The sequence below is a fragment of the Salmo trutta genome, chromosome 15 (genome assembly GCF_901001165.1).
Source record: "Salmo trutta chromosome 15, fSalTru1.1, whole genome shotgun sequence".
Lineage (NCBI taxonomy): Eukaryota > Metazoa > Chordata > Actinopteri > Salmoniformes > Salmonidae > Salmo > Salmo trutta.
In genome coordinates, this window is record NC_042971.1 from 63,752,785 (window position 1) to 63,977,109 (window position 224,325).

At 44.3% G+C, this 224,325-nt stretch overlaps 4 protein-coding genes across 9 annotated transcripts in view; 2 read left to right on the forward strand and 2 right to left on the reverse strand.

Moving 5' to 3' along the window:
- Positions 1–13,941: 13,941 nt before the first annotated feature.
- Positions 13,942–96,928, reverse strand: LOC115149539 (FSD1-like protein). 4 transcript variants are annotated; one of them, XM_029692483.1, is made up of 14 exons: positions 96,783–96,928; positions 79,603–79,698; positions 79,166–79,297; positions 67,404–67,505; positions 65,133–65,155; positions 60,280–60,401; positions 46,354–46,563; positions 45,976–46,074; positions 45,402–45,531; positions 42,786–42,818; positions 34,104–34,198; positions 31,566–31,817; positions 24,038–24,126; positions 13,942–14,207 (listed from the first exon to the last, which is right to left on the reverse strand). In XM_029692483.1, exons 1-14 carry the CDS (start codon positions 96,915–96,917, stop codon positions 14,085–14,087), a joined length of 1,641 nt encoding a protein of 546 aa, XP_029548343.1. In that variant the 5' UTR covers positions 96,918–96,928; the 3' UTR covers positions 13,942–14,084. The 4 variants fall into 4 exon arrangements, with proteins under 4 accessions (XP_029548343.1, XP_029548342.1, XP_029548346.1 ...); XM_029692482.1 differs by having other exon boundaries at positions 34,104–34,201; XM_029692486.1 differs by lacking the exon at positions 42,786–42,818 and having other exon boundaries at positions 96,783–96,927.
- A 152-nt stretch (positions 96,929–97,080) lies between these two features.
- Positions 97,081–146,044, forward strand: ift74 (intraflagellar transport 74). The gene is made up of 20 exons (XM_029692481.1): positions 97,081–97,242; positions 97,495–97,647; positions 102,054–102,189; positions 103,454–103,502; positions 103,587–103,685; positions 103,841–103,901; positions 104,026–104,085; positions 104,199–104,260; positions 106,741–106,879; positions 108,776–108,838; positions 110,009–110,152; positions 111,573–111,613; positions 111,706–111,785; positions 116,498–116,551; positions 122,726–122,823; positions 124,457–124,583; positions 142,080–142,243; positions 145,256–145,381; positions 145,621–145,681; positions 145,791–146,044. Exons 2-20 carry the CDS (start codon positions 97,528–97,530, stop codon positions 145,904–145,906), a joined length of 1,800 nt encoding a protein of 599 aa, XP_029548341.1. The 5' UTR covers positions 97,081–97,242; positions 97,495–97,527; the 3' UTR covers positions 145,907–146,044.
- Positions 146,045–155,801: 9,757 nt separating this feature from the next.
- On the forward strand, positions 155,802–210,259 carry tek (TEK tyrosine kinase, endothelial). The gene is made up of 26 exons (XM_029692487.1): positions 155,802–156,027; positions 182,961–183,101; positions 183,489–183,668; positions 184,245–184,355; positions 186,684–186,836; positions 187,222–187,353; positions 190,379–190,516; positions 190,924–191,049; positions 191,180–191,325; positions 191,637–191,781; positions 191,959–192,117; positions 197,475–197,609; positions 200,371–200,483; positions 200,725–200,905; positions 201,237–201,334; positions 201,488–201,725; positions 203,641–203,801; positions 204,119–204,332; positions 204,553–204,663; positions 205,489–205,679; positions 206,196–206,309; positions 206,872–206,942; positions 207,822–207,862; positions 208,562–208,658; positions 209,133–209,232; positions 209,468–210,259. Exons 1-26 carry the CDS (start codon positions 155,919–155,921, stop codon positions 209,540–209,542), a joined length of 3,480 nt encoding a protein of 1,159 aa, XP_029548347.1. The 5' UTR covers positions 155,802–155,918; the 3' UTR covers positions 209,543–210,259.
- A 3,605-nt stretch (positions 210,260–213,864) lies between these two features.
- LOC115149541 (MOB kinase activator 3B) overlaps positions 213,865–224,325 on the reverse strand; it is a 132,172-nt gene continuing 121,711 nt past the window's right edge. For 2 of the 3 annotated variants that reach the window (XM_029692490.1, XM_029692488.1), the window contains exon 4: positions 213,865–214,314. In XM_029692490.1, the coding sequence (XP_029548350.1) occupies positions 214,285–214,314 (30 nt within the window). In that variant the 3' untranslated portion in view covers positions 213,865–214,284. The remainder of the gene's footprint in view (positions 214,315–224,325) is intronic. The other variant, XM_029692489.1, reaches the window with a different exon arrangement.

The following is a 224,325-nucleotide window of genomic DNA, read 5'->3' on the forward strand; positions in this document are numbered from 1 at the left end:
TGGGGGATCGGAAATTATGCAGACAATTACATTGATGGAAGCAACATTCTTTCCCCAATATTAAGTTGATCCACCCCTTTAAGAGAAGAAGAAAAAAAGTTCATCATTAGAACCTTCGTAGAAACATCCTTAAATCTCAAAGCAGTTTCCCCCCCCCCAAAAAACACATTGTTATTAAAGTTGTTATTTACCGACTGCCTCAGACCACAGCTAAGTGCATCGTTAGATGTTTAATTTTTTTTTCCATTCCGCGTCACTTTATACACAGAAGATCTCTGCTAAACATAGAATCAAGCCGTTGATCTTGTTCAAAGACAACTATGTCCTTTGATAACTTGTGAAACGAAGTTCACTACAAAAAAAAACTCAAGTTGTGTTTGAACAAGTAAGTGAAGGATAAGAAGATGCTTCAAATGAAACCCAGATGAACGGCAGTAGGCCTATGTATTTAAATCATACTGAAGTTAATGTCATGTTCAATCAACTGAGTTACACGTATATTTCATAATGTGTAATTATGCGCAATTACATGCCAAATTAATCTGTGATTGAGTGCATTATTATAGGGTAAGCATTAGAATAAGTTGCCTCATTAGTTGCAGCCGTTAATATTTATAGGAGCTGATTCGTCGTCGGTATTGTGAAATTATTATAATGTTAAGATAAGATTTGAATGCTGATCTGAGAGCAGCGCTGCCTTTCCTTTGATCCTATCAGTATCGACACATGCTCCAACTACGCACATAGGGCCCGATTCAGACTGAGGAAATGTCTGCCCTTCCTACACACTTGTCAGGCGTTAGTATTCAGACTGACTTTATGCAGGTGCATAACGGGCTTTGCAGGCATTAGTATTCAGACTGACTTTATGCAGGTGCATAACGGGCTTTGCAGGCGTTAGTATTCAGACTGACCTTATGCAGGTGCATAACGGGCTTTGATTCCTTTATGCGCGGTGAATACACTTAATTTAATTCAACCGCTGAAAACCCTCCCACTTGCAGGACAACAGAATTTATCCTGGACTTTTCATTCAATAGGGTTTTCAGTACATTTATCAAAAGTAATTCCTTTAAATTTGGTCTACCTTTTAATTAGTATTTTAATCAAGAGACTCACTAGAATATATGAAGAGAACGATTCAGTATATTAGGGATCAGTTCTACTTAATTTCCATCAACATATTAAATGTGCAACCAGAGAGAAAATATTACAGATCACCTGTACTCCACACACAGAGACGCAACCAAAGCTCTCCCTTGCCCTCCATTTGGTAAATCCGACCACAATTCTATCCTCCTGATTCCTGCTTACAAGCGAAAATTAAAGCAGGAAGCACCAGTGACTCGGTCTATAAAAAAGTGGTCAGATGAAGCAGATGCTAAACTACAGGACTGTTTTGCTATCACAGACTGGAATATGTTCCGGGATTCTTCCGATGGCATTGAGGAGTACACCACATCAGTCACTGGCTTTATCAATAAGTGCATCGAGGACGTCGTCCCCACAGTGACTGTACGTATATACCCCAACCAGAAGCCATGGATTACAGGCAACATTCGCACTGAGCTAAAGCGTAGACCTGCCACTTTCAAGGAGCGGGACTCTAACCCGGAAGTTATAAGAAATCCTGCTATGCCTTCCGACGAACCATCAAATAGGCAAAGCGTCAATACAAGGCTAAGATTGAATCGTACTACACCGTTTCCGACGCTTGTCTTATGTGGCAGGGCTTGCAAACTATTACAGACTACAAAGGGAAGCACAGCCACGAGCTTCCCAGTGACATAAGCCTACCAGACGAGCTAAATCACTTCTATGCTCACTTCGAGGCAAGCAACCCTGAGGCATGCATGAGAGCATCAGCTGTTCCGGATGACTGTGTGATCACGCTCTCCGTAGCCGATGTGAGTAAGACCTTTATACAGTTCAACATTCACAAGGCTGTGGGGACAGACGGATTAGCAGGACGTGTGCTCCAGGCATGTGCTGACCAACTGGCAGGTGTCTTCGATGACATTTTCAACATGTCCCTAATTGAGTCTGTAATACCAACATGCTTCAAGCAGACCACCATAGTCCCTGTGCCCAAGAACACAAAGGCAACCTGCCTAAATGACTACAGACCCGTAGCACTCACGTCCGTGGCCATGAAGTGCTTTGAAAGGCTGGTAATGGCTCACATCAACACCATTATCCCAGAAACCCTAGACCCACTCCAATTTGCATACCGTCCAAACAGATCCACAGATGATGCAATCTCTATTGCACTCCACACTGCCCTTTCCCACCTGGACAAAAGGAACACCTATGTGAGAATGCTATTCATTGACTACAGCTCAGCGTTCAACACCATAGTACCCTCAAAGCTCATCACTAAGCTAAGGAACCTGGGACTAAACACCTCCCTCTGCAACTGGATCCTGGACTTCCTGATGGGCCGCCCCCAGGTGGTGAGGGTAGGTAGCAACACATCTGCCTAGCTGATCCTCAACACTGGAGCTCCCCAGGGGTGCGTGCTCAGTCCCCTCGTGTACTCCCTGTTCACCCACGACTGCATGGCCAGGCACAAGTCCAACACCATCATTAAGTTTGCAGACGACACAACAGTGGTAGGCCTGATCACCTACAACGTCGAGACAGCCTATAGGGAGGAGGTCAGAGACCTGGCTGGCTGGTGCCAGAATAACAACCTATCCCTCAACGTAACCAAGACTAAGGAGATGATTGTGGACTACAGGAAAAGGAGCACCGAGCACGTCCCCCTTCTCATCGATGGGGTTGTAGTGGAGCAGGTTGAGAACTTCAAGTTCCTTGGTGTCCACATCAACAACAAACTAGAATGGTCCAAACACACCAAGACAGTCGTGAAGAGGGCACGACAAAGCCTATTCCCCCTCAGGAAACTAAAAAGATTTGGCATGGGTCCTCAGATCCTCAAAAGGTTCTACAGCTGCAACATCGAGAGCGTCCTGACTGGTTGCATCACTACCTGGTACAGCAATTGCTCGGCCTCCGACCACAAGGCTCTACAGAGGGTAGTGCGTACGGCCCAGTACATCACTGGGCTAAGCTGCCAGCCATCCAGGACCTCTACACCAGGCGGTGTCAGAGGAAGGCCCTGAAAGTTGTCAAAGACCCCAGCCACCCCAGTCATAGACTGTTCTCTCTACTACCTCATGGCAAGCGGTACTGGAGTGCCAAGTCTAGGACAAAAAGGCTTCTCAACAGTTTTTACCCCCAAGCCATAAGACTCCTGAACAGGTAATCAAATGGCTACCCAGACTATTTGCGTTGTATGCCCCCACCCAACCCCCACCCAACCCCTATTTTACGCTGCTGCTACTCTCTGTTCATCATATATGCATAGTCACTTCAACCATATCTACATGTACATACTACCTCAATCAGCCTGACTAACCGGTGTCTGTATGTAGCCTCGCTACTTTTATAGCCTGTCTTTTTACTGTTTTTATTTATTTACTTACCTATTGTTCACCTAATACCTTTTTAGCATTGTTGGTTAGAGCCTGTAAGTAAGCATTTCAATGTAAGTTATTCGGCACACGTGACAAATAAACTTCGATTTGATGAATGACAGAAAGCCATATAAATACTAGTTAAATAAAGGTTAAATAAATATGAAGAGAACGGTTCAGAATATTCGGGATCAATTTAAGAAAGCGCATATTCATCTCCTGGTAGATTTAAAAATACTCTAATCTTTTATATTATTTAGGTTAGGAAAGTATTTATGACATGGTTTCTGCGAGTTGGAGTGGGGTTGGGGGGAATGGGATGGGATTGGAGGTTGGACATGTTGGCTGGCTGGGGTTGGGGGATGGGATGGGAGGATGGATGGAGACATGGCTGGCTGGGGTTGGGGGGAATGGGATGGGAGGTTGGATGGAGACATGTTGGCTGGGGTTGGGGGAATGGGATGGGAGGTTGGATGGAGACTCTGTATATACAGTGAGGGAAAGAAGTATTTGATCCCCTGCTGATTTTGTACGTTTGCCCACTGACAAAGAAATGATCAGTCTATAATTTTAATGGTAGGTTTATTTCAACTGTGAGAGACAGAATAACAACAAAGAAATCCAGAAAAACGCATGTCAAAAATGTTATAAATTGATTTGCATTACTAGTCTTTCTAGTTCTATGTTTTGTTTACTGATCTGGCCTTCAATTGGAGGCAGCTGTTCCTTGTTGCCTCTGATTGAAGGTCCTATGTATAGGGGTGTTTTGGTAATGGGAATTGTGGGTAGTTATTTCCTGTTTAGTGTATGTTGCACCTGACGGGACTGTTTAGTGTCGTTCGTTCGTTTTTGTATACGTGTTTCTTTTGGTTTTTCCTTCTTTTATAATAAATAACAAGATGAGTATACATTCTCCTGCTGCACCTTGGTCTACTTCATACGACGCATGTTACATGCGCTCTTCCACTGAGTTGTAAAAGGAAGCAGAACAGAAACTGGCTACTCTTTAGTTGACTGATGTAGCTGGCAAAGTAACTGCTGTTTAACAGAAAAAATGAAACTAGTGTTTATTCGCAGTGCTGAGCTAGTATTGTAACTGACGTGTGACCTTAGGTAATGTTCCATCCCCTCTCGACTGAGGTGAATGAATACGCTACGGTAGTGAGTAGCTACCACAGCCAGATCATCTCTAGCCTCTAGTTATCTGAGGTGAATGAATACGCTAGGCTAGTGAGTAGCTACCACAGCCAGGTCATCTCTAGCCTCTAGTTATCTGAGGTGAATGAATACACTAGGCTAGTGAGTAGCTACCACAGCCAGGTCATCTCTAGCCTCTGTCAGATAGCGATATGGAGGTGGATATTATTACTAACAGCAGTTATTTGTATGGAAATGTTTTGTAGTTTTTGTTTTGTTACGTTTTAGAAGTAAATGAACTTGGCAAGCGTTCGCCAGTTGATGTACCGTTCAAGAGAGAGCTGGCCAAAAGTTGGCTTACATTAGCTATTTTTTTTTGCCTCAATTAAACTAGACCTGAATCAAACAATGAAACCATCGGCCAAACGATTGAAGATTGATATTCTGACGGGTTTTTTTTCAGTGCAAAGTGAGTTATATTAGTCAGTATGGAAATGTAATGTTATTGATGTGTCAGTTTCCTTAGCTAATTCCCTACTTTTCACACTGACACAGTAGTAAACAGCTCTACCGTTCCAGGCTTCACTGTCATGGTGCACAGCAGAGGCCTGCACAGGACCAATTTCTTCATCCCGCTCCTGCCAGCACCCACTGGCTTTCTATCGGACTCCCACCTGCTACAGCAACAACTGATCCCAAACCCAAGAGCAAGAACTGATCCCAAACCCAACCGCAGTCCCGCAATGTTGTTTTAGGCATATGTGTCGGCTTGTATACACTAGCACGCGGTAAATTGCAGCGTGTCGCTTAGGTCGCCCAGAGTGGCTTGCTTGTGGGCGTGCTGGCAGCATATGGCAGTATATAGCAGCACGTTTGATTATGCGTCAAGAATTCCGCATAGCAAGTGTGTATGAAGGTCTGATTATTAAAATGGGTAAATAGTTTAATCCATTCTCCATTTCATGAATGTATTCACAGGTAAATAGGAATATGCTTTAAAACACTCTGGTGACAAGCACACTTTGCAGCCCTTTTTCCAATCGTCCACATGGCTGGGAGAACCTATTCAACTAAGTAAATACATTTAGAAAATGTAAAAAAAAAAAAAAATATTATTATTAGCTAACTAGCTACAGTGCAGGCTAACTCAAATGAGCTGCAAATGTAGCTAGATAGATATCTAGCTAACTTTTAAGATTTTATAGATAGCTAGCTAAGTCAATTAAATCATCACCAGCTACCTAACTTCATATTAGCTAGCTATCTTGATGTATTTATCACTGTAAAAAACAAACTTCAAATTTGTAGGTAGCTAGATAACAGCCCCAACTGTCAAAGTGAGAGGCTATTCTGGATAGGGCAGGTACTTGTGTAATTCCAGTCGCTAGAAGTGAGGACGGAGGTAATAGTAACATAATACTCAGTGCTGTGTAATTTGGCTATAATGAAGTCTGTTTCTTGTGAGGTTTTCTGTCCTCAGATAAAGAGAGCTGTGAAAGCCTATTTTTTGAAGAGGTCCCAATGAAGAGCAAGTGGTTCTCAGTCCTGGTCCTGGGGACTCAAAGGGGAGCACATTTTTGTTTTTGCCTTAGCGCTGCACAGCTGATTCAAATGATCAACTCATCATCAAGCTTCAAGTGGTATTTATGTATTCATTTGTGATGTTATCCTTGATATGATCCTGCTATGGTCACATGCATCTATCAATCCAATGTTATCATGATTTATTAATCAGGGATATTATACTTTGGTAATCCACAATGACCTGGTGATATGAAAGTCTAAAGTCTAATAATTACATTGTCTTCCATATTCCTACAGATACCTTGTAACTGGAGATTCCTTCAAAACGATTGCCTACATTTACCATGTAGGGCACTGCAAGGTTGGGTGACCAGGGCCATCTGGGACTGCCTCCTGGGGGGGGGATTCAGGCGTGTGAAGGCTTCCTGTGTCCTGCATAACTTCACGAGGATGGACACGAGGACCAGGAGGGGATCAGATTCCTTGAACACTGTACATTTAACTACCTTATTTTCTCAATAACAGTCTCTCTCCTTCACTTCATCCCTCTCCCCCTTCTCCCTAAATCCTCTAGGTTATATCAGCCGTGTCGGTGAACCCCTCCCCCTTCTGAACTGGCTACATAGAGGGCACAGCATGATCAGAGGTGAGAGGTCATTTGGTCGGGTCAACAGGGAGTATTATTAAAGAGATGCGTCACATTGAAATACAGATAGAGATGTAGTAGTCCCAGAGTTAATGATCCAAGGTCAGTTTATATTATACAGGAAGTATTATTAAAGAGATGCTTTACATTGAAATTTCAGATAGAGATGTAGTTAGTCCCAGAGTTAATGATCCAAGGTCAGTTTTGCATTTCACCTCCTGATGATTATGATGACTGACAGTGGTAGAATGAAAAAAGACAAGGCTTAAACATGCTCTCTCTCTCTCCATCTGTCTCTCATCTGCAGGTATATTTTGATGTGAGAGAGGATGCCAACCCCCAGTCCTGTCATCTCCCCCGCTCTTAAGATAACCTTTGGGCTGACTGGGAGCCCAAGGCTGGTTAGGAGACACCGCTAGAGACACTATTATGTAATTGTGATGAACTGACAGAATATTAGGGTAGCACTGTGATTCATTAATCATATGCTGCCTTCCCTGCTCCTCTGTTCTTACCTCTTTCCCTTTGTCTTTTACACCTCTCTCACTACCTCCTCTTTCTTCCTCCGTTTTTATAATGAACACCAGATGTGCATTGATGTACAGATTGAACTTGTATTTCTAATATAATATTACAATTATAATATTTATAATGCATGTATTATGTATTTATAACCCTTGGATAATGAACTTCTTTCAATAAAGTGTTTCACATTCTCTACTGGTTGAAATGAAGTCTCTCATTTGATGAAATACTCCACCTATCCTGTATTTATCAGATCAATGCAGATGAAGGAAATTACATATTGAGATGAACCGGGTTTAGACCATTTACATGATGCATAGGAAGCGTAGTGCAGTTTAAAAAAATATATATTTATGTATATATGAATTACAAATCAGCCTTTAACTAGTTAAATCATGTTTCTAGTCTATTGCATAGTTACAATGTGTAACCATTGATGTCCCAGGACCGGTAAATACTATTGAAGTGTATAATTGTAATACATACATGCAGACACAGCATCATTCAAAGACTGGAATTCAATACTCCTGGTATTGGATATGACTGAAACTGCACCTTTATTTGCCCAGGTAGAGCACATGATCAAAGCAAATCAAATTGTATTTGTCACATGCTTACTTACCCTTAACTTCTTTATTTTCTTAAAACAGCTTTTGTTGGTTAAGTAAAGAATAAAGAGCAGCAGTAGCTGTTCAGGAGTCTCATGGCTTGGGGGTAGAAGCTGTTAAGAAGTATTTTGGACCTAGATTTGGCGCTCCGGTACTGTTTGCCGTGCGGTAGCAGAGAGAACATTCTATGACTAGGATGGCTGGAGTCTTTGACAATTTTTATACACCGCCTGGTATAGGAGGTCCTGGATGGCAGGAAGCTTTGCACCAGTGATATACTGGGCCGTACGCACTACCCCCTGTTTAGTCCCAGGATCCTTAGCTTAGTGATGAGATTTGAGGGCACTATGGTGTTGAATGCTGAGCTGTAGTCAATGAATAGCATTCTCACATAAGTGTTCCTATTGTCCAGGTGTGAAAGGGCAGTGTAGAGTGCAATAGAGATTGCATCATCTTTGGGGCAGTATGCAAATTGGAGTGGGTCTAGGGTTTCTGGGATAATGGTGTTGATGTGAGCCATGACCAGCCTTTCAAAGCACTTCATGGCTACAGACGTGAGTGCTTTGGGTTGATAGTTAATTAGGCAGGTTACCTTAGTGTTCTTGGGCACAGGGTCTATGGTGGTCTGCATTACAGACTCAGTCAGAGACAGGTTGAAAATGTCAGTGAAGACATTTGCCAGTTGGTGTCACGACTCCTACCGAAGGTAGCTCCCCTTCCTGCTCGGGTGGCGCTCGGCGGTCGTCGTCACCGGCCTACTAGCTGCCACTGATTCTCTTTTCCCCCTTTCTGTTTATTGTTTGCACCTGTTTTGTGTTGGGCTGATTAGCTGGGTTATTTTAGCCCGTAGGCCCGCCTGCTCTGTGTGCGGGATTGTTTTGTGTATTTGCTTCTGTGCACGCTCGTGTTTGAGGAACTTTGTACGTGGGTTTCCTCGGACTGTTTCAGTCCCCAGTGTTTGGGGCATTTTGTTTTTGTGTGCGCCCTGTATCTCCGTGGGGTGGCTTGTGTTCGCCTTGTGTGACATTAAAGCACTACCCTGTACTCTCTGCGTCCTGCGCCTGACTTCGCACCCACTACGCCCAGAGCCTAACAGTTGGTCAATGCATGCTCGGAGTACACGTCCTGGTAATCCGTCTGGCCCTGCGGCGTTGTGAATATTGCCCTGTTTAAAGGTCTTACTCACATCAGCTACAGAGAGCGTGATCACACAGTCATCCGAACAGCTGAAGCTCTCATGCATGTTTCAGTGTTACTTTCCTCGAAGCAAGCAAAGAAGTAATTTAGCTTGTCCGATAGGCTCGTGTCACTGGGAAGCTCTCGGCTGTGCTTCCCTTTGTAGTCCGTAATAGTATGCAAGCACTGCCACATCCGACGAGCATCGGAGCCGGTGTAGTGTGATTTAATCTTAGTCCCGTATTGACGCTTTGCCTGTTTGATGGTTCGTCGGAGGGCATAGCGGGATCTTTTATAAGCTTCCGGGTTAGAGTCCCGCTCCTTGAAAGCGGCAGCTCTACCCTTTAGCTCAGTGCGGGTGTTGCCTGTAATCCATGGCTTATTGATGAAGCCAATGACTGATATGGTGGTGTACTTCTCAATGCCATCGGAAGAATCCAGGAACATATTCCAGTCTGTGATAGCAAAACAGTCCTGTAGTTTAGCATCCGCTTCATCTGACCACTTTTTTATAGACCGAGTCACTAGTGCTTCCTGCTTTCATTTTTGCTTGTAAGCAGGAATCAGGATAGAATCATGGTCAGATTTGACAAATGGAGGGCGAGGGAGAGCTTTGTACGCGTCTCTGTGCGTGGAGTAAAGGTGGTTCAGTTTTTTCCCCTCTAGTTGCACATTTAACATGCTGGTAGAAATTAGGTAAAATGGATTTAAGCTTCCCTGCATTAAGGTCCCCGGCCACTAGGAGCACCACCTCTGGATGAGCGTTTTCCTGTTTGCTTATGGCCATATACAGCTGGTTGAGTGTGGTCTTAGGGCCAGCATCGGTTTGTGGTGGTAAATAGACAGCTATGAAGAATATATAAGAGCGTCTGCTAAATGACGTAAATGTAAATGTAAAATATAGATGAAAACTCTCTTTGTAAATAGTGTGTTCTACAGCTTATCATGAGATACTCTACCTCAGGTGAGCAAAACCTCGAGACTTCCTTAGATTTCGTGCTCCAGCTGTTGTTTTCGAATATACATACTCCGCCGCCCCTTGTCTTACCAGACGCTGCTGTTCTATCCTGCCCGTGCAGCATATAACCAGCCAGCTGTATGTTGATAGTGTCGTCGTTCAGCCACGACTCCGTGAAGCATAAGATATTACCGTTTTGAATATCCCGTTGGTAGTTTAATCTTCCGCGTAGGTCATCTATTTTATTGTCCAAAGATTCCATTCTGCTAGCAAATGTGCAAGGTAGTGGGGGGTTTATTTGATAGCCTACAAACTCTCAGAAGGCAGCCCCGCCCTCCGGAGCCTTTTTCTCCGCCTCCTCTTCATGCAAATCACGGGGATCTGGGCCTGTTCCCGAGAAAGCAGTATATCGTTGGCGTCGGCCTCGTCAGACTCATTAAAAGGAAAAAAAGGATTCCACCACCAGTCCGTGGTGAGTAATCACAGTCCTGATGTGTAGAAGTTATTTTCCGTCATAAGAGACGGAAGCGGCAACATTGTGTACAAAATAAGTAAAACAATAAGTTACAAACAACGCAAATAAACGAACAAAAAAAACCACAAAATCGTTTGGGGGCACGTAAAACATCTGCCTTCTTCTCCAGCGCCATCTTACAAATGGAATGGCATTCTGTGAGAGTATGACATTTTGTACCAGTAGTAAGCATACAGCAGGCCCATATAGACATACAGAGAATTCAAATTACTCTACCATATGGCTTAGAAAACTCAAAAAATGTTTGTAAGCTAAAAACAGACACAGAGAATTGATTAAATTTTCAATCCTGCCTCAATACACTTCATAGATTATAGTCGATGAGAAAGATAAAGCAAAATGTTGCCAGGTTGCCAGGGGTGGAAAATGGTTTATTTGGTGTTTCAACGGAGAGGTGGACATTTCTAAAAGAGTCACATGTTTGCGGTCTAATATCACAAAAAAAATGTGAATACAGTATAACTGAAAAGGTTGGCCCACATGAAGACAACTGGAGTTATCCTTCTCCCTCTACGGCTCAAAACAGAACAGAACAGCAGCATGGAAAACATGGTAGAAAATGAAATAACCAAACATTGAGTTCAACCAGTATACATAACATGATAATGATGCACAAAAAGGGTCAGTTATTTAGTTTTAAATCAGCTCTAATAATCCAGGTGAATATAACATATTCAGCATTGAGACCACTGATATGCCTAAATTATTTAAAATAAAATAATTATTTCAAAACAAAATCCAAAACGAAGTAATATATGACGAAAAGTATTGTGTGCAGTGGTAGTGTGTAGTGGTCAGAGAGATGTGTCTGGCTGTAGTGGTCAGAGAGATGTGTCTGGCTGTAGTGGTCAGAGAGATGTGTCTGGGTGTAGTGTGTAGTGGTCAGAGAGATGTGTCTGGCTTTAGGATCTTGTCCTGAATTATTGCAATGACATCATCCAGACACCAGGTGGCAGAATATAAAGTATTCCCATATCAATTTCCCCTCACTACACGTAATCTTTGGTGGTTTTGACACAATTTGACAGACATCTCATTCCAACTGATGACGACCGCATGTATCAATATAATCACGTAGACACTGAGTGTACAAAACATTAGGAACAAGTTGCTCTTTCCATGACATAGACTGACCAGGTGAATCCAGGTGAAAGTTATGATCCCTTATTGATGTCACTTGTTAAATCCAGTTCAATCAGTGTAGATGAAGGGGAGCAGTCAGGTTAAAGAAGGATTTTTAAGCCTTGAGACAATTGAGACATGGATTGTGTATGTGTGCCATTCAGAGGGTGAATGGACAAGACAAAAGATTGAAGTGCCTTTGAACGGGGTATGGTAGTAGGTGCCAGGCGCACCGGTTTGAGTGTGTCAAGAACTGCAAAGCTGCTGGGTTTTTCACACTCGACAGTTTCCTGTGTGTATCAAGAATGGTCCACCACCCAAAGGATATCCAGCCAACTTGACTCAACTGTGGGAAGTATTGGAGTCAACATGGACCAACATCCCTGTGGAACGCTGTTAACATCTTGTTCATGCCCCCACAAATTGAGGTCGTTCTGAGGGCAAAAGGGGCTGCCACTCAACATTAGGAAGGTGTCCTTAATGTTTTGCACACTCAGTGTATATCTGATGTCTATCACCCTTTTCAAAAAAAGGTACATCCTTTAAGAACTGCCGTTTTTTTTAGCCATATCACGAGATTAACTTCTGAACGCTTTAAAAAAGGTACAGTAATATGAGAGTCCTTAACGGCACCCTATTCCCTATTTAGTGCACTATAAAAAGAGAATAGGGCGCCATAAGACATGAATAAGAACACACAATTCTCAATGACGTACAGACACAGATCAACACACTCTGACGTCTAGGTTCATAGCCTGCGTCCCAAATGGAACCCTAGTCCTTTATATAGGGCACTACTTTTGCCCAGGCCCCCATAGGGACAGTGCATGACCAGGGATCGTCACAGGGGCCCCTGGTTCAAAAGTAGTGCACTATATAGGGAATAGGGTGTGATTTGGGACGCCTACACAGGGTCACACTAAGCCTGGTGCACAACTAACAGGACAAAGTCAATCATGAGATGAAAACGGCAGAACGACATCATAAGGTAAGTTAAGTCAACCCTGCTTCAGGTACTGTATTTAGTGCAAAGCTGCAGTTTTAGTTCGGACAAGATGTTGTTCAGTAGCAAACTGAAGAAACTGAGGGTTCAAACCAAAACGACGCCTCTACGAGAGAGGGAGGAGCTATAATCCATTCACTGACACTATATAGTCATACACACACACACACAGAAATATACGAGTCAATACAGGCGCTGTTAAGTAATCAACATGGTTTGTCGTCATGCCAAAAAAAAACAGACGTTCACACTTCAGAGAGACAGAACGATGTAAAACTCAGCATTCTAACTAAAACAAAAGGAGAGAGAGGGAAAAAAAAGTGCACTCATCTATTCCCTGATTAAACGTCTAGCATTCCTGCTCCAGAATGACAAATCTTAATATAAATGTTCCAACCCCTCTAAGCGATCTGGAACATGGTTAAGAGGGTTCCACTAACCCTTAATGCTGCAGGTTATCGGTTGTTCCTGAAGAGCTACCTTCCTGTAGGTTCACACCAACCCCAGTTTCAGCTATTATTATTATTATTAGAATCAGGTGTGCTAGGTTAGGGTCAGTGGAAACCTACAGGACGGTAGCTCTCCGGGAACAGGCTTGGAGAGCCCTGATGCGTGATGGTACCCTCTAAGGGTCTGGAGCGGCTTGGTTAAACTGCGAGGAGTGAAGGCGATGCTGGTTTTGTTCCTCCAACGCTCAGTGTTTCTCATGTCTCGCAGCGCATCTGCAGCGGTGCAGCTCGGGTTGACTGACAGATCAGAAACAGGAAGGGGTTGTACTTGCACAGGAAGCAGGAAGTCAGAGGAGCGAGTTCAGTTCATTATTGGTTGCGTCCGAAATGGAACCCTATTCCCTATATATATAGTGCACTACTTTTGACCAGAGCCCTATAGAACCCTATTCCCTATATAGTGCACTACTTTAGACCAGAGCCCTATGGAACCCTATTCCCTATATAGTGCACTACTTTAGACCAGAGCCCTATGGAACCCTATTCCCTATATAGTGCACTACTTTAGACCAGAGCCCTATGGAACCCTATTCCCTATATAGTGCACTACTTTAGACCAGAGCCCTATGGAACCCTATTCCCTATATAGTGCACTGCTTTAGACCAGAGCCCTATGGAACCCTATTCCCTATATAGTGCACTACTTTAGACCAGAGCCCTATGGAACACTATTCCCTATATAGTGCACTACTTTAGACCAGAGCCCTATGGAACCCCATTCCCTATATAGTGCACTACTTTAGACCAGAGACCTATGGAACCCTATATAGTGCACTACTTTAGACCAGAGCCTGCATAGAGCAACAGTAGTGCACTGAGTAGAGAATAGGGTGCTGTTCCAGACGCAGCCAGTCAGTGTGGGCTACTGGGCCATGCTGTTGAGGCTGCTGTTTGAACCTCCCAGGCCGTTCTCAGTCTTCTGGAAACTCTTGACTGCACTGGGGACCTGCATGCCTGTACTGAGGCTCAGTCCTCCACACCATACCTGGAACACAACACAACACACATTGTAAGAACACCATCGTCGTCACTGAGGGAGTTATAAGACACATGCTGTTCGCTGCTCTGGCACCCCAATGGTAGAACAAGCTCCCTCACGACGCCAGGACAGCGGAGTCAATCACCACCTTCCGGAGACACCTGAAACCCCACCTCTTTAAGGAATACCTGGGATAGGATAAAGTAATCCTTCTAATAGTAACTAAAGGCTGGGGGCATAGTAACTAAAGGCTGGGGGCATAGTAACTAAAGGCTGGGGCCATAGTAACTAAAGGCTGGGGGCCCATAGTAACTAAAGGCTGGGGGCATAGTAACTAAAGGCTGGGGGCATAGTAACTAAAGGCTGGGGGCATAGTAACTAAAGGCTGGGGGCCATAGTAACTAAAGGCTGGGGGCATAGTAACTAAAGGCTGGGGGCATAGTAACTAAAGGCTGGGGGCATAGTAACTAAAGGCTGGGGGCATAGTAACTAAAGGCTGGGGGCCCATAGTAACTAAAGGCTGGGGGCATAGTAACTAAAGGCTGGGGGCATAGTAACTAAAGGCTGGGGGCATAGTAACTAAAGGCTGGGGCCATAGTAACTAAAGGCTGGGGTCAATAACTAAAGGCTGGGGTCAATAACTAAAGGCTGGGGGCATAGTAACTAAAGGCTGGGGGTATAGTAACTAAAGGCTGGGGCCATAGTAACTAAAGGCTGGGGGCATAGTAACTAAAGGCTGGGGTCAATAACTAAAGGCTGGGGTCAATAACTAAAGGCTGGGGGCATAGTAACTAAAGGCTGGGGGTATAGTAACTAAAGGCTGGGGCCATAGTAACTAAAGGCTGGGGCCATAGTAACTAAAGGCTGGGGGCATAGTAACTAAAGGCTGGGGGCATAGTAACTAAAGGCTGGGGGTATAGTAACTAAAGGCTGGGGGCCCATAGTAACTAAAGGCTGGGGGCATAGTAACTAAAGGCTGGGGGCCCATAGTAACTAAAGACTGGGGGCATAGTAACTAAAGGCTGGGGGCATAGTAACTAAAGGCTGGGGGTATAGTAACTAAAGGCTGTCTCTCCATGCCTCTTGGTCCCTCTTAGGTTCTCTGGCAGGCTATTCCAGAGGCTGGGGGCATAATAACTAAAGGCTGGGGGGGGGATAGTAACTAAAGTCTGGGGGCCCATAGTAACTAAAGGCTGGGGGCCCATAGTAACTAAAGGCTGGGGCCATAGTAACTAAAGGCTGGGGGCATAGTAACTAAAGGCTGGGGGTATAGTAACTAAAGGCTGGGGGCATAGTAACTAAAGGCTGGGGGCATAATAACTAAAGGCTGGGGGCATAGTAACTAAAGGCTGGGGGCATAGTAACTAAAGACTGGGGCATAGTAACTAAAGGCTGGGGGTATAATAACTAAAGACTGGGGGTATAATAACTAAAGACTGGGGCATAGTAACTAAAGGCTGGGGGCATAGTAACTAAAGGCTGGGGGTATAGTAACTAAAGGCTGGGGGCATAGTAACTAAAGGCTGGGGGCATAGTAACTAAAGGCTGGGGGCATAGTAACTAAAGGCTGGGGGCATAGTAACTAAAGGCTGGGGGCATAGTAACTAAAGGCTGGGGGCATAGTAACTAAAGGCTGGGGGCATAGTAACTAGAGGCTGGGGGCATAGTAACTAAAGACTGGGGGCATAGTAACTAAAGGCTGGGGGCATAGTAACTAAAAGCTGGGGGCCCATAGTAACTAAAGGCTGGGGGCCCATAGTAACTAAAGGCTGGGGGCATAGTAACTAAAGGCTGGGGGCCCATAGTAACTAAAGGCTGGGGGCCCATAGTAACTAAAGGCTGGGGGCCCATAGTAACTAAAGGCTGGGGCCATAGTAACTAAAGGCTGGGGGCATAGTAACTAAAGGCTGGGGGCCATAGTAACTAAAGGCTGGGGGCCATAGTAACTAAAGGCTGGGGGCATAGTAACTAAAGGCTGGGGCCATAGTAACTAAAGGCTGGGGCCATAGTAACTAAAGGCTGGGGCCATAGTAACTAAAGGCTGGGGGCCATAGTAACTAAAGGCTGGGGGCCATAGTAACTAAAGGCTGGGGGCATAGTAACTAAAGGCTGGGGGCATAGTAACTAAAGGCTGGGGGCCATAGTAACTAAAGGCTGGGGGCATAGTAACTAAAGGCTGGGGGCATAGTAACTAAAGGCTGGGGGCATAGTAACTAAAGGCTGGGGGCATAGTAACTAAAGGCTGGGGGCCCATAGTAACTAAAGGCTGGGGGCATAGTAACTAAAGGCTGGGGGCATAGTAACTAAAGGCTGGGGGCATAGTAACTAAAGGCTGGGGGCCCATAGTAACTAAAGGCTGGGGGCATAGTAACTAAAGGCTGGGGGCCATAGTAACTAAAGGCTGGGGCCATAGTAACTAAAGGCTGGGGGCATAGTAACTAAAGGCTGTCTCTCCATGCCTCTTGGTCCTAGACTTTGGGATAGTTAAGAGGCCAGAAGACCTGAGGGACCTACTGGGGACATAACTTAAAATCAAGTCTGACATGTATTGAGGTGCACAATCGTGGATTGATTTATAAACCAATAGAAGAATCTTACAATTATTTCTAAAACTCACAGGCAGCCAGTGCAGAGACCTTAAAACCGGTGTAATGTGTTCTCTCCATCTGGTCTTGGTCAGTACCCATGCTGCAGCATTCTGTATGTTTTGCAGTAGACTAATGTCTTTCTTGCGTAGACCAGACAGGAGAGCATTAGAGTAGTCAAGCCTGCTTGTAATAAAAGCATGGATGAGTCTCTCTGTATCAGCCTGAGAGAGAAACGGCCGCACCGTGGCAATGTTCCTCAGGTGGTCAAAAGCTATTTTGGTGTCATATCTTTATTGCCTGTGAATTAAAATGTGCGGCCAGATTCTTTCTCTGTGCTTTGGCTCCAACAATAAGTACCTCAGTCTTGTCTTGAACAATGAGCTGTTCGCAGGTATTTTAGCCTGGGGTGATTAGAGGAGATCCAAGACCTCCTGGGGGTGATTAGAGGAGATCCAAGACCTCCTGGGGTGATTAGAGGAGATCCAAGGCCTCCTGGGGTGATTAAAGGAGATCCAAGACCTCATTAAGATCCAAGACCTCATGGGGTGATTAGAGGAGATCCAAGACCTCCTGGGGTGATTAGAGGGGATCCAAGGCCTCCTGGGGTGATTAGATGAGATCCAAGGCCTCCTGGGGTGATTAGAGGGGATCCAAGGCCTCCTGGGGTGATTAGAGGAGATCCAAGGCCTCCTGGGGTGATTAGAGGAGATCCGAGGCCTCCTGGGGTGATTAGAGGAGATCCGAGGCCTCCTGGGGGTGATTAGAGGGGATCTGAGGCCTCCTGGGGGTGATTAGAGGGGATCCAAGGCCTCCTGGGGGTGATTAGAGGGGATCCAAGGCCTCCTGGGGTGATTAGAGGAGATCCAAGACCTCATGGGGTAATTAGAGGAGATCCAAGGCCTCCTGGGGTGATTAGAGGAGACCCAAGGCCTCCTGGGGTGATTAGAGGAGATCCAAGACCTCCTGGGGTGATTAGAGAAGATCCAAGACCTCCTGGGGTGATTAGAGAAGATCCAAGACCTCCTGGGGTGATTAGAGAAGATCCAATACCTCCTGGGGTGATTAGAGGAGATCCAAGACCTCCTGGGGTGATTAGAGGAGACCAAAGACCTCCTGGGGTGATTAGAGGAGATCCAAGGCCTCCTGGGGTGATTAGAGGGGATTACAGGCCAACTTGTTTTTGACACAGACAGATTGTCACTAGACTTGTCAGTTGATTCCCTGAAGTTGTTGAACTACACTATATACCATGTTTAGCTGGATTTTCTGGGCTCAGAAGTATACCATTCATTTCCTTTCTGCAATGTTCATTCATTAAGTTTCTGTGTTACAAATAGGTCATGAAACAAACGTTGATACACAGGACTCTAGTGGGTAACAATTAAATGTGAATACATAAACATAACACATTTATTACACATCTATAAGCATTTCATGAGTTATAAACAGGTGACAACGGCATTATTAAAAAGGTTAATTCAAAATATGCATAGTGTATCCACAGCGCATTCATGTCATGCAAGGACTAAATATTTATCCTAATAGATGCATCATTACCAAGACAGCGTAGTGTCATCATTATGGCTGTTGTCAAAATGTGTGCTTCTGTTACACCAGTGTTAGTGAATATGCCAAAAGGCCAAATCACGTGCTATATATGATGCTCATATATAGCCTGCACCAGCCCCATTTCCCCCACCGGTCGGTACAGGCCTGTGACTTACAGTACCAGTCAACAGTTTGGAGACACCTACTCATTTCAGGGTTTTTCCTTTACTTTTACTATTTTCTATATTGTAGCAAAATTGTGAAGACATCAAAACTATGAAATAACACATATGGTATCATGTAGTAACCAAAAAAAAGTGTTAAAATAAATCAAAATAAATGTTGTATTTGAGATTTTTCAAAGTAGCCACCCTCTTGCCTTGATGACAGTTTTGAACACTCTTGGCATTCGCTCAACCAGCTTGATGAGGAATGCTTTTCCAACAGTCTTGAGGGAATTCCCACATATGCTGAGCACTTGTTGGCTGCTTTTCCTTCACTCTGCGGTTCAATTCATCCCAAACCATCTCAATTATTTCATAGTTTTAATGTCTTCACTATTGTTCTACAATGTAGAAAATAATAATAAAAAATAAAAAAAACTTGAATGAGTAGGTGTGTCCAAACTGTTGACTGGTACTGTGTGTGTATAGTACCAGTCATTAAAGATGAAAAACAGGTCGCTAGGTTTAGGCAAGGCCATAAGCAAATAGGTAAACTGGGATAGGACTAAAGAGTTAATCAGGGTAAACTGGGATAGGACTAAAGAGTTAATCAGGGTAAACTGGGATAGGACTAAAGAGTTAATCAGGGTAAACTGGGATAGGACTAAAGAGTTAATCAGGGTGAACTGGGATAGGACTAAAGAGTTAATCAGGGTGAACTGGGATAGGACTAAAGAGTTCTCTAACTTATTCTGAGTCTCTATAGTACAGTTTATATTACTATCTTACTGTACTGACAATTTCCTTTGTTAATATGGACTCTTTTGATCTAAATTGCTTTTGTTTTATAGATGAGTACTGAATTGCATGGCCTCTAAAAGCACATTTAAAAGTGTTCCATTCAATAAGGGGATCTGCTGTACCTATGTTATGTCTGAAAAAGTCAGTTATAAATTCTTCTGTCCTAGTTCTAAACAATTTATTATCTAGTAGGCTTTGATTAAATTTCCAATATCCTCGCCCACGTAGAAATTCTGTAAGAGGAATGGATATACCGATTATTCAATGGTCCGACCGCATTCTGTCCCCTATCAACACTTTTTAAACTTTTGGTGCCAGAGAGAATGGCATAAGAAAGTAGTCAAGACGACTAGCTTGACTGAGCCTCCGCCATGTATATCTCACTAGGTCAGGGTATTTAAGAATCACTTCCGGGTGACACCCCAGACTTCTTCTGGTTTCTTAGTAGATATTTTTATTATTTTTTAAATGTACAAAATGTACACTTTCAGTCATGAAATAGTGAACAAAAAGGTTAACTAAATGTTTAATTCGGGGTTTTTTTAATAATTTTTTTGAGAAGCGAGAGGTCACCAGGAAGTGCCATTTCATTGACCTCTAACACACTCCTCCGGGTGCTGTGCCATTTCATTGACCTCTAACACACTCCTCCGGGTGCTGTGCAATCAAAATCAAATGAACATTGTGATGTTTCTGTCTCTTAATTTGTCCTGTTGTTAATGGTTCGTAATATGCAAAAGTACAATGTAAGGTCTTAAATAGTGAGATAGATACCACTGTTAACTAAATGTTTAAAGGGGTCTTATGATTATTTTGCAACATTTATTGACCGAGTTGGAAAACGTGTTGACAGAGTACCACAGTATGAGTCATAATACCCATAACACTTAGCAGTTAAACAGGGAAATGGTACCAATGCCTTTTCCCACCATTCATTTTCCTCCATAGGGGATTTTAGAAACCCTTTAAATAAAGGACTGTGTTTTGTGTAGTGTTACCCTAGGCGTGACGTTTTGATAACCGTGTAAATCGCTCTCGGACAAGGTGACTTTTATCAATATATTCGCCTGCATTTACCCCCAACAAATGAAATGCTAATTAGCTGCTAATGTGGCTATCATAAAATAACTACAAATACCATGATGATCTGGATGAGACTGCTGAATCGAGACAAAGGTACGAATCTTTGGATTAACTATCTAATGTTAGCTAAATAAAGTAATGAATAAATTGGCTGTTAGCAAAGGTGCCAGCTAGAGATGACGTGCAGGAGCATGCTGGGATTTGTAGTCTTGCATGATGTCTACTTTGATGCTAAGTAGCATTTTTGAATCTCAGAGTAAATAGAGCTGAATATATTGATAAGTCAACCATGTAAATCTCTCTCCGACAAGGTATCAATACATCACACCAGGGAGAGAGATTTACATGGTTATCAATACATCACACCAGGGAGAGAGATTTACATGGTTATCAATACATCACACCAGGGAGAGATTTACATGGTTATCAATACATCACACCTAGTAGAGATTTACATGATTATCAATACATCACACCAGGGAGAGATTTACATGGTTATCAATACATCACACCTGGGAGAGAGATTTACATGGTTATCAATACATCACACCAGGGAGAGATTTACATGGTTATCAATACATCACACCAGGTAGAGATTTACATGGTTATCAATACATCACACCTGGTAGAGATTTACATGGTTATCAATACATCACACCTGGTAGAGATTTACATGGTTATCAATACATCACACCTGGTAGAGATTTACATGGTTATCAATACATCACACCAGGGAGAGAGATTTACATGGCTATCAATACATCACACCTGGTAGAGATTTACATGGTTATCAATACATCACACCTGGGAGAGATTTACATGGTTATCAATACATCACACCTGGTAGAGATTTACATGGTTATCAATACATCACACCAGGGAGAGATTTACATGGTTATCAATACATCACACCTGGGTAAGCCTAGACGAAACACAGCCTTTAGTGTTTCTACAAATCCCCTAAGGGAAAAACGGTTGGAAGCATTTCCCTGTTTGACCGCTAGGTTTTATGGGTATTATGATACCTCCGCTGTGGGGCTCTATAGCCAGCGGCTTAGCTAGCTGCTAGCTAGCTACATTAGTGAAAAGGGGGGAAATGCTAGCTAGTTTTACCACCCTGTGTTAGTATGTTTTACTCACTAAAATAGTTATTGCAGCTATTCTGAAATGAATAATTCAAATTTGAATATATTGAATATGAATTTTTGTTAAATCTATTCAAGAAGTCAACATGTCAATAGTCTGTTGACCATCTTGGGTCCAATAGATTTATGTGCTACATCTGGAAAAACAAAATCTAAATGTTTCCTTTCATATTCTGTGTTCGTGTTATTTTTGGTAAGTGAAGCATGTTTATAAATGCTTTATATATATAAAAAATGGGGAAAATAGAAAATGACAGCACATTGACTGCATACGTTGGCTGGTGTTATAGTTCAGTGGTAAACTGCACAGTTAATTACCATGGAGTGTGCTTAGCTATAAAACACTTTATGAATGGAAAAATAGATTAGACTCTACATTGACTGCATAGAATTTATACATAGATCTTTCATATGTGCGTTATAGACCAGTATGAACAACTTAACTGTGATATGGAGGAGGGCTGTAAATTAGTTATGAGATGAACCCCGACTACACGATTTGATCCGTAAAATTGACCCGGAGGATTCAACCCTGTGGGGATCTTCATTCACCATTGACCTCTGCGAGAAGAAGACGAGGACCTGTACCGAACGGTAAGGGAAATGAGGCTGATACAGGCTATATATAAGCATCATTTCAAAACGTGGTTTGGCTTTATGGCATATATATATATTTTTTTTATTTTACCTTTATTTAACTAGGCAAGTCAGTTAACAAATTCTTATTTTCAATGATGGCCTACTGGGGAACAGTGGGTTAACTGCCTTGTTCAGGGGCAGAATGACAGATTTTTACCTTGTCAGCTCGGGGATTCGATCCAGCAACCTTTCGGTTACTAGTCCAACACTCTAACCACTAGTCTACCTGCCTCCTCTACACTCTAACCACTAGGCTACCTGCCTCCTCTACACTCTAACCACTAGGCTACCTGCCTCCTCTACACTCTAACCACTAGGCTACCTGCCATCCCTACACTCTAACCACTAGGCTACCTGCCTCCTCTACACTCTAACCACTAGGCTACCTGCCTCCTCTACACTCTAACCACTAGGCTACCTGCCTCCTCTACACTCTAACCACTAGGCTACCTGCCCCCTCTACACTCTAACCACTAGGCTACCTGCCTCCTCTACACTCTAACCACTAGGCTACCTGCCTCCTCTACACTCTAACCACTAGGCTACCTGCCGCCTCTACACTCTAACCACTAGGCTACCTGCCTCCTCTACACTCTAACCACTAGGCTACCTGCCTCCTCTACACTCTAACCACTAGGCTACCTGCCTCCTCTACACTCTAACCACTAGGCTACCTGCCATCCCTACACTCTAACCACTAGGCTACCTGCCATCCCTACACTCTAACCACTAGGCTACCTGCCTCCTCTACACTCTAACCACTAGGCTACCTGCCTCCTCTACACTCTAACCACTAGGCTACCTGCCGCCTCTACACTCTAACCACTAGGCTACCTGCCTCCTCTACACTCTAACCACTAGGCTACCTGCCTCCTCTACACTCTAACCACTAGGCTACCTGCCACCTCTACACTCTAACCACTAGGCTACCTGCCTCCTCTACACTCTAACCACTAGGCTACCTGCCTCCTCTACACTCTAACCACTAGGCTACCTGCCTCCTCTACACTCTAACCACTAGGCTACCTGCCCCCCCTACACTCTAACCACTAGGCTACCTGCCATCCCTACACTCTAACCACTAGGCTACCTGCCTCCTCTACACTCTAACCACTAGGCTACCTGCCTCCTCTACACTCTAACCACTAGGCTACCTGCCGCCTCTACACTCTAACCACTAGGCTACCTGCCTCCTCTACACTCTAACCACTAGGCTACCTGCCATCCCTACACTCTAACCACTAGGCTACCTGCCTCCTCTACACTCTAACCACTAGGCTACCTGCCTCCTCTACACTCTAACCACTAGGCTACCTGCCATCCCTACACTCTAACCACTAGGCTACCTGCCATCCCTACACTCTAACCACTAGGCTACCTGCCTCCTCTACACTCTAACCACTAGGCTACCTGCCCCCTCTACACTCTAACCACTAGGCTACCTGCCTCCTCTACACTCTAACCACTAGGCTACCTGCCTCCTCTACACTCTAACCACTAGGCTACCTGCCTCCTCTACGCTCTAACCACTAGACTACCTGCCTCCTCTACGCTCTAACCACTAGGCTACCTGCCGCCCGTAATTCACCAACACTGGTAATGACAGAAGCACACTTTTGAGAACAGCCAGAATGATGACACTACTATGGCATTGTAATAACACATCTTTAAAAGATACCTAAATACGAGCGCGTTACAGAGCATGACATAAATGCACTAATAATGCTGTTGGGACCTGTTATAACACGTTCGTGACATAACTCGTTACCTACGTCTTGATGACAGGACAGGTTCTCTGGTAGAATATACAGTTATGATGGGAGTGTCAGTTAGACAAGTGTATCGGCCATGATACCGACAGGACTTACCATGAAGGCTGGTACTACAGGTTGGCTAAACTTAGCCTTGAACGTGTGGATCAACTGCTTGGTTTCAGCGTTGTAGAAGGACAGTTGTCCTGAGGAAGAGAAAACTGTATTTAGACCAAAACAAACTACTGTATCCACTTCACTTGTTCAAGCACAGACAACATCCCAAATGGTAGCCTGTTCCCGACATAGTGCACTACCGCTATGGGCTCTGGTCAAAAGTATTGTATAGGGAATAGGCCACCTGGTTAAAAGTAGTGCACTATATAGGGAGAAAGCTAACTATTGTACCACTTTACAAGCACAGAGAGCATGATTAAAAAAGTAATCTGATCTTCTGGGAAGAAGAAAAGCCTTGTTTGTAGTCGTCTAGTCTACAGTCATTTCCTGGGGGAAGGAGGCCCAGTTTGTAGTCATCTAGTCTACAGTCATTTCCTGGGGGAAGGAGATGGCTGAAATCCAATATGGCGGTATCCGATGGCCTATGCATGTGTCATGTGTCACAGTCACCCAGGGGATATAGTATCCCCTTTCTGGACTGTAAAACAAAACAACAACCTGTAAATCTAACGATGGTGGACCACCTTGTACCTCAGTTGGTGAAACTGGAAACAACTTACAGTACGGGTTGATATAACGGGATCCACCGGGCTTTACGAGGGTTTAAGGACATGAGCAGAGATTAAAAAAAAAGTATATGGTGCAAACTTAAGGTTTTATTTACAAGTGCAGATAGTGAAAGTGAAGATACGGTTGAGTCCAAAAATAACTTTCTGGTATTGCATTTGACAAAAGACAAAAATGTCAAGTTAACAAACAATCGCACAAAGTAGGATCCAAACGGAACCAAAAGTAGGAACCAAACGGAACTAAACGTAGGAACCAAACGGAACTAAACGTAGGAACCAAACAGAACTAAACGTAGGAACCAAACGGAACTAAAAGTAGGAACCAAACGGAACCAAAAGTAGGAACCAAACGGCTACCAATTGCAGAACACCTGTAAAGCCCACACCAGGCCTAGAATGGTCACACAACTGAGAACGAATTTCAGAACTTCATAACACGTTACCTTCAAAGCAGTCCTCTACTATGACAAAGAATGGGTATATATACCCAGAGTAACCTGGCTATGGGTATATATATATATATATACCCAGAGTAACCTGGCTATGGGTATATATATATACCCAGAGTAACCTGGCTATGGGTATATATATATATACACCCAGAGTAACCTGGTTATGGGTATATATATATATATATATACCCAGAGTAACCTGGTTATGGGTATATATATATATATATACCCAGAGTAACCTGGTTATGGGTATATATATATCCAGAGTAACCTGGCTATGGGTATATATATATACCCAGAGTAACCTGGCTATGGGTATATATATATATATATACCCAGAGTAACCTGGTTATGGGTATATATATATATACCCAGAGAAACCTGGTTATGGGTATATATATATCCAGAGTAACCTGGCTATGGGTATATATATACCCAGAGTAACCTGGCTATGGGTATATATATATATACCCAGAGTAACCTGGCTATGGGTATATATATATATACCCAGAGTAACCTGGTTATGGGTATATATATATATATATATACCCAGAGTAACCTGGTTATGGGTATATATATATATACCCAGAGTAACCTGGTTATGGGTATATATATATACCCAGAGTAACCTGGCTATGGGTATATATATATACCCAGAGTAACCTGGCTATGGGTATATATATATACCCAGAGAAACCTGGCTATGGGTATATATATATACCCAGAGTAACCTGGCTATGGGTATATATATATATATATACCCAGAGTAACCTGGCTATGGGTATATATATATATATACCCAGAGTAACCTGGTTATGGGTATATATATATCCAGAGTAACCTGGCTATGGGTATATATATATACCCAGAGTAACCTGGCTATGGGTATATATATATACCCAGAGTAACCTGGCTATGGGTATATATATATATACCCAGAGTAACCTGGCTATGGGTATATATATATATATATACACCCAGAGTAACCTGGTTATGGGTATATATATATCCAGAGTAACCTGGCTATGGGTATATATATATATACCCAGAGTAACCTGGCTATGGGTATATATATATATATACCCAGAGAAACCTGGCTATGGGTATATATATATATATACCCAGAGTAACCTGGCTATGGGTATATATATATATACCCAGAGTAACCTGGCTATGGGTATATATATATATACACCCAGAGTAACCTGGCTATGGGTATATATATATATATACACCCAGAGTAACCTGGCTATGGGTATATATATATATACACCCAGAGTAACCTGGCTATGGGTATATATATATATATATATATATATATATATATATACACACAGAGTAACCTGGCTATGGGTATATATATATACCCAGAGTAACCTGGCTATGGGTATATATATATATACACCCAGAGTAACCTGGCTATGGGTATATATATATATATATATATACCCAGAGTAACCTGGCTATGGGTATATATATATATATACCCAGAGTAACCTGGCTATGGGTATATATATATATATATATACCCAGAGTAACCTGGCTATGGGTATATATATATACCCAGAGTAACCTGGCTATGGGTATATATATATACCCAGAGTAACCTGGCTATGGGTATATATATATACCCAGAGTAACCTGGCTATGGGTATATATATATATATATATATATATATATACCCAGAGTAACCTGGCTATGGGTATAAATATATATATATACACCCAGAGTAACCTGGCTATGGGTATATATATACCCAGAGTAACCTGGCTATGGGTATATATATATACCCAGAGTAGCCTGGCTATGGGTATATATATATCCAGATTAACTTGGCTATGGGTATATATATATACCCAGAGTAACCTGGCTATGGGTATATATATACCCAGAGTAGCCTGGCTATGGGTATATATATATCCAGAGTAACCTGGCTATGGGTATATATATATACCCAGAGTAACCTGGCTATGGGTATATATATATACCCAGAGTAACCTGGCTATGGGTATATATATACCCAGAGTAACCTGGCTATGGGTATATATATATACCCAGAGTAACCTGGCTATGGGTATATATATACCCAGAGTAACCTGGCTATGGGTATATATATACCCAGAGTAACCTGGCTATGGGTATATATATATACCCAGAGTAACCTGACTCACCCAATTTAGGAGAAACCGTACCAATGAGCACTTTCAACAGGCACATCAACTGATCATCGTTTTAAACAATGTAAAGAAATCAAATGGACAGACGTCGACACAATAAACATACACCACAACTGCTACAGTTACTGGCTAAGCAATACAATTAATAGTTACAGATATATAATAATTTCAAATCTGAGCGAGAACTAACCAATGCAATGACAAATTGCATGATATGCAGGGAGGCTCTAGAAAAACTGTACGCCCATAAAGATTGGTAGAGTTCATTTTGCATGGCCCGGTGCCCCGGGTGTGTGGAGTTCTCACCTCTATGGGACCGGCGGGACGAATTCGTCCCACCTACGTAACAGCCAGTGTAATCCTGTGGCGCGATTTTTAAAACGTTTGAAATGCTATTACTTCAATTTCTCAAACATATGGCTATTTTACAGCTATTTAAAGACTCTCGTTAATCTAACCACACTGTCCGATTTCAAAAAGGCTTTACAACGAAAGCAAAACATTAGATTATGTCAGGAGAGTACCCAGCCAGAAATAATCAGACACCCATTTTTTAAGCTAGCATATAATGTCACAAAAACCCAAACCACAGCTAAATGCAGCACTAACCTTTTATGATCTTCATCAGATGACACACCTAGGACATTATGTTATACAATACATGCATGTCTGTTCAATCAAGTTCATATTTATATCAAAAAACAGCTTTTTACATTAGCATGTGACGTTCAGAAAAAGCATACCCCCGCAAACTTCCGGGGAATTTACTAACAATTTGCTAAATTACTCACGATAAACGTTCACAAAAAGCATAACAATTATTTTAAGAATTATAGATACATTACTCCTCTATGCACTCGATATGTCCGATTTTAAAATAGCTTTTCGGATGAAGCACATTTTGCAATATTCTAAGTACATAGCCCAGTCATCACGGGCTAGCTATTTAGACACCCGGCAAGTTTAGCCTTCACCAAAATCACATTTCCTATAAGAAAAATGGTCTTACCTTTCCTGTTCTTCGTCAGAATGCACTCCCAGGACTTCTACTTCAATAACAAATGTAGGTTTGGTCCCAAATAATCCATCGTTATATCCAAACAGCGGCGTTTTGTTCGTGCGTTCTAGACACTATCAGAATGCTAAATCACGGTCGTGCGCATGGCGCAGAACGTGACAAAAAAAATTCTAAATATTCCATTACCGTACTTCGAAGCATGTCAACCGCTGTTTAAAATCAATTTTTATGCAATTTATCTCGTAGAAAAGCGATAATATTCTGACCGGGAATCTGCAATTAGCTAAACAGCCGAAGGAAAATACTCCACGGGGTCGAATTGCGCACGCGCCTAATTCTATTGTCCTCTGATGGGACACTTGGAAAAGGAGATAATGTGTTTCAGCCTGAGGCTGCCTCGTCATCGTTCAGGTTTTTCCCGGGTTCTGAGAGCCTATTGGAGCCCTAGGAATTGTCACGTTACAGCTAAGATCCTGACTCTTCAATAAACAGAAGCAAGAACAACAACACCTTGTCAGACAGGGTACTTCCTGCATGAAACCTCAGGTTTTTGCCTGCCATAGGAGTTCTGTTATAATCACAGACACCATTCAAACAGTTTTAGAAACTTTAGGGTGTTTTCTATCCAAACCTGAACAATAATATGCATATTCTAGCTTCTGAGTTGGTGTAGGAGGCAGTTAAAAATGGGCACATATTTTTTCCAAAATTCTCAATGCTGCCCCCTAGCCCGTAGAGGTTAAGCACCAATGGAATGGTCTAAATTGAGAATTCCATCCACCCGGGAAACCGGGCCATGCAAAATGAACTCTACCAATATCTATAAATCTCCGACGGGCCGCGCCCCTCTTTTCGTGGTTCTGGTTCGGGAACTGAAACAGCCACAAATACACATTTCAACAACATTCTGGATATCGTGGGTCCAAACATTGAATAGGTACCACATCCTCCGAGGTGAAACATTAATTTAAAAGATTAGAAATCGACTTAAAGAAGAACTGTGTACATACCAGAGTTAGGGGGAGGGGGAAATACTGTGTACATACCAGAGTTAGGGGGAGGGGGAAACACTGTGTACATACCAGAGTTAGGGGGGGGAAACACTGTGTACATACCAGAGTTAGGGGGGGGGGAAACACTGTGTACATACCAGAGTTAGGGGGGAGAACACTGTGTACATACCAGAGTTAGGGGGGGGAAACACTGTGTACATACCAGAGTTAGGGGGGGAAACACTGTGTACATACCAGAGTTAGGGGGGGGGAAACACTGTGTACATACCAGAGTTAGGGGGGGGAAACACTGTGCACATACCAGAGTTAGGGGGGGAAACACTGTACATACCAGAGTTAGGGGGGGGGAAACACTGTGTACATACCAGAGTTAGGGGGGGGGGAAACACTGTGTACATACCAGAGTTAGGGGGGGGGGGGAACACTGTGTACATACCAGAGTTAGGGGGGGGGGAGAACACTGGGTACATACCAGAGTTGGGGGGGGGGAACACTGTGTACATACCAGAGTTAGGGGGGGGAACACTGTGTACATACCAGAGTTAGGGGGGGAACACTGTGTACATACCAGAGTTAGGGGGGGAACACTGTGTACATACCAGAGTTAGGGGGGGGGAACACTGTGTACGTACCAGAGTTAGGGGGGGAAACACTGTGTACATACCAGAGTTAGGGGGGGGAGAACACTGTGTACATACCAGAGTTAGGGGGGGGGAACACTGTGTACATACCAGAGTTAGGGGGGGGGAACACTGTGTACATACCAGAGTTAGGGGGGGGAGAACACTGTGTACATACCAGAGTTAGGGGGGGAAACACTGTGTACATACTAGAGTTAGGGGGGGAAACACTGTGTACATACCAGAGTTAGGGGGGGAGAACACTGTGTACATACCAGAGTTAGGGGGGGGGGGACACTGTGTACATACCAGAGTTAGGGGGGGAAACACTGTGTACATACCAGAGTTAGGGGGGGGGGAAACACTGTATATACCAGAGTTAGGGGGGGAGAACACTGTGTACATACCAGAGTTAGGGGGGGGGAAACACTGTACATACCAGAGTTAGGGGGGGAGAACACTGTGTACATACCAGAGTTAGGGGGGAGAACACTGTGTACATACCAGAGTTAGGGGGGGAGAACACTGTGTACATACCAGAGTTATGGGGGGGGGGGGGAACACTGTACATACCAGAGTTAGGGGGGGAGAACACTGTGTACATACCAGAGTTAGGGGGGGAGAACACTGTGTACATACCAGAGTTAGGGGGGGAGAACACTGTGTACATACCAGAGTTAGGGGGGGAGAACACTGTGTACATACCAGAGTTAGGGGGGGGAGAACACTGTGTACATACCAGAGTTAGGGGGGGAGAACACTGTGTACATACCAGAGTTAGGGGGGGAAACACTGTGTACATACCAGAGTTAGGGGGGGGGGAAACACTGTGTACATACCAGAGTTAGGGGGGGAGAACACTGTGTACATACCAGAGTTAGGGGGGGGAACACTGTGTACATACCAGAGTTAGGGGGGGAAACACTGTGTACATACCAGAGTTAGGGGGGAAACAAACTACTCATCCCATACTGCATTGAGGTCTGTGTCGTCCAGTCACAGAGCAGATGCAAGTCACGTGATCTGTTGGCGAACACCGTATGCCTCTAAATAGCTGCTGTATCATCCAATCATGGCGCAGATGCAAGTCATGTGATCTGCTATCGGGTGCCGTCATGGTGCGCTGGAGGATCATGTGACTTGTATCTGCTCTGTGATTGGACGATACAGACCACAAGACTCTCGTCATATCATCATGGCCACCTAATCATCCCCAGCTTCCAATTGGCTCATCCATCCCCCCCCCTCCTCCTCCTCCTCCCCCCTGTAACTATTCCCCAGGTCGTTGCTGTAAATGAGAATGTGTTCTCAGTCAACTGACCTGGTAGAATAAAACCAACCCCCCTGAGTCCAGGTCACATGAGACTCTGATGCAGTCAGGTACAGTGACGTCCACGAAACTACTGCTAAACTATATACCTTTTATACTCACCTCTGGACCTCCAAGCCAGTTCCACTGCGTGTTGCCATTGCTCCCCTCTAATCAGGGACTGATTTACACCTGGTACACCATGTGGGTGCAATTAATTATAAGGTAGAACAGAAAAAAAAAGCAGAAGGCCCGGACCTCGTAGTGTTAAGTGTCGAATAACCCCTATACTATACTGTATAAACCCACCTGAGTCCAGGTCACAGAAGACTCCGATGCGATCAGGTACGGCGCCGTCCAGGTTCTTGGCCTTGTTGTTGTGCTTGGCAGCGAAGGAAGCCTGCAGCCAGTTGTTGATGTGGATACACCAGGTAGTGTTGGTCTTACCCAGCTGGTCAAACTTTCCCAGGTTCCTGTAGGAGATCCCAACACTATAGGACTTACAGTCTTTAAGGGCTTTCACCTCCCAGTAGTGTTGACCACAGTCCATACTGGTATCACCTGGGGGTGGGAGATTATATTATCAATATATTATATTACATTACACTACATGACCAACAGTATGTGGACAGCTGCTCGTCGAACATCTCATTCCATAATCATGGGCATTAATATGGAGTTGGTCCCCCCCTTTGCTGCTATAACAGCCTCCTCTCTTCTGGGAAGGCTTTCCACTAGATGTTGGAACATTGCTGCAGGGAATTGCTTCCATTCAGCCACAGCAGTATTAGTGAGGTTGGGCACTGATGTTGGGTGATTAGGCCTGTCTTGTAGTTGGAGTTTCAATTCATTCCAAAGGTGTTCAATGGGGTTGAGGTCAGGGCTCTGTGCAGGCCAGTCAAGTTCTTCCACATCAATCTCGACAAACCATTTCTGAATGGACCTAGCTTGGTGAACGGGGGCATTGTCATGCTGAAACAGAAAAGGGCCTTCCCCAAACTGTTGCCACAAAGTTGGAAGCTCAAAATAGTCTAGAATGTCATTGTATGATGTAGCATTAAGATTTTCCTTCACTGGAACTAAGGGGCCTAGCCGGAACCATGATAAACAGCCCCAGACTATTATTCCTCCTCCACCAACCTTTACAGTTGGCAGTATGTATTTGGTAGCGTTCTCCTGGCATCTGCCAAACCCAGATTCGTCCAGATGGTGACGCATGAGTCATTACTCCAGAGAACACATTTCCACTGCTCCAGAGTCCAATTGCAGTGAGCTTTACACCCCACTTCAGCCGACGCTTGGTGATCTTAGGCTTGTGTGCGGCTGCTCGGCCATGGAAACTCATTTCATGAAGTTCCAGACGAACAGTTCTTGTGCTGACGTTGCTTCCAGAGGCAGTTTGGAACGCGGTAGTGACTGTTGAATCCGAGGACAGACGATTCTTATGCGCTATGCACCTTAGCACTTGGTGGTTCTGTGAGCTTGTGTGGACTACCACTTTGCGGCTGAGCCGTTGTTGCTCCAGACGTTTCCACTTCACAATAACAGCCCTTACTAGTTGACCGTGGGAGCTCTAGCAGGGCAGAAATTTGATGAACTGACTTGTTGGAAAGGTGGCATCCTATGACTGTGCCACGTTGAAAGTCACTGTGCTCTTTAGTCAGGTCATTCTACTGCCAATGTTTATGTATGGAGATTGCATGGCTGTGTGCTCAATTTTATACACCTGTCAGCAACAGGTGTGGCTGAAATAGCCAAATCCACTCATTTGAAGGGGTGTCCATATACTTTTGTAAATATAGTATGTATCATTATTATATTATACCAGTAGTGTTGACCACAGTCCATACTTGTATCACCTAGGACTGGATATTATATGATTAAATAATTAGCTGATTATAAAAATGTTTCTCTTCAGTTAGTGTGCCAATAAATCAACAGATGTTAAGACAAATGTGCTCTGAGTTTCACGTCTTATCCGCTCATTGCTCAACAGCGCCCCCCAAAATATCTTACTACGTTAATATAAAATCAGGGATCATCAAACTAGATTCAGCCGTGGGACAATTTATTAATTGAGCAGATGGTCAGGGGGCCGGAACATAATTACAAATCATTTGGAGACTGCTGATAAAAAAAAAATGTAAATAAGAAAACTTTGAAACCCCAAATAAAATCACCCTTGGGTCAAATTCACGACTAATGACTACGTGGGTAGAGACTTCTGTGTTTGGGTGTGTCTCAAGACACCCAATTACACAATGGGCTGGCTTCTCAGACACAGATTATACCTAATCCTGTACTTATTGAACATGCTGTTTAAATCGGTGTCTGGGTAAGCAGCCCTATTGGCCTAGCTACCAGACATCCATCATATGACTTGGTTGTGTTTACCCAGTCATAGATATGGATCAGTTTCTGAATACATGGCACATGAAATACATGGAAGGTTGGTAGTGTTTACCTAGCACAGTGATGTGGTAATGTTGTGTTTACCTAGCTAGCATGGTGTGTGTGTGTGTGTGTGTGTGACTGGGACAGAGGGAAGAGTGTGTTTACCTACCTAGCATGGTGTGTGTGTGTGTGTGTGTCTGGGACAGAGTGAAGAGTGTTTACCTACCTAGCATGGTGTGTGTGTGTGTGTGTGTCTGGGACAGAGTGAAGAGTGTTTACCTACCTAGCATGGTGTGTGTGTGTGTGTGTGTGTGTCTGGGACAGAGTGAAGAGTGTTTACCTACCTAGCATGGTGTGTGTGTGTGTGTGTGTCTGGGACAGAGTGAAGAGTGTTTACCTACCTAGCACGGTGTGTGTGTGTGTGTGTGTGTGTGTGTGTGTGTGTTTACCTACCTAGCACGGTGTAGGACTCTCCAGTGAACCGGTCTCTGCCTCCTCTGATAGCAGGTGATCGTGTCGCTGACGTTCTCTTGGGAGACGGAGTTCCACTTCTACAACGGAGAGGAAGAACAACAATAAAACACACCGACATTGGACTGAGGTGATCAGCTGCTCATAATAACATCTGGAACAGAGACAATGGAATGGCATCAAACACAGGGAGCTGCAGGGTAGCCAAGTGGTTGGAGCGTCGGGCCAGTAACCAAAAGGTTGCTGGATCGAATCCCCCGAGCTGACAAGGTAAAAATCTATCGTTCTGCCCCTGAACAAGGCAGTTAACCCACTGTTCCCCGGTAGGCCGTCATTGTAAATAAGAATTTGTTCTTAACTGACTTGACTAGTTAAATAATGGTTAAAAAAAAAAGATACCATTCCACTGATTCCACTCCAGCCATTACCACGAGCCCATCCTCCCAAAATGAAGGTGTCACCAACCTCCTGTGATTACAGACAAGACTACAGAGCAGAGTGAAAAACGGATGCTGTGTAGAAGCCCATCTTCTGTCAGCGAGATATTCAGCTCCAAGCACCAATCTAGCTGACAGAAGATTGGTACACTAGAAAGATAAAACAAACATCTCTTGCCTGATTGACAAAAGTATGATACAGATGAAGCGGGTATTTGAACACTCTTCAAAACAAACTCAAGCGTAGTGGTGTTAGACACAAGCAAAACAAAAGGGTGATAGACAAAATGAGAGGAGAAACAAAACAATTAAAATGAGTTATTGTGTTTGATGTGATCTCAACGTAAGGGACTATTTAAAAAAAGGTTGAAATTGAGGGATGGAAGGATACTGTTAGGAACAGTGCTGTGACGAGGCTGACCGGAATACATCCTCTACAGCAGCGGTCACCAAGCTGTCAATCAAAATCGACTGGTTGATCTCCAAGGCATCCCCTAGTCGATCGGCAAACATTTGTGTAAAAAACGCAACGATAAAGCCTTGTGTTCCTATGTTGTTATTCACTCATCTCGGGCTGTTGACGGTAGATGCACCAGATCCAGCTGTCCTGCGCCGCCGGGTAGATCAACTGTTGCCATTTTGAACCATTTCATGTGTCTGAAAGGTACAAACTCTTCCTTCCCGGTGGACCCAGAGAGCAAATCAAGTGTACTATAGGTCTACCGCTAGCCAATCAGATGGCTCAGATGACCGTGTCTTCAGTAATGTAGCAGCATAAGAGAATGCTACAGTGGATACTGTGAGATGTAAAACGTTTAAAACCACGACTAGAGAGACTGTCAACGAATACAGCAAAGAGCTGCTGTGAGATGTAAAACGTTTAAACCCAAGACTAGAGAGACTGTCAACGAATACAGCAAAGAGCTGCTGTGAGATGTAAAACGTTTAAAACCACGACTAGAGAGACACTGTCAACGAATACAGCAAAGAGATGCTGTGAGATGTAAAACGTTTAAAACCACGACTAGAGAGACACTGTCAACGAATACAGCAAAGAGCTGCTGTTTTTATGAGTGACTTCATGTTTAAGTTATTATTCAGTACGGTCAACACTTTGTAGTCAACACTTTGTAGTCAGCATTTTGATAAGCCATAAAATGTGTGTTCACCCTACTTCCACTATCAGCACTGCAGCAGTAATGAACCAGTAGGAAAGTGTCTCTATAGGCTTTTGTTGTTGTTATTATTAGCGACTTGGGTCTTTTTTTTAGTATCGAGGAATATTTCACTTTCTCTGTTCATAGGAGAAACAACGTGAATTTGTCCATGAGGCAGAAATAATGTGGTGTGACTCGAGTTTCACCATCAGCTGGAAGACGGTGTCCCTTTCTGGTCAGTGTCAGTGGAGGAAAGGGAGAGAGGAGGGACTTTGAGAGGCGGACCCTCACTGCGTTTAAAAGAGGGATGCAAAAACCTTCATACCAGTCGGCAAGAAAGAGGCTGACGGCAAAAAGCAAGCCAGCACGACGGTACGAGTTGCTATGGTGATTTCAGCAAACAAACAGTCCAAATCAACATCCAGTAGTAAACAACGCCACGGCAGACGGAAAAAGTTGAAATATTTGAACTCCGGTGGCAAGTTCAGTCTACCGTGGCGGCTGACGGCATTCACCGCCAGCCGACGGGATCCACCTCCATCCTCGACGGGATCCACCGCCAGCCTCGACGGGATCCACCGCCAGCCTCGACGGGATCCACCGCCAGCCTCGACGGGATCCACCGCCAGCCTCGACGGCATCCACCGCCAGCCTCGACGGCATCCACCGCCAGCCTCGACGGCATCCACCGCCAGCCTCGACGGCATCCACCGCCAGCCTCGACGGGATCCACCGCCAGCCTCGACGGGATCCACCGCCAGCCTCGACGGCATCCACCGCCAGCCTCGACGGCATCCACCGCCAGCCTCGACGGCATCCACCGCCAGCCTCGACGGCATCCACCGCCAGCCTCGACGGCAGCCACCGCCAGCCTCGACGGCATTCACCGCCAGCCTCGACGGGATCCACCGCCAGTCTCGACGGCATTCACCGTCGTGCTCTCATTGAAAACAATGACATCTGGTTTGCCGTCTATCTCGTACCATCTAAAACGTGGTCTGTCTGCTGAGACTGATCATCAGATGCAGGCACCATCAGTCCAGTAAAATACAAATAAAAAGCACATTATTTAAAATGTATGCTCACTCAGCTGTTCTTTACAAGTAATACAACAACGGATCTATCACCCGGTGTGATCATATATCCTACCTCAAATGTTGAAATATATATATTTTTTAAATGGTCAGAATAACAATGCATTGGCAGGGCAATTCAAGCAAAGACAATATGCAGTGATAATGTATTGGGCATATAGCTTACGTCATATAAAAAATACATTGAGAGGTAGATCTTCCATTTTAATACCTGCTACTATTTAACATATTAACACAGGCCTTCCTGATCTATAGAAGCCTGGCTGATCTATAGAAGCCTGGCTGATCTATAGAAGCCTGGCTGATCTATAGAAGCCTGGCTGATCTATAGGGGCCTGGCTGATCTATAGGGGCCTGGCTGATCTATAGGGGCCTGGCTGATCTATAGGGGCCTGGCTGATCTATAGGGGCCTGGCTGATCTATAGAAGCCTGGCTGTTCTATAGAAGCCTGGCTGATCTACGGGGCCTGGCAGTGTGTAACTTTGCTGCAACCAAATTGCTCTTCTTCCATTCTATTGTGGCTGGTTGTCCAGAGGGATTCCTAGGATCTCTGGTGTATTCAGTCAGCGCTTGGAGGATGTCAGCTGTGGATGCATGCATGGCCCATCTGCTGTCCAGCTCTTATGTTCAGGGGACTGGAGACAACAACTGGAACATGACTGATGGCCTCAGTCAATAGGCAGACAGGGAATGACAAGGGCTTAGCCAATAGGCAGACAGGGAATGACAAATACTGTCAGAGTGTTGGAATGTGTCCCGGTCTGTCCCAAAATAAAATCAAATGGTGCAGTCTGGTTTGCTTAATATAAGGAATTTGATGTATCACATTTACTTTGTACTTTTACTTAAATATGACAATTGAGTACTTAAGTACATTTAAAACAAGATAGTTTTAGACTTATTTTTTACTCGATTACTTTCACTTGAGTCATTTTTCTTTAAAAAGGCATCTTTACATTGACTCTAGTACGACAATTGAGTACTTTTCCCACCACTGATTAATACCAAGATAAAGATATTTCTCCATTTCTATTTTAGGTTGACGATTATTAGATATTTTTTGTAACCGAGTGTTTATTTACCCATTAAAAACCTTTATTTAATGGTTATATAACCACCCACTAGCCATCCAATCCTTGCTTCCTCTGTCCTTGTTTCCTCCGTCCTTGTTTCCTCCATTCCTCGCCTCTCTTTCAAAGCACATCAGAGGAACAGGCCTGAGGGGAGGAACCTTCAATGCTCTCCCTCAATATGCTGTGATGTGGAGGTGAGGAATTCAATGCTCTCCCTCAATATGCTGTGATGTGGAGGGGAGGAATTCAATGCCCTCCCTCAATGTGCTGTGATAGGGAGGGGAGGAATTCAATGCCCTCCCTCAATGTGCTGTGATAGGGAGGGGAGGAATTCAATGCCCTCCCTCAATGTGCTGTGATGTGGAGGGGAGGAATTCAATGCCCTCCCTCAATGTGCTGTGATAGGGAGGGGAGGAATTCAATGCCCTCCCTCAATGTGCTGTGATAGGGAGGGGAGGAATTCAATGCCCTCCCTCAATGTGCTGTGATGTGGAGGTGAGGAAAGAAGTAAACAAGGACATTTACAGCTAGTAACATTTTAAAGACAGTTCCCGAGTGAGCGAGAAGCCGTGATACCCAGGCCTTGTCCAGACATAACCCCTAGCCCGAGAGTGATTGATGGGTAATGACATGGCGAGAGCTCCACCTTACCCTCGGATAGGCTTGGTGGAATTTTGACCGTATTGCTTACATCTGTCCAACAAGTGTCAAGGGGGTTAGGGAGTCTAGGGGTTGTGTCTGGACTGGGCATCACAGCTACTCCCTCACTCTCTCAAAGCACATTGGGGCAAAGGTTTGAAGGTTCCTCCCCCCAGGCCTGTTCCTCTGATGTGCTTTGAAAGAGAGGCGAGGAATGGAGGAAACAAGGACGGAGGAAACAAGGACGGAGGAAACGAGGATTGGATGGCTAGTGGGTGGTTGGGTAAATTTAATATAACCATTAAGAAGGCATGATGATACAAAGTCTGTATGTTTTTAATGTGTCACTCTGTCATCTACATTTCTTTCTTTATAATATATATATATATTATATTTATTAGTTATACTATTTTGATATTGATTACCGTACTGTTGGGTAGAGCATGCAAGTTAAGGATTTCACTGTACTTGTGCATGTGACTATAAAACTTGAAATACCAACGGGGTTCAAATAGACTCCAGGGTTAATTACGTGTCAATACTGCCATCTAGTAGAATTTAATAGGCTACTATACACACACACACAATTCAAGTTCATTAAATTAGCCTTTTTCTGAAACGTTGATATCCATGAAAGCATTGTCAATACTGATGAGTTTTAGGTCTGCATAAAACTATTGGACATTACAACAATAATGGTGTGTACTGTGGCACAAGAAATATGTGTGAGGAGTCAGTAAGGACTGACAGGGTGTGAGGAGTCAGTAAGGACTGACAGGGTGTGAGGAGTCAGTAAGGACTGACAGGGTGTGAGGAGTCAGTAAGGACTGACAGGGTGTGTCCAATCAGTGGACCCCTCCTCAGTGTTTAGCCAATCAGTGGACCCCTCCTCAGTGTTTAGCCAATCAGTGGACCCCTCCTCAGTGTTTAGCCAATCAGTGGACCCCTCCTCAGTGTTTAGCCAATCAGTGGACCCCTCCTCAGTGTTTAGCCAATCAGTGGACCCCTCCTCAGTGTTTAGCCAATCAGTGGACCCCTCCTCAGTGTTTAGCCAATCAGTGGACCCCTCAGTGTTTATCAGCGATGAAATAGCAGCTGCAGCTCCTGAATACATGGACAAGGGGGACCTGAACACTAATACTAGATCAGCAATGCTACACTGAGATGGTTTCAATACAGACCTAGATCGCCCCTACATGTTAGGGGAGAGGAGAGTACTGCAGGGCTGAGAGTCAGTACGTGGCAGACAGAGGAGAGTACTGCAGGGCTGAGAGTCAGTACGTGGCAGACAGAGGAGAGGAGAGGAGAGTACTGCAGGGCTGTGAGTCAGTATGTGGCAGACAGAGGAGAGGAGAGTACTGCAGGGCTGTGAGTCAGTATGTGGCAGACAGAGGAGAGGAGAGGAGAGTACTGCAGGGCTGTGAGTCAGTATGTGGCAGACAGAGGAGAGGAGAGGAGAGTACTGCAGGGCTGTGAGTCAGTATGTGGCAGACAGAGGAGAGGAGAGTACTGCAGGGCTGAGAGTCAGTATGTGGCAGACAGAGGAGAGGAGAGTACTGCAGGGCTGTGAGTCAGTACGTGGCAGACAGAGGAGAGGAGAGTACTGCAGGGCTGTGAGTCAGTACATGGCAGACAGAGGAGAGTACTGCAGGGCTGTGAGTCAGTACGTGGCAGACAGAGGAGAGGAGAGTACTGCAGGGCTGTGAGTCAGTATGTGGCAGACAGAGGAGAGGAGAGTACTGCAGGGCTGTGAGTCAGTACGTGGCAGACAGAGGAGAGGAGAGTACTGCAGGGCTGTGAGTCAGTACATGGCAGAAAGAGGAGAGGAGAGTACTGCAGGGCTGTGAGTCAGTATGTGGCAGACAGAGGAGAGGAGAGTACTGCAGGGCTGAGAGTCAGTACGTGGCAGACAGAGGAGAGGAGAGGAGAGTACTGCAGGGCTGTGAGTCAGTATGTGGCAGACAGAGGAGAGGAGAGTACTGCAGGGCTGTGAGTCAGTATGTGGCAGACAGAGGAGAGGAGAGTACTGCAGGGCTGTGAGTCAGTACGTGGCAGACAGAGGAGAGTACTGCAGGGCTGTGAGTCAGGACGTGGCAGACAGAGGAGAGGAGAGTACTGTAGGGCTGTGAGTCAGTACGTGGCAGACAGAGGAGAGGAGAGTACTGCAGGGCTGTGAGTCAGTACATGGCAGACAGAGGAGAGGAGAGTACTGCAGGGCTGTGAGTCAGTACGTGGCAGACAGAGGAGAGGAGAGTACTGCAGGGCTGTGAGTCAGTACATGGCAGACAGAGGAGAGGAGAGGATAGTACTGCAGGGCTACGAGTCAGTACATGGCAGACAGAGGAGAGGAGAGTACTGCAGGGAAGTGAGTCAGTAAGTGGCAGACAGAGGAGAGTACTGCAGGGCTGAGAGTCAGTACATGGCAGACAGAGGAGAGGAGAGTACTGCAGGGAAGTGAGTCAGTAAGTGGCAGACAGAGGAGAGGAGAGTACTGCAGGGCTGAGAGTCAGTACGTGGCAGACAGAGGAGAGGAGAGTACTGCAGGGCTGAGAGTCAGTACATGGCAGACAGAGGAGAGGAGAGTACTGCAGGGCTGTGAGTCAGTATGTGGCAGACAGAGGAGAGGAGAGGAGAGTACTGCAGGGTTGTGAGTCAGTATGTGGCAGACAGAGGAGAGGAGAGTACTGCAGGGCTGAGAGTCAGTATGTGGCAGACAGAGGAGAGGAGAGTACTGCAGGGGTGTGAGTGGCGGACTGGCCTGTCATTTGAAAGTCTCTGTAGCCTCAAGCCTTTGGCTCGTAATCTGAATCTCTCACCCTGCTTCTCTACCTCTTCATTGTGACTCTGTTGAATTATGTAAATTCTCTGAAACCCTCCACTCTTCTCCTTTCCATGCCCTCAACAGACAGAACAGCAATACCAGCAGAGCTACAGTATTAGTCGAGGATGCTCAGATTACCAATGAATAACTAACTAGTGAAGCTAAACAGTTAGAGTAACATCAGTTCATTAATAGGTCAATAAACACAATCATTGCTGTGACCATCTTATCATCTTAAACAGAAATGGAGAAATATCGCTTTATCTTGACATTAATAAATATTAATAGAATGCATTTAGAAAGGTGAACTCTTATTTTGAAGGGACAGGAAGTATAGGTTGTGCATTTGCCCAATGACAGGCATTACACATTTAACCACACCCACATGTGAAAACTGAAATATCAAGTTATTTTTTTGTTTATATGCAACAAAAAAAACGAACTAAGAAAATAACAAACACTTTTCTGTTTTTTGTTTTTAGAGAAAGAAAAAAAAAGGAGCTGTTTTCACGTTCCTGATTTGTACGTTTTAACTTGGAAAACAATTAGCCAAAAAAGTACATGGACCTCATTGTGATTTCGGGAACATGATATGATGGAATGAATGACCGGACAAATATGGACATTACAGTTTCTATACTTATTACAGTAGAGTGAATTGTTACTCACCAAAACCATTTGTTGCAAGCATAAGAGAAATTAGTAAAAACAAAAATAAATTCGGTGATACTAAATTGTACATTAATTCTGTAACAGAGATGGGTCGCCTAGGGATAAAAGTTAATGTTATTTATTTTGTTATAATTTCTTTAAAAGGACAAAGGGAAAAAAGGAATATAGCTTGAGGTTTTCAGAAAGAGAAACAGTTAAGAAAGATGCCATCTACAGATGGAGAGTCTTTCAATGGTTCAGGACAGAATAACAACACATTATATTCTTTGTTTGTGGGAGGCCCGGCAAACCAAAATCGAATTTCCCCAATTCATTCCATTTGACCTAAATTAAGAGTTTATAAAAAGCAACCATTTCCATCTGTAGATGTCTCCTTAAGTCAGTCACACAAAGAAACCACACATATTCTCAATATCAAGTCATTTCAGGAGGTTTCTCTCAGAAGAGCAACGTTGCTGAAAAGGTTTGTAGCCTAAACTGTTCACACAAAAACCCGAAAGGGGACTTGATGCGCAGAACAGCCTATATGAAAGCGATTGTCGGAGCGTACAAACATGAACACAGGCGGTCTCTACCTAATATGGCCACTGGTTACACGGTAGCCTAACCCTACATTCAGCTAGCCTAATGCTACATTCAGCTAGCCTAATGCTACATTCAGCTAGCCTAATGCTACATTCAGCTAGCCTAATGCTACATTCAGCTAGCCTAATGCTACATTCAGCTAGCCTAATGCTACATCCTACAGCTGAAAAGTCACACGTGGTCACCTTGACATGTTCTTCAGATTGGTAAGATGAGCGCTGTTGACGAACACAAAGAAACAATAAAAACATCTGGTTAAAATAAAAAAGACATTCCGTGGGAGTCATGGTGGAGCTTGCTATTTAAAAAAGACCCTAAAAGAGATTCCATTCGGCACTAAATAAACGCAAATTCTACATTGTAGCTGAGTAAACCAACCTTCAGTAGATGTCTTTCCACATCCAGAGATTACTACTCTGAACTCTCTTTAAGAGGGAGCTTCAGCCTACAATTGGTTTTCAAGAACATTTTCTGACACTATCAATGCTGGAACTTTACAAAGTATAAAATGTGTTTATCTCTTGAAGGAAATTATGCTTCAACTTGGCAGACAGCGTTTTGACAGACAACGCTGCAAGTGGATACCCAAGATAGGAGAGGAAGCCTTTTAATAAAACATGAGCCTCTAAAGTGTCCGGCTGCTACTGACAAAAAGGTCTTGTTCAAACCGCCCCTCGATAGCAGATAGACAACACAAGCCACCACAAGCCACCATGACCCAAACACAGAAGAATGTGACATCTAAAAATGGCACGTGAATGGTAGCCTGGTCCCAGATCTCTTTGTGCAGGCTTGCCACCTCTTACTTTTTTGGTAGCCTGGTCGCAGATCTGTTTGTGCAGTCTTGCCAGCTCCTCTGGTCTTATTTGTCACGCTAATGTGTCAACGACCATAGGAATTGGCAAGACTGCACAAACCAATCTGGGACCAGGCTAGGTAATGAACATAGGAGTTGATTTAGAACAAATCTCTCCCATGATTTTGGAATGAGATGTTCGACTAGCAGGTGTCCACATATTTTTGGTAAATGTAGTGTATATTTCGCAATCATACAGGAGATGCCGATGATTTTGTTACAAAGCTGTGAAATGTGTGATGACCAAGAGAGACTGTTGTCTAGCAGTACACTTAACAGCTGCGTCTCTGAAACCTCTGCGATGGGTGTCCCGCCAACTGACAGCTGTTAAGGAGGGTCATTTCTTCCTTCTCCTCTTCGTACATATTAGCATTGACTTAGTTTTTTTGTTTGTATATACCACTCATTTGGTTTTGGGTGATCCAATTGGAAATACTTATGTCAGCTCCAATATAACCTCTTTCAGCTGCCCTACATCATTTCCTGTTACATAGACAATGGTATCGTCAGTAAACATGGTTGCTATACAAATTGGAGCGCACCAGAGGAAGATCCTTTGTATACAGCAAGTACATAATAGGTCCTAGGCAGCTGCCTTGTGGGACACCATAGCATACAGAATGAGGTTCAGAATAGGCACCATTTATGAACGTAAACTGCTTTCTGTTGACAAGATAGGACTGTAACCATCTCAATGAGGTGTTATATTCATAGTGACACAATTTCATCAACAGTATATCATGATCAACAAGGTCAACAGCAGGTCAAGGTCAACAGCAGGTCAAGGTCAACAGCAGGTCAAGGTCAACAGCAGGTCAAGGTCAACAGCAGCACAGAAATAAAGAAGCAGCACACCCACAAGTTGACCTTGGTCACGTGACCTGAGCCACTATTAAATCAACTGGAGCTGTTGCAGTCCAGTGATCCTTACGGTATGCACGCCGGTAGGCTGGGATCCTTACGGTATGCACGCCGGTAGGCTGGGATCCTTACGGTATGCACGCCGGTAGCCTGGGACCCTTACGGTATGCACGCCGGTAGGCTGGGATTCTTACGGTATGCACACTGGTAGGCTGGGATTCTTACGGTATGCATGCTGGTAGGCTGTACGGTATGCACGCTGGTAGGCTATACAGTATGCACGCTGGTAGGCTGGGATCCTTACAGTATGCACGCTGGTAGGCTGGGATCCTTACGGTATGCACGCTGGTAGGCTGTACGGTATGCACGCTGGTAGGCTATACAGTATGCACGCTGGTAGGCTGTACGGTATGCACGCTGGTAGCTGTACGGTATGCACGCTGGTAGCTGTACGGTATGCACGCTGGTAGGCTGTACGGTATGCACGCTGGTAGGCTGTACGGTATGCACGCTGGTAGGCTGTACGGTATGCACGCTGGTAGGCTGTACGGTATGCACGCTGGTAGGCTGTACAGTATGCACGCTGGTAGGCTGTACGGCATGCACGCTGGTAGGCTGTACGGTATGCACGCTGGTAGGCTGTACGGTATGCACGCTGGTAGGCTGTACGGTATGCACGCTGGTAGGCTGTACGGTATGCACGCTGGTAGGCTGGGATCAATTTATTCTGTTCTATATAAACCCATATATGGTTACTAACAAATGTTATGTAGTGATGACTAATGTGTCATCGACCATAGGAATTGGCAAGACTGAATAAACAGATCTGGGACCAGGCTATTTCAATGGCAGTTTGTGGTCAAATTAAGATAAGGTCCAATCCCAAATTGAACCCTAGACCCTAAGTCCTATGAACTTGTGGAGATCTGAGAGTATTTGACAGGCGCGGTCAATATGGTAATAAGCTCCAGCTTTCCTTCTGATAGGCTCACTGGAAATTTCACCATATTGCTTATACCAATCAGGGCGTAGGGTGTAAGGGTACATTTGGGACACATTGTGTGTGTTCCAGTTCAGTTCTCACCTGCCCTTGTTCTCCTTGCCCTTGACCTTGCTCTCCAGCCCCTTGCCCCCCTGGGGGTCCCACTCCACAGTCCTGTCCTCTACCTTCAGGTTCAGATGGGACGACGACGAGTCGAAACCGAAGTTAAACGCTGGGGAGGGAATCAATCAACCAGTCAATCAACCAGTCAGTCAAACAGTCAGTTAATAACTACACAATTGTTGATCCAAGACAACATAGGGCAACAGTCTTACCACTGGTTTCCAGGGTAACTAACAGTCTTGCCTCTGGTTTCCAGGGTAACTAACAGTCTTGCCTCTGGTTTCCAGGGTAACTAACAGTCTTGCCTCTGGTTTCCAGGGTAACTAACAGTCTTGCCTCTGGTTTCCAGGGTAACTAAGAGTCTTGCCTCTGGTTTCCAGGGTAACTAACAGTCTTGCCTCTGGTTTCCAGGGTAACTAACAGTCTTGCCTCTGGTTTCCAGGGTAACTAACAGTCTTGCCTCTGGTTTCCAGGGTAACTAACAGTCTTGCCTCTGGTTTCCAGGGTAACTAACAGTCTTACCTCTGGTTTCCAGGGTAACTAACAGTCTTACCTCTGGTTTCCAGGGTAACTGGATCAGAGTACTCTCCAGCTGCTGCCTTGTTGCAAGCTCGTACCCGGAAGTTCATGAACTTGGAGTCAAACTTTAAACCTGGAGGATGAACAGCACATTATCTGTACAGGTTCATTATGTTCTGTAGGTGAACAAGCTTTCAGAGTTTGATAAAAAAGTTACAAAAGGTGAAGCAAAACTATATAGATTAGTCATATTTTAAACACAAGAAGCTGCATGAAAACACTGCAGTCTTTGCCTGGTCCCAGATCTGTTTGTGCCATCTTGCCAAGTGGCATGACAATGGCAATAGGAGTTGGCAAGACGACACAAACAGATCTGGGACCAGGCTACAGTAGGTCTACTCTAGCTCCGTACCGGACAGTGAGTATTCTGTGGTCTTGATGTTATCCACCACCTCCCAGCACCGTTCGTCTTTGATGCGTGGCAGTCCTTCGTGGTCGGTCTTTCTGTACTCCAGTATGTAGTGGTCTATCTTGCTGTCCTCCACTGGCATCTGCCAGGCTACGGACACCGTGTTGTCTAACACCAGACAGTCCCCTACCTCTATCTCTGGGGCTCGAGGGACTGAAACGATACAGCGAAATGGTGTATTTAAAAGACAGCAACAGATCTGTGCAATGGAAAATAATTTAAGATTGACTAAATTATAAGCTTTTTTGGATGTCCTCCTAAATGACATTCAGGATTCATTCATGGAAATGTTTAAAAAAAGAAGTGAAATGTTTTTAGCGAGTGAGAGAGACAGAGAGAGAGAGAAAGTCACACATACGCCCAGGCCGTGAGCAGGCAAACAGGCCTAAACCCCCACTCTTACACTAGCCCAAGCCAATGGCATGTACCAGATGCTCAGCAGGCTCTGCTCACACTTACTGGTCTGAGGTCAAACCACACGACTAACAACATTGGACACTTTATGGAACACAAAGCCTTCACGATCTCATCCTGGAATATCCAAGGCCTGAGGTCATCTGGCTTTGGCCTAAAGAGCAGGAACCCAGACTTCATCAAAGAAATCAGAAATACAGACATTGTCATCCTGCAAGAAACCTGGTATAGAGGAGATGGACCCACTGGTTGTCCTCTAGGTTACAGAGAGCTGGTAGTCCCATCCACCACACAACCAGGTGGTATAGAGGAGATGGACCCACTGGTTGCCCTCTAGGTTACAGAGAGCTGGTAGTCCCATCCACCACACTACCAGGTGGGTGGTATAGAGGAGATGGACCCACTGGTTGCCCTCTAGGTTACAGAGAGCTGGTAGTTCCATCCACCAAGTGTGCTAATTTGGTATAGAGCACACCTAACTCACTCCATTATATTAATCAAAACAGGAACATTTTACATTTGGCTAGAAATTTAAAAGGAAATGATCTCAACAGAGAAAAATGGCCTCCTGTGTGCTACCTATATCCCCCCACTAGAATTCCCATACTTTAACGATGACAGCTTCTCCATCCTGGAGGGGGAAATCAATCATTTCCAGGCCCAGGGACATGTACTAGTCTGTGGCGACCTAAATGCCAGAACTGGACAAGAACCTGACACCCTCAGCACACGGGGACAAACACCTGCCTGGAGGTGACAGCATTCCCTCCCCCATATGCCCCCCAAAGCACAACTATGACAACATAACCAACAAATACGGGGTCACAACTCCTGCAGCTCTGTTGCATGCTGGGTATGTACATAGTCAATGGTAGGCTTCGAGGGGACTCCTACGGTAGGTACACCTATAGCTCATCTCTTGGCAGTAGTACTGTAGAATACTTTATCACTGACCTCAACCCAGAGTCTCTCAGAGCGTTCACAGTCAGCTCACTGACACCCCTATCAGACCACAGCAAAATCACAGTCTACTTGAACAAAGCAATACTCAATCATGAGGCATCAAAGCCAAAAGGAACAGAATAATATTAAGTAATGCTATAGATGGAAGGAAAGTAGTGTGGAAATATACCAAAAAAACTTCCTGGACAAAACGTTCCACTGTAACAGTGAAGGTGTAAACTTGGCAGTAGTAAACCTAAACAGTACATTTGACCTCTCAGCTTCCCTATCAAATCCAAAAAATGCAAGCAGAAATCCTAAGAAAGTTAAAAATGTCAAATGGCTTGATGAAGAATGCAAAAACTTAAGATATTTAGAAACCTGTCCAACCAAAATCAGAGACCCAGAAAACCTGAGTCTACGCCTTCACTATGGTGAATCACTAAAACAATACAGAAATACACTACGGAAAAAGAAGGAACAGCACATCAGAAATCAGCTCAATGTAATTATAGAATCCACAGACTCTAACCACTTCTGGGAGAATTGGAAAACACTAAACAAACAACATGAAGAATTATCTATCCAAAACGGAGATGTGTGGATAAACCACTTCTCCAATCTTTTTGGCTCTATAACAAAGAACAAACAGCAAAAACATATACATGATCAAATACTAATCTTAGAGTCAACTATTAAAGACTACCAGAACCCTCTGGATTCTCCAATTACACTGAACGAACTACAGGACAAAATACAAAACCTCCAACCTAAAAAGGCCTGTGGTGTTGATGGCATCTTAAATGATAAAATATACAGACCACAAATTCCAATTGGCTATACTAAAACTCTTTAACATCATCCTCAGCTCTGGCATCTTCCCCAATATTTGTAACCAAGGACTGATCACCCCAATCCACAAAAGAGAAGACAAGTTTGACCCCAATAACTACCGTGGGATTTGAGTCAACAGCAACCTTGGGGAAAATCCTCTGCATTATCATTAACAGCAGACTCATAAATTTCCTCAGTGAAAACAATGTACTGAGCAAAAGTCAAATTGGCTTTTTACCAAATTACTGTACGACAGACCACGTATTCACCCTGCACACCCTAATTGACAAACAAACAAACAAACCAAAACAAAAGGCAAAGTCTTCTCATGCTTTGTTGATTTCAAAAAAGCTTTTGACTCAATTTGGCATGAGGGTCTGCTATACAAATTTATGGAAAGTGGTGTTTGGTGAAATACATACAACATTATAAAATCCATGTACACAAACGACAAATGTGTGGTTAAAATTGGCAAAAAAACACATTTCTTTCCATAGGGCCGTGGGGTGAGACAAGGATGCAGCTTAAGCCCCACCCTCTTCAACATTGGCAAGGGCACTAGAACAGTCTGCAGCACCTCACCTTACTAGAATCTGAAGTCAAATGTCTACTGATGATCTGATGCTTCTGTCCCCAACCAAGGAGGGCCTACAGCAGCACCTAGATCTTCTGCACAGATTCTACCAGACCTGGGTCCTGACAGAAAATAATGGTGTTCCAAAAAAGGTCCAGTTGCCAGGACCACAAATATAAATTCCATCTAGACACCGTTGCACTAGAGCACACAAAAAACTATACATACCTCGGCCCAAACATCAGCGCCACAGGTAACTTCCACAAAGCTGTGAACGAGCTGAGAAACATTACAAGAAGGACCTTCTATGAAAAAAAAAGGAACATAAAATTAAACATACCAATTAGGATCTGGCTAAAAATACTTGAAATCAGTTATAGAACCCATTGCCCTCTATGGTTGTGAGGTCTGGGGTCTACTCACCAACCAATAATTCACTAAATGGGACAAACACCAAATTGAGACTCTGCATGCAGAATTCCGCAAAAACTATCCTCTGTCTACAACGTAAAACACCAAATAATGCAGAGCAGAATTAGGCCGATACCCGCTAATTATCAAAATCCAGAAAAGAGACATTAAATTCTACAACCACCTAAAAGGAAGTGATTCCCAAACCTTCCATAACAAAGCCATCACCTACAGAGAGATGAACCTGGAGAAGAGTCCCCTAAGCAAGCTGGTCCTGGGGCTCTGTTCACAAACACAAACAGACCCCACAGAGCCCCAGGACAGCAACACAATTAGACCCAACCAAATCATGATTAAACAGAAAGATAATTACTTGACATATTGGAAAGAATAAACCAAAACCCCCAGAGCAAACTAGAATGCTATTTGGCCCTAAACAGAGAGAACACAGTGGCAGAATACCTGACCACTGTGACTGAGCCAAAATGAAGGAAAGCTTTGACTATGTACAGACTCAGTGATCATAGCCTTGCTATTGAGAAAGGCTGCCGTAGGCAGACCTGGCTCTCAAGTGAAGACAGGCTATGTGCACACTGCCCACAAAATGAGGTGGAAACTGAGCTGCACTTCCTAACCTCCTGCCAAATGTATGACCATATTAGAGACACATATTTCCCGTAGATTACACAGACCCACAAAGAATTCAAAAACAAACCCAATCTTGATAAACTCCCATATCTACTGGGTGAAATACCACAGTGATCCATCACAGCAGCAAGATGTGTGACCTGTTGCCACAAGAAAAGGGAAACCAGTGAAGAACAAACACCATTGTAAATACAACCCATATTTATGTGTATTTATTTTCCCTTTTGAACTTTAACTATTTGCACCTAATATGACATTTGAAAAGTCTTTATTCGTTTGGAACTTTCGTGAGTGTAATGTTTACTGTAAATGTTTATTTCACTTTGGTTTATTAATCTATTTCACTTGCTTTGGCAATGTTAACATATTTTTCCCATGCCAATAAAACCCTTAAATTAAATTGAGAGAGAAAGAGAGAGATGAATGTGACAGTGGTCACACCACTGGTCCTAGGGGGTCACACCACTGGTCCTAGGGGTCACACCACTGGTCCTAGGGGGTCACACCACTGGTCCTAGGGGTCACACCACTGGTCCTAGGGGGTCACACCACTGGTCCTAGGGGTCACACCACTGGTCCTAGGGGGTCACACCACTGGTCCTAGGGGTCAAGGGTCACACTGCAGACCCGCTACATTTTAACATTTTTTTGGGAGGGGGGTTCTTACATTGGAATTATATTGAATTCTGCTTATATAATGATGCTATCCCATAATAAACATAACGATCAAATGCCGAGACTCCATGATCACGGAGTGCTTTTTAAATCTGTAGCCCATCTCTGCTGCGCTGTATCTGCACAATGGAAAGCCCCCTCCTGCCGTTCAGATGGGCAATTACCCTATTACAAACAGCCTACGTAAATGTGCCGTCCACACAGCTGTCATAACAAAATACTGCCAACTAAAGGCTGAAAGTAGTAGCCTAGTTAATCAAACAAAAATACCGAATAGCAGTTTGGCTTAGAACTGGGAATGAAAACTAACGTGAACAGAACAAAAACAGGAGGTACCAGGTTGCAGGTCTAGTATACTAAATATCAGATTGATAAAAGGCATGACAATCTATATTTACACTAGTTACATTAACAGTAAACCAACACAGAAAACAAAAGGTGAATGGAGATCCAGATAGCCAACAGTCTACTACAGTGAGAGACAGCCTCCAGCCTGCTACAGTGAGATACAGCCTACTACAGTGAGATGCAGCCTGCTACAGTGAGATGCAGCCTACAGCCTACTACAGTGAGTTGCAGCCTCCAGCCTACTACAGTGAGATGCAGCCTCCAGCCTACTACAGTGAGTTGCAGCCTCCAGCCTACTACAGTGAGATGCAGCCTCCAGCCTGCTACAGTGAGATGCAGCCTACAGTCTACTACAGTGAGTTGCAGCCTCCAGCCTACTACAGTGAGATGCAGCCTCTAGCCTACTACAGTGAGATGCAGCCTGCTACAGTGAGATGCAGCCTCCAGCCTACTACAGTGAGATGCAGCCTTCAGCCTGCTACAGTGAGATGCAGCCTTCAGCCTGCTACAGTGAGATACAGCCTACTACAATGAGATGCAACCTTCAGCCTGCTACAGTGAGATACTGCCTACAGCCTTCTACAGTGAGATGCAGCCTCCAGTCTACTACAGTGAGATGCAGCCTTCAGTCTACTACAGTGAGATGCAGCCTTCAGCCTGCTACAATGAGATGCAACCTTCAGCCTGCTACAGTGAGATACAGCCTACAGCCTTCTACAGTGAGATGCAGCCTCCAGTCTACTACAGTGAGATACAGCCTCCAGCCTACTACAGTGAGATGCAGTCTACTACAGTGAGATGCAGCCTTCAGCCTGCTACAGTGAGATGCAGCCTCCAGCCTTCTACAGTGAGATGCAGCCTCCAGCCTTCTACAGTGAGATGCAGCCTCCAGCCTGCTACAGTGAGATGCAGCCTACAGCCTTCTACAGTGAGATGCAGCCTCCAGCCTGCTACAGTGAGATGCAGCCTGCTACAGTGAGATACAGCCTACTACAGTGAAATACAGCCTACTACAGTGAGATACAGCCTACAGCCTACTACAGTGAGATACAGCCTGCTACAGTGAGATGCAGCCTGCTACAGTGAGATGCAGCCTGCTACAGTGAGATGCAGTCTACAGCCTGCTACAGTGAGATGCAGTCTACAGCCTACTACAGTGAGATGCAGTCTACAGCCTACTACAGTGAGATGCAGTCTACAGCCTACTACAGTGAGATGCAGTCTACAGCCTTCTACAGTGAGATGCAGTCTACAGCCTACTACAGTGAGATGCAGCCTACAGCCTACTACAGTGAGATGCAGCCTACAGCCTACCACAGTGAGATGCAGTCTACCACAGTGAGATGCAGTCTACTACAGTGAGATGCAGCCTGCTACAGTGAGATGCAGCCTACAGCCTACTACAGTGAGATGCAGCCTACAGTCTACTACAGTGAGATGCAGCCTACTACAGCTGTCTTAACAAACCAATAGACCCATAGCCCCGCTTCAAACATGGAGAATCATGCCGCTCGGTGCTCATGAGTTCAGCAACACATTGTGATATGGCACAATACACTTCTGTGAATCAAATTCAACCCACCTAATGAATTAAGCAATGGCAGCCTACCATAAACACATTTCCAATAGGTACAGTTCTGTTTAAAGCAATGTGAAACCTATAGGCTGCCAAGACAACCATAATAGAATGTACTGATATGTAGCTGTACCCAGAGGCGCCGTTTGGGTTCTCACATTGGAATTCTACTGGATTCTGCTTTATATCACAATAAACATAAAAAAAAGACATGCTTTTGATCAGGAAGTGACATGTTGAATGGCACGGAATCTCGCTGTGCCCTCTCAGCACCATGGACGGCGGCCCTACACACTAAGGCAAGATTTTGATAAAAAAAACAAAAAAAACAGCTTGCTTGTTTCATGTTTCCTTTTCAAAAGAGTTGCAGCATCCTTCGATACTCTGTGAAACTTCCTGAGTATTTGATCATTCCATTCTCCTCTGAAAACTTTTTGTACAATCCCCATCAAATGCCAGTTGGCTTAGAAGAGCTTTCCTCGGGGGTAGAATGCTTCTTCTGCGCTGACTGAAAACGTTTTGTCAAAGTGGAAAAGGAGTTCTCGCATGTAGCTGTGGACGCCCCCCAAAAGGATCTCGATAATGTCCACAATCGCAGACAAATGCATCCGATTTCTTGCCAGCTGCCCATCATACCATGTTGTTGTCATGTTGTTGTCATGTTGTATTGCTACCATGTTGTTATGTGATGCTACCATGTTGTTGTCATGTTGTGATGCTACCATGTTGTTGTCATGTTGTGTTGCTGCCATGTTGTTGTCATGTTGTGATGCTACCATGTTGTTGTCATGTTGTGTTGCTGCCATGTTGTTGTCATGTGTTGCTACCATGTTGTTGTCATGTGTTTCTACCATGTTGTGTTTCTGCCATGTTGTTGTCATGTGTTGCTACCATGTTGTTGTCATGTGTTTCTACCATGTTGTTGTCATGTGTTGCTACCATGTTGTTGTCATGTTGTTGTCATGTGTTTCTACCATGTTGTGTTGCTGCCATGTTGTGTTGTCATGTTGTGTTACCATGTTGTGTTGTCATGTTGTGTTGCTACCATGTTGTTGTCATGTTGTGTTGCTACCATGTTGTTGTCATGTTGTGTTGCTACCATGTTGTTGTCATGTTGTGTTGTTACCATGTTGTTGTCATGTTGTGTTGCTGTCATGTTGTGTTGCTACCATGTTGTTGTCATGTTGTGTTGCTACCATGTTGTTGTCATGTTGTGTTCCTACCATGTTGTTGTCATGTTGTGTTGCTACCATGTTGTTGTCATGTTGTGTTGCTACCATGTTGTTGTCATGTTGTGTTGCTACCATGTTCTTGTCATGTTGTGTTGCTACCATGTTGTTGTCATGTTGCTACCATGTTGTTGTCATGTTGTGTTGCTGCCATGTTGTTGTCATGTTGTGTTGCTGCCATGCTATGTTGTTGTTTTAGGTCTCTATGTAGTGTTGTGGTGTCTCTCGTCGTGATGTGTGTCCTATATTTTTATTTAATCTATTTACACACACACACACACACACACACACACACACACACACACACACACACACACACACACACACACACACACACACACACACACACACACACACACACACACGGTTGATGTGGCATAATGCAGCGTCTGCAGTAACCGAGTATTCCAGCCTCTCTCTCTTCCTATGAATAGTTGCTATTATATAAATGTTGTTGGACAGAAAACCTGCGGCTAAGGGTAGGATCCCAGGCTAACCTGGGCTGGCTCCTCTGTTCCAAGATCACCCGGAACAGTGGAGGTGGAGGGGGCTGTGGCGCCATGGTGGGTAGGCTCCTGCACACAGAGCTAGCTGGAGCTCGGCAGCATCAGTGATGCTGGGCTTGGCTGCGGCATCAGGTGGTTTTGCGTACTTTGGCTAAGCCAATTTCTGATAAACATCAAAATCAGTCATCCTGTCTGGTTGTGTACCATCCCACTAGAAATACAACAAGGTCTGTATTCATAAAGCACCTCAGAGTAGGAGTGCTGATCTGGGATCAGTTCAGCCTTTTAGATTATAATGAATGGACAGGGGGGGACCTGATCCCTATATAGTGCACTACTTTAGACCAGAGCCCTATGGAACCCTATTCCCTATATAGTGCACTACTTTAGACCAGAGCCCTATGGAACCCTATTCCCTATATAGTGCACTACTTTAGACCAGAGCCCTATGGAACCCTATTCCCTATATAGTGCACTACTTTAGACCAGAGCCCTATAGAACCCTATTCCCTATGTAGTGCAGTACTTTAGACCAGAGCCCTATGGAACCCTATTCCCTATATAGTGCACTACTTTAGACCAGAGCCCTATTGAACCCTATTCCCTATATAGTGCACTACTTTAGACCAGAGCCCTATGGAACCCTATTCCCTATATAGTGCACTACTTTAGACCAGAGCCCTATGGAACCCTATTCCCTATATAGTGCACTACTTTAGACCAGAGCCCTATGGAACCCTATTCCCTATATAGTGCACTACTTTAGACCAGAGCCCTATGGAACCCTATTCCCTATATAGTGCACTACTTTAGACCAGAGCCCTATGGCACCCTATTCCCTATATAGTGCACTACTTTAGACCAGAGCCCTATGGAACCCTATTCCCTATATAGTGCACTACTTTAGACCAGAGCCCTATGGAACCCTATTCCCTATATAGTGCACTACTTTAGACCAGAGCCCTATGGAACCCTATTCCCTATATAGTGCACTGCTTTAGACCAGAGCCCTATAGAACCCTATTCCCTATATAGTGCACTACTTTAGACCAGAGCCCTATGGAACCCTATCCCCTATATAGTGCACTACTTTAGACCAGAGCCCTATGGAACCCTATTCCCTATATAGTGCACTACTTTAGACCAGAGCCCTATGGAACCCTATTCCCTATATAGTGCACTACTTTAGACCAGAGCTCTATGGAACCCTATTCCCTATATATAGTACACTACTTTAGACCAGAGCCCTATGGAACCCTATTCCCTATGTAGTGCACTACTTTAGACCAGAGCCCTATGGAACCCTATTCCCTATATAGTGCACTACTTTAGACCAGAGCTCTATGGAACCCTATTCCCTATATAGTGCACTACTTTAGACCAGAGCTCTATGGAACCCTATTCCCTATATATAGTACACTACTTTAGACCAGAGCCCTATGGAACCCCATTCCTAGATTGGATCTCCTACTCCGAGCCACTTGATGAATACCGGCCCAGATCTGAAGTAACATATCGCTGTGCTTCCTTCTAGTAATCCCATCTGAGAAGTTATGGAGGTTATATAAGGTTAGAGTTAGGTTTCACATTTCTATATTTGTTCAGCCTTCACAGCACTGCCACCCTGGAAAACACTGTTAGGTTACTCTATGGGCAGTGTCTGAACTGGTACCCTGTACACTATCTGGTGCACTATATAGGGAATAGGGTTCCATAGGGCTCTGGTCTAAAGTAGTGCACTATATAGGGAATAGGGTTCCATAGGGCTCTGGTCTAAAGTAGTGCACTATATAGGGAATAGGGTTCCATAGGGCTCTGGTCTAAAGTAGTGCACTATATAGGGAATAGGGTTTCATAGGGCTCTGGTCTAAAGTAGTGCACTATATAGGGAATAGGGTTCCATTTGGCTCTGGTCTAAAGTAGGACAGGGTTCATTTGGGACACAGTCCATGCCTACTACACTCCAGACTGCTCTCTAACCATGCCAAAGAGGTAAGGGCTAGTCTGTCTCTTTTAGTTACAGTTGAAGACTTAGAGAGGACTGAAGCTCTGCTCTCACGGTCCACTGAGCATGTCTACTCGCTCCGAGCAACAGAGAGAGCAGCGCTGACGAGCCACAGCGCTGACGAGCCACGGCCTTGCCTCAACCGCACACGTGTACATACACACAGTCAGCTTGAGAAGGATTTGTCCTATTAAAGCAGTTCTCTAGTCTAGTTTTGCCACTGTGACGACTGCCCTCAAAGCTTCTCCAGGTCCACAACAAGGCATACAGCTAATCTGATGTATCAACGTAAGCCGTCGGTTTGAGGTTTGCTCCACTACACTGACAGACTGCCCTTAAAGCTATTCAAAGCTTCACCAGTGCCACAGCAAGGCATACAGCTAATCTGATGTATCAGTAATACTCAAACCTCAAGAATACAGACCGCTGGACCTCAGTGAGAAACACAGGTCTACAGCCCTAGCCCTACAGCTCTACTGCCCTACAGCTCTACTGCCCTACTGCCCTACAGGTCTACTGCTCTACTGCCCTACAGCTCTACAGCTCTACTGCCCTACAGCCCTACAGACCTACAGCTCTACATCTCTACAGCTCTACTGGCCTACAGCTCTACTGCTCTACTGCTCTACTGAACTACAGCTCTACTGACCTACAGCTCTACAGCTCTACAGCCCTACAGCTCTACTGACCTACAGCTCTACAGCCCTACAGCTCTACAGCCCTACAGCTCTACTGACCTACAGCTCTACAGCCCTACAGCCCTACAGCCCTACAGCCCTACAGCCCTACTGCCCTACTGCCCTACAGCCCTACTGCCCTACAGCCCTACAGCCCTACAGCTCTACTGCCCTACAGCTCTACTGCCCTACAGCCCTACAGCTCTACTGCCCTACAGCTCATCCCCATCAGTAGTACTTCAGTAGTACTTCAGTAGTACTTCAGTAGTACTTCAGTAGTACTTCAGTAGTACATAGAGGGAATCACTAAAATGAGAAAGGTCTTCTACTTTCTGGGTTAGTTCCCTGAAGAACCTGTTCTCTTCTGGGTTATTTAGTCTTGTTGAGTGGTTCATTATGATCTGTGGTACTGCAGTGTCTGGCTGCTCAGGACATCTGTGGTACTGTAGTGTCTGGCTGCTCAGGACATCTGTGGTACTGCAGTGTCTGGCTGCTCAGGACATCTGTGGTACTGTAGTGTCTGGCTGCTCAGGACATCTGTGGTACTGTAGTGTCTGGCTGCTCAGGACATCTGTGGTACTGTAGTGTCTGGCTGCTCAGGACATCTGTGGTACTGTAGTGTCTGGCTGCTCAGGACATCTGTGGTACTGTAGTGTCTGGCTGCTCAGGACATCTGTGGTACTGTAGTGTCTGGCTGCTCAGGACATCTGTGGTACTGTAGTGTCTGGCTGCTCAGGACATCTGTGGTACTGTAGTGTCTGGCTGCTCAGGACATCTGTGGTACTGTAGTGTCTGGCTGCTCAGGACATCTGTGGTACTGTAGTGTCTGGCTGCTCAGGACATCTGTGGTACTGTAGTGTCTGGCTGCTCAGGACATCTGTGGTACTGTAGTGTCTGGCTGCTCAGGACATCTGTGGTACTGTAGTGTCTGGCTGCTCAGGACATCTGTGGTACTGTAGTGTCTGGCTGCTCAGGACATCTGTGGTACTGTAGTGTCTGGCTGCTCAGGACATCTGTGGTACTGTAGTGTCTGGCTGCTCAGGACATCTGTGGTACTGTAGTGTCTGGCTGCTCAGGACATCTGTGGTACTGTAGTGTCTGGCTGCTCAGGACATCTGTGGTACTGTAGTGTCTGGCTGCTCAGGACATCTGTGGTACTGTAGTGTCTGGCTGCTCAGGACATCTGTGGTACTGTAGTGTCTGGCTGCTCAGGACATCTGTGGTACTGTAGTGTCTGGCTGCTCAGGACATCTGTGGTACTGTAGTGTCTGGCTGCTCAGGACATCTGTGGTACTGTAGTGTCTGGCTGCTCAGGACATCTGTGGTACTTGTAGTGTCTGGCTGCTCAGGACATCTGTGGTACTGCAGTGTCTGGCTGCTCAGGACATCTGTGGTACTGTAGTGTCTGGCTGCTCAGGACATCTGTGGTACTGTAGTGTCTGGCTGCTCAGGACATCTGTGGTACTGTAGTGTCTGGCTGCTCAGGACATCTGTGGTACTGTAGTGTCTGGCTGCTCAGGACATCTGTGGTACTGTAGTGTCTGGCTGCTCAGGACATCTGTGGTACTGCAGTGTCTGGCTGCTCAGGACATCTGTGGTACTCTAGTGTCTGGCTGCTCAGGACATCTGTGGTACTGTAGTGTCTGGCTGCTCAGGACATCTGTGGTACTGTAGTGTCTGGCTGCTCAGGACATCTGTGGTACTGTAGTGTCTGGCTGCTCAGGACATCTGTGGTACTGTAGTGTCTGGCTGCTCAGGACATCTGTGGTACTGTAGTGTCTGGCTGCTCAGGACATCTGTGGTACTGTAGTGTCTGGCTGCTCAGGACATCTGTGGTACTGTAGTGTCTGGCTGCTCAGGACATCTGTGGTACTGTAGTGTCTGGCTGCTCAGGACATCTGTGGTACTGTAGTGTCTGGCTGCTCAGGACATCTGTGGTACTGTAGTGTCTGGCTGCTCAGGACATCTGTGGTACTGCAGTGTCTGGCTGCTCAGGACATCTGTGGTCGACTCGTGTGCTAGTCTAAAGTAGTGCACTATATAGGGAATAGGGTTCCATAGGGCTCTGGTCTAAAGTAGTGCACTATATAGGGAATAGGGTTCCATAGGGCTCTGGTCTAAAGTAGTGCACTATATAGGGAATAGGGTTCCATAAGGCTCTGGTCAAAAGTAGTGCACTATATAGGGAATAGGGTTCCATAGGGCTCTGGTCTAAAGTAGTGCACTATATAGGGAATAGGGTTCCATAGGGCTCTGGTCTAAAGTAGTGCACTATATAGGGAATAGGGTTCCATAGGGCTCTGGTCTAAAGTAGTGCACTATATAGGGAATAGGGTCCCATAGGGCTCTGGTCTAAAGTAGTGCACTATATAGGGAATAGGGTTCCATAGGGCTCTGGTCTAAAGTAGTGCACTATATAGGGAATAGGGTTCCATAGGGCTCTGGTCTAAAGTAGTGCACTATATAGGGAATAGGGTTCCATAGGGCTCTGGTCTAAAGTAGTGCACTATATAGGGAATAGGGTTCCATAGGGCTCTGGTCTAAAGTAGTGCACTATATAGGGAATAGGGTTCCATAGGGCTCTGGTCTAAAGTAGTGCACTATATAGGGAATAGGGTTCCATAGGGCTCTGGTCTAAAGTAGTGCACTATATAGGGAATAGGGTTCCAGAGGGCTCTGGTCTAAAGTAGTGCACTATATATAGGGAATAGGGTTCTATAGGGCTCTGGTCTAAAGTAGTGCACTATATAGGGAATAGGGTTCTATAGGGCTCTGGTCTAAAGTAGTGCACTATATAGGGAATAGGGTTCCATAGGGCTCTGGTCTAAAGTAGTGCACTATATAGGGAATAGGGTTCCATAGGGCTCTGGTCTAAAGTAGTGCACTATATAGGGAATAGGGTTCCATAGGGCTCTGGTCTAAAGTAGTGCACTATATATAGGGAATAGGGTTCCATAGGGCTCTGGTCTAAAGTAGTGCACTATATATAGGGAATAGGGGCCACTTGGGACACAAGCCACATGTACGTACCAGGCAGAAACCTGAGGTTCTGGAGGAGTTGTCGCTCCTGGTTGAAGTCCACCATGAGATGGTTCATGTTGTCTGTGGCCTTGGGCTTCATGGTCAGTCTGAAGGCTGGGGCCATTGTTACCCTGCAGGGAGGAACATGGCACAGTGAGGCCACCGTAGCAGAGTAACACCACCAACACAAACAACAAAACCCTTCAGCTAGCCTGAGTGCCAGTCTGTTTGTGCTTATCACATTCAAAGTTTAGTACCGATGTCATTTCTATCGGAATACATACATAAGAATATGGTTTTGTGAGACATGCCAACTCCTTGTCATGTTTGTCTTGGCCATGACAGCAACGGCGTTGGAGTTGGCAAGATCAGGAAGAGGTCTGGGAACAGGCTACCCTTCCCAGCAGGTGTCGGAGACACAAACAAGAGCAATGTTTCCATTAACTTGTGATTTTTTTGGTCGCCATTTACAAAGTTGGCATAGACAATAGATTCGGCAATAGCTTGCTACGGTGCATTTCCATTTAACTGTCTGGTGTTTTTCGATATAAACAGCTGGACATAATGAAAACCACACACAAAAAATGAAAACCACCGCAAAAATGTTTTGTAATTTACGTTTTCGCGAAAACGTGGTTTAAGTGTTTCCATTATCCATTTAGGCAGATTGCCAATTTATTATTTAGCAACAGCCCCTGTCTGCCCTCCCACATACAATATCTGGTTCATGGCTCAGGTTGCCCGCCAAAGCCAGCATTGATAGAATGCGAATAAATTCATTAATATTTGCTATATTCTAAATCATTCTCATGTGCCAACTGTTCGCCACGGTCCGTGGTCGCCACGGTGAGACTTGCACTCCTGTATGTCTGATATAATTGGTCGGTGAAACTTGCATCCAGCCAACCAGAAAAGCAAGTGGAAGCAATTTCAGGCATTCTTGAAAGTCATGACAAGGGCTGTATGCATAATGCATCGCAGAGAAACCTGCCGTTTACAGCTACAATAGGTCATTTACAAATCAAGGATCCTGCAAAGAAACGTCATTTTTTTATTGTGAAAAATAGATTAACATTTTACATTTTTTGTCATTTAGCAGACGCTCTTATCCAGAGAGACTTACAGTAGTGAATGCATACATTTCAAATATATATATATATATGAAATGTATGCATTCACTACTGTAAGTCTCTCTGGATAAGAGCGTCTGCTAAATGACTAAAAATGTAAAATGTTAATCTATATATATATATATATTTTTTTGTACTGGCCCCCCGTGGGAATCGAACCCACAACCCTGGCGTTGCACACACCATGCTCTACCAACTGATTAACAATCAGTGGGTTTTGAGAATTAAATGTGGAGTGGAGCGTTGTCATCACCCCGCGTACCTTCAAAATTATTTGTCAATGCTCATTTTTCCCCCCGAAAAAACACAGTTTCCATCATAATTTGGTCGCAATAAATGAAGTCAGACAAAATAATAATAATAATAATAATCCAGGCCGCCGAACGGATAAAAATGTTGTCGAGCTTTAGAAAACGTCTCCCTTTCCATTACCCGTCCAATAAACCTGGGTCAATGGAAACCTGCCTAATGTCACTTACCTTGGGGTCAGTAACAGCAAACAAAGACTCACACACACACACACACACACACACACATGTTGATACACTAAATGCATGTTACTTTTACTTCACTGATGTTCTGACCAGATCGCTGACTACATGAAGAAAACAACTACAAAAAAAGACATCTAGTTAGTAAAGCACATAAAACAAGACCTCTAACTATTTGACCAGATTATGACTCTAAACCGCTAAGCTAGGCTTCTCACAGCACTGCAACGTGATACCAGGCATGTCCATTGTCTGGAAACCCGACGTTGAATTTCATTGAATTCTATGTTGGGCAGAATTTAGCGTTTGAATCAGGGAAGTTCCCTCTCACGGCCTCTACATAGGGTTTTCGTTTTAGTGAGGTCTGGATGAAACCTAAAAACGTTCAAATGCTATTTGGAGAACAGTAAAAACGTGCAACAATGACCCCAGTCATTATCACCTGCTGCTGTAGGTTCATTCCCCTCAGTCCAGCTACAAAACACATAGCATGTTAGCTATAGCAACTGCAATGTTATAAAATGGGAGGTGATTTACACTGATACAACACATCAGCGACAAAACAAAAACGTTGGACATTTTAAAAAAAAAATTAAAAAATGGATCGTTTGTATTATAAAATGTTCCCTGCAGGGAAGATAGGTCCTATGGAGATGTCCATATTGATACATACGGTATCTTATTATTATTTTATTTTTTTTAAGTTTCCCGAACTTGTTTGATTAGATCAGTACAGATTTTGTCAAGTTTGGGAACCACTGTACCGACCTCTTCTCTGTCTCCTCTGCTTCTTCCTACATGCATTGCAGCCTCAGTCTCACCACTGAGCATCACATCACCGTATATATCTCAGTAACCTACTCTCTGTACAGCAAAGTCATTATGAGAACTTAGTGGCATATGTTTTGCTCCTTGCCAACCCACCGTCAGCAGCATCTATACACGTGTTGCGTATCGAGTCGACTGCGAACTGGGTAGTTAGTTTCATGTCGCCCTCAGCCTCTGTCGTGAGAGGGCGGACTTAGCCGTTTAAGAGAGAGGTGAATATGCTGCTAAAGGCAAATCCTGGAGACACAGGAGAACATAACTAATTAACCACTGGTTCACAAAGGGACAGGAGACAAAACGAATTAACCACTGGTTCACAAAGAGACAGGAGACAAAACTAACTAAGTTGTGCACCGGGGCCTCCCACCATTTCTATTCTGGTTAGAGCCAGTTTGCGCTGTTCTGTGAAGGGAGTAGTACACATCGTTGTACGAGATTTTCAGTTTCTTGGCAATTTCTTTGCATGGAATAGCCTTCATTTCTCAGAACAAGAATAGACTGACGAGTTTCAGAAGAAAGTTATTTGTTTCTGGACATTTTGAGCCTGTAATCAAACCCACAAATGCTGATGCTCCAGATACTCAACTAGTCGAAAGAAGGCCAGTTTTATTGCTTCTTTAAATCAGTACAACAGTTTTCAGCTGTGCTAACATAATTGCAAAAGGGTTTTCTAATGATCAATTAGCCTTTTAAAATGATAAACTTGGATTAGCTAACACAACATGCCATTGGAACACAGGAATGATGGTTGCTGATAATGGGCCTCTGTACGCCTATGTAGATATTCCATTAAAAATCAGCCGTTTCCAGCTACAATAGTCATTTACAACGTCTACACTGTATTTCTGATCAATTTGATGTTATTTTAAAATGGACAAAAACTTGCTTTTCTTTCAAAAACAAGGACATTTCTAAGTGACCCAAAACTTTTCAACGGTAGAGTAAATGACTAACCACTGGTTCTCAAAGAGGCAGGAGAACATAACGAACTAACCACTGGTTCTCAATGAGGCAGGAGAACATAACGAACTAACCACTGGTTCTCAAAGAGGCAGGAGAACATAACGAACTAACCACTGGTTCTCAATGAGGCAGGAGAACATAACGAACTAACCACTGGTTCTCAAAGAGGCAGGAGAACATAACGAACTAACCACTGGTTCTCAAAGAGGCAGGAGAACATAACGAACTAACCACTGGTTCTCAAAGAGGCAGGAGAACATAACGAACTAACCACTGGTTCTCAATGAGGCAGGAGAACATAACGAACTAACCACTGGTTCTCAATGAGGCAGGAGAACATAACGAACTAACCACTGGTTCTCAATGAGGCAGGAGAACATAACGAACTAACCACTGGTTCTCAAAGAGGCAGGAGAACATAACGAACTAACCACTGGTTCTCAAAGAGGCAGGAGAACATAACGAACTAACCACTTGTTCTCAATGAGGCAGGAGAACATAACGAACTAACCACTGGTTCTCAATGAGGCAGGAGAACATAACGAACTAACCACTGGTTCTCAATGAGGCAGGAGAACATAACGAACTAACCACTGGTTCTCAAAGAGGCAGGAGAACATAACGAACTAACCATTGGTTCACTAAGAGGCAGAAGAACATAACAAACTAACCACTGGTTCTCAAAGAGGCAGGAGAACATAACGAACTAACCACTGGTTCTCAATGAGGTAGGAGAACATAACGAACTAACCACTGGTTCTCAATGAGGTAGACGCGATTAGAACTCAGTCAGATGAAGAATATAAGCGTTCTGAGCTTTGATCAATGGTGGGAGAAATATTTAGACGTTGACATGTAATAGATTCTCTTTATTGTGTAGAATATATATATATATTTTTATGATGATTTATTTTTCAAATGAGAAAATAAAAATGGCCCAAGGCACGGAACTTTGTGTCCTTATATGAACAAGCCAGAATGTTGTTTTTAACTTACTGTATCGGTTATCCGTATGGTTGGTCCTTTTGGCGGTAGGAATGTGAGACAATATATCCACAGGAAAGTATAATTACATCAACTTTTCAAAGCGCCGGTATTGCGTTCGTATTTGTAACACCTGAAGCACGCGCAGAACCATGTAAACACCAGCTCTGCTAGTATGCATGCGTCTCACGCAGGTATTTTGACCTTCTGCACATGCTCCAGGTGTTTTAATTATACTTTCCTGTGGAAAAGTAGAATTCATTCCTACCGCCAAAAGGACCAACCGCGCAGACAACCAGTAAAGTATGTTAACATTTTATTTTCTGGTTTGTAAAAGGTCGTGAGAGTAAACTTTCCTGATAAAAAAAACAGTCATTTCTGCACGACTTAGAATTCAATGCAATTCAACGTCGGGTTTCCAGGCAAGCATGTCCAGAGACTAAAGAAGGGAAAGAGTGTACCGTACCTATCTTTGATCTGCTTGGCAGCCTTGGAAGAAGAGGAGGAGAGGAAGAGGAGAAAGAAGAAGTGGGACCGTTAGTACAATAGAGATATCATATTTAGTACAGCCATGCAGGCACGGGATGGGGTACAGGCACGGGAGGAGGTACAGGCACGAGATGGGGTACAGGCACGGGGTGGGGTACAGGCACGGGGTGAGGTACAGGCACGGGGTGAGGGAAAAGGCACGGGGTGGGTACAGGCACGGGGTGAAGTACAGGCACGGGGTGGGGTACAGGCACGGGGTGGGGTACAGGCACGGGGTGGGGTACAGGCACGGGGTGGGGTACAGGCACGGGGTGGGGTACAGGCACGGGGTGGGGTACAGGCACGGGGTGGGGTACAGGCACGGGGTGGGGTACAGGCACGGGATGAGTACAGGCACGGGATGGGGTACAGGATGGGGTACAGGCACGGGAAGGGGTACAGGCACGGGATGGGGTACAGGATGGGGTACAGGCATGGGGTGGGGTACAGGCACGGGATAGGGTACAGGCACGGGGTGGGGTACAGGCACGGGGTGGGGTACAGGCACGGGGTGGGGTACAGGCACGGGGTGGGGTACAGGCACGGGATGGGGTACAGGCAACGGGATGGGGTACAGGCAACGGGATGGGGTACAGGCACGGGATAAGGTACAGGATGGGGTACAGGCACGGGGTGGGGTACAGGATGGGGTACAGGCACGGGACTCAAGATTCTGTTACTGTATTATAGGAAATTTAGGAAAATCATGTTTGTTAGTTCAGGAGAACACTATTCATCATAGTATCACACTTTGAAAGTAATCCAAAAATAACCAAAGAAACTCCATGTAGTTTCACTTTACAGTGAAGACATACTACAACCTACGACAGCTATACGAGGCACTTGACTCATAAATCACCGTTGGCCTTCATTCACTTCCTGGTAGTCCTCGTCAGCTGATCACATTCAAATAATGTTATTGTCTAAGGCTTAAATACGGAGTGATTTCAGTGCCAACAAATTGTATTTGAATTCCATCATTTAGAATTTGTATTAGGACATTGAATTTGAAATGTTTGAACATTTGTAATTCACAATTTAATTGAATATTCAAATGCAATATTTATATATTCAGTTTCAATATGGTAGATATTGCATTCATTGTCTGTGTATCAAGTTGACAAACTATAATTTCAAGTTGATCAAAGTTTTATAATATTTCAACTTCTCAGATGCATTCAGATTCAAGTTATCTGAATTCAGATCCAAACCAAGGAGACAACATCCTGGTACTTTGCAGGCCAGGAAAAGTAGAGGAGAACAGAGAATGAAAAAATGCTCACTGCGGTAAACCGAACCTTTTTGCGGGTTCTGAAGCCAATGTGCCATGTTGAATTTATTTTTCTTCCTATGAATCTGGCTCTAGCATTTGAACTACTATAAACTATTATGACCCCTTTCCTGAAAGCTGAGACTCCCTGGACATGCAGGAGACCTGGTTCGATCCCAGTCAGTCACAAGACAAAGATTAAAATAGGGAGTGGAAAGGCTATCCTTCGAAGGGCTATGACAGGGCTATTCAACTGTATTCTTACGGGGGGACAATTTTTTATTTTTTTATGACACTCCCTTCTAACGTGGCCTGTCATCATCATCATAGAGGGGACAGAAGGCAGACAGACCCACGCGCAGCTTTCAGGAATGGGGTCATAATAGCTTATAGCCCGAAACAATTAGAACGCTAAAGCCAAATTCATAGGAAGAAAAATAAATTCAACATGCCATACTTTGGCTTCAGAAATCGCAAGAAGCTTCTGTTTACCACAGTGAGTGTTTCATTCTCTGTTCTCCTCTACTTTTCCTGGCCTGCAAAGTAACCAGGATGTTGTCTCTGGTTTTGAATCTGAATTTAGAGAACTGAATTTGAAATACTGAATCTGAAAAGTTGAATACATTAAACTTTGATAGACTTGATACAGAGACAATGAATGCAATATCTACCATATCGAAACTGAATATATAAAATATTGAATTTTAATATTTGAAAACCGAATGCAATATTCACTCAATTCAGTTTCAAATCACGAAATACAAGTTCAACTGATGAATTGAATGATTCAATTTGTGCAAAATGCAAAAAAATGTGAAATTCTAAATCAATATCCTATGGAAATAAAAATGTCTGTTGGCACTGAAATCACTTCATACTTACACACCCAATTATAATGTTTGTTTTTTTGGCCTAGCCCTAGAGAACAGCAGCCTCTACCTTAGTGAACTCGTCCTCGTCTTTAATATCCAGAGCTTTGTTTGCAAACTCCAGCAGCTCCACTGCACTCTTCAAGGCACTGCCGCTCTGTGTCAGTTGATGCTACGGAACAAAGAGGGGGACAAAAAGACATTTCAGAAGGGTGAGCTGTTACAACATGTTGAAGCCTGATTTTAAATAGAACTAACTAAAAGCATCCACTATATACATATATATATATATAAATTAAAAATACACACACACAGTCAAGAGTTTGGACACAACAACTCATTCGAGGGGTTTTCTTTATTTTTTACTATTTTCTACATTGTAGACTAATAGTGAAGACATCAAAACTATGAAATAACACATATGGAAGCATGTAGTAACCAAAAAAAAGTGTTAAACAAATCTAAATATATTTTATATTTGAGATTCTTCAAAGTAGCCACCCTTTGTCTTGATGACAGCTTTGCACACTCTTGGAGTGCACTAAATAGGGAATAGGGTTTCATAGGGCTCTGGTCTAAAGTAGTGCACTATATAGGGAATAGGGTTCCATAGGGCTCTGGTCTAAAGTAGTGCACTATATATAGGGAATAGGGTTCCATAGGGCTCTGGTCTAAAGTAGTGCACTATATAGGGAATAGGGTTCCATAGAGCTCTGGTCTAAAGTAGTGCACTATATAGGGAATAGGGTTCCATAGGGCTCTGGTCTAAAGTAGTGCACTATATAGGGAATAGGGTTCCATAGGGCTTTGGTCTAATCACTATATAGGGAATAGGGTTCCATAGGGCTCTGGTCTAAAGTAGTGCACTATATAGGGAATAGGGTTCCATAGAGCTCTGGTCTAAAGTAGTGCACTATATAGGGAATAGGGTTCAATAGGGCTCTGGTCTAAAGTAGTGCACTATATAGGGAATAGGGTTCTATAGGGCTCTGGTCTAAAGTAGTGCACTATATATAGGGAATAGGGTTCCATAGAGCTCTGGTCTAATGTAGTGCACTATATATAGGGAATAGGGTTCCATAGGGCTTTGGTCTAATCACTATATAGGGAATAGGGTTCCATAGGGCTCTGGTCTAAAGTAGTGCACTATATAGGGAATAGGGTTCCATAGGGCTTTGGTCTAATCACTATATAGGGAATAGGGTTCCATAGAGCTCTGGTCTAAAGTAGTGCACTATATATAGGGAATAGGGTTCCATAGGGCTTTGGTCTAAAGTAGTGCACTATATATAGGGAATAGGGTTCCATAGAGCTTTGGTCTAAAGTAGTGCACTATATATAGGGAATAGGGTTCCATAGGGCTTTGGTCTAATCACTATATAGGGAATAGGGGGCCATTTGGGATGTACAGGAGGCTGAACAGGCTCTCATAACTGTCCTTCCTACAGGACAGAGTTAGCTACAAGGTCTTCTAATGGTCAGCTATCAGCTGCTATTGCTAAGCCTCCTCTCAGGTTCCAGGAACCCCAAGGAGAGGACCAGAGAGGGGGAAAGGTAACAGAGAGTACCCCAAGGAGAGAGGACCAGAGAGGGGGAAAGGTAACAGAGAGTACCCCAAGGAGAGAGGACCAGAGACGGGGAAAGGTAACAGAGAGTACCCCAAGGAGAGAAGACCAGAGACTGGGAAAGGTAACAGAACACCTCCTTGGTTGGGGAAGGCTAGCTGAGCTCATAGTAATACAATAATATTTTGGTTCATCAGCTGACAGACAAACTCATAACAATAGTAAATGCTGGCAAAACAGCTTAAAAAGGGCAACTCCTAGAAAAAATGCATTGAAGGGAATATTAACTGTTAAAACGGATCATGAACAACATGGTTTAGTTTGTCTGTTATTAAAATGCCACTGACACGGATTAATAACTTTAATGAAATAAAACAAACAGGTGTATGTGTTTCCATGGGTGACATGACGAACATTGTGTTTCCATGGGTCACATGACGAACATCTGTGTTTCCATGAGTCACATGATGAAAACATACACTAAAGTGCAAAAGTTTGGAGTAACTTAGAAATGTCCTAGTTTTTGAAAGAAAAGCGAATTTGTTGTCCATTAAAATAACATCAAATTGATCAGAAATAGAGTGTAAACATTGTTAATGTTGTAAATTACTATTGTAGCTGGAAACCTAGAAGGCCAGCATCCTGGAGTCGCGTCTTCACTGTTGATGTTGAGACTGGTGTTTTGCAGGTACTATTTAATGAAGCTGCCAGTTGAGGACTTGTGAGGCGTCTGTTTCTCAAACGAGACACTCTAATGTACCTGTCCTCTTGCTCAGATGTGCACCGGGGCCTCCCACTCCTCTTTCTATTCTGGTTAGAGCCAGATTGCGCTGTTCTGTGAAGGGAGTAGTACACAGCGTTGAACGAGATCTTTAGTTTCTTGGCAATTTCTCACATGGAATAGCCTTCATTTCTCAGAACAAGAATAGATTGACGAGTTTCAGAAGAAAGTTATTTGTTTCTGGCCATTTTGAGCCTGAAATCGAACCAACAAATGTTTAAAAAAAAGATATATACAAAAATTATATATATATATATATATATATATATATATATATATATTTTTTTTTTTCATCTTTATTTAACCAGGTAGGCCAGTTGAGATCAAGTTCTCATTTACAACTGCGACCTGGCCAAGACAAAGCAAGCAGTGCGACAAAAACAACACAGAGTTACACATGGAATAAACAAACGCACAGTCAAATAACACATTAGTAAAATCTATATACAGTGTGTGCAAATGTACGTACTAAGATTAGGGAGGTAAGGCAATAAATAGGCCATAGTGGTGAAATAATTACAATTTAGCAATTAAACAGTGGAGTGATAGATGTGCAGAAGATGAATGTGCAAGAAGAGATACTGGGGTGCAAAGGAGCAAAATAAATAACAGTATGGGGATGAGGTAGTTGGATGGGCTATTTACTGATGGGCTATGTACAGGTGCAGTGATCTGTGAGCTGCTCTGACAGCTGGTGCTTAAAGCTAGTGAGGGAGATATGAGTCTCCAGCTTCAGTGATTTTTGCAATTCGTTCCAACCATTGGCAGCAGAGAACTGGAAGGAAAGGCAGCCAAAGTAGGAGTTAGCTTTGGGGGTGACCAGTGAGATATACCTGCTGGAGCGCGTGCTACAGGTGGGTGTTGCTATGGTGACCAGTGAGCTGAGATAAGGCGGGGCTTTACCTAGCAAAGACTTATAGATGACCTGAAGCCAGTGGGTTTGGCGACGAATATGAAGTGAGAGCCGGCCAACGAGAGCATACAGGTCGCAGTGGTGGGTAGTATATGGGCTTTGGTGACAAAACGGATGGCACTGTGATAGACTGCATCCAATTTGTTGAGTGGAGTGTTGGAGGCTATTTTGTAAATGACATCGCCAAAGTCAAGGATCGGTAAGATAGTCAGTTTTACGAGGGTATGTTTGGCAGCATGAGTGATTGATGCTTGTTGCGAAATAGGAAGCCAATTCTAGATATAACTTTGGATTGGAGATGTTTGATGTGAGTCTGGAAGGAGAGTTTACAGTCTAACCAGACACCTAGGTATTTGTAGTAGTCCACATATTCTAAGTCAGAACCGTCCAGATTAGTGATGCTGGACAGGCGGGCAGGTGCTGGCAGCGATCGGTTGAAGAGCATGCATTTAGTTTTACTTGCATTTAAGAGCAGTTGGAGGCCACGGAAGGAGAGTTGTATGGCATTGAAGCTCATCTGGAGGGTAGTTAACACAGTGTCCAAAGTAGGGCCAGAAGAATACAGAATGTCGTCTGCGTAGAGGTGGATCAGAGACTCACCAGCAGCAAGAGCGACATTATTGTTGTATACAGAGAAGAGAGTCGGCCCGAGAATTGAACCCTGTGGTACCCCTATAGAGACTGCCAGAGGTCCGGACAACAGGCCCTCCGATTTGACACACTGAACTCTATCTGAGAAGTAGTTGGTGAACCAGGCGAAGTAGTCATTAGAGAAACCAAGGCTGTCTAGTCTGCTGATAAGAATGCGGTGATTAACAGAGTCGAAAGCCTTGGCCAGGTCAATGAATATGGCTGCACAGTATTGTCTTTTATCGATGGCGGTAATGATATCGTTTAGGACCTTGAGCGTGGCTGAGGTGCATCCGTGACCAGCCCACAAATGCTGATGCTCCAGATACTCAACTAGTCTAAAGAAGGCCAGTTTTATTGCTTTTTTTAAATCAGAACAACAGTTTTCAGCTGTGTTAACATATTTGGAAAAATATTTTCTAAATGATCAATTAGCCTTTTAAAATGATAAACTTGGATTAGCTAAAACAACGTGCCATTGGAACACAGGAGTGATGGTTGCTGATAATGGGCCTCTGTACGCCTATGTAGATATTCCATTAAAAAAAAAAAAAAAATCAGCCGTTTCCAGCTACAATAGTCATTTACAACATTAACAATGTCTACACTGTATTTCTGATCAATTTGATGTTATTTTAATAGACAAAAGAAATAGCTTTTCTTTCAAAAACAAGGAAAATTCTAAGTGATGCCAAACTTTTGAACGGTAGTGTATGTTTCCATGGTTCACATGATGAGACATGAGTATGTGAGTTCACTAGCCAGTTTATTAGGTACACCAATCTAGTCGGACCCCCATTTGCCTCCAGAACAACTGGAATTCTTCGAGGCGTGGGAACATTGCTCAATTGGTATCAAGGGACCTAATGTGTGCCAGGAAAACATTCCCCACACCATTACACCACCAGCTTGTAACGTTGACACCAGGCAGGATGGGGCCATGGACTCATCAGCATGACGCAACAGGAACTGGGATTCTGGTGATGACACGCCCCCTCTAGCCACTCCTCAGTTGGTGATGACACGCCCCCTCTAGCCACTCCTCAGTTGTCCAGTGTTGGTGATGACCCGCCCCCTCTAGCCACTCCTCAGTTGTCCAGTGTTGGTGATGGCCCGCCCCCTCTAGCCACTCCTCAGTTGGTGATGACACGCCCCCTCTAGCCACTCCTCAGTTGGTGATGGCACGCCCCCTCTAGCCACTCCTCAGTTGGTGATGACACGCCCCCTCTAGCCACTCCTCAGTTGTCCAGTGTTGGTGATGACACGCCCCCTCTAGCCACTCCTCAGTTGGTGATGACACGCCCCCTCTAGCCACTCCTCAGTTGTCCAGTGTTGGTGATGACACGCCCCCTCTAGCCACTCCTCAGTTGTCCAGTGTTGGTGATGACCCGCCCCCTCTAGCCACTCCTCAGTTGTCCAGTGTTGGTGATGGCCCGCCCCCTCTAGCCACTCCTCAGTTGGTGATGACACGCCCCCTCTAGCCACTCCTCAGTTGTCCAGTGTTGGTGATGACACGCCCCCTCTAGCCACTCCTCAGTTGTCCAGTGTTGGTGATGACCCGGCCCCTCTAGCCACTCCTCAGTTGGTGATGACCCGCCCCCTCTAGCCACTCCTCAGTTGTCCAGTGTTGGTGATGACCCGCCCACTGGAGCTGTTTTTTCTAGCTGATAGGAGTGAAACACCGTGTGGTCGTCTCATGCAATAGAACTGCGTCGTTATTGGTCTGTTTGTGGCCCACTTGTTAACTTGCATGATTCTTTCCATTCTCCTTTCAACCTTTCTCATCAACGAGCTGTTTTCACCTACAGGACTGTTGCTGACTGGATGTTTTTGTTTGTTGCATCATTCGCAGTAAACCCGAGACACTGTCGTGCGTGAAAATCCCAGGAGGCCGTTTCTGAGATACTGGAACCTGTGTACCAGGCTCAGTCACTTATAGTGAAAGTATTCAGACCCTTTGACTTTTTCCACATTTTGTTACGTTACAGCTTCATCCTAAAATTTATCAAATAGTTTTTTCCCCCCTCAATCTACACACAATACCTTGTTATGACATCACAATACCCCATAATGACATCACAATACCCCATAATGACATCACTCAGTCACTTAGGTCACTAGTTTTATCCAGTCTAACATTCAATGGAACAGTAACTGAATGCCTCGATGCCTGCTTTATATAACAAGCCACATGCCTCCACTGTCTGTAGGAGCGAAACATTTTCACGAACAGTGTGGTTTACCTAATAAACTGGCCAATGAGTATATATTATATGCCAAGTAGCAGACGCTTTTATCCAAAGTGACTTACAGTCACGCATACATTTTAGGTATGGGGTGGTTCCACTACTCTGGTATTACAAGCACCATTCTCTACCAACTGAGTGAGCTTGACGTAATGAGGACCAGCATACCAGGCAGTGTTCACCCTCAAAGAGGGATAAAGTGGTAATCTCTTATTTGGGGGGTAATTTCAGACACTTTTTGTTCCTGTTCAATGGACTTAGAGAGTTGGCTAGGAAACTGCCATAGCAGCACGATGACATCACACACACACCCCAGGCTGCCTGAGAGAGGGGGGTACATTAACCAAGAACCACAACAACACACATCCATTACTACCAGTATATATCTCACACACACACACACACACACACACACACACACACACACACACACACACACACACACACACACACACACACACACACACACACACACAGAGAAAGCGAGACCCCAGGCTGGGAAGGGTGTATGTTACAGGGAGGAGGTGAGAGCCCTGGAGGAGGTGAGAGCCCTGGAGGAGGTGAGAGTCCTGGAGGAGGTGAGAGCCCTGGAGGAGGTGATAGCCCTGGAGGAGGTGAGAGTCCTGGAGGAGGTGAGAGCCCTGGAGGAGGTGAGAGTCCTGGAGGAGTGGTGTTACAGGGAGGAGGTGAGAGTCCTGGAGGAGTGGTGTTACAGGGAGGAGGTGAGAGTCCTGGAGGAGGTGAGAGCCCTGGAGGAGGTGGTGTTACAGGGAGGAGGTGAGAGTCCTGGAGGTGTGGTGTTACAGGGAGGAGGTGAGAGTCCTGGAGGAGTGGTGTTACAGGGAGGAGGTGAGAGTCCTGGAGGAGGTGAGAGCCCTGGAGGAGGTGGTGTTACAGGGAGGAGGTGAGAGTCCTGGAGGAGGTGGTGTTACAGGGAGGAGGTGAGAGTCCTGGAGGAGTGGTGTTACAGGGAGGAGGTGAGAGTCCTGGAGGAGTGGTTTTACAGGGAGGAGGTGAGAGCCCTGGAGGAGGTGAGAGCCCTGGAGGAGGTGAGAGCCCTGGAGGAGTGGTGTTACAGGGAGGAGGTGAGAGCCCTGGAGGAGGTGAGAGTCCTGGAGGAGGTGAGAGTCCTGGAGGAGTGGTGTTACAGGGAGGAGGTGAGAGACCTGGAGGAGGTGAGAGTCCTGGAGGAATGGTGTTACAGGGAGGAGGTGAGAGTCCTGGAGGAGGTGAGAGTCCTGGAGGAGTGGTGTTACAGGGAGGAGGTGAGAGTCCTGGAGGAGGTGGTGTTACAGGGAGGAGGTGAGAGTCCTGGAGGAGTGGTGTTACAGGGAGGAGGTGAGAGTCCTGGAGGAGGTGGTGTTACAGGGAGGAGGTGAGAGTCCTGGAGGAGGTGAGAGTCCTGGAGGAGTTGAGAGTCCTGGAGGAGGTGGTGTTACAGGGAGGAGGTGAGAGGCCTGGAGGAGTGGTGTTACAGGGAGGAGGTGAGAGTCCTGGAGGAGGTGAGAGTCCTGGAGGAGGTGGTGTTACAGGGAGGAGGTGAGAGCCCTGGAGGAGGTGGTGTTACAGGGAGGAGGTTAGTGCCCTGGAGGAGTGGTGCCGGGGAAATAGAATCTCCCGCAACGTCAACAAAACAAAGGAGCTGTTAGTGGACGACAGGAGATGGGAGCACGCCCTCATCCACATCGACGGGGCCGCAGAGGAAAGGGGTCAAATGCTTCAAGTTCCTTGGCGTGCACATCACCAAGGATCTGACATGGTCCATTCACACCAACAGCGCCTCTTCAACCTCAGGAGCCCCTAAGACACTCATGAACATTTACAGATGCACCACTGAGAGCATCCTGTCGGTCTGTATCACCGACAGGTACGGCAATTCCACAGTCCACAAACGGAGGGCTCTCCAGAGGATGGTGCGGTCTGCCCAACTCATGACCGGGGGCACACTGCCTGCCCTCCAGGACACCTGCAGCACTCGGTGTCACAGGAAGGCCAAGAAGATCCCCAAGGACCTCAGCCACCGAGCCCTGGCATGTTAACCCTGCTACCATCTAGAAGATCCCCAAGGACCTCAGCCACCTGAGCCCTGGCCTGTTCACCCTGCTACCATCTAGAAGATCCCCAAGGACCTCAGCCACCGAGCCCTGGCCTGTTCACCCTGCTACCATCTAGAAGGTGGAGACAGTACAGGTGCATCAAAGCTGGGACAGAGAGACTGAGAAACAGCTTCTATCTCCAGGCCATCACACTGTTAAATAGTCATCACTAGCCGGCCTCCACCCAGTACCCTGCCCTGAATCTTAGTTACTGTTACTAGCCTGCCTCCACCCAGTACTCTGCCCTGAATCTTAGTTACTGTTACTAGCCAGCCTCCACCCAGTACCCTGCCCTGAACCTTAGTTACTGTTACTAGCCAGCCTCCACCCAGTACCCTGCCCTGAACCTTAGTTACTGTTACTAGCCAGCCTCCACCCAGTACTCTGCCCTGAACCTTAGTTACTGTTACTAGCCGGCCTCCACCCAGTACTCTGCCCTGAACCTTAGTTACTGTTACTAGCCTGCCTCCACCCAGTACTCTGCCCTGAACCTTAGTTACTGTTACTAGCCTGCCTCCACCCAGTACCCTGCCCTGAACCTTAGTTACTGTTACTAGCCAGCCTCCACCCAGTACCCTGCCCTGAACCTTAGTGACTGTTACTAGCCTCTACCCAGTACCCTGCCCTGAACCTTAGTTACTGTTACTAGCCAGCCTCCACCCAGTACCCTGCCCTGAACCTTAGTTACTGTTACTAGCCTGCCTCCACCCAGTACCCTGCCCTGAACCTTAGTGACTGTTACTAGCCGGCCTCCACCCAGTACCCTGCCCTTAGTTACTGTTACTAGCCGTCCTCCACCCAGTACCCTGCCCTGAACCTTAGTGACTGTTACTAGCCGGCCTCCACACAGTACCCTGCCCTTAGTTACTGTTACTAGCCAGCTACCACCCAGTACCCTACCCTGAACCTTAGTTACTGTTACTAGCCGGCCTCCACCCAGTACCCTGCCCTTAGTGACTGTTACTAGCCTCCACCCAGTACCCTGCCCTGAACCTTAGTTACTGTTACTAGCCGGCCTCCACCCAGTACCCTGCCCTGAACCTTAGTTACTGTTACTAGCCTGCCTCCACCCAGTACCCTGCCCTGAACCTTAGTTACTGTTACTAGCCTGCCTCCACCCAGTACCCTGCCCTGAACCTTAGTAACTGTTACTAGCCAGCTACCACCCAGTACCCTGCCCTGAACCTTAGTTACTGTTACTAGCCAGCCTCCACCCAGTACCCTGCCCTGAACCTTAGTTACTGTTACTAGCCGGCCTCCACCCAGTACCCTGCCCTGAACCTTAGTTACTGTTACTAGCCTCCACCCAGTACCCTGCCCTGAACCTTAGTTACTGTTACTAGCCAGCTTCCACCCAGTACCCTGCCCTGAACCTTAGTGACTGTTACTAGCCTCCACCCAGTACCCTGCCCTGAACCTTAGTTACTGTTACTAGCCTGCCTCCACCCAGTACCCTGCCCTGAACCTTAGTTACTGTTACTAGCCAGCTACCACCCAGTACCCTGCCCTGAACCTTAGTTACTGTTACTAGCCTGCCTCCACCCAGTACCCTGCCCTGAACCTTAGTGACTGTTACTAGCCTCCACCCAGTACCCTGCCCTGAACCTTAGTTACTGTTACTAGCCTGCCTCCACCCAGTACCCTGCCCTGAACCTTAGTTACTGTTACTAGCCTCCACCCAGTACCCTGCCCTGAACCTTAGTTACTGTTACTAGCCTGCCTCCACCCAGTACCCTGCCCTGAACCTTAGTTACTGTTACTAGCCTCCACCCAGTACCCTGCCCTGAACCTTAGTTACTGTTACTAGCCTGCCTCCACCCAGTACCCTGCCCTGAACCTTAGTTACTGTTACTAGCCTCCACCCAGTACCCTGCCCTGAACCTTAGTTACTGTTACTAGCCTGCCTCCACCCAGTACCCTGCCCTGAACCTTAGTTACTGTTACTAGCCAGCTACCACCCAGTACCCTGCCCTGAACCTTAGTTACTGTTACTAGCCTGCCTCCACCCAGTACCCTGCCCTGAACCTTAGTTACTGTTACTAGCCGGCCTCCACCCAGTACCCTGCCCTGAACCTTAGTTACTGTTACTAGCCTGCCTCCACCCAGCACCCTGCCCTTAGTTACTGTTACTAGCCGGCCTCCACCCAGTACCCTGCCCTGAACCTTAGTTACTGTTACTAGCCTGCCTCCACCCAGTACCCTGCCCTGAACCTTAGTGACTGTTACTAGCCAGCTACCACCTGGTTACTCAACCCTGTACCTTAAGAGACTGCTACCCTATATAAATAGACATGGAATCCCTGGTCACTTTAATAACGTTTACATGCCGTGTTACCCACTTCATATGTATATACTGTATTCTAGTCCTGGTTCATCCTATATAACTACTGCTGTCCACTTCATATGTATATACTGTATTCTAGTCCTGGTTCATCCTATATAACTACTGCTGTCCACTTCATATGTATATACTGTATTCTAGTCCTGGTTCATCCTATATAACTACTGCTGTCCACTTCATATGTATATACTGTATTCTAGTCCTGGTTCATCCTATATAACTACTGCTGTCCACTTCATATGTATATACTGTATTCTATATAACTACTGCTGTCCACTTCATATGTATATACTGTATTCTATATAACTACTGCTGTCCACTTCATATGTATATACTGTATTCTATATAACTACTGCTGTCCACTTCATATGTATATACTGTATTCTAGTCCTGGTTCATCCTATATAACTACTGCTGTCTACTTCATATGTATATACTGTATTCTAGTCCTGGTTCATCCTATATAACTACTGCTGTCCACTTCATATGTATATACTGTATTCTAGTCCTGGTTCATCCTATATAACTACTGCTGTCCACTTCATATGTATATACTGTATTCTATATAACTACTGCTGTCTACTTCATATGTATATACTGTATTCTATATAACTACTGCTGTCCACTTCATATGTATATACTGTATTCTATATAACTACTGCTGTCTACTTCATATGTATATACTGTATTCTAGTCCTGGTTCATCCAACATATACACAATCACCGGACAGTATGTTAGGTATATAGGAAAATGGATCTCTCCTACAGACAGTGAGTCATAGTTTGCTGTATAAAGCAGTAAGGCGTTGGGAAATTCAGTTACTCTTCCATTGAACATCAGGATGTGTAAAACTAGTGACCTAAAGGACTCTGAGCGTGGTATGATCATCGGTGCCAGGCATGGCGGATCCAGTACTTCAGACTCGGTACTAGATGGGTGAATCTAATACACTGGCCAGTGAGAGTATATGTATACACTACATGACCAAAAGTATGTGGACACCTGCTCAGCTACAACAGCCTCTACTCTTTCTGGGAAAGGCTTTCCACTAGATGTTGGAACATTGCTGCTGGGACTTGCTTCTATTCAGCCACAAGAGCATTAGTGAGGTCGGGCACTGATGTTGGGCGCTTAGGGCTGGCTCGTAGTCGGAGTTTCAATTCATACTAAAGGTGTATAGTACCTGTAGTTTGTGTGCCTTCTTGGACCCCTCCTGTTTGATGGTGTTGGGTTAGGGTCAGGGGTTAGGGGTCAGGTACCTGTATTTCCTGTGTCTTCTTGGCCCCTTCCTGTTTGATGGTGCTGATCATGCTCTCCTTCATCTCAACAAGGACGGTGAATAACGTGTCAAACTCCTCCTCCAGGTCTGACACTGCTTGTGGGGAGTTCACCTTCGAAAATAACACAAATACATATACACATATACATACATACATACATACATACATACATACATACATACATACATACATACATACATACATACATACACACACATATATATAGATTATCCTCTGAACCCAGAACCATATCTCGGCGTCACAAGAGTCTATAGATTGATTAACATGGCATATTTGGTAAATGGAAATTACTGTACAAGATTGTAATACCAAGATTATTATTGCTGTGTGTTATGTTTAATGTAATTGACTGAGTGATATATATATATATATATATATATATATATATATCTTACCTGGACACCAGCCAGAGAGTGACTAAGTGTTTCCATGAAGTTATGGAGCTCCTCATTTTTATTGGCCAACGTGGTTATTATTCTTTGTAAGGCCTCCTGCAACACAGAACATATATTATAAAAAAAAAATATATATGTTATTTATATAGCGCTGTTCATTACACAGGAATGTCAAAGCTCTACGTAGAATATAGGGGGTGTTTCTCAAAATGAATAGCTATCCAGCTAGTTAAAACAGGCAGAAATGACCAAAATATAATGTTATTCAAGGTAGATGTAAATTCATCGTGGGTAGCTAGCTAGCTAGCTAAAAATGATTCGTGGCTATCTGGCTAGCTAACAGTAGTAGGTAGCCAGTTAGCTCTACTGACTTGCTATCTACGCACACGACAGTGCCAAAATTAACACAGTATGTATTAATCAACGTATCATGATTAGGGCTTTTATGGTGACCGTATTACCGCCAAACCGGCAGTCACGAGTCACGACCTCACAGTAACTAGGTTTCTCCCAGCTCTGATGATGCTGATGGTCATTAGTTGCCTACCAAACTAGCTGACTGCCTGGTACTCAGCACTCTATTGTCCCTATAAATCACTCTGAATCTAATCAAACTTTTTATGAGAGCCCATGAGCTCATGTTGTGCAACATTTCTATAGGCTATGCAATTGAGTGAGAAAAATCAGAGTGATGGCCTCTATTAAAAAGAGGAGGATCCCATCAGCTTTCTATAGGCTAGGCATATTATATTTATTTATCAACTTTCCTAATATTAAGCAAATTGTTTCTCTTTACAACAGGAGTATATCCTAGCTGGCTGGCATGAAAATGAACCAAGGGAAAAGCGTCCTCCATTCACCATTTAAGACATATAATAATGATAATGGTCTATTCCAAATCAAAACTAAATTTCACACATATACAGCGCATTTGGACAGTATTCAGACCCCTTAACTTTTTCCACATTTTATTATTATTCTAAAATGGATGAAATAATTTTTAGTCCTCATTAATCTAAAACACAATACCCCTTAATGACAAAGTGAAAACAGGTTTTTAGGATTTTTTTAGCATTTATAAAAATAAAGAAAACAGAAATACCTTATTTACATAAGTATTCAGACCCTTTACATAAGTATTCAGACTCTTTGCTATGAGACTCAAAATTGAGCTCAGGTGCATCCTGTTTCCATTGATCATCCTTGAGATGTTTCTACAATTTGATTGGAGTCCACCTGTGGTAAATTCAATTGATTGGACATGATTTGGAAAGGTACACACCTGTCTATGTAAGGTTCCACAGTTGACATTGCATGTCAGAGCAAAAACAGTCATGAGGTTGAAGGAATTGTCCGTAGAGCTCAGAGACAGGATTCTGTCGAGGCACAGATCTGGGGAAGGGTACCAAAACATTTCTGCAGCATTGAAGGTCCCCAAGAACACAGTGGCCTCCATCATTCTTAAATGGAAGAAGTTTGGAACCACCAAGACTCTTCCTAGAGCTGGCCGCCCAGCCAAACTGAGCAATCGGGGGAGAAGTGCCTTGGTCCGAGAGGTGACCAAGAACACAATGTGGCAATTGGAGAACCTTCCAGAAGGACAACCACCTCTGTAGCACTCCTCCAATCAGGCATTTATGATAGAATAGCCAAATGGAATCCACTCCTCTGTAAAAAGGCACATGACAGCCTGCTTGGAGTTTGCCAAAAGGCACCTAAAGACTCTCAGACCATGAGAAACAAGATTATCTGGTCTGATGAAACCAAGATGGAACTATTTGGCCTGAATGCCAAGTGTCACGTCTGGAGGAAACCTGGCACCATCTCTACGGTGAAGCATAGTGGTGGCAGCATCATGCTATGGGGATGTTTTTCAGCGGCAGGGACTGGGAGACTAATAAGGATCAAGGGAAAGATGAACAGAGAGAGTACAGAGAGATCCTTGATGAAAACCTGCTCCAGAGCACTCAGGACATCAGATTGGGGCGAAGGTTCACCTTCCAGCAGGTCAACGACCCTAAGCACACAGCCAAGACAACGCAGGAGTGGCTTCGGGACAAGTCTCTGAATGTCCTTGAGTGGCCCAGCCAGAGCACGAACTTGAACCTGATCGAACATCTCTGGAGAGACCTGAAAATAGCTGTGCAGCAACGCTCCCCATACAACCTAATAGAGCTTGAGAGGATCTGCAAAGAAGAAATGGGAGAAACTCCCCAAATACAGGTGTATCAAGCTTGTAGCGTCATACCCAAGAAGACTCGAGGCTGTAATCGCTGCCAAAGGTGCTTCAACAAAGTACTGAGTAAAGGGTCTGAATACTTATGTAAATGAATTATTTCAGTGTTTTATTTTGAATACATTTGAATACATTTCTAAAAATGTGTTTTTATTTTGTCATTATGGGGTATTGTGATGTCATTATGGGGTATTGTGATGTCATTATGGGGTATTGTGATGTCATTATGGGGTATTGTGATGTCATTATGGGGTATTGTGTGTAGATGGATGAGGACATTCTAGAATAAGGCTGTTACGTAACAAAATGTGTAGAAAGTCAAGGGGTCTGAATACTTTCCGAATGCACTGTATTATATGTAAAGACAAGATTAAATCAAGAATAGTGTGATGGATGACAATATTAGCCTATCACTTGTGAATGATGCCCAGCTTGCCTTTTTTTGCGACTTTTTCAAATCATAGTCCCACACCTCATGTTTAGTCAGTTAAGAACAAATTCTTATTTACAATGACGGCCTACCAAAAGGCCTCCAGCTGGGATTAAAAATAAAAAATATAAGACAAAACACACATCACAACAAGAGAGACAACACTACATAAAGAGAGACCTAAGATAACAACATAGCAAGGCAGCAACACATGACAACATGGTAGCAGCACAAATAAAAAATGTACAAACATTATTGGGCACAGACAACAGCACAAAGGGCAAGAAGGTAGAGACAACAATACATCACACAAAGCAGCCACAACTGTCAGTAAGAGTGTCCATGATTGAGTCATTGAATGAAGAGATTGAGATAAAACTGTCCAGTTTGAGTGTTTGTTGCAGCTCGTTCCAGTCGCTAGCTGCAGCGAAGTGAAAAGAGGAGCGACCCAGGGATGTGTGTTGCTTTGGGGACCTTCAACAGAATGTGACTTGCAGAACGGGCGTTGTATGTGGAGGATGAGGGCTGCAGTAGATATCTCAGATAGGGGGGGGAGTGAGGCCTTAGAGGATTTTATAAATGTTTAATTTTATTTTAACTAGGCAAGTCAGTTAAGAACAAATTGTTATTTACAATGATGGCCTAGGAACAGTGGGTTAACAGCCCAACCAGTGGGTCTTGCGACGGGTATACAGAGATGACCAGTTTACAGAGGAGTATAGAGTGCAGTGATGTGTCCTGGTGGAAAAATTTGATGGCCGAATGGTAAAGAACATCTAGCCACTTGAGAGCACCCTTACCTGCCGATCTATAAGCTACGTCTCCGTAGTCTAGCATGGGTGGGATGGTCATCTGAATCAGGGTTAGTTTGGCAGCTGGGGTGAAAGAGGAGCGATTACGAGAGGAAACCAAGTCTAGATTTAACTTTAGCCTGCAGCTTTGATATGTGCTGAGAGAAGGACAGTGTACCGTCTAGCCATACTCCCAAATACTTGTATGAGGTGACTACCTCAAGCTCTAAACCCTCAGAGGTAGTAATCACACCTGTGGGGAGAGGGGCATTCTTCTTACCAAACCACATGACCTTTGTTTTGGAGGTGTTCAGAACAAGGTTAAGGGCAAAGAAATCTTGTTGGACACCAGGAAAGCTTTGTTGTAGAGCGTTTAACACAAAATCCGGGTAGGGGCCAGCTGAGTATAAAATTGTTTCATCTGCATACGAATGGATGAGAGTTTCCTACTGCCTGAGCTATGTTGTTGATGTAAATTAGCCTAGCCCATAGTCCTATATGTTTTAATAAGGTTAGTAGCCCATAGGCCTATATGTTTTAATAAGGTTAGTAGCCTATAGTCCTATATGTTTAATAAGGTTAGTATCACACCTCATGTAGCCCATAGTCCTATATGTTTAATAAGGTTAGTAGCCCATAGTCCTATATGTTTAATAAGGTTAGTAGTCCATAGTCCTATATGTTTAATAAGGTTAGTAGCCCATAGTCCTATATGTTTAATAAGGTTAGTAGCCCATAGTCCTATATGTTTAATAAGGTTAGTAGCCCATAGTCCTATATGTTTAATAAGGTTAGTAGCCCATAGTCCTATATGTTTAATAAGGTTAGTAGCCTATAGTCCTATATGTTTAATAAGGTTAGTAGCCTATAGTCCTATATGTTTAATAAGGTTAGTAGCCCATAGGCCTATATGTTTTAATAAGGTTAGTAGCCCATAGGCCTATATGTTTTAATAAGGTTAGTAGCCCATAGGCCTATATGTTTTAATAAGGTTAGTAGCCCATAGTCCTATATGTTTAATAAGGTTAGTAGCCCATAGTCCTATATGTTTAATAAGGTTAGTAGCCCATAGTCCTATATGTTTAATAAGGTTAGTAGCCTATAGTCCTATATGTTTAATAAGGTTAGTAGCCCATAGTCCTATATGTTTTAATAAGGTTAGTAGCCCATAGTCCTATATGTTTAATAAGGTTAGTAGCCCATAGTCCTATATGTTTAATAAGGTTAGTAGCCCATAGTCCTATATGTTTAATAAGGTTAGTAGCCCATAGTCCTATATGTTTAATAAGGTTAGTAGCCCATAGTCCTATATGTTTAATAAGGTTAGTAGCCCATAGTCCTATATGTTTAATAAGGTTAGTAGCCTATAGTCCTATATGTTTTAATTAGGCTTGTATCACCCCTCATGTATCCTAGCCCATAGTCCTATATGTTTAATAAGGTTAGTATCACACCTCATGTATCCTAGCCCATAGTCCTATATGTTTTAATAGGGTTAGCACCAGTTGAACAGTGATTCCTCGACACAGTGGGTGCGGTGGGCGGATGTTAAGAAGCAACCTTTGCCTCCCGAGCACATTGGGGAGTTGCAGCAATGAGACAAGAGCGAAAGTAGGATGATAAAGGCAGTAAAAATGTAAATAAATTCTAATATTCAGCTCAAGGGCACAACGGCCACTGGCCGCAAAAAAGGGCCTCGATTTTTTTTAGGGGGGCATTACGGCCAAACAAAGAGGATGTCGCACGGGAAATGTAAGGCTTATTATCAAGTGCTTGTCTCATTGTGAATGAGTGACTGATGAAGTGTGTACAGCCTGCGCAAAAAAAACAAAGCAGAGATCATGTCTTTCAAGATACTTTTTTCAAAATCATCATTAGACTCGCATCATGCAGCCTTAGAATGTATTAAATATCAAAACATATAGCCCAACGTTTATAGAACAACTAAAGTTACATTAATAACTCTAAATGAAGCACATAGGAGGACTTGCTTCTCTATTAACCGCTTAACACAGAATAGCCACATGTTCACACTTCCTCAAATCACTTGGAGAAAATATCCTTTCTATTTTATTCAGCTTTGTTCAATTATATTATTTATACTATAATATAATACCTTGGAATTCTATGCAAATCTTGTCTGCTAAATGAACTAGTGTCGCCCACAGCCATATGGCATAGCCACATCAGGACCCTAACATAAGGACAACTCAGAGGATGCTATTCTGTTCTTCTGAAATAGACTACATTTTCTTCTTATCATGTTTCTTTAGACCTGTCTAAAATAAATCATGGATTTATTGTGAAGGTGGAGGCTATATTACATGGATTTATTGTGAAGGTGTAGACTATAGTACATGGATTTATTGTGAAGGTGGAGGCTATATTAAATGGATTTATTGTGAAGGTGGAGGCTATATTACATGGATTTATTGTGATGGTGGAGGCTATATTACATGGATTTATTGTGAAGGTGGAGGCTATATTACATGGATTTATTGTGAAGGTGGAGGCTATATTACATGGATTTATTGTGAAGGTGGAGGCTATATTACATGGATTTATTGTGAAGGTGTAGGCTATATTACATGGATTTATTGTGAAGGTGGAGGCTATATTACATGGATTTATTGTGAAGGTGTAGACTATATTACATGGATTTATTGTGAAGGTGGAGACTATATTACATGGATTTATTGTGAAGGTGGAGGCTATAGTACATGGATTTATTGTGAAGGTGGAGGCTATATTACATGGATTTATTGTGAAGGTGTAGACTATATTACATGGATTTATTGTGAAGGTGGAGGCTATATTACATGGATTTATTGTGAAGGTGGAGGCTATATTACATGGATTTATTGTGAAGGTGGAGGCTATATTACATGGATTTATTGTGAAGGTGGAGGCTATATTACATGGATTTATTGTGAAGGTGGAGGCTATATTAAATGGATTTATTGTGAAGGTGGAGACTATATTAAATTGATTTATTGTGAAGGTGTAGACTATATTAAATGGATTTATTAGACATTTTAAAATGTAGATGTTCCAGAGGTCAGCATCAGTGTCTTGTAGACTAAATGTGGAAGCCAGGAGATGATAAATGTGTTTATGTTAATTAACGGCTAATTACCGTGAGACCGGCAGTTATTCGCTTAACAATCAACGGCTGACTAAATGTAATGATCGCCACAGCAACATCAGAAGTGTCAGTCAGAATCCACATAGAGAAGTAGTCCAACCATCAGTTTACCAGACTAGTGTGATTAAAAATAACACAACTACTAAACGTATTATCATGTACTAAGTATAACACCTAGGTCTAGACCCCCTCGTTCACTGTTTTGTCCATAAAGATTAAAGAACCAAAATGGCCTCTCAGTTTGAGATTTAGAGTGAGAGACAATGTATGAGACAATCTCTACTATGGCTGTGTGTAGAGCGCTAAACCGTCTCGGTGCTGTGTGTGTAGAGCGCTAAACCGTCTCGGTGCTGTGTGTTCAGAGCACTAAACCGTCTCGGTGCTGTGTGTTCAGAGCACTAAACCGTCTCGGTGCTGTGTGTTCAGAGCACTAAACCGTCTCGGTGCTGTGTGTTCAGAGCACTAAACCGTCTCGGTGCTGTGTGTGTGTTCAGAGCACTAAACCGTCTCGGTGCTGTGTGTGTGTTCAGAGCACTAAACCGTCTCGGCTTGTTGTGAATGGCCCATCACCCTAAAGGCTCATTGTGAATGGCCCATCTCCCTAAAGGCTCGTTGTGAATGGCCCATCTCCCTAAAGGCTCGTTGTGAATGGCCCATCTCCCTAAAGGCTCGTTGTGAATGGCCCATCTCCCTAAAGGCTCGTTGTGAATGGCCCATCTCCCTAAAGGCTCGTTGTGAATGGCCCATCTCCCTAAAGGCTCGTTGTGAATGGCCCATCTCCCTAAAGGCTCGTTGTGAATGGCCCATCTCCCTAAAGGCTCGTTGTGAATGGCCCATCTCCCTAAAGGCTCGTTGTGAATGGCCCATCTCCCTAAAGGCTCGTTGTGAATGGCCCATCTCCCTAAAGGCTCGTTGTGAATGGCCCATCTCCCTAAAGGCTCGTTGTGAATGGCCCATCTCCCTAAAGGCTTGTTGTGAATGGCCCATCACCCTAAAGGCTCGTTGTGAATGGCCCATCTCCCTAAAGGCTCGTTGTGAATGGCCCATCACCCTAAAGGCTCGTTGTGAATGGCCTACATAATAGGCCACACTGAAACTGGCACCAACACAGTATCTGGCACCAACACAGTGCCTGTCTCTATATATAGGGAATAGGGTTCTATAGGGCTCTGGTCTAAAGTAGTGCACTATATAGGGAATAGGGTTCCATAGGGCTCTGGTCTAAAGTAGTGCACTATATAGGGAATAGGGTTCCATAGGGCTCTGGTCTAAAGTAGTGCACTATATAGGGAATAGGGTTCCATAGGGCTCTGGTCTAAAGTAGTGCACTATATATAGGGAATAGGGTTCCATAGGGCTCTGGTCTAAAGTAGTGCACTATATAGGGAATAGGGTTCCATAGGGCTCTGGTCTAAAGTAGTGCACTATATAGGGAATAGGGTTCCATAGGGCTCTGGTCTAAAGTAGTGCACTATATAGGGAATAGGGTTCCATAGGGCTCTGGTCTAAAGTAGTGCACTATATAGGGAATAGGGTTCCATAGGGCTCTGGTCTAAAGTAGTGCACTATATAGGGAATAGGGTTCCATAGGGCTCTGGTCTAAAGTAGTGCACTATATAGGGAAAAGGAAACCATTTGGAACACTGATTTGCCATCTCTTCACCAGCATTAGTTTTCTATTTTGAATTTATTAAGGATACTCTTCCTGTTGTCCAAACAAGATTAAGGCAATTACGTCACAAAAAAATCCTAATTAAAACAGTACATCATACAATACATTATCACACCACTACATACTGTATCTACAGTACATTATCACACCACTACATACTGTATCTACAATACATTATCACACCACTACTCTACCAATACATACTGTATCTACAATACACCACATTATTACACCAATACATACTGTATCTACAATACATTATCACACCACTACTCTACCAATACATACTGTATCTACAATACATTATCACACCACTACATACTGTATCTACAATACATTATTACACCAATACTCTTGATTGGCCTGCACAGAGCCCTGACCTGAACCCCATCGAACACCTCTGGGATGAATTGAAACTCCAACTGCGAGCCAGACCTAATCACTCAACATCAGTGCCCGACCTCACTAACGCTCTTGTGGCTGAATGGAAGCAAGTCCCAGCAACAATATTCCTTCATCTAGTGGAAAGCCTTCCCAGAAGAGTGCAGGCTGTTATAGCAGCAATGTTCCAACATCTAGTGGAAAGCCTTCCCAGAAGAGTGGAGGCTGTTATAGCAGCAATGTTCCAACATCTAGTGGAAAGCCTTCCCAGAAGACTGGAGGCTGTTATAGCAGCAATGTTCCAACATCTAGTGGAAAGCCTTCCCAGAAGAATGGAGGCTGTTATAGCAGCAAAGGGGGGACCAACTCCATATTAATGCCTTCCCAGAAGAGTGGAGGCTGTTATAGCAGCAAAGGGGGGACCAACTCCATATTAATGACCATGATTATGGAATGAGATGTTGGACGAGCAGGTGTCCACATACAGTACATGACCAAAACTATCTACAATCCAAATGGTTTAATACCACAATATTAAAAAATTACTATGTACATGTGTGTAGTGTGTGTGTGCACACCTGTGTGTGTGTGTGTGTGTGTAGTGTGTGTGCGGCTGTGTGTGTGTGTGTGTGTGTGCGCCTGTGTGTGTGTGTTTGCAGCTGTGTGTGTGTGTGTGTGTGTGTGTGTGTGTGTCTTCACAATCTGCGTTGTTCCATAGGGTGTAGTTTTCTGGTTTTTTTAAATTTTATTTTACTACTTGCTTGAGTTAGTTGATGTGGAATAGAGTTCCATGTAGTCAAGGCTCTATGTAGTACTGTGCGTTTCCCAGAGTCTGTTCTGGACTGGAGGACTGTAAAAAGACCCCCTAGTGGCTTGTCATGCGAGGGGGGGGGGGGGGGGGGGTATACATGGGTGTCTGAGCTGTGCACTAGCCGTTTAAACACAGACAGCTCGGTGCTTTCAACATGTCAATACCTCTCACAAAAGACATGTAGTGATGCAGTCAAATCTCTCCTCTTACTTTGAGCCAAGAGAGATTAGCATGAACTCTGCATGTCAACACAAGCAGACAAAAGACCCAACCCCAGCTAATTCTCTTCATTAGGACACCCGTCACCCTCCTCTGTCAATTGAATTAGTGTACAGTGTCAATATTGCCTTCAGTATTGACTACAGTACAGCCTACACAGTAACTGAGAGGACCGCGATGGAAATAAAGATGGAGGTTTTGTTGACATTGTTTCCGATGTGGGACAGACAAACAGCAAGGTTTATACAACCCATCACTGTTGGAAATCAAATGCCAAGCTAGAAGAAATAGATTCTTAAAATGTCTTATTGCCATTGGTCGCATGTTGTCTGTTAGCTCAGGGTTAACAAATGCTATGTGTGACCAGTCTATCCTGGGGCTAAGAACAACACAGTGGGAAAAGGCCTATTGTGGTCTGTCCTCAAGTCATTTTAAAATGTCTTGCCTCTGTTCGTTAGTGACTTATGTTGTAGTGTACATGATGCTTGCTGACCTATATGTTGTACACTAAAGTATCAAAATCACCAATTTACTGGAGATTTGGTAAAGGTTTGTAGTATAGTAGTTCCAATTTAATACCATCAAGATGGATTTGATTTGGATTGATATTTGAATGTGCATCAGTACCAGGCTATACATCAAACACCTAAATACCAGGCTATACATCAAACACCTAAATACCAGGCTATACATCAAACACCTAAATACCAGGCTATACAACAAACACCTAAATACCAGGCTATACAACAAACACCTAAATACCAGGCTATACAACAAACACCTAAATACCAGGCTATACAACAAACACCTAAATACCAGGCTATACATCAAACACCTAAATACCAGGCTATACAACAAACACCTAAATACCAGGCTATACATCAAACACCTAAATACCAGGCTATACATCAAACACCTAAATACCAGGCTATACATCAAACACCTAAATACCAGGCTATACATCAAACACCTAAATACCAGGCTATACATCAAACACCTAAATACCAGGCTATACATCAAACACCTAAATACCAGGCTATACATCAAACACCTAAATACCAGGCTATACATCGAACAGGACAAACAGAATCATAGATAAAATATTCCACTGATTCCAAGGAGCCATTTCCCCAGTTCAGTTTCCACATCCAACTACAGTAATACCAGATATCCACTGTACAATAACATATACACTGAGTGTACAAAACATTAGGAACACCTCACTTCACCTCACTTGTTAAATCCACTTCAATCAGTGTAGATGAAGGGGAGGAGACAGGTTAAAGAAGGATTTTTAAGCCTTGAGAAAATGGAGACATGGATTGTGTATGTGTGCCATTCAGAGGGTGAATGGGCAAGACAAAAGATTGAAGTGCCTTCGAATGGGGTATGGTAGTAGGTGCCGGGGCGCACCGGTTTGAGTGTGTCAAGAACTGCAACGTTGCTGAGTGACCATGCTACTGAGCAACACAACATGATTAGGCAGATTGGAGGATTGGCCTTCACATCTATTTAAAGCTGCTGCATGACACCACAGACTGATGATAATCTTAATGCGCGCATTAGATCGGCTAACCCTACAAAATGTTTTCTGACCTACTACATCCACTGGTCCCTATCTCCTAGGCACTCCGTAGATGTGAGAGGATTTGACCGTTTGAACAGTACAGTAAGACCTTCTTTCTAGGGAGTTTTCCCTAGGGAGTTTTTCCTAGCCACCGTGCCTCTTTCACATGCATTGCTTGCTGTTTGGGGTTTTAGGCTGGGTTTCTGTACAGCACTTTGAGATATCAGCTGATGTAAGAAGGGCTATATAAATACATTTGATTTGATTCTCTGTGCCCTCTGAAAAGGACTGGTGTAATGTTGACCTTAGACTACCCATCCAATCCAACCGATAGATAACCCCATGCTAATTGACAACAACTAACTCAGATGAACATGGAGGTTACATAACAATGGTGTAGCAGAAGCTTGTAGGCCTACACATAACAGCAGAACCTTGTAGGCCTACACATAACAGCAGTAGCTTGTAGGCCTACACATAACAGCAGAACCTTGTAGGCCTACACATAACAGCAGAAGCTTGTAGGCCTACACATAACAGCAGAACCTTGTAGGCCTACACATAACAGCTGTCATGAATATCTTTAGGAGAAGTAGAGGAGTCAGGCGCAGGACACAGGGATCAATGTAAACAAACGTGTTTACTTGAATAATCAATAAATCTTCTCCGAGGACAATACATATCGCGGAGAAACACCTCCGTTCACACACAACAGGAAACAATTACCGACAAGACAAACAGGAAATGCAGAGGTTTAAATAATGAACATAATTAGGGAAAATCAAAACAGGTGTACACAATAAAGACAAAACCAAACGAACAGTGAAACATCGATCGGTGGTAACTAGTAAGCCGGTGACGTCGACCGCCGAACGCCGCCCGAACAAGGAGGGGCCGCCTTCGGCGGGAGTCGTGACAACAGCAGTAGCTTGTAGGCCTACACATAACAGCAGTAGCTTGTAGGCCTACACATAACAGGCCTACACATAACAGCAGTGTTACAGCAGTAGCTTGTAGGCCTACACATAACAGCAGTGTTACAGCAGTAGTTTGTAGGCCTACACATAACAGCAGTGTTACAGCAGTAGCTTGTAGGCCTACACATAACAGCAGTGTTACAGCAGTAGCTTGTAGGCCTACACATAACAGCAGTGTTACAGCAGTAGCTTGTAGGCCTACACATAACAGCAGTGTTACAGCAGTAGTTTGTAGGCCTACACATAACAGCAGTAGCTTGTAGGCCTACACATAACAGCAGTGTTACAGCAGTAGCTGTGATACCATCGATCACCACATTCTTTTGGAGAGATTGGAAACCCAAATTGGTCTACATGGACAAGTTCTGGCCTGGTTTAGATCTTATCTGTCGGAAAGATATCAGTTTGTCTCTGTGAATGGTTTGTCCTCTGACAAATCAATTGTAAATTTCGGTGTTCCTCAAGGTTCCGTTTTAGGACCACTATTGTTTTCACTATATATTTTACCTCTTGGGGATGTCATTCGAAAACATAATGTTAAATTTCACTGCTATGCAGATGACACACAGCTGTACATTTCAATGAAACATGGTGAAGCTCCAAAATTGCCCTCGCTAGAAGCCTGTGCTTCAGACATAAGGAAGTGGATGGCTGCAAACTTTCTACTTTGAAACTCGGACAAAACAGAGATGCTTGTTCTAGGTCCCAAGAAACAAAGAGATCTTCTGTTCAATCTGACAATTAATCTGGATGGTTGTACAGTCGTCTCAAATAAAACTGTGAAGGACCTCGGTGTTACTCTGGACCCTGATCTCTCTTTTGAAGAACATATCAAGACTGTTTCAAGGACAGCTTTTTTCCATCTACGTAACATTGCAAAAATCAGAAACTTTCTATCCAAAAATGACGCAGAAAAATTAATCCATGCTTTTGTTACTTCTAGGCTGGACTACTGCAATGCTCTACTTTCCGGCTACCCGGATAAAGCACTAAACAAACTTCAGTTAGTGCTAAATACGGCTGCTAGAATCCTGACTAGAACCAAAAAAAGTATCATATTACTCCAGTGCTAGCCTCCCTACACTGGCTTCCTGTTAAGGCAAGGGCTGATTTCAAGGTTTTACTGCTAACCTACAAAGCATTACATGGGCTTGCTCCTACCTATCTTTCCGATTTGGTCCTGCCGTACATACCTACACGTACGCTACGGTCACAAGACGCAGGCCTCCTAATTGTCCCTAGAATTTCTAAGCAAACGGCTGGAGGTAGGGCTTTCTCCTATAGAGCTCCATTTTTATGGAATGGTCTGCCTACCCATGTGAGAGACGCAGACTCAGTCTCAACCTTTAAGTCTTTACTGAAGACTTATCTCTTCAGTAGGTCCTATGATTAAGTGTAGTCTGGCCCAGGAGTGTGAAGGTGAACGGAAAGGCTGGAGCAACGAACCGCCCTTGCTGTCTCTTCCTTGCCGGTTCCCCTCTTTCCACTGGGATTCTCTGCCTCTAACCCTATTACAGGGGCTGAGTCACTGACTTACTGGTGTTCTTCCATGCCGTCCATGGGAGGGGTGCGTCACTTGAGTGGGTTGAGTCACTGACGTGGTCTTCCTGTCTGGGTTGGCGCCCCCCCGTTGGGTTGTGCCATGGCGGAGATTTTTGTGGGCTATACTCGGCCTTGTCTTCGGACGGTAAGTTGGTGGTTGTAGACATCCCTCTAGTGGTGTGGGGGCTGTGCTTTGGCAAAGTGGGTGGGGTTATATCCTGCCTGTTTGGCCCTGTCCGGGGGTATCATCGGATGGGGCCACAGTGTCTTCTGATCCCTCCTATCTCAGCCTCCAGTATTTATGCTGCAGTAGTTTATGTGCCGGGGGGCTAGGGTCAGTCTGTTTCATCTGGAGTATTCTCTTGTCTTATCCGGTGTCCTGTGTGAATTTAAATATGCTCTCTCTAATTCTCTCTCTCTCTTTCTTTCTTTCTCTTGGAGGACCTGAGCCCTAGGACCATGCCTCGGGACTACCTGGCATGATGACTCCGTGCTGTCCCCAGTCCACCTGGCCATGCTGCTGCTCCAGTTTCAACTGTTCTGCCTGCGGCTAATATCCACCCGGCACAGCCAGAAGAGGACTGGCCACCCCTCATAGCCTGGTTCCTCTCTAGGTTTCTTCCTAGGTTTTTGGCCTTTCATGGGAGTTTTTCCTAGGGAGTTTTTCCTAGCCACCGTGCCTCTTTCACATGCATTGCTTGCTGTTTGGGGTTTTAGGCTGGGTTTCTGTACAGCACTTTGAGATTTCAGCTGATATACGAAGGGCTATATAAATAAATTTGATTTGATTTTGATTTAGCTTGTAGGCCTACACATAACAGCAGTGTTACAGCAGAAGCTTGTAGGCCTACACATAACAGCAGTGTTACAGCAGTAGCTTGTAGGCCTACACATAACAGCAGTGTTACAGCAGTAGCTTGTAGGCCTACACATAACAGCATTGTTACAGCAGTAGCTTGTAGGCCTACACATAACAGCATTGTTACAGCAGTAGCTTGTAGGCCTACACATAACAGCATTGTTACAGCAGTAGCTTGTAGGCCTACACATAACAGCAGTGTTACAGCAGTAGCTTGTAGGCCTACACATAACAGCAGTGTTACAGCAGTAGCTTGTAGGCCTACACATAACAGCAGTGTTACAGCAGTAGCTTGTAGGCCTACACATAACAGCAGTGTTACAGCAGTAGCTTGTAGGCCTACACATAACAGCAGTGTTACAGCAGTAGCAGATACACGTCAGCTACAAAAGGCAGGGGTTTAACAGGATTTAAAGCTACTCTCAACAAGCTATTTCACAGTAGAGATACACAGCAAAACCCTCTGTGGACATTCCCCAGGGCTGTGTCTGGTACAGCAACCTATTTATTCCATATATAGATGCACTGTTTTTGACCTGAACCCATACTAGTTGGAGGAACTCTCCCCACCCCAAAAAAAAAAAAAAAATCTGGTGATGTTTTCCTAAATTGAGAAAAATAACAATGTAGTGGAAAAACAGCATGGAGTAAGTTATGGATAATAATAATATCCTTTGGAGGAAGGATGTTTGACGCCTAATTGGCTCTAAAAAAAAGAGCAGGTTCTGCAGTACTCAGAAACAGTCTATTAGTCATTTTATGCTGTGAATAGAAATACTACTCATTTGAGATGTGGTTACTACCAGTCAGTAAGTAGTGGACTGGATACTGTAACCACAGCAAAGTCCTCCTGCCTAGGAAACACATGTCAACTCAATGCTGGCCTCAGGCCTGTATCTATTTCAGTAGCATTCTGTTCAACCCAATGGATACTCCACTGTAAAAAACACTGTTTAGGAGTGATGTCAAAACCTAGGACCCTAAATGACAAAGCTCAAACATGGTGAATTGGTTTTAAAAGTCAAGTGAAAGGTGGTTTGATTCAATTATTATTATTTTTTTAAATCTGAAACTAAAATGAATTTCCAGGTGTGTGGCTGTATGAAATTCCTTTACTGGACACTACTCTCTAGCACTTAACAAAAACAAAACATACAAAACATTGATGAACGACTAACTCAAACCCCAGCCAAATCGAACTGTAATGGTTTCTATTGGATATTGACAATTATATATTTTTTAAATAAATAATATAAAATGGGTTAATGTTTGTAAAGTCAGAATATGATTGCAAATATACTGTCTGTCTGCCTTCCTGTCTGAGGTCCTGGCTCACAACTAGTGCTGCTGTGCCTTTCAGAATGATGTCACACCTATCCTCTCTGACCGAGGGTTATAATAGACCTGTACCACTGGTGTGACCTCTCTCTCTCCCTCTCTCTCTCTCCCCGAGGGTTATAATAGACCTGTACCACTGGTGTGACCTCTCTCTCTCTCTCTCTCCTCTCTGACCGAGGGTTATAATAGACCTGTACCACTGGTGTGACCTCTCTCCCCCCTCTCTCTCTCTCCCCCCCTCTCTCTCTCTGACTGTGTAATAGACTTAGAAGAAGCTTAGATTGACAGCACGTGCTAAAGGCTATACTCTCTTTTTCATGTACATCTTTCCTTCCTCCCTTTTTTTTCCTCTTTAGAAAGGAGAGGGGGCCATACAGGTCATTTCCTGTGTGATAGTGACACCCTAGTAATGCTGGTAACAAACAGGAAACAAAGACAAACGATAAGATTATCCTGTTGCTATAGGCCCTTGACAACAGACTTAAAAGCAATGTGTCTGACATTTCATAACAAATAATGTTTATTTTTTTCAGGATTACTTTTTTCAGGATTACAAAAAAATATTGTAATATTCTGAGATGCATGACAAGACGTGTTAGCACAAATATTGACTTTATAATAATATGATGTTTTGTTATTGTTGCAATAACAGACTGTCAGACCTAAAGTGGCAGACAAATCAACAAAGCCTATAGGACAGGCAAAGCTGTATAATAAAAAGACATGAATGACTTTGACACCTACTGTGACTGTCAAAACCACAATAGAAATTAGGAAGTGAATTACTTTACAGAAGTGCACCTATTCAATAACACGATCAATGTCAAACGTGTCAAATCATTGATGGGTAGTGGAGCTGCTGTCCCTGTCACCGGAAAGACGTGTGAATACCAGTCATTGGAGAATAACCAGAAAGAAACATTATATCAGAAAATATCTCGTTTCCAAGTCAACAGATTCTTCATAAGCAACAGAACGAATGTGAACATGTTTCCAGCCCTAAAACATCACGCATATTGGTGATAAAACAATGACAACGTAATGTTGGACTAATGTTCGTTCTCAGCAAGCTCGTCTCGTTACATTACAACTATCACTTTGACTAACCGTGAAGCTTGGAAGCCGTACACAATGTTGCCAGTATTACGGCATGCACAGCTGACGACCCGAATCATCATCGATATCGGTTCCTAACACACCGGGTACACTTACTTTTTGAGAGTCCATACCGAGGACCGAAACACAAATATAATCAAATCCAATGCATGCAAAGGCAGGCAGGCGAAGTTCTCTCCAAAAGAGGAAGACGATTACCCCACTGGATGGCGGAGCATAGTGCACGTACATGCGCAGTAGTTTTTTAACCCTCGCCCTCATAAATTAGAGGCAAAACCCCCCCCTGTCAAAATGTAGACTTGTTGCGCCCTCCACTGGACTAAAGAAGGACGTGTTAGATGTGTTAGTAAACGTTCATAAGACAGTGGTCACGGAGGGCTGGGTTCTGCAGAGAGATTCCACTTCTCAGAGATTTCCCCCCGAAGTCTCGCGGTAACGGGCGGTTGCTGTGGTAACGTCAAAAAGAAGTGTGCTGGTAGCTTGCTTGCTACAACAAAAATACAAAACATTTACAGTCAGTCATATTGAGCGGTTTGACACCTATACAAAACACGAGGTAAGTTGGTACACTTATATTATGCATTGTAGTTACCTTGAAATTGTCGAGACAAGAGACAACGGTTTCATTAGCAAACTAGCTAGCAACATCCAGCTAACATTAGCCTCGCTAGCTAACACGTTACTAGTAACTAAGTTAACTAACGGTACTTCGCTCAGAAATTCACCACGCCTCTGTTTAGTTTAGCTTTGCTAACGTTACTCCAGGCAGTTGCTTGTCGTTGAAAGACGACTGAATTTTCTCCTGCAGGATTTTGTGGAGAGGAGAGAAACCAGTGAAGAGATGGCGAGCCAGAGGCCACCGTCAGGTAGACCGATGAGTCGGGGGTCTCTAGTACCAGGGACTGGGAGACCTCCAACTGCCACCAGACCTCCAGCCACAGCCATTAGGGTCGGAACTGGGGTAAAGTTTTATTGCAGATCCCTGACTAACCATCATCACCATTTACACACCTTCTGTAGCGTATGGACATACAGTACAGTTCCTAATTTTATTTTTAATTTTACCTTTTAATTAACTAGGCAAGTCAGTTAAGAACAAAGTCTACACACCCCATTTTGCTGGCTTAAAATTAAATCTAAAAAGGGATTAAAATTGAAAATGTTTCCCTACAGATCTACACATCCTGCACCACATTTTCAAAGTAAAAGAAAAAGTAGAGAATATTTTCTTAAAAATAAATAAACAAAGATGTCTTCACACCCCAGAGGTAATACTTGGTGCAAGCACCATTGGCAGAAAATACAGCTGAAAAACACTTTGAATACAATCCTACCAACTCTGGACAACTTCAATGGCAACATATATCCTCAAGCTTATTGAGAAAATTATTTGAGAATCATTGATGGACAACAATATTCAAACCTGGTTTCTGATTTTCTAACAGATTTATTACTGTGTACTCGGGGCTCCCGAGAGGCGCAGTGGTCTAAGACACTGTATCTCAGTGCAAGAGGCATCATTGCAGTACCTGGTTTGAATCTAGGCTGCATCACATCCGTGATTGGGAGTCCCATAGGGCGGCGCACAATTGGCCCAGCGTCGTACGAGTTTGGCCGGGGTAGGCCGTCATTGTAAATAAGAATTTGTTCTCAACTGACTTGCCTAGTTAAATATATATATATATTTTTTTATATATATATATTTTTTTAAATCGGGAAAATATTCACACATTTTGTTACATTACAGCCTAAAAGGGATTAATTAAAACATGTTCCTCATCAAACGACACACAATACCCCATAATGACATCACAATACCCCATAATGACATCACAATACCCATATTGACAAAGAGAAAACAGGTTCTTCAAATTGTACATAAGTATTCAGACCCATTGCTATGACACTTGAAATTAAGCTCAGGTGCATCCTGTTTCCATTGATCATCCTCAAAATGTTTCTACAACTTGATTGGAGTCCACTTGTGGTAAATTCAATAGATTTGACATGATTTGGAAAGGCACACACCTGTCTATATAAGGTTCCACAGTTGATATTGCATGTCAGAGCAAAAACCAAGCCATGAGGTCAAAGGCAGGATTGTTTCGAGGCATGATCAAGAGAAGGGTACCAAAAAGAATTCTGCAGCATCGAAGGTCCGCAAGAACACAGTGGCCTCCATCATTCTTAAATGGTAGAAGTTTGGAACCACCAAGACTCTTCCTAGAGCTGGCCGCCCGACCAAACTGAGCAATCTGGGGAGAAGGACCTTGGTCATGGAGGTGACCAAGAACCCGATGGTCTCTCTGACAGTGCTCCATAGTTCCTCTGTGGAGATGGGAGAATCTTCCAGAAGGACAACCATCTCTGCAGCACTCCACCAAGCAGGCCTTTATGGTAGAGTGGCCAGACGGAAGCCACTCCTCAGTAAAAGGCACATGACAGCCCGCTTGGAGTTTGCCAAAAGGCACCTAAAGGACTCTCAGACCATGAGAAACAAGATTATCTGGTCTGATGAAACCAAGATTGAACTCTTTGGCCTGAATGCCAAGCATCACGTCTGGAGGAAACCTGGCCCCATCCCTACCGTGAAGCATGTTGGTGGCAGCATCGTGGTGTAGGGATGTTATTCAGAGGCAGGGACTGGGAGACTAGTCAGGATCAAGGGAAAGATTCACGGAGCAAAGTACAGAGAGATCCTTGATGAAAACCTGCTCCAGAGCGCTCAGGACCTCAGACTGGGGCGACCCTAAGCACGCAGCCAAGAAAACACAGGAGTGACTTTGGGACAAGTCTCTGAATGTTCTTGAGTGGCCCAGCCGGAGCCTGGACTTGAACCTGATTAAACATCTCTGGAGAGACCTGAAAATAGCTGTGGAGCAACGCTCCCCATCCAACCTGACAGATCTTGAGAGGATCTGCAGAGAATAATGGGAGAAACTCCCCAAATACAGGAGTGCCAATTTTGTAGCGTCATACCCAAGAAGACTCGAGGCTCTAATCGCTGCCAAAGGTGCTTCAACAAGTACTAAGTAAAGGGTCTGAATAGTTTTAATTTATTTTACAGCTGTAACTGCTGCCTAAGGTGCTTCCACCAACTATTAACTCGTTTGAAAACATACAGTGGCTTGTGAAAGTATTCACCCCCTTTGGTTTTTTTCCTATTTTGTTGCCTTACAACCTGGAATTAAAATATATTTTTTGGGGGGGGGTTTGTCTCATTTGATTTACACAACAAACCTACCACTTTGAAGATGCAAAATATATTTTTTTTTATGAAACAAACAAGAAATAAGACAAAAAAAAATGAAAACTTGATCGTACATAACTATTCCCCCCCCTAAAGTCAATACATTGTAGAGCCACGTTTTGCAGCAATTACAGCTGTAAGTCTCTTGGGGTATGTCTCTATAAGCTTGGCACATCTAGCCACTGGGATTTTTTCCCATTCTTCAAGGCAAAACTTTTCCAGCTCCTTCGAGTTGGATGGGTTCCGCTGGTATACAGCAATTTTTAAGTCATACCACAGATTCTCAAATGGATTGAGGTCTTGACTTTGACTAGGCCATTCCAAGACATTTAAACGTTTCCCTTAAACCACTCGAGTGTTGCTTTAGCAGTATTCTTAGGTTCATTGTCCTGCTGGAAGCTGAACCTTCGTCCCAGTCTCAAATCTCTGGAAAACTGAAACAGGTTTCCCTCAAGAATTTCCCTGTATGTAGCGCCATCCATCATTCCTTCAATTTGGACCAGTTTCCCAGTCCCTGCTGATGAAAAACATCCCCACAGCAATGATGCTGCCACCACAATACTTCACTGTGTGGACGATGCTCTCGGGGTGATGAGAGGTTTTGGGTTTGTGCCAGACATAGTGTTTTCCTTGATGACCAAAAAGCTAAATTCCATATGTTTGGGGAGTCTCCCACATGCCTTTTGGCAAACACCAAACATGTTTGCTTATTTTTTTCTTTAAGCAATGTTTTTTTTCTGGCCACTCTTCCAGCTCTGTGGAGTGTACGGCTTAAAGTGGTCCTATGGACAGATACTCCAATCTCCGCTGTGGAGCTTTGCAGCTCCTTCAGGTTTATCTTTGGTCTCTTTGTTGCCTCTCTGATTAATGCCCTCCTTGCCTGATCTGTGAGTTTTGGTGGGCGGCCCTCTCTTGGCAGGTTTGTTGTGGTGCCATATTCTTTCCATTTTTTAACAATGTATTTAATGGTGCTCTGTGGGATGTTCAAAGTTTCTGATATTTTTTTATAACCCAACCCTGATCTGTACTTCTCCACAACTTTGTCCCTGACCTGTTTGGAGAGCTCCTTGGTCTTCATGGTGCCGCTTGCTTGGTGGTGCCCCTTGCTTAGTGGTGTTGCCGACTCTGGGGCCTTTCAGAACAGTTGTATATATACTGAGATCATGTGACAGATCATGTGACACTTAGATTGCACACAGGTGGACTTTATTATGTGACTTCTGAAGGTAATTGGTTGCACCAGATCTTATTTAGGGGCTTCATAGCAAAGGTGGTGAATACACGTGAACCCACCACTTTTACTTTAAAATTATTTAGTTTTGTAGAATTTTTTTTAAACAAGTAAAAATGTTTCATTTCACTTCACCAATTTGGACTATTTTGTGCATGGCCGTTATATTAAATCCAAATAAAAATCAATTGAAATTACAGGTTGTAATGCAACAAAATAGGAAAACTGCCAAAGGGGGATGAATACCTTTGCAAGGCACTGTACGCATTCAAGACATCTTTGTTTAAAAAAATATATATTTTATTGATTTTGAAAATGTTCTATACTTTTTCTTTCACTTTGAAAATGTGGAGCAGGTTGTGAAGATCAGAAGAAAAAAAAGTTATCCTTTTTAGATTTCAATTTAAGGCAGGAAAATGTGACAATTGCAAGGGGTGTGTAGACTTTCACATGGCACTGTAGCAGCGTTCTCCCCAAAGAATGTAAGAGGGGGGCTGCTCCACCTTGTGGACTGGCTGCGCCACTGTTTAAACGTCATCTGTTATCATTTAAAGCCATTTGTTGCTCTAGATTGCAAGGAAATGGCAGTTACAGGTGTTAAAAAAAAATCTAATATCTCTTGAGTCCAAGGGGAGTCATGGCCCACCTTCAGGCCTACCCCTCCCCTCGCTGTACTTAGCAGTACCACCTTGTTAAAAAATCCTGGGAGAACCCTGTGTAGCTATATGCTTAGAGATGATTTAAAGTAGATAGGTAGTGCTTACAAAGACATTATGTATGCTAGCTATTTAAAATCCTTTATAAATTGTATCTCCTTTCCAGTTCGTTTTAAAGTGGAATCTAAGCAGCATTTCTAGTTGAATAATGTCTTGTGTGTAATGTGTAGATGGTTCCGGGTACTGGCCGTCCCGGAACCAGAGGAGGAGCCCTAGGGACCCCTGGTGTTCTCTCTGCTCAAATTAAAGTGGCCGACCGGCCAGTCACCCAGCAGGGCCTGAGCGGCATGAAGACTGGCATGAAGGGTACAGTATTATTATTCACCTGTATTATACACCCGTATTATACACTCGTATTATACACCCGTATTATTCACCTGTATTATACACCTGCATTATACACCCGCATTATACACCCGTATTATTCACCTGTATTATACACCTGTATTATTGACCTGTATTATACACCCGTATTATTGACCTGTATTATACACCCATATTATTGACCCGTATTATTGACCTGTATTATACACCCGTATTATTGACCTGTATTATACACCCGTATTATTGACCTGTATTATACACCCGTATTATTGACCTGTATTATACACCCGTATTATTGACCTGTATTATACACCCGTATTATTGACCTGTATTATACACCCGTATTATTGACCTGTATTATACACCCGTATTATTGACCTGTATTATACACCCGTATTATTGACCTGTATTATACACCCGTATTATTGACCTGTATTATACACCCGTATTATTGACCCGTATTATACACCCGTATTATTGACCCGTATTATACACCCATATTATTGACCCGTATTATACACCCGTATTATTGACCTGTATTATACACCCGTTTTATATACCGTATTATACACCCGTATTATACACCCGTATTATACACCCGTATTATTGACCTGTATTATTCACCCGTATTATACACCCGTATTATTGACCTGTATTATTCACCCGTATTATACACCTGTTATTCACCCGTATTATACGCCTGTATTATTGACCTGTATTATAAACCTGTATTATACACCCGTATGGTACCCCTGTTATATACACTGAGTGTACAAAACATATTGTGTTGCACCCCCTTTTGCCCTCAGAACAGCCTCAATTCCACAGGGATGCTGGCCCATGTTGACTAAAAGATGTTCCCACAGTTGTCAAGTTGGCTGGATGTCCTTTGGATGATGGACCATTCTTGATACACAGGGAACTGTTGAGAGTGAAAACCCAGCAGCGTTGCAGTTCTTGATACAAACAAACCGGTGTCCCTGGCACCTACTACCATAACCCGTTCAAAGACACTTAAATATTTTGTCTTGCCCGTTCACCCTCTGAATGGCACACACACACAATCCATGTCTCAAGGCTTAAAAATCCTTCTTTAACCTCTCTCCTCCCCTTCATCTACACTGATTGAACTGGATTTAACAAGTGACTTCAATTGGGGATCATAGCTTTCACCTGGATTCACCTGAACAGTCTGTATGTATGTCTCTCTTTCTTTCTTTCTTTCTTTCTCTCTTTCATTTTCCAGGACCTCAGAGGCAGATTCTGGATAAATCCTACTACCTTGGCCTTCTCAGGTAAGGCTGAAGAGAACGTATAGAACCAACGTGTTGTATACTGTATCGTCAAGTGCCATCATGGTCTTCTATGTGCCTCAACAGGAGTAAGATCAATGAACTGACGACAGAGACCAGCAAACTGCAGAAGGAGATTGACACCTTCAATCAGGAGAACTCTGTGTACCTCTCCTATGAGAAAAGGTAAGGTCATCAGCTAGGAAATACACAATGCACCAATAGGCCTTGGTTTGTTTTGTATTGACAACTCAGAGACGCCCCTTTTTGGTTCTCATGTTCTCATCATCCAAGGTTTATATGGATGGTCTTTAATGGTCCTGTTGTTTTATCCCCTGCAGAGCAGAAGGACTTGCTGGTGAACTGAAAGATCTACAGGGACAGCTGGCAGATTACAACATGGTAAAGGGACACACAGGTCTATTGATGAAGACGATATGATGTTATTATTAACTATGAGTTGATGAGGTTATGTGGATTACATTAGGATGTACTAAACACTGCTGTTACCCTTTTTTAATTTCAGCTAGTAGACAAGTTGAACACCAACACTGAGATGGAGGAAGTAATAAATGACTTCAATATGGTGACTACATTTTGAATCATTTAGCAAACTGTTTTATATGTGAATTATCTCCAAGATAGGATACGTTTAGTTCAGTCCTAACCCTGACTGTTTGCCATACTCTGTTTGTGTAGTTGAAAGCACAGAACGACCGAGAGGCTCAAAGTATGGATGTCATATTCACAGAAAGACGAGAGTAAGTACTCAAATATTTATTTAATATGACAAAACCTTAGACGATCTACACCAGGGGTCTCTAACCTTTTCTAACATGAGAACTACTTTAAAAATAAAATGTAACATGTCGTGAGCAACTCATTTTCTAGCTTTCAAATCGGAACATTCTCCTCTTCTCTTCTCCCCTGCAACTCTTCCCTGGGTCCTTGGTATACAAGATAAAGTAGTGTACTGTCACGGGTGTCGTAGGGAAGACGCAGCGGGAAAATGTACACTCATCTTTTTATTTGGTGAAGAAGGAAAACACGTAAACGTATACGAAACAAAACGAACTGGACAGTTTTGTCAGGCAAACAGCTAAACAAGAACAATCTCCCACAAAATCCCATGAAAAACAAACTCCTAATTATAGGACCCTCAATCAGAGGCAACAATAACCAGCTGCCTCCAATTGAAGGTCCAACCCCAATTAACTAAACATAGAACATAGAAATATACTAACATAGAACAATGACTAACAAACCCCGGACTAATAAATCAAATACCCCTCTACCTAAACACATACACAAAACACACCCTGAACCACATAAAACAAACACCCCCTGCCACGTCCTGACCAAACTACAATAACAAATAACCCCTTATACTGGTCAGGACGTGACATGTACTATGTTGTCAACTCCTCCCCTGGTCCTTAGTGCACTACTTTCTCTTGTTCACTAAGGACCAGGGGAAGAGTTGACAACATAGTGCACTACTTTCTCTTGTTCACTAAGGACCAGGGGAAGAGTTGACAACATAGTGTACAAGAGAAAGTAGTACACTATGTTGTCAACTCTTCCCTGGTCCTTAGTGAACTCCACTATGTTTGACCTGTTGGAGACCCCTGACCTCCACTATGTTTGACCTGTTGGAGACCCCTGACCTCCACTATGTTTGACCTGGAGGAAGGTAGACGTTATCCTTCCTCTGGTTTCTATAGGAAGGAAGACGTTATCCTTCCTCTGGTTTCTACAGGAAGGAAGACGTTATCCTACCTCTGGTTTCTACAGGAAGGAAGACGTTATCCTACCTCTGGTTTCTACAGGAAGACGTTATCCTTCCTCTGGTTTCTACAGGAAGACGTTATCCTTCCTCTGGTTTCTACAGGAAGGAAGACGTTATCCTACCTCTGGTTTCTACAGGAAGGAGATGATCCTACCTCTGGTTTCTATAGGAAGACGTTATCCATCCTCTGGTTTCTACAGGAAGGAGATGATCCTACCTCTGGTTTCTACAGGAAGGAAGACGTTATCCTACCTCTGGTTTCTACAGGAAGGAAGACGTTATCCTTCCTCTGGTTTCTACAGGAAGGAAGACGTTATCCTACCTCTGGTTTCTACAGGAAGGAAGACGTTATCCTACCTCTGGTTTCTACAGGAAGGAAGACGTTATCCTACCTCTGGTTTCTACAGGAAGACGTTATCCTTCCTCTGGTTTCTACAGGAAGACGTTATCCTTCCTCTGGTTTCTACAGGAAGGAAGACGTTATCCTACCTCTGGTTTCTACAGGAAGGAGATGATCCTACCTCTGGTTTCTATAGGAAGACGTTATCCATCCTCTGGTTTCTACAGGAAGGAGATGATCCTACCTCTGGTTTCTACAGGAAGGAAGACGTTATCCTACCTCTGGTTTCTACAGGAAGGAAGACGTTATCCTACCTCTGGTTTCTACAGGAAGACGTTATCCTTCCTCTGGTTTCTACAGGAAGACGTTATCCTTCCTCTGGTTTCTACAGGAAGGAAGACGTTATCCTACCTCTGGTTTATACAGGAAGGAGATGATCCTACCTCTGGTTTCTATAGGAAGACGTTATCCATCCTCTGGTTTCTACAGGAAGGAGATTATCCTACCTCTGGTTTCTACAGGAAGGAAGACGTTATCCTACCTCTGGTTTCTACAGGAAGTAAGACGTTATCCTTCCTCTGCTTTCTACAGGAAGGAAGACGTTATCCTACCTCTGGTTTCTACAGGAAGGAAGACCGCATCCTACCTCTGGTTTCTACAGGATGGAGGACGTTATCCTACCTCTGGTTTCTACAGGAAGAAAGACGTTATCCTACCTCTGGTTTCTATAGGAAGGAAGACGTTATCCTACCTCTGGTTTCTACGGGAAGGAAGACGTTATCCTACCTTTGGTTTCTACGGGAAGGAAGACGTTATCCTTCCTCTGGTTTCTACGGGAAGGAAGACGTTATCCTTCCTCTGGTTTCTACGGGAAGGAAGACGTTATCCTACCTCTGGTTTCTATAGGAAGGAAGACGTTATCCTACCTCTGGTTTCTACAGGAAGGAAGACGTTATCCTACCTCTGGTTTCTATAGGAAGGAAGACGTTATCCTACCTCTGGTTTCTATAGGAAGACGTTATCCTACCTCTGGTTTCTATAGGAAGGTAGACGTTATCCTACCTCTGGTTTCTATAGGAAGGAAGACGTTATCCTACCTCTGGTTTCTACAGGAAGGAAGAGATGATCCGAGCGGTGGAGGAGGAGATGGAGAGGGAGAAGCAGGCCGCTGATGACATCATCAAAAAGATGTCTCCAGAGAAACAGGACCAGTACGCTGCCATGAAGGCCAACAACGACGAGCTGCTACAGGTCAGAGCTGATTCAGGATCAGTTTGGTGTTTTAGATCTTATAAATGAGATGCCTTTTAGAAAGTATTCACACCCCTTGACTTGTTCCCCCTTGACTTGTTCCCCCTTGACTTGTTCCCCATTGACTTGTTCCCCCTTGACTTGTTCCCCCTTGACTTGTTCCACATTTTGTTGTTACAGCCTGAATTTATTCACCCAAAAAATTCTTACCCATATATCCACAATACCCCATAGACATTTTTGCAAATTTATTGAAAATGAAATACAGAAATATATCATTCACCTAAGTATTCACACCCCTGAGTCAACACATGTTAGAATTCCCTTTGTCAGCGATTACAGCTGTAAGTCTTTCGCTCTAAGAGCTTTGCACACCTGTATTGTACAATATTTTCACCTTTAATGTCAAAAAAGTCAAGCTCTGTCAAGTTGGTTGTTGATTATTGCTAGATAGCCATCTTCAAGTCTAGCCATAGATTTTCAAACAGATTTAAGTCAAAACTGTAACTAAGCCACTCAGGAACATTCACTGTCTTCTTGGTAAGCAACTCCAGTGTAGATTTGACCTTGTGTTTTAGGTTATTGTCCTGCTGAAAGGTGAATTCATCTCCCAGTGTCTGGTGGAAAGCAGACTGAACCAGGTTTTCCTCTAGGATTTTGCCTGTGCTTAGCTGTATTCCATTTATTTGTATCCTAAAAAACTCCCTAGTCCTTGCCGATGACAGGCATACCCATAACATGATGCAGCCACCACCATGCTTGAAAATATGAGGAGTGGTACTCAGTGATGTGTTGTTTTGGATTTTCCCCAAACATAATGCGTTGTATTAATTTCTTTGTCACATTTGTTTGTTTTATTTTAGTGCCAAACAGGATGCATGTTTGGGAATATTTTTATTCTGTAGTGGCTTCCTTCTTTTCACTTTGTCATTTAGGTTAGTATTGTGGAGTAACTGTAATGTTGTTGATCCATCCTCAGTTTTCTCCTATCACAGCCATTAAACTCTGTAACTGTTTTAAAGTCACCATTGGCCTCATGGTGAAATCCCTGTGCGGTTTCCTTTCCAGCAGCTGAGTTAGGATGGACGCCTGTATCTTTTCAGTGACTGGGTGTATTGATACACCACCCAAAGTGTAATTCACCATGCTCAAAGGATATTCAATGCCTGCTTTTTTTCTGTAGCTACCCCATCAGACAGCAGTAGCCGCCCCGTCAGACAGCAGTAGCCACCCCATCAGGCAGCAGTAGCCGCCCCGTCAGACAGCAGTAGCCCCCCATCAGACAGCAGTAGCCGCCCCGTCAGACAGCAGTGGCCAACCCATCAGACAGCAGTAGCCGCCCCATCAGACAACAGTAGCTACCCAATCAGACAGCAGTAGCTACCCCATCAGACAGCAGTAGCAGCCCCATCAGACAGCAGTAGCTCCCCCATCAGACAGCAGTAGCTCCCCCATCAGACAGCAGTAGCTCCCCCATCAGACAGCAGTAGCTCCCCCATCAGACAGCAGTAGCTCCCCCATCAGACAGCAGTAGCTCCCCCATCAGACAGCAGTAGCTCCCCCATCAGACAGCAGTAGCTCCCCCATCAGACAGCAGTAGCTCCCCCATCAGACAGCAGTAGCTCCCCCATCAGACAGCAGTAGCTCCCTCATCAGACAGCAGTAGCTCCCCCATCAGACAGCAGTAGCTCCCCCATCAGACAGCAGTAGCTACCCCATCAGACAGCAGTAGCTCCCCCATCAGACAGCAGTCCTTGATGCCAAGTGATAACTGTTAGTAAGTAAAGCTGCATGACTCAGCCCCTGCTGGCCGTATAGATAACAACGACAGACGGCCTCGTGCTAAACAGGTGTCAGTATCAAGGACTAATGTTGTCCTGTGTGTCTTTCTCTCAGGAGCTGGATGGTCGTCAGGAAGAGCTGGATACCCTCATAACACGGAAGGAGACGTTTGAAGCAGTGAGTGGTAGGGTGCATCCCAAATGGCACCCTATTCCCTTCAAACAGTATCTTTAATTATCCTCCTCCTCACCTCAACCCCCCCCCCCCCCCCCCCCCCAGCTTTGACGCTACTGATAGCTATGTTATTGCTATGTTATTCACTGCTGTGTGTCTTCATGGGCAGAATCAACAAGCTCGCTCACTCATGGGCAGAATCAACAAGCTCATTCACTCATGGGCTGAATCAACAAGCTCGCTCACTCATGGGCTGAATCAACATGAATCAACAAGCTCATTCACTCATGGGCTGAATCAACAAGCTCGCTCACTCATGGGCTGAATCAACATGAATCAACAAGCTCATTCACTCATGGGCTGAATCAACAAGCTCGCTCACTCATGGGCTGAATCAACATGAATCAACAAGCTCATTCACTCATGGGCTGAATCAACAAGCTCGCTCACTCATGGGCTGAATCAACATGAATCAACAAGCTCATTCACTCATGGGCTGAATCAACAAGCTCGCTCACTCATGGGCTGAATCAACAAGCTCGCTCACTCATGGGCTGAATCAACAAGCTCGCTCACTCATGGGCTGAATCAACAAGCTCGCTCACTCATGGGCTGAATCAACAAGCTCGCTCACTCATGGGCTGAATCAACAAGCTCGCTCACTCATGGGCTGAATCAACAAGCTCGCTCACTCATGGGCTGAATCAACAAGCTCGCTCACTCATGGGCTGAATCAACAAGCTCGCTCACTCATGGGCTGAATCAACAAGCTCGCTCACTCATGGGCTGAATCAACAAGCTCGCTCACTCATGGGCTGAATCAACAAGCTCGCTCACTCATGGGCTGAATCAACAAGCTCGCTCACTCATGGGCTGAATCATATCCATTATATTGACCAATGATCAAATCAAGGTTTGAAGAGCATGTTTTAATGGTTATAGATTGGGTACTGTATCTAATAATCATGTTCATACATTTCCTGAAAACCCCAAAATGTTTATTTTAGTCAGACAAACCTTTTAGTCTATTGTCATCGTGGTCGTATTAAACCAGGGTAGATGTCACTGGTCCCATAGAGGGAGTCAGAGCCGTCCACTAAACAGGTAGTTAGGCCCGTCCATCCACACCGACTCCATCCCTTCTGTTCCCTCTGTCCTGTGTGATGTCTGTAGGAGCTGTATCACTCCCAGGTGAAACAGGAAGCCGTGTTACTACATGAGAAGCTTCAGGAGCTGGAGCTGAAGAGGGATGCCATGGTGGCAGAGGACAAGAGCATGGGATCGCCCCAGGAGGAGAGGGACAGGCTGTTTAAACAGGTGAGGAGAGGGACAGGCTGTTTAAACAGGTGAGGAGAGGGACAGGCTGTTTAAACAGGTGAGGAGAGGGACAGGCTGTTTAAACGGGTGAGGAGAGGGACAGGCTGTTTAAACAGGTGAGGAGAGGGACAAGCTGTTTAAACGGGTGAGGAGAGGGACAGGCTGTTTAAACAGGTGAGGAGAGGGACAGGCTGTTTAAACAGGTGAGGAGAGGGACAGGCTGTTTAAACGGGTGAGGAGAGGGACAGGCTGTTTAAACGGGTGAGGAGAGGGACAGGCTGTTTAAACGGGTGAGGAGAGGGTGAGGAGAGGGACAGGCTGTTTAAACGGGTGAGGAGAGGGTGAGGAGAGGGACAGGCTGTTTAAACGGGTGAGGAGAGGGACAGGCTGTTTAAACGGGTGAGGAGAGGGACAGGCTGTTTAAACAGGTGAGGAGAGGGACTGGCTGTTTAAACGGGTGAGGAGAGGGACAGGCTGTTTAAACGGGTGAGGAGAGGGTGAGGAGAGGGACAGGCTGTTTAAAAGGGTGAGGAGAGGGACAGGCTGTTTAAACGGGTGAGGAGAGGGTGAGGAGAGGGACAGGCTGTTTAAACGGGTGAGGAGAGGGTGAGGAGAGGGACAGGCTGTTTAAACGGGCGAGGAGAGGGTGAGGAGAGGGACAGGCTGTTTAAACGGGTGAGGAGAGGGACAGGCTGTTTAAACGGGTGAGGAGAGGGACAGGCTATTTAAACGGGTGAGGAGAGGGTGAGGAGAGGGACAGGCTGTTTAAACAGGTGAGGAGAGGGACAAGCTGTTTAAACGGGTGAGGAGAGGGACAGGCTGTTTAAACAGGTGAGGAGAGGGACAGGCTGTTTAAACGGGTGAGGAGAGGGACAGGCTGTTTAAACGGGTGAGGAGAGGGACAGGCTGTTTAAACGGGTGAGGAGAGGGACAGGCTGTTTAAACGGGTGAGGAGAGGGTGAGGAGAGGGACAGGCTGTTTAAACAGGTGAGGAGAGGGACAGGCTGTTTAAACAGGTGAGGAGAGGGTGAGGAGAGGGACAGGCTGTTTAAAAGGGTGAGGAGAGGGACAACCTATTTAAACGGGTGAGGAGAGGGTGAGGAGAGGGACAGGCTGTTTAAACGGGTGAGGAGAGGGACAGGCTGTTTAAACAGGTGAGGAGAGGGACAGGCTGTTTAAACGGGTGAGGAGAGGGACAGGCTGTTTAAACGGGTGAGGAGAGGGACAGGCTGTCCCACCAAATTATTACTAAATACTGCTCTGATGTCACAATCATCAATGTCATTTTTGGGGGGATGAGGGAGTGGAGAAGTTTGGTAAAGAGGTGTATATTTAAGGTCACGTAAGTTGAATCTGTGTGTTGTGAATGCCCTCAACTCTCTCATATGCTTCAAAATGTCGCCTTGTTTTTGCTCTCAAGGTAAAAGAAGACAACCAAGAAACAGCAAGCATGGAAAGACAGTACGTAATTTCTGTGATCATTTTTAAAGTTTTATCCTAGTCAGCCAAAGTGATATTAGTGTTTTTTATAACTCTGTGACGTTTATAAACAGGTTGACTGAGATGCGTGAGAAGATGAGCCTGATCAACGAGGAGATCCGACTGCTTGACAATAACATGGAGGAACACCAAGGTACGGACTGATTAGATCTCTCTACTGGTGTCACAGATGTTATATCTGAAGGGTTTTTCATAGTCCTGTAGAACAATGAAATGATGAGTTTTGACATTTTTTATATTTTTAGAACATACACAGTCTCATACAAGAGCTCTGCACTGGGGTGGTGTGGATGGGGAGTGGGCTGGGATGGGAGAGTTTTGGGCACTTGGCCCAAAGAGGGAGGTGTGGGGGGGGATGGGGAGTGGGCTGGGATGGGATGGGAGAGTTTTGGGCACTTGGCCCAAAGAGGGAGGTGTAGGGGGCGAGACATGGGAGCATTGTCCTGTAGATCAGTTCAGTGAATTGGATATAAATCCATTAAGGCCTCTGGATACCGTCCAAGACTACTCTGTCCACCTCCGCCTTGCCTGCATAGATTACAGCATCCTGTCCTGGCCAGGGTTGTACATATCCTGCATCCCAAATGTCACCCTATTCCCTACCTAGTGCACCCTATTCCCTACCTAGTGCACTTACGTAGGGTGCCATTTGGGACTTGGGCATACTGTAGACGCCTCTCTGGAAGACGTCTGTCTGCTGCTCTGGTTTTAATGGGGATGTTTGGATTATTGTATTGTTATACTCCAGAGGGGAAGTCAACATAGCTGGTGGTCCATGGTAGAGGTCTTTTGAAGTCCCACACCAGGACACTTAATGAAGGAAAGCCTGAATGACCACACAGGCTGTGTCCCAAATTACACTTCAAATCAAATGTTATTGGTCACATACACATATTTAGCAGATGTTATTGCGGGTGTAGTGAAATGCTTGTGTTTCTAGCTCCAACAGTGCAGTAGTATCTAAATATTCACAACCGGGTAACCGGGTGGAAGCCGTTTAGTGATGGCTATTTAACAATCTGATGGCCTTGAGATAGAAGCTGTTTTTCAGTCTCTCGGTCCCAGCTTTGATGCCCCTGTACTGACCTCGCCTTCTGGATGATAGCGGGGTGAACAGGCTATGAATCGGGTGGTTGATGTCCTTGATGATCTTTTTGGCCTTCCTGTGACATCGGGTGGTGTAGGTGTCCTGGAGGGCAGGTAGTTTGCCCCCGGTGATATGTGTTGGGCTGACCGCACCACCCTCTGGAGAACCCTGCGTTTGTGGGCGGAGCAGCTGCCGTACCAGGCGGTGATACAGCCCAACAGGATGCTCTCAATTGTACATTGTAGAAGTTTGTGAGGGTTTTAGGTGACAAGCCACATTTCTTGAGCCTCCTGAGGTTGAAGAGGGCACTGTTGCACCTTCTTCACCACACTGTCTGTGTGGGTGGTCCATTTCAGGTTGTCAGTGATGTGTACACCAAGGATCTTGAAGCTTTCCACCTTCTCCACTGCGGTCCTGTCGATGTGAATGGGGCATGCCCTCTCTGTTGTTTCCTGAAGACAATGATCAGCTCCTTTGTTTTGTTGACGTTGAGGGAGAGGTTATTTTCCTGGCACCACTCTGCCAGAGCCCTCACCTCCTCCCTGTCATTGTTGGTAATCAAGCCTACTACTGTTGTGTTGTCTGCAAACTTGATGATTGAGTTGGAGGCGTACGTGGCCACGCAGTCATGGGTGAAAATGTTGTGGTGCCCCAGTGTTGAGGATCAGTGTAGTGGAGGTGTTGTTTCCCATATTCACCACCTGTGGGTGGCCCGTCAGGATGTCCAGGACCCTGTGGTACAGGGCGGTGGAGGGTACTATGGTGTTGAATACTGAGCTGTAGTTAATGAACAGCATTCTTACATAGGTATTCCTCTTGTCCAGATAGGATAGGGCAGTGTGCAGTGTGATGGCGATTGCATCGTCTGTTGATCTATTGGGGCAGTATGCAAATTGAAGTGAGTCTAGGGTGGTAGATAAGGTGTAGGTGATATGATCCTTAACGAGCATCTCAAAGCACTTAATGATGACAGAAGTGAGTGCTACGGGGTGACAGTCATTTAGTTCAGTTATCTTTTGCTTTCTTTGGAACAGGAACAATGGTGGACATCTTGAAGCAGGTAGGGACAACGGACTGGGATAGGGAGATTGAATATGTCCGTAAACACACCAGCCAGCTGGTCTGCACATGCTCTGAGGATGCGGCTAGGGATGCCGTCTGGACCGGCAGCCTAGCGAAGGTTAACACGTTTAAATATCGTACTCACGTCGGCCACGGAGAAGGGGAGCCCAAAGTCCTCGCGGGCCGCGTCGGTGGAACTGTAATATCCTCAAGCGGGCAAAAATGTGTTTAGCTTGTCCGGGAGCAAGACGTCAGTGTCTGCGATGTGGCTGATTTTCCCTTTGTAATCCGTGATTGTCTGTAGACCCTGCCACATACGTCTCGTGTCTGAGCCCTTGAATTGCAACTCTACTTTGTCTCTGTACAAGAGTTTTGCCTGTTTGATTGCCTTACGGAGGGAATAATTACACTGTTTGTATTCGACCACATTCCCAGTCACTTTGCCTTAGTTAAATGTGGTTGTTCACGCTTTCAGTTTTGCGCGAATGCTGCCATCTATTCCCGGGTTTAATAGTCACAGTGGGAACAACATCCCCTATACACTTCCTGATGAACTCAGTCACCGTGTCCGTGTATACGTCAATGTTATTCTCAGAGACAACCCCGGAACATATTCCAATCTGCGTGATCAAAACAATCTTGAAGTGTGGATTCTGATTGGTCAGACCAGCGTTGAATAGACCTTAGCACGGGTACTTCCTGTTTGAGTTTCTGCCTATAGGAAGGGAGGAGCAGAACAGAGTCGTGATCTGATTTGCCCGAAGGGAGGGCCTTTTCGCCATCCCAGAAGGGAGAGTAACAGGCAATGTGTTGATAGAACTTCGGTAACGTTTTCCTCAAATTTGCTTTGTTAAAATCCCCAACTACAATAAATGTGGCCTCGGGAAACGCGGTTTCCAGTTTGCACAAAGTCCAGTGTAGAACCATTGTGGTATCGGATTGAGGGGGAATATATACGGCTGTGACTATAACCGAAGAGAATTCTCTCTTGGGAGTTAATACGGTCGACATTTGATTGTGAGATATTCTAGGTCGGGTGAACAAAAGGACTTGAGTCCTTTTTTTCGTATTTCTGGTCGTAATGCTGGTGAGTTACCGCCGCTCTGATATCCAGAAGTTATTTCCAGCTGAATGTAATAACATGAAAAACGTTCTGGGCTAATAATGTAAGAAATAACACACAAAAAACCCCGAAATACTGCAAAGTTGGTTAGGAGCTACAAGCAGAGCTTCCATGTCTGTCGGCGCCATCATGATCATCATATTCCCTATTGCCATCGGGGCCCTGGTGAACATGCACTATATGGGGAATAGGGTGCCATTTGAGACGCATACATACTGTAGCTCTCAATACTGGGAGGAAGTAGAAACTTAAATATGCTTTTTGTTCACTCTGTCCTAATATACACTGCATCGTGTTGTTCTATCAGGCTTCTTTACTTCAAGGCTTTTGATCTGACTGTTTCCTGTCTTCATCTCTGTCTCATATCCTCTGACTGTTTCCTGTCCTCATCTCTGTCTCATATCCTCTGACTGTTTCCTGTCCTCATCTCTGTCTCATATCCTCTGACTCATCATGACCAGACGGTAAGAGGCCTACTGTGTCCCTCTTGTTCTCCACCAAACTCCTCCAACATACTAATCAACTAGACTAGGTCATCCTTCCACTAGCATTAGTTTGAAATAAACTACTTCCATTTTACTTTATATAGACATATACTCTACAGTCTTAGAAGTAAAAGGTGCCTGGAAGAACCTTTTTGGGTTGCCACACCGCCGGAATCCTTTCCAGTTAAAAGAAGGTCCTAGAGGAACCCCTGTGTAAAGGTTCAAACTGGAACCTTTTTGGAATGCTAGGGGTTCTATTTTGAACCTTTTTGGAATGCTAGGGGTTCTATTTTGAACCTTTTTGGAATGCTAGGAGTTCTATTTTCAACCTTTTTTTAATAATATATTACAGTGGTGGCAGCCTATCAGATTGGAGGTGTGGCAAAACCATTAGCATAAATGTAATTCCTGTTCATCATGTTAAGTTTGTACACTTTACATTTAAGTTTTCCTCTAATATTTATGCATATGACATATTTGAATATAATATTATTAATATTAACATTGCTGATTACATATAAGTAATAAAGTGGTAACTATTCCAGCTTTAGGATTTGCATAGGTTCTTGAGGAACCTCTGTTAGCCTCATTGACGCTATGAAACTGTCAGTGTTTAATTTAACATGTGATGACAATACAACGGAACTGATGAAAGGAATGACATTTACTGTAACAGGTGGCCCCAAAAAATATCTCTTAAAGCCACGCCACTACTAAGCCACGCCCCCACTCCACTGATAGAAACACACACTACATGTTGTTTAAATGTATGTAAATTGTAAAGTATTTTGTCTGCAATGTCTTTTTCTTTATATGTCAGACCCCAGTAAGACTAGCTGTCACCATTGTCGTCGGCTAATGGGGATCCTAATAAATCAAATCCCTCCAGGGTTCCTCCATGAACCTGTTGCTATATTGAACCATTATTAAAAGTCCTCCCAGAACCTCGCAACTAACCAAAGGTGCAAATATGAGCCATTGACTAACAATGATTCCTCGCAGATCTCCAGGGTTCCTCAAGTCACCTCTAATTCTAAGAGCGGTTAGACTATATACTCAAGTAACAACTCCCTTTTTTTGTCCTACAGGTGAACGAAACCAGAAATACAAAGAACTAAAGAAGAGAGATGAGACTATGGACAGTGAGTTGACCATTACAAACTTTCTGTGAACCATTCCCGCGTAGGTTGTAGAAAGTTCCATATCTTGTATCCCTTTCATTCTAAAATGTTTTCCCTCGCCAACTTTACCATACCGTCAACATTTTCCGTCCTTTTCTTTATATCTGAAAGTTATTCCCGGTATCAAAGACAAAACTTTTATTTCCGTCAAAACGACTTAGTAATAATTTCGGTCAAGTTCTGCCTACGGCTTAAGTATGTAACGTAGCCATAATGCTGAGGCGACATTAGCACGCTCTACGCTCTTAAACTCTTGATGGTTACTAGGCAGCACAAGTTTTACCGTCCTCCTGCCAGTTGTAAATGTTGTTAGTTGCTTGTCTCTTCACACTATTTTCTAACCACTACTGGATAGATCCATAACGAATGATTGTGGGAATAAATAGCACTGAATTATGAAAATATTGGAATGAAGTAGGCTAATGCAATTGAAGACATGTATCAAATTGTTGCTGAGTGAAACTCCCAGTCATCCAATCCACGAGTAGTGGTCAACAACATGATCATTTCAGCACCGTTTTGAGTGGGACATCGCCGTCGCGCTGCTTTGAGACAAAAGTGGGGACTCATCTTGATAAATCAATCAATTTCAGATTTTTGTTTTCATTGAATCTCTGTTTGGATATCAGTAAGGCTACAAAGGGGATGCACAGCCGCGAGCTGCCCAGTGACACAAGCCTACCAGACAAGCTAAATCACTTCTATGCTCGCTTCAAGGAAAGCAACACTGAGGCATGTATGAGAGCATCAGCTGTTCCGGACGACTGTGTAATCACGCTCTCCGTGGCCGACGTGAGTAAGACCTTTAAACAGGTCAACATTCACAAAGCTGCGGGGCCAGATGGATTACCAGGACGTGTGCTCCGGGCATGTGCTGACCAACTGGCAGGTGTCTTCACTGACATTTTCAACATGTCCGTGATTGAGTCTGTAATACCAACATGTTTCAAGCAGACCACCATAGTCCCTGTGCCCAAGAACACGGAGGCAACCTGACTAAATGACTACAGACCCGTAGCACTCACGTCTGTAGCCATGAAGTATTTTGAAAGGTTGGTCATGGCTCACATCAACACCATTATCCCAGAAACCCTGGACCCACTCCAATTTGCATAACGCCCAAACAGATCCACAGATGATGCAATCTCTATTGCACTCCACACTGCCCTTTCCCACCTGGACAAAAGGAACACTTACGTGAGAATGCTATTCATTGACTACAGCTCAGCGATCAACACCATAGTACCCTCAAAGCTCATCACTAAGCTAAGGATCCTGGGACTAAACACCTCCCTCTGCAACTGGATCCTGGACTTCCTGATGGGCCACCCCCAGGTGGTGAGGGTAGGTAGCAACACATCCGTCACGCTGATCCTCAACACTGGAGCTCCCCAGGGGTGTGTACTCCCTGTTCACCCACGACTGCATGGCCAGGCACGACTCCAACACCATCATTACGTTTGCAGACGACACAACAGTGGTAGGCCTGATCACCGAAAAGACAGCCTATAGGGAGGATGTCAGAGACATGGCTGGGTGGTGCCAGAATAACAACCTCTCCCTCAACGTAACCAAGACTAAGGAGATGATTGTGGACTACAGGAAAAGGAGCACCGAGCACGCCCCATTCACATCGACGGGGCTGTAGTGGAGCAGGTTGAGAGCTTCAAGTTCCTTGGCGTCCACATCACCAATAAACTAACATGGTCCAAACACACCAAAACAGTCGTGAAGAGGGCACGACAAAGCCTATTCCCCCTCAGGAAACTAAAAAGATTTGGAATGGGTCCTGAGATCCTCAAAAGGTTCTACAGCTGCAACATCGAGAGCGTCCTGACTGGTTGCATCACTGCCTGGTACAGCAATTGTTCGGCCTCAGGCCGCAAGGCACTACAGAGGGTAGTGCGTACAGCCCAGTACATCACTGGGGCTAAGCTGCCTGCCATCCAGGACCTCTACACCAGGCGGTGTCAGAGGAAGGCCCTAAAAATTGTCAAAGACCCTAGCCTTTGACCCTGTTCTATCTACTATCACATGGCAAGCGGTACCGGAGTAGGACAAAGTCTAGGACAAAAAGGCTTCTCAACAGTTTTTACCCCCAAGCCATAAGACTCCTGAACAGGTAGTCAAATGGTTACCCGGACTATTTGTATTGTGTGCCCTCCACCCCAACCCCTCTTTTACGCTGCTGCTACTCTCTGTTTATCATATATGCATAGTCACTTTAACCATATCTACATGTACAGTGAAAGTCGGAAGTTTACATACACCTTAGCCAAATACATTTAAACTCAGCTTTTCACAATTCCTGACATTTAATCCTAGTAAAAATGTCCTGTCTTCGGTCAGTTATTTATTTATTTTAAGAATGTGAAATGTCAGAATAATAGTAGAGAATTATTTATTTCAGCTTTTAATTCTTTCATCACATTCCCAGTGGGTCAGAAGTTTACATTTACTTAATTAGTATTTGATAGTGTTGCCTTTAAATTGTTTAACTTGGGTCCAAAGTTTTGGGTTGCCTTCCACAAGCTTCCCACAATAAATTGGGTGAATTTTGGTCCATACACCAAGTACTAAGTCATGTTTTGCAGAGGGGTCAAATACTTATTTCCCTCATTAAAATGCAAATCAATTTATAACATTTCTGACATGCGTTTTTTTTCTGGATATTTTTGTTGTTATTTTGTCTCTCACTGTTGAAATAAACCTACCATTAAAATTATAGACTGATCCTTTCTTTGTCAGTGGGAAAACGTACAAAATCAGCAGGGGATCAAATACTTTTTTCCCCCACTGTAGCTTCATAAGTCACAGTCACCTAGTAGCCTAGGTCCCATGGTTACGGATTTAGGGTTGTACCTGGTAGGTTCCTTGATAATTTGTGTGAGATTGTGGGCATCTATCTTAGATTGTAGGACGGCCGGGGTGTTACGCATATCCCAGTTTAGGTCACCTAACAGTACCAACTCTGATGATAGATGGGGGGGGGCAATCAATTCACATATGGTGTCCAGGGCACAGCTGGGGGCTGAGGCAGGTCTATAACAAGCGGCAATGGTGAGAGACTTTTTTTCTGGAAAGGTGGATTTTTAAAAGTAGAAGCTTGAATTGTTTGGGTACAGACCTGGATAGTAAGACAGAACTCTGCAGGCTAACTCCGCCCCCTTTGGCTGTTCTATCTTGTCGGAAAATGTTGTAGTTGGGGATGGAAATTTCAAACATTTTGGTGGCCTTCCTAAGCCAGGATTCAGACAAGGCTAGGACATCAGGGTTGACGGAGTGTGCTAAAGCAGTGAATAAAACAAAGTTAGGGAAGAGGCTTCTGTTAACAAGCATGAAACCAAGGCTTTTACGGTTACAGAAGTCAACAAATGAGTGCTCCTGGGGAATAGTTGTGGTGCTGGGTGCTACAGGGCCTGGATTAACCTCTCACATCACCAGACGAACAGAGGAGGAGTAGGATAAGGGTACGGCTAAAGGCTATAAGAACTGGTCGTCTAGTGCGTTGGGAACAGAGAATAAAAGGAGTAGATTTCTGGTAGAATAGATTCAGGGCATAATGTACAGATAAGGGTATGGTAGGATGTGAGTACAGTGGAGGTAAAACTAGGCATTGAGAACGATGAGAGATGTTGCGTCTCTGGAGACACCAGTTAAGCCAGGCGAGGTCGTATGTGTGGGGGGTGGGACAAAAGAGGCATGTTGGGCAGGGCTGGGGGCTCTACAGTGAAATAAAACAATAATAACTAACCTAAACAGCAGTAGACAAGGCATATTTACATTAGGGAGAGGCATGTGTAGCCGAGTGATCATTGGGTCCAAAGAGTAGCAATAGGTGAGTCAGGGAGCCGTTCGGTAGTCGCTACTACGCAAGGCGAGCTAGAGACACGGCGATTCAGAAAGCTAGCGGGCCGGGGCTAGCAGATAGGTCTTCGGCGACGTCGCAACGGAGCCTGTTGAAACCACCTCGGGCGATTACGTCGGCAGACCAGTCTTGATGGCTCGGCCGGGCCCCGTTTCGTCAATAAAGGGTCCAGGCCAATTGGTAAAAAGAGTTATTTTAGCCCAAGAAATAGTTGGTATACTCCATTGGCTGGCTGGGAGATGGGCCTAGCTCAAGGCTAGCTCAAGGCTAACTGGTGCTTGCTTAGGGACAGTAGCCACATGGTTGCAGCTAGCTAGCTGCGATGATCCGGTGTAATGGTCCAGAGCTTGCGGCAGGAATCCGGTGATGTGGTAGAGAAAAAGCAGTCCGATATGCTCTGGGTTGATATCGCGCTGTGCAGACTGGCAGGTATTGACCGAGCTGAAGCTGGCTCGTGTCCGAGTTAACGGTGAAGACCGCTAGCAGTGGCTAACTGACTACTAGCTAGTAGCTAGTTAGCTGGCCCAGCTGCTGAAGGGGGTTCCAGTTCTAAAGTATAAAAATAGCAGATCCGTACCACATTGGGTGAGGCGGGTTGCAAGAGAATATATTCAGTCTGTAGATGGAAAGTGAGATTAAAATGTATATGAAAAAAACTAGGAAAACGACTATTTACACGGGACAAGACGGGACAAGACAAACACACGACCAACTGCTACGCCATCTTGGAATCACAATCACATTATTAGCATGCTATAATGTAGCCTAAATCAAGTGGTCATCTATCACTGATCAGAAACATTTAGCATGCTATAATGTAGCCTAGATGCTACATGCTATAATGTAGCCTAGATGCTACATGCTATAATGTAGCCTAGATGCTACATGCTATAATGTAGCCTAAATGCTACATGCTATAATGTAGCCTAAATGCTACATGCTATAATGTAGCCTAAATGCTACATGCTATAATGTAGCTTAAGTAGGCCTATTATTTTGCTCGATCGTGTGGAGGCAACTCCAAAAGCCCATGGACGTTGAAATATAAACACCAGACTCACATGCTTTTGAAAATAGGATTTCTATTATTTTCCATGGGTATCATGATGAAGGTAAGCCCCTACTCCTGCTTCCTAACAAAGTGGAGTGAGGGTAGGAAAGAGAGGAAATTTGGGCCTCCCGAGAGGCGCAGCTGTCTAAGGCATTATTACAGACCCGGGTTTGATCCCGGGCTGTGTCACTGCCGGCCGTAACCGGGAGACCCATGAGGCGGCGCACAATTGGCCCAGTGTCGTCCGGGTTAGGGGAGGGTTTGGCCGGACAGGATTTCCTTGTCTCATCGCTCTCTAGCGACTCCTTGTGGTGAGCCGGGTGCCTGCAAGCTGACCTCGGTCTCCAGCTGGACGGTGTTTCCTCCGACACATTGGTGCGACTGGCTTCCGGGTTAAGAAGCAATGCGGCTTGGCAGGGTCGTATTTCGGAGGACGCATGGCTCTCGAACTTTGCCTCTCCCGAGTCCGTACGGGAGTTGCGGCGATGGGACAAGACTGTAACTACCAATTGGATACCATGAAAATGTGGTGAAAAGGGGGTAAAATTACCAAAACAAATGATAATAATAGGAAAGAGATGAAACGTGGATCAAAACAGCACAGGCCTGGACTGTTTCTAAACATCACTTTTAATATGGCAGCGGTACCACACGTTCCCATGACAAGTTCTGTTATATTCCATTATGTTCTTATTATAAAATATATGCGTGTTGACTGTGATCGGATAGGTGTGTCTCGTCTGTTTTAGTTAACAAAATAACAAACTATTGATTTCATTTGGATGGTGCAGCCGTGGCTGCACAGACCTGTAACATGCCTAATTAAACGTCAAAATATGCAATTCTTTTCCTTTTTGAAAACACATTTTATTCGTCCTTATATTGTTTCTTACGACCTGCCTAAAGCAATTAATAATGGCTATATTTTTGATGGTGTTTATTCAATGTATAAAATAGAAAAATTAAAATAGACGCCCACCCTGCACACCACTTCTACCAGTCCTCCCCGGCATGCCGGCGTACACACGGGAGGTATAAAAGGTGTATTCAGGCAAGAATGTGGTCAAAATGGGCCTGTTTATAAAGGGTGGGGGGGTCATATAAACACTGCCCACTGCCTGATTTATTTTTACAGCCTAAATAGTGTAAATCCTATGTGTAAGCAGTATTGTAGTCTACACTGATCATTATCTGGTATTGATTCATGTTTCCACAGGTTTTCTGGATTCATTTGATGAGACTAAAGCTACAGAGGTGGAGAAGAACCGGCAGACACAGGCCATCATCGTAGCTCTACTGGAACACTCCAGCAGAGTGAGTGAGTGAGTGAGTGAGAGAGAGAGACCAAGGAGGGCCTGCAGCAGCACCTAGATCTTCTGCACAGATTCTGTCAGACCTGGGCCCTGACAGTAAATCTCAGAAAGACAAAAAATTTGTGTTCCAAAAAAGGTCAAATTCCCAGGACCACGAATACCAATTCCATCTAGACACCGTTGGCCTAGAGCAAACAGACACTATACATACATTGGCTTGAAAATCTTCCACAAAACTGTGAACGTTCCATCAAATGGAACATAAAATTCGACATACCAATTAGGATCTGGCTTAAAATACTTTTATCCGTTATAGAACCCATTGCCCTTTATGGTTGTGAGGTCTGGGGTCCACTCACCTACCAAGAATTCCCAAAATGGGACAAACACCAAATTGAGACTGCATGCAGAATTCTGCAAAAATATCCTCCGTGTACAAAACACCAAATAATGCAGAGCAGAATTAGGCCGATACCTCAAAATCAAGAAAAGAGCCGTTAAATTCTACAACCACCTAAAAGGAAGCGATTCCCAAACCTTCCATAACAAAGCCATCACCTACAGAGAGATGAACCTGGAGAAGAGTCCCCTAAGCAAGCTGGTCCTGGGGCTCTGTTCACAAACACAAACACACCCCACAGAGCCCCAGGACAGCAACACAATTAGACCCAACCAAATCTTGAGAAAACAAAAAGATATTTACTTGACTCTTTGGAAAGAATTTACAAAAAAACAGAGCAAACTAGAATGCTATTTGGCCCTAAACAGAGTACACAGTGGCAGAATACCTGACCACTGTGACTAACCCAAACTTAAGGAAAGCTTTGACTATGTACAGACTCAGTGAGCAGAGCCTTGCTATTGAGAAAGGCCGCCTTAGGCAGACCTGGCTCTCAAGAGAAGACAGGCTATGTGCAACACTGCCCACAAAATGAGGTGGAAACTGAGCTGCACTTCATAACCTCCTGCCAAATGTATGACCATATTAGAGACACATATTTCCCTCAGATTACACAGACCCACAAAGAATTTGAAAACAAATCCAATTTTGATTAACTGAGAGAGAGAGAGAGCTCTACTGGAACACTAGCGGAAGGAGGGAGAGGTTCAACTGATGTTACCCATGTGCTTGTCTGCTGTTCTCAACGAAACAACACTTGGGCGTTATTTTGTTAAATACTCCCAGGTCATAGCTTGAACATTGCCTTGTTTTTTCTATGATAGTTTGTTTATTATCACTGTAAACAGAATCTATGAGTAAGCTGAATTAACCGTTTATTTCTATTTCCCAGCTGTTCTCTGTCATGTCGGTCACATGGGTTCTGCTTTTCATTTTAGTCATTTAGCAGACGCTCTTATCCAGAGCGACTTACAGTAGTGAATGCATACATTTCATACATTATTATTTTCTTTTTTTCCGTACTGGTCCACCGTGGGAATCGAACCCACAACCCTGGCATTGGAAACACCATGCTCTACTAACTGAGCCACACAGGACCTGTGGCTACAGTTTATAGACATGAAACTCCTAACTCATATGAGATACTAGGGGTTTTCATAAATCTTCTCAATACTGCATGTTGTTGAAGTGAACAAGCTAGTTTAAAGGAGATGTCTTGTGTGTGTTGATACAGAACATGAACCGTATGCGCCAGATCTCGTCGGTGACGGCCAGTGAGCTCAAGTCCATGCAGGAAGACCTGAGCTTCAAGGAGACTGAGATGCACAAGTCCCAAAACACAGCCAAGGGATTGTCTTCAGGTTAGTACACAACACGTTACAACACAGCACAGCACCACAACACAGCCAAGGGCCTCAGGTTAGTCCCACACAGCACCACAACACAGCCAAGGATCTCAGGTTAGTCCCACACAGCACCACAACACGGCCAAGGGCCTCAGGTTAGTCCCACACAGCACCACAACACAGCCAAGGGTCTCAGGTTAGTCCCACACAGTAATGATAGTCTGTTTACAGCCAAGGTCCTCAGGTTAATAGAAACAAATGCCTTTCCAGTTGCCAGGTGCTGGACAAAGAAAATAATCTGAAAAAAGTCATGTCAGCAACTCTGTAATGCTTTCCAAGTTTTTTATTCTCAGCTGGGTCCACCCTTCTGTAAAACTCTCTCTCAGCTGGGTCCACCCTACTGTAAAACTCTCTCTCAGCTAGGTCCACCCTACTGTAAAACTCTCTCAGCTGGGTCCATCCTACTGTAAAACTCTCTCAGCTGGGTCCACCTTACTGTAAAACTCTCTCTCAGCTGGGTCCACCTTACTGTAAAACTATCTCTCAGCTGGGTCCACCTTACTGTAAAACTCTCTCTCAGCTGGGTCCACCCTACTGTAAAACGCTCTCTCAGCTGGGTCCACCCTACTGTAAAACTCTCTCTCAGCTGGGTCCACCCTACTGTAAAACTCTCTCAGCTGGGTCCATCCTACTGTAAAACTCTCTCAGCTGGGTCCATCCTACTGTAAAACTCTCTCAGCTGGGTCCACCTTACTGTAAAACTCTCTCTCAGCTGGGTCCACCCTACTGTAAAACTCTCTCTCAGCTGGGTCCACCCTACTGTAAAACTCTCTCTCAGCTGGGTCCACCCTACTGTAAACCTCTCTCTCAGCTGGGTCCACCCTACTGTAAAACTCTCTCTCAGCTGGGTCCATCCTACTGTAAAACTCTCTCAGCTGGGTCCACCTTACTGTAAAACTCTCTCTCAGCTGGGTCCACCCTACTGTAAAACTCTCTCTCAGCTGGGTCCACCCTTCTGTAAAACTCTCTCTCAACTGGGTCCACCCTACTGTAAAACTCTCTCTCAGCTGGGTCCACCCTACTGTAAAACTCTCTCTCAGCTGGGTCCACCCTACTGTAAAACTCTCTCTCAGCTAGGTCCACCCTACTGTAAAACTCTCTCTCAGCTGGGTCCACCCTACTGTAAAACTCTCTCTCAGCTGGGTCCACCCTACTGTAAAACTCTCTCTCAGCTGGGTCCACCCTAATGTAAAACTCTCTCTCAGCTAGGTCCACCCTAATGTAAAACTCTCTCAGCTAGGTCCACCCTACTGTAAAACTCTCTCAACTGGTTCTACCCTACTGTAGAACTCTCTCAGCTGGGTCCACCCTACTGTAAAACTCTCTCTCAACTGGTTCCACCCTACTGTAGAACTCTCTCAGCTGGGTCCACCCTAATGTAAAACTCTCTCTCAGCTAGGTCCACCCTACTGTAGAACTCTCTCAACTGGTTCCATCCTTCTGTAAAACTCTCTCTCAGCTGGGTCCACCCTACTGTAAAATTCTCTCTCAGCTGGGTCCACCCTACTGTAAAACTCTCTCTCAGCTAGGTCCACCCTACTGTAAAACTCTCTCTCAGCTAGGTCCACCATACTGTAAAACTCTCTCTAAGATGGGTCCATCCTACTGTAAAACTCTCTCAGCTGGGTCCACCCTACTGTAAAACTCTCTCTCAACTGGTTCCACCCTACTGTAGAACTCTCTCAGCTGGGTCCATCCTTCTGTAAAACTCTCTCTCAGCTAGGTCCACCCTACTGTAAAACTCTCTCTCAGCTAGGTCCATCCTACTGTAAAACTCTCTCAGCTGGGTCCATCCTACTGTAAAATTCTCTCTCAGCTGGGTCCATCCTTCTGTAAAATTCTCTCTCAACTGGTTCCACCCTACTGTAGAACTCTCTCAGCTGGGTCCACCCTACTGTAAAATTCTCTCTCAGCTGGGTCCACCCTACTGTAAAATTCTCTCTCAGCTGGGTCCATCCTTCTGTAAAACTCTCTCTCAGCTGGGTCCACCCTACTGTAAAACTCTCTCAGCTGGGTCCATCCTTCTGTAAAACTCTCTCTCAGCTGGGTCCACCCTACTGTAAAACTCTCTCTCAGCTGGGTCCACCCTACTGTAAAATTCTCTCTCAGCTGGGTCCACCCTACTTTAAAATTCTCTCTCAGCTGGGTCCACCCTACTGTAAAACTCTCTCTCAGCTGGGTCCACCCTACTGTAAAACTCTCTCAACTGGGTCCACCCTACTGTAAAACTCTCTCTCAACTGGGTCCACCCTACTGTAAAACTCTCTCTCAGCTGGGTCCACCCTACTGTAAAATTCTCTCTCAGCTGGGTCCATCCTTCTGTAAAACTCTCTCTCAGCTGGGTCCACCCTACTGTAAAACTCTCTCTCAGCTAGGTCCACCCTACTGTAAAACTCTCTCAACTGGGTCCACCCTACTGTAAAACTCTCTCTCAGCTGGGTCCACCCTACTGTAAAACTCTCTCTCAGCTGGGTCCACCCTACTGTAAAACTCTCTCTCAACTGGGTCCACCCTACTGTAAAACTCTCTCTCAGCTTGGTCCACCCTACTGTAAAACTCTCTCTCAGCTGGGTCCACCCTACTGTAAAACTCTCTCAACTGGGTCCACCCTACTGTAAAACTCTCTCTCAGCTGGGTCCACCCTACTGTAAAATTCTCTCTCAGCTGGGTCCATCCTTCTGTAAAACTCTCTCTCAGCTAGGTCCACCCTACTGTAAAACTCTCTCTCAGCTAGGTCCATCCTACTGTAAAACCCTCTCAACTGGGTCCACCCTACTGTAAAACTCTCTCAACTGGGTCCACCCTACTGTAAAATTCTCTCTCAATTGTGTCCACCCTCCTGTAAAACTCTCTCTCAACTGGGTCCACCCTACTGTAAAACTCTTTCTCAGCTAGGTCCACCCTACTGTAAAAGTCTCTCTCAGCTGGGTCCACCCTACTGTAAAACTCTCTCTCAGCTGGGTCCACCCTACTGTAAAACTCTCTCTCAGCTAGGTCCACCCTACTGTAAAACTCTCTCAGCTGGGTCCATCCTTCTGTAAAACTCTCTCTCAGCTGGGTCCACCCTACTGTAAAACTCTCTCAGCTGGGTCCATCCTTCTGTAAAACTCTCTCTCAGCTGGGTCCACCCTACTGTAAAACTCTCTCTCAGCTGGGTCCACCCTACTGTAAAACTCTCTCAGCTGGGTCCACCCTACTGTAAAACTCTCTCAGCTGGGTCCACCCTACTGTAAAACTCTCTCAGCTGGGTCCACCCTACTGTAAAACTCTCTCTCAGCTGGGTCCATCCTACTGTAAAACTCTCTCAGCTGGGTCCACCCTACTGTAAAACTCTCTCTCAGCTGGGTCCACCCTACTGTAAAACTCTCTCACTGTTGCACCTTCTTCACCATACTGTCTGTGTGGGTGGACTGTTTCAGTTTGTCTGTGATGTGTACGCCGAGGAACTTAAAACTTTCCCCCTTCTCCACTGCTGTCCCGTCGATGTGGATAGGGGGCTGCTCCCTCTGATGTTTCCTGAAGTCCACGATCATCTCCTTTTTTTTGTTGGCGTTGAGTGAGAGGTTGTTTTCCTGACACCACACTCCGAGTGCCCTCACCTCCTCCCTATAGGCCGTCTCGTCGTTGTTGGTGATCAAGCCTACTACTGTTGTGTCGTCTGCAAACTTGATGATTCAGTTGGAGGTGTGCATGACCATGCAGTCGTGGGTGAACAGGGAGTACAGGAGAGGGCTGAGAACGCACCCTTGTGGGGCCCCAGTGTTGAGGATCAGCGAAGTGGAGATGTTGTTTCCTACCTTCACCACCTGGGGCCGGCACGTCAGGAAGTCCAGGACCCAGTTGCACAGGGCGGGGTTCAGACCCAGGGCCCTGAAGCTTAATGATGAGCTTGGAGGGTACTATGGTGTTGAATACTGAGCTGTAGTCAATGAACAGCATTCTTACATAGGTATTCCTCTTGTCCAGATGGGATAGGGCAGTGTGCAGTGTGATGGCGATTGCACCGTCTGTGGATCTATTGGGACGGTAAGCAAACTGAAGTGGGTCTAGGGTGTCAGGTAAGGTGGAGGTGATATGATCCTTGACTAGTCTTCATGAGAGCTCATGTTGTGCACCATTACTATCGCATCCCACAACTATCCAAGACTATGTTTGGAATATTTATTTATTGTACAGAATTGAAACTTTTGTACTTTGGGGGATAGTAGATTGACATAAGCTAGTGCTTTTGCTGTTCGTAAGGCTTATTTATCTTGTTGGCTGACGAAAAAGTATATGTGGACAGTTTCTTCCAATATCTTCAATATGTACCTTGGTATTGGATAAGGACGCTCGCAGTTGCGTCCCTGATACATTATTACGCAACGGTGGAGACTATATTACATGGATTTATTGTGAAGGTGGAGACTATATTACATGAATTTATTGTGAAGGTGGAGGCTATATTACATGGATTTATTGTGAAGGTGGAGGCTATATTACATGGATTTATTGTGAAGGTGGAGGCTATATTACATGGATTTATTATGAAGGTGGAGGCTATATTACATGGATTTATTGTGAAGATGGAGGCTATATTACATGGATTTATTGTGAAGATGGAGGCTATATTACATGGATTTATTGTGAAGGTGGAGGCTATATTACATGGATTTATTGTGAAGGTGGAGGCTATATTACATGGATTTATTGTGAAGGTGGAGGCTATATTACATGGATTTATTGTGAAGGTGGAGGCTATATTACATGGATTTATTGTGATGGTGGAGGCTATATTACATGGATTTATTGTGATGGTGTAGACTATATTACATGGATTTATTGTGAAGGTGGAGGCTATATTACATGGATTTATTGTGAAGGTGGAGGCTATATTACATGGATTTATTGTGAAGGAGGAGGCTATATTACATGGATTTATTGTGAAGGTGTAGACTATATTAAATTGATTTATTGTGAAGGTAGAGGCTATATTACATGGATTTATTATGAAGGTGGAGGCTATATTACATGGATTTATTGTGAAGGTGGAGGCTATATTACATGGATTTATTGTGAAGGTGGAGACTATATTACATGGATTTATTGTGAAGGTGGAGGCTATATTAAATGGATTTATTGTGAAGGTGTAGACTATATTAAATGGATTTATTAGACATTTTAAAATGTAGATGTTCCAAGAGGTCTGCATCAGTGTCTTGTAGACTAAATGTGGAAGCCAGGAGATGATAAATGTGTTTGTTAATTAACGGTCAATTACCGTGAGACCAACAGTTATTCGCTTAACAATCACTGGCAGACAAAATGTCATGCCCGCCACAACACTCGTCCACACTACTGTAAAACTCTCTCTGATGTTGGTTCTCTCGTCACTCTTTGACAACCAACTAAGACTTGATTTGTCCAACTGGGTAAAAATCTGCGTTTTTCGATATACCTCCATGGTGGCTTAATGAGAACTGTTGACCGAACAGTAAGGAACCCCAGCCCCAACAGTAAGGATGATGTCTATAAACACTCTATAGGCTGAAATGAGAGATATCTCTCTGAATATTGATGAAGTAGTATGCTGATATGATATTGAAAACTCACAACTAGGTGTTTTATAGAATCTGTGTTCAACTCGATGTGTGGCACGTGTACATTACTGCATAGCTTACTGGGATTACTTGGACTGTCATCCTTACTTTCCCCAGTTTCCTCCTTGCTGATAACAGTTAAGCATCAGATCCATCTCTACCTTATCTTCCTGACTACACAATAAGCAATCAGCAGAGGATGAGAACAGCTTTATTGTCAGTAGCATAGTAACTCTGGTGCTCTGTCACTACGCTGTCAACAAGCGCAGACACACACTGTTATGCTAGGACTGGACTGTATAGCTACAGCCGCCCGCACTGATCAGATCGACTCCCTGCTCCCCCCCTCGTTTCCTCCTCGTAACTGAGTTTATTTATCAAATATGCAGCTGGCTCAGAGCCAGGGGTTTCCTTCCTTTGTCTTCAGCCTCACAACGTAACTCTGTTCCCTCTAAATAATGTTTTATCAACGCTGTTCCCCCTAAATAATGTTTTATCAACGCTGTTCCCTCTAAATAATGTTTTATCAACGTAACGCTGTTCCCCCTAAATAATGTTTTATCAACGCTGTTCCCTCTAAATAATGTTTTATCAACGCTGTTCCCTCTAAATAATGTTTTATCAACGCTGTTCCCCCTAAATAATGTTTTATCAACGCTGTTCCCTCTAAATAATGTTTTATCAACGCTGTTCCCTCTAAATAATGTTTTATCAACGCTGTTCCCTCTAAATAATGTTTTATCAACGCTGTTCCCCCTAAATAATGTTTTATCAACATAACGCTGTTCCCCCTAAATAATGTTTTATCAACGCTGTTCCCCCTAAATAATGTTTTGTCAACGCTGTTCACCCTAAATAATGTTTTATCAACGCTGTTCCCCCTAAATAATGTTTTATCAACGCTGTTCCCCCTAAATAATGTTTTATCAACGTTGTTCCCCCTAAATAATGTTTTATCAACGCTGTTCCCCCTAAATAATGTTTTATCAACGCTGTTCCCTCTAAATAATGTTTTATCAACGCTGTTCCCTCTAAATAATGTTTTATCAACGCTGTTCCCTCTAAATAATGTTTTATCAACGCTGTTCCCCCTAAATAATATTTTATCAACGCTGTTCCCTCTAAATAATGTTTTATCAACGTAACGCTGTTCCCCCTAAATAATGTTTTATCAACGCTGTTCCCTCTAAATAATGTTTTATCAACGCTGTTCCCTCTAAATAATGTTTTATCAACATAACGCTGTTCCCTCTAAATAATGTTTTATCAACATAACGCTGTTCCCTCTAAATAATGTTTTATCAACGCTGTTCCCTCTAAATAATGTTTTATCAACGCTGTTCCCTCTAAATAATGTTTTATCAACGCTGTTCCCTCTAAATAATGTTTTATCAACGCTGTTCCCTCTAAATAATGTTTTATCAACGCTGTTCCCCCTAAATAATGTTTTATCAACGCTGTTCCCTCTAAATAATGTCTTATCACTGAAACTGTTTTAGTCCGAAATGGAACCCTATTCCACAAGTAGTGCACTACTTTAGGGCTCTGGTTAAAAGTAGTGCACTATGTAGGGAGTAAGGTGCCATTTGGGATGCAGACGTTGCCAAAGCCACCCTGCTGCTACATGTCCTTGATCCTACTGTTCTGAGCCAGGGAAACATTGTTCCTTTCACTAGTCTTTCTTCACAGCTCAGTGAAAATAAGCTCAAGTCAATCTTACAGAAGTGAAATAATGACACTTGCTTTGAGGTAAATGATCAGCCCACGCTGGTGTTTTTTATAATATGTAACTTTCATAACAATTATAATCTGACTCTCTACATCATTAATAAAAAGACGATTATCTGTGCTCCACCAGCGGCTCACTGCAGCAATGTGTCTGTGTGTGTGAGGCGGGGATTCCTGGGGGGTGGGGGAGAAAGGCTAGCCCTAGCCCCAGGAGGAAGCTGTAGAGAATGCACAGAAGTGCTGATGGGACACTTTACTGCTCTGTACACAGCAGCAGCTCCCCTTCCACTGGCTGGGTCTGGGGCGCAACGTTATCAGTAGGAACCTGACTGCTTCCCCTTCCTGCTCTCAGACCCTGCCTGCCCCAGCACAGCTCCCTGTCTTTGGTCCCTGCCCCCAGCTTTTGCCCTCTGCTCCAAATAATTATCTCAGACCCTGCGGGCCCTTGTTCCAGCCCCCAAGCCCAGACCCAGGCTTCCCCAGCCCATGACTGTCTCAGCCTGCTCCTGTCCCAGCCTGCTTCTGTCCCAGCCTTCTCCTGTCCCAGCCCATGCCTGTCCCAGCCTGCTTCTGTCCCTCCCTGTCCCAGCCTTCTCCTGTCCCAGCCCAACCCTGTCCCAGCCTTACCTTGAACCCAGCCTGCCTCTGTCCTAGCCTGTCCCTGTCCCAGCCCTTGCCCAGCCCTACCCTGTCCCAGCCTGCCTTTGTCCTAGCCTGCCCCTGTCCCAGCCCTTGCACGACTGCTTTCTCCTGCCCCATCCTGCCTCTGTCCCAGCCCCCGCCCGACTGTCTTCCCCTTCCCCCAGACCCCGCCTTCCCCAGAGCCTGGGCTCTTAATCTCTATTGACCTCTAGCTTTGTCCAGTCATCAACATAAATCTTTCTGGTTTCACCCAAGGTGGGATGATAATGGGCTAGCTCTAAGGCTGTGGAAGGCTCTAGAAGGCTCTAAGGATCTTACATTCTACATTTACATGTTAGTCATTTAGCTCTTATCCAGAGTCAGAGAGTCATTTAGCAGACGCTCTTATCCAGAGTCCGAGAGTCATTTAGCAGACGCTCTTATCCAGAGTCAGGGAGTCATTTAGCAGACGCTCTTATCCAGAGTCAGGGAGTCATTTAGCAGACGCTCTTATCCAGAGTCAGGGAGTCATTTAGCAGACGCTCTTATCCAGAGTCCGAGAGTCATTTAGCAGACGCTCTTATCCAGAGTCCGAGAGTCATTTAGCAGACGCTCTTATCCAGAGTCCGAGAGTCATTTAGCAGACGCTCTTATCCAGAGTCAGGGAGTCATTTAGCAGACGCTCTTATCCAGAGTCCGAGAGTCATTTAGCAGACGCTCTTATCCAGAGTCAGGGAGTCATTTAGCAGACGCTCTTATCCAGAGTGCGAGAGTCATTTAGCAGGCGCTCTTATCCAGAGTCATTTAGCAGACTCTCTTATCCAGAGTCATTTAGCAGACGCTCTTATCCAGAGTCATTTAGCAGACGCTCTTATCCAGAGTCATTTAGCAGACGCTCTTATCCAGAGTCATTTAGCAGACGCTCTTATCCAGAGTCATTTAGCAGACGCTCTTATCCAGAGTCATTTAGCAGACGCTCTTATCCAGAGTCATTTAGCAGACGCTCTTATCCAGAGTCAGAGAGTCATTTAGCAGACGCTCTTATCCAGTCAGGGAGTCATTTAGCAGACGCTCTTATCCAGAGTCATTTAGCAGACGCTCTTATCCAGAGCGAATTACAATTAGTGCATTCATCTTAAGATAGGCTAGGTGGGACAACCACATATCACAGTAAGTACATTTTACTGTTAGTTCACGGGAGCTGCTCAGCCCAAGCTCTTCTCTGTCCTGGCACAACCGTCACCCTGAAGCTAGGACAGAGTCCCTGCCCATCTTCCCGAAAACATCTTAAATCCTCAAGAGAATTTTAAATAACATTTACAGTTGACTGACAACACCCCTCCCCTCCCCCTTTACTAGCTGTGAGGCCCAAGAGACCTGAGGTTTCAGAACAGAGAACACGTGTTGGGGTGTAGAGTTTGATCACAGCCTGAAGGTAAGGAGGGGCATTTCCTCTTTCTGTTCTGTAGGCAAGTACCATGGTCTTGTAGTGGATGTGAGTTTTGACTGGAAGCCAGTGGAGTGCGGAGGAGTGGCGTGATGTGGGAAGGTTGAACACCAGGCGGGCTGCAGCGTTCTGGATAAGTTGCATGGGGTTGATGGCACAAGCGGGGAGCCCAGCCAACAGCGAGTTGCAGTAGTCCAGACCAGACGGGAGATGACAAGTGCCTGGATTAGGACCTGCGCCACTTCCTGTGTGAGGAAGGGTCGTACTCTATGGATTTTGTAGAGCATAAACCTGCAGGAGCGAGTCACTGCTTTGATGTTTGCAGAGAATTTTAGGGTGTCACGCCAAGGTTCTTTACACTCAGGGAGTATGACACTGTGGAGTTGTCAACCATCGCGGAGAGGTCTTTGAGCGGGCAGGCCTTCCCCGGGAGGAAGAGCAGATCATCCGTCTTGTCGAGTTTGATCTTGAGGTGGTGGGCCGACATCCAAGCTGAGATACCTGCCAGGCACGCAGAGATGCATGTCGCCACCTGGGTGTCAGAAAGGGGGAAGGAGAAAAGTAGTGTCATTCGCATAGCAATGACGTAGGCGATTAACTTGGTGTATAGAGAGAAGAGGAGAGGACCTAGAGCCAAGCCCTGGGAGACACCAGTCATAAGAGTGTGTGGTGCAGACACAGATCCTCGCCACAACACCTGGTAGGAGTGGCCTACCAGGTAGGATGCAATCAAAGTGTGCAGAGCCTGAGACAGCCAGCCCTGAGAGGGTGGACAGGAAGATCTGATGGTTCACAGTGTCGAAGGCAGTGGATAGATCTAGGAGGATGAGAACAGAGGAGAGAGAGAGAGAGAGAGTCAGCTTTGGCAGTGTGGAGAGCCTCCATGACACAGAGAAGAAGAGCTGTTTCGGTTGAGTGACCTGTCTTGAAGCCTGACTTGTTAGGATCAACGAGATCATTCTGAGAGAGATAACGAGAGAGTTGGTCAGAGACACCACGCTCAAGTGTTTTTGGAAAGAAAAGGGGTTACCGGTCTGTAGTTTTTGACGTCAGAGGCGTTTAGTTTTGGTTTCTTGAGGAGGGGAGCGACTCAGGCCATTTTGACGTCAGAGGGGAGGCAGCCAGTGGTCAGGGATGAGGAAAGTGAGGAATGGGTCTGGAGTAGGGGATGGGGGTCGGGCGGACAGGTAGGCAGGTTGTCGGGCTTCCGGACCTCACAAGTCACAGGATTTCATCTGGAGAGAGAGAGAGAGGGGAGAAAGAGGTCAAGGCGTAGGGTAGTTCTGTGTCAGTGGGACCATTGGACTCAATAGGCTGAGTGAATGAGGAGCAGATGTCGTCAACCCTCTTTTTAAACTGGTTGACAAAGTTGTCCTCCGAGAGGGAGGATATGGAGGATTAAGGAGGGAGGAGAAGGTGGAAAAGAGTTTCCTAGGGTGAGAGGCAGAAGCTTGAAATTTAGAGTGATAGAAAGTGGTTTTAGCAGCAGATAGCGAGGAAGAGAAGGTAGAGAGGAGGGAATGGAAGGATGATAGGTCCTCCGGAAGATTTTCGCTGAGCTGCCCGCAGCCCTGTTCTGTAAGCTCGCAATGAGTCACTCAGCCATGGAGCAGGGGGAGAGGGCCGAACCGACCAGGAGGAAAGGGGACAGTGCGAGTCTTGGGATACAGAAAGGGAGTGTTGAAGAGGCAGAATGAGGAGACAGGAGGGAGAAGGATTTAGAAGAAGGGAGAGATTATAGGATAGGAGAGAGGTAGTGGAAGAGACTGAGTGAAGATTGCGACTGCGCATGACCATCTGGCTATAGGCTGAGTGGTTAGGGTTGGAGGAAAGGGAGACCTGGACAGGGTAGGGGCTGAGTGGCTAGGGTTGGAGGAAAGGGAGACCTGGAGAGGGTAGGGGCTGAGTGGCTAGGGTTGGAGGAAAGGGAGACCTGGAGAGGGTAGGGGCTGAGTGGCTAGGGTTGGAGGAAAGAGAGACCTGGAGAGGGTAGGGGCTGAGTGGCTAGGGTTGGAGGAAAGGGAGACCTGGAGAGGGTAGGGGCTGAGTGGCTAGGGTTGGAGGAAAGGGAGACCTGGAGAGGGTAGGGGCTGAGTGGCTAGGGTTGGAGGAAAGGGAGACCTGGAGAGGGTAGGGGCTGAGTGGCTAGGGTTGGAGGAAAGGGAGACCTGGAGAGGGTAGGGGCTGAGTGGCTAGGGTTGGAGGAAAGGGAGACCTGGAGAGGGTAGGGGCTGAGTGGCTAGGGTTGGAGGAAAGGGAGACGTAAAAGGAAACAAAATAGTGATCAGAGACCTGGAGGGGGTTACAGTGAGATTAGTAGGAGAACAGAGACCTGGAGGGGGGTTACAGTGAGATTAGTAGAACAGAGACCTGGAGGGGGGGTACAGTGAGATTAGTAGAACAGAGACCTGGAGGGGGGGTACAGTGAGATTAGTAGGAGAACAGAGACCTGGAGGGGGGTTACAGTGAGATTAGTAGGAGAACAGAGACCTGGAGGGGGGTTACAGTGAGATTAGTAGGAGAACAGAGACCTGGAGGGGGGTTACAGTGAGATTAGTAGGAGAACAGAGACCTGGAGGGGGGTTACAGTGAGATTAGTAGGAGAACAGAGACCTGGAGGGGGGTTACAGTGAGATTAGTAGGAGAACAGAGACCTGGAGGGGGGTTACAGTGAGATTAGTAGGAGAACAGAGACCTGGAGGGGGGTTACAGTGAGATTAGTAGGAGAACAGAGACCTGGAGGGGGGTTACAGTGAGATTAGTAGGAGAACAGAGACCTGGAGGGGGTTACAGTGAGATTAGTAGGAGAACAGAGACCTGGAGGGGGGTTACAGTGAGATTAGTAGGAGAACAGAGACCTGGAGGGGGGTTACAGTGAGATTAGTAGGAGAACAGAGACCTGGAGGGGGGTTACATTGAGATTAGTAGGAGAACAGAGACCTGGAGGGGGGTTACAGTGAGATTAGTAGGAGAACAGAGACCTGGAGGGGGGTTACAGTGAGATTAGTAGGAGAACAGAGACCTGGAGGGGGGTTACAGTGAGATTAGTAGGAGAACAGAGACCTGGAGGGGGGTTACAGTGAGATTAGTAGGTGAACAGCCTCGGGTAAAGATGTGAGTTGTAGGGGACTGGGAAAGGGTGAGGTCAAAAGAGGAAAGGAGGAGAAAAAGAGTTGGAAAGAAATTAATCGAAGGCAGAGGTGGGGAGGTTGAAGTCGCCAAGTACGAAGACCGGTGTGCCATCGTCAAGGAAATTTGTTTAGGAGGGTGTCAATCTCACTGAGGAACTCTTTTAAGGGCACCTGGTGGGTAAAAGATGACAACAATGTTAAGCTTGAGTGGACAAGTGACAGTGACAGAATGGAATTCAAATGAGGACATGGACAGGTGAGAGAGGGAGAAAAGAGAAAATCTCCAGTTAGGAGAAATGAGTAGCCCTGTACCACCACCGTGACGATCAGATGCTCTCGGACTAGGAGAGAAAACGAAGTCAGATGAAGAGAGAGACGCGGGAGTAGCAGTGCTCTCTGGGTTGATCCATGTCTCCATCAGGGCCAAACAGTCAAGGGACTGAAGGGCAGCCTAGGCTGAAATGAACTCAGTGTTCTTGACAGCAGATCGGCAGTTCCAAACATTGCCAGAGACACAGAATTTAACATGGGGTTGTGCACACAGGGTACACTACATTAGAAGGGTTGCAGCCCAAGGGGTGGGGAGCTTCTGTAAAGCCTACAGGGAGAGGAGAGAACAGGTACAGAAAATACACACATAGTTGCCAAAGATACAAAAGAGCAAAATGAGACCATCTGTAAAGAACTAGGTCAGATACTGACAGAGAGTGTAAATAACTAGGTTAGATACTGACAGAGAGAGTAAATAACTAGGTAATATACTGACAGAGAGAGTAAATAACTAGGTTAGATACTGACAGAGAGAGTAAATAACTAGGTTAGATACTGACTGAGAGAGTAAATAACTAGGTTAGATACTGACAGAGAGAGTAAATAACTAGGTTAGATACTGACAGAGAGAGTAAATAACTAGGTTAGATACTGACAGAGAGAGTAAATAACTAGGTTAGATACTGACAGAGAGTGTAAATAACTAGGTAATATACTGACAGAGAGAGTAAATAACTAGGTTAGATACTGACAGAGAGAGTAAATAACTAGGTTAGATACTGACAGAGAGAGTAAATAACTAGGTTAGATACTGACAGAGAGAGTAAATAACTAGGTTAGATACTGACAGAGAGTGTAAATAACTAGGTTAGATACTGACAGAGAGAGTAAATAACTAGGTTAGATACTGACAGAGAGAGTATATAACTAGGTTAGATACTGACAGAGAGTAAATAACTAGGTTAGATACTGACAGAGAGAGTAAATAACTAGGTTAGATACTGACAGAGAGAGTAAATAACTAGGTTAGATACTGACAGAGAGAGTAAATAACTAGGTTAGATACTGACAGAGAGAGTAAATAACTAGGTTAAATACTGACAGAGAGAGTAAATAACTAGGTTAGATACTGACAGAGAGAGTAAATAACTAGGTTAGATACTGACAGAGAGTGTAAATAACTAGGTTAGATACTGACAGAGAGAGTAAATAACTAGGTTAGATACTGACAGAGAGAGTAAATAACTAGGTTAGATACTGACAGAGAGAGTAAATAACTAGGTTAGATACTGACAGAGAGAGTAAATAACTAGGTTAGATACTGACAGAGAGAGTAAATAACTAGGTTAGATACTGACAGAGAGAGTAAATAACTAGGTTAGATACTGACTGAGAGAGTAAATAACTAGGTTAGATACTGACAGAGAGTAAATAACTAGGTTAGATACTGACAGAGAGTGTAAATAACTAGGTTAGATACTGACAGAGAGTGTAAATAACTAGGTTAGATACTGACAGAGTGTAAATAACTAGGTTAGATACTGACAGAGAGAGTAAATAACTAGGTTAGATACTGACAGAGAGAGTAAATAACTAGGTTAGATACTGACTGAGAGTAAATAACTAGGTTAGATACTGACTGAGAGAGTAAATAACTAGGTTAGATACTGACAGAGAGAGTAAATAACTAGGTTAGATACTGACAGAGAGAGTAAATAACTAGGTTAAATACTGACAGAGAGTGTAAATAACTAGGTTAGATACTGACAGAGAGTAAATAACTAGGTTAGATACTGACAGAGAGAGTAAATAACTAGGTTAGATACTGACAGAGAGAGTAAATAACTAGGTTAGATACTGACAGAGAGAGTAAATAACTAGGTTAAATACTGACAGAGAGTAAATAACTAGGTTAGATACTGACAGAGAGAGTAAATAACTAGGTTAGATACTGACAGAGAGAGTAAATAACTAGGTTAGATACTGACAGAGAGAGTAAATAACTAGGTTAGATACTGACAGAGAGAGTAAATAACTAGGTTAGATACTGACAGAGAGAGAGTTGAGCCTTTCTCTCTTTCCTTCCTGGATGAACTCCGCAGAACCGTCTTAGTTTTGCGACGCAACCGCCGCTGAGAAAACAGGGGTGACTGAAGTACTAACATTGCTAATTACCTAGCAGAGATGGAGAGCACACCTCCCTGTACTAATTTCTGATTGCTCTTGGAGAGGTGAATCCACTCCCCTCTCCAATACAGCCGCTGATTACCAAAACAAGTCACAAATTGCCCTGCCCCTTGAGCCTGATTGATGTGTCAAAAACTACCTGCAAATGATGAGTAATCAGTAGTTCACACACCAAGTAGACCACTGGGAAGACAGGCAGCACTTAAAACGTTGATGGTCTTAGCTAGCAAAAAGACAGTGCTTAGACCACAACAAATGATACTTCTCACTCCTGGAGATATCAGGAGTCCTCTAGCTATAGAATGAAGGAAATGGGTGAGAGTTGATTCACTAAGTAATCAGAGTATGGAATGGAATAGGATGCTATTTGGGATACAAGTCTATGTGCAACGGTCTGGTCAGACTCCAGGCTCAGTAGCACTCTGTCAGCACAACAATGTTATTCTTCTAACAGGAAAAAAGAAACACCCCAAATTAACATTCTGTCCACTGTCAAGTGTTATCAGAGTTCAGATGTAAGCTGATGTGACAATTTACTGTGAACTTGTTTTTATGCACTCCTGTTTAATGGAACTCTATGTAACTCTGTGTAATGGAACTCTGTGTAACTCTGTGTAATGGAACTCTGTGTAACTCAGGGTAATGGAACTCTGTGTAACTCAGTGTAATGGAACTCTGTGTAACTCAGGGTAATGGAACTCTGTGTAACTCAGTGTAATGGAACTCTGTGTAACTCAGGGTAATGGAACTCTGTAACTGTGTAACTCAGTGTAATAGAACTCTGTGTAGCTCTGTGTAACTCAGTGTAATGGAACTCTGTGTAACTCTGTGTAACTCAGTGTAATGGAACTCTGTGTAACTCAGTGTAATGGAACTCTGTGTAACTCTGTGTAACTCAGTGTAATGGAACTCTGTAACTGTGTAACTCAGTGTAATGGAACTCTGTGTAACTCGGTGTAATGGAACTCTGTAACTGTGTAACTCAGTGTAATGGAACTCTGTGTAACTCGGTGTAATGGAACTCTGTGTAACTCAGTATAATGGAACTCTGTGTAACTCAGTGTAATGGAACTCTGTGTAACTCAGTGTAATGGAACTCTGTGTAACTCAGTGTAATGGAACTCTGTGTAACTCAGTGTAATGGAACTCTGTGTAACTCTGTGTAACTCAGTGTAATGGAACTCTGTGTAACTCGGTGTCATGTAGGCCTACTGTGACCAAAGGAAGTTAAATAATGTGCTGCTATTTTGGAGTCACTTTTATTATAAACATTTCTAAACATTTCTACGTTAATGTGTATGCTACCATGATTACGGATAGTCCTGAATGCATCGGGAAAAATTATGAGTTTGAAAGTTACAGACGACCAAATATCATACACAGTAGACATGCTAACCTCTCACCATTACAATAACGGGGGAGGTTAGCATTTTATATCATACACAGTAGACATGCTAACCTCTCACCATTACAATAACAGGGGAGGTTAGCATTTTATATCATACCCCCAAGACATACTAACCTCTCACCATTACAATAACAGGGGAGGTTAGCATTTTATATCATACCCCCAAGACATGCTAACCTCTCACTATTACAATAACAGGGGAGGTTAGCATTCTATATCATACACAGTAGACATGCTAACCTCTCACCATTACAATAACAGGGGAGGTTAGCATTTTATATCATACACAGTAGACATGCTAACCTCTCACCATTACAATAACAGGGGAGGTTAGCATTTTATATCATACCCCCAAGACATGCTAACCTCTCACCATTACAATAACAGGGGAGGTTAGCATTTTATATCATACCCCCAAGAGATGCTAACCTCTCACCATTACAATAACAGGGGAGGTTAGCATTTTTGGGGGGGGTATGATATAAAATGTTCACGTTTATTTCAGGATTATGTGTGATCATGGTAGCATCCACATTAATTAGAAACATATTCTATTCTTATTTACAATAAAAGTGACTCCAAAATAACAATACAGTATTTACCATTCATTTCTATTGGGCACAAAATAATCTGAAACGCAACCAAAACAAACAGCAAATACATCCAACAAGTTTGTAGATTCACAAGCTTGATGTAGTCATTGCGTGCTAGGAATATGGGACCAAATACTAAACTTTTTACTACTTTAATACACATAAAAGTGAATTTGTCCCAATACTTTTGGTCCCCTAAAATGGGGTTCACCCGATATGGATGAAAATACCATCAAATGAAAGCTGCACTTTAACCTCATAGTCATTGTATCATTTCAAATCCAAAGTGCTGGAGTACAGAGCCAACACAACAATGTGTCACTGTCTCAATCCTGTTGAAGCTCACTGTATATATTACATTGATAAAGCCTCGATGTCGCTTGAAATATGCCAATGATCTGTCTGTGTGATCTTATTTTTTTTTTACGTCCGTGTCTGTGTATTTGTCCGTCCGTCTCTGTGTGTCTCGTCCTCGCCCGTCCCCCAGAGAACCACCGTCTGACCCTTGACCTGCAGAAGGTCGAGCAGCTGGAGAGTAAGATCAACACAGAGCTGACCAGCCTGAAGGACAGGATAGAGACCATGACTCAGGAGCTGGAGACGTACAGCAACCTGGACAATCTAAAGGCTGCTGGAGAGGACAAGAAGAAGGTACTGTGTGTGTCGGTGTCTGTGTCTGTCTGGGTGTGTGTCTGGGTGTGTGTGTGTCTGGGTGTCTGGGTGTGTGTGTGGGTGTGTGTGTTAGAGAGGTACAGACCTATGTTTGGAAAGGACCAGAAAGTACTGGTAGTACACCTGACCTCAGCTATGGGCCTACAGAGTGTCAGTAGCAGTGCTGATGTAGGATCAGTTGCCTTTTAGAATGATTAAGATAATATGGATGAGGGGACCTGATCCTAGATCAGCACTCTGCCACTCTAATGAATACGGGCTCTGAAGTGTCACTCGTTGCAGTGTGGGATCAGTGTGTGGTCCAGGCTTTGACGGGATGCACTCGAGGGTCCATGAGTCCCTTTTACAAGTTAAACTTCACTGCAGCCCATTAAACATATGGTTTAAAGCAGACATGTTTTTTTTATTTTTTTTTTATTTGAATGATTATGTTCACAGATAATCAGCTCAGATGAATACTCGCTCTCCATTTGGCAAATCTGACCATAATTTTATCCTCCTGATTCCGGTTTACAAGCAAAAATTAAAGCAGGAAGTACCAGTGACTCGCTCAATACGGAAGTGGTCAGATGACGCTGATGCTACACTACAGGACTGTTTTGCTAGCACAGACTGGAATATGTTCCTGGATTCATCCAATGGCATTGAGGTGTACACCACCTCAGCCACCTGCTTCATCAATAAAAGCATCGACAATGTCGTCCCCACTTTGACTGTACGTACATATCCCAACCAGAAGCCATGGATTACAGGCAACATCCACACCGAGCTAAAGGCTAGAGCTGCCGCTTTCAAGGAGCGAAACTGTAATCGGGACACTTACAAGAAATCCCACTACACCTTCAGATGAACCATCAAACAGGAAAAGCGTCAATACAGGACTAAGATTGACTGGCAAGTGTCTAAACTGACATTTTCTACCTCTCCCTGACCAAGTTTGTAATACCTACAGACCACCATAGACCACCATTGTCCCTGTGCCCAAGAAAGCGAAGGTAACCAGCCTAAATGATTTCCGCCCCGTAGCACTCACGTCTGTAGCCATGAAGTGCTTTGAAAGGCTGGTCATGGCTCACATCAACACAATTATCCCAGAAACCCTAGACCCACTCCAATTTGCATGCCGCCCCAACAGATCCACAGATGATGCAATCTCTATTGCACTCCACACTGCCCTTTCCCACCTAGACAAAAGGAACACCTATGTGAGAATGCTGTTCATTTACTACAGCTCAGCGTTCAACACCATAGTGCTCACAAAGCTCATCACTAAGCTAAGGATCCTGAGACTAAACACCTCCCTCTGCAACTGGATCCTGGACTTCCTGACGAGCTGACCCCAGGTGGTAAGGGTAGGTAACAACACATCTGACACGCTGATCCTCAACACAGGGCCCCTCAGGGGTGCATGCTCTGCCCCCTCCTGTACTCCCTGTTCACTCATGACTGCACGGCCAGGCACGACTCCAATACTGTCATTAAGTTTGCTGACGACACCGACAACGATGAGACAGCCCATAAGGAGGAGGTCAGAGACCTGGCAGTGAGGTGCCAGGACAACAACCTCTCCCTCAATGTGAGCAAGACTAAGGAGCTGATTATGGACTACAGGAAAAGGCGGGCCGAACAGGCTGTAGTGGAGCGGGTCGAGAGTTTCAAGTTCCTTGGTGTCCACATCACCAACAAACTATCATGGTCCAAACACACCAAGACAGTTGTGAAGAGGGCACGACAACAACTTTTCCCCCTCAGGAGAATGAAAAGATTTGGCATGGGTCCTGAGATCCTCAAAAAGTTATACCACTGCACCATCGAGAGCATCCTGACCAGTTGCATTACCGCCTGGTACGGCAACTGCTCGGCATCTGACCGCAAGGCGCTACAGAGGGTAGTGTTTACGGCCCAGTATATCGCTGGGGCCAAGCTTCCTGACATCCAGGACCTATATACTAGGCCCCAAAAATGGTCAATTCTTAGACTGTTCTACCCTCTGTAGCGGGTGGCCACCCGGACTATTTATATTAACCCCCCCTCTCCTTTGTTTTTACACTGCTGCTTTGTTTTTACATTCATTTACTCTGTTTATTATCTATACATAGTCACTTTATGTACAAAATAACTTGACTAACCTATACCTTCGCACGTTGACGCTGTACTTTTTATTTTACTATTTTTTCACTTTAGTTTATTTAGTAAATATTTTCTTAACTCTTTCTTAAAACTGCACTGTTGGTTTAAGGGCTTGTAAGTAAGCATTTCACTGTAAGGTCTACACCTGTTGTATTCGGGAAACATGACATGACAAATATAGAAATTTGATTTGATTGTGTTACATAGTTTATCATGAAAGCAATTTAAGATAACGTTACAACAGTCCTCTTTCTGTATCCGTAGGAATCAGGATGTAATATTTATTGAAAGACCTCCATCTGTGGCAGATGTCTCATGGCATAGTCCCTGTAAGATCATGTTGCTAATGTAAACAGTGACAGTGTTATCATTGAGGGAGTTTACCAATGGGAACAACTTGATAGAGCTAGAAGGAAACGTAAAAAGCATCCTCTACATGCATTACAAAGCAACTCTCCTTTAAACAGGAAACACATTCTCTGAGAGATTTGACACCAGGAAGTCATGTTTCTTCCACTGACTTAGTCTGAGAAACCCAAGTTTAGTTTCAACCAATGAGGAAAGGGGTGTAACCAATGGTTGGTTGACCCACTTCATCTGCTACAACATCCTTAAGATATTGTTTCAGTAAATCCTTGTTTTATTACCCCACCAGAGCTGTATAGCTGAACTATACGGCTGGTGATTTGCTGTGGTAGCTCTACTAACACCATAATGAATGAATGAATGAATGGATGAATGAATGAATGAATGGATGGATGAATGAATGAATGAATGGATGGATGGATGGATGGATGAATGGATGGATGAATGGATGGATGGATGGATGGATCATCTAAGTTGTTGTCTATTGTCCTATAGAGGCTGCAGGAGGACAGAGTATCCCTGGCCCAGAGGAGAGACGGCTTTCACAAGGTCATGCAGAAGATGAATGAGGTGTATGAAGCTCTGAAAACACAGCTACAGGAGAATGAGACACATGCTCAGGTACAGAGGGAATACTGACTACATACAGACTAGTATGGAGGTTAGCCTGGTGTCTGATCTGTTCATGCTGTTAGCCAACAGCCATTGTAGTTGCCAGGATCGGCTAACTTGATGTGGCCCGTCTATTGCCTTTCACGAACACTCATGATGTCATAATAACTTTGGAGCTTGAAGATTCTTTGAGCGTTTCTTGCCTGTTTTTCCCTCTCAACCAACCACTGTTTTCTATTGGTTTTCAGCTGACCAATCTAGAGAGGAAGTGGCAACATCACGAGCAGAACAACTTCGTCATGAAAGAGTGTATCCTTGTTGCTTTTGACCAGAGTGGATCTCCTGTATCTATACATTACAGGATTGACAATGGTAGATGTAATATAAACCGAAGTTTCCTTGACTCCTACATCTCCAGTCATCGCCTCTAAGGGTATGGAGAGTGACTACCGTCCGGTGGTAAAGACTGTCTCCAGGCAGCTGGCAGAGTACAACAAGATCCTTATAGACACCCTGCAGGGAACCAAGAACTAGGAACAAGGGACAAGGACAGCTACAGCTTCCTCTCTCTGGAGGCAGTCTCCATGTCCCACTTCCTGCATCAACCCCTCTATCTTACACATACACTACCGTTCAAAAATTTGGGGTCACTTAGAAATGTCCTTGTTTTTGAAAGAAAAGCACATTTTTTTCCATTAAAATAACATCAAATTGATCAGAAATACAGTGTAGACATTGTTAATGTTGTAAATGACTATTGTAGCTGGCTATTTTGAGCCTGTAAATCGAACCCACAAAATGCTGATGCTGCAGATACTCAACTAGTCTAAAGTAGGCCAGTTTTATTGCTTCTTGAATCAGGACAACAGTTTTCAGCTGTGCTAAGATAATTGCAAAAGGGTTTTGTAATGATCAATTAGCCTTTTAAAATGATAAACTTGGATTAGCTAACACAACGTGCCATTGGAACACAGGAGTGATGGTTGCTGATAATGGGCCTCTGTACGCCCATGTATATATTCTATTAAAAATCAGCCGTTTCCAGCTACAATAGTCATTTACAACATTAACAATGTCTACACTGTATTTCTGATCAATTTGATGTTATTTTAATGGAAAAAAATGTGCTTTTCTTTCAAAAACAAGGACATTTCTTAGTGACCCCCAAACTTTTGAACGGTAGTTTACGTCTGGGTTGACAGAGATATATAGATATATATATACTATACTGTATACTCAACCCAATATGAGACCCTGCTTCACTTCCTGACTGGTACTCACTTCCCATTGTCAACATGCACACATACGTATGTGTTTGAGAAGAGATATACTGGACTCAAACCACATATGAGACCCAGTTGTATAATGATAACAAAGTGTCTTGAATCATCCGTTATGTAGTTAGTTACATTTGACATATTTCAAACTTTGTCCATGACCATTTCTCTGTAGTTGTTTGTTGTTGCTTCCATGACTGTCAATACAACATGTTCTGGAGCGTTGTTTTGCTTGCTTTCTTGATAAAACGTTTTGGCCAACGACGTTGTCACATTTCTACATTTATGGATGTCTGTACTTAGAATTAGTCTCAAGCTCTCAGAAGTAGTTTAACATGTACCTAACATGTCCCTAACATGTCCCTAACAGTACCTAACATGTCCCTAACATGTCCCTAACAGTACCTAACATGTCCCTAACAGTACCTAACATGTCCCTGTTGTAACAGCTCAGTGTTGGGTCAGTCCCTTGTTGTAACAGCTCAGTGTTGGGTCAGTCCCCTGATGTAACAGCTCAGTGTTGGGTCAGTCCCCTGCTGTAACAGCTCAGTGTTGGGTCAGTCCCCTGCTGTAACAGCTCAGTGTTGGGTCAGTCCCCTGCTGTAACAGCTCAGTGTTGGTTCAGTCCCCTGCTGTAACAGCTCAGTGTTGGGTCAGTCCCTTGCTGTAACAGCTCAGTGTTGGGTCAGTCCCCTGCTGTAACAGCTCAGTGTTGGGTCAGTCCCCTGCTGTAACAGCTCAGTGTTGGGTCAGTCCCCTGCTGTAACAGCTCAGTGTTGGGTCAGTCCCCTGCTGTAACAGCTCAGTGTTGGGTCAGTCCCCTGCTGTAACAGCTCAGTGTTGGGTCAGTCCCCTGCTGTAACAGCTCAGTGTTGGGTCAGTCCCCTGCTGTAACAGCTCAGTGTTGGGTCAGTCCCCTGCTGTAACAGCTCAGTGTTGGTTCAGTCCCCTGCTGTAACAGCTCAGTGTTGGGTCAGTCCCCTGCTGTAACAGCTCAGTGTTGGGTCAGTCCCCTGCTGTAACAGCTCAGTGTTGGGTCAGTCCCCTGCTGTAACAGCTCAGTGTTGGGTCAGTCCCCTGCTGTAACAGAGCAGTGTTGGGTCAGTCCCCTGCTGTAACAGAGCAGTGTTGGGTCAGTCCCCTGCTGTAACAGCTCAGTGTTGGGTCAGTCCCCTGCTGTAACAGCTCAGTGTTGGGTCAGTATGGGTTAACATTGGACAGGAAGTCCACAGCCTGCTGATAACACTATTGTTTTAAGGCTATTGGTTTCCTCCCTGCTGTAACAGCCAGAGGGCCAGGATGGTGTGCTGCCCAGCGTTCTTCAGCTCAGCCCAGTTCCTCCACCCCACCACTCTCTGTGTGTGTTTGTCTTTGTCTCTCTCTCTGTGTGTGTGTGTGTGTGTGTGTGTGTGTGTGTGTGTGTGTGTGTGTGTGTGTGCGCACGTGTCGGGGGGCCAAGGGAAAGAGAGCCTCCTTAGCCTGTCTGGAGCAGGACAGGAGCCAGGACACACACATACACACACACACACACACACACACACACACACACACACACACACCATTCCTCAGTTGGGTTTGGGTGAGCAGCAGATGCCTCAGGGGATTTCCAGTGTCAGGGAGCTGAACTCCGGCTTGATAGAGCGGTGAGGGGAGATCAGGGTGGAGCTCTTACTCAATGCACATGTCTGGTGAGGGATCTGTTACAGCTGGGTGAATACTGGGAATACTGGTGAGGTACTATATACTACAGCTGGGTGAATACTGTGAATACTGGTGAGGGACTATATGTTACAGCTGGGTGAATACTGGTGAGGGACTATATACTACAGCTGGGTGAATACTGGTGAGGGACTATATCCTACAGCTGGGTGAATACTGTGAATACTGGTGAGGGACTATATCTTACACACTCCCACTGGGGACAGACAGACATCCCTCCCACTGGGGACAGACAGACATCCCTCCCACTGGGGACAGACAGACAGACAGACATCCCTCCCACTGGGGACAGACAGACATCCCTCCCACTGGGGACAGACAGACATCCCTCCCACTGGGGACAGACAGACATCCCTCCCACTGGGGACAGACAGACATCCCTCCCACTGGGGACAGACAGACATCACACCCACTGGGGACAGACAGACATCCCTCCCACTGGGGACAGACAGATATCCCTCCCACTGTGGACAGACAGACAGACAGACAGGGAGAATGAGAGAGAGGCTCCTAGAGCTCTTCCTAACAGGGAGAAAGAGAGAGGCTCCTAGAGCTCTTGCTAACAGGGAGAGAGAGAGAAGGATAGAGAAGCTGCTAGAGCTCTTACTAACAGAGAGAGAGAGAGAGAAGGAGAGAGAAGCTGCTAGAGCTCTTACTAACAGAGAGAGAGAGAAGGAGAGAGAAGCTGCTAGAGCTCTTACTAACAGAGAGAGAGAGAAGGAGAGAGAAGCTGCTAGAGCTCTTACTAACAGAGAGAGGAGAGAGAAGCTGCTAGAGCTCTTACTAACAGAGAGAGAGAGAGAGAAGGAGAGAGAAGCTGCTAGAGCTCTTACTAACAGAGAGAGAGAGAAGGAGAGAGAAGCTGCTAGAGCTCTTACTAACAGAGAGAGAGAGAAGGAGAGAGAAGCTGCTAGAGCTCTTACTAACAGAGAGAGGAGAGAGAAGCTGCTAGAGCTCTTACTAACAGAGAGAGAGAGAGAGAGAGAAGGAGAGAGAAGCTGCTAGAGCTCTTACTAACAGAGAGAGAGAGAGAAGGAGAGAGAAGCTGCTAGAGCTCTTACTAACAGAGAGAGAGAGAGAGAGGAGAGAGAAGCTGCTAGAGCTCTTACTAACAGAGAGAGAGAGAGAGAAGGAGAGAGAAGCTGCTAGAGCTCTTACTAACAGAGAGAGAGAGAGAGAGAGAAGGAGAGAGAAGCTGCTAGAGCTCTTACTAACAGAGAGAGAGAGAGAAGGAGAGAGAAGCTGCTAGAGCTCAGGGAGAGAAATCTCAAAACAGGGAGAGAAATCTCAAATAGAGAATTAACAACAATGACAAATGGTTTAAAGAAGAACGCAACAATCTGAGAAAGAAATTGAGAAACCTGTCCAACCAAAAACACAGAGACTACGCCTTCACTATGGTGAATCACTAAAACAATACAGAAATACACTACGGAAAAAGAAGGAACAGCACGTCAGAAATCAGCTCAATGTAATTGAAGAATCTATACACAAACAAACAACAACATGAAGAGTTTTCTATCCAAAACAGAGATGTATGGGTAAACCACTTCTCCAATCTTTTTGGCTCTATAACAAAGAACAAACAGCAAAAACATATACATGATCAAATACAAATCTTAGAATCAACAATTAAAGACTACCAGAACCCACTGGATTCTCCAATTAACTTGAATGAACTACAGGACAAAATACAAACCCTCCAACCCAAAAAGGCCTGTGGTGTTGATGGTATCCTCAATGAAATGATCAAATATACAGACAACAAATTCCAATTGGCTATACTTAAACTCTTTAACATCATCCTCAGCTCTGGCATCTTCCCCAATATTTGGAACCAAGGACTGATCACCCCAATCCACAAAAGTGGAGACAAATTTGACCCCAATAAATACTGTGGGATAGGCATCAACAGCAACCTTGGGAAAATCCTCTGCATTATCATTAACAGCAGACTAGTACATTTCCTAGTGAAAACATTGTACTGAGCAAAAGTCAAATTGGCTTTTTACCAAATTATCGTACGACAGAACACGTATTCACCCTGCACATACTAATTGACAAAGAAACAAACCAAAACAAAGGCAAAGTCTTCTAATGCTTTGTTGATTTCAAAAAAGCCTTTGACTCAATTTGGCATGAGGGTCTGCTATACAAATTGATGAAAAGTGGTGTTGGGGGTAAAACATGCGACATTATAAAATCCATGTACACAAACAGCAAGTGTGCGGTTAAAATAGGCAAAAAAAACACACACATTTCTTTCCACCGGGCCGTGGGGTGAGACAGGGATGCAGCATGAGCCTCACCCTCTTCAACATTTATATCAACGAATTGGCGAGGGCACTAGAACAGTCTGCAGCACCCGGCCTCACCCTACTAGAATCTGAAGTCAAGTGTCTACTGTTTGCTGATGATCTGGTGCTTCTGTCCCCAACCAAGGAGGGCCTACAGCAGCACCTAGATCTTCTGCACAGATTCTGTGTAAGACCAAAATAATGGTGTTCCAAAAAAGGTCCAGTCGCCAGGACCACAAATACAAATTCCATCTAGACACCGTTGCCCTAGAGCACACAAAAAACGATACATACCTTGGCCTAAACATCAGCGCCACAGATAACTTCCACAAAGCTGCCAACGATCTGAGAGACAAGGCAAGAAGGGAATTCTATGCCATCAAAAGGAACATAAAATTTGACATACCAATTAGGATCTGGCTAGAAATACTTGAATCAGTTATAGAACCCATTGCACTCTATGGTTGTGAGGTCTGGGGTCCGCTCACCAACCAAGAATTCACTAAATGGGACAAACACAAAATTGAGGCCTCTGCAAAAATATCAGTGTACAACGTAGAACACCAAATAATGCATGCAGAGCAGAATTAGGCCGATACCCGCTAATTATCAAAATCTAGAAAAGAGACGTTAAATTCTACAACCACCTAAAAGGAAGCAATTCCCAAACCTTCCATAACAAAGCCATCATCTACAGAGAGATGAACCTGGAGAAGAGTCCCCTAAGCAAGCTGGTCCTGGGGCTCTCTTCACAAACACAAACACACCCCACAGAGCCCCAGGACAGCAACACAATTAGACCCAATCAAATCATGAGGAAACAGAAAGATATTTACTTGACACATTGGAAAGAATTTACAAGAACAGAGCAAACTATAATGCTATTTGTCCCTAAACAGAGAGTAGACAGTGGCAGAATACGTGACCACTGTGATTGAACCAAATTGAAGGAAATCTTTGACTATGTACAGACTCAGTAAGCATAGCCTTGCTATTGAGAAGGCCACCACAGGCAAAACTGGCTCTCAAGAGAAGACAGGCTGTGTGGAAACTGAGCTGCACTTCCTAACCTCCTGCCAAATGTATGACCATATTAGAGACACATAATTCCCCCAGATTACACAGACCTATAAATTATTTGAAAACAAATCCAATTTTGATTAACTCCCATATCTACTGGGTGAAATACCACAGTGTGACATCACAGCAGCAAGATTTGTGACCCGTTGCCACAAGAAAAGGGCAACCAGTGAAGAACAAACACCATTGGAAATACAAACAATATATATGTTTATTTATTTTCCATTTTGTACTTTAACTATTTGCACATCATTACAACACGGCATATAGACATAATACGACATTTGAAATGTATTTATTATTTTGGAATTTTTTTGTAAGTGTTTACAGTTCCTTTCTTGTTGTTTATTATCTACTTCACTTGCTTTAACATTGTAAACATATGTTTCCCATGCCAATAAAGCTTTTAAATTGAAATTAAATCGAATTTACATGCTGCTTTTACTATCCTGTTGTCGGAGCTGGGTATCTCCTCTTCGTTCCCATGGACGCCAGAGAAACCTGCGAGTGTCAGGAAACCACAGTGAGTCAGTGCGGTTCCTACTTATATATAAACCTTTTGACCTCTTTCCTAAGGGAACATAGGCCACCGTATATAAATAAATACAGTTGAAGTCGGAAGTTTACATACACTTAGGTTGGAGTCATTAGAACTCGTTTTTCAACCACTCCACAAATTTCTTGTTAACAAACTATAGTTTTGGCAAGTCGGTTAGGACATCTACTTTGTGCATGACACAAGTAATATTTCCAACAATTGTTTACAGACAGATTATTTCACTTATAATTCACTGTATCACATTTCCAGTGGGTCAGAAGTTTACATACACTAAGTTGACTGTGCCTTTAAACAGCTTGGAAAATTCCAGAAAATTACGTCATGGCTTTAGAAGCTTCTGATAGGCTAATTGACATCATTTGAGTCAATTGGAGGTGTACCTGTGGATGTATTTCAAGGCCTACCTTCAAACTCAGTGCCTCTTTGCTTGACATCATGGAAAAATCCAAAGAAATCAGCCAAGACCTCAGAAAAAAAAATTGTAGATCTCCACAAGTCTGGTTCATCCTTGGGAGCAATTTCCAAATGCCTGAAGGTACCACGTTCATCTGTACAAACAATAATACGCATGTATAAATACCATGGGACCACGCAGCCATCAAACCGCTCAGGAAGGAGACGCGTTCTGTCTCCTAGAGATTAACGTACTTTAGTGCAAATCATTCCCAGAACAACAGCAAAGGACCTTGTGAAGATGCTGGAGGAAACAGGTACAAAAGTATTTATATCCACAGTAAAACAAGTCCTATATCGACATAACCTGAAAGGCCGCTCAGCAAGGAAGAAGCCACTGCTCCAAAACCACCATAAAAAAGCCAGACTGCGGTTTACAACTGCACATGGGGACAAAGATCATACTTTTTGGAGAAATGTCCTCTGGTCTGATGAAACAAAAATAGAACTGTTTGGTCATTTTGACCATCATTATGTTTGGAGGAAAAAGGGGGAGGCTTGCAAGCCGAAGAACACCATCCCAACCGTGAAGCACAGGGGTGGCAGCATCATGTTGTGGGGGTGCTTTGCTGCAGGAGAGACTGGTACACTTCACAAAATAGATGGCATCATGAGGAGGAAAAGGATGTGGATATATTGAAGCAACATCTCAAGACATCAGTCAGGAAGTTAAAGCTTGGTCGCAAATGGGTCTTCCAAATGGACAATGACCCCAAGCATACTTCCAAAGTTGTGGCAAAATGGCTTAAGGACAACAAAGTCAAGGTATTGGAGTGGCCATCACAAAGCCCTGACCTCAATCCTATAGAAAATTTGTGGGCAGACCTGAAAAAGTGTGTGTGAGCAAGGAGGCCTACAAACCTGACTCAGTTACACCAGCTCTGTCAGGAGGAATGGGCCAAAATTCACCCAACTTATTGTGGGAAGCTTGTGGAAGGCTACCCAAAATGTTTGACCCAAGTTAAACAATTTAAAGGCAATGCTACCAAATACTAATTGAGTGTATGTAAACTTCTGACCCATTGAGAATGTGATGAAAGAAATAAAAGCTGAAATAAATCATTCTCTCTACTATTATTCTGACATTTCACATTCTTAAAATAAAGTGGTGATCCTAACTGACCTAAGACAGGGAATTTTTACTAGGATTAAATGTCAGGAATGGTGAAAAACTAAGTTAGAATGTATTTGGCTAAGGTGTATGTAAACTTCCGACTTCAACTGTGTATATACTGAACAAAAATATAAACACGACATGTAAAGTGTTGGTCCCATGTTTCATGAGCTGAAATAAAATATCCCAGACATTTTCCATATGAACAAAAGGCTTGTTTCTCTAAAATTTTGTCCACAAATTTGTTAACATCCCTATTTGTGAGCATTTCTCCTTTACCAAGATAATCCATCCACCTGACAGGTGTGGCATATCAAGAAGCTGATTAAACAGCATTATCATTACACAGGTGCACCTTGTGCTGGGGACAATAAAAGGCTTCTCTAAAATGTGCAGGTTTGTCACACAACACAATGCCACAGATGTCTCAAGTTTTGATGGAGCGTGCAATTGGCATGCTGACTGCAGGAATGTCCATCAGAACTGTTGGCAGAGAATTGAATGTTAATTTCTCTATCATAAACCGCTTCCAACGTCGTTTTAGAGAATTTGGCAGTACGTCCAACTGGCCTCACAAGCGCAGACAACGTGTATGGCTTCATGTGGGCAAGCGGTTATGGTATGGGCAGACATAAACTACAGACAACGAACACAATTGTGTTTCATCGATGGCAATTTGAATGCACAGAGATACCATGATGAGATCCTGAGGCCCATTGTCGTGCCACTCATCCAACGCCATCACCTCATGTTTCAGCATGATAATACACGGCCCCATGTCGCAAGGATCTGTACACAATTCCTGGAAGCTAAACATGTCCCAGTTCTTCCATGGCCTGCATACTCACCAGACATGTCACCCATTGAGCATGTTTGGGATGCTCTGGATCAATGTGTACGACAGCGTGTTCCAGTTCCCGCCAATTTCCAACAATTTAGCACAGGCATTAAAGAGGAGGGGGACAACATTCCACAGGCCACAATCAACAGCGGAGACCCTACCTTTTGTTTAAGGTATCTGTTGACTGACAGATGCATATCTGTATTCCCAGTCATGTGAAATCACTACAACTTAGGCCCAATGAATTTATTTCAATTGACACATTTCCTTACATGAACTGTATCTCAGTAAAATGATTGAAATTGTCGCATGTTGCGTTTATATTTTTGTTACATTTTTAGTCATTTAGCAGACGCTCTTATCCAGAGCGACTTACAGTAGTGAATGCATACATTTCATTTTTTTTCTCCGTACTGGTCCCCCGTGGGAATCAAACCCACAACCCTGGCGTTGCAAACACCATGCTCTACCAACTGAGCCACAGTTGTTCAGTATATAAACTTCTGTATCTAAGGATGTTTCTGGTCTCTGATGGACACTCCCTAACAGATTATTATTCTGTAGGACTGTTCTAAGGACCCTCCCCAAGGGGCCTTTAGGGATACATTCCAAAATGGAACCCTATTCCCTATGTAGTGCACTACTTTACACCAGAGTCCTATGGTCCAACATAGTGCACTAAATAGGGGATAGGATGCTGTTTGGGGTGTAACCTAGGAATGGTAATTAAAATCATGACATTGTTCTGTTCAGACTGGGAGGCTTTTCTTTTCCTCCCATCCTGACATGAAGAGGAAACAGGAAAAGGAACTGTAACTCCCTGGAGAGAGAGAGAGAGACACGAGAGACAAGAAAGAGAGAGAGAGAGAGCAGAGAGAGGGAGAAAGAATGAGAAGAGAGAGCAGAGAGTGAGAAAGAAGGAGAGTGAGAGTGAGCAGAGAGAGAGAGGGAGAAAGGAGAGAGAGAGAGTAAGAATGAGAGAGAGAGAGAGCAGAGAGCAGAGAGGAAAAAGAGAGGTAGGGGTCTGGGGCGAGCAAGAAAGGGGAGGGAAAAGCAGGGAGGGAAAGGGAGGGTGGGTTTAGAGACTTTTCAGAGCCAGCCAGACTGTGAAGAGATGTGTATTGATGGGTCTCTCTGACACCCTCAGGGGTTTGGTCTTTCTCTGTATTCCCAGTCTGAGCACCTCGGACCAGCAGTGCTGTGTGGATGTACACCCTGGACGCCCTAGCCCTGGAGCCTTTACCAGCCTACCGCTGGAGGATCATGTGTTATCATCTCTACTCTACTCTGTGTCTGGTCTACTGGTTCTCTCCGGGTATGTATCGCCACACTACTGAGTCCCTTCTGGGACTTCACATTTCATTGACCCTTTATTTATATTGAGGTCATTAGACCTCTTTTACAAGGGAGATCTGTCCATAGAGACACGTGCCTTCAGAAAGTATTCACACCCCTTTGACTTTTTCCACATTTTGTTGTTAACAGCCTGAAGTTAAAATTGTTTAAATTGAGATTTATTTTCACTGGCCTAATACCACATAGTGTCAAAGTGGAATTATATTTTTATATATATTATTTTACATTTTTACAAATGAATTAAAAATAAAAAGCTGAAATGTTGAGTTAATAAGAATTAAACCCCTTTGGTTATGGGAAGTTCAGGAGTAAACATTAATTTAACAAGTCACACAATAAGTTGCATGGACTCACTCTGTGTGCCATAATAGTGCTTAACATGATTTTTTGAATAACTACCTCATCTCTTTACCCCACATATACAATTATCTGTAAGGTCCCTCAGTCGAGAAGTGAATTTCAAACACAGATTCAACCACAAAGACCAGGGAGGTTTTCCAATACCTCGCAAAGAAAGGCTATACTATTTCACGATATCTCATTCACTTAAAAACGTACATATCTGGCATTACTCATCTCATATGTATATCCTGTATTCTATACTATTCTACTGTATCTGTCTATGCATTACTCATTTCATATGTATATCCTGTATTCTATACTATTCTACTGTATCTTAGTCCGTTCCGCTCAGACATCGCTCGTCCATATGTAGATAGTCTTCATTCATTCCTACTTAGATGTGTGTGTATTGGGTACATGTTGTGTAATTTGTTAGATATTTACTGCACTGTTGGAACTAGAAGCACAAGCATTTTGCTACACTCACATTAACATCTGCTAATCACGTGTATGTGACCAATAACATTTGATTTGATTTGGTAGATGGGTAAAAAAAAATGTAAAAGCAGACATTGAACATCCCTTTGAGCATGGTAAAGTTATTAATTGCACTATGGATGGTGTATCAATACACCCAGTCACTACAATAATACAGGCGTCCTTCCTAACTCAGTTGCCGTAGAGCAGCGTTTCCCAAACTCAGTCCTCGGTCCCCAAATGGTAGACATTTAGTTTTTTTGCCCTAACACCACACAACTGATTCAAAGGATCAAAGCTTGATGATTTAGTTGATGATTTGAATCAGCTGTGTAGTGCTTGGTCAAAGCCTAAAACGTGCACCTCCTGGTGTGCCGAGTTTGGGAAACCGTGCCGTAGAGGAAGGAAAGCACTCAGGGATTTCACCACGAGGCCAACGATGACTTTAAAATAGTCATAGAGTTTAATGGCTGTGATAGGAGAAAACTGAGGATGGATCAACAACATTCAAAATGGCGCCGGACCTAATGGCAGCAGTGTTACGGGCGTCTAACCAATTGGGAAATTATGTGTTTTTTTCACGTTATTTGTAACTTATTTTGTACATAATGTTTCTGTAACCGTATCTTACGGCAAAAAAGAGCTTCTGGATATCAGGACAGCGATCACTCACCTCGGATTAGACAAAGATTTTTTCTTCAACAAGCAAGAAGCACAAGACATTCTCCAAACACCTGACAGGGCCATCCTCCCCGTTATTTGTAAGAGGAACGACGCAGGTACAGAGGACAAAGAGCCGGATGCCTGGTCAGGACCCGAAAAAGGGCGAGTGGGAAAGCTGCCGTTACCGTCAATATTACTCGCCAACGTGCAATCATTGGACAATGAATTAAACGAGGTACGATCACGAATATCCTACCTAATATCCTACCAAGATAGAACAGCACACTCCGGTAAGACGAGGGGGGGGGGCAGTCTGTGCATAAACAACAGCTGGTGCACGAAATCTAAAGAAGTCTCTAGATTTTGCTCGCCTGAAGTAGAGTATATTGTGATAAATTGCAGGCCACACTACTTGCCTAGAGAGTTTTCAGCTATACTTTTCGTGGCTGTTTATTTACCACCACAGACAGATGCTGGCACTAAGACCGCACTCAGTCAGCTGTATAAGGAAATAAGCAAACAGGAAACCACTCACCCAGAGGCGGCGCTCCTAGTGGCCGGAGACTTGAATGCAGGGAAACTTAAATTAGTTTTACCTAATTTCTATCAACATGTTAAATGTGCAACCAGAGGGGAAAAAAACCTCTAGATCACCTGTACTCCACACACAGAGATGCGTACAAAGCTCTCCCTCGCCCTCCATTTGGTAAATCCGACCACAACTCTATCCTACTGATTCCTGCTTACAAGTAAAAATTAAAGCAGGAAGCACCAGTGACTCGGTCTATAAAAAAGTGGTCAGATGAAGCAGATTCTAAGCTACAGGACTGTTTTGCTAGCACAGACTGGAATATGTTCCGGGATTCATCCGATGGCATTGAGGAGTACACCACATCAGTCACTGGCTTTATCAATAAGTGCATCGAGGACGTCGTCCCCACAGTGACTGTACGTACATACCCCAACCAGAAGCCATGGATTACAGGCAACATTCGCACTGAGCTAAAGGGTAGAGCAGCCGCTTTCAAGGTGTGGGACTCTAACCCGGAAGCTTACAAGAAATCCTGCTGCCCTGCGACGAACCATCAAACAGGCAAAGTGTAGCTCATCACTAAGCTAAGGATCCTGGGACTAAACACCTCCCTCTGCAACTGGATCCTGGACTTCCTGACGGGCCGCCCCCCAGGTGGTGAGGGTAGGTAGCAACACATCTGCCACGCTGATCCTCAACACTGGAGCTCCCCAGGGGTGCGTGCTCAGTCCCCTCCTGTACTCCCTGTTCACCCACGGCTGCATGGCCAGGTGTGTAAAGCTCTTAGAGACTTACCCAGAAAGACACAGCTGTAATCACTGCCAAAGGTGATTCTAACATGTATTAACTCAGGGGTTTGAATACCTATATAAATTAGACATTTCTATAAACATATTTTTACTTTGTCATTATGGGGTATTGTGTGTAGATGGGTGAGGGGGGAAAAAAAATCCATTTAATCCATTTTAAATCCAGGCTGTATCACAACGAAATGTGGAATAAGTGAAGGGGTATGAACACTTTCTGAGAGAGAGAGAGAGAGAGAGAGAGAGAGAGAGAGAGAGAGAGAGAGAGAGAGAGAGAGAGAGAGAGAGAGAGAGAGAGAGAGAGAGAGAGAGAGAGAGAGAGAGAGAGAGAGAGAGAGAGAGAGAGAGAGCTATCTGGTTCTGTTTCTATGATCTGACACCATGTGGACCAGACATGATCCATGGTTAACACCTCGCAGTAGCAGTGTGTGTGTAAAATCATCGGGGAAGCCAAGCCAGAAAACACAAAAGCCTTATTACAACATATGTGTTGTGACAATTGTGTTGTTTGCTCTATAACCTGTTAGTTCATATGCCTTGACACCGTGATATATAGACCTAAATGCTTAGACAATAAGAAGACACAGTGGTAGAATAAATTCAACCACACCTTTGTTTCATCACAAAACCAGAGAGCAACATCTTGTCTGATGAAGTCCACAAAGCATATTGCATGTAACAAACAGTTACATGACCTACTGCAAGGGTCAAGAAAGTTAATGTTTCCAACATTTTCGCTTCACTAAACAACTATTGATTTAGAACCACAGAGAGTTACCTCATGACACAAAGGAAACAGGACCTGCCTCCACTATTCCAGCAACATTTCAACATCAAATCACCTATCCTTAGTCTAACAGAGTGACAACTAAACGATACTAAAAACTATTTAGACAAATCAACGTAAGCTAAATACGATGTGGCTATCCATGGTTCTGATTTCTGTGTGTGTGTGTGTGTGTGTGTGTGTGTGTGTGTGTGTGTGTGTGTGTGTGTGTGTGTGTGTGTGTGTGTGTTTTTCATGTTGCCTAAACGGTCCATCACTCTGTCAGTACCCGCTCTTAGTTTATTGTTGTCCCTGGCTACCTGGTTAAAATGCTTTGCTCGCTAGCCTAACTTCCATTCATGGGCAACGTTAGCTAGTTAACATTAGCCTTCTACATCTAGTTACATATTGAACTTCCATCCTCTCAGGTCAGGGGCACAACAATGAAGCCTCCCTGTGGCTCAGTTGGTAGAGCATGGTGTTTGCAACGCCAGGGTTGTGGGTTTGATTCTCACGGGGGGCCAGTACGGAAAAAATAAAATAAATGTATGAATTGAAATGTATGCATTCACTAATAAGAGCGTCTGCTAAATGACTAAAATGTAAATGTATGAATTAATGGTTGGATCAGAATCACTGTTATAATCATTGGCCAGTACGGAGAAATAAGTAAAACCACAAGTCCAAATCCCTATCTCTATCCAAGGATAATTTAGGAAAGGGACAATTTTAGTTAGCTAGCTAGCCACTGGAGGACAACAACACAACGAGATGCAACAATTCAAGTTGTTTCTATCGATGACGTATTGCTCTGTGATTGGAATGAAGCCAAATCCAAACTGGCTTCCCTTAACACTTTTTTTTTTTTGGTGTGCCCGGACCAATCACAGTTGAGCTCACTCCGTTTAGCTCAACGCTGATTGGCTATTATTTGATACTTTTTTTTATCAAGGGAGGCCAAGTGCTCGTTGGCGTCCCTTGCATCAAATGCTACGGGCGGCAACAATATCATACTCTTTTTGACCAGACAGCATCAGATAGATGGGCTACACATAGAGAGACAGAGGGGCGCTGTTTCGCTCTCTTCTGAATTGAAGGAAAATGTATGAAAACACAGAGAGATTAAAGATTTTATGTTTATTTCTTTTTTTCTTGGTCAATTTTAGGGGGAAGCCTGGCCTTCCCTTGGCAACCATGAATAGACACCACTGATACCTACCTCAGCTACTCTGAAAATGTGGCAGTTTTACTGAAGCAATATAAAATACTGTGAGTGTAAAACCACTTCAACATAAATCATAGACAACAAGGCAACAGTATTGTATCAACCTATAGATGCTATATCGACAGTATAATTTCGCTCATGGGCTCTGGTCAAAAGTAGTGCAGAATATAGGGACAGGGGCACACTGGGGTATAGGGACAGGGGCACACTGGGGTATAGGGACAGGGGCCCACTGGGGTATGGGGACAGGGTCCCACTGGGGTATAGGGACAGGGTCCCTCTGGGATATAGGGACAGGGTCCCACTGGGATATAGGGACAGGGTCCCACTGGGATATAGGGACAGGGTTCCACTGGGATATAGGGACAGGGTCCCACTGGGGTATAGGGACAGGGTCCCACTGGGATATAGGGACAGGGTCCCACTGGGATATAGGGACAGGGTACCACTGGGGTATAGGGACAGGGTCCCACTGGGGTATAGGGACAGGGTCCCACTGGGATATAGGGACAGGGTCCCACTGGGATATAGGGACATGGTCCCACTGAGATATAGGGACAGGGTCCCACTGGGATATAGGGACAGGGTCCCACTGGGATATAGGGACAGGGACCCACTGGAATACAGGGACAGGGTACCACTGGGAGGCTATGCTTGGTTTTTTAATACAATTTAAAAAAATGTCTATGTTAAAAACTACATCTCGCTTTTTCCATGTGCACACTTATGGGCACTGTGCTTCACGGATGGATAGGCTACGCTTCAGTCGTCAAAATCAATGCCATAACCAACTGTATTACTGCTTAAAACTTATTTGGGATCGGTGTCCCTTCCACGGGACGGTTGAGCTAACGTAGGCTAATGCGATTAGCATGAGGTTGTAAGTAACTAGAACATTTTCCAGACATAGACATATCTGATATTGGCAGAAAGCTTGTTAATCTAACTGCACTGTCCAATTTACAGTAGCTACTACAGTGAAATAATACCATGCTATTGTTTGAGGAGAGTGCACAGTTTTGAACATGAAAAGTTATTTATAAACAAATTAGGCACATTTGGGCAGTCTTGATACAACATTTTGAACAGAAATGCAATGGTTCATTGGATCAGGCAAACTGTGCAAATACACTGCTGCCATCTAGTGGCCAAAATCTAAATAGCACCTGGGCTGGAATAATACATTATGTCCTTTTGCATTTCAAAGATGATGGTACAATTTGTTTTTACAAAAGAACGGTTTGTTTATTTCTTTGTATTATCTTTTACCAGATCTATTGTGTTATATTCTACTACATTCCTTTCACATTTCCACAAACTTCAAACTGTTTCCTTTCAAATGATACCAAGAATATACATATCCTTGCTTCATGTCCTGAACTACAGGCAGTTAGATTTGGGTATATCATTTTAGGTGAAAATTTAAAAAACAAAAAGGGGCAGATCGTCTTTTGGTTGGTCTTAAATATCCCCACCAGTGAATACTGAAATTGGCTAAATTTGGCACACCTTTTCAAGGACACACCTCAGATATTGCCACCCCTCCCATCTCAGTGAAAACTCATTTAATGCAGGTAAATTACTAATCTCGGCGCTAGTGTTTGATAAACAGAAGAGCGCTGGCTTTAACAGGTCGAAATTGCAAATGAGCGTGTGTTTCACAATTGTCTGAAAATAGAGTCCTTTCATTTTTGTTCAGATAAGTTTAGACCTTATCTCAGTGACTTGAGGGTGTGTCGTCTGTCCAAACAACATGCTGTGTCCCACATAGTGCACTATTTCTGATAGTGCACTACTTTGGACCGCCATAGCCCTGGGCATAGGATGCCATTTAGGACAGACAGTGTGTAAGGTGGGGGGATGGGGGGGTCAGACTGCAGAGAGAGATATAGGGAGACCACCTGTGGATGAAAAAACATGAGATTTTCCTTGAACAGAAATTAAACAAACACAGCGGAGGTCTGAGAATAGATTTGTGGTCATATGAAACAGAAGTGAGAATGTTTATACTCAGTGAACATCCAACTATGTTGATGAAATGAAATAGCTGTATTATTCCCCTTCAGGTTTCATGGTCTTTAAATAGCACCATGTATTTATGTCTGAGACGTGTAGTACATGACCTTACCACTGTCCCAACCAGTTTAAACATAAAAGTTGTGGACATTGACACGATAGTATATAATGTAGGGTTTATAGGGTAGAAATAAACTCTTGTAGCAAACCATGGCATAGTAACACATCCAGCCTTCTGTCTGTCTGTCTGTCTGTCTGTCTGTCTGTCTGTCTGTCTGTCTGTCTGTCTGTCTGTCTGCCTGCCTGCCTGCCTGCCTGCCTGCCTGTCTGTCTGTCTGTCTGTCTGTCTGTCTGTCTGTCTGTCTGTCTGTCTGTCTGTCTGTCTGCCTGCCTGCCTGCCTGCCTGCCTGCCTGCCTGTCTGTCTGTCTGTCTGTCTGTCTGCCTGTCTCTCTGTCTGCCTGTCTCTCTGTCTGCCTGTCTCTCTGTCTGTCTGTCTCTCTGTATGTGTCTGTCTCTCTGTCCTGCCACACACACACTACTATAACTCTAGTTGGAAGGCAGCCATGACAGCATCACTCCATCCCCTACACTTCACCCTGCTTGAACACAACAACAGAAACGCCCGAAATCATCTGAGGCTGAGTCCCAAATGGAACCCTATTCCCTTTTATAGTGCACTACTTTAGACCAGAGCCCTATGGAACCCTATTCCCTATATAGTGCACTACTTTAGACCAGAGCTCTATGGAACCCTATTCCCTATATATAGTGCACTACTTTAGACCAGAGACCTATGGAACCCTATTCCCTATATAGTGCACTACTTTAGACCAGAGACCTATGGAACCCTAGTCCCTATATAGTGCACTACTTTAGACCAGAGCCCTATGGAACCCTATTCCCTATATAGTGCACTACTTTAGACCAGAGCCCTATGGAACCCTATTCCCTATATAGTGCACTACTTCAGACAAAAGTAGTATAGAGGGAATAGGGACCATTTGGGATTTCATATTGAGTAATTCCCTAAACACTATCAGCTACAGTTTAAGTCCGAGGTTTACATACACCTTAGCCAAAGACATTTAAACTCAGTTTTTTCACAATTCCTGACATTTAATCCTAGTATAAATTCCCTGTTTTTTAGGTCAGTTAGGATCACCACTTTATTTTAAGAATGTGAAATGTCAGAATAATAGTAGAGAGAATGATTTATTTCAGCTTTTATTTCTTTCATCACATTCCCAGTAGGTCAGAAGTTTACATACACTCAATTAGTATTTGGCAGCATTGCCTTTACAGTCTTTAACTTGGGTCAAACGTTTCGGGTAGCCTTCCACAAGCTTCCCACAATAAGTTGGGTGAATTTTGGCCCATTCCTCCTGACAGAGCTGGTGTAACGGAGTCAGGTTTGTAGGCCTCCTTGCTCGCACACGCTTTTTCAGATCTGCCCACATATTTTCTATAGGAATGAGATCAGGGCTTTGTGATGGCCACTCCAATACCTTGACTTTGTTGTCCTTAAGCCATTTTGCCACAACTTTGGAAGTATGATTGGCGTCATTGTTCATTTGGAAGACCCGTTTGACCAAGCTTTAACTTCCTGACAGTCCCTCCTGCAGCAAAGCACCCCCACAACATGATGCTGCCACCCCCGTGCTTCACAGTTGGGATGGTGTTCTTCGGCTTGCAAGCCTCCCCCTTTTTCCTCCAAACATAACGAAGGTCATTATGGCCAAACAGTTCTATTTTTGTTTCATCAGACCAGAGGACATTTCTCCAAAAAGTACGATCTTTGTCCCCATGTGCAGCTGCAAACCGTAGTCTGGCTTTTTTATGGCAGTTTTGGAGCAGTGGCTTCTTCCTTGCTGAGCGGCCTTTCAGGTTATGTTGATATAGGACTCGTTTTACTGTGGATAAAGATACTTTTGTACCTGTTTCCTCCAGCATCTTCACAAGGTCCTTTGCTGTTGTTCTGGGATTGATTTTCACTTTTCGCACCAAAGTACGTTAATCTCTAGGAGACAGAACGCGTCTCCTTCCTGAGCGGTATGACGGCTGCACGTCTTCAATGGTGTTTATACTTGCATACTATTGTTTGTACAGATGAACGTGGTACCTTCAGGCGTTTGGAAATTGCTCCCAAGGATGAACCAGACTTGTGGAGGTCTACAATTGTTTTTCAGAGGTCTTGGCTGATTTGTTTTGATTTTCCCATGATGTCAAGCAAAGAGGTACTGAGTTTGAAAGTAGGCCTTGAAATACAGCCACAGGTACACCTCCAATTGACTCAAATGATGTCAATTAGCCTATCAGGAGCTTCTAAAGCCATGACACCATTTTCTTGAATTTTCCAAGCTGTTTAAAGGCACATTAAACTTCTGACCCACTGGAATTGTGATACAATGAATTATAAGTGAAATAATTTGTCTGTAAACAATTGTTGGAAAAATGACTTGTGTCATGCACAAAGTAGATGTCCTAACCGACTTGCCAAAACTATAGTTTGTTAACAAGACATTTGTGGAGTGGTTGAAAAACAAGTTTTAATGACTCCAACCTAAGTGTATGTAAACTTCCCACTTCAACTGTACAAGAGATGAAGCCGTTCATATTAAAATGTGTCTCCTTGGCCTTTTAATCAATTGTGTGTATCATCTCATTGATGATGATGTTTAAACTCAACTGGATTTAATGTGTCACTTTAATATTAGATTTATTAAAAAAAATAAATGCTGTAAGATCAAAACATAGCACTTCCCCCTGTAAACCTACACCCTGGTTCTCAGGGGTCCTCAGGAATATTCTTCCCCCTATAAACCTACACCCTGGTTCTCAGAAGTCCTCAGGAATATTCTTCCCCCTATAAACCTACACCCTAGTTCTCAGGAGTCCTCAGGAATATTCTTCCCCCTATAAACCTACACCCTGGATCTCAGGGGTCCTCTGGAATATTCTTCCCCCTATAAACCTACACCCTGGTTCTCAGGAGTCCTCAGGACTATTCTTACTTCAACAACAATAGCAGGGCGAGGTTTCCTGAACATTAACACATAGGCAGAACACAATCAGCTGGCTGCTTGTGTGGAAGGAATGCTTTACAACAGTAGCTGCTGGGGGAATGACAGGAACATTATATTCACTTGATCTTAGCTGAATGTTCCTGCTTTACCCAAAAAACATGTCAGCAAAGGTGAAGATATAAAAAAAATCTTTATTTAACTAGTCAAGTCAGTTAAGAACAAATTGTTATTTACAATGACGGCCTAGGAACAGTGGGTTAACTGCCTTGTTCAGGGGGCAGAACGACAGATTTTTACCTTGTCAGCTCGGGGATTCGATCTTGCAACCTTTGGACTAGGTTGCAACCACTCTAACCACTAGGCTACCTGCCGCCTCTACACTCTAACCACTAGGCTACCTGCCGCCCCTCCACTCTAACCACTAGGCTACCTGCCACCTCTACACTCTAACCACTAGGCTACCTGCCGCCTCTACACTTTAACCACTAGTCTACCTGCCTCCTCTACACTCTAACCACTAGACTACCTGCCTCCTCTACACTCTAACCACTAGACTACCGGCCTCCTCTACACTCTAACCACTAGGCTACCTGCCGTCCCCACACTCTAACCACTAGGCTACCTACCAACTCTACACTCTAACCACTAGGCTACCTGCCTCCCCTACACTCTAACCACTAGGCTACCTGCCTCCTCTACACTCTAACCACTAGGCTACCTGCCACCTCTACACTCTAACCACTAGGCTACCTGCCTCCTCTACACTCTAACCACTAGGCTACCTGCCTCCTCTACACTCTAACCACTAGGCTACCTGCCTCCCCTACACTCTAACCACTAGGCTACCTGCCTCCTCTACACTCTAACCACTAGACTACCTGCCTCCTCTACACTCTAACCACTAGGCTACCTGCCTCCCCTACACTCTAACCACTAGGCTACCTGCCTCCTCTACGCTCTAACCACTAGGCTACCTGCCTCCTCTACACTCTAACCACTAGTCTACCTGCCCCCCTACACTCTAACCACTAGGCTACCTTCCACCTCTACACTCTAACCACTAGGCTACCTGCCGCCCCTCCACTCTAACCACTAAGCTACCTGCCACCTCTACACGCTAACCACTAGGCTACCTGCCTCCTCTACACTCTAACCACTAGGCTACCTGCCTCCTCTACACTCTAACCACTAGGCTACCTGCCACCTCTACACTCTAACCACTAGGCTACCTGCCTCCTCTACACTCTAACCACTAGGCTACCTGCCTCCCCTACACTCTAACCACTAGGCTACCTGCCTCCTCTACACTCTAACCACTAGTCTACCTGCCCCCCTACACTCTAACCACTAGGCTACCTGCCGCCTCTACACTCTAACCACTAGGCTACCTGCCTCCTCTACACTCTAACCACTAGGCTACCTGCCTCCTCTACACTCTAACCACTAGACTACCTGCCTCCTCTACACTCTAACCACTAGGCTACCTGCACCCTCTACACTCTAACCACTAGGCTACCTGCCGCCTCTACACTCTAACCACTAGGCTACCTGCCACCTCTACACTCTAACCACTAGGCTACCTGCCTCCCCTACACTCTAACCACTAGGCTACCTGCCTCCTCTACACTCTAACCACTAGGCTACCTGCCTCCTCTACACTCTAACCACTAGGATACCTGCCGCCCCGAACAAATTACAGAGTTAAGAAGTGAAGTCTTCTTGGTACTAAACAGAGGTCAAACAGTATTCTTGGATCAACAGAGGTCAAACAGTATCCTAGGATCAACAGAGGTCAAACAGTATTCTTTGATCAACAGAGGTCAAACAGTATCCTAGGATCAACAGAGGTCAAACAGTATCCTAGGATCAACAGAGGTCAAACAGTATCCTAGGATCAACAGAGGTCAAACAGTATCCTAGGATCAACAGAGGTCAAACAGTATCCTAGGATCAACAGAGGTCAAACTGTGTCCTAGGATCAACAGAGGTCAAACTGTATCCTAGGATCAACAGAGGTCAAACTGTATCCTAGGATCAACAGCGGTCAAACTGTATTATAGGATCAACAGAGGTCAAACAGTATCCTAGGATCAACAGAGGTCAAACAGTATCCTAGGATCAACAGAGGTCAAACAGTATTATAGGATCAACAGAAAGGCCCAAGATGTTTCATAAGAAGGATGGTTTGATATGGTTGCTGCATACCGAAAGGTGATGGGGTAATATGAAACAGGTTTCCAGAGTTGGGACTATTCTCCCTGAGTGAATGATGTGTTTGTCAGGATCGTGCAGTGGATGCACAGCATGTGAGAAACTTCACACATCTTTCTCTGTCCAGGGGGTTGATACACTGCAGAATATGTGTGTGTGTGTCAAGAGGTCAGACCATCAGAGGGCTAGCTGCGTAATAGAACCATGATCTCTTCCATATTCCCTCTCTCTCTCTCTTCTCTCTCTCTCTCTCTCTCTTCTCTCTCTCTGCTCTCTCCTCTCTCTCCCTCTCTCTGCTCTCTTCTCTCTCTGTGTGTCTCTCTCTCTCCGCTGTCCGTCCTCTCTCTCATCTCTCTCCGCTCCATCTCTCTTCTCTCTCTCTCTTTCCTATCTTCTCTCTCTCTCTCTGCTCTCTACGTTCTCTCTACTAAACCTCCTGCTCCCTCTTCTCTCTCTGTGTCTCTCTCTCTCTCTCCTCTCTTCTCTCTCTCTCTACCTCTCTGTCTTCTGCTCTCTTCTCTCTCTCTCCTCTCTGTCTTCTGCTCTCTTCTCTCTCTCTCCACCTCTCTGTCTTCTGCTCTCTTCTCTCTCTCTCTCCCCCTCTCTCTGCTCTCTTCTCTCTCTGTGTGTCTCTCTCTCTCTCCTCTCTTCTCTCTCTCTCTCTCTCTCTCTCTCTCTCTCCTCTCTTCTCTCTCTCTCCTCTCTTCTCTCTCTCTCTGTGTGTCTCTCTCTCTCTCTCTCTCTCTCTCTCTCTCTCTCTCTCAATTTAAGAGCTTTATTGGCATGGGAAACATATGTTAACATTGCCAAAGCAAGTGAAATAGATTATAAACAAAAGTGAAATCAACTATAAAAAATGAACAGTAAACATTACACTCACAAAATTCCAAAGGAACAGAGACATAAATATGGGTTATATTTACAATGGTGTTTGTTGTCCACTGGTTGTCCTTTTCTTGTGGCAACAGGTCACACATCTTGCTGCTGTGATGGAACACTGTGGTATTTCACCCAGTAGATATGGGAGTTTATCAAGATTGGGTTTGTTTTTCTAATTCTGTAATCTGAGGGAAATATGTGTCTCTAATATGGTCATACATTGGGCAGGAGGTTAGGAAGTGCAGCTCAGTTTCCACCTCATTTTGTGGGCAGTGTGCACATAGCCTGTCTTCTCTTGAGAGCCAGGTCTGCCTACGGCGACCTTTCTCAATAGCAAGGCTATGATCTCTGAGTCTGTACATAGTCAAAGCTTTCCTTAAGTTTGGGTCAGTCACAGTGGTCAAGTATTCTGCCACTGTGTACTCTCTGTTTAGGGACAAATAGCATTATAGTTTGCTCTGTTTTTTGTTGATTCTTTCCAATGTGCCAAGTAATTCTCTTTTTGTTTCCTCATGATTTGATTGGGTCTAATTGTGTTCCTGTCCTGGGGCTCTGTGGCGTCTGTTTGTGTTTGTGAACAGAGCCTCAGGACCAGCTTGCTGAGGGAACTCTTCTCCAGGTTCATCTCTCTGTAGGTGATGGCTCTGTGGGGTCTGTTTGTGTTTGTGAACAGAGCCCCAGGACCAGCTTGCTTAGGGGACTCTTCTCCAGGTTCATCTCTCTGTAGGTGATGGCTTTGTTATGGAAGGTTTGGGAATCACTTCCTTTTAGGTGGTTGTAGAATTTAACGGCTCTTTTCTAGATTTTGATAATTAGCGGGTATCGGCCTAATTCTGCTCTGCATGCATTATTTGGTGTTCTACGTTGTACATGGAGGATATTTTTGCAGAGGCCTCAATTTTGTGTTTGTCCCATTTAGTGAATTCTTGGTTGGTGAGCGGACCCCAGACCTCACAACCCCAAACGGCAATGGGTTCTATAACTGATTCAAATATTTTTAGCCAGATCCTAATTGGTATGTCAAATTTTATGTTCCTTTTGATGGTAGAAGGCCCTTATCTCTGAGATTGTTCACAGCTTTGTGGAAGTTACCTGTGGTGGTGATGTTTAGGCCGAGGTAGGCATAGTTTTTTGTGTGCTCTAGGGCAACGGTGTCAAATTGGAATTAGCATTTATGGTTTTGGCAACCATTATGATCTGGTGCTTCTGTCCCCAACCAAGGAGGGCCCAGGTCTGACAGAATCTGTGCAGAAGATCTAGGTGCTGCTGTAGGCCCTCCTTGGTTGGGGACAGAAGAACCAGATCATCAGCAAACAGTAGACACTTGACTTCAGGTTCTAGTAGGGTGAGGCTGGGTGCTGCAGACTGTTCTAGTGCCCTCGCCAATTCGTTGATATACACTATATATACAAAAGTATGTGGACACCCCTTCAAATTAGTGGATTCTGCTATTTCAGCCACAACCCGTTGCTGACAGGTGTATACAATCAAGCACACAGCCATGCAATCTCCATAGACAAACATTGACAGTAGAATGGCCTGTACTGAAGAGCTCAGTGAACTCTCTCATCTTCCACCTCTGCTCTCCACCAGTTGTAAATCGCAGCTAGCTCAGAGACAGATAACAGTCAAAGACCAGAACGGCTTTGAAACACTGACCCATCAATCCTGCCTGACCAACTGGTCAGTGTACTTTAGGTGGATGGATATCCCCCACTAGTCACTTAAAAGGAGAGAAGAGCTGTTGCTGATTTACAGCTAGAGGACATGGTCATGGTCATGGTCAGAGCTATGACACTGCATTGGCATTTTGTTTTGAACAATGCGGATTAATCTCAGATGCTTCCATCTTTATGTGTGAGCCAAAATAAATTGGTGCTTTTAGTAACAATGGCTGCCGGAGGGAAAACTGGCAACAAGTCAATTGAGTTCAGATGGGTACAGAAACATTCCATTGATTCCATACATTAGGGTTAATAAACACAGGGGGAAGGAAGGGAACCACCACAGACTGTATGTATTAGCTGATCGTACTACAACTAATGATGATGGATGAGATCGGGCTGATAACCTGTCAGGGTAGCTACATCCAACCTGGACTCAGGGGTAGACGTAAAATAGTCAACGGAAATCTGTGACTCTCACATGAGTATGATATGTTATGTTTGGTATGTATTATTATAATTTTTTTCGGTATGTATTAATTTGTGGATGTCCATCATGCAATTCTTACAATATGTTATGAATTTGCAATATGTATGATATGTTGGGAATTCCAATTCGTTGTGGCTAAGGTTGGCTAGGTTTCTAGGTAGCTTACGCTAATGTTCGCTAGGTGCACAGCTGCCAGAAAGGCGAGACGGCATTTCCCCCAGTACTTTTCAATCTGGTGTGGTGCCCCTAATTTGTTTTCCAGGTCAACACTGACATGCTCTGTTGCAGTCTACCATTGAAGACGCAGAAAAGTCATGCTATTTGTATTTTGAGCAGTGTGATTGGTTGTTCATTCAAAGCAACGCTACGCTTCCACGAGTCACAACTTTTGAGCACTCGAGCAATACAGAAGTCGATAGCAACGTTCACACAGCACACGTTAACGTTAGCTGTTCTGAACAAAGCGAATTGCCCATCAATCTATTCATTGGCCATGTTTATTTTAGGGGAAAGTAATTTACAAGTAAACTGTTCAACAGTGAACATACTAGCAATATGCTGGCTACTGTTGATAGTGTGCAAAAAGAAAGCTACAAAAATACACCTTTAGCTAGCCTACTGTAGCCATGACGATCTCTCTTTTGGAATGCAGTTGTCTTAAAAGGGGCAGTGTCTTATTTTGTCCCCAAAAAATTTACAAAAAATGAACGTGATTAATACAATGCAATTCTAAAGAATAGAGTAATGACTCACATTGCTAAATTATATTACACAGCTTTTAATACATATCATACAGTGAGGGAAAAAAGTATTTGATCCCCTGCTGATTTTGTACGTTTGCCCACTGACTGATATAACGATTTTTATGACATGCGTTTTTCTGGATTTTTGTTGTTGTTATTCTGTTTCTCACTGTTCAAATAAACCTACCATTAAAATTATAGACTGATCATTTCTTTGTCATTGGGCAAATGTACAAAATCAGCAGGGGATCAAATACTTTTTTCCCCTCACTGTAACAACCAAATGTAGCCTGTTAATATCTGAATATAGAGAGAAACCATGTCAATCTATAGGCCCTGCATGACCCATATGCATTTCAAAACTACACCATGTCGGGTCTAGTTGAAAATGTTTTCACCCAGGAGATTTTTGGCCAACTGGCTCGGGTTGGACCAGTGAGGAAAAAAAAGTTAACGTTGTACCCTGTCATACAGTAGCCTACGATTACGAACCACATTTTTACCTGACCAGGTCATGAGAAAAAGACACACGTTCATTTTCCCACACCACATTTGAACCTGTTGACCCCACTGCTGGAGCTAGGGTTAGGTTAAGGTTAGGGGAAGGGTTAGCTAACATGCTAAGTAGTTGCAAAGTAACAAGTTGCTCGTGATTAGCTAAAGTTGCCCGTGATGCGATTCGAACACTCATCCTTCGGGTTGCTAGACATTCGCGTTATATGTCCACCCCGATCATCCACCCTCCTTTCATTTTAGTCTTAAGTAACGTTCTGTCTTATGTGACCACACCAAACGTTAATATGTTATGTCGTACATACATGGCTACATACACATAAATAAGGTGGCGCTGAAGAGGATGGCTGACCTTTTACATGCCCGTAATCAATTGTACAATTTTGTTCGTTTTTTTTTTTTTGCGTTGTTTGTATGTAACTTTTTTATTTTTTTATTTATTTTGTTGCTGCTACTGTCTCTGCTACCGTTTCTGGAAGAAGCTTTTTCCTTTAACGAGTCCAACGAGAAAGATATACTGCTCTCCCGGGGACAGGCCCAGATCCCCGTCATTTGTGTGAAACAAAGATGGTGAAAAAGAGGATACAGATCAGGCTGCCTTTTGAGAATCCGTAGGCGAGCGAGTAAACTCGCACTGCCTTCTGTTCTATTGGCTAACATGTAATCATTGGAAAATAAAATTGATGACCTACGATTACGATTATCCTACCAACGGGACATTAAGAACTGTAATATCTTACGTTTCACCGAATCGTGTCTGAAGGACGATATGGATAACCTGGCGGGATTTTCCATGCACCAGCAGAACAGAGAAGCTACGAGGGGTGGGGGTGTGTGTTTATTTGTCAATAACAGCTGGTGCGCGATGTCTAATATTAAAGAAGTCTCGAGGTATTGCTCACCTGAGGTAGAATACCTCATGATAAGCTGTAGACCACATTATCTACCAAGAGAGTTCTCATCTATATTATTCATAGCCGTCTATTTACCACCACAGACCGATGCTGGCACTAAGACCGCACTCAACCAACTCTATAAGGCCATAAACAAACAAGAAAATGCTCATCCAGAAGCGGCTCTCCTAGTGGCCGGGGACTTTAATGCAGGGAAACATAAATCAGTTTTACCAATTTTTTACCAGTATATCACATGTGCAACCAGAGGGGGAAAAAACTATAGACCACCTTTTCTCCACACACAGAGATGCATACAAAGCTCTCCCTTTAGCAAATCTGACCATAAATCTATCCTCTGATTCCTGCTTACAAGCAAAAACTAAAGCAGGAAGTACCAGTGACTCGCTCAATATGAAAGTGGTCAGATGATGTGGATGCTAAACTACAGGACTGTTCTGCAGCAGAGACTGGAATATGTTCTGGGATTCATCCAATGGCATTGAGGAGTACACCACATTAGCCACCTGCTTCATCAATAAAAGCATCGACAATGTCGTCCCCACAGTGACCGTACGTACATTTCCCAACCAGAAGCCATGCATTACAGGCAACATCCGCATCGAGCTAAAGGCTAGAGCTGCCGCTTTCATCGAGTGGGACACTAATCCAGTTGCCTATAAAAATCCTGCAATGCACTCAGACGAACCATGAAACAAGCAAAGCGTCAATACAAGATTAAGATTGAATCGTACTACACCGGCTCTGACACTCGTTGGATGTGGGAGGGCTTGAAAACTATTACGGACTACAAAGGTAAACCCAGATGCGAGCTGCCCAGTGATGCGAGCCAACCAGATGAGCTAAATGCCTTTTATGCTGGCTTCGAGGCAAGCAACACTGAAGCATGCACGAGAGCACCAGCTGTTCTGGATGACTGTGTGATAACACTCTAGGTACCCGATGTGAGCAAGACCTTTAAACAGGTCAACATTCACAGAGCCACGGGGTCAGATGGATTACCAGGACGTGTACTCAAAGCATGCGCGTACCAACTGGCAAGTGTCTTCACTGACATTTTCAACCTCTCCCTGACTGAGTCTGTAATACCTACATGTTTCAAGCAGACCACCATAGTCCCTGTGCCCAAGGAAGCAAAGGTAACCTGCCTAAATAATTACCGCCCCGTAGCACTGCCCTTTCCCACCTGGACAAAAGGAACACCTATGTGAGAATGCTGTTCATTGACTAAAGCTCAGCGTTCAACACCATAGTGCCCACGAAGCTCATCACTAGGCTAAGGGCCCTGGGACTAAACACCTCTCTCTGTAACTGGATCCTGGACTTCCTGACGGGCCGCCCCCAGGTGGTAAGGGCAGGCAACAACACATCTGCCACGCTGATCCTCAACACTGGGGCCCCTCAGGGGTGTGTACTTAGTCCCCTCCTGTTCTCCCTGTTCACCCACGACTGCATGGCCAAACACAACTCCAACACCATCATTAAGTTTGCTGACGACACAACAGTGGTAGGCCTGATCACCGACAACGATGAGACAGCCTATAGGGAGGAGGTCAGAGAACTAGCAGTGTGGTGCCAGGACAACAACCTCTCCCTCAATGTGAGCAAGACAAAGGAGATGATCGTGGACTACAGGAAAAGGAGGGCTGAACAGGCCCCATTAACATCGACGGGGCTGTAGTGGAGCGGGTCGAGAGTTTCAAGTTCCTTGGTGTCCACATCACCAACGAACTATCATGGTCCAAACATACCAAGACAGTTGTGAAGAGGGCACGACAAAGCCTATTCCCCCTCAGGAGAATGAAAAGATTTGGCATGGGTCCCCAGATCCTCAAAAAGTTCTACAGCTGCACCATTGAGAGCATTCTGACCAGTTGCATCACCGCCTGGTAAGGCAACTGCTCGGCATCTGACCGTAAGGCACTACAGAGGGTAGTGCGTACAGCCTAGGTAGGGGTGGTATACAGAAGATACCCTATTTGGGAAAGACCAAGTCCATATCATGTCAAATCAAATTCAATTTTATTGGTCACATACATATGGCAGATGTTAATGCAGGTGTAGCGAAATGCTTGTGCTTCTAGTTCCAACAGTTCAGTAATATCTAACAAATAATCTAACAATTCGCCAACAACTACCTAATACACACAAATCTAAAGGGGTGAATGAAAACATGTACAGCTGAAGTCGGAAGTTTACATACACTTAGGTTGGAATCATTAAAACTCGTTTTTCAACCACTCCACAAATTTCTTGTTAACAAACTATAGTTTTGGCAAGTCGGTTAGGACATCTACTTTGTGCATGACACAAGTTATTTTTCCAACAATTGTTTACAGACAGATTATTTCACTGTATCACAATTCCAATGGGTCAGAAGTTAACATACACTAAGTTGACTGTGCCTTTAAACTGCTTGGAAAATTCCAGAAAATTATGTCATGGCTTTAGAAGCATTTGATAGGTTAATTGACATAATTTCAGTCAATTGGAGGTGTACCTGTGGATGTATTTCAAGGCCTACCTTCAAACTCAGTGGCTCTTTGCTTGACATCATGGGAAAATCTAAATAAAATCAGCCAAGACCTCAGAAAAAAATTGTAGACCTCCACAAGTCTGGTTCATCCTTGGGAGCAATTTCCAAACGCCTGAAGGTACCACACTCATCTGTATTAACAATAGTACGCAAGTATAAACACCATGGGACCACGCAGCCGTCATACCGCTCAGGAAGGAGACGTGTTCTGTCTCCTAGGGATGAACGTACTTGGTGCGAAAAGTGCAAATCAATCACAGAACAACAGCAAAGGACCTTGTGAAGATGCTGCAGGAAACAGGTACAAATGTATTTATACCTACAGTAAAACGAGTCCTACATCGACATAACCTGAAAGGCCGCTCAGCAAGGAAGAAGACACTGCTCCAAAACCACCATAAAAAAGCCAGACTGCGGTTTGCAACTGCACATGGGGACAAAGATTGTATTTTTTTTAGAAATGTCCTCTGGTCTGATGAAACAAAAATAGAACTGTTTGGCCATAATGACCATCGTTATGTTTGGAGGAAAAAGGGGGAGGCTTGCAAGCCGGAGAACACCATCCCAACCGTGAAGCACGGGGGTGGCAGCATCATGTTGTGGGGGTGCTTTGCTGCAGGAGGGACTGGTACACTTCACAAAATAGATGGCATCATGAGGGGGAAATGATGTGGATATATTGAAGCAACATCTCAAGACATCAGTCAGGAAGTTAAAGCTTGGTCGCAAATGGGTCTTCCAAATGGATAATGACCCCAAGCATACTTCCAAAGTTGTGGCAAAATGGCTTAAGGACACAAAGTCAAGGTATTGGAGTGGCCATCACAAAGCCCTGACCTCATTCCTATAGAACATGTGGAGGCAGAAATGAAAAAGCGTGTGCAAGCAAGAGGAATGGGCCAAAATTCACCCAATTTATTGTGGGAAGCTTGTGGAAGGCTTCCCGAAACGTTTGACCCAAGTTAAACAATTTAAAGCGAATGCTACCAAATACTAATGGAGTGTATGTAAACTTCTGACCCACTGGGAATGTGATGAAAGAAGTAAAAGCTGAAATAAATCAATCTCTCTACTATTATTCTGACATTTCACATTCTTAAAATAAAGTGGTGATCCTAACTGACCTAAGACAGGACATTTTTACTAGGATTAAATGTCAGGAATTGTGAAAAACTGATTTTAAATGTATTTGGCTAAGGTGTATGTAAACTTCCGACATCAACTGTAGCTATTAAAAAACTATATATATTCAAAAATATATAATTTCTTTAATTAACAATTAATATAGGTAATATTGTCGGCAGTTCATGCAAAGGATTGTTACCTATAAGCAGGATTGCCATTGCATTACATTACATTTTTGTCAAGAAATGATTATTATTTTAGCAAACAATTATTGTGATTCATCCTACACACACACACACACACACACACACACACACACACACACACACACACACACACTCAAACCTTTTCTCCTACAAACAACCATAAGTTCAGATGTTCAACGGTTGTTCCATCCCAGAGCCCAACTCCAGAAAGGACCTGATGTACGAATGCATGTACAGTTACTGTCACGACCTCCGCCAAAGTTGGTCCCTCTCCTTGTTCGGGCGGTCGACGTCACTGACCTTCTAGCCATCGCTGATCCATTTTTCATTTTCCAATGGTTTTGTCTTGTCTTCCATCACACCTGGTTCCAATCCCATCAATTACATGTTGTGTATTTAACCCTCTGTTTCCCCTCATGTCCTTGTCGGTGATTGTTTATTGTAAGTGTGTCACGTCCTGACCAGTAAAGGGGTTATTTGTCATTGTAGTTTGGTCAGGGGGTGTTTGTTTTGTGTGTTTCGGTGTTTTTGGTTTAGGTTCTATATTTTTTATTTCTATGTGTATATCTAGTTTTCTATTTCTATGTTGGATTTTTGGCAATGACCTCCAATTAGAGGCAGCTGGTTGTCGTTGTCTCTAATTGGAGGCCATATTTAGTTGGGTTTGTTTTCACTTGGTGTTTTGTGGGTGGTTATTTTCTGTATAGCCTGGGAGCCTTATGGAACTATTTTCGTCATTTGTTTATTTTGTTTAAGTGTTTTCATCTAATAAATTAAGAAGATGAGCACTTTACCCACTGCGCCTTGGTTCAATCCTTACGACGCCTATGACAAAGTGTATGTGTACGTCTGTACTGGTGTGCGTCGGGTTATGTTACCCATTTGATTTTTATTATTCTGTTTTCCTGGTGGGTTTTTGTAAATTAACTGCGCCGTTGGAAACAGTTATTTCTCTCCTGCGTCTGACTTCTCTGCCGCCAGTTAAACACCACTACAGTTACAGTTGCAAGATTGGCAAAAATGGGGAGATTTGATTAAACACACGCCATGTCCTGGGTGATGGAGATCAGCTCTACCCCGTTCCCCTGAAACACACACTGGTCCCCCCCTCTACCCCATTCCCCTGAAACACACACTGGTCCCCCCCTCTACCCCGTTCCCCTGAAACACACACTGGTCCCCCCTCTACCCCGTTCCCCTGAAACACACACTGGTCCCCCCTCTACCCCGTTCCCCTGAAACACACACTGGTCCCCCCTCTCCCCCGTTCCCCTGAAACACACACTGGTCCCCCCTCTACCCCGTCCCCCTGAAACACACACTGGTCCCCCCTCTACCCCGTTCCCCTGAAACACACACTGGTCCCCCCTCTACCCCGTCCCCCTGAAACACACACTGGTCCCCCGTTGTGCCCTTTTCCCCCAAGCATCTCTGTGCAGTCAGACCTTAGATTATTTTGTGCCACCAGGGTCACAATAATTTGCCCCCCTACTCATGGGTTACTGCAGCCAGTGATAACAGCGCTGCCACTACCTCGGTGGGGGGGGGGGGGCACCCCACCGGAATCCCCACCGTCTAAGTACAAGGTCGTCAAGGTTCTTGATAGCAGCTTTGAGAATTTCCTTGTGTATTATGCTCTCCTATCAATCAAATGTATTTATAAAGCCCTTCTTACATCAGCTGATGTTACAAAGTGCTGTACAGAAACCCAGCCTAAAACCCCTAAACAGCAAGTAATGCAGGGTGGCTAGGAACAACTCCCTAGAAATGCTCCAATCAAACCCTGCCAGGCAGGCTCAGAATATTGACGGGGCTGTGCTGCTCTAGTAGGTCTCTGACCACATTCGTCTTTCTGTTTTGTCTGCATATAGGCAACTTACAGTACAGAAGGCCCATAAAACAGATACGGATTTCTCTATACTGTATGGGGTCGTTCAGGTGGGTGTCTAGGGTATAGGGTTGGGGACCATTCCATCATGATAGGAGAACGTAGATGTATAACTCATTATAAAATGTATATTCCTCATTTGCACAACATTGAAAGCTCTCTCGCTCAACTCCTGCTCACAGACACACATTGGTTCTAGGTTATTCAACCATTTTCTTTCTCACTCACTTAACGCCACACTTTACCAAACACCAAAAAACACACTCCACAACTTCCATCACAATACATTCACACATACCCCCATACTGTATACACCCTCACATACCCCCTCACATATCCCATACTGGATACACCCTCACATACCCCCATACTGTATACACCCTCGCATACCCCCATACTGGATACACCCTCACATACCCACATACTGTATACACCCTCACATACCCCCATACTGTATACACCCTCACATACCCCCATACTGGATACACCCTCACATACCCCCATACTGGATACACCCTCACATACCCACATACTGTATACACCCTCACATACCCCCATACTGTATACACCCTCACATACCCCCATACTGGATACACCCTCACATACCCACATACTGGATACACCCTCACATACCCACATACTGTATACACACTCACAAAACCCCATACTGGATACACCCTCACATACCCTCATACTGGATACACCCTCACATACCCCCATACTGGATACACCCTCACATACCCCCATACTGGATACACCCTCACATACCCCCATACTGGATACACCCTCACATACCCCCATACTGGATACACCCTCACATACCCCCATACTGGATACACCCTCACATACCCCCATACTGGATACACCCTCACATACACACATACTGTATACACCCTCACATACCCCCATACTGTATACACCCTCACATACCCCCATACTAGATACACCCTCACATACACCCTCACATACCCCCATACTGGATACACCCTCACATACTCCCATACTGGATACACCCTCACATACCCCCATACTGGATACACCCTCACATACCCATATCCTGTATACACCCTCACATACCCCCATACTGTATACACCCTCACATACACCCTCACATACCCCCATACTGGATACACCCTCACATACCCCCATACTGGATACACCCTCACATACCCCCATACTGGATACACCCTCACACACCCCCATACTGTATACACCCTCACATACACCCATATACTGGATACACCCTCACATACCCCCATACTGTATACACCCTCACATACCCCCATACTGTATACACCCTCGCATACCCCCATACTGGATACACCCTCACATACCCACATACTGTATACACCCTCACATACCCCCATACTTTATACACCCTCACATACCCCCATACTGGATACACCCTCACATACCCCCATACTGAATACACCCTCACATACCCCCATACTGTATATACCCTCACATACCCACATACTGTATACACCCTCACATACCCCCATACTGTATACACCCTCACATACCCACATACTTTATACACCCTCACATACCCACATACTGTATACACCCTCACATACCCCCATACTGTATACACCCTCACATACACCCTCTAATACCCCCATACTGTATACACCCTCACATACCCCCATATTGTATACACTCTCACATACCCCCATACTGGATACACCCTCACATACCCCCATACTGTATACACCCTCACATACCCCCATACTGTATACAACCTCACATACACCCTCACATACCCCCATACTGGATACACCCTCACATACTGGATACACCCTCACATACCCCCATACTGTATACACCCTCACATACACCCTCACATACCCCCATATTGGATACACCCTCACATACTGGATACACCCTCACATACTGGATACACCCTCACATACCCCCATACTGTATTCAGCCTCACATACACCCTCACATACCCACATACTTTATACACCCTCACATACCCACATACTGTATACACCCTCACATACCCACATACTGTATACACCCTCACATACCCCCATACTGGATACACCCTCACATACCCCCATACTGTATACACCCTCACATACCCCCATACTGTTTACACCCTCACATACACCCTCACATACCCCCATACTGTTTACACCCTCACATACACCCTCACATACCCCCATACTGTTTACACCCTCACATACACACTCACATACCCCCATACTGTTTACAGCCTCACATACACCCTCACATACCCCCATACTGTTTACACCCTCACATACCCCCATACTGTTTACACCCTCACATACCCCCATACTGTATACACCCTCACATACCCCCATACTGTTTACACCCTCACATACACCCTCACATACCCCCGTACTGTTTGCACCCTCACATACACCCTCACATACCCCCATACTGTTTACACCCTCACATACACCCTCACATACCCCCATACTGTATACACCCTCACATACCCACATACTGGATACACCCTCACATACCCCCATACTGTATACACCCTCACATACACCCTCACATACCCCCATACTCTATACACCCTCGCATACACCCTCACATACCCCCATACTCTATACACCCTCACATACCCCCATACTGTATACACCCTCACATAATATCTAACTAAATGCTTGTTTTCCCAGCTCCAACAGTGCAGTAATATCTAACTAAATGCTTGTGTTCCTAGCACCAACAGTAGTATCTAACTACATGCTTGTGTTTATAGCTCCAACAGTAGTATCTAACTAAATGCTTGTGTTCCCAGCTCCAACAGTAGTATCTAACTAAATGCTTGTGTTTCTAGCTCCAACAGTGCAGTAATATCTAACTAAATGCTTGTGTTTCTAGCTCCAACAGTGCAGTAATATCTAACTAAATGCTTGTGTTCCCAGCTCCAACAGTAATATCTAACTAAATGCTTGTGTTCCCAGCTCCAACAGTGCAGTAATATCTAACTAAATGCTTGTGTTCCCAGCTCCAACAGTACAGTAATATCTAACTAAATGCTTGTGTTCCCAGCTCCAACAGTAATATCTAACTAAATGCTTGTGTTTGTAGCTCCAACAGTGCAGTAATATCTAACTAAATGCTTATGTTCCCAGCTCCAACAGTAATATCTAACTAAATGCTTGTGTTCCCAGCTCCAACAGTACAGTAATATCTAACTAAATGCTTGTGTTTCTAGCTCCAACAGTGCAGTAATATCTAACTAAATGCTTGTGTTTCTAGCTCCAACAGTGCAGTAATATCCCAAAATTCAATCAGACACGGTGTTTGTAAACATCACATGATTCTTTCACCGCGGATTAATAACACACACTAGCATCATCACCACACACTGATACCAATGAAGAGGTCAATGTGTTAAACTGGTACCAATGAAGAGGTCAATGTGTTAAACTGGTACCAATATAATGTAGAGGTCAATGTGTTAAACTGGTACCAATATCATGTAGAGGTCAATGTGTTAAACTGGTACCAATATAATGTAGAGGTCAATGTGTTAAACTGGTACCAATATCATGTAGAGGTCAATGTGTTAAACTGGTACCAATGAAGAGGTCAATGTGTTAAACTGATACCAATGTCCCCAATATCATGAAGAGGTCAATGTGTTAAACTGATACCAATATCATGTAGAGGTCAATGTGTTAAACTGGTACCAATATCATGTAGAGGTCAATGTGTTAAACTGATACCAATATAATGAAGAGGTCAATGATGAGAAACTGTACACCTTTGTTTACTAATGATGTCATTTCCCAACCAAATGAACAATTTCTTTTCACTTTGTCTTGTGTCTACTATCTCTGATACTTATCTCCTTTTGTAAATGGAGTGTCTCCGTCCGTCTGTCTCAGGTGATGCCCTAGACATAGCGGACCTGACCTTGGTGAACCCTGACCCCATGGTGACGTCATCAGACTCCTCCCTCCATTGTGTCAGTAGTGATTGGACGTCCCGACAGGACATCGTTACGTCCAGCGCCAGCAGTACCCTGGGTAATGGGGATGGGACTTTCACACAAGATGAACACATTCCCCTTTGCAATTCTAACGTGTTCCATTGGCATGTCAAATAACATGTTTCCAATACAGTTGAAATTTGTAGAATTGTTTTTGTCGTTGTATTTTACCATATCAAATCAAATCAAATGTATTTATATAGACCTTCTTACATCAGCTGATGTCACAAAGTGCTTATACAGAAACCCAGCCTAAAACCCCCAAAACAGCAAGCAATGCAGGTGTAGAAGCACGGTGGCTAGGAAAAACTCCCTAGAAAGGCCAAAACCTAGGAAGAAACCTAACCATACACTTTCTTGTTACATTAAAATGTGTTATTGTGTAGTTATTGTATTTCCAACACATTGTTAACATGCCTGTTAGGTATGGGCCGCGACTTCCCCCTGACCCACCCCCAGAGCCTGCCCGTCAGCCCTGATACAGCCTACCACCATGCCTCCAAGATCGAATGGAAGACACGCAGTGATATCTTTGGAGAATTCTACTGCAGGGCCAGAAAGAGTGACAAAAATCAGATATATACTTATAAGATGCTGAATGAAGGTAATAACGCATTCATATTGTGTTCTAGATTGTACAGTTCTGTATTTTCTATTGCAAAAAAAATATGTTATGTTTTGAGGTTTTCGGGTGGCTCCTAAATGAAACAAGTTTTAAATGAAACAAGTTCACCGTTGACACATTTTATGCCACATTCCATTGTGGCATGATAAATTGTTATTCTGACTCCCTAAATGAAACAATGTCAAGCCTACAGACAGACAGGGAGGGGGTAGGATTTCTGGTACGTGAACATTTTCTTCCTGTCAAAGTGTTTGTTTGCCTGATGCCTTCCTTTCTGGAGCCTTAGTCACACGGCAAAGTTACAGCAAAACTGTCACCATTAATCCCCTTTTCTGTCTGTTTGGCTTTGATTGTTTTCATTAGAGAGTTACAATAACATTATTTCTGTTCACTGTTTATTTAATATTTTGTGAACTACGTGACAGAATTACACAACAATTATTTAAATCTAGCAGAAAACTAAGCACTATTGAGAACTCTTCCAGACCGCTGTGCTTTCTGGTTTCTGCTGTCTGTTACTTATTCTACCATTGTGCTTATATTTCCCCCACCTAGCTGCATTCTTGCCAGAGTCCCTGACCATCACAGTCAGCATAGGAGAAGATGTCAACATCTCTTTCACACGCAGGAAAGTGTTCGCAGAGGACGCAGTGATCTATAAAAATGGTAAACCTTACAGCATGTAGCCTGTTTGTCCCTAACCTTAAACCTAATAATCCGTTTTAAGTGAAAAATAGGCATTGAAGCCTAAAAATAAAGGAAATTCACATGAGCACCACAATGCCTACTCCACCCATGCTCCACCAAGGTTTTCCATCACACAGCTTTGACAGGCTACAGTAGCTATGTTGGTATTGTACTTCAGACTATGTGTAGGAAGGTTGCTTAGGATTCAAACCTTCTCAAACAGCCCGATTCATTCTCTTAGAGGAGGTGCTTCCACAATAATGTAATTTGTACCGTATAGGTTTCTTCATCCACCACAGTAAGATATTATCCTATTACGTTACCTTTTCATGCTTTAAAAAAAAAATTAAATGAAAGAAAGCTTTGCTTTTATACTTACAAGAACCTCAGGAATTGTTCTTTATTTAATCCATTTTAGAATAAGGCTGTAACGTAATAAAATGTGGAAAGAAGTCAAGGGGTCTGAATACTTTCCGAATGCGATGTATATGAAGTTCATAACTAGCTTACTATTTCTTAACAAAGCAAATTTGTTTTCTCGGTTATGGTTTGTGTTGTGGTCATGGTTGTTCTTAGTTGAAGAAATGTAGTGTAGCTAACTGCAGTGTTGTTTCTTGTCTGAAATCTGGCTACCTCGTCTTACCATAGCTTTGGTCTGTGCAATGCAAATGAACTCGAGCACCGTGTCAGTTTTACCAAAGTTTGGTAGTTTTAAATTTAACGTAACTAATGTTAACTAGCTATGTTTTGCGTAAGAAAGTATGATATATTGTGGTGCATGAACTGGCCATACACGGTAGCTAAAGTTATAGTTTTACGTTGGCTAACGTTACCTAGCTAGCTAGTTAATGTTAACTGGCCATCATAGCAGCCGATGATGTTTGCTAGACTATTTGTGCTCTGATTACACACAAGTATCTAGATCAGCAGTTTACACATGATGACTTCAGCCTTATATGAAAAACCTTACTTGGCAAAATATAGCTAGCTAGCTTTCTATGTTTTGTTTGTTAGCTACCTAATCAACGTTAGCTCTCATCTGACTGGTATAACTTTACGTTAGCTGACTAGTTAGCTAGCTACCTAACTAATAAAAACAAACACACATTTATTGCCTCGCTACCTTTTATTTCCTAGCTATCGACAGAGGCTGGCTGCTGTGCTTTGTACAATCATGCTAACGTTAGCTAGTTAACTACCAAGCTAATCAAAATATCTGCTTGTGTTTATTGATTAACCTCAGGTTGAATACCACCATATAGCTTAGCGATATACAGTAGCCTAGGTTTGTTCCATACACTTCTTCTGACTGGCAGCTGTGTTGTTGCCGAGCAACCAACCCGGTGTTAGAACTCTGAGATTTGTCTGAAAAGATGTTAGCATTGTTAGAAATGCTGCGAAAAGGTAGCACATCATTGTTTCTTAACGGACAAAAATTAGCATGTGAGGGCGATTCAATTATAAATGTAATCAGAACACTTGCTCCTACAAAACTTACTGAGTCTAAAAGAAAGCTCAACAATATTCACATACAGCCCACGGGTCAACAATATTCACATACAGCCCACGGCTCAACAATATTCACATACAGCCCACGGGTCAACAATATTCACACCCACGGTCAACAATATTCACATACAGCCCACGGATCAACAATATTCACCTACAACCCACGGATCAACAATATTCACACCCACGGGTCAACAATATTCACATACAGCCCACGGGTCAACAATATTCACCTACAACCCACGGATCAACAATATTCACATACAGCCCACGGATCAACAATATTCACACCCACGGGTCAACAATATTCACATACAGCCCACGGATCAACAATATTCACACCCACGGGTCAACAATATACACATACAACCCACGGGTCAACAATATTCACACCCACGGGTCAACAATATTCACATACAACCCACGGGTCAACAATATTCACATACAGCCCACGGATCAACAATATTCACACCCACGGATCAACAATATTCACATACAGCCCACGGCTCAACAATATTCACATACAACCCACGGGTCAACAATATTCACACCCACGGATCAACAATATTCAACCCCACGGGTCAACAATATTCACACCCACGGGTCAACAATATTCACACCCACGGGTCAACAATATTCACACCCACGGGTCAACAATATTCACACCCACGGGTCAACAATATTCACACCCACGGGTCAACAATATTCACATACAACCCACGGATCAACAATATTCAACCCCTCATGTTAATACGGATCACCGGACTCCTCCTCAGTAAAACGTTTTGTCTCTTCCAGGCTCCTTCATCCACTCAGTGCCTAAGAATGAGATCCCAGACATCCTGGTGTACCCCGTCCAGGGAGTGAAGTCCTCAGACGCAGGTCTCTACACAGCCAGGTCCATCGCTGGAGCCAAGTCCACATCAGCCATCACCAGGCTCATTGTCAGAAGTTAGTACTGCACAATACTACCCAATACTACTGCACAATACTACCCAATACTACTGTAAGTTCTACTTCTACCCAATACTACTGTAGTATTACCCAATACTACTGTAAGTTCTACTTCTACACAATACTATTGTAGTACTACCCAATACTACCCAATACTACTGTAGTACTACCCAATGTTGCTTATTCTACCAAAACAACCTGTTTTTGATATGCCAGTTCTTTGTGAAAACTTCATCTGATAACTACATTGGAAATTCAATTGACCATTTGGAATTGACTCAACCCAAGTAAAGTGTATCTATCCACTGCAGACCCCAAAACAATTTTTCCCCCTCATTCTAGAGAATTGCTTCCTAACGAGTGTTTTATGATTGAATCCTAGAATGTAAGCCTGGCCTGTGGGGTCCTAGCTGTGAACACAGCTGTCCTGTTTGCTCTAACGGAGGGGTCTGCCACGACGAGACAGGAGAGTGTATCTGTCCCCCTGGTTTCAAGGGACACACCTGTGAAACTGGTAAAAACAGCCCATCCTCTATTATTATCCCTGTATCTGTACTAGCTATACATGTAACTGTACTGGGGAGTTCTGCATGTGTGTCACCTACGTTTTCCCAGTTGATAAAAAAGCACATCATTTTAATTGTATTTATTCTATTTATTTGACAGGGACAATTATTTAACATTTCTGTAAATGCTCAAGGCTATTACAATACATCTCTTATCTGTGAATGTACAGAGCTTTCAGAAAGTATATCTCTTATCTGTGAATGTACAGAGCTTTCAGAAGTATTACAGTACATCTCTTATCTGTGAATGTACAGAGCTTTCAGAAGTATTACAGTACATCTCTTATCTGTGAATGTACAGAGCTTTCAGAAAGTATTCAAACCCCTTGACTCTTTCCACATTTTGTTGTGTTACAAAATGGGATTAAAATATATTTCATTGTAATTTTTGGTCAACGATCTATACAAAATACTCTGTAATGTCAAAGTGGAAGAAAAATTCTACCATTTTATAAATAATAAATGAATTAAAAAACACCAATATATCTTGATTAGATAAGTATTCACCCCCCTGAGACGACAAATGTTAGAAACACATTTGGCTGTGAGTCTTTCTGGGTAAGTTTCTAAGAGCTCTGCACACCTGGATTGTACAACATTTGCCCATTATTATTTTTTACATTTTTCAAGCTCTGTCAAATTGGTTGTTGATCTTTGCTAGAAATCAATTTTCAAGTCTTGCCATAGGTTTTCTATAAATAACTAATATTTATTCTATAAATAACCTTATTGAAGTATTCAGCCCCTGAGATTCGAAATTGAGCTCAGGTGCATCCTGTTTCCATTGATCATCCCTGAGATGTTTCTACAATTTGATTGGAGTCCATCTGTGGTAAATTCAATTGATTGGACATGATTTGGAAAGGCACACACCTGTCTATATAAGGTCCCACAGTTGACAGTGCATGTCAGAGCAAAAAACCAAGCCATGAGTTTGAAGAAATTGTCCGTAGAGCTCTGAGACAGGAATGTGTCAAGGCACAGATCTGGGGAAGGGTACCAAAACATTTCTGCAGCATTGAAGGTCCCCTAGAACACAGTGGCCTCCATCATTCTTAAATGGAAGAAGTTTGGAACCACCAAGACTCCCTGGTCAGGGACCAAGTAAACGATGGTCACTCTGACAGAGCTCCAGAGTTCCTCTGTGGAGATGGGAGAACCTTCCAGAAGGACAACCATCTCTGCAGCACTCCACCAATCAGGCTTTTATGGTAGAGTGGCCAGACGGAAGCCACTCCTCAGTAAAAGGCACATGACAGCCCGCTTGGAGTTTACCAAAAGGCACCTAAAGGACTCTCAGAACATGAGAAACAAGATTCTCTGGTCTGATGAAACCAAGATTGAACTCTTTGGCCTGAATGCCAAGCGTCACATCTGGAGGAAACATGGAACCATCCCTACGGTGAAGCATGGTGGTGGCAGCATCATGTTGTGGGGATCTTTTTCAGCAGCAGGGACTGGGAGACTAGTCAGGATAGAAGGAAAGATGAACGGAGCAAAGTACAGAGAGATCCTTGATGAAAACCTGCTCCAGAGCGCTCAGGACCTCAGACTGGGGTGAAGTTTCACCTTCCAACAGAACAACGACCCTAAGCACACAGCCAGGACAACGCAGGAGAGGCTTCGGGACAAGTTTCTGAATGTTCTTGAGTGGCCCAGCCAGAGCCCGGACTTGAACCCGATCAAACATGTCTGGAGGTTCTAAAGATGGTGCCTCTAGCTCCTAAGCAACTTTGCAGTATTTTTTGTTGTTGTTGTGTTTTTTCTTACATTTTTTATAAGCATTTAGCTACACCTGCAAATCTGCTAAATATGTGTTTGTGACCAATATAATTTGATATGATTTTGAGAGACCTGAAAATAGCTGTGCAGCGACGCTCCATCCAACCTGACAGAGCTTGAGAGGATCTGCAGAGAAAAATGGGAGAAAACCGCCAAATACAGGTGTGTCAAGCTTGTAGCGTCATACCCAAGAAGACTGGAGACTGTAATCACTGCCGAAGGTGCTTCAACAAAGTACTGAGTAAAGGGTCTGAATACTTATGTAAATCTGATAATTCTGTTTTTAATTTTTTATACATTTGCTAAAAATGTTTAAAAAACTGTTTTTTTGCTTTGTAATTATGGGATATTGTGTGTAGATTGATTAAATTGTTTTGTTTTTTATTCTCATCAATCTTAGAATAAGACTGTAACCTAACATGATGTGGGAAAAGTCAAGGGGTCTGAATCACGTGTGTGATTGTTGGGGTTATGCGGGTTAAACGTATGTCCTATTCTTCTTATACCTGTTATTTATCATTTTTTTTTAATTTAACATTTATTTAACTAGGAAAGTCAGTTAAGAACAATTTCTTATTTACAATGACGGCATAGGAAGAGTGGGTGTAACTGCCTTGTTCAGGAGCAGAACGACAGATTTTTACCTTGTCAGCTCGGGGATTCAATCTAGCGACCTTTTGGTTACTGGCCCAACGCTCCAAACTACTAGGCTACCTGCCGCCCTGCCACCCCCATTACAGGCATTCATTTCGATAGAAAACGTTATTGTCCCGAAGGGAATGTGGTTTATTGTCTACTAAATGTATCCTGGCTGATTATGTGCTATGTGATTTAGTGCTTTTGGTCTCTTATCTTGCTCTTTGGAATGTTTCCAAATCCCCATGGAATGTTGGTCGGGACTTTAGAATGCTGGAATGCTATTTTGTTTTAGTGTGTGGTGTGGTCAGGCCAGTAGGTAGTAAACGGGATCTGCCAAGCTAAGCAAATGACCCTCTATAAATCACTAAATACAGTAGTATATGTATTTAGTGATTTTTAGTGCCTTAAAATGATGATGCACGGTCCATATATTTTTTCGATGATCTCTTTTTAAGTATTTGTTAACATATTGAATGACGTTACATTTGATCTATATTTCTGCATATGTCCAAATGAACCCTAAACCTAATCAAAGTGTCATTTCTTTCCCAGTGTGTGGCGAGGGTAAGTTTGGGAGGATGTGTAAAGAGTGGTGTAGAGATGGATACTGCAGGTCCATGGTGTTCTGTCAGAGAGACCCATACGGCTGCTCCTGTGGTACTGGCTGGAAAGGATTCAACTGTAGTGAAGGTGAGGGGAGAGGACTTGTTTGAGTTTTGAGTTTATTTAAAAAAAAATTTACAGGGACAGTGCACATTAATCAACGTTTCAGTAAAAGTGACTGTTTCAGCCAGCCGGCTAATTTTCAACCGCAGTCCCTGGGCAGGTTGTTGTCTCTATACTGATATACTGTACTTTGATATGTTTATAAAAAATGGAAAATTAAGTTGTGATCTGGTGGTCCCAAATCAGTTTAAGCTATCATTCTCATTATGTTCCTATGGTTGTCATTATCATCAATGACGGTAAGAGATCTGTGACCAGGCTATCATAAAGTATGGTATCTTATCTGGTCGGGGTTATAATAGTCGATCGCCTTTCTTATTTGCTAAACTACAGTGGTTTTGTATTTCTGGGTTTGTCCCTGTTTTCTCCAGCTTGTTCTCCGGGGTTCTATGGAGCAGACTGCAGGCTGACGTGTGAATGTGGAGACAAGGGACATTGCGACCGGTTTCGCGGCTGTGTATGTGTAGGACGACACGGTTCCCGCTGTGAGAAACAAGGTTAAAAACTTAGCGACTTAAGCTCCACAAACTATCCACTATCATATTTAAAGATATGTGTAATGTTGTTACTGTTCCCCCTGAATTGAAGAATCCAGTATATTGTTGTTGACGAGGATGTTTCCTTTAGACAGGGCACCTGTCGTAGTCAGTAATCTCATGGATACAGAGTTGAATGCTGGGGTTCAGTACATTGTCAACTGTAGCGCCACGGGCCAACCAACTCCTCTACACAGTGAGATCATCCTACTCAAACCAGGCAAAACCAGAATATATGTAAGTGTTAATCTGGTCCCACGTCTGTTTGTGCTGTCTTGTCAACTCCTGGTCATAGACACACCGGTGTCAAGACAGCACGAATGGATTTGGGACTAAGCTATGTAAGTAGCAGAGAAATGATCAAATTGAATATTAAGTATGTGCTTCTTAATGTAAATGGAAGTTTATTTGATAATTCAAAAATAATTAGCATTAGCAATCACTACAATTAGCAATCACCACAATTAGCCATTTCTTCTTATCAAATGCTTAATTCACAGCACTAATAAGTGGTTCTATTTGTATGGTTGGATTCATGTTTTCCCTAGGCATTTGACACTGATATGGTGAATGACCAGACCACGTCTAAGTTCAGGGTGGATAACATCACTGAGAGGGATACCGGTTGTTGGATCTGTCAGGTGAAAACTACAGCTGGGCAGGCAGAGAGAGAGTTCATGGTCAACGTCAAAGGTAGGAGAAAACCTGCTTCGTCTTCGCCTTCGTCTTCATCTTTGTCTCCTCCTTCCTCTTCGTTTCCTCCTTCGTCTCCTCCTTCGTCTTCGTCTCCTCCTTCGTCGACTTTTTCTTGAAAATGTTTTCCATTTTGTGAATGTGGATTTGAACACTTCTCTTCTCTCTTTCTCTCAGTCCCTCCGATGCCCCAGTATCCTCCCATGTTGAACAGTAGTGGTCCGTATCACCTGGTTGTGCTGGTCAACAAGGAACCGTACACAGGAGACGGACCGGTGACCTCTGTCAAGGTCATCTACAAGCAGGTCAATACCTCTGTATGGAAGACCGTTGAAGGTACTGTACACCACAGACATGAACTCTTACCTGTACTGTACACCACAGACATGAACTCTTACCTGTACTGTACACCACAGACATGAACACTTACCTGTATTGTACACCACAGACATTAACTCTTACCTGTACTGTACACCACAGACATGAACTCTTACCTGTACTGTACACCACAGACATGAACTCTTGTGCTCATGTGCATTCATGTGATACCTTGAATCTGTTCTATTGCGCCCAGAAATCTGCTCCTTTTATTCTCTGTCCCCAACGCACTAGACGACCAGTTCTTATAGCCTTTAGCCACACCCTCATCCTACTCCTCCTCTGTTCTTCTGGTGATGTAGAGGTCAACCCAGGCCCTGTAGCCCCCAGTTCCACTCCTATTCCCCAGGCGCTATCATTTGTTGACTTCTGTAACCGTAAAAGCCTTGGTTTCATGCATGTTACCATCAGAAGCCTCCTCCCTAAGTAATTTTTTTTCACTGCTTTAGCACACTCCGCCAACCCTGATGTCCTAGCCTTGTCTGAATTCAGAAATGTCCATCCCCAACTATAACATTTTCCGCCAAGATAGAACTGCCAAAGGGGCCGGTGTTGCAATCTACTGCAGAGATAGCCTGCAGAGTTCTGTCTTAATATCCAGGTCTGTGCCCAAACAGTTCAAGCTTCTACTTTAAAAATCCTCCTTTCCGTAAATAAGTCTCTCACTGTTGCCGCTTGTTACAGACCGCCCCTCAGCCCCCAGCTGTGCCCTGGACACCATATGTGAATTAATTGCCCCCCCATTTATCTTCAGAGTTTGTATTGTTAGGTGACCTAAACTGGGATATGCTTAACACCCCGGCACCCTCATACATATCATCCTGACCAACTTGCCCTCTAAATACACCTCTGCTGTCTTCAACCAGGATCTCAGTGATCACTGCCTCATTGCCTGCGTCCGTAATGGGTCCGCGGTCAAACGACCACCCCTCATCACTGTCAAACGCTCCCTGAAACACTTCAGCGAGCAGGCCTTTCTAATCGACCTGGCCCGTGTATCCTGGAAAGATATTGACCTCATTCCGTCAGTAGAGGATGCCTGGCGATTCTTTAAAAGTGCCTTCCTCACCAACTTAAATAAGCATACCCCATTCAAAAAATGTAAAACCAGGAACAGATATAGCCCTTGGTTCACTCCAGACCTGACTGCCCTTGACCAGCACAAAAACATCCTGTGGCGTACTGCATTAGCATTGAATAGCCCCCGTGATATGCAACTTTTCAGGGAAGTTAGGAACCAAACAGGCAGTTAGGAAAGCTAAGGCTAGCTTTTTCAAGCAGAAATGTGCATCCCGTAGCACAAACTCCAAAAAGTTCTGCGACACTGTAAAGTCCATGGAGAATAAGAGCACCTCCTCCCAGCTGCCCACTGCACTGAGGCTATGAAACACTGTCACCACCGATAAATCTATGATAATCGCGAATTTCAATAAGCATTTTTCTACGGCTGGCCATGCTTTCCACCTGGCTACCCCTAACCTGGTCAACAGCTCTGCACCGCACACAGCAACTTTCCCAAGCCTCCCCATTTCTCCTTCACCAAAATCCAGATGGCTGATGTTTTGAAAGAGCTGCAAAATCTGGACCCCTACAAATCAGCCGGGCTAGACAATCTGGACCCTCTCTTACTAAAATGATAACCGCAATTGTTGCAACCCCTATTACTAGCCTGTTCAACCTCTCTTTCATATCGTCTGAGATCCCAAAAGATTGGAAAGCTGCCGCGGTCATCCCCCTCTTCAAAGGGGGAGACACTTTAGACCCAAACTGTTACAGACCTATATCTATCCTACCCTGCCTTTCTAAGGTCTTCGAAAGCCAAGTTAACAAACAGATCACCGACCATTTTGAATCCCACCGTACCTTCTCCGCTATGCAATCTGGTTTCCGAGCTGGTCATGGGTGCACCTCAGCCACGCTCAAGGTCCTAAACGATATCATAACCACCATCGACAAAAGACAATACTGTGCAGCCATATTCATCGACCTGGCCAAGGCCTTCGACTCTGTCAATCATCACATTCTTATCGGCAGACTCAACAGCCTTGGTTTGTCAAATGACTGCCTTGCCTGGTTCACCAACTACTTCTCAGACAGAGTTCATTGTGTCAAATCGGAGGGCCTGTTGTCATTTACAAAATAGCCTCCAACACTCTACTCAGCAAATTGGATGCAGTCTATCACAGTGGCATCTGTTTCGTCACCAAAGCCAAGAATACCACCCACCACTGCGACCTGTATACTCTCGTTGGCTGGCCCTCGCTTCGTATTCGTCGCCAAACCCACTGGTTCCAGGTCATCTATAAGTCTTTGCTAAGTAAAGCCCCGCCTTATCTCAGCTCACTGGTCACCATAGCAGCACCCACCATTAGCACGCGCTCCAGCAGGTATATTTCACTTGTCACCCCCAAAGCCAATTCCTCATTTGGCCGCCTTTCCTTCCAGTTCTCTGCTGCCAATGACTGGAATGAACCACAAAAATCACTGAAGCTGGAGACATATCTCCCTCACTAGCTTTAAGCACCAGCTGTCAGAGCAGCTCACAGATCATTGCACCTGTACATAGCCCATCTGTAAACAGCCCATCCAACTACCTCATCCCTGTATTGTTATTTATTTTTTTGCTCCTTTGCACCCCAGTATCTCTACTTGCACATTCATCTTCTGCACATCTATCACTCCAGTGTTTTAAATGCTAAATTGTAATTACTTCGCCACTACGGCCTATTTATTGCCTTACCTCCCTAATCTTACTTAATTTGCACACACTTTTCTAATGTGTTATTGACTGTGCGTTTGTTTATTCCATGCATAACTCTGTTTTGTTGTTTGTGCCGCACTGCTTTGCTTTATTCTTGGCCAGGTCGCAGTTGTAAATGTGAACTTGTTCTCAACTGGCCTACCTGGTTAAATAAAGGTGAAATAAATAAAAATATAACATTTGAATGACAACAATATCCATGGGCTAGTTGATCTGGGCATTTTTGACAAGTTGTAAATATCTCTCTAAGGTATGAAATGACTAACATGACAAAAGGAACTGATGATGCACTACGGCTGTGAAAAGCTAACTGGCTGTGAAAAGCTAACTGGCTGTGAAAAGCTAACTGGCTGTGAAAAGCTAACTGGCTGTGAAAAGGCTATGAAAAGCTAACTGGCTGTGAAAAGCTAACTGGCTGTGAAAAGCTAACTGGCTATGAAAAGCTAACTGGCTGTGAAAAGGCTATGAAAAGCTAACTGGCTGTGAAAAGGCTATGAAAATCTAACTGGCTGTGAAAAGGCTGTGGAAAGCTAACTGGCTGTGAAAAGGCTATGAAAAGCTAACTGGCTGTGAAAAGGCTGTGGAAAGCTAACTGGCTGTGAAAAGGCTATGAAAAGCTAACTGGTTGTGAAAAGGCTGTGAAAAGCTAACTGGCTGTGAAAAGGCTATGAAAAGCTAACTGGCTGTGAAAAGGCTGTGGAAAGCTAACTGGCTGTGAAAAGCTAACTGGCTGTGAAAAGGCTATGAAAAGCTAACTGGCTGTGAAAAGGCTATGAAAAGCTAACTGGCTGTGAAAAGGCTATGAAAAGCTAACTGGCTATGAAAAGCTAACTGGCTATGAAAAGCTAACTGGCTATGAAAAGGCTGTGGAAAGCTAACTGGCTGTGAAAAGCTAACTGGCTGTGAAAAGCTAACTGGCTATGAAAAGCTAACTGGCTATGAAAAGGCTATGAAAAGCTAACTGGCTGTGAAAAGGCTATGAAAAGCTAACTGGCTATGAAAAGGCTGTGGAAAGCTAACTGGCTGTGAAAAGCTAACTGGCTATGAAAAGCTAACTGGCTATGAAAAGGCTGTGGAAAGCTAACTGGCTGTGAAAAGTTAACTGGCTATGAAAAGCTAACTGGCTATGAAAAGGCTATGAAAAGCTAACTGGCTATGAAAAGGCTGTGGAAAGCTAACTGGCTGTGAAAAGCTAACTGGCTATGAAAAGCTAACTGGCTATGAAAAGGCTGTGGAAAGCTAACTGGCTGTGAAAAGTTAACTGGCTATGAAAAGCTAACTGGCTATGAAAAGGCTTTGAAAAGCTAACTGGCTATGAAAAGCTAACTGGCTATGAAAAGGCTATGAGAAGCTAACTAGCTATGAAAAGGCTATCAAAAGCTAACTGGCTATGAAAAGCTAACTGGCTATGAAAAGCTAACTGGCTATGAAAAGCTAACTGGCTATGAAAAGCTAACTGGCTGTGAAAAGCTAACTGGCTATGAAAAGCTAACTGACATTTACTCCTGAGGTGCTGACCTGTTGCACCCTCGACAACCACTGTGATTATTGTTATTTGACCATGCTGGTCATCTATGAACATTTGAACATCTTGGCCATGTTCTGTTACAATCTCCACCCAGCACAGCCAGAAGAGGACTGGCCACCCCTCATAGCCTGGTTCCTCTCTAGGTTTCTTCCTAGGTTTTGGCCTTTCTAGGGAGTTTTTCCTAGCCACCGTGCTTCTACACCTGCATTGCTTGCTGTTTAGGGGTTTTAGGCTGGGTTTCTGTACAGCACTTTGTGACATCTGCTGATGTAAGAAAGGCTTTTATAAATACATTTGATTGATTGATACTCAATATAGAAATTACACCTTGTGCATTCTACTATTACAACTATCAAGAGTAGGTTTAAAAGGCAGACTGAGTTCCTTAACAAATTAAGAAAAGGTTTGGGAACTGCTATACACTACAGACATTAACTCTTTATTGACGTTCAGTACTCCCATGGCTCCGTTCCTCAGAGTAGGAGAGCAAATACATGAACAGGCCTTTATAATGAATAGGATTATATGGACGGGGGGGGGGGGGGTCCTAGATCAGCTCTTCTACTCTGATGGTCTCTGGTCTCAAAGGAAGGATAATGATTTGCTAAATGTTATCCATGAAGTGTGACAGAGATATTACATTCCTGTGAGCTTCAGTAAATGTTTCCCTGAAATGAATCCCACTTGTCATCATGACTGTACTGAACAATTAGAATGATATCATCTTGTGTGCTATTGTGTGTTGGAAACTACCATCATTGGTTCCATGTACGTTTTCTTTGTATGTAGAAACTATTGGCAACAGCATCATATGGAGTCATTGAGGGATGTAAGTGATGACTCTCTCTCCCCGCCCCTCTCTCTCCCTCCCTCTATTTCTCTCTCTCTCTTCCCCCTCTCTCTCCCTTTCTCTATTTCTCCCTCCCTCTCTCTCTCTCTCTCCCCCCTTCTATTTCCCTCTCTCCCCCCCTTCTATTTCCCTCTCTCCCCACCTCTCTCTCTCCCCTGCCTCTCTCTCTCTCTCAGTGGTTGGCCCAGTAGTGAAGCTAGAGAACCTGTCTCCGATGACCCACTACACCACCTTCATCCAGTTGAGTCGCCATGGTGCCGGTGGGGTGGGTTTTCCAGGTCCAGAGGCCAGCTTCTCCACACAGATGCTTGGTGAGAACCATAGAACCATACAATCCATAGAATTATAATGAACTAACATTCTAGTTCTGTGGTATGCTATAGCATTAAGATTTCCCTTCACTGGAATTAAGGGGCCCGAACCATAAAAAACAGCCCCAGACTATTATTCCTCCTCCACCAAACTTTACAGTTGGCACTATGCATCCGGGCAAGTAGTGTTCTCTCCTGCATCCACCAAACCCAGATTCGTCCGTTGGACTGCCAAATTGTGAAGCGTGATTCATCACTCCAGAGAACGCGTTTCCACTGCTCCAGAGTCCAATGGCGGCGAGCTTTACACCACTCCAGCCGACGCTTGGCATTGCGCATGGTGATCTTAGGCTTGTGTGCGGCTGCTCGGCCATAGAAACCCATTTTCATGAAGCTCCCAATGAACAGTTATTGTGCTGACGTTGCTTCCAGAGGCAGCTTGGAACTCGGTAGTTAGTGTTGCAACTGAGGACATAGAATCTTTTTGCGTGTTAAACACGTTTCAGCACTCGGCAGTCCCGTTACTGTGTGACCTACCACTTTATGGCTGAGCCGTTGTTGCTCCTAGATGTTTCCACTTCACAATAACAGCACTTAAAGTTAACTGGGGCAGCTCTAGCAGGGCAGAAATTTGATGAACTGACTTGTTGGAAAGGTGGCATCCTATGATGGTGATACGTTGAAAGTCATTGAGCTCTTCAGTCAGGCCATTCTACTGCCAATGTTTGTCTATGGAGATTGCATGGATGTGTTCTCGATTTCAGCACGGGTGTGGCTGAAATACAGTGGGGCAAAAGTATTTAGTCAGCCACCAATTGTGCAAGTTCTCCCATTTAAAAAGATGAGAGAGGCCTGTAATTTTCATCATAGGTACACTTCAACTATGACAGACAAAATGAGAAAAGAAAATCCAGAAAATCACATTGTAGGATTTTTAATGAATTTATTTGCAAATTATGGTGGAAAATAAGTATTTGGTCAATAACAAAAGTTTATCTCAATACTTTGTTATATACCCTTTGTTGGCAATGACACAGGTCAAACGTTTTCTGTACGTCTTCACAAGGTTTTCACACACTGTTGCTGGTATTTTGGCCCATTCCTCCATGAAGATCTCCTCTAGAGCAGTGATGTTTTGGGGCTGTTGCTGGGCAACACGGACTTTCAACTCTCTCCAAAGATTTTCTATGGGGTTGAGATCTGGAGACTGGCTAGGCTACTCCAGGACCTTGAAATGCTTCTTACGAAGCCACTCCTTCGTTGCCCGGGCGATGTGTTTGGGATCATTATCATGCTGAAAGACCCAGCCACGTTTCATCTTCAATGCCCTTGCTGATGGAAGGAGGTTTTCACTCAAAATCTCACGATACATGACCCCATTCATTCTTTCCTTTACACGGATCAGTCGTCCTGGTCCCTTTGCAGAAAAACAGCCCCAAAGCATGATGTTTCCACCCCCATGCTTCACAGTAGGTATGGTGTCCTTTGGATGCAACTCAGCATTCTTTGTCCTCCAAACACAACGAGTTGAGTTTTTACCAAAAAGTTCTATTTTGGTTTCATCTGACCATATGACATTCTCCCAATCCTCTTCTGGATCATCCAAATGCTCTCTAGCAAACTTCAGACGGGCCTGGACATGTACTGGCTTAAGCAGGGGGACACGTCTGGCACTGCAGGATTTGAGTCCCTGGCGGCGTAGTGTGTTACTGATGGTAGGCTTTGTTACTTTGGTCCCAGCTCTCTGCAGGTCATTCACTAGGTCCCCCCATGTGCTTCTGGGATTTTTGCTCACCGTTCTTGTGATCATTTTGACCCCACGGGGTGAGATCTTGCGTGGAGCCCCAGATCGAGGGAGATTATCAGTGGTCTTGTATGTCTTCCATTTCCTAATAATTGCTCCCACAGTTGATTTCTTCAAACCAAGCTGCTTACCTATTGCAGATTCAGTCTTCCCAGCCTGGTGCAGGTCTACAATTTTGTTTCTGGTGTCCTTTGACAGCTCTTTGGTCTTGGCCATAGTGGAGTTTGGAGTGTGACTGTTTGAGGTTGTGGACAGGTGTCTTTTATACTGATAACAAGTTCAAACAGGTGCCATTAATACAGGTAACGAGTGGAGGACAGAGGAGCCTCTTAAAGAAGAAGTTACAGGTCTGTGAGAGCCAGAAATCTTGCTTGTTTGTAGGTGACCAAATACTTATTTTCCACCATAATTTGCAAATGAATTCATTAAAAATCCTACAATCTGATTTTCTGTAATTTTTTTTCTCATTTTGTCTGTCATAGTTGACGTGTACCTATGATGAAAATTACAGGCCTCTCTTATCTTTTTAAGTGGGAGAACTTGCACAATTGGTGGCTGACTAAATACTTTTTTGCCCCACTGTAGCTGAATCAGTAATTTGGAGGTGTCCACATACTTTTGTATATATAGTGTAAGCATTGAACTACAAAATCCAGATATATCTCTATGGACACAAGGCATTTTCCTCTGATCTTGACCTAACAAATGAGACATGGAGGCCTTACAGGAACCTGATTTACCGCTAGCCTCTGAGTTACATAGCTAACCCCATAAACAATGAGATTTTAGACTGGTTGCCCAAGGCATTTCACTACTAAATCAACTGACCTATGGCGGGGATCCCAGTCTCCCAATGACCTCTAACCCTGAGACATGGTTGTAGACTCCTATGACCGTTAGACAGCCATGTATCAGGGTTAAATTACCTCAACGACTCCCCCCCCCCTCCCCCTCCAGACCTCCCGCTCCCCTCAGGGGTGAGGCTGGTTCCTGTATCCCAGACCTCCCTGGGTCTGTCCTGGGACCGTGCGATGGGGCCTGGGTCGGTTACAGAGGACTGGACCTACCAGGTAAGTGTCTTCTGTGTGGCTCAGTTGGTAAGAGTGTAGTGTTAGCAATGCCAAGGGTTAAGGGTTTAATACCCACCTGGGTTACATACATTAAAATGTATACACTCACTGTACTGTAAGTTGCATTCTGTTACAGTATGTACATTTAGTGTGTATTATTTTGTCTGTCGTAAGACCGTGTCAGCACCACTTCACCAGGCTCCGAAATAACAGTGATTCTATGATATTATTCTATTACCAGGTGGAGTGCGTTCAGAGCTCGGACCCTGGGACCGTTAAGACCTACCAGCTACCATCCAACTCCACTGGTCTCAAGTTGCCAGACTTGAAGCCCAGACACAAGTATGAGTGTAGGGTGAGGATAATGACGGTGTCAATGGGACAACACAGCCAGCCTGTCTCTGCATGGACGCTCAGTAATGGTAATGACAAAAAAACAACAACAAAAAAACACACTTAATCAGGTTTAGGACCGGTGGAAGAGGATCTGCCAAATGAAAAGAAAAATGGACACCAGAGATTCTGATCTTATTGACTACAGTGATTTAGTTTAAATGAAAATAGCAATGTATTGTTTTGTCCCTGTGTCTCCAGTTTGCCACAGGGTTACTATGGTGATACAGATGTCTTCTACATAAACATTTTAAAAATAAATCCTACTGTGTATATACACAACTAGAACAGCTTTAATTTCTTCAACTTCCCTCAAAGTGACCTACTCTTACACCTGTCCTATCCCGTCTGTTCTGTCAGAGTTGCCCCCGGCTCCGTCCTCCATCAGGAGCTGCAACATAACAGACACCTCAGCCATCATTACCTGGTCCCTGGTCGAGGGTCACTCCATCTCCAAGGTCATTCATTGATTGATTATTTGAATTGATTTGCTAATTAAAATACATATTAAGCCGCTCCAACCAAAGACAACATTGAACACTTTCTAAACAATTCACAAGGAATTAGCACAAAAAATAAACCTGCGGCCTTCTTTCCATTGTGCTCCTTAGGTGATGCTGCGTTTCCAAGACAACACCCTGGCTGACTACAGCCAGCTGGCAGAGATCAACGTTCCTCAGCAGGCGGAGGGGCTAGAGGGTCAGGTAGCCAATCAGATGCAGTTCCAGCTGCGTGGTCTGAAACCTGACACTCCGTATGTGGTGGAGTTCTGGTCCAAGAACAACATGGGAGAGAGTCTAGAGAAACCTCAGATCCCCCTCCGGACCATGACGCTGCAGGAGAGCTCTCGTAAGTTAGTTACCCACAAAACATCACACCAGTAAGTTAGTTACCCACAATACATCACACCAGTAACTTAGTTACCCACAATACATCACACCAGTAACTTAGTTACCCACAATACATCACACCAGTAAGTTAGTTACCCACAATACATCACACCAGTAAGTTAGTTACCCACAATACATCACACCAGTAAGTTAGTTACCCACAATACATCACACCAGTAAGTTAGTTACCCACAATACATCACACCAGTAAATTAGCTACCCACAATACATCACACCATTAAGTTAGCAACCCACAATACATCACACCAGTAAGTTAGCAACCCACAATACATCACACCAGTAAGTTAGCAACCCACAATACATCACACCAGTAAGTTAGCAACCCACAATACATCACACCAGTAAATTAGCTACCCACAATACATCACACCAGTACGTTAGTTACCCACAATACATCACACCAGTAAATTAGCTACCCACAATACATCACACCAGTAAATTAGTTACCCACAATACATCACACCAGTACGTTAGTTACCCACAATACATCACACCAGTAAATTAGTTACCCACAATACATCACACCAGTAAATTAGCTACCCACAATACATCACACAAGTAAGTTAGTTACCCACAATACATCACACCAGTAAGTTAGTTACCCACAATACATCACACCAGTAAATTAGCTACCCACAATACATCACACCAGTAAGTTAGCTACCCACAATACATCACACCAGTAAATTAGCTACCCACAATACATCACACCAGTAAATTAGTTACCCACAATACATCACACCAGTAAGTTAGCTACCCACAATACATCACACCAGTACGTTAGTTAACCACAATACATCACACCAGTAAATTAGTTACCCACAATACATCATAGCAGTAAGTTAGTTACCCACAATACATCACACCAGTAAGTTAGTTACTCACAGTACATCACAGCAGTAAGTTAGTTACCCACAATACATCACACAAAACCTCATATCCCCATCTGTACCATGACACCACAGGAGACATGGTCACAACGACCATGACCCAAACTCTCACTCTATCCCCCCATGACCCCCTGCAAGAGTGCTCCCATAAATTACCCTACAAACCCTCGCTCCACCATCCACCCCCTGCTTAGTTCAGATTACCAACCAACAACCCCCACTAAGTGTCTTGTGACAGACAACATGTAATAAATCAAGTAGCTGGCAAATGTAAGGTTTGGTTTACAACCCACTCAATGTGACATAACTGCTGGCCCCCCTACCTCTGCGGAAGCACAGTTCCCGCTCAGCCCAGTCAAAACTGTTCGCTGCTCTGGCACCCCAATGGTGGAACAAGCTCCCTCACGACGCCAGGACAGCGGAGTCAATCACCACCTTCTGGAGACACCTGAAACCCCACCTCTTTAAGGAATACCTGGGATAGGATAAAGTAATTCTTCTAACCCCCACAAAAAAATAAAAAATAACAAAATAAAATAACAAATAAAAAATAAAAAATATAGATGGACTATTGTAAAGTGGTTGTTCCACTGGATATCATAAGGTGAATGCACCACTGGATATCATAAGGTGAATGCACCAATTTGTAAGTCGCTCTGGATAAGAGCGTCTGTTAAATGACATAAATGTAAATAACTACTGGGGACTATGTAGTAACGTTTCCAACTTACTGGTGTGATGTATTGTGGGTAACTAACTTACTGGTGTGATGTATTGTGGGTAACTATAGCCAACATATTTCCCTCCCAGATACACACTGATGAATGCTCCCGCAGTTTATTGTGCAACGTTTTGACCCAAATGTCTTCATCATGCATAACCCAGAGAAGGCGTTAAGCCAAGTTATTGGATGTGCGTACGCTACGTCTGAAACATATTCCACTTCCCCTTCTCCTCCCCCAGGTCTGGCTGGGCTTGGCAGCGAGGGTAACATGCTGTTCTATGCCATCCTGGGTTCAGCTGGCATGACCTGCATCACCATCCTGGTGGCCTTCTGTATCGTCCTGCAGCTGAAGAGAGCCACCTTCCAGCGACGCATGGTCCAGGCCTTCCAGAATATAGTGGTGAGTTCAGATCAATACAACTTGATTTATACCCCCTTAGGGCAATCAAACAAAGTTGTCTTTGACTCTCAGGCTTTTCAGAACATACTGGTAAGTTGGGTTGGCCTGACTAACTCTCACATTGTTTCAGAAAGCTTTTCAATTGTGCAAGACAAAGTTCACTATTGAGGGCAATGAAGTATTCGATCCTATTCTATTCTACTCTACATCTCTCTAGCGTTGCTCGTACTGTACATACTATAAACACAGATATCTGAATGATCACAAATTATGACATTTCTAGAAAAAAAATCACTGATTTTCTTTTCCATGTGTAGAGAGAGGAGCCAGTGGTCCAGTTCAGTTCTGGCTCTCTCAACATGCCCAATAAGAAACATAAGAACCCAGAGAAGTCCGTGGCCTACCCCACCCTGGAGTGGAGCGACATCAAGTTCCAGGACGTCATCGGAGAGGGAAACTTTGGCCAGGTGCTCAAAGCTCGCATTAAGAAGGACGGGCTGAGGATGGACGCTGCTATTAAACGAATGAAAGGTGAGGTTGTGCTCCTGGAATAGATGGATGAATGGATGAATGGATAGACAGATGGACAGACGTTTGAATGGACTGAAATGGATTGGGTAATTCATGAATTAATAAATCACTGAATGAATCGATTGAATGTCTCCCCATCGATAACGATCCTAGAAGACACAACCCTGGGTATATTTCTGAGACTTAAAGGCACAGTCAGTGATTTGTGTGTGTCCCACAGAGTATGCCTCTAAAGACGACCACAGGGACTTTGCAGGGGAGCTGGAGGTGCTGTGTAAACTGGGACACCACCCCAACATCATCAACCTACTGGGAGCCTGTGAACACAGAGGTACAATACAAACATCTCTCAGATGGGTTTTACTGTTGATCAGAGATCAGATGGGTTTTACTGTTGATCAGAGATCAGATGGGTTTTACTGTTGATCAGAGATCAGATGGGTTTTACTGTTGATCAGATGGGTTTTACTGTTGATCAGATGGGTTTTACTGTTGATCAGATGGGTTTTACTGTTGATCAGATGGGTTTTACTGTTGATCAGATGGGTTTTACTGTTGATCAGATGGGTTTTGCTGTTGATCAGATGGGTTTTACTGTTGATCAGATGGGTTTTACTGTTGATCAGATGGGTTTTACTGGGCTGTTGATCAGATGGGTTTAGCTGTTGATCAGATGGGTTTTACTGGGCTGTTGATCAGATGGGTTTTACTGGGCTGTTGATTAGATGGGTTTTACTGGGCTGTTGATCAGATGGGTTTTACTGGGCTGTTGATCAGATGGGTTTTACCGGGCTGTTGCATGTTCTTTGGTAATACTATTAGAAGAAGAGTAATGAAGGTCAAGCATTCCATTTAAAAGACAAAGTCACAGTCAAACAGATGACAGTTTATTGGAAGGATTCAAAGAAATATGGACAGCGTTTGACACATTTCTTTCCACATTAACAATGCATACAATGAATGCTAAGGTGCTATAATGATACCCTGATGAGAGGTAACAGAGAGAGGTGGGTATCTCTAACTAGCCATAGAGTCCCCCCTCACGGCAAGCTGCTATAATGTTACCCACCTCTGTCTTGGACAGGGTATCTGTACCTGGCCATAGAGTAAAGTGGTATATGATATTATTAACCAGGTTTTTCTACCATGTCTCCAGGCTATCTGTACCTGGCCATAGAGTTCGCCCCTCACGGTAACCTGTTGGACTTCCTGAGGAAGAGCAGAGTGTTGGAGACTGACCCGGCCTTCGCTATCGCTAACAGCACCGCCTCCACCCTCACCTCACAACAGCTGCTCCACTTTGCTGCAGATGTGGCCAGAGGCATGGACTACCTGGCTCAGAAACAGGTCAGTACTGAAGACGTGGCCCGAGGCATGGACTACCTGGCTCAGAAACAGGTCAGTACTGCAGACGTGGCCCGGGGCATGGACTACCTGGCTCAGAAAGGTCAGTACTGAAGACGTGGCCAGAGGCATAGACCAAACTGATCTGGGACCAGGCTAGGTACAGCCCAAACTGATCTGGGACCAGGCTAGGTACAGCCCAAACTGATCTGGGACCAGGCTAGGTACAGCCCAAACTGATCTGGGACCAGGCTAGGTACAGCCGTAACTAATCTGGGACCAGGTTGGGTACAGCCCAAACTGATCTGGGACCAGGTTAGGTACAGCCGTAACTAATCTGGGACCAGGTTGGGTAAAGCCCAAACTGATCTGGGACCAGGCTAAGTCAGTGCCTTTATGTTTCAGATCCCAGAGACAAGAGAGTGCGCTTTTAGTCATAACATCCCATAAACGTTGCACATACTGTAGGATTTATTCTTGTGAGTCGTATATTCTGACCAGATCTCTTGTGATTTCTAGTTTATCCACAGAGACCTGGCAGCCAGAAACATCCTTGTGGGAGAGAACTTTGTGGCCAAGATAGCCGACTTTGGTCTGTCCAGAGGTCAGGAGGTCTATGTGAAGAAGACGATGGTAAGTGTCTCTGAAACTGACAAACTTAATGTCAACATAAATCACCAAGGGTTTTTATACTATTAAATCATATGATCCTCTCAGGCCACCGTAGTCACAAACAGAAGCCTACCTTCCAGTTGGAGAGAGGGACACGCCAGGGCTGCCCACTGTCCCCACTCTTATTAGCTTTGGTTTAGTTTACTTTATTAATTCAACCATTTAAAAAAAAAAACAAGCGCACACATAAAACTTAAAAGCCATACATGCACATGAATAAAATCTTTGAGGATAACACACAATAAAGTCTGGGACTTATTTCCATTGTGGTCCTCTTGAGACAAGATGGCTGGACAAGATGGAACACAGTACGGCAGTGAAATAATAAAACAAAAACATAGAAGAAGAACATCTATCTCATCACTCCAGTTACATCATAGGGGATATTCATATGGCCACAGAGGACATCAAACATATTGTTACTTTATTAAAATTATTATTAATTATTATATTATTATTTTTATTACTTTATTGGTGCTGAAACTTTGTTGACACAGACATCTTTACTGTGTGTGATTCACAGGGACGATTACCTGTCAGGTGGATGGCCATAGAATCACTGAACTACAGTGTCTACACCACCAACAGTGACGTGTGAGTACTGCATCTTTCAAACCACAAGTTTTATTTTTTTATTTTTTTAACAACCAAATCTCTTATTTTTTTTATGGAAATGGAATGTTCTAGAAGGGTCCAGACACCTTTTTGTGATTTCACTAGTTTTTGTGAAACTTACCCTAAACAGCAAATCACTTCCTCATCCTCGTTGTGTAGTATGGGGGGCCCTCGGAAAAATCATGAAAAAGGCTCCAAAAACACCAAAATACGTCCTTTTAGAAACGGCAAAGCTCTCAGTACAGGGATGAAGGTCTTTGTATACGTTAAAACTGTTTCATACAGAACTTTACATTCCAGTTCCAAAGTACCGAAACTATCATCACTGGTAGTGACAGCTGCACAATGAACTTTAAAATACATTTACATTATATAGACTGACTGTGTAAACTGATTTCATCACTTTCACCTCTCTCCTCTTCTCTCTCTATCACCTCTCTCCTCTCTCTCTCTCTCTATCACCTCTCTCTCTCTCTCTCTCTCTCTCTATCACCTCTCTCCTCTTCTCTCTCTCTCTCTATCACCTCTCTCCTCTCTCTCTCTCTCTCTCTCTCTCTCTCTATCACCTCTCTCCTCTTCTCTCTCTATCACCTCTCTCCTCTTCTCTCTCTCTCTCTCTCTCTATCACCTCTCTCCTCTTCTCTCTCTCTCTCTCTCTCTCTCTCCACTTCTCTCTCTATCACCTCTCTCCTCTTCTCTCTCTCTCTCTCTCTCTATCACCTCTCTCCTCTTCTTTCTCTCTCTCTCTCTCTCTCCACTTCTCTCTCTATCACCTCTCTCCTCTTCTCTCTCTCTCTCTCTCTCTCTCTCTCTCTCTCTCTCTCTCTCTCTATCACCTCTCTCCTCTTCTCTCTCCAGATGGTCTTATGGTGTACTTCTCTGGGAGATCGTCAGTTTAGGTTTGTATCCAAGATAATTAGGTTTAAATCCAGGATAATTAGGTTTATATCCAGGGTAATAAGGTTTACATCCAGGGTAATTAGGTTTGCATCCTGGGTAATTAGGTTTGTATCCAGGATAATTGGGTTTGTATCCAGGATAATTGGGTTTGTATTCAGGATAATTAGGTTTGCATCCAGGATAATTGGGTTTGCGTCCAGGATAATTAGGTTTATATCCAGGATAATTGGGTTTATATCCAGGATAATTGGGTTTGCATCCAGGATAATTGGGTTTGCATCCAGGATAATTGGGTTTGTATTCAGGATAATTAGGTTTGCATTCAGGATAATTGGGTTTGTATCCAGGATAATTGGGTTTGTATCCAGGATAATTGGGTTTGTATCCAAGGTAATTAAGTTTGCATCCACGGTAATTAAGTTTGCATCCAGGTTAATTAGGTTTGCATCCAGGTTAATTAGGTTTGCATCCAGGTTAATTAGGTTTGCATCCAGGTTAATTAGGTTTGCATCCAGGTTAATTAGATTTGCATCCAGGTTAATTAGGTTTGAATCCAGGTTAATTAAGTTTGCATCCAGGATAATAATCTACAATATTGACAATGGATTTGAAATACAGCCTGATATGTCCAGTGTGTGTACATTACTGTGTGTGCGTCTTATCATGTACAGTGTATTTTGTGTTGACCTGTGTATCAGGAGGTACTCCTTACTGTGGGATGACTTGTGCAGAGCTGTATGAGAAACTCCCTCAGAGCTACCGGCTGGAGAAACCACTCAACTGTGACGATGAGGTGTAAGTAGTCTGGAGATGGTAGTCTAATCAGGCATCTGCTGAAGACTGACGGTAGACATCAGAGAATATAGACATCACACAATATAGAGACACGCAGGATACAGAGACACGCAGGATACAGAGACACGCAGGATACAGAGACAGGCAGGATACAGAGACACGCAGGATACAGAGACAGGCAGGATACAGAGACACGCAGGATACAGAGACAGGCAGGATACAGAGACAGGCAGGATACAGAGACAGGCAGGATACAGAGACAGGCAGGATACAGAGACAGGCAGGATACAGAGACACGCAGGATACAGAGACACGCAGGATACAGAGACAGGCAGGATACAGAGACACGCATGAAGGAAACAGAATGATAAGGATACAGCTTTAAAAACATAAAAAATAAGTTCAAATCAGATTTAAGGTTATTTGCGGTATGTATTAAATCCGTATTCCACCCCTCTCCTGTGTTGTGTCCAGGTATGACCTGATGCGACAGTGCTGGAGAGAAAAGCCCTACGAGAGACCGTCGTTCCAACAGATACTGGTCTCCCTCAACAGGATGCTGGAGGAGAGGAAGGTAAAAACACACTTTTTATTTTTTACTCATTCATCTACTCCGTCATTGGTTAAAAAAAAAAAAAAAAAAACACATGGGACATTCAGCAGAGGATTTGAAGTTACAGTAGGAAGTAGTAGGTACAGGATATGACAGTAGCCAATTGCAAGCTTTCTCTATCAGTTAATTAAGTACAGAACACTATTTCTCTTCCTGTTGTTTCCTGTTGTTTCCTGTTGTTTCCTGTTGTTTCTAGACATATGTCAACACCACCCTATATGAGAAGTTCACCTATGCTGGTATCGACTGCTCCGCAGAAGAAGCGGGATAAACCAAAAAACTACAGTACAAGTATTCCACTGCGTTGTACGGAGAATTATAAAGTCACATGGTTTAAGAAATCCTCTACAAGGGATTCACAGACTAGTATTTTGCGCATATTGTGTATTCCAAGTTATGTGCTAACTTTGTCCAATCATAAACTGACTTTCAAAACGGTAATCATTGATGTTAAGATGTGTTGTTGTTGATTCTTCTGTTCTGATGAAAGTCCACCCTATTTCCCCCATACTGTATAGTGCACTATCTAGGGGCCCTGGTCAAAAGTAGTGCACTGGAAAGGGAATAGTGTCATTTGGGACACAATGTGTGATAGTCACTGGCTGACCGATAACAACAGTGCAACTGTTCACTTTACAAATGTAGGATCTTAATTTGAGCGAGTTTGCTACAGCTGGAAAATAATCCTGCAGCAACAGGAAATGTGAATTATTACGTGGGTTATAATACATTTTTCATTAGGGCAAATCAAGTCTGACATTTTAAAGTGGAAATTACAAAATGTACAAGCCTTTTTTAAACCTTGAATATACACTACAAATTCGCAACAACAACAAAAGTGATCAAATGAAGATCCTACATCTGTATAATGTAACATACATGGCAGCCTGCTGTAATATCAGATGTAAATGTCTTTAAGAAACCATTACTTAGGGGGGAAAAAATGGTATCCTTTAAATTCAATAAAAATGTTTTGTGATTAAATTCTTATCTGTGATGTATGACTTGTGTGGTACTTTATTAAAAAAGTACAAAGAGATGAGCGCAACAAAGCATACCGCCTAATAATCAAGCAGAACACTATTATTTCATGGCACAAGTCAGTAATACTGCAGTTATTCTGTCCTTATTTCTATCCATTTTATATCCAGATCGTTAAGAATAGGTCAGTGTTTCTGGGTGGAGTGTCCCAGTAGAAATCCAGTCTGTATCTGGCTGTTAACCCCACGGTCTCCTCGCAGGGTCTTCTGTCTGTTACAGGGCTGTTCCTAGTCTCTGGTCCACAGGGCTGTTCCTAGTCTCTGGTCCACAGGGCTGTCTCTGGTCCACTGGCTGTCTCTGGTCCACTGGCTATCTCTGGTCCACAGGGCTGTCTCTGGTCCACTGGCCTGTCTCTGGTCCACAGGGCTGTCACTAGTCTCTGGATCACTCTATGGTCCGGGTCCACAGGGCTGTCTGTGGTCCACAGGGCTGTCTGTGGTCCACAGGGCTGTCACTAGTCTCTGGACCACTCTATGGTCCGGGTCCACAGAGCTGTCTCTGGTCCACAGGGCTGTCTCTGGTCCACAGGGCTGTCTGTGGTCCACAGGGCTGTCTGTGGTCCACAGGGCTGTCTGTGGTCCACAGGGCTGTCACTAGTCTCTGGACCACTCTATGGTCCGGGTCCACAGGGCTGTCTCTGGTCCACAGGGCTGTCTCTGGTCCACAGGGCTATCTGTGGTCCACAGGGCTGTCACTAGTCTCTGGACCACTCTATGGTCCGGGTCCACAGGGCTGTCTCTGGTCCACAGGGCTGTCTCTTGTCCACAGGGCTGTCTGTGGTCCACAGGGCTGTCCCTCACAGATCTCCCTCTGGGCAGAGATAATACACACCTCATATACCCTGAACGATGCGAAAGCTGCCGCTACGATACACGATCCTCCCAGGATATACCACCAGTTGAAGAAACCGAAGGACACGCCTTTCACGATGCAGTACAGGCCGAAACACACCAGGAAGATCATCGACACGATCTGAACACACACTGGCGGGCCGCTGGCCTCCTCACCCATAGAATGAAACGTTTTGGGCTGTACCACCGACTGGTAGGCTGAGCTGCAAGAGATGGGTCTCTCCTGGGACAAGGGGCGCAAGCTGTGGCCCAAAGACAAGACTCCCGGTGGCAGAAGATTGTCGCAGCGTTAGCTACGAGGAATAAGTAAATCATGTACCATTGACATGCCAGCATTAAACCTCCACCTCGGTTAGACCGACTCAGACAGAGACATACAATCACTTAGCTCCAGTGAGGTGAGAGGTACTGCAGAGGTGAGGTGTGAGTGCCTGGTCAGCTTTATATAGGCCTACTGTTGTACATGGATCTGATGGATTAGATGAACAACTCTCTCTCTCTCTTTTTAATTAGCTGTGGTGAGGATCAACCTTGACTTTAATCCATGTCGAGAACCTCTGAGGTGAATTAAAAAACACACTGGTGGATTAAAGCACTGTGAGTGGCTGTCCATGGAGAGAACTCTTCCTACATTGAGGTGTTAGCATGTTAGCCTCTGTGCTATTTATCATCCCATCTAATCACAGTGAGGTGTTAGCATGTTAGCCTCTGTGCTATTTATCATCCCATCTAATCACAGTGAGGTGTTAGCATGTTAGCCTCTGTGCTATTTATCATCCCATCTAATCACAGTGAGGTGTTAGCATGTTAGCCTCTGTGCTATTTATCATCCCATCTAATCACAGTGAGGTGTTAGCATGTTAGCCTCTGTGCTATTTATCATCCCATCTAATCACAGTGAGGGTTAGCATGTTAGCCTCTGTGCTATCTATTATCAATCTAATCACAGTGAGGGTTAGCACAGATGCAAACATGCTATCTATTATCCATCTAATCACGGTGAGGGTTAGCATGTTAGCCTCTGTGCTATCTATTATCAATCTAATCACAGTGAGGGTTAGCACAGATGCTAACATGCTATCTATAATCCATCTAATCACGGTGAGGGTTAGCATGTTAGCCTCTGTGCTATCTATAATCCATCTAATCATAGATAGTGTATAAGTAAACTAAGCTAAACTAATGAGCTCAGAATAAGAGATTGAATTGCTGTGTTTCTCTCAACAACAGATGAGCCCATTCTGTATCGTAAACAACACCAGTAGGCATGTTCTGTATAAAATCACCTTGTGAAAAGATAGGAACTTTTTCTGGAAGGAATCAAAATACACTTTATTGTTTCTGGTGTAGTAATGTTTACATGGAATCAGTCAAACTAAATGTAAAAATAATTGTAAATAAGTGTCTAGTTGACAATATTATCATCACTTTGTAGGTCAGACGCTTTGTGTTGGTTATTGTAAACTTAACAGTCAGTTACAGACTGATGATTGAATAACAAATTTGATTGTAGTGTTGCTAAAGTATCATAAATACATATTCACTAGGCTAAGGATGCCAGCACAACAAGTTAATTTACATAGAAAGAAGTCCTCATGGTGAAGTAATGAAAAACAGGATCATAATGGATGAACACCTGAAAGGACCAATGAAACTACACCAGGATCATGATGGACACCTGAAAAGACCAATGAAACTACAACCCCCCCCCCCCCCCCCCCGGAAATATCACATTTACATAAGTATTCAGACCCTTCAGTACTTTGTTGAAGCACCTTTGGCCGTGATGACATCCTCGAGCAGACAGGTGTGTGCCTTTCCAACTCATGTCCAATGAATTGAATTTATCACAGGTGGACTCCAATCAAGTTGTAGAAACATCTCAAGGATGATCAATGGAAACAGGATGCACCTGACCTCAATTTCGAGTGTCACAGCAAAGGGTCTGAATACTTATGTAAATAATGTATTTCTGTTTTTCTAAAAACCTGTTTTCACTTTGTCATTATGGGGTATTGTGATGTCATTATGGGGTATTGTGATGTCATTATGGGGTATTGTGATGTCATTATAGGGTATTGTGATGTCAATATGGGGTATTGTGATGTCATTATAGGGTATTGTGTGTAGATTGATTAGGAAAAAATTTATGTAATCCATTTTAGAATAAGGCTGTAACGTAACAAAATGTAGAAAAAGTCAAGTGGTCTGAATACTTTATGAATGAACTGTATAGTGTACTGCCTTTGCCCATAGGCCATAGGGCCCCATAGGGTCTCATAGGGCCCCATAGGGTCTCATAGGGTCCTGGTCAACAGTAGTGCACTATATAAGGAATAGGATGCCATTCCTACGTTTTGATTTGTCAGCCAGCCAGCTGGCCAGTGAATCAGTCAGCTGGCCAGTAAATCAGTCAGTCGTCCAGCTTGCCAGTGAATCAGTCAGCCAGCCAGCTGGCCAGTGAAACAGTCAGTCATCCAGCTGGCCAGTGAATCAGTCAGCCAGCCAGCTTGCCAGTGAATCAGTCAGCTGGCCAGCTTGCCAGTGAATCAGTCAGCCAGCCAGCTGACCAGTGAATCAGTCAGCCAGCCAGCTTGCCAGTGAATCAGTCAGTCATCCAGCTGGCCAGTGAATCAGTCAGTCAGCCAGCTAGCCAGTGAATCAGTCAGTCATCCAGCTGGCCAGTGAATCAGTCAGTCAGCCAGCTAGCCAGTGAATCAGTCAGTCATCCAGCTGGCCAGTGAATCAGTCAGCCAGCCTGCCAGTAAGTCAGTCAGTCAGTCAGTGGTCCTAGTAGTCATACTCTCATATAGAACATAATCAACTCGTGCAAAAATGAGTTAATCAGCTCCTCCTCTGTGATCTGGTCTTATAGAGAGAGTTCTTTAACATAACAAACTACAGCAGAGTCTTGTCTTCGCATCCTGTCTTGTCTGTGCATCCAGCCAGGCAGGCGTATCTGCAGGTAACATGGTTCTTCTCCGGCTACCAGACGCACAGCGATGATGTCATCAAGCTTCACTAGAGGCATCTCTGCTGCTCGCTGGACCCCGTCCCACAGCGTATCCATGGTAACCTCCTCCCAGGCCATCAGCAGCTCCAGTGGTTCTGCTACAACACCTCAGTGACACATCCCAGACGTCATATCTTTCTGGAAGAGATAAATAAGTTACTAGAGAGAGTGAGAGGATGAAACTGATTCAACGTTCACAATTGCGTTTGTTTACAACGACACTTGTAACTGTGCTCCGTTCGATAGTATTTCATGACAACTGTTCGGTCAAGACAGGTGTGAGTCCCTGTATCCGCAGAGAAGGAGTTTGGCACAGTGACAGGCTGGTAAAATGAGCTGAGCGCCACCTTGGTGAGAGGGCCATCACTACTCTCAAGGTCAATGTACTAACACACCCAGAGAACTCACAGCTAGGCAACAGCCTTTCTTCCATCGCCAGGGCCAGTAGAAGGGTAGCACCAAGACCTCCAGTCGTCCTGGTCCTTATTTCTGCTTCATGTGTGCTGCTGTAATTGTTTATTTTCTGTTGCCTGTATGGAGGCTGATAGAGGACTGATTACATCTCCCTGTTCCACTGTATGGAGGCTGATAGAGGACTGATTACATCTCCCTGTTCCATTGTATGGAGGCTGATAGAGGACTGATTACATCTCCCTGTTCCACTGTATGGAGGCTGATAGAGGACTGATTACATCTCCCTGTTCCACAGTATGGAGGCTGATAGAGGACTGACTACATCTCCCTGTTCCACTGTATGGAGGCTGATAGAGGACTGATTACATCTCCCTGTTCCACTGTATGGAGGCTGATAGAGGACTGACTACATCTTCCTGTTCCACTGTATGGACGCTGATAGAGGACTGACTACATCTCCCTGTTCCACTGTATGGAGGCTGATAGAGGACTGACTACATCTCCCTGTTCCACTGTATGGGGGCTGATAGAGGACTGACTACATCTCCCTGTTCCACTGTATGGAGGCTGATAGAGGACTGATTACATCTCTCTGTTCCACTGTATGGAGGCTGATAGAGGACTGACTACATCTCCCTGTTCCACTGTATGGAGGCTGATAGAGGACTGACTACATCTCCCTGTTCCACTGTATGGAGGCTGATAGAGGACTGACTACATCTCCCTGTTCCACTGTATGGAGGCTGATAGAGGACTGACTACATCTCCCTGTTCCACTGTATGGAAGCTGATAGAGGACTGATTACATCTCCCTGTTCCACTGATAGAAGACTGATTACATCTCCCTGTTCCACTGTATGGAGGCTGATAGAGGACTGATTACATATCCCTGTTCCACTGTATGGAGGCTGATAGAGGACTGACTACATCTCCCTGTTCCACTGTATGGAGGCCGATAGAGGACTGATTACATCTCCCTGTTCCACTGTATGGAGGCTGATAGAGGACTGATTACATCTCCCTGTTCCACTGATAGAGGACTGATTACATCTCCCTGTTCCACTGTATGGAGGCTGATAGAGGACTGACTACATCTCCCTGTTCCACTGTATGGAGGCCGATAGAGGACTGATTACATCTCCCTGTTCCACTGTATGGAGGCTGATAGAGGACTGACTACATCTCCCTGTTCCACTGTATGGAGGCTGATAGAGGACTGATTACATCTCCCTGTTCCACTGATAGAGGACTGATTACATCTCCCTGTTCCACTGATAGAGGACTGACTACATCTCCCTGTTCCACTGTATGGAGGCTGATAGAGGACTGACTACATCTCCCTGTTCCACTGATAGAGGACTGACTACATCTCCCTGTTCCACTGTATGGAGGCTGATAGAGGACTGACTACATCTCCCTGTTCCACTGTATGGAGGCTGATAGAGGACTGATTACATCTCCCTGTTCCACTGTATGGAGGCTGATAGAGGACTGACTACATCTCCCTGTTCCACTGTATGGAGGCTGATAGAGGACTGACTACATCTCCCTGTTCCACTGTATGGAGGCTGATAGAGGACTGACTACATATCCCTGTTCCACTGTATGGAGGCTGATAGAGGACTGACTACATCTCCCTGTTCCACTGTATGGAGGCTGATAGAGGACTGATTACATCTCCCTGTTCCACTGTATGGAGGCTGATAGAGGACTGATTACATCTCCCTGTTCCACTGTATGGAGGATGATAGAGGACTGATTACATCTCCCTGTTCCACTGTATGGAGGCTGATAGAGGACTGATTACATCTCCCTGTTCCACTGTATGGAGGCTGATAGAGGACTGACTACATCTCCCTGTTCCACTGTATGGAGGCTGATAGAGGACTGATTACATCTCCCTGTTCCACTGTATGGAGGCTGATAGAGGACTGACTACATCTCCCTGTTCCACTGTATGGAGGCTGATAGAGGACTGACTACATCTCCCTGTTCCACTGTATGGAGGCTGATAGAGGACTGATTACATCTCCCTGTTCCACTGTATGGAGGCTGATAGAGGACTGATTACATCTCCCTGTTCCACTGTATGGAGGCTGATAGAGGACTGATTACATCTCCCTGTTCCACTGTATGGAGGCTGATAGAGGACTGATTACATCTCCCTGTTCCACTGTATGGAGGCTGACAGAGGACTGACTACATCTCCCTGTTCCACTGTATGGAGGCTGATAGAGGACTGATTACATCTCCCTGTTCCACTGTATGGAGGCTGATAGAGGACTGACTACATCTCCCTGTTCCACTGAATGGAGGCTCATAGAGGACTGATTACATCTCCCTGTTCCACTGTATGGAGGCTGATAGAGGACTGACTACATCTCCCTGTTCCACTGTATGGAGGCTGATAGAGGACTGATTACATCTCCATGTTCCACTGTATGGAGGCTGATAGAGGACTGATTACATCTCCCTGTTCCAATGTATGGAGGCTGATAGAGGACTGATTACATCTCCCTGTTCCACTGTATGGAGGCTGATAGAGGACTGATTACATCTCCCTGTTCCACTGTATGGAGCCTGACAGAGGACTGACTACATCTCCCTGTTCCACTGATAGAGGACTGACTACATCTCCCTGTTCCACTGTATGGAGGCTGATAGAGGACTGACTACATCTCCCTGTTCCACTGTATGGAGGCTGATAGAGGACTGACTACATCTCCCTGTTCCACTGTATGGAGGCTGATAGAGGACTGATTACATCTCCCTGTTCCACTGATAGAGGACTGACTACATCTCCCTGTTCCACTGATAGAGGACTGACTACATCTCCCTGTTCCACTGTATGGAGGCTGATAGAGGACTGACTACATCTCCCTGTTCCACTGATAGAGGACTGACTACATCTCCCTGTTCCACTGATAGAGGACTGACTACATCACCCTGTTCCACTGTATGGAGGCTGATAGAGGACTGACTACATATCCCTGTTCCACTGATAGAGGACTGACTACATCTCCCTGTTCCACTGTATGGAGGCTGATAGAGGACTGACTACATCTCCCTGTTCCACTGTATGGAGGCTGATAGAGGACTGACTACATCTCCCTGTTCCACTGTATGGAGGCTGATAGAGGACTGACTACATCTCCCTGTTCCACTGATAGAGGACTGACTACATCTCCCTGTTCCACTGTATGGAGGCTGATAGAGGACTGATTACATCTCCCTGTTCCACTGATAGAGGACTGATTACATCTCCCTGTTCCACTGTATGGAGGCTGATAGAGGACTGACTACAACTCCCTGTTCCACTGTATGGAGGCTGATAGAGGACTGACTACATCTCCCTGTTCCACTGTTTGGAGGCCGATAGAGGACTGATTACATCTCACTGTTCCACTGTATGGAGGCTGATAGAGGACTGATCACATCTCCCTGTTCCACTGTATGGAGGCTGATAGAGGACTGATTACATCTCCCTGTTCCACTGTATGGAGGCTGACAGAGGACTGACTACATCTCCCTGTTCCACTGATAGAGGACTGACTACATCTCCATGTTCCACTGTATGGAGGCTGATAGAGGACTGACTACATCTCCCTGTTCCACTGTATGGAGGCTGATAGAGGACTGACTACATCTCCCTGTTCCACTGTATGGAGGCTGATAGAGGACTGATTACATCTCCCTGTTCCACTGATAGAGGACTGACTACATCTCCCTGTTCCACTGATAGAGGACTGACTACATCTCCCTGTTCCACTGTATGGAGGCTGATAGAGGACTGACTACATCTCCCTGTTCCACTGATAGAGGACTGACTACATCTCCCTGTTCCACTGTATGGAGGCTGATAGAGGACTGACTACATCTCCCTGTTCCACTGTATGGAGGCTGATAGAGGACTGACTACATCTCCCTGTTCCACTGTATGGAGGCTGATAGAGGACTGACTACATCTCCCTGTTCCACTGATAGAGGACTGACTACATCTCCCTGTTCCACTGTATGGAGTCTGATAGAGGACTGATTACATCTCCCTGTTCCACTGATAGAGGACTGATTACATCTCCCTGTTCCACTGTATGGAGGCTGATAGAGAACTGACTACAACTCCCTGTTCCACTGTATGGAGGCTGATAGAGGACTGACTACATCTCCCTGTTCCACTGTTTGGAGGCCGATTGAGGACTGATTACATCTCCCTGTTCCACTGTATGGAGGCTGATAGAGGACTGATCACATCTCCCTGTTCCACTGTATGGAGGCTGATAGAGGACTGATTACATCTCCCTGTTCCGCTGTATGGAGGCCGATAGAGGACTGATTACATCTCCCTGTTCCACTGTATGGAGGCTGATAGAGGACTGATTACATCTCCCTGTTCCACTGATAGAGGACTGACTACATCTCCCTGTTCCACTGTATGGAGGCTGATAGAGGACTGACTACATCTCCTTGTTCCACTGTATGGAGGCTGATAGAGGACTGATTACATCTCCCTGTTCCACTGATAGAGGACTGACTACATCTCCCTGTTCCACTGATAGAGAACTGACTACATCTCCCTGTTCCACTGTATGGAGGCTGATAGAGGACTGACTACATCTCCCTGTTCCACTGATAGAGGACTGACTACATCTCCCTGTTCCACTGTATGGAGGCTGATAGAGGACTGACTACATCTCCCTGTTCCACTGTATGGAGGCTGATAGAGGACTGACTACATCTCCCTGTTCCACTGTATGGAGGCTGATAGAGGACTGATTACCTCTCCCTGTTCCACTGTATGGAGGCTGACAGAGGACTGACTACACCTCCCTGTTCCACTGATAGAGGATTGACTACATCTCCCTGTTCCACTGTATGGAGGCTGATAGAGGACTGACTACATCTCCCTGTTCCACTGTATGGAGGCTGATAGAGGACTGACTACATCTCCCTGTTCCACTGTATGGAGGCTGATAGAGGACTGACTACATCTCTCTGTTCCACTGATAGAGGACTGACTACATCTCCCTGTTCCACTGTATGGAGGCTGATAGAGGCCTGACTACATATCCCTGTTCCACTGATAGAGGACTGACTACATCTCCCTGTTCCACTGTATGGAGGCTGATAGAGGACTGACTACATCTCCCTGTTCCACTGTATGGAGGCTGATAGAGGACTGACTACATCTCCCTGTTCCAATGTATGGAGGCTGATAGAGGACTGACTACATCTCCCTGTTCCACTGATAGAGGACTGACTACATCTCCCTGTTCCACTGTATGGAGTCTGATAGAGGACTGATTACATCTCCCTGTTCCACTGATAGAGGACTGATTACATCTCCCTGTTCCACTGTATGGAGGCTGATAGAGAACTGACTACAACTCCCTGTTCCACTGTATGGAGGCTGATAGAGGACTGACTACATCTCCCTGTTCCACTGTTTGGAGGCCGATAGAGAACTGATTACATCTCCCTGTTCCACTGTATGGAGGCTGATAGAGGACTGATCACATCTCCCTGTTCCGCTGTATGGAGGCCGATAGAGGACTGATTACATCTCCCTGTTCCACTGTATGGAGGCTGATAGAGGACTGATTACATCTCCCTGTTCCACTGATAGAGGACTGACTACATCTCCCTGTTCCACTGTATGGAGGCTGATAGAGGACTGACTACATCTCCCTGTTCCACTGTATGGAGGCTGATAGAGGACTGATTACATCTCCCTGTTCCACTGATAGAGGACTGACTACATCTCCCTGTTCCACTGATAGAGAACTGACTACATCTCCCTGTTCCACTGTATGGAGGCTGATAGAGGACTGACTACATCTCCCTGTTCCACCGATAGAGGACTGACTACATCTTCCTGTTCCACTGTATGGAGGCTGATAGAGGACTGACTACATCTCCCTGTTCCACTGTATGGAGGCTGATAGAGGACTGACTACATCTCCCTGTTCCACTGTATGGAGGCTGATAGAGGACTGTCTACATCTCCCTGTTCCACTGTATGGAGGCTGATAGAGGACTGACTACATCTCCCTGTTCCACTGTATGGAGGCTGATAGAGGACTGATCACATCTCCCTGTTCCGCTGTATGGAGGCCGATAGAGGACTGATTACATCTCCCTGTTCCACTGTATGGAGGCTGATAGAGACTGATTACATCTCCCTGTTCCACTGATAGAGGACTGACTACATCTCCCTGTTCCACTGTATGGAGGCTGATAGAGGACTGACTACATCTCCCTGTTCCACTGTATGGAGGCTGATAGAGGACTGATTACATCTCCCTGTTCCACTGATAGAGGACTGACTACATCTCCCTGTTCCACTGATAGAGAACTGACTACATCTCCCTGTTCCACTGTATGGAGGCTGATAGAGGACTGACTACATCTCCCTGTTCCACCGATAGAGGACTGACTACATCTTCCTGTTCCACTGTATGGAGGCTGATAGAGGACTGACTACATCTCCCTGTTCCACTGTATGGAGGCTGATAGAGGACTGACTACATCTCCCGTTCCACTGTATGGAGGCTGATAGAGGACTGACTACATCTCCCTGTTCCACTGATAGAGGACTGACTACATCTCCCTGTTCCACTGTATGGAGGCTGATAGAGGACTGGTTACATCTCCCTGTTCCACTGTATGGAGGCTGATAGAGGACTGATTACATCTCCCTGTTCCACTGTATGGAGGCTGATAGAGGACTGACTACATCTCCCTGTTCCACTGATAGAGAACTGACTACATCTCCCTGTTCCACTGTGTGGAGGCTGATAGAGGACTGACTACATCTCCCTGTTCCACTGATAGAGGACTGACTACATCTCCCTGTTCCACTGTATGGAGGCTGATAGAGGACTGACTACATCTCCCTGTTCCACTGTATGGAGGCTGATAGAGGACTGACTACATCTCCCTGTTCTAATGACTGGAGGCTGATAGAGGACTGACTACATCTCCCTGTTCCACTGTATGGAGGCTGATAGAGGACTGATTACATCTGCCTGTTCCACTGTATGGAGGCTGATAGAGGACTGACTACATCTCCCTGTTCCACTGTATGGAGGCTGATAGAGGACTGATTACATCTCCCTGTTCCACTGTATGGAGGCTGATAGAGGACTGACTACATCTCCCTGTTCCACTGATAGAGGACTGACTACATCTCCCTGTTCCACTGTATGGAGGCTGATAGAGGACTGACTACATCTCCCTGTTCCGCTGTATGGAGGCTGATAGAGGACTGATTACATCTCCCTGTTCCGCTGTATGGAGGCTGATAGAGGACTGATTACATCTCCCTGTTCCACTGTATGGAGGCTGATAGAGGACTGACTACATCTCCCTGTTCCACTGTATGGAGGTTGATGGAGGACTGATTACATCTCCCTGTTCCACTGTATGGAGGCTGATAGAGGACTGACTACATCTCCCTGTTCCACTGTATGGAGGCTGATAGAGGACTGATTACATCTCCCTGTTCCACTGTATGGAGGCTGATAGAGGACTGATTACATCTCCCTGTTCCACTGTATGGAGGCTGATAGAGGACTGATTACATCTCCCTGTTCCACTTTATGGAGGCTGATAGAGGACTGACTACATCTCCCTGTTCGCCTGTATGGAGGCTGATAGAGGACTGACTACATCTCCCTGTTCCACTGATAGAGGACTGACTACATCTCCCTGTTCCACTGTATGGAGTCTGATAGAGGACTGATTACATCTCCCTGTTCCACTGATAGAGGACTGATTACATCTCCCTGTTCCACTGAATGGAGGCTGATAGAGAACTGACTACAACTCCCTGTTCCACTGTATGGAGGCTGATAGAGGACTGACTACATCTCCCTGTTCCACTGTTTGGAGGCCGATAGAGGACTGATTACATCTCCATGTTCCACTGTATGGAGGCTGATAGAGGACTGATCACATCTCCCTGTTCCACCGTATGGAGGCTGATAGAGGACTGATTACGTCTCCCTGTTCCGCTGTATGGAGGCCGATAGAGGACTGATTACATCTCCCTGTTCCACTGTATGGAGGCTGATAGAGGACTGATTACATCTCCCTGTTCCACTGATAGAGGACTGACTACATCTCCCTGTTCCACTGTATGGAGGCTGATAGAGGACTGACTACATCTCCCTGTTCCACTGTATGGAGGCTGATAGAGGACTGATTACATCTCCCTGTTCCATGATAGAGGACTGACTACATCTCCCTGTTCCACTGATAGAGAACTGACACTACATCTCCCTGTTCCACTGTATGGAGGCTGATAGAGGACTGACTACATCTCCCTGTTCCACTGATAGAGGACTGACTATCTACATCTCCCTGTTCAATGTATGGAGGCTGATAGAGGACTGACTACATCTCCCTGTTCCGCTGTATGGAGGCTGATAGAGGACTGATTACATCTCCCTGTTCCACTGTATGGAGGCTGATAGAGGACTGTTTACATCTCCCTGTTCCACTGTATGGAGGCTGATAGAGGACCGATTACATCTCCTGTTCCACTGTATGGAGGCTGATAGAGGACTGACTACATCTCCCTGTTCCACTGTATGGAGGCTGATAGAGGACTGATTACATCTCCCTGTTCCACTGTATGGAGGCTGATAGAGGACTGACTACATCTCCCTGTTCCACTGTATGGAGGTTGATAGAGGACTGATTACATCTCCCTGTTCCACTGTATGGAGGCTGATAGAGGACTGACTACATCTCCCTGTTCCACTGTATGGAGGCTGATAGAGGACTGATTACATCTCCCTGTTCCACTGTATGGAGGCTGATAGAGGACTGATTACATCTCCCTGTTCCACTGTATGGAGGCTGATAGAGGACTGATTACATCTCCCTGTTCCACTTTATGGAGGCTGATAGAGGACTGACTACATCTCCCTGTTCCACTGTATGGAGGCTGATAGAGGACTGACTACATCTCCCTGTTCCACTGATAGAGGACTGACTACATCTCCCTGTTCCACTGTATGGAGTCTGATAGAGGACTGATTACATCTCCCTGTTCCACTGATAGAGGACTGATTACATCTCCCTGTTCCACTGTATGGAGGCTGATAGAGAACTGACTACAACTCCCTGTTCCACTGTATGGAGGCTGATAGAGGATGACTAAATCTCCTGTTCCACTGTTTGGAGGCCGATAGAGGACTGATTACATCTCCCTGTTGCCACTGTATGGAGGCTGATAGAGGACTGATCACATCTCCCTGTTCCACTGTAGGGAGGCTGACAGAGGACTGATTACATCTCCCTGTTCCGCGGTATGGAGGCCGATAGAGGACTGATTACATCTCCCTGTTCCACTGTATGGGAGGGCTTATGAGGACTGACTACATCTCCCTGTTCCACTGATAAGGACCTACTACATCTCCCTGTTCCACTGTAATGAGGTGATGAGGACGACTAGCGCTCCCTGTTTCCACTGTAGGAGGGCTGATAGAGGACTGATTACATCTCCCTGGTTCCAAGATAGCGGACTGACTACTCTCCCTGTTCCACTGGATAGAGAACTGACTACATTCCCTTGTCCACTGTATGGAGGCTGATAGAGGACTGACTCATCTCCCTAGTTCCACTGATAGTAGTGGACAGACTACATCTCCCTGTTCCAATGATAGAGGACTGACTACATCTCCCTGTTCCACTGATAGAGAACTGACTACATCTCCCTGTTCCACTGTA

Coding starts and splice junctions, on each gene's coding strand:
- LOC115149539 (XM_029692482.1), bottom strand. CDS start 96,917: ATGTACGTGCACTATGCTCCGCCATCCAGTGGGGTAATCGTCTTCCTC. Junction 60,402..65,132: donor GCCAAGCAGATCAAAGATAG/GTACGGTACACT, acceptor TCCTCCCTGCAG/GGTAACAATGGCCCCAGCCT. Junction 31,818..34,103: donor AGAGTCCTACACCGTGCTAG/GTAGGTAAACAC, acceptor TCCCACCCCCAG/GTGATACCAGTATGGACTGT.
- ift74 (XM_029692481.1), top strand. CDS start 97,528: ATGGCGAGCCAGAGGCCACCGTCAGGTAGACCGATGAGTCGGGGGTCT. Junction 111,786..116,497: donor TAACATGGAGGAACACCAAG/GTACGGACTGAT, acceptor TTTGTCCTACAG/GTGAACGAAACCAGAAATAC. Junction 145,382..145,620: donor AGAATGAGACACATGCTCAG/GTACAGAGGGAA, acceptor ATTGGTTTTCAG/CTGACCAATCTAGAGAGGAA.
- tek (XM_029692487.1), top strand. CDS start 155,919: ATGTACACCCTGGACGCCCTAGCCCTGGAGCCTTTACCAGCCTACCGC. Junction 190,517..190,923: donor AGGATTCAACTGTAGTGAAG/GTGAGGGGAGAG, acceptor TGTTTTCTCCAG/CTTGTTCTCCGGGGTTCTAT. Junction 191,050..191,179: donor TTCCCGCTGTGAGAAACAAG/GTTAAAAACTTA, acceptor TGTTTCCTTTAG/ACAGGGCACCTGTCGTAGTC.